Here is a 288,358-nt window from a genome sequence, read left to right on the forward strand (position 1 = left end):
CTATTTTGTTGGTTTTTTCATAGAACCAACTCTTAGTTTTATTAATTAATTCAATAGTTTTTTTACTTTCAATTTTATTGATCTCTCCTTTTATTTTTAGAATTTCAAATTTAGTGTTTGACTGGGGGTTTTAATTTGTTCCTTTTCTAGCATTTTTAGTTGCAAGCCCAGTTCATTGACCTTCTCTTTCTCTATTTTATACAAATAGGCCTCTAGAGATATGAGATTTCCCCTTATTACCACTTTGGCTGCATCCCATACATTTTGGTATGATGTCTCATTATTATCGTTTTCTTGGATGAAGTTATTAATTATGTCTATGATTTGCTGTTTCACCCAATCATTCTTTAGTATGAGATTATTTAGTTTCCAATTATTTTTTGGTCTACTTTCCCGTGGCTTTTTATTGAATGTAATTTTCAATGCATCGTGGTCTGAAAAGGATGCATTTACTATTTCTGCTTTACTACATTTGAGTTTGAGGTTTTTATGTCCTAATATATGGTCAATTTTTGGATAAGTTCCATGAACTGCTGAAAAGAAGGTGTACTCCTTTCTGTCCCCATTACATTTTCTCCGGAGATCTATCATATCTAATTTTTCTAGTATTCTATTTATCTCTTTGACTTCTTTCTTATTTATTTTGTGGTTTGATTTATCTAATTCTGAGAGTGCAAGGTTGAGATCTCCCACTATTATAGTTTTGCTGTCTATTTCTTCTTGCAGCTCTCTTAATTTCTCTTTTAAGAATTTAGATGCTACACCACTTGGTGCATATATGTTTAATATAGATACTGCTTCATTATTCATTCTACCCTTTAGCAAGATATAGTGCCCTTCCTTATCTCTTTTAATTAGATCAATTTTTGCTTTAGCTTGATCTGAGATCAGGATGGCTACTCCTGCTTTTTTGACTTCACCTGAAGCATAGTAGATTTTGCTCCAACCTTTTACCTTTAACCTGCATGTATCTCCCCGCTTCAGGTGTGTTTCCTGTAAACAACATATTGTAGGATTCTGGCTTTTAATCCATTCTGCTAACCGCTTCCTCTTTATGGAGGAGTTTACCCCGTTCACATTTATGGTTAAAATGACCAATTCTGTATTACTTGCCATCTTGTTAACCCCGGTTTATGTTTTTCTCCCTTCTTACCCCCTTTCCCCCCCCTTCCCAGTATTAAGCTTGTGAGCACCACTTGCTTTTCACAGCCCTCCCTTTTTTAGTATCCCTCCCCCCCTTAGAGTTCCTTCCTCTATCTTACCCCTTTCCCTCCCAGTTACCGTATTCCCTTCCACTTAGCTTATTCCTTCCCTTTTCACTTTTCCCTTCTCACTTTTCAATGAGGTGGGAGAAGTTTCACCATAGATTGAATATGTCTAAAATTTTTCTCTTAAAGCCAATTCTGAAAGCAGTAAAATACTCACTATATTCATCCCTCTCCATTCTTTCTCTCAGATATAATAGGTTTTCTTTGCCTCTTTATGAAATGTAGTACCCTCACTTTCCCCTTTTTCTGGTACAATGTCCTTTCCACATCTAGTTTCTAGAACAAGGTATATCTGTATTCTTTATACATCTTTATAGCCGAAATATAGTTCCCAAGATTAATCTTTACCTTTTTAGATTTCTCTTGAGTTCTGTACTTGTAGATCAAACTTTTTGTTAAGTTCTGGCTTTTTCATCAAAAATAGGTGAAATTCGCTTACTTCGTTGAATGTCCATCTTCTTCCCTGGAAAAAGATGCTCATTCTCGCTGGATAAGTTATTTTTGGTTGCATACCAAGTTCCTTAGCCTTTCGGAATATCATATTCCAGGCCCTTCGATCCTTTAATGTGGATGCTGCCAGATCCTGGGTGATCCTTATTGTGGCTCCTTGATACCTGAATTGGGTTTTTCTAGTCGCTTGCAATATTTTTTCCTTTGTCTGAGGGTTCTGGCATTTGGCCACTATATTTCTTGGTGTTTTGATTTTAGGATCCGTTTCAGTAGGGGATCGATGAATTCTTTCAATGTCTATTTTACCCTCTGTTTCTATGACTTCTGGGCAGTTCTCTTTGATAATTTCCTGGAAAATAGTGTCCAGGATCTTTTTTTCATCATGCTTTTCTGGGAGTCCGATGATTCTCAGATTGTCTCTCCTGGATCTGTTTTCCAGGTCTGTTGTCTTCCCAGAAGGTATTTCACATTCTTTTCCATTGTTTGATTTTTTTGGATTTGCTTGACTGATTCTTCTTGTCTCCTCGAGTCATTCAATTCCACTTGTTCAATTCTGATTTTCAGTGAAGTATTTTCTTCACTCACTTTTTAAAAATCTTTTTCTAATTGTCTAATCGAGTTCTTTTGTTCTATGGAATTTTTTTCCATTTCGCCAATTTTGTTTTTTAGAGAGCTATTTTCTGTTTCCAGTTCACTAATCCTATTTTTCAAGGATTTGATTTCTTTATCCACTCTCTCTTTAACTGAGTGGGATGACTTCTCCAGACTCTTTTGCCAAGTCTCCCTCTCCTTTTGCCAAGCCTCCCTCTCCTTTTCCCATTTTTCTTCTAGCTCCCTTGTGAGAGCCTTTTTAATTTCCTCCATGAGATTCATCTGTGCTGAGGAACAGATGATCTCCTCCTTTGGGGATTCACCTGGAGACTGTTTGTTTTTAGTCTCCTCAGGATTTGGAGTCTGCTCTTTATCTGTATAGAAGCTGTCAAGGGTTAAAGTCTTTTTGAGTTTTTTGCTCATTCTGTCTAATAATCAAAGACAAACTATCAAAGAAACAGAAGAAAAAACCCTTGAATGGAGGCTGCTTTCTTTGGGGGAGGGGCTGGGTGGTGTTACCGAGCTTCCTCTACAGACTGTGGGTGGCAGCAGTGAGGCACTAGCCCGACTGTGCTGCGCCTGCGCTCTGAGATCCGAGAGCATGCTGAGACACTGTGGGGGAAGGGTGGCCAGGTCCCGAGGGACTCCAGCTGTTTGGGGTTGTATTCTTCGCCCCGGTGTTTTTAGCTTCTCTGCTAGGCTGCTGACTTGCTGCCGGAGCAAAGTATCTAATCCTGTAGCAAAGCTCTCCCCGCAGAGACGACTGCGATCACGCCCCACCCCCTCTCCGCTCTGCTCGGCTCTGAGCCACCTTCCGTGCTCTCGCTGCCGCTGCTGCCCGCAGTCTGCTTCCGATCTAATAACCATCCCCACTCTCGCGCAAAAACAGACTTTTCCTGATCAGTCTCAAGGAACCTCTCTTGGTAACTAATTGTATGTTTTTTTTTTTTTTTTTTCAGTCGAGCATTAATTCAGAGGCATGAAATGAAATGGATAGTGAGAGAAAAACGCAGAGGTTACACAGCTGTGTGCCTCCTCTCCGCCATCTTGGCCGGAATTCCCTTCCCATTTCTTTCTAAAGCTATCTTCTAATTTCATCTCTGGGAAAGTCTAAAGACCATTCCAGAGATTCAAACTATACCTTTTGTTCTAAAAGAACAAATTACACCAGACTATATATATTTAAAAGAGAGCAATAGCAGTTTTCATCTTTCTTTTAAAAGTCAATTGAGCTCTTATTGCTCACTCTTCAATACAGCACTTTAGAACAGAAGGAGAGGTGCACAGAATCCAGTCAGAACCCTCTGTCTTTGAATGGCTGTTGGCAAGGGCCTTATCACAAGAATGGTTAGGGTCTATATCCAGAACCTCAGAGGATATATTCCAGATTGGCAGATCAGGAGGCCTTCCCATTACCCTGATTGCACAAGGAAAAGATATTAAATTTCAAAAATTTTAAAGACGTTTCTTTGATTATCTTATTTTTGGAAATATAAATATGGAGTTGGAAGGGAATTAATTCATATCCCTGAGTCTCTATTATATTATAGCTGTAGGATCTTTTTTGGTTCAGACTCCATGTTCCTGTAATACACACATAGAGCCAAGAAATACTTAGGTTTATTGAAAAAAATTCCCATCAGCTTATGTGTGAGCTGTGCAGTGGGGCAATGTCATAGAGCAGAGATGCTGATTGAATAAGTATGCTGCTAGAATTTTTTGTTTTAAAAATTGGGGAATTTTGTGAGGCATTTCAATAAGGGGAAAAGGGGGAGAGAGAGAGAGAGAGACAAAGACAGAGACACAGACACAGACACAGACAGAGGCAGACACAGAGAAGGAAAAATGGCAGCTTGTGTCTAGATCAGAGATTCTTAACCTTTTTAGTATCATGGATCCTGTTGGTCGTTTAGCTTTTAACAGTACCTGGCACATAATAGATGCTTAATAAATATTTAGAAGCCTATGTATTCTAAAAAAGCCTGATTCTTAGCCCTTTCCTGCCATTGTGTTACCATTTCTACAGAAGCAAAAGAAGGTCACGGATTGGCTTTATATTATTGAGGACCATTTTCAATCTTCTTATGTCGTGATCTGCATTGTTGAAGAAAATTTCCAAAATGATGAGATCCATTTAAGAATTATTGACCTAAAAGTGCTCATACCTTCAAAGTGAAATAAAAACACATACAAAGCTCATGGTTGCATTACTGTTGTGCTATTGATTATGGACTCTATGTGTGTTAATTTGATGAAGGGGAAAGTATCTAATGTTAGGGTGATAAAAACCATGAAAAAACCATAGTATGAATAATAAATTATAAAAATCACATCTGCTTTATGCCTTAACTAGAAATCACTTAAATACAAGAAGTATATAACATTGTTCGGGAATTTAGCATGTGTAAAGTGTCAGTATAGTCCTATATATTCCAAATGCTTAAATATACATTGGGGAGCTAAGTAGTTGAAGGTTCATCAAAGTGGGCCACAGGGGTGAGGAAGCAGAGGAAGTATTTTGATAGATTTTTGTTCTCTGATATAATTAGTTTATGAGGGGATACAGGCTATTATAAAAATTGTAAGGAAAAGATTTTTCAAGTTCTCTTTTATCTAATATAAAGTTTGGATTGTATTTTTCTTAGTCTTTAGGGTTTATGTAATTTTAAGAGTTGTACATTTCTTCACATAGTCTTTGGGGAGATAACTCTTGTAATTTCTCTCAGAATAATTATTTCAGTATATATCTCTCTACTTGGTAGTTTCTTGGTACTGTGTGTCAAATATCATATTAGATAATCTAACCATTTAATGTTTATATTTGCTAATAAGCCTTTTATTCTTTGACTGAGATTCAGTTTCTGATCTTTAGAGAATGCTCCTGGATATCATAAAAATTGGTGCTAAATTTTTTAAAACTCTAAATAGTCTCTCCCTTGCCCCTGAGATAATTCAGGTACATAGTGTTACCTATCAGATTTTTCATCTTATTTCAGGAACAATGCTTCTCCTTACAAAACTAATGTGTCCCAGCCTTTTTAACTATTCTTTGCCAAGTGTACAGTTCATTGATGGGTCACCTGTGCCTCTCATCTTAGCACATTTAAGACACTTCTCAGCCCCCTTCATCATTGCTAAAACTTCAAACATTTCTTGCTTCATTATTCTAGGAGGAAGGTTAAGGCCTTTACTCTCTGGTCTGAACTACTCACTAATTAGAGTCCTTGCTTTGGCACAGAATGTGTCATGTCTTCAAGTCTTCCCCTTGGGATCAGTGACTTTTATGTTCACTCTCATAAATGTACAATCACCACAGAGCTCAATGGAATACTGCCCACTTGCCTTTAGTGTGGTAGATTTAATTTAAGAAATTTTCATGTTATCCTAAGGGGCACTAAGTGCAGCTGTTTGATTAATTTATTGCTTAATAATACATTGTTTATACTATTGGGTGTTTAATATTTACCCCCAATATTAAGGAAGTTTGAATCATACTAGGTTCTAATGCTGGAAATAATTTAGAAGTAGAACATATTGTGACAGCCTTTTAATTAGACTCACTATGTGTAGTTTTTTGCTTTTCCAATTCATCCTTCACATTGTTTCCAAAGTAGTCTGATTATAACTACCACTTCTTCAATACAATTTTTCTCCTGGCCTTCTAAAACTTGATTGCAATCTTTGTGTACTTTTAAGTTTCAACCAAATTGATTTACTAATTTTTTCCCAACATCAGGCTCTTATATGCACATCCCTTTCCTGAAATAGTCTCTTCATAGTTTTTGCCTTCTGAAAACCTTTTTATTCTTCAAGATTTTAGCAGGTGATAATTCCTCTTTGTAGTATTTCTGATACTTCTTCACCTCTTCCCTAATCCCAACAAGAAGAAATTTCTCTCATTGCAAGTTTTATCTCTCTTTGAGCTTTTAAATGTACTTGACATATTTAAATGTGTATTATATTTATCTGTGCATATATTATCTTCTAGATTAAGAACTCTTTGAAGAGGGATGATGATTTTTCATCTTTGTATTTCCTAGACTTATGCTCTTAACCATCATCAGAGATGAATAAAACGTTGGCTGTTTTGTAGAGTTTACAACCTATCAAGGATACAGCATATAATTAGGTAATTCTGTGTGGATATAACAAGATAAGTAAATAGGAGGGCCCAAAAATCTAACATTTAGGTAATTATTAAATTTTTCAAAAGATTTGTTTTTTTTTAATTTATGTGTTGATTCTGTTTAATTTCTCATTTGTCAATTGTAGACTGCTCATGATTAGTTCTTACCATTGCCCATTAGGTGAACTTCAATTTTACTAAATTTTCTTGAATTTATTTTATATTTATTCTGCATATGCTTATTATATTTGTATAATATGTAGAATATAAGCTGTTAGAATGTAAGCTTTTTTGGGGGAATAGTGACTGACATTCCATACTCTTGATGAATTTATAGGAGAATTCAATCAAACAGTTTAATAACTCTAGTAAAACAGTTAATAACTCTAGTAAACTACACAAATTATTCTAAAAAATTGACAAAGATAGTACTATACTAAACAAATTATATGAGACAAATACACAAATATTATCTTAATGCATAAAGTAAGAAAGGAAAAAGCAAGGAGAGGGAGCTGTAAATATCATAAAGGAATATTGATTCAGAATTTTAAATAAAATTCAAATAATTATTCAAATAAGTCACTCATTGTAATCAAGTTGGATTTATACTAGGTATGTAAGGATAATTCTACATTAGGAAAATTATTACCATAATTAAGCACATGAAAACAAAACATCTAAATTACATGATTATGTCAATAAATGAAAAAAAAATCCACTTCTGACAAAGTACAACACTTATTTATGCTAAAAAAAAAACCCCAAACCCAACAAAGTAAAGGTATAAGGAGATCTATCTTTAATGTGATGAAAAAGCATATGAAACCAAAAACAAGTGTTTTGTGTAATGGGTGAATTCCTTACAAGCTTTTTCAGTAAATATAGGGGTAAAGCAAGGATACACCCTTTTCCTGATGTTATTTGCTGTAGTTCTAGAAATGTTAGCAATAGTGATGAGACAAGAGAAAGAAATTAAAGGAGTAAAGATGAGCAAACAGGACAGAAGGGAGTGTTTCTTTTTGTTTTGGCATTTCCAGCACTTGACACATTGTTTGACACAGAATAAGGGTTTAATAAATGCTTGGTGATTGAATTTTGGGATAGATGACACTTGGTGTTAAGGAGGGAAAATTAAAGGTAGTATTTGAACTCAAACTGAAAGTAAACATAGGGTTCTAGGAGATAGATGTAAAAAGAACATATATGGGTGAAAGGGAGAGATGAAATTAAGTACTGTTTTAGAGAAACAGCAAGAAAATGAGAATGAATGAAAAAATTAAATACTGTATTATTGGAGACACAAATAGAAAAGGAAGATGACCCCATTTATCTATCTATCTATTTGCTTATTTATTTATTTATATATATATATATTTATTTATTTATTTATTTATTTATTATTATATTCAGAACGTATTCATGGGTAATTTTTCAACATTGTCCCTTGCAATCACTTATGTTCCAGCTTTTCCCTTCCATCCCTCTACCCCCTCCCCTAGATGGCAAGCAATTTCATACATGTTAAACATGTTAAAGTGTATCTTATATATATTATATGTGTACATATTTGTACAGTTCTCTTGTTGTACAAGAAAAATCAGATTCAGAAGGTAAAAATAACCTGGGAAGAAAAACAAAGATGCAAGCAGTTCACATTCATTTCCCAGTATTCTTTCTCTGGGTATAGCTGGTTCTGCTCATCATTGATCAGTTGGAACTGAATTGGATCTTTTCATTGCTAAAGATATCCATTTCTATCAGACTATATCCTCATATAGTATTATTGTTGAAGTGTATAATGTTCTCTTGGTTCTGTTCATTTCACTTAGCATCAGTTCATGTAAGTCTCTCCAAGCCTCTCTGTATTCATCCTGCTGGTCATTTCTTACAGAATAATATTCCATAACATTCATATACCATAATTTACTCAGCCATTCTCCAATTGATGGGCATCCATTCAATGTCCATTTTCTAGGCACTACAGTAAAGGGCTGCCACAAACATTTTTGCACATACAGAAGATTACCCTGTTTTCTAGGAGCTCACATTCTAATGAAAGAAAACACCATATTAATCAAATCAACAAACTTTCATTAGGCACCTCCTATATGCAAGCTACTGTGGTTGGTGTTAGGGATACAAATAGCAGCACTTAGCATGGTTCCTGGCACTTAATAGATGCTTAATAAATGCTTGTTGACTTGACTTGAAAATATAATGAATGAAGCAATCCTTACTCAAAAGGATCTTAAGTTTGTAAGGGGAAAATAACATGTACAGATGTAATTATATATAGAATCAATGCAAAATAGGGACAGAAAGCACTAGCAGATGATCAGGAAAGACTTTGTGAAGATGGTGCTGTTTGAATTGTGTATTGAAGATAGAGATGGATTCTATGAGGCAATACATTACAGGTCTGGAGGACAGCTCTACAAGGGCATGGAGGTAGCAAATGGCATATCATTTGTGAGGATCAAAAGGAAAATAATTTTTGACTGAATTGTAGTTGGCAGTATGTTGGAAAGGAAACAATGAGCTGGAAAAATAGCATGGGACAGGTTATGATGGTCTTTTTTTTTTTTTTCCTGAGGCAATTAGGGTTAAGTGACTTGCCCAGCAACAGCTTAGGAAGTGTTAAGTGTCTGAGGTCAAATTTGGACTCAGGTCCTCCTGACTTCAAGGCTGGTACTCTATCCACGGCGCCACCTAGCTGCCCCATAATGGTCTCTAAAAAAGTTAAACATTGTAATTGATATTTTATCATAAAAATAATAGCCACTTCAGTTCACTAAATATGGATATGTTGAGGCCAGATCTGTATCTTAGGAAATCACGTTGGTAGCATTGTGTATGGTGGACTAGAGTGGGAAGAAACCTGAAGAACACTATTGTATGGGTGAACCAGGAAAGAGTAGTGTCACACAAATTCAGAGAAGAGAGAATATTGAGGAGGATATTCTGGTCAGTGGTACCAAATGAAAGAAATGGATTTAGAAGGATGAGGTCTTACTGAGAAGGCAGATTTGGCAGGTAAAAGATCCTTGATAGTATTAAAGAGAGCAATTTCTTTTGAGTGGTGAAGTTGAAAAGAGTTGAGGTGGAAATTGGAGAAGAAGTGGAGATGCAAATATAGAACACTTTTTTCTAGGACTTTGGCTGAGAAATAGAGGGACTATATAAAGAGAGGAAAGATTATAGCTTGAGGGGGATGGTAAATTCTAGTTTAGTGAAATTTTGTTTTTTTCTTACAGTATGTGGCAGACTTGAACCTGTTTGAAGGCATTAGGAAATTCAGTTTAATGCAACAAATGTTTATTAAGCCCCTCTTAACTACTAACTCCTAGGTGTACAAATAAAGAAAAGGAAAGCTAGTCCTATGAGAAACAATGTTTCTTTAGTGGAGGAAAACCGGAAGTCTGGAACCGGAAGCATTCCAGAGGACAAAAGCAAGGGAGGTAAAATTGGACAGAGCTAGTATAGTTAAAAAAAAAAAAAAAAAAAAAGCTCGAAGTAGGACAAAGGTACCTTAGCTAGAGTATGCATGCTTCATTACTTCATAAATATTAACCCAAGAGGAGTTAAGGTTCATTTTAATGATATGATCATTGTACATATTAAGAGTACATATTAAGGGGTGTATGTTGTAGTAGAATCAGGAAGAAAGGTTTAATCTCTTCATTGCAGCCATTGAGGACATGAAGGAGAGACTTTGTGGTCAGGAGAAGAGATAAAAGTATATGCTTTTGCTTCTGAAAAATGTGCAAGCTTATTTTGAGTTTTGCATACACATCCTGCAGAAATGTTTGTTTCTTCCTGAGTTTGTTTATTTACTGTGCCCTTATTTGGGGTTCAGAATTGTGTTTCCCACAGTTCCTATCCTTAAGGATTTTTTAGTTTAATGGGAGAACATAATATGGAAAATGAAATAGAAAAGGAGAGGAGTACTTAGGGATTGGGAGTACCAGGAAACCAAACCAAACTAAACAGATAAGGAAAAAAAAAAAACAAGTTACCTGTAAAGCTGAACCTTCTATTAAGGCAGACTTTGGAAGGAATTTAATGTTCCATTCTCTAGCCCTACAGTCAAAGAGAGAGAAAACTGAGGGAGTTGAAAAGAATGTAGAAAATAAAAAGCTAAGTCATTCTATATGGCAGTGAAATTTCAGTTGATCACCTTATTTATCTTGGGGATGAATCAGTAGATAAGGTAAGGTTCAAAGTCAGAGGAAAAAATGATGTAATGGAAGTTACCTTACTAGAGAAGATGATATGATGTTATGATGCATGGTTCTTATAAGTAGGGATTGTTTCACTTTGCCTGATACATAGCAGGTGGTTAACAAATGCTTATAGGGTTTTTTTTTTTTTTTTTTGATGAGTTCAAGGGTTCATTTCAAAATGGCATTGGCAAAAAGTGTCATCTTATTATTAGAGACTAGTGGAAAGGAGAAAAAAGTGTGTTTGTGGGGTTATATCAGAGGGTATATCAGAGCATGAAAAAAGCCTACTCTACTTCCCTTTTCAGAATAGATTTTTAAATGCATGAAATACATTTTATGGGATTGAAAAGGAAACCAATTATACTGCCATAAAAATGCATTGTTTTTCCTATCCAGGTTTTTAGATTCCCTGAAATTTATCCCAGATTAAGAACCCCTGTTCAAATGCAAACTGAATCATCACATACTTCTTGGTTCAGTTTTGATTTCTTTTGGGGGAATTTTCTTTCTTTAGTAAGTGTGGTTTGTTGCAAAGTGCTGTAAATTGGGAGCCAAGAGACTGGACCTTATATTTGACTATCAGTAGCTCCTTGTGAAGACTTGAACAAGTTAGATAATTTCTTTGGCCTTCACTTTTCTCATTTATAAATTGGGGAGGCAAAAATCATAATCATCTATAGTTAGAGTTTTGAGACTATGAGAACTAATGAAGTTAAGAATCTAGGCCAGTTGTCAATTTTTTTCTTCAAATAGTATTCATACTTCAAAGAGTATTCTTTGCTGTGAGCAATTGCCACTCACTGAATGTTTTAAATTGACTGCAAAAATGAACCAGGAGTGTGAGAATTGGATGGAGTGGGGGTTAGTTTAAATGAGAGAAGTGCAGATAAATGAAACAAATTAGAAAAATAGAAAAAAAATTGGAAAAATAAAACTGACATCTGAGAAATGGAGCTAGGAGGCAGAAGAAGGAAACAAAACTAATAAAAGGAAAATGCAAGCAGGAGTCAGGGACTCAGACTTGAGAAGGTTTGCAATCAGAGGTGGGGACTTAGAAAAAGAAATATTGTTGTAAAATGTAATTAGAAGTGGAGAACCACTTACAGGTGATGTTTGGGGGCGGGGAAGGGAAACAGAAGTAATAATGTAATCTGGAGGAAAAGTATAATGATGTAATTAAGGCTAGAGGGGGATCAGAAGCTCCTGAGAGCAAATTGTTCAATGATCTATTATTAATGAAAAGATATATAAAAACTAGTTTATTATATGCTCAGAACATAGACCCATAGCATACAAAAAACAGTGGATCCTGAGTAGCCGTTTCAGCAATGTTACATAGGTTTTAGTTACATAAGCATGGTGGCCACAATAAAATTTTGAAGAAAGGGAAGATGATGAATAGATAGTAGAAGAGGAAGATCTACTTCTGGTAAAATAATATATTGTCCAGTAAACACTAGGGATATAGCTGGGATTTACAGACTAACCATTATCACCAAAGCCATAGTTAGTTATAGTACCAAGTTCCTCTTAAGTAAATAAAGGTAATAAAAATTGATTCATAAATTATCTTATCATTAAGTAATTACTGGAGTTACAGTTTAATATTTCAGCTTGATTTTAGGGATCCTAGTTAATTACATGATTTCCCTGTATTAACTAAGTGGTTGTAATAAAGCTGGGCCAAAATTTTTAAGAGCAGCTATTGTTGTTGAGCTGTTTCTAAGTTCAAGGACTAATACATTATATGATATAAGCACATAAGACTAGTGCTTATATGAAATAGCCAGATTTTGTTTAGCTTGTTACATAATAAGTGCTTAAGAAATTTTTTTTTTCATTTATGTTTTCATCTGTAAAATGAAGTGTTAGATTAGGTGGCTTCTGAGATCTTTTAGCTCAAGAGCTGTTCCACTGAATCTGATTCAGACTTCTGAGACAGTATTCATTCCTCTATACCACATCACTTTTTTCTTTTGTACTTCTCTGATTGTATTTTTATATATTCTGTATAATATCTGATGTTCAGAAACATTTCATTTATTTTTGGAATTGTATAAAGTTTAAACTTAAGTTACTTAATATTGACATCTTTAAATTGTTTCTGTAGTATAAATAGGAGTTGTATTGAGATTATTTATGAAGGGTCAGATGTTACATACATCAATTCTTTTGTAAGAAACATAGTTCCATTAAATGGACAAATTCTAGTATTTGTGAAGAAATATAGAGACATAATCATCATATAAAGGTCAGGACTATAATGGCATTGAAAACAAATTTGCAGTTGTATTCAACTGGGACTCATTTTCTGCTGTTTCTCTGAGAAATACATATATGTTGGTATGTGTATATTTAATAAAATTCAATATCATTGTTGCTTGTCTCAATGATTGGACAAAATCTACTTTTCCTTGGGCAATTTTCTTTTAAAATATTCCCAGCAGTAGCAGAACATTTTTGCTTTTATGACTGATTTTCTGATAACTAAGTATACTTATTTCTCCAAAGAGAATTTATCAGCAGAAATAGATGCTGCTGAAACTTAAATAACAACATCAAGATGTAAATAAGTATACATGAATAAAAAGTGCTAATAAATCTTGGGTTTTGTTCAGCTTATTTAAGCATTTACTTAGCTTTTTATAACGCCTATTAGTATGAAATATACAGCAGTGCGCTTTATGCACTTACTGAGAGGGAGAGACAGAGAGAGGGGGGAGGGGGGAAGAGAAAGAAGGGGGAAGAGAGAAAAAAGAGAGAAAGGGGAAAGAGAGAGAGAGAGGGAGAGGGAGAAGGAGGGGAGAGAGAGAGGGAGGGAGAGAGAGAGAGGGAGAGGGAGAGGGAGGGAGAGAGGGAGGGAGGGAGGGAGGGAGAGAGAGAGAGAGAGAGAGAGAGAGAGAGAAAAGAAGAAGAAGAAGGAGGAGGAGGAGGAGGAGGAGGAGGAGAAGGAGGAGAAGGAGGAGGAGGAGGAGGAGGAGGAGGAGGAGGAGGAGGAGAGATAATTTAATTGGACATGGGTGCTAAACATGTGGAATAGTGTAGGGAACTGGAGGTATTTGACTTAGCAGGAAAACTCTCTTCCCTCTTTGATGACCCTTACTCTCATAGAGGAGAGTTCTTCTGTTCTCTTCTTTTCTTTAAAGGCTTAACTTACTTTCTCTAGTCACTATCCTTGGCTTTGCCCTGGGAAGAGATTTCTTTAAATCTGCATAGAAACAAAGGGACTTCTGAGGCTCTCTATACCACTGCTTTAGCCTTAACCCTTGTTCTTCCTTAAGGTTCTTTCCCCCTAACTCCATTGTGCCCTGAGAATCCATAAATAGCCTGAATTTATTTTAATCTGTGATTTTGGAGAATTTAGTAATTGGCTTTTTATGATATTTTCTTGGTTTATTTGAGCTCCAAAATAATACCCAAAGCAGAGTTTATATATATGCACATACACACATATATATAGGCACACACACATATATATGCACACACACATAAATATGCACACATATGCATACATACACACACTGCTTGGTATCTTCATTGCAAAATCTGACGATCTTTTTCAATTTGTTTGCTGGCTTTGATTTTGTAGACTGCAGTATCCTCCTAGATATTGTTTTCTATATGGGTTTCTTTACAATACTCTTAAATGGTTCATCTGTTGTTGGACTGCCTGTTTTCTGTTTCTTTCTTCTTCTTCTTTTTTTTTTTTTAAACTCATCATCCTATATTATTCCATGCAACTAGATATTCTCAAGGTTCTGTCCTTGGTTTTTTGCTCTTCTCCCTCTGCATCCTAGATAACCTTATTGACTTTCATGGTTTTAAAATTATTTAAAAACCATTTAAAATGGTTTTAAAATCATTTCTAGATAGATGGCAACAATCAGACTTTACTCTAGATCAGATTATTTTTAGACATGTGATAGCTTGTCTGTACCTGAGAGCCTGGAATAATACAAGCCCAGGGCTTCCCTCAAAAAATGCAAAGAGCCCAGCCCTAATACAAAATCTAAATTTAGGATGTAAGCTGGAAGAACAAGCAAATAAAACAAATCTCTTCATACAAAGCTGTTATGGTAATAGGGATGTGTGAGGCACAAAATCAGAAGAGAATGACTTCAAAATACTTTCAAGCAAAATCTCAAAGAAAAATACAGGTTGGGCAAACACTCAACTAGAATTCCTGGAAGAGACAAAACAAAAGTTTGTTTGTTTTTAAGAATTTCCAAATGATTTCGTAAGTGAAATGAAAGTGCTAGGGAGAAAAAGTAGAAAAGAAATGAGAGCTACAAAGAAGAATCGGAAAAAGAATAAACAGCTTGGCATAAAAGGTATAAAATCTTGTCCAAACTCTCTAAAAATGAGAGAAGATCAAACAGAAAATAATAATTCTGAGATAATAAAAACTTCAAAAGAATAAAAAAATGAAAGAAAATTTGAGGTTTCTTCTAACAAAAAAACAGATTAAAAAAAAAGAATCAAGCATTTAACATGAGCTCACTATGTGGTAAGCACTGTGTAAACAGACGGGGTACAAAGAAAGGCAAAAAACAGTGTTTTCTCTTAAGGAACTCAGTTTAATAGGGAAGACAACATGCAAACTATTATATACAAATAAGATATGTACAGAATAAATTGGAGACAGTATAAGAGAGAAGACAATAATATTCAAAGAGATTAGGAGAGACTTTCTGCAGATGGCTAGGTTTTATATATATTTCCATTTCAAGAAAGCCTTGAATGAATCCTACACATTGTGTTCAGAGATTTCCATCTTTGATTCCTTATAGGTTTTCTTTTGTTCTCTGATGTGCACAGATGGCTAAGCTTTACATAATACTTGAAGGGAGCCAGGAGATGGAGATGGAGATGGAGATGAAGATGAAGAGGGGAATAGCCAATGAAAATGCCCAAAGGAACAAGTAGACTAGAGTCATTAAAACACTGAATTTGTAGTAGAGAGTCCTGTGTAAAACAAATAAACAAAAAACCCCGAAATAAAACAACAACTGGAAAGATAGGAAGGGCCCAAAGATAAAGGTCTTTGAATGCCAAACATTTTATCCTGGGAATGATGGAAAGCTATTGGAATTTATTAAATAAAGAAGTGATAGGAACTCCTAAATTCTTTATTTGATTGTGTTGAAGTTGAAATTGTATCTTGGTCAGCTCTCCCAGCCCTCTCCAGTTAGTGTAGTAAGTTAGTGTTGAGTAGCCATATTTTATTATTCATTTTTTTCTTTCCAGCCATGTCTGACTTTCTGTGACTTCATTTGGGATTTTCACAACAAAGATACTGGAGTAGTTTGTCATTTTTTCCCTCCTGCCCATTTTACAGATGAGAACACTGAGGTAAACAGAATTAATTGACTTGTCCAGAATCACAAAGTTTGTAAGTTTTGTAGGCCAGATTTAAACTCAGGAAAACGAGTCTTTCTGACTCCAGATTTGGAGTCATTAGCTAGCTGTCTTTTTTAGTGGCCATCATAAAGGGGCAATAACAAGAAATAAGATTTTTACAAGCAATCTGGAAGTCATGTACAAACCATCTCAAAGATTAAAAGAATATAATTTGTGAATTGTATCCTATATTAATAAAAATTTACATACTAATAGTATGTGCTGAATTAGCAGAAACTATCTATGTATTCCTGTCATTGTTCTTGGTCTTATGACATGTAAATCTCAGTTAAGTTTCAGATATCTGCAGTAAGATCAGCTGGTAATTTAGAAATGATATGGATATGTTAACTTTAAAGTTTTACTGACATGATTTAAATATGTTAATGAACCAACCCCAAGATGGTACATATAAGAGTTAGGCCCCCCCCAAACCTATAAAATATTAAACTCCTGCCTCCCTCCCTTCCCCCCCTTCCAGCCCCCAACCTTTTTTAATCTATGTCAAGTTCATGCTGCTGAGTGCTTCCTATTCTAATCCATGTATCTTTATCTTTTCCTCTCCCCATCCTCTTCACTGACCTCATTTCTTTGGCATCCCATCCCCATGCTTTTCCAGTGGTTCTCAAACTTTTGTTTTCAGTATCTTTATCCTATTAAAAATTATTCAGAATCTCTCCAAAGTGTTTTTTTGTTTATCTGGATTATATTCATAGACATTTACCATATTGGAAATAAAAACTATTTTTGAATAGGGTTCTAGAGATCCCCAGGATTCTTTAGACCATACTTTGAGAACCACTGCATCCTGTTTGCTTTTTGTCTCTGTACACTCTGTGGCTTATTAAAGTGTGATTGTAGCCCCATTTCCTGATGCCATTATGGGCTTTTCCAGTAAGTAGCCAAAGGATCCGTATGCCTGTTTCATAATTTTATAATTTCATAAATTAATTATCAGTTCATTGATCCTACTCTTTTATCATTTCATCTCTTTCTATACCTTTATTTATACTCATTGTGTTCTCCAGTCCCTTCACTGCTCAATACTTTTCCAGGCTATCACTCATTATTTGATTATATTATGTTTACTCTGGGTTTATTCTAACCATCTGCCTTCTTTGCTCCTATTCATGTGCCCCAGAATTATCAAATTAATTGCTATATTTAATGGGCTTTTCTCAGTCTTCCTGTTTGACCTCTTTTCTGCATTTGATACTTTTAACAATCTTCTCCTTCTCGCTGCTCTCTATTCTCTAGGTTTCCATGACTCTGCTTTCTCTTGGTTCTATGCATCTAACTACTCTTTAGTTTCCTTTGCTGAATCTTCATTGATGTTACAAACACTAACTATGGCTGTCCCCCAAGAGTCTGTCCTGAGATCTCTTCTCTCTCTCTCTCTCTCTTTTTTTTCTATAGTCCCTTATCTGGTGAGCTCATCGGTCCCCATGACTTTAGTTATCATCTCTATGCAAATTATACCCATATCTATGAATCTAGCTGTAGTTTTTCTTTTAAGCTATATTCCCACATCACTAACTACGTATTGGATATTTTGAAATGGATTTCCTGCAGGCATATCCACTTAGGACAAAGTCTCAAAATATAATAAGCTCTCAATAAATATTCATTGATTAATCTTGAACTTGACATGTCCAAAGTTGAACACATTATCTTTCTCTACCTTCCAAATCTTTTTCTGAAATTCCATATTACTATCAAGGGTACCACTTGGTCTTATGATATGTAAATTTCTAGTAAGTTCCAGACATCTGAAATAAAATCTGAAGCAGGACACCAAAAGGTACTGATAAATTTAAAATGATATGGACATGTTAACTTTAACATTTTACTGATAACTTTGAGATGATTTAGATATGTTAATGAACTATCCCTAAGAGGGCACAGGTAAGAGGCAGTCTATCCCTCCCCAAAACCTATAAATATTGGACCTCATACTCCTTCCTGTCTGTTCTGTTCCCCAGCTTTGTAAATGGCATAATTTTCAACTCTCTACTCACTCATTCTACATAGAATTTTCTTGTAATTTCTGATTTTATAGCATCTCTGGTATACTTTTTTTTCTGCTTATGCATTTATTGTTGTTCAGCAGATGTTTTGCTTGTGTCTGATTCTTTGTGACCTGATTTGGGATTTTCTTGGCAAAGATACAGGAGTGATTTGTCATTTCCTTCTCCAGCCCATTTTACAGATAAGGAAATGGAGGTTACATGGTTAAGTAACATTTCCAGAGTCACACAGGTAGTAAGTAGCTGAGGATGGATTAAAAGTCAGAAAGATGAGTCTTCCTGATCCCAGAAGTGGTATTCTATCTAATTCACCAACTGTCTGTCCCTCTAACAAAGATGTTACTTGCCTATTAAAATATTCTTCTCTTTTTCAGCTTTTGATTGGCTTGCGGCTGGATTTTCTCCATGTATTTCAACCAAAAACAACATATTGAAACAAATTGAATGCAGAAGCAGATATGAAAATCCAACTGTCTTCTATTAAGCCAAACATTAAAGAGATTTTTAAAAAGATGTAAAATCCTACCCCTATTTTCACTAAATTCGTTGTTGTTTTGGCAAATAGAATTATTTTTTTCACACATAAAATCCACATGTTTATTGTAGTGGGCCAAGTATACTTGAAACAAGTAATCTTACAATAAGGTGTTAACTCAGTGGAATTAAGATAATGATTCTCTAGTTTACATGTACTTACTACTTAGTATAATTCCATTGAGTTAACACCTGAACTAGAGAACTATTAATCACCATGCTAAATTAGATAACCATTGTCTTATCAATTTCTCTGAGTTAACACCTTGTTTCAAGTATACTTCTCCAGAGTTCTGGCTCTCTACAATTTATGGGTTTATTACTGCTATTTTAAATGGATTACTAAATATTGAAAAAGTTAACATTTTAATTTCAAATATGGTAAAATACAAACAGTTTTTAACCTATACAAACAAACCCTCTTTGAGGTCCTCAATCATGCTTTCTAACATAAAGGTGTTCTGAGATCAAAATGTTTGAGAAACTCTGCTCTATGTCTTTTCATAAGAGAGTTAGGGATCTTAGCACCCACTTATCACCTCTGGGCACATGGGCCATTCTGGTTTGAGTGCCTCAGTTCATTGGTTGCTGCCATACCACACCTCCGACACCCTTAACTGCCTTCTCCTCAGTAGCTCACATCTGCTGTGACATCAACCATGGTTGAGTAATCCACAACTTCCATGTTAACAGAGCCTCAATAGTTTTCATATGCCTGGGACTTCCAAAATTCCTGCCCTGGTGTTTTTTGATATCCCTAAGTCTTTCTCAGTAGACTTTCTGCTTTTGTAGAACCCTGGAGGCTACTGCATCTGATAGCCCTAGCAAGAATGCAACCTATTTGCTTATGCTGTGGCTGGCTTTGTTGGTGGCCCTCTTTGCTATCATTATGGGCTTCTTATTGATTTTCTCTGAAGTTTTGGAGTGAAATAAGTCATTTATTGTAATTTTTCAGTGGATTTCTTGATCATTATTTATTCAAATGTGAATTTCAGCTTTTTACTGGAATATGGGAGTCAGATACTCTGCCTGCATTTAGGTAGCTATCTTAGATGGAAATTCCCTTTCTTGTATTCTAGATTTCTTTGACTCTGCTGTCCTTGGCACACTCTAGGGTCCAATCATATTGACCTGTTTGCTGTTTCTCACACATGTGACTTTTCATCTTCCATATTAGTTTCTTTATGTCGACTCACGTTCCTGAAATGCACTTCCTCCCATATCTACCTCGGACTCCTTTCAAAATGCAGTGCAGATGCCATCTTCTGCTGCCAACTCTTGTTGCTCCTAACTTCTAGTGCTTTCTCTTTCAAGGTGACCTTGAATCTACTTTGTATGTTTCTGTACATACCTATTCTTGTATATGATGTCACATGCCAATAGAATGTCAGTTCCTTGTGGACTTATATCATTAGTATTTAGCACTTTGCCAGTACATTAATACTTAATAATTTCTTTTTTGAATAAAGGATAGGTGAATAATCCAAAAATGAAGAGGGTTAAGATGGGTAGAATTTTCAAAGGCCAAATGAACATTTTTAGGGATTATTGAAGAGATGATTTTTGAGTCGGTCTAGCTCTAAATGGCTGGAAGTGCCTTTTACAGTTTTGAAATTCTGTAACAGTATGATGTAACAAGCAGCAGTAGCAGAGCTGGTAATTGGACCTATATTTTCAGTCCTCTTTTTTCTATACCATGCTGATACCAATTTACAAAGATATTTGCCATTTGAGGATTACAAAAATTGAAGCTTTGTATGTAATTCTTATTTTATTATCATTGATGATGGTTGTACCTAATGAAAGAATGTTAAACATTTAAAATCAGATGGCTGGCACACGTTACTAATCTATTATGCTCAGTGCCAAGAGAAATACAAAAATAAATAATATATAGCTCTTTTACTTAAGGAGTTTATAATCTAGTACTTCATATGGTGGTTATTTCAAGTGGGAAGAATTTAAAAGTGATTAAAAGCCAGTTTTGTTGGAAATATTTAATTACAAATAAATACTTAACCATCACAATTAGAAAAACATACATTGTTTGATTATTGTGTTCCTGTTGGTAATAATTGAGTGCTTCACCTAGCTTAATAGTATATTAGCTATGTAAAGAATCCAACATGAATTGAAGCCTCCAATAAAAACATGGCAATGTCTTTATATAATTGTTTTCTACTTATAATTTCTAGGACTTGAGTTAAAAAAATTAGGACTCAAGACTTTATCAGTGTGACCTTAGGCAAGACACAACCTCTATATGCCTCAGCTTTTTGAGCTGTAAAATGAGGTAATAATAGCGTCTATCTCCTAGGGTTGTGAGGATCAAATGAGATAACAATTTTAAAGTACTAAATGCTATTATTATTATTATTTGTTGTTTTAAAGTTTAGTAGTAGGCTCCTAGTAGTGATGTCTAATAGCTTTAGCCACAGAACAATCCAGTTATTTAAAGAACTGGTTGACAACTCATTCTCCATTCCCTTTATTGCTGGGTATTCCTACTCACTTCCCTTTACTTCCTGTTCATAGTGTGCCTTAGATCTTAGTTCAGTGCCTTATTTTTTCTTGTTATTTTCTTATTTTGGTGGCTGATGAGTGATCTCATCAGCTTTTGTGGATTCATTTGTCACCTCTGTGGATTTGACTCCCAAGTACATATATATGTAGTCCTAAACTCTAGTCCTTCATTATCAACTAATTTAATGAGCAGTAGATGTCCTATAGGCACATAGGTATCTCAAACTCAACATATCCAAAATAGAACTCATTATTTCCTCCCCCTCCCAATGCTTTTCTCTTAACTCCCTTCTTTCCTCTGAGAGCACTACTTTGCTTTTAGTCACATCAACTCTTCTCCAGTCCTTCCTCCATACCCAATTAATTGCCTTATCTTTATTCACAATATATCTTACACCCATTCCCTTCTTTTCACTTACATGGCTGCCATCCTAGCTTCCTGGTTGGTCTTTCTCATTTTTAGTTTCCCTTTTTCAGTCTCTCCCTTCTCCAATCTATTCTTAACATCTGGCAAATTGTTATTCCTCAAGCACAGGTCTCTGATTTATGACACTTTCATGCTTGAGAAATCCCAATGGCTTCTTCTCTCCTCTAGGATAAAATACTAACTTGCTGTTTGACTTTTAAAGCCCTTCACAGTATGACTTTAGCCCATCTATCTCTCAAGGTGTATTGTATATTATTGTAACTCTCCTTTCCATTCTTCATTTTTCTACTAAACTGGCCTGTTTGCTGTTTCTTTTACATAACATTCCTTGTCCTGTTTCTTCTGTATACTCCCTTTTTTCCTTTTCCCCTTAGAATTCCTAGCTTCCTTCAAATTTGAGATAAGATCTTTTCTCAAATTCCCTTTAGGAAGCCTATCCTGATGTTCAACTGTATTTGTGCCTTTCTAAGAAGATTATTTTGTATATCTTTTGTTTTTAATTTTCTATTCTTTATCATACTTTCCCATCTATAGAAGGTAAGATGAGTGAGGGCAGGAATACTCTTGTTCCTTTTGTATTTGTATCTCCAGTATATACCATAATGCCTGGCACCAAGGAGGTACAGCATATGCTCATTAATTCATTTATTGAATTTAGCAGTGCTACTTAGCAGGCATTAAATCCTAGCATCTTTGTTAAATTGAAACAGTGCTTCTTTCCTATCCTTCCTTTTGTGTCCTCAAAGACTTTTCCAAGTATAAATAGCTGTGTCTTTAATTTTGGTTTAATCCCAGAACATAAAAAAGCCAGTGGATCACTTTCAGTTGTGATCACTGTAGGGAAATGACTATATTCCTCCTCTTTCTTTTCTGTGCCTTAGTAGGAAGGATTTGTTGAATCAAATGCTGGCTACTACCAGGCTCCTGAGCATATATCTCATCATGGTACTGAAGAAGGACAAAAACCTTTGCTTTTAATTGAAAGCAGTGAAGAAATATGGCCTGTATTTTTAAGCCTTCAGTTTTCTTGATTAAAACATTAAAATCCTTTGCAATGCTTCTTAGGTGTCTTCTGATATTAAGTATTCTTTGTGTCCACATAAATCTATGGGGATTTTGTTTAACAAATCTTTTATGTTTCTCGGGGAAGGCCGATATTGTTGTTATCAAATTAATGTGTAGATGTTTCATTCAGTGGCCATCAGCAGGTCATCAGGAATTGTCATCATTCTTCATTTCTTTTTCTGCCTTCAGCGCAGCTGTACCTATGAATCCACTTCATCATTCCTTCAAGGGCAAGTAGTTACAATATCCACAAAGGTACAGCTTTCTTTTCAGGAAGATCTGAATCTCTTTTCCAGTATTGTTGTTATTAAATCCTATCTGATTCTTTTTAATACATGGTTTCGATATATGGATTATTGTGTGAGCCAGGATGCACTGGGATGTAGACAGGAAACTCTAGTATCTGAAGTTAAATGTTTAAGATACCTTGCCCATGTTTAATGTTTAAGATACCCATGCTTGTGAGAGCATAAATCAGGTGGCTTCCTCTACTTGGTTCTCTTTTTGATATGGCATCCTGACTGATTTTTGACTTTCTGACTTTGTTTGTTTCATTCTAGGTCAAAGTTCTTAATAATTTTGGAAGTATGTTTGTGTGTGTGTGTGTGTGTGTGTGTGTGTGTGTGTGTGTGTGTGTGTGTTAGAGAGAGAGAGAGACAAAGAGAGACAGAGAGAGAGACAGAGAGACAAAGAGAGACAGAGAGAGAGATACGGGGCGGGGAGAGAGAGAGAGGGAAGGAGAGAGAGGGAGAGAAGAAAGAGAGAGGAAAGGAGAGAAAGAGACCTCTTTGACATAGGTTTCCCTTTGGGGAATTTTTTTCCACCCACATTCATTGGTACTCTGAAATCTGTCAGCAGACTTCTTGAGTGTCCATGTATCCTAGATTAGAGAATGCTTGCTTTGATAGCCATGTTTTTCACCACAGCTGTGGTTTTTTGTTTTTCATTCCTGATGTTGCATTGTACCCTAAGATCAATAACTTAACAAAAGCATCTCAATAGGGAGAACCCAAGCTAAAGGTTAGAAATAAGATTCCCCCAGTGTTGGAATCTTTACAAACTGTTAAGTCATGAGTTGATAGCGACAATAATTATCTAATTTAGTATGGTTCAGTATCCTTGATCTGGTCTTACAAGGAGATGTTTTGGGCCAGGACCTGAAACAAGGTACTAAGTAGAACTAATTGATATAATGCTTGTGTTCACACCTTTAGAGAGCTCATATAAGCAAGAAGTATTTAAGTACTCATTGGAGTTCACAAGTATGGGAGAGTCACAAAGTAAACTTTGTAACGTTGTGAATTCACACCTCCCTTGAAGCTCTTAGGTCCAGAGAGCACTATGGGAGCAACCCATAATCCCATTCTCTCAGAAGAGATCATATATAAGCCCAGTCAAGGGAATTCAGCTGAATTAGATTGGAGAGGAGCATACCGGGACAGACACAGAGCACTCTGGGAGATTGAGAGCCCTCTCTTGGAGGCAAGACAGATTCAACTTGGTGCTGGCTGGAGGCTGGAGAAAGCAGAGGCAGAAGCAAAGGACAAAGCTGCAAGAGTTCTTAGAACCAAGCAGAGATAGGCTTCTAAGCTAATCGGGATATATTAGAGACAATAAAAGATCTGAACTTTTATCACCTGGCTGCGTTTTGAGATGATTATTACTTTCAACTGCAACTAAGGCTACCTCCAGAAAACCTCCCCCGAGAAACCTGCTTGCTCCCAGAGAGAACCATCATATATATTATATATTAAAGAAGAACAAGAACTCCAACACCCCAGGCTTTGTTTTTGACAAGTGCTTCAATTTGTTTAGCAGTAAGTGTTATAATTTCCTTTTGTTTGTTTTGTAGTAAGTAACTTTGAAAGGAAATGGCTAATTGAGGAAATTTGATGTACTTTTAGATGATAAAAAGACAGTGTGGGATAGTGAATAGAATGCTGATCACAGAGCCAGAAAATCTGGATTCAAGTGCTGCTGTCTCTGAGTTTGTGATGTTGAAGAAATTATTTTACTTCTTGATATAGATAGTCATCTAATGCTAAATGTTATATAGTTGTAGGTGCTGACTTTGCTTTGGCAGATGGAGTAATCTCATCTGGGAGTTACTTATATCAATTAAATCACAAACCCCATTCTTCTTCCCTATTTTCTCCCTATTTTTTTCCCCAGCAATAAAACATTTACTAGAGCAAGCAAAAAGGAATGCACATCTGAAAGAAATCTTCACAAGTGTCATAAAATCTAATAGTTCTGGATACTTTTATAAACAAGCTGAAAATAAATCATTTCAGCAAAAAGGTTATTGTAGCAAAAGTTAAAAAAAAGTGATATACAATTGAATTCAGATTTTAAAAACTACCCAAGTTTATTTTTAATCAAGAAACATCTTAGGCCTAGGGAACAATTTCCAGAATTCTTCCAAATCACAGTAGTGCTGGGTACAGCTTTCCATTCTCCCATGAGTCTGAAGAACCAAAGTATTGCTTCCCAAATGTTGCAGCACACCTGCGATCATGTCAGTAACTTACAAGATTGTGCCTGCTTGCTGCCATTTGTGGAATCCAAAACTCACAATGCAGAAAGCCGCTTGCCTCACACTAACCCTTGCCTGGCCAGCAGAAAAGAAAAAAAAATCTGTCAAGAGTTGGGAATCTCCTCCTCCTCCCCCCCCCCCCAAAAAAAAATACCATAACAAAACTACAGAGTACAGACCTGTACTCCACAGTTAGTTTTAGGAACCTGAACTGGCCCCTCAATGTAGAGGGCCAGAACTCTCTGAAAAAGTATACTTGAATCAAGGACAGCAGGGTGCTTATAGTTAAGTACCTACTCTGTGTGAGATAATGGTTCTTTAAACATATAATTAATGTGATATGGTGATGTAATGGTTGCACATGCTCAGTTGCTGTAGTGATGTAATCATACTGAAGTATTTAAGGGTTGGAAGGTCTGGGAACCAGCCTCTTAGCCATAGACACAGAAGAGTTTCAGACACAGACACAGAGAAGATTTGGGACTCTATCTTTGACTAGCCTTGTAGTGACTCTCCTGCCTTCATCACTTTTCCACCTAAAGACCAAGGCCCATCCTGAGACCCTCCAGAGAACTAGCCCAGACATTACACCTCAACACTTAAATAGGATTTCAGGAGCAGATTTTGGCTGCCTACTGCTCTCAAGTCTCTCAAAACATACTAGAAACTCCATTCTGGCTAGAGCTCTGGCTCTCTCCGTGGCTAGAGTTCTGATGAAATCTGAGGGTTCAACATCTAATGAGGACCAAAGCAGCTTCAAAGGAAGCTTAAGAAAAATGATTCTAAAGAAGAGGTCTTATTTCTAGGCCCTGGCTATTGATGTCCCTTAGGAGCCAAGGATCTTTGCATCTCAGATTTGTGGACCCCAACTTACCCCCAGGACACAGCCATTTATGAAGAAGAAATTAAAAAAAAATACATTCCAGCCATTCTTTTTCATGCTTTTGCACACATCCTTTTAACAACTGTCCCATCAACTTTTCTTGCATTTGGGCAGCTCAGGCATAGCAAAGTCATTTGATATCTTGTCTGTCTTCAAGTCTGTCTTGCTGACCATCCTATTGTTTATTCTTCTGTCCACCCTGTTATCTATCCTGCCACTTGTCTTGCTTTCATGGCCACAAGCCTCTTTCCTGCTTTCTCTATTCCAACCATTACTTCCAACATGGCTTTTCTTATGTTTACCACCACTTCCATGTCTGTTCTCTCCATTTTGGCTGCTCCTTTCTGGATGGTGGTATCCATCACCATGATGACCATCTGCATGACGTGTGGACTATCACCATGGTGATTGCCACTGTCTCCATGACTATGGTGACTGCTACCTCGATCCTCTGGGTATTGCTCTCTATCCTGTTAACACTGCCATCACCAAGTCCTTTCCAGCTGTTGCTCCCAGACACTGTGTTGTTGGGACCCTGCAGGTGAGTACCCCTTCTGGAACACTGCTTAGGTTTCCGGCACTGAAAAAACCCGGGATGCCCTTGGTGGCTATGTCAGAATTGGCATGGCCTTGCTGGGCTGAATTACTTGGGATGACATTCAAACTCCCTTCACTGGTCCACCCACTTGCCCCAGCAGCAGAGCTCCCAGCTTTCTGGTTGCTTAAACTGGCAGAAACAAAATGGCTCTTGTACTGCAAATGAAAAGCTGCTTTCATGGCAGTCAGGCAGTCTCCCATGGCCCCGGGGAAGGCTTATGGGCCTCATAGATACTCATCACATTGATGTTGTTTCCATGGTCTGTGTTCTCAGAACCTAGACCAGGCCATTGTTTGTGACTAAGGCTTCCACCTTAGTCAAAAAATAAAAATTTGCTTGTTTAGAGCCATTTTATAGAAAGAAGGGAGCTGTGGAGGAACTGACTTACCAAATCCTGCTGAAGATGTTGTTGAGTCAATGAGACTGTTGAGGGAGCTTTTTTTTTTTTTTCCCAGCAGCAATGACAACCAATGTTGAGTTTTTTTCCTTTCCCTCCTTTAAATCAAGATTTCTGAAACCTGTCATTCTGCATTACTAGGTCTAGAAATTCCTTAGTAACCTGTTGATTAGCCTTCTCCATGTTCTTGACAAGGTCTCCATCAAATTGCTGTCCTTGGGAGTAAAGAGAATATATGCCATATGCTTCTTGCCTGCTCAGCCTGTCCAGCCAGTTCTGCGTGTATGGATCTCAATGTCTTGAACCACATCATAGTTGATGATAATTTTAATTAAAGGAATGTCCAAACCACATGCTGTAACATCTGTAGCCACAAGACCTGGCATGCCCTTTTTCTTAAAATCCAAAATGATCTTGTTCCTTTCACCTTGATCCATGTCCCCATGGAGCAGCCCCAAATAGTGTCCTTCCTGCCTGAGGTTGTTAGCTAGTTCATCAGTATTGGCTTTCTTAGTTACAAATAAGAGGACACTTTCCGAGAATTGAATTCTCCCAGACACTGAGTGAACTAGCTCCATTTGCTGGGTCCAGGTCAAATCTTCACTTGCCTCTCCAATGTCTCCCTGCACCACTCAGACAGGGTCGATCAGGATGTCTCAGGCCAATTTTTCAACTGCATAAAAAAGTCTATCAGGATGGACATGACTGATTAATACTCAAAACCCATGTCAAACATTTGATCAGCTTCATTCATTTACAGGGTAAGAAATCCTTTGGAGATTTTGTAGCTTTTTTCTTCACATGCTCAGTCAGCCCCTTCTTGAAGGGCTTTGGCCTGTTCCCACATGCTTCCTCCTTCATACATTCCACAGATCAAAGACTGTGTGCTTTCCCAAATCACTTGGGAAATTCTGTATGGATCTGCTGACCCAGCTCCCTGGTAAGGCACACATTACTGCAATAGGTTTGTCCCCTGGATCCAATTCCTTCTGATCCATGATGTGAATCAGCATGGGCCAAATAAAGGTTACCCTTTTACCACTACCTGTTTTGGCAATGCCAATCATGTGTCATCACCTAAGTGCCACCAGAACACCCTGACACTGGATGGGAGTTGGCTGTGTACACTCAGGGTGGAACAGCACCAGAGATCCAAAGATGAAGCTTATGTTGGAGATCTATCACCTACTGTGGGGTGAGGCTGGTTATCCCTTCATGCTCATTGTAGAAATTTTTTTTCAAATGGTCGCTAGTCAGTCTCTGAATGATCAGTGGGAGGAAGGGGATCAATGATTTTTTTTGGAAGATGCAATGGGATTTCCATCATTATCATACTCCAGTTATCTTCCTGAACCATACTAGGAGTAGAGTTTTCTGCCATGCATTGAAAATAAATTTCTTGGTCATCTTTCTCTTCAACATCATCTCGAATACCCTTCACATTTTTTCTTTTCTTGTCCTTCAAGTCTCTTCATGTCTCAAGCAGCTTGGTCCTCTATTTCAGCCATGAATACTTCCAGGGGATCATCATCACTGTTAGTCTGCTGACTTGGAATGGAATTGCTGGGTGTAGGTGAATTTTCAACAGGAATGTAAGGCAAATCAACATTACTAGAGTAGTCTTCCTCATTTTCAAAATAAGTATTTTATTTATCAAAATTTGCTTGTTTAGATCCATTTTATAGAAAGAAGGGAGCTGTGGTGGAACTGACTTCCCAAATCCTGCTGAAGAGATTGTTGAGTCAATGAGACTGTTGAGGGAGCTTTGGTTCTTTTTTTTTCCCCAACAGCAATGACAAATCCACCAAATCCAAATCCCTTCTTGGTGCCAGGATCACCTTTGTTCCAATTCATGGTGTGAATGATTTACTGAGTTACTGCAGCCACAAATGAGTCCTGCTGCTCTGGATTACATGAGCTAGGTCTCTGTTCCCCTTTCCCTGTGGTTTTTTCCACCTTCAGTCACAACAGATTCTTCTCCCTGTCTTTATCTCATTAAAGAATATGAGTGGATGTCTTTTTTTGCATATTATTATTATTATTATAGCTTTTTGTTTACAAAACATATGCATGGGTAATTTTTCAGTCTTGACCCTTGCAAAACCTTCTTTTCTAACTTTTCCCCTTCTTCCCCCCATCCCCTCCCCTAGATGGCAGGTAGTCCAATACATGTTAAATCCAATATATGTATACATATTTTTACAGTTATCTTGCTGCAGAAGAAAAATCAGATCTAGAAAGAAAATAAAAAAAATCTGAGAAGGAAAACAAAAATGCAAGCAAACAATAACAGAAAGAATGGAAATGCTCTGGTGTGGTCCACCCTCATTTCCCATAGTTCTGTCTCTGCATGTAGCTGATTCTCTTCTTTACTGAACAATTAGAACTGGTTTGAATCATCTGTGAGTGGATATCTTGATGTTAGGATTCTTACAAGGTGCTAAGTCACTGGGATTGATAGAAATAATAATTATCTAATTTAGCATGGTACTTAACAGTTCTCTAGTTCACTAATGTACTTAATACTTATTAGAGTTCTACAAGATTCACACCTTTAAGAGAGCATATATAAGCTAGGAGCCTCAACCAGGATTCAGTCTAGAATGTTCGGAAGTCAGAAAGGACAAGCCCACTTTCAGAGGAGGAGATAGATTCATTCCATTTTCCACCTTTGTGCTGGCTGGAGACATTCGGAGGGAGCTAGAGGCTGAATCTGGCAGAGGCAAAGGACTAGCAGCAAGCGCTCTTGGAACCAAAGAAAGAGATAGGCCTCTAAGAAAGCTAATCAGGCCCAAGGAAGGAGACAATACTTAAAAGAGAAAATAAAGAATTTGGGCTTTAACTCCTGACTGCATTTAGGGTGATTACACTGAACTGAAACTAAGGCTGTTCCTAGAAGCCCCCTAAGAAACCTGTTCCCAGAGAACATTATATTTTAGAGAAGAATATTACATCTTGATATTTAATTCATAGCGTAATAGGATCATAGATTTAGAGCTGAGGTCTAAGGTTAAAGACTTCAGAATCAATCAACTCTAACCACCTTACTTTAGAGATGAAGAAACTGAGTTCCAGAGAAATTAAGTGATCGAGAGCCACACATTTAATAAAGTAAGTGGAAGAGTTGGGATTTGAACCAAAGTTCTTCAAGTCCAGCACCCTTCCCATTGTGACATCTTGCCCTAGATTGGTGATATTGTCTGCCGTCTTGAAACAAATGACAGCTGACAAAAATTTTCAGATAGCTGTTAATTCTGCAATGTTTAACATATTTTAGTGACATTTGGTGTTTGGGTAAAAGTTAAAGAGGTTGCAACAATATTGAGGGAGACATAATTTATAGTCTCCCTCATTGGTAATGGACATACTTCTTTTGTGATGTATCATTAGGAGAACAATAACAATGCTAACCCTTCTTACAAATTTGTCTTACACATTTCAGAAATGTTATGTAAAGCACAATATAGTTATTTACAGAATGAGATCTAACTTTTCTTTCTTTTTGACAATAAACAAAAGGAAATGGGAAGAAGAAATTTAAACTGATGAAATTATTTGCTAATAGTAAAGAAGTAACTCCTGGAACTTATTTCATGATAGTAAGAATTAGCACATTAGAACTAGTTTCTGTATTATGTTACATTTGATTAGGATACTTCAGATAATGTTCTGATCAATGTTGGTTTATATTTTTTCTGAAATAGAAAGATAGGATAATAATAATTTGTTGTTATTGGGTCATTTCAGTTGTGTCTGACTCTTCTTAATCCTTTTTGATGTTTTCTTGGCAAAGATATCGGAGTGCTTTGCTATTTTTTTCTCCAACTCATTTTACAAATGAGGAAGACAGGTTTAAACATCTTGCCCAGGGTCACGTAGCTAGTAAGTGTCTGAGTCCAGATTTGAAGTTAGTAAAGAATCTTCCTGATTCCAGAGCCAGTGCTCTTTCCACTGCACTAGCTAGTTACCTCAAAATAATAATAGCATTATATTTAGTGCCTACTCTATACCAGGCATCATGCTAAATATTTTACAAATATTATCTAATTTGATTCTCTCTACAGATCTGTGAAGAAGGTATTATTATCCCCATTTTACAATTGAGAAAATTGAGGCAGAGATTAAGTGATTTGCCCAAGGTCTCACAGCTAGTAAATATTGGAGGCAGGATTTGAACTCAGGTCTTTCAGATAGGTACTTTATCCTCCCTACTACCTTTATAAATGCTTTTTTGTGTGTGATTTTTTTATTGATAAATAAATGACATTCCATCATAAGACCTTAATTTTTTTCTTTTGCTATTGGGGACTTGTTTTATATTTTAAAGGTTGGAAAGCACTTCTGCAGAAACCCTGGAACCAACCCATTCCCAACTGTTTCTTGTTCTCCAGATTCTACTGGAATCTACTGAAAGGAGAAAAACTTGATTAAGAGAATCTCCAATGTCTTCAAGTAGGAAATTTGCAGAATATGACAAAAAGGTATAACTGTAGTCTTAAGGGTTGTAAATGTTCCTTTTGGTGAATTAAAAGTGTATCCAATAGTAACTATTAAAAATCTTTTCTCTTAATGCAAATTAAGATACCTCTGAAGTACCACCTCAGACCTCTCAGATTGGCTAAGATGGCAGAAAAAGATAATGATAAATGTTGGAGAGGATATAGGAAAAATGGGAGGGAATAAGGGATACTAATGTATTGTTGATAGAGTTATGAAATAATCCAACCATTCTGGAGAACAATTTGGAACTATGCCTAAAGAGCTATAAAACTATGTATATCCTTTGATCCAGCAGTATCTGTCTCTACTGGATCTGTGCCCCAAAGAGATCATAAAAGAGGAAAAGACCCACATGTGAAAAAAATGTTTGTAGCATCTCTTGTTATAGTGGCAAGGAACTAGAAACTGAGTGAATACTCATTGATTGGGGGATGGCTGAATAAATTATAATATGTGAAGGTAATGGAATATTATTGTTCTACAAGAAATGATGAGTAGGCTGATTTCAGAAAATCCTGGAAAGACTTATGTGAACTGATGCTAAGTAAAGCGAGTGGAACTTAGAGAACATTGTACACAACAAGATTATATGATGATCTGAACTGATGCTAAGTGAAATGAGCAGAACCAGGAGATCATTATGTATCTCAACAGCGATACTGTATGATGATGTATTCTGATGGAAGTGGATCTCTTCGATAAAGAGAGCTAATTCAGTTTCAATTGATCAAGGATGGACAGAAGCAGCTACACCCAAAGAAAGAACACTGGGAAATGAATATAAACTGCTTGCATTTCTGTTTTTCTTTCCGGGTTATTTATACCTTCTAAATCCAATTCTCCCTGTGCAACAAGAGAACTGTTTGGTACTGCACACATATATTGTATCTAGGATATACTGTAACCTGTTTAACATGTAAAATACTGCTTGCCATCTGGGGGAGGGGGTGGAGGGAGGGAGGGGAAAAATCGGAACAGAAGTGACTGCAAGGGATAATGTAAAAAATTACCCTGGCATGGGTTCTGTCAATAAAAAAGTTATTTAAAGATAAAAAAAATAAATATACTCATAAGAAATTAAAAAAAAGATTATATGATGATCAACTATGATAGGCTTGGCTCTTTTCAACAGTGAGGGATTCAAGATAATTCAAATAGACTTGTGATAGAAAGCCATCTGCATCCTGAGAGAGAACTATGGGGACTGAATGTGGATTGGTATTTTCACTTTGTTGTTGTTGTTTTTTTGTTTGCTTGTTTTTTTTTTTCTTTCTTATATTTTTTTTCTTTTGATCTGATTTTTTTGGTATAGCATGATGAATATGTAAGTATGTTTAGAAGAATTGCACATATTTAATTTATGTCAGATTGCTTGCTGTCTTGGGGAGGAGGAAGGGGAGAGGAAAGGGAAAAAATTTGGAACATAAGGTTTTGCAAACAGGAATGTTGGAAACTATCTTTGCATATATTTGGAAAAATAAAATTAAAAAAAGGACTCTCTTCTCTTTCTAATTCTACCATAGATTTCTTTGGAAGTGAAAAGTTCCCTTTCTTTGCTTTGCTTTCCAGTCTTCTGTTCAAACCAGTTGATAGTTGGCAACTTACATGACTGTTGATCAAGTATTGCTATTTAATAAATTTGAGAGCAGCTTAAGTTGTTAATAATAATTCTTTGGGCATGGCATTGGCCTGCTTGGAGAGCCCTAGGAAGCACACCAGCATTAGATCTACTACCAACATAGTTTCAACCAGAATATTTGAGTGCTCTGTGATTATCAAGAACTGCTGCACATTATATTGTGAAAATTTATTTCTAATTTACAGATTGAATATAAAATTGAACAGAATTACATTCGTTTCAATAATGAATGTGACAAAACAAAATCAATTCCCTCTCCCTGAAAACCCCTCTGAAATCCATTTTCTTTCGTTCTTTATATATATATGTCAACCTATAAATTAGGTAATCTTTTTGGAAAATTATCACCTTCATGCCTTTTTAAAAGATATTTAGTACTGGGGCAACTAGATACTGTGGTGCTATGAAGAGAACACTAGCCCTGAAGTCAGGAGGACCTGAGTTCAAATCTCAGTCTCAGACACTTAACACTTCCTGGCTGTGTGACACTGGGCAAATCACTTAACCCCAATTGTCTCAGCCAAAAAAAAAAGATATTTAATATCTTTTGAGAGTATATAACTTTACTTTTGTACAAATGATGATTTTGATAATTTTGAGGGGAAGAGTACACAATCTAATAGATCAATGAAGTACCATGTAGGTAATCATGAAATGAATCCTATGCTTTGATTCACTAGTAACTCACTTTATAATTTTGGACTATTTTAAAATAGATCAATATTTACATTTCCTTTTCCACAAATCAGAGATTCTGATATGTATGTGCTTGATAGGGTTTGACTCATAGGATCTCTGTTGACTATGGAAACTGATTTGATTATTTCTTGCTATTCATACCCTTCTAATCTATTCTCAACCCAGACTAGTTGGCCAGTTTTTCTATAATGAGAAGTAAAGAGTTTGAAAATTTTTGTTAAGCCATTATTGGCCAATGTTATACCAATGTTGTTGATTTTTTATTTCTTTTTAATTTGTAATCCTAAATCTGGATTGGTTTTGACTGTTTCCTAATCTAATCATTCCTCTTTATTGTGTTTTTGAATTCTATTATATAACTCACACTTGTTTTATGAAGTGACTCAACTTTCTGACCTTGACTTCCCATCTATGGACATGTGTCTGCTTTTTAGAACTATATTCATCATCATATAGTGAAGATTAACTAGCTGTTAAAAATTCATTATATGTAATTTGATTTCCTAGGAGGGAAATGTCTTAAAATAGTTAAAAATGTAAATCCTTATATATTATTACAGATTAGGCTTCTTAAATTTAAGAATTACAAATTGCTATCATTGTATCTCTTCTTTTTTCCAGAAACTCCAGGAGGAAAATTCTAAATTAAAGTGTGAGCTAGAAGTTTTGAGGTATTGAAATATATTAGTATAGCTTAATGATTACTTTCAGTCACAAAATAGAGTGTTTATTCCAATGCTTAACAATACTAGCTAACAGTGGGAAAGATATCCCCTCCCCCTTAGGAAGTCTGCTTATATGCTTATTTTTTGAAGGCAAATTGAAGAATTAAATTGATATGAAATTCTGATTACATATATAAGCATAGTACTCTCAGAAATACAGTACAAAGGAAAATGTTTTTTTGTGATGCTATTAAAAATGTCAGAATATTTGTAACAAACTAGAAATAACCAATATGTTGTAAATAGAAATTTTCAAAACTTCAAAGCTACTTACCTTTACAAAGGTCATATGAAGGCTATAGGAATTTAACAGAACTATCCTAGATTGTTTTCTTGTTCCTTCCTCTTAGAATGAAAGAACAATGTTTATGGAATCCCTATTCTTTTCCCTTGTTTCTGTTATTTGAAGTTCTTGTATTGATTTAGTAAAGAAGAGAAACATAGTCTAATTTGCTAAAGGTATCTTCTCCAGAACTCCAAAAGTCACTTAAATGCCTCTTTATAAGCAGAAAATCGTAGAATCACCAAAGTAAAAGCTGAAAGGAACCATGAAGCTTAGTTATTTCACTTCCCTTGTATTATAAATGAGGGAGTATGATAGAGAGAATGGTACTGATCTGTTCATGTCCACAGAGCTAGTTAGTGAAGGTATAGGTACTTGAAAACAAGGTTTCCTGACTTCATGGATAGTGTTTGGATTTTTAAAAAAAATCATCACTATTTTTTAATATCATCTTTTTTTAGAGACTTTTTCTTAGGTTGAGTTATAATTGTAATTGTGTTAATAGACTGAAATAAATTATTGGAAGCTAGAATTATGTCCCAATATATAATGTTTTAGGAGCAATTGATGTAAAGCATACATGAATGTTTTAAATTTATTTAGATTCATCAGATTCTCACGGAATACATTGTTGTAATATTCAGAAAACAATGGAAAATGTTTTCTTTAATTTCTAATCAGTGTTGATTCCTATATTAACTTTATTGATTGTAGTTTATACATACTCGGCTACCAAACCCTAATTCTAATGATTTGTTGCCCAGAGTTAGCATATGGGAAGAGTTTTCAGCAACATCCCTATATTACTTAAATTTTCCTAGTAGTTAACCATACCTAAATATAAATATATCATTATATATCATAAGTTAGCTCCAAAGTGAATATCCCTAGTTTTTTCAACTAATACTTGTATGACCTGGTTTTATATCTTCTTACCACCATGGTTGGCCTCCTCTGAATGTATTCTAATTTTACTCACTTCTTCTAAAAGTGGCTCCCTGAGATGAATGAAGTACTCTAGATGTTCTTTGGCCAGGGGAGAATGCAGTAAGGCTCTCCTTTGGATATTGCATGTATGAATATGCATACATATACACATTTATACATTTGTACACACATATACACATGATATGTGTATATGTGTATGATACACGTGCATATATGGGTACATAAATGTAAAAATATATATGTATATATATGCACACATATTATATATAGCCAAATTATAAGAGAGGGATATCACTTGGAGAACATGAAATATCACATATGAAGGGTATATTCTAGGACACTTACTGTTGAGGCCTTGCTCTCAATCATATCCATGAATATCACCAGATTCTTTCCCCTTTTTGTTTCTACACATTCCTTGCAACATACAGAATATTATAACTGGTCCTCTCAAAGCAGTAGACTAGCAGTTTTCTTTGTGTCTGCCTTTTTAAACTATCTGTTCCTAAAGAGTCAGATTTAGGGTTGGAAAGAACTTTAGAGATCATCTAAAGGAAATTGAGAATCAGAGAAATTAAATGACTTGCCTAAAATCATACATAGATCATTGGCAAAGCAGGTCATACCTGAACCTAGATCCTCCTGACTCTTAATTCCAATTTTTTCTGTTGCATCATTTTACTTTTTGAGAATATGTTGTGTAGTTCCGCCTGCTTTGTCTTCCACCTTTGTACCTCACTGTTGGATCTTTCCTTCAAGGGGCATGCCTTCAATTCCCATGCTTCCTTTCCTTTTGAATTTGGTTGGTTTGTAAAAGTATATAAACTTGCACAAGTATACACATTTGTTTTGTATTTTTCATAAGAAAGTTATATATTTTCTAATTCCATTTATCATTGTTTATTGACTACAATGTTAATGACATTTACTGATGTAACATTTCAAATAAAGTTTTAATTTTTTAGAAATCAATATGATTGGCTTATAGAAGAAGGAAAGAGTGAATGTTTTGATGAAAGACGTATCAATCTCTTGAAAGCTCAAGTCATGCAGCTACAAAGACAGGTAATCACGTAAAGGCAATTTAAAGAAAATGGCTTTTGTTTTCTGTTGAAGCTCTTACTATGTAAAATATGGAACTCTGAAAATATTGCTAGTAATAATAATGATTTTTACAGTGATTTTATTAAGGACAGTTGATGATCCATGACAGACACGAATGCAAGAAAGAGTCAAGAATTTGGAAAAGGAAGGATAAAACTGACTGAAGAAAATAATTTCTTAAAAATACATTTGACTGAATGGAAAAAAAAATCTACTGAAGAAAACAATTCTTTAAAAAGTAGAATTGGTCAAATGGAAAAGGAAGTACAAAAGCTAACTGAAGAAAAGAATTTCTTAAAAATTAGAATTGAGCAAGTGGAAGCTAATATCTCTATGAAACATCAAAAATAGGTCAAACAAAATTTAAAAAATGAAAGAAAATATAAAATACATCATTGGAAAAATAATTGACCTAGAAAATAGATTTAGAGACAGATAATTTAAGAATTATTATACTATCCACTAGATTGTAAGCTCCACTTGGGCAGGGTCTATAACTTATTTAAAGTTTGCCTTCTTTGGAACCTGATGCAATGTTTTGCATATGATAGATACTAAATAAATGTGTAACAAGTCTCCTGCCCTAAAATGCGGTAGGTGATACAATTTCCATTATTTCCCAGCTAATATTTTGTCATTCTTATACCACTGGAAAATCCTGAATTCCTTTCAGATTTCTTAGAATTCTTTTGTTGCTATTGAATCTTAAGGATCCCTAAGTATAAAAGACAGCTTGGTACTGTGGAAAAGGCATTGAATTTAAAGTCAAACAGCCTGACTTGAGATTCTGACTCTTTTGCCTATTGGATGTGTAGACTTGGGCAAGTCATTACAACTTTATAAACCTCAGTTTTCCCTTATGTAAAATGAGGTAGTTGGTCTTTGCAAGTTTTCTTCCAATTTTAAATCTTTTTTTATTTTAACCCTCACTCAAGGGGTGATTGTCCTTTTTGGTGAATTCATTTTATGTTTAGCTCTTGAACTAGGCTTATGACATCTGGTTCAAGTCCCTTGTTTCAGAAGTTTTTCATCTTTGCTCAATTCCTACTCATTTTGTTGTAGGGCCTATATTAAATATTTTTCCAAAACTAAGATGTTTCAAAACTCTACCTTTCAGTATCACCATTCTGAAGCTTCTAACTCTTCTTCTCCTTACCTCCTTCTCCTAGTTCAGGAGACAGCTCTTTCCATGGGTTTTTTACAGACTATGTTATTATAATAATGTAAACATTGTAGGGACTTCAGAGAATAGTTTCCACAGGGTAACCAATATTGAGTGAAAAAAATCTAGCAGCTCCTAAGATAGCCACCAAAGTTGAAAATTCCATGTGTCATTTATGACTCAAATTCATCTAGACCAAAGCTTCTTAAATTGTGGGTCAAGACCCCTTATGGGGTGTCATAACCAAATATGGGATTCACAAAAAATTTGGCAACAGTAAAAGGTTTCTGAATGCAACTACCAAAATTCAACATCAAATACATAACGAAAGTGAGGTGTTTTTGACAGCACTTGTCTGTGCATCATGCTGCTTCACTGTAGTATTGGTTCTGAATACACAATATGTGCACTTTGCACTGTGCATGCAGGAATGCTGCCAGAAACACCTTGGCTCAGATTCAAGACAGTTCCGCATAAAAATTTCTAGGACAAAAAGAGGTTGTGAGTGGAAAAAGTTAAAGAAGTCCTCATCTACACAAGGCATGATGTGGAATATTTCTTTTACTCACACAAAACAATGAAAGTGAGTCCCAGGACATTTGGTATATAGGAAGAAAATTATCTGAAAAGGGCAGAGTTGTCCCTCTTAGTCTATTGATGAGACCATTCTTGACTCAGTGGCCAGTTATATCTCATGCAGCAGAGCTCTCCCATCTCCTCCAATTACCATTGAATTAGTACCACAAGTGAAAATATTTTTCTTATATTTTTCTATTTTATAGTAGGGTAACCTTTGTCCAATTAGGTTGATCACTTCATTGTCATTGTCATTATCATTCTTATCTTTGTTTCTGCAACACCTCTAGTCTAGTATAATTTGCCTTCTTTGCTAATCAAAACCTTTCTCCTTTCGTCCCCTTAAACTGTGCAATTTATTAAATTGTATGTATATTTATGTACACACACACACACACACATATACACACACCGTGTTTCCCTGATAATAAGACCTATCCCCAAAATAAGCCCTCCCCTTACTGTGTAAGATTCCTCTAAAATAAGTCCTCCCCCCAAAATAAGCCCTATTTAGATTGCTACTGTAGTGAAGGTGATCCCCTGTGCTACACGTTACATTACGGTACCCTCTGTATGCACCCCTCTCCCCCTTCCCCCGCTGTGAAACGCACGCCACGCTCCGAGCTGCATCCAATCAGAGCTGCAGCAGTGAGCGCTTCATCCTGTTCTTCCCCAGTGATTTGCTTGCTGGCGCCATTGAGAGCAGTGCTGCGGAGGAGAGCTGAGGCAGGACAACATAAAAACCTGGTATGTAAGTGGGAGTGAGGGGACATGATGGAGGATAAAAGGGGCATGATGGAGGATAAAAGAAGAACTCAGGGGGCATGATGGAGGATAAAAGAAGAACTCAGCCAGCACTCACTGTGCTAAAGAAATGAAGAACTTCCTTGCAGAGAGAAGAATAGATCAAGTAATGATTCCTGCAGGAATGACTGCCTATCTCCAGACCCTTGATATTGCAATAAACAAGCCATTCAAGGACCATTTGCGCATGGAAGTCAATGATTACATTGAAAATAGAATGGAAAGAAATCATTGTGGAAACTTTGTGAAGCCCTGTCTGCAAGAAGTCGTGACTTGGGTGAAGAAGTCATGGGATAAAATTACTGACAGCTGTGTCGCCAAGGCACTACGAGCAGGTTACCTGGACAAAACATGTTCATTTAAAGAGAGCTATATTGCTGGACAAGACAGATTGGGTCCACTTCTTCTGAAGGAAATAGAGGCGCAAGACATCCAGGACAGAATTCAGGGTATGGACACTTACATCGATGTTGTTGAAGAAGATGACATGATCATTATTGAATAAAGGTACTTTTTTTTGTTCACATTTACCTGTTTATTAAAATTGCTGTCAATGTTCATTAAAATAAGCCCTCCCCTGAAAAAAAGCCCTCCAGTGTTTTTCTGTCCAAAAAATTAATAAGACAGTGTCTTATTATCGGGGAAACACGGTATATAAAATCAAGAGAGAGGAATGGATTGTAATTTACATCATTAGAGAGAATGCCAACATTTTTTGTTCTTATTCCATATTATAATCATGTCTGATTCTTTGTGACCTCATTTGGGGTATCTTTGGCATAGATGCTGGAGTGATTTGCCATTTCTACCTCATTTTTACAGATGAGGAAACTGAGGCAGACAGGATGAAGTGACTTGTCCAGGATCACTGAGAATTCATTTGAACTCAGTTTTCGTGACTCCAGGCCTGGCACTCTTATCTACTGCACCACCTAGCTGGGCACGGATCAATTTGTCTCTTCAACAATATAGACTGTATCTATTGTAGAATTCCAGATCCTTACTTGTAAAGATTCATTTTTGTTTTACCTTAGGACTGTGCTTTGATTTTTTGTTGTTGTTTCTATTTGGACCAATGATTTCATTTTTTTTTTTTTTTGGTTAACTATGGGTGGGTTAATACTCTTCACCACTTCACGCTGGCAAGTTTTCCTATAGTGTCGTGCAGTTCTCTAAGTCAGAGGTAGCTAAAATGATTTGCCCATGATCTTTCACTGAGTCTGTTTCAGAGACTGGGCTTCAACCACAATCTTTTTCAGTCCAAGATTTTCCCTCTATTCATCATACCATCTGAACATTGTATACTAAATAAATGCTTCTTAATTTATTGAAATTATAGGAATAACTACTCACTGGTGTCATGTTTTTCCTTGAGAAGTATTTGTTCGCCAAAGTAAAATTTCTTGCCTAATTATTTGTTTATTGTCACTTCTACATCTTATTTTATGATGAGATATAATAAAAATTGAAATTATAGAAATAACTACTCAATGATGTCATGTTTTCCTTGAGAAGTATTTGTTCACCAAAATAAACATTTCTTGTCTAATTATTTATTCTCTTTTCTATATCTTATTTTATGATGAGATATAATTTTTAAAAAATGTATTAAGTGCCTTCTATATGCCAGGCTCTGTGTGAAGTACAAATAAGAAAAAGAAAAATATTTCCTGTCCTCAGAGAAATTTACAATCTCATGGGAGAAGATAATATAGAAAAGATGGCCTATGTATTAGGTAAAAAAAAGAAAAACCTTAGTAAACTCATTTACTATATTACCCTGTGTGTGTCAATGAAACTTTGGTGTCTCTAAGCAGCTCTTTTAAGATTGTACATTACATATCAAATTCTAATCTTTATTCATAGAGAGAATTTTCTTATTGGAGATTCAGAATATCAATGAAATTCTAGATGTGGTACAAAAACACAGAAAAATCCTCTTTCCAGCATTATTTAACTGATTCATAGATGATGGTGATTGTGATGATTATAATTGTTTTTTCTTAAATGTTTTTGGTAGACCATCTTATTTGATTCTCATTACAACCCTCATTAGGTGTTCTAGGTATCCTTATTTCTAATTTGCCTATGAGAAAACTGAGACTCAGAGAATTTGAATGACTTGTTCCTGGTTAACCTCATCAGAGGAGAAGTTTAAAGCTATGTGTCCTAAATTCCAAGCTTAATAGGAAGTGTATAAGTGCATAAGTTGAATAAAGGCTAGTAGCATCATGGAAAAGTTGTTCCATTAAATTATCTTATACTTCTGATTTTAGGAATTATAAATTAAAATCTGATCAGGAATATAAATTAGAAAAACATTTTCTTAATATTAATTATATATAAGTTTAAGGAAACTAAGACAGTAATTTAGAAAATAAACTGCAAATAAACGTCCTTCTTGAAATATAGTACTAAATAAAATAGAATGTTTTACTATGGTATTTTATAACTGCTTTGTAAATCATTTCTCAATAGGTAGTACTGCTTACAGAAGGATTAAGTTCTCGGGCTGCCCTTCTGCTAGAATTGAATGAAGCTTTGAACCCCCTCTCTGAAAAACTCAGGTAAGGGATAGAGGCAAATGATTTATTGATATATTTGTCAGCTTCCTGGAACCCTATTCTTTTAACATCTTTTCCTTCTCTTTTCCCTCATCCCTTTAGATGTCACTTGAATTATTTTGATAGATAGTGGGTTTTTGATTTAGATTTTTCCTTCCCTCTGGTTTCACTGGTATAAGAAATTCTCATTATGGGAAACCACTCTCTGTTGTTTTACTGACACTGGTTGGGGACTGTCCAGCATGGAATGCCCTCATCAAAGAGAAGGCTCTGTGCTCTCTGAGCAAAGTAGAAATGCATTTACTCAAAAGAAACGTGAGATGCACAGATTTAGAGGCTTAACTCCAATTGTTCATATGTATACTATTTGCAGCCGACCTGTGGCAGAGCCTTCTGAGCTCATATTGGTCTGATTAGATAGTCACACATACTATATACCTTGACCCCAACATAGTAATGTCATTTTGATCTTCTTCAAGCATCAGAACTGCATCAGAAGTACTCAGAGTATGTATTAGTCCCCTTCATACATGTATACTACATGCACATGTATGTATACTACATGCACATGCATGTGTATGTAGGTATATAGGTATATACATGAATGTTTATGTATATAAGGGCATCAGAAGAAAAATTTTGAACATTAGCATTGTAATCTTGTTCATGTATAACATGTATACAGTTATCACATATATAGTGATATATACAATATATGTGTGCAATGTGTGTATATATATACATATATATATACTACATATATATGTGTCTTTTTATTTTTATATAGACACACATATAAACATATACACATATAGACATTGAAATACCAGCATAAAAAGAAATAAAAAAAATATTGGTTCAAATCCTGTGTTGAACTAGACATGTGATTCTGGGTAATTAGCTTAATCTCTCAGTGTTCTAAAACACTACTTGAAATTATAAGTTTCCTTTCCCTTTCCCTCTCTTCTCCTTCCCTCCCCCTCTCTTATCATCTTATCTCTTCTTACCTCCTCTTCTCTGTATGTGTGTTTATTCGAGTAAAGAATTGAACCTAGAAGATGTGAGTAGACTGGATTGCTTACTTGTATGGTTGAAAATCTATAGGATAGTACATTGTCTAAAGGACTGAAATTGAGAATTGCCCACATGACAATAGAGAAGCACGTGGTAGACATTAATGAATGGTAGCATAGTATATACAAGGACTTATGAAGGAGAAGAATATGGATATATCATCAAGGGAGAAGATTAAGAATATCATCAAAAAATGAATAAACAGAAAGAGACTGGGATGGTGAGGTGAAGGGATAATAATAATGAAGAATATGACATTGGCGATATAATGCTTTAACTCCATAGTAATCCATAGTGATCCATAGTAAATTTATGGTAGAATATGGTAGAATTTGTGTGAGCAAGCATAGAGAGGAGGCTATGAATTACATCATTGGAGTGAGTATATATATATATATATATATATATATATATATATATATATCCATTTAAGTTTAAATTTTAGGGGCCAGTAGGATATTTATGATAGGTTATTACCCAGGACCTCCATAGTGATTGCTCAGTTACCATGTGTATCATGGACAACTTATTCCATATTCAAATAACAGGACAACTTAGATAAGGATAGGAGTGCTAAGCAGGGCATGACTGTAAGTAACTGACCCTATAAGACCTTTGGGATAGAATTGTTATTAATATCCTTTATCTGGGTTGTGAACTTAATTTGATTTATTTAATCTATAAATAAAACTGTTCATTCTTTAAGAAAAAAATAATTTAGGAAAGGAAGAAGGAAGGAAGGAAGGAAGACAAAGGTAGAAACTAATGGGAGAAAGTGAACTTGGAGGAAGCTCAGTGCAATAAATTCCATTCATTGGATATTTAACAACCCCCTTACTTTAGTATGAAACTTAGTGCTGACTACAAAAGGAATACAAAATCCCTGTCCTCATGGAGGTTTTAGTCTAGTAAATGAGACAGGATGAGAGGACAGTCATATAAGCATAAAAATAAGGTTGAAATGATGTCAGAATACTACACAATGGATTGTTTATTCTCACTTTCAACCTAAATTGAAATAACTTTAACCCTTGTTAAATTATACAATATTATTTAAGCATGGATTTATTAATGAATTTGATCTAACTTATACGTGTTAATAATAACAAAAGGATAAGTAGGAAATAAGTGAATGAATAGATGAATGAATAAAGAAATAAAGGGATAAAATAGAAGTGATCCCTATAGTGACTAGACAGCCTTAGAACTAAAAAAGCTAGGCAAATCATATTTTCAGGACCCAAGGCAGTTCTCAAATACTGTAACTATGAAAATGTTCAGTAGCTTCCATAAGTAAAGGGAGATTCCCCATCTGGGAATTTTTTATGTCAATGAAATTAGAAATCCAATTCTATATAGTAATAAGGAAATAACTATAAGTTTGGTCTGATGCAGTATAAAGAGCAAGAGTAGGAGAAAAAGCCTGGCTTTTAATGACACGTGGTTCAGCTTTGTGACTGTGTACAAGTAAGTCCCATAACTTCCCTAGATGCCATTAAAACAAGGAATTGGCAGAGATGATCATTATGTCCCTTCCAGCTGTCAAATTCTGTGGTCCTCTAAAGTCTAAGATGATAGTTTACATGACTCAGGGCACGGATCACTTGGAAATAAAAATGTTATTTTGTGTTTATTAACAAATCCCTTAAGTGGGTACAACACACCATTAATGTAATATTCCTTTACATTTTATAAAACAGATCTTTTCTTGATTGGAATAGCCCTGCTTGTGAAGTTCCAGTTGCACGGTCTGAACTGAAGCAGATGATTAAAATGTGCCAGGGACTCCAAAGTAAACTGCAAAAAAACTATCAAGTAAGTTTTATTGAATGGTTATTTCCTTCTGTAGTATTTATTAAGATGTAATATGATCTAAAAATAACAAACATTAACTGGCTCTAAGACTTAGTTTTAAGTGAGTAATGTGTGTGTGTTTATGAGAAGAAAAATGATGGCAGAGTGGTAGTTATATGTAGTCCTGAGATTTGGAGTAAGGAAAACTGGCTTCCAAGCTCACCTCTGACACTTATTAGGCCTGTGACTATAGGCTAAGTTATAGATCTACTATAATCTGTATTAGAAATTCCTACACTGGCAGAATCACAGATCTTTGTTATATGATTAATATTATGTATCCGTCTTATTGTTGAAGCCAGTCAGTTTCATGTTGCATTTTAAAATTACATATTTTTAAAAAAATCATAAATTATAATTGTGCTTTATAAGCACCAAGTCCTGTGACTAAGTTTTAAAATTAATTGGTAATAAATGATGCGATTTATGTAACATATTCTAAGTTTATTTAGCCCTAGTTCTTTCAAAAATGAGTTTGCCATTTATACTAGAGAGGAGAGAATAATAATAATGTATCTAAAATTTTTTGTGTTCTTTCTACTCAACATTCTTGTCTTATACTTTTCAAATAAAAATAACCAATTTGCTTTTAGACTTTAAGACTTAAGTTTGTAGAGATATAAACATTTAAATATATCTATTTAACTGTGTTTTTTTCAAGGTTTACTTTATGGTTTCAAAATAGCAGAGTTATGCTTCATTTGCCTTTATCCCTGCAACCATTCTATGAGATAAAACCGTACTATGAATGAAAAAATCCATCTTTTCCTTCATATTATGCTACTTGATATTGTGGTTGGAGTTTCTCGCTTTACAAGTACTTCATTCTCTTTTTACCACTTGTCTCTAAGAGATCAGATAATATATCTTATATCATGTTTTCAAAGTACTTTATTGTTATATTAATATTCAGTTTATCTAAAATACTTGAACTGAACTAATTTCGGAACACATTTGACTTTTTTTTTTAAAGTTAGTATAAGAGGAGACTAAAATGCTATCAATTCTAATGATAAAGCTAGATTTCTAGTTTATTAAAGAACTCTCATGTAGTTTGGTGTAATAAGAAGAGCTCTGAATTTGGAGTCAAAGGATCAGGTGTAAAACTCAGTTCCACCACTTGCTACCTTGTAGTTTTGGGAGAGAATTAATTTCTCTGTGTCTTACTTGGATCACCTATAAGCAGGTGACTTTCTCTTTCTAACTAGGATATGTGAGCTTTGATGTATTCTTTACAAAACTTGGAATTTTACAGTTTAGAGGAGAGATAACATTTCCAAATGGACACTATTGGACTTCTATGTATGATAGTGAAATGAAAGATTGGGAAGGAACCTGATGATAAACCCAACCAAATATGTGAAAAGGACCTCAGAAAGACTGATGATAAACAGAATGGAAGAGGAAGAGAATTAAATTTTCTCTTACTCAAACCAGAGCATCTCCCAAAGATGGCCAGAAGCTGAAAGAGATTGTGAAGGGGTCATAGTAGGGAAACCCTATACAAGCCTAAGTAAGAAGCTCTTAAAGGTATAGAGAAGAATCAGAGTAAGAAGCCAATACAAATTCCAGTAAGGCAGGGGAGCTGTCATTAAAAAGCCAGTAAAGGTTCTCACAAATGGACTTGAAACCAATCAATGCTTTGAACAGGGGGATGCAAAATAACAAGAGCTCCAGTAGAAGACCTAAGGGCAGATTTTTCTGTGAGAACAGAAGTAAAGAATCAACCTTTTCCTTTTCTACTCCTCTAAAAAGGACTGCACATTGAGCAGGATCCAGCTTTGTACATTTTTTTTTTTGTGTGTCCTGGAAGCCCCCATAGGAGTTAAGGCCAGTTCAGTGGCTAAATGCAAGCAATAGAGGGTTGGGTAGTAGTTCTGAAACCAGGATGATCTCTCAAATCACACTGGGGTTTCTCAGGACCTTAATGATGAGCAGAACCAACATCTAATGGAATTACAAGTGTTAAACAAGTCTAATGGAATTACAAGTGTTAAACAAGTGAAATGTATTTAAGAACATCCATTATCATATCTTGAGGCTTTTGAGTGATGACAGATTGATAAAGCCTATTGATTGAACAGCAAAACATATGATTTATCCAGATCAAAGTATAACATGAAAGTGGCTTTTCTTAATTTCTGCTGCTGGATATTTTCCCCTGGCACTTAAAGATCTTGCCTTTTCATCATGATAGTGATTATAGGTGTCCATCGGTTTTCAGCATGACATTTTGAACTGTATGCAAAGGAAAATTCATTAGATGATCCTAAATTTATATGCATTAAACTTGGAAACCATTCCCATCCTTTGTGACATCTTAGACCTTTTGTTGTAGCTGCTGAATGCCACTTCTGACTATAACAGAGGTTTGATCTGGTAATATTATATTTAATTTGGTGTGTCTGGTAATATTATATTTAATTTGGTGTGTCTTACCACTAACCGGTATGTAATACTTCATCTCACATCTTACAGAGATCAACTTGATATGACTTAATAGTCTATTGCAGTAGAACAGTGAAAGAAAACGATATCATTTAATTCTTTCTAATCCTATAAAGCTTTCTTTCTCATTGAGGGAAGGAATTATTTTATGTTTTTGCCTTTTTTTGTATTTCCAGCACTTAACATGGTGCCTAAGAACAGTTAGTTGTTTAACAAATGCTTGTCAATTGATTTGCTTCTAGTTGTGTTTTTTAACTTGTCTATTTTTTTGTTTTACATGATGTCATTTCTATAAAGGAAATATTAATTAGATCCTTAAGATTATGATGTTTTACATATTTCTGTATTAACTTTTTAAAAGTTTTCTTAAATTTGAAACTATTTTTGTTCACTGCTTTCATAATTAGGTATGGGATCTGGGGAGAAAAAAATCCTTGATTTTATTTATGCCCATTCCCACCAACTGAACACACTTCTTGATCTGAATCTTTTCTTTTATCAAAAAAGATTTGAATCTGAGATTCTAAGACAGATACTCTAAGGCAGAACTGTCTTTAGACAGTTCTATTACAGTTTGAATGAGTACTCCTTTTCTAAAGATACTCTCCTGAGACATAGCACTGCTACTTTTTAATCTTGCCCTTAATGACAGTGAACAAAATAATAAGAGGTAAAAAAGTATAGTCTGTAGGTAGGACTAATAAAAGAAAATTGCTATTACTTCTGCTTTTCTACTATTTCCTTCATGGTTCTGTCATTTTATTCTATGATGATCTGGTGGCTGCTATGTTGGTTGCTAGTCAGCTTTCACTATAATCTTTTTCACTGCTTTTCCAAGATTAATTTTTCATGTAATTCACGGCTTGATATGCTGGTGAATAGAACTAAAAAGAGAAAAATTCTTCACTTTTCTTTTTTATCTTAAAAACAATTGTATTCAGCAATTGGGGAAAATAGTTCTTTGGGTCCTATTAGGTTCTACTTTCACTGATTAACTGACATAGTGATCTCTTTCTTTTCCCATCTAATTTATCTATTTCAGCATTTACAGGAGAGCACTCAGCAGAAAGTACAGCACAGCTTGCTGCCTTCTTGTCTCTGACCCTTTCTACCTCCCTGCTACTATGAAAAGAACTTTAATGTTGGAAAAGACCTTGGAAGAAATTTAATCCTTCCTGTATTTAAATGAGAGGTGCTTCTATAATATGCCAAACAACTGAGTACCCAGCTTTTATTTACAAATCTTCAGTGAGGGGGAATTTACTATTTCCCAGTGCAAAGAAACATTGTCAGTTGCCTGGGTGATCCAGAGATTTAAAAATATCTGTTAAATTGGATGGTTGACTTTACATCTGGATTATGATATTATGTTAAACACACTCTTTGTCAGGCTTATGATTTCTCAATTGGAATCAAATGATGTATAGAAATTAGCATATTTGCAATTAAACAACATTGTTATTTGCATGCTTTTTCACAGAAGGTAAAGGAATAGCATTTCCCTTCAAAATCCTGTTTTTTTTTTTTTTTTTTTCTATTCATAAACCAGATTGCTTTTAAAGCTATTCTTCTGATCTTTTTCTACTGGAAATGTCAGAAGTTGGGCATTTTCACACTCAGCATGGGGAGCATGTTTATCTGTTGTGTGTAGATGTACCAAGCATTCTGTGAGTCTTAGAGTCCAGTGAAACTGATGAGCTTTTTATAGTTCATCCAGGTTCTCACATTCAAAACCTTTGTGTTGTATAGTTGATTTTTTCTTCCCATTATTTCTTATGTTCAGTTAACTTATTCTGTTGGCTCTACCGTTCCATTTTCTTTCAAATGCATTCTCTCTTTTTAAATCTTACTATGATCATTTTAGGATGATTACTACCCCGCTGGACCATTGCAGGAGCTGCTTCTTTGTGCCATTGGCATGGCCTTCTGTTGGAATCTTTACAAACTGTTAAGTCATTAGAGTTGATAGAGACAATAATTATCTAATTTAGCATGGTTCAGTATCATTGATCTGATCTTACAAGGAGACGTTTTGGGCCAGAACCTGAAACACAGTACTAAGTAGAACTAATTGATACAATGCTTGTGTTCACATCTTTATTCATTGGAGTTCACAAGTATGGGAGATTCACAAAGTAAACTTTGTAACTTTGTGAATTCACACCTCCCTTGAAGCTCTTAGGGCCAGAGAGCACTCTGGGAGAAAACCCATAATCCCACTCTCTGATATATAAGAAGAAAGCAGAGGCCCAGTCAAGAGAGTTCAGCTAAATTAGATTGGAGAGGAGCACTCTGGGCCAGACACAGAGCACTCTGGGAGAACCAGAAGTTTTCTTTCGGAGGCAAGAAAGATTCATTACAACTTTTACCTTGGTGCTGGCTGGAGACAGAGGCAAAAACAAAGGACAAAGCTGCAAGAGCTCTTAGAACCAAGCAGAGAGATAGGCCTCAACTAACCAGGCTATTTTGGAAGGAGAAAATAAACTTTTGCATTTTTGCCAGCTGGCTGCATTTTGGGTGATTATTACTTTCAACTGCAACTAAGGCTGCCTCTAGGAAACCTCCCCAAGAAACCTGCTTTCTCCCAGAGAGAACTATTATTTTAAAGAAAACACCACAGCCTTCGAATCTTTTCTTTTTTTCTTTTTTTTTTTAAATAACTTTTTATTGACAGAACCCATGCCAGGGCAGTTTTTTACATCATTATTCCTTGCATTCACTTCTGTTCCGATTTTTCCCCTCCCTCCCTTGACCCCCTCCCCCAGATGGCAAGCAGTCCTTTACATGTTGAATAGGTTACAGTATATCCTAGATACAATATATGTGTGCAGAACCGAACAGTTTTCTAGTTGCACAGGGAGAATTGGATTCAGAAGGCATAAATAACCCGGGAAACAAAACAAAAATTCAAATATTCATTTCCCAGTGTTCTTTCTTTGGGTGTAGCTGCTTCTGTCCATCCTTGATCAATTGAAACTGAATTAGATTTCTTTATTGAAGAGATCCACTTCCATCAGAATACATCCTCAAACAGTATCGTTGTTGAGGTATATAATGATCTCCTGGTTCTGCTCGTTTCACTTAGCATCAGTTCACGTAAGTCTTGCCAGTCCTCTCTGTATTCATCCTGCTGGTCATTCCTTATAGAACAATAATATTCCATAACGTTCATATACCACAATTTACCCAGCCATTCTCCAAATGATGGGCATCCATTCATTTTCCAGTTTCTAGCCACTACAAACAGGGCTGCCACAAACATTTTGGCACATACAGCTCCCTTTCCCTTCTTTAGTATCTCTTTGGGGTATAAGCCCAGTAGAAATACTGCTGGATCAAAGGGTATTCACAGTTTGATAATTTTTTGAGCATAGTTCCAAATTTCTCTCCAGAATGGCTGGATGTGTTCACAATTCTACCAACAATAATCAGTGTCCCTGTTTCCCCACATCCCCTCCAACTCTAATCTTTTCTTTACAGAATATTCCTCATGTATAAATATAGTCCCATCAATTCTATACTCAGAAATCTTCAGTGCCTCCAATTATAGTGGTTTTTTTTGCATATATTTACACTTTTGTGTATTTGTCACACTATTTTCTATCCATCTTTTGAAGAATAGTTCTAATAGCATCTTCTCTGTGAGACTTTCCTTTAATCTTTCCCAGTAATAATGTTCCTTCCTTTGGATTTCACAAAACATTTTGTTTTGAAGCTCTCTTTATCACATACGTGTGCTTTACAATTATCTGTATGTCTTTGTTTTCCTACTGAAATATAATCTCCGTTAGGGTCAGCAATCATTTTATCTGAACTTGGTGTATCTTCCTATTACTCAGAAAAATGCCTAGCTACTCTGGCCTATATTCCTGTTTCCAAAAATTGGGTATGGTGGTCTTGATGAAATTTATCTCTCCATCTATCACAAACCTCCGTTCCTCGAGTTAGAAACTTATGTTAAATCTAAACTGATTGGCAGAGCCAGAGTGATAGACAATGACTGGGGGATGTTCAAAATAACCTTGTCAAAATTCACATCCAGTCTGAGGAAGAAAGGCAGTGTCATTTAATGGGAGAGCACTGTATTTTGGAGAATTCCTTTATAATTAAAAACTAGCATAAACAAATGATGGGTATTCAGATTAGTAAAAGTCAAGATAATTTTCACATTCCTTGTATATTAGACCATTGGTCCCATTTTTCCCAGTGCAATACTTTGACCAAGGAAACAAGCAATGTTTTCTGAGATGTGGTTGCATCCTCTCATTTCATTTTAAGGTTAAAGTTTTACCTCAAATCTATTTAAATCATCACATTTAAAAGTGAAAGGGGACTTTAAGAAATCCCTCATTTTACAAATAAAGAACCCTGTGTTAAAAACTACTCTCTATAAATTTTATTTTCTTTAATTTTTTTATTTATACATGTACATTCATTTTTTAAAAACATACTTCTTTATGAATCATGTTGGGAGAGAATATTGGAACAAAAGGGAAAAACCATGCAAAGAAAAAAAAATAGAAAAGAAAAAAAAAGAGAACATAAGTGTTGATTTACATTCAGTCTCCATACTTATCTTTTTGGATGTGGATGGCATATTCTATCCAAAGTTTATTGGTGTTGCCTTGATCACTGAATTGCTGAAAGGAACCAAGTCTGTCATAGATGATCATTGCACAATCTTGCTGTTATTGTGTACAATGTATTTCTGATTCTTCTTGTTTCACTCAGCATCAGTTCATGTAAATCTTTACAAGTCTTTCTAAAATCTGCTTGTTCATTATTTTTTTATAGAACAATAGTGTTCCATTACTTTCATATACCACAACTCATTTATCCATTGTCCACTTGATATCTTCTAAAAATTTAATTCTTTTTTCAATTTCATTTTCTGTGTGTATTTCTAGCTAACCTATAAAGTAGGAGCTTGAAAATGATTCCTCTTCACCATCTCCCTACTTCCCCCCACCCAAGAGGTTGACATGAAGACCTCTTTTTGTTATTGTTCAGTCATAGCCAAATTTTCATGATCCCATTTGGAATTTTCACGACAAAGACATTGGAGTGGTTTGCCATTTCCTCTTCAGCTAATTTTACAGATACAGAAACTGAAGCAAAAAGGGTTAAGTGACTTGCCTGTTGTCTGAGACCAGATTTTAAACTCAATTCTTCCTTATTTCAGGAGTGGTGCTCTATCCATTGTGTCTCCAGATGCCCCAATACTACTTGAATAATTGTTATCTTTAAGTATATACTTAAATCATATATCATCCTATCCTTGTCTCTCCTGTCCCCTATCCCTGGAGCGTTTATCTTCCTAGTCTAAAGAATTACTTTTTAAATTCTATCTTCACAGGAAAATTAATTTATTTCACTTATTAAGATAAAATGTAACAATAGACAAAGTTACATTTAATGAAGGACAAGGTGTACTTATTTGACACCAAAGGAGCAGATTCTGTTATGAGTGAAAGAGTTATTGCAGATAAAACATTTTTGTTGACTTTCCAGATCTTTACATTCAGATTCTAAAACCACTATTTCATGTCTGATATCAATTAAAAAAAAAGTTTGTATTATCTACATATCGATAAACTCTTCCCCTCCATTTCTTGAAAATTTAATTAGAAAATCAGACTATGTATCATTTTTCTCCTCTGATAATTGATTTTGTTGACATTAAATTATTCTTGATAATAATGTAACTCCACATGTTTCAGACTATACTTTTATTATAGATCTTAAAATTATTTTGCATTTTCTGGATTTCATAAATATTTGCTTTTATCTGCATTCAGAAATCAGAATTTCATTAATACTACTGAAAATTGAGATACTGACCATCTAAAAACTAATAGTGATTGACAAATCCCTTTACTCTTTGGGAAATGGTAAGATCACCATTAAGTAAACATGATATATTTGCTTCTTCAAAAAGGGGGTAATGGTTCATAAAGTGGTAATACCTTAATATTTTCAGAGATAAGATAAAGTTATGAGTGAAAATGTATAAGAACATGTGCATTTGAAAAAAAAAGGTAGAAATTTTCTCCTTTTTTATAGGAATTTAGTAATATTCTAGGATTTAGTTGTATGTGTGTATGTGTATGTTTGTGTGTAAAGACAAGTTAAATAATTTCATGATTGTTAAGCCCCTTTAATTTTTGGAAGAAAATCTTTTCCCTATAAAATGATAATGGTGGTATTATTCAGAATACTACAGAGAAGTGTAGATGAATATATCTTAGATTTGAACATAGGCAAATAAAAATAGATTCCACTTTTGTGATTAGTATGAAATAGAAATGTGACCAGTTGTGTTCAATAAAAGATTTTTGACTTTTACATTCTTTAAAAATATATAATGCTACTATCAGGCATGGTTAATATGTTTTTTGGTTTCTTTTGCACAATTTTAATTTGGAAAAGAAATTGATATAAAATAAAATTTTTTTGATAATATTGACAAATTGATAAAATTTGATTGATATTGATGAATTGATAAAATATCAAGACCTTGTTGTATTACATATATATATATATATGTACACACAGAGTTTCTTATCTAATTATGATAATTCTGCTTAAAGGAAATAACAAATTTTATTCACGCAAATATCTTTCCAAAATTCTTCTATTTACTTCAGCAGTCATCCACTGGGGAGCTTTGGGTAAGTAAGTAGGACCTTTCCTGGATGCCTAGGATCTAGTATTTCAGCATAAGAGAAGAATGAAATTAGGAGAAAGGAAACCATTGAACATGTTGAATTTTTTTATGGGACTTAAATTATACATAATATTTGAATTTCATCCATGATATTGAATTTATTCATGATGAAAATGAATTGATGAAAGAATCAGGTTATAGACAGAAGACTTAAAGTTGAGGTAATTACATTGGAAGAAATCTGAGGTATAAACTTTGGAATTAGAGGAGCAGAAAAGCATTTTTATGTATATAAGACGATAAACATATATATATATATATGTATGTATGTATGTACATATATATAAACCCTCAAATTTCATGACTAGGAGGTGAGAAAAAATGATAAAAAAGAGGAGAGAAAAAAATGCAGCACTTTTTTTTATGCTTCAAAATCCTAAGGAAATATGAATGGTCATGATCAAGTTAATAAAAAAACCAAAAATCACAATAAAACTTGTGGCTCAGACCCACATTACCATGTTTCTATTCACACCACCATGTTTCCTTCAAGAACTGCTGTTTTTTAATATCTTTCTTAATATTTTTAAATAAAATAATTTTAACATTTTTTATTTTTAAATGTTTATACTATTTAATTTCCCAACTACATGCAAAGATAGTTTTCAACTTCAGTTTTGCAAAATCTTGTATTCTAAATTTTTTCTCCTTTTCTCTTTCCAAGACAGTAAAAAACTTGATATAGGTTAAGCATGTTGTTGTTATTTGTCCTTCATTCTCAAAGAGAATCATGACATCAGGGAGGGATTAACATGTGCAGTTCTTCTAAATATAATATATTTTTTAAAAAGCTTGAGTTCCAAATTCTCTCCCTCTTTCTTCACCCCCTTCATTGAGAATACAAGCAATTTGATTTGTTTTATATTTGTGTAGTCATGCAAAATATATTTTAATATTAGTGATGTTGTAAAAGAAAATAGACCAAAAAATCCACCAAGAAAAATAAATAAAAATTTTAAAAGTGTGCTTCATTTAACATTCAGATTCCATGAGTTCTTTCTCCAGAGATGGACAACTTTTTTCATCCTAAGTCATTTAGAATTTTCTTGGATTATTGTATTACTGAAAATAGCTAAGTTATTCAATTTATTCAAGTTATTCAACCAAAGTTATTATACTTATTATACAATATTATTATATATTGTTTTTGTGTGCAATCTTCTCCTAATTCTGTTCATTTCAATTTGTATCATTTCATATGAATCTTTCCAGGTTTTTCTGAGAACGTCCTGTTCATCATTTCTACACATTCTATACATTTCTATATGACTAACAACTATAATACTTTTTTTGTAGAATTAGACAGACCTAGATAATTGAAGAAATATGCATTGTGAGTGTGTTATACTACTGTAATACAAGTTATAGTATTGTCTAAATTAATTTATTTATTCAATCCTGTACCAAACTCCCAAAAGATTATTAATAGTTAAAAAACACTAACAAAATTCATCTGGAGGAACAAAAAGTTGAGAAAATTAAAATAATGAGAAACAAAAAGTAGGAAGGGGGAGGGCCTAGCAGTACAGGATCTCAAACTAAGCTATGACGCATTAATCATCAAAATCCCTATTAGTTTAAAAATAGAGAACTTGATCAGTGCAACAGATATTTAAATAAATATTTGTTTACTTCAGCATTCTGATTATATAAAATTGAAGACAATGTTCAGTTAAAACCTGATATGCTACTAAGGCTCATAAATTGTAAAAATTGTCTATTAAAATTGATTTTATTCAACTTTAAACCTAGCCAATTGGCAAAATGACTTAAGAAAAAAAAAACTGGTCAATATTAGGAATTTGGGAAAACAGTCCCTAATAAGCTAATATATTATTGCTAGAATTATGAGTACATGCAATCATTTTGGAAATATAAAATCTGTCTGATCTTCATACAGTTCATGAATATTTGACTTGGCCACTTCCTACTTTTTGAATCATTTTATACTTTACATCCTACCACATAGTCTTCTGTCAAATGACACTGGGTCACCTTTCTTTTCATTGTATAAGATACTGTATCTTCAGATTCCAAAAATTTTCATTGGCTACAATTTTCTCTCATCTCTCCCTTCTGGATTTCTTTTCTACTTTTACATAATTCTTTATCCTCTTGATGTTAGTTGTCTTCCCTATTGATTATATCAATTTATTCTGAATATATTCTACTCATTATACTGTAAATTCTTTGGGACCAAGGATTTTTTTTGTATTCCCTGAATTTATCATAATACCTATATATAGTAGAGGCTTAATAAAGTGGAATTGATTAACTGACAATTCATTTATTTAAATGTAAATATTAAAAAAAAACCCCAAAGGACAAAATGCTATGCTTATATAATATTAATTGATTACTAATGTTTCTATAAGATCTAAAATCTTTAAAAATAAGTATATTAAAAATGAATATTTTAAAAATTATCTATTTCTATCTCAGGTTACTTTAAAGCAAAAGAATTTGGATTTATCGATCTAGATTTTTAGTCTTTCATTGATTGACTGTACTTTGCGGGCTATTTTAAAAAATGAGTTAATAGAATTTTCCTATTTGTAATTGTTGCCTTTTTGAGAGGATAATAATGTCAATAGTCCCAGGAATTTTAAATCGAATTGGTTAGTTGCACATTAAAATCCTGGTTTTCCAGTTTGCACATGGGATTATTTATGGCTAAAATAATGAGACTTTTCTGTGATTGGAAGATACTTTCTCCTTTCTCTATGGCTCAGTCTTCCATTTAGAAGCACAACAATTCTATATGCTTCCAAGAGTATTTACTTGAAGCACTTGGCATTAAATGACTTGCCCAGGGTCAAAAAGCTATTAAGTGTCAGAGGACAGATCCAAACTCAGGTCTTCATGACTCTAGAAAAGAGCTGGTCTACTATGCCTTCTAGCTACGACCCTTCCCTAACATTATTTAATGTACTAATTTTGTTATACTTTGAAGATTTCAAAATTTCTAATGGCATTGTTGAAAAGAAATAGCACTGGAATTCAAGCATTTTTTTACACATGAGAGAAATGATTAAACAAATATTGGGGAGATCCAGGATTGGACCTCTCCCTCATTTGGAAATTAGATTGAAACTTAGTTTTCTGAAGGACAGAGTGAATGAAAACTAGGAAATTTTACAAAGAATTTAAGGTGAATTTGGACCCATTGTGTTCCACTCAGCCAGGTCTGAGCAGAGATAGATCCCCTTTTGTCTAGATTGCTGTAGGCCAGGATAGTCTGGATAAAAGATAGATCTCCTTGTCTAAGACTAAGTGATTAAAGTCACAGTTCCCCAGTCAAATCATTCGATTGGGCCCACTTCTCATTATAGTATTCATTCTTTTAATTAATTGTTAACCAATGATAGTTGATTGCCACCCTTAGGAATGTACATGCTTTTGAGGGAATATAAGTGGTTGAGCAGGTTCCATGAGAGGTTTTTGGAATTCGAGAAATTTATTGACCCCTTTATCAATTATTTTCTAGGAATGATTAATAAAATGATTAATTACCAAGAAATTATATCTTGAACTTTTTACATGCCACATGGATTTACAAAGGGAGTAAAAGATGATCTGGAATAAAAGCTTAAAATTTTAACACTAAATAGGCTGGATGAAGCTTTGTTAACAACTGCCAAATTGTTACAATCCATTTCAGACCTAACAGGTTGTCTTTCAGATGGGTAGTAAAGTAAATGTAATCAGTTTTCTTTATTAGTCATTTAGCCTCAGCAATCCTGTGTTGTTCAAGCGACTGTCTCTAAGACTGATCTTATCACTAAATTATCATTCTTTGAACTGTTTCTTTTAAGCATTTTAGAAAAAGTTCAATAATAGAGTTTGTAAAGCAGAAAAGTGAGCATTGCAAGTCTGTGGTTTGTGCCAGCAGGATTTATCTTAAAGAAAGAAAAGGAATGAAATGACAATAATTACAAATGTGCAATTAGTAATTAATATCCTAATGATATTGTGTTGTTCTGCTCTTTGTGCCAGAAAATAAATCAGATGAGCATGTTACATCACAGTTTTCAGGTTGACCAGAATTTGTACATTAATTTTTTTCGGATTGTTTTAGAGCAGTATGTATAATTTTGACACTATGTTATCTTCAGTGCTTTCCTATCTGAATACCCTGGACATTCTGAGTATAGTTTGCTTGACTTGCAAAATAAAAATCAACTATACTATTGTGTAGATATTTTTATTGATGTAGTTATATGATAACATAGAGAAAACACAACAGAATCTTAAACATAAGTCAAATGTAGAAATTTCTGCAGTCATATACCATTTCAATTCTCTTTGTGGCAAAGGCATCTTTTGGAACAGGTTTAAGGTGTAAAAGAAAACTCCCAGCATTTGGACTTAATCTATTGCAATTATGAATGAATGCTGGAAAAATGTAAGGGTCTTTGATGTCCCTGAATATATTAGAGAAACTGAGCTAAGTGTTTATGGGATCTTCACTCAACTCAGATGAATACAATGATAAATGTATGTAGTAATGGCCAGTATTGACATTGACTTCTTGCCTTGGTGCCTAACAAGATTTATTATTTCTCTCAGAAAATATGGAATTGCCATGTCAATAAATCTTGTTAGATACTCAAACAAAAAAAAAATCAATATTTATCTAATAGCCCCAAGAAAGGGACTATGTTCAAGTAAAAACCTAATATGCTATCAGGGCTCATAAATTGTAAAAATTATCTATTAAATATTGTTTTGATTTTATTAAGATTTTAGATCTTGTAGGAATATTAATAAATATTTAATATTATATAAGCCTAGCATTTTTGTTCTTTGTGAAATTACTTGCCATTTAACAATACAAATAAAAGTCAAGATAATTTAAAAAAATTCTTAAGAAAATAAAACCAGTAATATATCCTGGGTTTTGTGCAAGAAATTATTTTCAGTAATTTTAAATAATTTAAACCTCATATCTTTCAAAGTTTGAATTGGAGTGCAGAGTACTTGAAACATATGAGTTAAACCTATTTTTTCTGCTGCTATAAAATTGGTTTACTTTTTATTAGTGTTTGGTTTAGTAAGATGCTGATTAGCTCTTTTATTTCTCTAAAGACTATACAAGTTTATGAACAATTTACATATTAATTTATTCAAACATACTTATTAGGCATTTACTATGTGTTAGACACAGTGATAAGCTTTCAGAGAGAGATGGTCATAAAAAAGACATTGCCTGGTCCCTTAGTACTACAATGTCTTTGGATTATTTATATTCATTTTTTTTGCCCTGTAATTAGAAATTACTATATAAGAATAAAATTGAGGTTTTGAGAATTCTTCATTTGTGGATAATATTAGGACTCTAATTTATTTTGATTGGTAAAAAGATTTATATATATATAAATTTTTATCCCTGGTGGATCATGAACTAAAGCTTAGTTTTTCTGTCCTTCAGAATTTCCATCAGCCCATTTTTGATCTAGATGAAGAAAACTATGAAGAAAAATAGATGAAGAAAAACTATGAAAAATCTATCTTAAATTATGCCAATTCTGTTCTAACATTATGATCAACAGGATGCAATTTACGAATTTTCTTTATTCCTATATGAAAAATAATATTAATAATTAATTTTGGTACATTAATTTGTGCATATATCAGGATACTTAAATTCTAAATGAATGAATAAAATAGCATGTATTAAGCATTTAATAATTGTATGTTTAACAATATATAATAGTAATAGCTATTAATAAAATAGCACTTATAATTGTTAAGCACAGGGTTAAGACTGCTCCCATTTTTAAAGCAATCACATTTTAATGGAGATGCTAGTACACATAGAAGGTTTTAGCTGTGAGTCAAATGGAAAGGTCATGGGGTCTTAAGAGTTCAGAGGCAAAGCAAATGGTAATGCATCATCTTTATTATCATTTTCATTCATTTTCTGATGTTGAATCATTTGACAATGCCAGTATGACTTTGGTGGCAAGTGCTAATAGAAGAAGTGGGGTAGGAAATGTAGTGCAGTTCTCAAGGGTCCTATGTTTGCCTTCCCAGGAGTGGTAATTGGACAGAAGTTGGTACTGTTGATAGTGAGGAAGGTGGATCCCTTATACATAGTAATTTCATCATTGAGGAATGTGTGGTTTGGACTAGTTTAGGATCTTGGGGTTCAGGGAGCTGGCCTATTTCCATTTTAATTTTAGGGGAAGTAGTACTAGGTGCTGGTGCTTTGACTTGTCTGAGACATGTCACCTTCTGTCTCTCCCCTAGTTTACCTTGCTACTTCTGCTAAGCTGGCTTACTTGCTCTATTATTGGTGGCAGTTGATGGGGGTGTTCAGTCCACAATTAGTGGGGATGATCAATTCTTTCTAAATAGGAACTACTTAAACATATACAGCAAAGCATGGGAGGGGTTTGAAATATTTGTATAATTCAGTGAGAATTTTCTTTATGTATTGTTGGAATGTACAGTAGGGAATGATGAATAGAAGTCTTATTACAACACAACAAAGGATTTATTATTGTATGAAGATGAGGATTTCCTCCAATAGTGCAGGTCATAGTTAAGCCATGAGTGTCCATTTTGAATGACTATTATTCATATTCTCCCACAAATCTGCCACAAATGCTGTCCCAAGCCAATAAAGTCTATTAGTTCTCTTTATACCACTTGAATATTAATGTGACATTCTGGTTGTCCCTCACTTATCCTTCCTGTTTTTTTTTTTTACTATGTAGTTAGTCTATTAAAATTTTTTTATGTGATGCCTTCACTTTTTAATTTATTTTTCATTCCATTCATTTACAAATTTGTTTGAAGTAATGCTCCATTTTTCATCAGCTACTCTGCTTACATAATGACTCCACACTGGGCACTTACATCCTCTTTTTGGTATTGTAAACTCTTGGAGGGAAAGGACTGCCTTTCCCTTATTTGTTTTCTCTAGCATTTAACAGTGTCTGGCACATAGGAAGTGCTTAATAAATATTTTTTTGAAATAAATCAAAAAACATTCTTCTTGCTCCTTAATGATTCTTTTCTTATAGCAAAGATGAAAAAGGAAAAAAAAATTAGGAGAAAAATTTGGTAAGGACGATACTTTTGTGATGGTATATTCTACATTTATGAATACTACTCCTCTCTCAATACCTCTGCAATATGCAGTGAAAAGAGGACAGAGTATTTTCTTTTTTTCTTCACTGAACTTGGACATCACAATTGAATTTCATTTCATTTACATTAAATTATTGTCATTATGTCTATTGTTTTCCTGGTTCTACTTATTTGACTTTGCATTAGTTCATATAATTTTTCCTACATTTTCTTGAATTCTTCATATTTATTGTTTCTTTTTCCAGTTTTATGTATTTAATATTTTCCTCCAGTTATTCAAAACAACATTTTAAACATTTGCTTTTAAGATTTTTGAGTTTAAAGTTCTCTCCTTTATCCCTACCCACAATTAAGAAACCACATGTGAATTTATGTAAAACATTTCCATAGAAGTCAAAATTGTGAAAGAAAACACGAATCTCTCAACCTAATAAAACTAAAAATGCTCAAGAAAAATTAGAGAGAGAGAAAGAGAGAGAGAGAGAGAGAGAGAGAGAGAGAGAGAGAGAGAGAGAGAGAGAGAGAGAGAGTCAGAGACAGCAAGAGAGGAGAGCAAGAACAAGAGTGAGAGTGAGAGGAAGAGAAATAGAGAATGCTTCAATTGATATTCAGACACAATCAGTTACTTCTCTGAATATGGATAGGATTTTTCACCATTAGTCCTTCAGAGCAGTTGTGGATGATTGTACTGAGAATAATGAAGTCATTTACAGTTGGTCATCCTAGAACATTGCTATTACTTTATGTACAGTATATTTCACTTGTTCACGGAGGACTTAACAGGTTTTTTTTTTCTGACAAAGCAATGATATTCCATGAAAAGCACATACCACAATTTATTGAGCCATTCCTCAATTGATAAACATACCCTCAATTTCTAATTTTTTTGTCCTAAGAAGAGAGCTGCTATGAATATTTTTTGTACATAGGTTATTTCCCTTTTTCTTTTATTTTTTTCTGAATCTCTTTTGGTGTTCATGTCTAGTAGTGATGTTATTAGGTCAAAACATATGCATGAATTTGCAGCCCTTTGTGCACAGATCATATTTTTTATCATTTATCAATTGGGTAATGACTCTTATTTTTTATAAATTTGACTCAATTTCCTCTATGTTTGAGAAATGAGACCTTATCAGAGAAACTTGCTTTGAAAATTTTTTTATAATCACAATTGCTAATTGTATTATCCCCTATTTATTCTCTTTCTCTTTTTACCCTGTCCCTCCTCAAAAGTGTTTTGCTACTGAGTACTTCTTTCCCCAATGTTCCTTCTCTTTTTATCATCTTCCCCCCTTCGTATATCCCATTTCCCTCATATTTCCTGCAAAATAAGGTAGATTTCTATACCCCTGTTGAGTATGTATGGCTTAAAGCTCAGGCCATAAGTGATCAGAACCCAACTTTAATGTAAAGTCTGAAACCAAAAAATAGACTAAAAATGAGCAAACAAAAAAGAATCTTGCCATTAAATACTACAGTGACACATAGTTCAAGATATAAGCTCAAAAGAAGACCTCTAATAAAAGCCTCTGAATAAAAGGCAGACTGCACATAAGTTAAAAAAAAATTACTAGAATACCTTTAAAAAGAGGGGGGGAGGGAAGGATTTCCAAAATCAAATAAAAGCAGAACAGGAAAATTGGAGAAAGAAATGAGGGCTACGAAAGAAAGAAAATTGATAAAAAGAAAATTAACACTTGGTAAAAAGAGGCACAAAAGAGCTGAAGAAAATAATTCCTTTAAAATTAGGCAAAGGAACTTGATAAAAAAAAAAGGCACAAAAATACTGAAGAAAAGAATTCCTTAAAAATCAGAATTTGACAAATGACAGAGTTACAAGACCTCTCTGCAGAAAATAACCTTAAAAATTAGAATTGACAAAATGGAAGATAAAAAAGTAAGACATCAGAAAACAATAAACAAAGTCAAAATTTTGAAAAAATAGAAAATGTGAAGTATTTCTTAGTAAAAACAATTGATGCAGATAATAGAAGAGATAATTTGAGGAATTTTAGTTGATATGTGTCAACAAGAAAAAAAATCTTGCTATCATATTTCAAGAAATTACAAAGGAAAACTACCCAGATATCTTAGAATCAGAGGGCAAAGTAGCAATTGAAAGAATCCACTGATCATCTCCTGAAAGAGAACCTCAAATGAAAATTCCCTGGAATATTATAACCTAATTCCAGAATTCCCAAGTCAATGAGGAAATACTTCAGGCAGCCAGACAGAAAAGTTTAAAATACTGTAGAGTCACAGGAACACAAAAAATTTAGCAATTACCACTATGAAGAACTGGAAGACTTATGATATGATATTCTGGAAGTCAAAGGAGCTAAGATTACAAAGAAGGATTACCTTTCTAGCAAAACTGGCTATATTCCTCTATAGGAAAATGAATGTTTTGATAAAGTAGAGGACTTTCAAGCATTCCTGATGAGAAGACCAGAGCTAAAGAGAAAATTTGACATTTGAACACAAGACTCAAGAGAAACATAAAAAGATAAACATCTGTGAGAAAATATATATAAAGTAGTAAACAAGACTAAACTATTTACATTCCTATGTGGGAAGATGATGCATATAAATACTAAAAACTTTATTATTATAAGAGCAATTAGGAGTCTACTTAGAAAGGGAGGGTATGAGTATATTATATTGGGATGATCTGAAAAGAACAATGGAAGGATTAGAGATATGTACTGGGAAAAGAGTGAAAAGAGAAGAAGAATGACATTCTAAACAGAACTTATATAATGGATGAGAAAATGGGGACAGGGAGACAACACACCTAACTTTTATTTGAATTTGTTCTTAAGACAGAAGAATACATATACACACATTTAGGTTCAAAAATTCATTTAATTCAACAGGAAAGTTGAAGGGAAGGAGCTAAAAGAAATGAAGGAGAGAGAAAAGGAAAGCTAAATGAAGGGTATAGTGATTAAAAGTAAAAATGACCTCTTTCTGTGCTTATTTTTTAAAAAGGTTTTTAGCATGAATTTGCACAAACATAATTGTCATAGTAAATAATTTTTGTTATATTGTAGGATTCAATTGTTTTATTGTTTTAAATTTGTATATTAATATTCATTAGAACTATTGGTCTGTATTTCCTTTTTTCCCCTTTATCACTTTATGACTTAGGTATTATATTTAAACCACATTTATCACATAACTTTGAAGAAAGTAGTTTCAGTCAAATTATAAAGTTGAAAACCATATTGCAAATGTGGTTGAGAAGAATAAGTGATTGAGATAAGAAGAAATGAAAAAAGAAAGTATAGCAACCTTTTTTTAAAAGAAGTTTTAATGAAGAAAGAAGAAACAGAAGATGATCAATTGAAAGACAAATTTCATGAAACTTTTTTTTTTTTTTAAGATTTGGTAAATAAAATTTAAAGGAAAAAGTGAAGAACCAGGGAAAAGTTAGAGATTAGAAGCAGAGTTAATTAGGATAAATGAAGGGGTAGTCTCACAATGAACCTGAGAAGGAAGAGGATCATAGGCACATGTAGAGAGACTAACTTTGCCAAGATCAAGAAGGATTTCCCTTGTCAAAAACTAGAGGGAAGATTTGAGAGAGAGTAGATGATTTTTTTTTCAATGAGGAGAAAAAAGCACAAGAAGCTCACATCAAAATTCTTAAAAGTTTCTAATTTAAACAATTTAAATAATTTAAAAGTAAAGACGTTGATAGTGATTATTTATTTTAGTCACTTCCCTGATCTCACCCTACATTTATTATATACATATTTACCTATGTGGCAAACATTTCAGTGGATCTTATCCATGTACCTAGGATCCTGATGTGGTTTTGCAACTTGACTTTTTCAGAAAAATTGCTATGGTTACTGAAGCATGAGATGTGATATTTTTTCTGTTTCATCATGGAATGGAGCCCAAGGTGATGTCATAACATGGGCATTGTAATAGCCTTGCCCTGGGTAAATTTTTTTTTAGTTTCTCAAAACACAATAGTGTATGTGTGGCTAGCTAAAATGTGTTCTCATGACAGAAATACATAATTTTGGTCAATATATTAAGCTGGAGAGCTACAGACTATAAATAATTGTAAAACTAATTTTTGGGTTTGAACCATAAGCATTAAAGAGGTATCTTTTTTTGTGCTAAATTCTTTTTTTTTAAATAGCTTTTTATTTACAAGTTATATGCATAGGTAATTTTACAGCATTGACAATTGCCAAACCTTTTGTTCCACTTTTTCCCTTTGTTCCCCCATTCTCTCCTCCTGATGACAGGTTGACCAAAACATGTTAAATATGTTAAAGTATAAATTAAATACAATGTAAGTATACATGTCTTAACAGTTATTTTGCTGTACAGAAAGAATCAGACTTTGAAATAGCGTACTATTAGCCTGTGAAGGAAATAAAAAATGCAGGCAGACAAAAATAGAGATTGGGAATTCTATGTAATGGTATATAGTCATCTCCCAGAGTTCTCTCTCTCTGGGTGTATCTGGTTCAGATCATTGCTGCTCTATTGGAACTGATTTGGTTCATCTCATTGTTGAAGAGGGCCACATCCATCAGAATTGATCATATAGTATTGTTGTTGAAGTATATAATGATCTTCTGGTCCTGCTCATTTCACTCAACATCAGTTCATGTAAGTCTCTCCAGGTCTTTCTGAAATCATCCCACTGGTCATTCCTTACAGAACAATAATATTCCATAACATTCATATACCACAATTTACTCAACCATTCTCCAATTGATGGGCACCCACTCAGTTTCCAGCTTCTGGCCACTACAAACAGGGCTGCCACAAACATTTTGGCATATACAGGTCCCTTTCCCTTCTTTAGTATCTCTTGGGGTATAAGCCCAGTAGAAACACTGCTGGATCAAAGGGTATGCACAGTTTGATAACTTTTGGAGCATAGCTCCAAATTGCTCTCCAGAATGGCTGGATGTATTCACAATTCCACAAACAATGTATTAGTGTCCCTGTTTTCCCATATCCTCTCCAACATTCTGCATTATCTTTCCCTGTCATTCTAGCCAATCTAACAGGTATGCAGTGGTATCTCAGACTTGTCTTAATTTGCATTTCACAGAGGTATCTTTACCTATAAATTAAATGAAAAACAATTCCAGTATTTTAATGCTTCTTTAATTAGTTGAGCAAGTTGTCTTTGCTGTGGTAACTCTGATTGTAAACTGTGGAAATTTTGGACATTTAGAGTTTAGCACAATAGAGAAAAGAATTATTAATATCTAAAATCTAAGACAAGGAAAGTTCTGGCTTAATAATTTGAAGTATGATAATATTTAACTTTAATTTATTTGGTTATATAATCATATGAATGAAAAACACAAGGGTTATATTCCATGTGGCTAGTATTCACTCATTTTCTTTGTAAATTGACAGATTTCCTGCTTACTTTGGTCTCCCCAAAATTGGAAGTTGAGAAAAATAAATTTCTCATATATATATATATATATATATATACTCTCAGTAGTATATTCAGCAAGCAGTTGATAGACTGGCCTAGAAGTAAGCCAGCAGGTTCTAAGTCTTCTATTCAAGTTAAGGCCATCATAGATTGCTCAAACCTTTGAAAAAGTTCACTTTCTTCACCTATTTCTGTGCATTGTGTTGTCTCTTAGGGTTTAATAAAAGATTAAAGCAATTTTTAAAAAATTTTATTTTATTTAATAATAACTTTATATTGACAGAATCCATGCCAGGGTAATTTTTTACAACATTATCCCCTGCACTCGCTTCTGTTTCGATTTTTCCCCTCCCTCCCTTTACCCTCTCCCCCAGATGGCAAGCAGTCCTATACATGTTAGATATGTTGCAGTGTATCCTAGATACAATATATGTTTGTAGAACCGAACGGTTCTCTTGTTGCACAGGGAGAATTGGATTCAGAAGGTAAAAATAACTCAGGAAGAAAATCAAAAATTCAAATAGTTCATATTCGTTTCCCAGTGTTCTTTCTTTGGGTGTAGCTGTTTCTGTCCATCATTTATCCATTGAAACTCAGGTCTCTTTGTCAAAGAAATCCACTTCCATCAGAATACATCCTCATACAATATCATTGTCGAAGTGTATAATGATCTCCTGGTTCTGCTCATTTCACTTAGCATCAGTTCATGTAGGTCTCTCCAAGCCTCTCTGTATTCATCCTGCTGGTCATTCCTTACAGAACAATAATATTCCATAACATTCATATACCACAATTTACCCAGCCATACTCCAATTGATGGGCATCCATTCATTTTCCAGTTTCTAGCCACTACAAACAGGGCTGCCACAAACATTTTGGCACATACAGGTCCCTTTCCCTTCTTTAAAGCAATTTTTAATAGGATTAAAGAACTATACTTGGAAAGGCTTTCTAGTCCAATCCTTTCATTTTACAGATGTGGAAACTGAGACCCAGGAATGTTAAATGATTTGCATTGTATCAAATGAATTTCTATGTAATGATATTCAGTATTCTCTTAAAGATCTCTAATGACAGTGAATCCATTGTCACTCACACAGGATCCTTCCACTTTTTTTTATAACTCTTAGTTGTTGGGAGGTTTTTCTTTGCAGCATGTTGCTGAAAACATTGTCTGTGAGAAGACCAAAGATTCTGGTGTTCTAATTATTTGATCTTTGGGAATCGATAAATAAAAAAGAACAAACAATTTATTTTTCTTTTCTTATTTGACTTGGGGGAGGCTGGAAATCTTTTGGAAAGTAAGGATGAAGCAACACATTTGAAAGAAGGTAAATATATCTGCTTTATAAGGGGACAGATGGAAGAAATGGGCAGAATTCATGTGCAGAGCTTCTGTGGGCAGCCACTGCCCCATCCTTGTGGTTACCACATTTGGGGAGTATGGAGAGGAACCTCTTAAATCCCATAGAAGTCTCCTAGGGCTCCTCTACAGGAGGAATTGTACCTGTATTTTCTGAGAAACTTGAAAGTTGTGCTTCCTGTTTTCCCTTCCTGTTCCTTTTCTTTCTCTATTAAGGGAGAATGTATATTCACCCCCAAATTTCTATTTCTTTAAAGTTTTTCTCTTTGTAAAGATTTTTTAAAATTACTGTTGACATAGTTTCTAAAAGTTGATATTAAGATAAAACAGTGGTTAAACCAAAAGCCTTTTTGGTCAATGTATTTCATTTTATGAAAGTCACTTAAGAGTGAGATTATCATTGATTGCACAGAAAGAAGAAAAAAAAAAGTTTCATTAGGGTGTCTAACTGGGACTTGAATGATTTTATTTTTATTTAAAGCATTTTATTAAATTCTCTAAAAGCAGAGAGAAAAATGAATTGGGACCTTTATTACATTTTCCTGGGCAAGGAATCTTGACAAATGTAGTTAGAATCCCTTGATTCCATTTAGTACCCTTTCAAATGCCTATAATTTACTATTGCTCCTTGTCAAGATTATCAACTATTATCCCATTTCATGAATTTGTAATGTTTTTAAATCATCTACTCTCAGAGCTGTAAGAAATCTCATAGGCCATATAGATCATTCCAGATGTAGGCAAGAATCTTCTTTTTCACATAGTCTATGAGTGTTCCTCCAATCTGAAATTAGAAACCTCTTTTAAGAAGGCTGCCCTTACTTCCTGATGGAAGTCAATTCCATTTTTGGATTTCTCCAGTGTAATGGAGAAGTCTCTTAAGTTATATCAAATACCATAGAGTTTAAATTCATCCTTTCTGATTCTAAATTCATTGTGCTGTCTACTACATAATACTTTTGAATTCCTCTCTAATACAATAACAATATAATGTTGCCAACAAGCCTTCCTACAGTAGTTTTAGTACACTGTCTACTTTTGAGACATTCCTTGGAAATATTTTGAGCACAGGTCTGACATTATAATAAGTGACTCTCTCCTAGAAACTTCTTTATGTAAGGCCAGAGGATTTCATCGCTAAAAGATTAGCCTCAGGGTGATTAAGTTTTCAAATAAAATAATTAATTAATGAATATCATTTACCAAGTCAAGCTTTCCCAATCTTTTTCAATCTATATAACTCTGGCTTTCTGTTAATTTCAAAGGACATAAATTGTAGTTTTCTATGCATATGCACATAAGAAATTAAAGAAATTAAATAATTTCAATACAATAATAAAGTTATTTGCCAAATACTCCCCATCTTCTTATATGCTCAGCGATAATGTACTCTAGATTGAGAACCTTTCTACTATGCTATAAAAGATAAAATGATAGATTCTCAAAGAGATAGACACAAGACTTAGAGTACTATGTTCACTTCTGGGTGCCCATGACTATGAAGTGGGAAAAAAAGATTGGGCTTGTTTTGCTTGATTTCAGATGTTAGAACCAGAAAGAATATATATATGTGCATATATATATAAATATATGTATATTTATATATATATGCACATATATATACACACACACACACACACACATATATATATTCCTAATAATTAAGTTATCCAGAAGTCTCAGCTGTTTCAGGAAGCAATAGCTTCCCTTTTTTACTGGTAGTCTTTAGGCAAAGGATGAATGACCACTTGTCAGGAATGTTACAGGGATGATTTCCATGAAGGTATCAGTTAGTTTGCATGACTTAAGGTGGTTCCTGTTTTTGAAAATGTGTAATTATATATTTGCATCATTCCTTCGAATTCCTCCTTTTATCACTAATAATTGTTATATTAATGTTATTCTGATACAGTAGTTCCCAAATCTAGGTGACTGATTTTTAAACTTTTCCCATTCTTTTATTAGACAACTGGCATTGAGGAGCTTGCACTGCCCTGGTTGATGTCAAGAAAGAACTGTACTAAACCAACAGTCACACTTCTTGATCTTTGTTATGGGAAAATGGACAATTTAAATTTACAATATGTGGTGAGTTTCAATCCATTATGTATACTTTTCCTCAATCTCACATTTTATGACTAGAAGGTAAAGGAATTTATTATAATATAGTCAATCAGAAGTTATGAGATCTCTCCCATTAACAATATTTAGTACTTTTAAAATTTAATAACTTTTACCATTTGTATTGTGATAATAATTGTGATAATAATAAAGGCAATGTGGCAATGAGGGTAGAAAACTAATCTTTGTGCCGGGAAGATATGGATTCATCAGACCCTGGCATATACTAGTTGAGTGACCCTGGAGAAGTCAATTTTTCAGTGCCTGAGGAAAATCTCTAAGACTATATATACATCATACATGAATTGCTGATCTGGCTTTAATGGAGGGAATTTAAATGTCTGAATATAAACCCAAATTAAATCACAGATATAGCTCTTTCCTCACTCTTAAATAGCAAATTTTTCTTTATGTGGTGTTTTTCCTATTAATAAAGATTAAAACCTTTCAGTGTCCATTCAGTTCTTAGTTTTTACTCTAAATCTCCTGTAGAGCTTCTATTCAACATATTGAAAAACTTCCTCTAGTTATTTTTGGATCTTGAGGATATTATTCTAATAATAACCTTAAATTTGAACTGTGTTTTATAGTTTTCAAAGCATTTTCACACACATTAAGTAATTTGTTCCTCAGAGCAACCCTATGAGGTAGACAGGGCAGCCCTTATTTAACAAATGGGATAACTAAATTTTAGAGAGGTGACATGAGTTTTCCAAGGTCACAAAGCTCCTGTACCATGTAAAGCAAAATCTATATTAATTTCAGCTATGACAAGCTGCCACCCTACCTAGTATGTTGTTAATATTCTAAAATATTTCATTCTTTTTTTTCCTTCTATTATAATTGTAGTTTGAGTAGTATACTGTATTGATTTTCAAAAATCTTAACATTTTTTCCTGAATGTATCTTTTTCCAAATATTAAAAGCTTTTCACTTGTTCCATTGACTCCATATCAGTATCATTTCTCTCTTTTTCCTCCTTTATGCTGATGGATACTAATAGATTTTTGCACTGATTATTTGGCTTTTGCTGATATTATTGTCCATATTTTAAATATTTTAAAGTTATATTGTATAAATTGCCTGTTGAATGAAAGATTTGAAAAGGAATTATGACTTCTACACTTTGTATAGTATCTGACATATTGCTTATGTTCATAAAACAAATTATATGTCTAAGAAATAATGGCAAATATCACGTGTTAAAAAAAGGCCTCTTGTTACTTTTTGTCCTATTGCCATCTATTATGAATAGGATCACAGGACACTGCAGTAAATTGTTGTTTATTTTATCATTGGTGTATTTTCATCCTCTTGTTTACCTCTACATATTTTTCTTTTTTTTAGCAGATATTTTTATTTAATTAAAAATTATTTATTTGGACTCCCCGTACCCTTATTTATTAGACTACACTTTTATTTAATTAAAATTTATTTATCTTTATTTGTCCTTCTTATATCCCTGATTATTATTTATATCTATTTAAAGAAAAATGTTTATTTTAATGGTTTCTTACCCTCTTTCCTTCCCCTCTCCCACTCATTAAGAAGGAAGCAATATGATACCCATTATACATGTGAAGTCATGTAAAACATAGTTCCACATTAGCTATGTTGCCAAAAAAAGCAAGAAAAATTTAAAAAGTGAAAAAGCTTTAATCTACACTTACAATTCATCAGTTTTCTTTCTGGAGGTGTATAGCATTTTTAATCATGAATCCTTTGGAATTGTGGCCTCATATACTTTTCCTAAACAAATCTCTCTACTTCTTTGAAATTAGGAATTTTCTGCCAGTAGAGGCTTCTCCAAACATTTTCTATTTACCTGGGCTGGCAAAGGGTTATATTCCTATAACACAGAACTGATCACATCACTCTGCTGCTCAAGAAGCTACAGGGACGTCCTGTTCCTTCTGGAATAAAATACAGCCTTCTCTGGTGTTTAAAATCTTTAACCATCTGGCTTCAGCCCATCTTTCCACACTGCTTCCTCATTACCTCTCAATTTTAACTGTACATTTCAGCCAAACTAGCTTACTTGGTCTTGCCTATTAATTTCCCTTTCTGTGTCTTTGCACAAAGTGTATCTCATAACTCTAATGTTCTGTCTCCTCATCTTTCTTCTCCTATATGAGACCTTTCCTGGTGTCCCAGTTTTTTAGTGTTTTCCTCTACCCTTTTAAGTAACCCTGGAGACAATAGCTATTTCATTTTTATCTTTGTATAAATATGTATTGATTTGAATTGAATTAAAGGATGGCATTTAGAACTAGCTGGATTGGATAAAATGATTAGGTTGTTTTTTTCCCCCCAGCTCTCATAGTTTTAAATTATTTTCTTGTTCCTTTCAGCTTTGAGCTGAATTATCATCAATTGGACACAACTTCTATATTATTCTAACTTCTATCATCTTCCCTTGGATTTTTGAGTTCTGTGTTTTCAACTGATAGAAAATGAAGATGAAACATTTTAACGTCCTTTATCCTACTTCCTAAAAACAGTATGCCTATCTTCTTATGTGTTTTAAGAGAACACAATTACTTCAGTACAAATATGGATCACTGAGTGGTGAAATAAATATTGGAAAAATAGGTCGTATGTGACAATTAAAAGTGATAAAGGATATATGCCAATAGAATCATGAATACTTTCTTTAAAAAGAGAGTTGGGAAGCTCTAGATAAGATCACAAAATAACATGACAAAAAAATGAAACTGATTTTTTTTTTTTAACAAATGGGAAATGACTGCTTAGCAATATAAAAGCCATTTTGATTGTTGGTGGAGTTGTGAACGAATCCAACCATTCTGAAGAGCAATCTGGAATTATGCCCAAAAACTTATCAAATTGTGCATACCCTTTGACCCAGCAGTGTTTCTATTGGGCTTATATCCCAAAGAAATACTAAAGAAGGGAAAGGGACCTGTATGTGCCAAAATGTTTGTAGCAGCCCTGTTTGTAGTGGCTAGAAACTGGAAAATGAATGGATGCCCATCAATTGGAGAACGGCTGGGTAAATTGTGGTATATGAATGTTATGGAATATTATTGTTCTGTAAGAAATGACCAGCAGGATGAATACAGAGAGGACTGGTGAGACTTACATGAACTGATGCTAAGTGAAATGAGCAGAACCAGAAGATCATTATACACTTCGACAACGATATTGTATGAGGACATATTTTGATGGAAGTGGATTTCTTTGACAAAGAGACCTAACTGAGTTTCAATTGATAAATGATGGACAGAAGCAGCTACACCCAAAGAAAGAACACTGGGAAACGAATGTGAACTATCTGCATTTTTGTTTTTCTTCCTGGGTTATTTATACCTTCTGACTCCAATTCTCCCTGGGTAACAAGAGAACTGTTCGGTTCTGCAAACATATATTGTATCTAGGATATACTGCAACATATCTAACATATATAGGACTGCTTGCCATCTAGGGGAGGGGGTGGAGGGAGGGAGGGGAAAAATCGGAACAGAAATGAGTGCAAGGGATAATGTTGTAAAAAAATTACTCTGGCATGAAGTCTGTCAATATAATTATTAAATAAAAATTTAAAAAAATATATAAAAGCCATTTTGGAATCAGCTGACCACATATCATCAACTTTTTAATGTAAAAATAAAAATAAGTTTCCAATTTTTAAAAGAATAGAAATGGTAACATGTGAAAGTAGATGTTTCCCTATTGGAGAATAGCTGGACAAGCTGGCTTATGCATAATAATCATAGGCATGAGTATAGTTGTAAAGGACAGTTGACCAGCTGCTGCTCTAATTTATGGTCTCTTCTCTGCTGGATATGTGCAGAGTTGAATCCATCCCCGACCTTGCTATCTCCTCTCTGAAGGATAGATTAGTTTGTTATTTTTCCTCTTATTCACTTCTCCTTACTTCCTTTGTCTCTGGGTATTTAGTTAGCCAATCCAAGTTTCAAAATTGGCTACTTGTTAGCTTACATGGCCCAATAAATAATGTGTCAAGCCTGGAGTCAAGAAGACCTTACTTCAAATTAATACTTAGACATTTACCAGTTGTGTGAGCTTGCACAATTCACTTAACACTATATGCCTCAGTTTACTCATCTGTAAAATGATCTGGAGAAGGAAATGGCAAACCACTCCAGTATCTGCCAAGAAAACCTCAAATGGTGTCACAAAGAGTCAGACACAAGTGAAATTACTGAATTACAGCAGCAGCAGCAGCAACAACAACAATATAATGGCCTCTCATATCCATGTGACCCCCTTCTCTGATATTTTACAGAGTTTAAATCAGACAAGAAAAAGTAGCATAATAAAAAGTTAGAAAAATTGCTAACATTTAGACAGAAATTTGGCCCTCTTCCTTAATGTAAAATTTTGTCTATTTTATATTAATTCCGTCCTCTGTGTTTTTGACAAAAACAATTATCTAAGAAATGTTGTGATTAGAGTATATCATACATGATGCTAGTGTACTGGTACAGGGAGGGGGATTTAGGGGAAAAAAAGCATGATTTTGAGGAACTTCCTTCTCTCTACTTAGAGATGTGTATTGTTGGGAAAGTAGGTCTGAATCTTCTTTTTTGAAATGTAAGGGAGGGTAACAGTGTCAGTAATCTTTTTTTCACTTTCTTCTTTTAGTTTTTCTTTCCTTTGTTATTCCCTTAGCCACTAATTTCTTTTAGCTCCATTCATAAACTTCTGTCTCTTTCACTGTAATGGCTCTTTAGCTCTTAAAATCCTTCATTCATTTCTTTCAGTCCCTGTATGGAAGACTGTATCCCTTTAAGAACTATTTGACTAAAGTTCATCTTTAGGCTCAAGAATTATGATAGTTCCAAATTCCTTGCAGAGCAATGGAAGGAATGCTTGGGTCTTTCATTTGCAAATGTTTGGATGCTAGTCAGTTCTCAAACCCTATTACATATGAATGAAATAGAATCTAATAATATTTTAAATGATAAATGTGAAAAATTCAAAGAACTACAGCTAGACTTGTATGAAGTATATAGAGTGAAATTAAAAAAAAGAAAATAGGTGCAATGATTATAATTACAATACAATACAATAATTGTAATGCAATTATTATAATTAAACTAATTTAAATGAAAAGAACTGGATTGATATATAATTATAATAAATAATCTTGATCCATGGAAAGAAGCAAATCTTTCCTCTCCTTGTAGAGATGAAGAACTTCATATTCAAAATTTGTATCAAGAGTCTGATGTGATTCTATGTCAGTTGCTTTTGTTTAACAGCTTTTTCTTGTACAAGGGGAGATTTATTTGGGGAATGGGTGAAATGATATTTGAAATGACTACGATATAAAAACAAGGTAGCTATAAAATAATTTTTGTAGTTAAAGGAAGTAATAGATATTACTAAACATCTGCACCCTCACATATTTCAAATAAACACTGGATTGTGAGTCAGATGGCCCAAATTTATATCCCAGACTGGTCATCTAGGCAGAGTCACTTAGTTCTGACCTTGTTGAAGATAACTTAATTTCTCTGGGTCTCTGCTTCTTTCATATGTAAAAAGAGATAATCTTTAAAGCCCCTTTCATATCCTATATCTAAGATCTATGATCCTTTCATCCTAAATAGTTGATGCCACAACATGGGAAATGTATAAAAGAACAGATTAAACCAAACTATCTCCATTACTTAAAAAAGTTTTATCATTATAAATCAATCGTCATCATAAGCAGCCATGAAAGACCTTACCCCACAAATATTTGACTTTTCCAAGTGGGAATTTGTGACAATCAAAGACCAATCTGGTTTAAAATATAGAATTTTTGAAAAATTTTGTGCAGCAGTGAAATGAAAACAAAATTTACCAAAAGCCAGACCATCCCAAGGATATTTAAAGATTAAATTGGAAAGAAGACAATAAACAGATGATAAATGGAAATGTTCTTTGAAGATTTCTATGACAAGGGCTTCTTTCAAGGATTGACCCTGGTGCTACTTCATTTTTACTCTAACATCCTAGTCCCTAAGATGAATTGGATGGGAAAGGAGAAAAATCATTAAAGAAAATGAAGATGGGAAGACTATCTGGAGTAAATAAAGTATACAGAGAGGAGGTCTTTTCTGGTAACATTCTTTCAAGGCATTGTACAGTTATTTCTTAAGATATCTGAAAGAGGCAAGGATATTAAACTTTTGGAAAAAATTTGTAGAACTTATTAAAAATGCAATCAAGAAAACTATTGATCTCACAAACCTACTTCTTCCTCTCTATATAATTTTTATATGAAAAAGATTACACATTTTAAAGAACATCTTTTATGAGAGCATGAGAGTGAAACAGGCAAGTTTTTGTAAATTATATTCTACAGAAGACCAGATTTTTATTGTTCTTCAATAAAACTATTTGTTGTAGAATATATGGAATTTTCTGTTGGAAAACAGAAAATATATATTTATCAGAAAACAACATTTAATTTAATTCAGCAGAAGACTATCTTTAAGATTTTTTCCTCCCAACTCATCTTTCCTATATTTGTAATAGCCATATATAATATATTTTCTTTTAAAATTGGTGATTGTTGTGTTTCTACTGGGCTTGTATTCCAAAGAGATCTTAAAGAAGGGAAAGGGACCTACTTGTACAAAAATGTTTGTGGCAGTCCTTTTTGTAGTGGCAAGAAACTGGAAACTGAATGGATGCCCATCAGTTAGAGAATGGCTGAATAAATTGTGGCATATGAATGTTATGGAATATTATTATTCTGTAAGGAATGACCAGCAGGATGATTTCAGAGAGGTCTGGAGAGACTTACAAGAACTGAAGCTAAGTGAAATGAGCAGAACCAGGAGATCCTTATGCATGGTAACAATAAGACTATATGATAATCAATTTTGATGGACATCAGAATTCAACAATGAGATGATTCAAACCAATTCCAATTGTTCGGTGATGAAAAGAGCCATCTGCACCCAAAGAGAGGACTGTGGGAACTTACTGTGGACCACAACATAGCATTCTCATTCTTTCTTTTGTTTACTTGCATTTTGTTTTCTTTCCTAGTTTTTTTTTCCTTCTTCATCCGATTTTTCTTGTGCAACAAGATAACTGTATAAATATGTAATATATTGGATTTAACTTATCTTTTAACATATTTAACATGTATTGGACTACCTGCCATCTAGGGGAAGGGGTGGGGGAAGAAGAGGACAATTTGGAACAGAAGGTTTTGCAAGGATCAATGTTGAAAAATTACCCATGCATAATTTTTTTTTAAAAAAAAGCTTTAATAAAAAAATGGAAAAAAATTGATGATTGTTTTTGAATCTAGAAAACTATAGAATGTTCTATATAAGGTTACCAATCACTTAATAGCATTTTGTCTAACCACATAGGAGAAAGTAAATACACAAAAATGCATTTTATATAGATTGTCATAATGAGTTGGATGGATTTTCCATGGAATTCATCCATTAGAAAGTATAACTTGAGTAGACACTGCAAATGTCAATGAAGTCAGCCTGGAATTAAATAGGAGGAAGAGAGTAGACTAGATTACATTGGGGAAATTGTATAGTGATTTTAGTGAACTCAAATCTTTCCCCTAAAACTAAAGCTTTTTTTTTTAAATTAACATCAGTATGCTTTCAGTAATGCTATGTGGCTACAAATCATAAAAGACTTCAGTTTTTGAAGCTTTCACATCATGGGTCACCCAGAAGACAATGGATTATAGGAACATGGAGAGCACAAATAGACTGCATGAGTCTGAGGATGAATTGCATATTAAAAAGATTTTAAGAAAAATAAAGGCTGTCAGCAGAGATTAGTATGCCCTGAAAAGTTTGTAAATCAGTTATATAGACAGTAACAAAGAGCTGAACAGCCTTTGTGTTACATTTGTACCAATATAATGTCAAAGATGAATAGAAGAATATTCCCAGGATGTAGGACAGACATGCTGTGGAACATTTATAGGCAGATCTGGAGAATACTCACACACAGAATGAGAGGCATGAATATTATAGTCTATAATATTTTAACACATTTTATTAAATAGCATACTTGAATACTTTAACATATAATTTTAAAATGTAATATTTAAAAACATAAAAATGTTATTAGTTCATACCAAAATTTGGCTATATCAAAACACAGCATAGGTTGTATTTGGTTTTTGAGTCATTATAGTTTGCCAATTTCTGTTCTACCCTATTGAAATAGGTGCCCACATTTGATGACATCACAGATCTATTGAAGTGTCCTATAAAGAATTATAGGAAAATATACAAAAATGAGAGGTGGATTTAGAAATTTTAAGATTTTTATGGTTTTTAGAGATGAGGGACTAATTATGGCAGTGGAATACTGCAGGTAACACTGCACTTGTTATAGTTTTACTATAAAGGAATGACTTTATAAAGGGGAAGAGAGGCGATATTGAGAAATTCATATGATGGAAAAACAAAAGGCAGAAACAAATTTTTTAAAAAGTAAAAGTACTTTTAATTTTAATTTTTTATATTTTAGTGTAATTGTGATATCATTGATGGTTCTTTTTAAGATACAGATTGCAATCTATCCGTTTTTTCATTCCATTCAACTCTTGAAAATAATTTCCTATAAATTTTTCACAAAAGGGTCTCCCAAATATGGGTGGAATGTTTCTTTAAATTTCCTGACTTTTTGTGAAAATTTATTGAGTATGGGCAGGCAATCAATTGCCTCTCTCTTTAGTTGACTGACCACTTCCTTTCCTAGTCATCTGTTTTACTGATGATTCTCTTTATGTTGATTTTTTCCATCTATCAAGATATTGTTGTTTAATCATTTTCAGTCTTTTCTGACACTTTGTGACCCCATTTATGATTTTCTTGGCAAAGTTACTGGAATGGCTTACTATTTCCTTCTCAATTCATTTTACAGCTGAAGAAAGTAAGGCAAAAGGATGAAACGACTTTCCCAGTTTTACACAGTCAGTAAGGGTCTGAGGCTAGATTTGAAGTCAGATTACCTGACTCCACACCTAGTGCTCTATGCTTCTATCTGTCCTGAAAGTATTGTACCTATAAGAAAACATAAAAATGTGTTCTGTTTAATTCAGGTATTATTATTTAGCAGTGCAGCCTGACTTAGTGATAGAAAGCTGCCTTCCAAAGCCACGAAGAACTGGGTTCAGATATTGTCCCTGACACATACTGGCTATATGATTCTGGGCAAATCACATAACATCTCAATACTCTAGAAAACTTTCATGAGTTAAGTTGCAGAGAAGATGCTGACCTACATTTTTAGATGTAGTTTCTTCTTTCAGGAGTTCCTTCTAAATCAATGAAATCACAGGTACAGGCCTTATTCATCTTAGTGTTTAATCAGACCAAGGCTAAAATGTTTATTCATGTAGAAAGTCTTACTTTTTATAGTATTCAATTTTTTATATGTATTGTATTTAGCTAAACAGCTTATCCAATTGTAATTTCTTTATAGTGTTTCAAAAATCGATGGAATTTTTTGATGACTCTTTATCTTCTCTGTCTTTATCACTCACTGCATAATGTTATGATCACCATAACCATTTTTAGCCTGAATCCCTTCTTTACTCCCATATCATAGGGAATACCCAAAATTTTATTGGCTCATTGTACTTTTTTTCTGCTATTATTCTTTGTTCCTTTTTACCTTAAAAACTTAATAGTTATGATATTGTGGCAGCTGTGGGCTAGGCTAGTGTTTTTCCTTAAAATATATTAAAATAAATTCTCTAGTCTTGATTTTTTCAAAGTATTAAGGCTCACCTAATATGGTTTCCTGGATGTCTGAAACTTAAAAAGCTATGTAGATCTCCAAGTAGGTCCTAAGGTTTTGAATAGCTGACTTAGCAGCATAATCAACACTAGATACTCTGTTCAACTGAATTGTTTTGGTGTTTTTAATGAATATCTTTATTGAATACCATTATCTTGCTCTGATGAGGTAAATCTTTCATTAACTGCTAAATGTTCCATAAGTATCATTTTATTCCATTCTTAGTCTTGTAGTTTAGCACTAATCTGAGTTAGACTTTCCAACTACAATGGTCCATATTTTATGATCTCTTTGCTAATATGGCTTCAAAACTCTTTTTTCTTTAAAGGAATACAATCATTTATTACACAATTATATGATTTAGATATCAGTGTTAAAATATATTATTTGTATATCCAGACCATCATAAATAAAAGAAGCAAGCTTTATGAACTGTAAATTTGGTGCTAAAATATTTTTGGATATGTTTCTTATTTAGAGAGCCATATAAACTCTGGAACATTCTGAAATATCCATAAATTTTCTTATGTTTAGTTTTCATTTTATATTCATAAATGAATCCATAATTTCTGATCTCTATATATACTTTATTATTTTAAATATTTTCCATACTTACAAACCTTGCCAGCATGACTTCTCTCTGTCTGTCACTGTCTTTTTCTCTCTCATATCCGCATTAAAAACAAAATAGAAAATCAAAATTGATAATAGCAACTTTGACAGTGATATTTTTCAGGCAGAAGGAACTGAAAGAAAGAGGAAATAATTGAGATTGTTGGAAAAAATATTCATGAGGGAGATAGGAAGAATATTTGTCAATAGGGTAGAATGGATAGAAGAGTAGTAAGAAAGTTGGTGAGGAAGGAATACAAGGAAATTTGGTTAGTGTATGGGGAAAAATTTTAGGTTGGGGGGCAGGTAGCTGAAAAAGCAGATTTTGAGACATCTCAGGTTTTTTTGGTTCATAGATTTAGAGCTGGAAGAGACCCTCAAAAGAATATTTTTCAACTTCTTCATTTTATAGATGAGGAAATTGAAAACCATAGAGGTGACTTTGTTGTCCAAGATCACAGAGGCAGAATTGGCAGTCAGGTTGTAAACACAGGCCCTCTGTTTAAAAACGAGCACTCTGTGCATTGAACCATGCTATTTCTTCTTTCTTGAAATATTGTGTTTATCTTTTGCAAATATTTTGTGAGAAGCAACCTGACATTGTGAATAGAGGGTAGACCTCTGATTCAGAGACCTAGATTTAAATCCTCCTTTTGACACATATGAACTGTCACCAGCTCACCTAATCTCCATGGCTTCAGGATTTATCTAGTATGTGGTACAATATCCACAAAAGCAGTTTCTTAGAATGATCACAGTTTTTTGATATTTTTTGAATTGCAAAAATTAAAATGTTTCTCTCTTTTGTTTAAAGTAAAGAATTACAGTTCTATTCAACAGTTTTTATTCTTTTCCTAGATAATATGTTTTAATAGCCTACTTTAATTATAAAATATTAGAAATTTCGCTTTACATTTAAATCATCATGTAAAAACAAGTATTTCAGGGACAATTAATCAACAAGTGATTTCTTAAATATCTGTCACTTTGAGAAGAAAGGATATAGAACTTTGTACCTTCAATCCCTTGGGATTCTTGTTCAATGAGGCCATTCTTTGCCTTATTTCTTATCTAGTCTTAATCCCTAAAAGAGGTGACATAACATAAAATAAGCCTTTGCTGCTGACAGTATCAAAGCCTTGGTCAGATCTACAAATGTAGATCCAGGAAAGATCTTAATGTAAAAAGGCCAAGGTCTCCCATTGCATCTAGGACCATCTTCAGTCATCTTGATGTATATCTGGCTACTGAACCCAGATGGTTCTAGAGGAGAGAGTAAGGTTGATGACTTTGCAGAGTGTTCTCTCACTTAAATCCAATTCATTTATCATGGCATCACAACCTTGAAATCATGGTTCTCTTCAAAAATGAAGGACAAACAACAACAATTGTTATTTTTTCCTTTGAGGTAAATCCTATATCCTTCATACTTTAAAAAAAATATTTCATGTGATTCTTGTTCATGTTTTCCTATAAATCCTTAATGGAATATTAGTAATAATAAAAAATTATAGCTTATCTGTAGATAGTGCTTCTGTTTTTAAAATGCTTTTGTGACCATTGTATCATATCATGATACTTATCACAACCCAATGGTTAGACAAAGCAGATAGTAATATTCCCATTTTGCATACAAGAAAATTTAGGTTTCAAGAGGTTAAAAGACTTACTGTGTCATAAAGTAAATAAATGAAAGTACCAGGAGTAAAATAGAGGTCTTATTAATATGTGTATGTATGAATGGTTTTTTGTGTTCAATGGATACACATGTCCCCATATATGTATGTGTGCACACATATACACATTGGTACACATGTACACATATAAGTGTGATGGTGTTTGTCCAGTTGCTTCAGTCATGTCTAATTCTTTGTGATTCTATTCGGGATTTTCATGACAAATGTTTTCTATTTCTTCTTATGGCTAACTTTACAGATGGGGAAACTGAGACCAAACTGGATTAAGTGATTTAAACAGGAAATATCTGAGCCAAGATTTGAACTTTTATCTTCCTGATTTCAGACCTAGCACTCTTATCCACATATGTGTATATACATGCTTTGTTGCATTTCACTTTCAGAGCCTGTATTTACTGCACTATTATCTGCAAACAAAAAGTCCAAGTACTGGTGCAGTTTACCAACATTCCCTCCACTTCAGTTTTAACTTTTCAAGTTGAAGAATTTGCCATCAGTGCAGTAGCTGCATTTGATGATGTTTGTCTTCATTGAATGGTTGACCATATGGCTGAAAACATGGAAAAAGAGCATGGGAGCAAGCGCACAGCTTTGTTTCACTCCATTGGTGACTGGGAAAGCTTGAGAATATTGCCCATTTTCCAGAATCCAGACAAACCTTCCATCATGGGCAACCAGATTTTGACATAACATAAAATAAGCCTTTGCTGCTGACAGTATCAAAGCCTTGGTCAGATCTACAAATGTTGCATACAGAGCTCTGTTCTGCTCCTGCCATTTCTCCTGGAGTTGTTGGGCAAAAAATATCATACCAACTGTTCCTTGGCCCTTTCTGAAACCACATCAGTTCTCAGATGGAAGACCTTCTTCCAGATGTAGGATCAGCCTATTAAAGACAACTGCAGCAAGAATCTTGCCAAGAATTGTTGGAATCCTTACTAACTGCTAACTAATTAGAGTTGATCTAATCTTACAAGAAGATGTTTTGGGCAGAACCTGAAACAAGGTACTAAGTAGAATTACCCATAATCCCTTTCTCTGGAAGGAGCATAAATAGGCCAATGGGCCAGTCGGAGAGTTCTAGAGAGTGAAGACGCTACAAGTCGAGATTTCACCGGAATGACATGAAGACTGGAGCTGGCTGGAGGCTGAAGAAAGCAGAGGCAGAGGCTGAAGGACCATACCTTTGGATTTAAAGACATTTGGAGAGAGCTCTTGGAACCAAGCAGAGAGATAGGCCTCTAAGCTAACCGGGCTATATTGGAGATGAGAGATAGGCCTCTAAGCTAACCGGGCTTTATTGGAGATAATAAAAGATCTGAACTTTTATCACCTGGCTGTATTTTGAGAAGAAAAAGCTCACCACATTTTGGCGCCCAACGTGGGGCAAACAGACCCCCCCCCCCCCCCCCCCCCCCCCCCTTGGTGGATTTCAGTGGAAAAGCTCCGATTCTGATTCAAGTGGAAAAGCCTCTGATCCTGATCCAGTGGAAAAGACTTCAACCCAGAAATTAGGGTGAGTGCAACAAAGAAATTTTGTTAGAAGAGTTAAAGTAGAATTTCAACTAAGATGGGACAGATATTTAGAAAACAGCCTGTTTCTGTTCAAGGAAAATGTTTAGAGAGCATTGTCAAAGTTATGGAAAGCCAAGGTTTAATTATAAGTTTACAGCAAATCACTGAACTTTTACAAACTGTAAAGGACATATGTCCTTGTTTCTCTCTTGATAAGGAATTAGATCTAAATGAATGGAAATTGGTTGGAGAGGATCTTTGTCAATTCTATGATAAAAATGGGCCTAACTCAATAATTAATACATATAATGTAATACAATTGGCTATAAGAAGTTATTTAAGTGATAGAATAATGAAAAGGAAAGTACAGGAGGAAGAAGTGCCAACTTTACTAGATGAAAAGGAGGACGAATCAGATGAGAATGGAGTTAATTACAATTCTGAGTGTGATACTTCACAGCAGGAGGAATTAGATGATTCCACATCTCATGACCCTCCCCCCGCAATTAACCCTTCATGGGTGGAACAAGGGGGGGGGAGAGAGACAGAAACACAGTCAGCTTCTCCTGTAAAGCAGAATTTGACAAGATTAGAAAAAGCATTAATTAAAGCAAAAAATGAAGGAGAAGATATATCTGATTTTATAAATGCATATCCTGTGATTGAAGAGCTCAACTCCTCAGGTCAAAAAGAGAGAAAATACACTCCTTTTAATTTGGAAAAAATTAAAGATTTGAAAAAGGGTTGCACTCTTTATGAGGCTACATCCTCTTATGTGAAGATGTTACCGGATAATTTGTCTTATGAAATCCTAACCCCGAATGACTGGAAATCCATAATGAAAACTTGTCTAGAACTGGGACAAAATTTATTGTGGCTTTCGGAGTTTCATGAATTATGTAGGATTCAAGCCCAACGCAACAGGAGCTATTGTACAAGTTGCTTTTGACCAACTAGCTGGTGAAGGTCAGTATGCAGAGAGTTCAGAACAGATTTATTATCCCATAACAGTGTATGAGCAAATTTCTAAGGCTGCAATAAAAGCTTGGAATTCTCTCCCTGGACAGAAAGATGGAAATAATGCTTTCACAAAAATAGAGCAAGGTCCCAATGAACCTTTTGCAGATTTTGTGGGACGTTTACAAACAGCTGTAATAAGAACCATTGGAAATAATGCAGCCACAGAAATAATGACTAGACATTTGGCTAAGGAAAATGCCAATGAGGTTTGCAAGAGAATTATATGGGGGCTAGACAAAAATGCTTCTTTAGAGGAGATCATTAGATGCTGTGCCACAGTGGACACAAATGCTTATTATACCCAGACTATGATGAACATGGAAAGACAAGGTCCTTCTTGGCAAAGGAATTATAGAGAAACTCGTCGATGTTTTCAGTGCGGAAAAATTGGACATCTAAGAGCCCAATGTAGAAATGGAGATAAAGTGAGAAGACAGGGTGAGAGAAAACCCAAAACCCCATGTCCAAAATGTAACCAAGGCTTTCACTGGGCTTCTAAATGTATATTGACCCAGAAGAATGAGAGGCAAGGCCCAGCTCCAAAGTATCAATCAAAGGACAGGTGGGGCATGATAGCAGCTGAGGTTACACCCAGAGAGACTTTAGAAATTCAGAACTCTGATGTCATCAACCAACAGAAAAGCAATCAGGATTACAGTTGGGAAGAATACAGGCCTTTTAAGACAACAAGACAATATCCAATGCAAACAACTCCAATGTAATTACCAGATGATGAGGAGAAATCCCAAACTTGGTAAATAGAAGGGAATTAGATTAACTGCTTGGTGAAGAGGATCTGCTTATATTTCCACAGATGAAGAAAGAATCAGATAGCTGACAATGAGACTGTCAAAAGGATTCTTAAAATCTTCAGAAATCATTGGGTTCCCTGAGATGAAAAATTGTTGATGAGACTTTTTGCAGTACTTCAGAGCTTACAGGAATTGGATTCCTGGCACATGAACTAATGGACAATGGAATCCTATTGGACTGTTTCTAGGACTTATGGACATGTGTAAATTTTTAGGTTGATTCATGTTGTTACATTACTACTAGCCTGTGTTATATTGCTATGTACTTATGTAAATTATGTATAATGCCTCCCATATTGATGGATTTATGTATACCATGTATATCTGTTACAAAGTTCTGGCCCATATTGATAGATTTATGTGTACCCCCTCAGAAACCCCCTATGTTTTAAAACAAAAGAAAGGGGGAGATGTTGGAATCCTTACTAACTGCTAACTAATTAGAGTTGATCTAATCTTACAAGAAGATGTTTTGGGCAGAACCTGAAACAAGGTACTAAGTAGAACTACCCATAATCCCTTTCTCTGGAAGGAGCATAAATAGGCCAATGGGCCAGTCGGAGAGTTCTAGAGAGTGAAGACGCTACAAGTCGAGATTTCACTGGAATGACATGAAGACTGGAGCTGGCTGGAGGCTGAAGAATGCAGAGGCAGAGGCTGAAGGACCAGACCTTTGGATTTAAAGACATTTGGAGAGAGCTCTTGGAACCAAGCAGAGAGATAGGCCTCTAAGCTAACCGGGCTATATTGGAGACGAGAGATAGGCCTTTAAGCTAACCGGGCTATATTGGAGATAATAAAAGATCTGAACTTTTATCACCTGGCTGTATTTTGAGAAGAAAAAGCTCACCATAAAGAATGACCAGGAGAGAGACCCCAGTGAGATTGCCACAGGGCATTCAATTCATCACCCCAGGAGTTAATTTTGATCTAACAGTTAACACCAAGGAAACACAGGTGCTTCATCAGCAGCCCCACATCATCCATAGATGGAACTAACCATCAGTTACAGCAAATGAAGTTTTGAATGCTGTGGATGAATTCACTCATCTTGGCAGAATACTATCTAATGATGGACACATTGATAATGAAGGCTGACACACATATTGCCAGAGCTAGTTTGTTTGGGACACTCTGAAGGAAAGTGTGGAAGAGGAGAAGTACTAGAGTCACTAAACCCAAGGTCTGCAGAGCCATTGTGCCAACTTCATTGTTATATGCTTGGGAAACCTGGGCATGTACTAGCACCATGCCAGGAAACTGAATTGCTTCCATTTGAATTGTTTTAGGAAGATTGTGAAGATCACCTGGCAGGATCAGGTACAGGACACTGGACACTGGACAGGTTCTTTCTCAAATTAAACTGCCAAGCATTCAGACCACGGCAGAAAATGTAACTTCATTGGGCTGGCCACATTGTTTGAATGACAAATGCATGCTTGCCAAAAAGACTGTGTTATGGAGAACTCACATAGGGCAGACGCTCACAGTGTGATCAGAAAAAGTCACACAAGAACACTCTCAAAGTCTCTCTTAAGGAACTTTAGAATCTATTGTATGACATGGGAGACCCTGGCACAGGACCGCCCAGCATGGCATGCCCTTGTCAGAGAAGGTGCTGTGTTCTATGAACAAAGCAGAATTGAACTAACTCAAAAGAAACATGAGATATACAAAGTTAGACAATTGACCTCAAGTATTTATAGGGACTTTTTATGTCCAACCTGTGGCAGAGCATTCCAAGCTCATGTTGGTCTGACCAGCCACAATGAAACACTCTCACTTAACTCTAACATAATGATATCATTTTGGTCCTCTTCAAGAACCCAAAACAACAACCAACCAACCACCACACACACCCACCCCCACACACACCACACACACACAAATGTAAGTTTATTTGGACAAAGATAAGAACCAAAAGCAATGATTTCTCCTTTTGTCCCGCCCTCCTCCCCCCAAAATAAAAACAACATCAAAGTTCCTGGTAAACAGTTTCATTGCCCTTTCTACTCAGTTTAGAACCATCAAAGTTTGGATTATATCCATGAAATAAAAGATGGAATTAATGTAGGAGTATACTGGTAATGTTTAAGAAAGTAACTCTCAAAAATATATGTTCAGCTCACTTTTAAATTTAATGTGCCTCAAAATTTTCTCCAGCATTTTAGCATGTTCTTAGGTGTAAACAGTGAACAAAATAATAAATCAAGATCCAATTTGTAGCTTTTGCCAATTTCTGAGACATAAATAAACACACTGAAAATTGAACAATCAACCATCCCAAGACAGTTAGAACAGGCTCCAACATAACCCTGAAAAGCTACAGGATGGTATATTGTATAAGAAAGAAAATCTCTCTCTCTCTCTCTCTCTCTCTCTCTCTCTCTCTCTCTCTCTCTCTCTCTATATATATATATTATATATATATATACATATATATATAATACACACACACACACATATATATATAAATTATGTATCTTCTTTCTTTTATAAATTTTGGAAGGTATATGTTCTTGAATATATTTGTTGACATACAATATGGAAGATAATTGAGCATTTCTAGTAAACCTCCATTGTAATATTGTTGCCTGGGACAAAGAAAAAACTCAAATACTCCTGTTTAATATTATATATGCATGTACAGTCATTCTATCTCTACTCTGTACAGAAGGGAGTAAAAGTTGAGGCACAAGTGTTCTTAAGTCTGTGCTTTAAATAATTCACAATATAGTTTTTGTATCTGCTACTTACAGAATGCTTTTACTAGCAGTGATAGAAAGATCCTGTGGTTATTTCTTTTTATTTTTTTTATTTTTATTTATTTATAATAATTTTTTATTGACAGAACCCATACCAAGGTAATTTTTTTTACAGCATTATCCCTTGCACTCACTTCTGTTCCAATTTTTCCCCTCCCTCCCTCCACCCCCTCCCCCAGATGGCAAGCAGTCCTTTACATGTTAAATAGGTTACAGTATATCCTAGATACAATATATGTGTGCAGAATCAAACAGTTCTCTTGTTGCGCAGGGAGAATTGAATTCAGAAGGTATGAATAATCCAGGAAGAAAAACAAAAAGGCAAGCAGTTTATATTCATTTCTCAGTGTTCTTTCTTTGGGTGTAGCTGCTTCTGTCCATCCTTGATCAATTGAAACTGAATTAGCTCTCTTTGTCAAAGAAATCCACTTCCATCAGAATACATCCTCACACAGTATCATTGTTGAGGTATATAATGATCTCCTGGTTCTGCTCATTTCACTCAGCATCAGTTCATGTAAGTCTCGCCAGTCCTCTCTGTATTCATCCTGCTGGTCATTTCTTACAGAACAATAATATTCCATAACGTTCATATACCACAATTTATTCAACCATTTTCCAATTGACGGGCATGCATTCATTTTCCAGCTTCTAGCCACTCCTGTGGTTATTTCTTGAAGAATCCTATTTACATCCAGCCGATCAGAATACCTTTTTTTTGCTTGAATCATATTTTTTATTAGTGGTTCTGAAACAGCTTACTCTTCTGGAAATACTGCATATAACAATGACATCAAAGAAAAAGAAAAGATCACTTCCCAATACTATTCTGTTGGGGGTGACCTTTAGAATCCAATCTGAAACAAATTGACAAGGACAACATCTGATTTTTACCGATCTCACTTGGAAAATATTATTGCAAATTTTATCTAAGTCAAAGTGATTTTCCTGATGAATTATTCATGGAATCTCTTCATCACGTGCTGCACCTGCTGTGATTTTTCTTTGCTTATTAAAGTATATGCAACAAGCTTTGCAATTAAGTCTTCAATTTAAAATTTCATTTTGCTTTGCTAATGTATATAATACACTATTGGAAGGGCCATGGCAAATACACATTGATATTCCTGGGATGTTTAAAAACTAACTAATACTAAAAAAAAATAGATGTTAATATAGCACAGAGATATATAATAAGATTTGCTAGGTATTGAAATGGTGATACATTTTCTCATTGCTTAGGTTAACAAGCCTATACATTTCATTTGAATTCTCTTAGTATTATTTAGAATTGTTTGTATTTTTTTTCTGTCAAATACAATATTTTCAAATTTTATTTATTGATGATAGTTTCCTGCTATAATTATAGTTGACACAGATTTCCTCTTAGTTTTTTTTTTTTTTTCTATTAATGACCTGCCTAGAAATGATAGAAATCTGGTTCATCAAACTAGTAGCAGAAACATCTTACAGGAAAGATGTTGAAACATTAAAGCCTTCCTCTCCCCCGTAAATTAACTTGATAAGAATGAACTCAGAATATGAAATAGCTTTACTGCAATTTTAAATTTAATTAAATCTAGATCCTTAGTACCTTGATCCTGATATACTCTCTTCTGGCCTCCCAACTGCTATACTGTGAGGACTACAGTAGCCCCATATGGGACTATGATAAAAAAAAATAAAAACAGAAGGAAAATGGAGATAGAAATGCCTTATAAAAGAATCTAAGTTCCTTGAAGTCAGGAACTAGCTCATTTTTATCTATGTATTCTCAATGCATAGAATAATCGTCATATTTAAACATTTAGTAATTGCTAAGGTACACACACACACACACACACACACACACACTCACACACACACTCACACACACACACACACAGCATTGCCTTTAATACAATTATTTCCATAGTCTGGTGTCTGGCCTATTGAAATAAATCTTTATTTATAAGAAGTTCAATGTAATTCTGATCAAAAGGGAATTTCTTTGTTTTCTGTCTCTATCAATTGCTCTCTCCATAGTATTTATCAGCTATCATCTATCAATTGCAATTAAATTAAATTAAAGATGAGAAGCAGTAGTGATCCTTAGGCCATCTCAATTGTGAGTCCTTATTATTTGTGCAAAGTTAAAAAATCCCTTCACTTCCTTGGGCCGCAATTTTCCTCATCTGTTAAAAAACAAAGTGGTTGATTCAAATGATAATCTTCTTTCTACCCCTCTCTACCCCTCTCCCCCTTTTTTTTTTGCAAAGAATGGCAATCTCAGTTGCCTAAATATAATTAGTCTACTCTCAAAAATCAGCCTCCAGAAAAATGTGCACCATACCCTGTTACCATATTGAGCTTATTTGAACTTTACACATAAAATCACCAAAGATCTAAGAATCAGTATGGGAAAAGGGGTGGAGGTGAAGATCTATTCATGATAGTCTCTTCCTTACTGAATTTCACTTGTTATCTCTCTCATATGAAAGACTGGATGGGTAGCTGTGATTTTTCTATATCCTGAATACTTGGAATCTGAATCTTAGCAATGTAGTTAATTTTAACCAAATTCTACTACAACAAAACAAGTTAATCTCTTGCATTCCTGGTAAATGTTTTTTTAATTGTATTATAAAAATGTAAATCATCTTAACTACAAATGTATCTCATGAATTGTTTTGAAATATGAAACTGATTCATTGTTTTCTATGCAGAGAAATTTTAAATCCTTAGGTTAATGTTAGAGGCAAGAAATCTTGGTATTTAAATTTTTCTTATTCAGTCATTTCATATCTAACTCTTTCTTGGTAAAATACTGGAATGGTTTGTCATTTTCTTCTTCAGATCATTTTACACAGATGAAGAAACTGAGGCAAATTGGGTTAAGTGACTTGCTCAGGGTCACAATACCAATAAGTGTATGAAGTTGGACCTTCTTGCATATAGGCCTTGCATTCTCTCTGCTGCACCATCTAGCTGCCCCCAGCTATTTAAATATAATGATGTGTTCATTTTCATTTACCTTAAAACTTTTTAGAATTTGATGTATTTCTATGAACAATATGGTAAAATGTATAACCCATGAAAACCATACCATCTACTAGGATATAAGCTATGGATAATATTCATAGGTCAGTTTTCTGTAGTCATCATTGATTTATGGGAATTTTATAGTTAATTTCTTACTATTCATAAGAGTTTTGTGGGGCTCTTTAAGACTGAGCTTATAATTTAATTGGCACAGGGAACTTCCCTATAAAAACTCCATCTATCAATTTTCGCTATAGTTTACCAATGGTCAACAGTTAAGCAACAAGTCTAAGTATTTTAAAAAATTTCTTGGGGAGGGGCAGCTAGGTGGTGAAGTGGATAGAGAACCAGCCCTGAAGTCAGGAGGACCTGAGTTCAAATTTGACCTCATGCACTTATTACTTCCTAGCTCTGTGACCCTGAGCAAGTCATTTAACTCCAATTGCCTCAGAAAAATAAATAAATAAATAAAATTTCTTGAGGACACTGGGAAATTAAATAATTTGCCCAGAATTACACAGTCTGTATTTGTCAGGATAGCACTTGACCACAGGATTCCTGGTACATTTAAACTTTCATTTTATCAGGTCAAAAAAACAAAGAGGGCAATATATCATGTTGTCTAACAGATTCTTATTTATATATACCTGCCATGATTTCCTTGACTACAAAATGTGTTAACATGTTTAAAATTATAGGCAAAAAAATTTTATTAGACTTTCAGCAGAAAGTCTTATTTCTGCTTATTATTAATTAATAATACTTAACCCATGATAATCATACCATCTACTAGGCTATAAGCTATGGTTAATATTCATAGGTCAGTTTTCTGTAGTCATTATTATATAACTATAAATATTCCCATAAATCAATAATGATTATATATCCTCTTTTCATTTGTTCTGGTTGGCTAAGTAATTCAATTCTGTCAATAATTGACTAAATTGGGTTAGCTAAATGGCACAGTGGATAGAGCAGCAGCCCTGAAGACAGGAGGATCTGAGTTCAAATGTGGCCTCAGACACTTAGTACTTCCTAATTGTATGACCCTGGGCAAGTCACTTTACCCCAATTGCTTCAGCAAAAATAAAAAATAAAAAAATAATTGAGTAAGTATTTTGTTTAGTTGTTTTTCAATTGTGTCTTACCCTTTGTAAACTTCTTTGGGGTTTTCTTGACAGATACTGGAGTGGTCTGCCATTTCTTTCTCTAGCTCATTTTGCAGATGAGTAAACTGAGACAGTCAAAGTGCCTTGCCCAGGATACATAGTTAAGAAATGTCTGAAGTCAGAGTTGAACTCAGGAAGATGAGTCTTCTTGACTCCAGGCCTGGCACTCAATCCCCTTTGCCACCTAGCCAATTTACTAGAATGGTAAATTAAATCAACATAAATAAAATTTAATTTGGTCAAGACAAATGACATTAAAGAGCAGAGATTATTTGACTTCTACCTCTGAAATCCATAGCTTAGAGAGTGTAAATATTAAAAATAATCTGTGCCTTATTTTTAGCTTTGGGAGAGAAGATAATATGATTCCATTTCTATAACCCCAATTTTTAAGAAATCCAAGTATTTTGGATGTTATAAGATTTTAATCATTACCCAAATGAACAACATATTCATTTTAAACACTGCCTTGGCACATTTTTGTAAACATATCTGCTCATCATCAAAGACTAAATCTATAAGTTGAATACTTCCTAGTTGCATTTATTACAAGCTGGTTGATAAAATAGTATCTCAAAGAATTTTTAGGATAAGTACTGGAATATGTTACACACACACACACACACACACACACACACACACACACACACAGTCCATCTAGCTTTATTCCCTTATTCTTTTCTGGCAAGCCATGTGACTCAACCTCTTGAAAAATTGGTACAAATTTCAACTTGTTCTAGTTTTCCCACAATGCATCTCACTGACACTCTTCACTCCTTTATTTAGCACAACCTTTCTCTTTCTCTCTCCCCCTCCTCCCTCCCTCCCTCCCTCCCTCTCTCTCTCTCTCTCTCTCTCTCTCTCTCTCTCTCTCTCTCTCTCTCTCTTTCTCTCTGTCTCTCTCTGTCTCTCTCTGTCTTTCTCTCTCTCTCTTTCTCTTACACACACACATGCACACACACCAACTTTCTCTTCCCATCTATCTAAACATCAAGCAGTTCTATTATAGTGAAGCAAAAACATCTTGTCTTCCCTAGACAGATGTCAAGCTATATTCTGACACATATTGAAGGATTTCAAAATCATAAGCTCTTGATGGAGAATGTCTGTCCTTGTCCTTTCTTAAAATTTAACCATGGGCTACAATTCTGAATGTCTTAGAATTGCCTTGACAGGACATATAACAACAGATGGTCCCTCAGGCAGACTAATCCTATGTTATTTAATACTAAAAACAAAACTGTCATTTCAGGGAAAACACATTTGTGGAATGACATATAACTGAGGAATTGATGCATAAACATGAATGAAATGATTTTGAAATATTTGGTTTGAAATTTATTTGTTTTTTAGTCTAAACATTTGTTGTAAATGATTTAGAATCTTAAAGTAATATTAAGAAGCCCCTGTATCCCAAAGTGCTTCATATAGCACTTAAAAAGAGATACTCCAACAACATTTTTTTCTAATTTTGACTACAATAATATAAATTAAGAATAATAAATTTCTTTGGATGGATTTTTTCTATTTTACATATTGTCAAAAATGATGTCAAAAGATACATCTTTAGAATTTTTAACAATAATTTAAAATTTCCATCTGTTTTAGAATAAAATTAGCTGTGAAAAGGGTTAAACTCTTATTCTTTTGACTTTAATTGCTCAGTTTTCAGAAACTCTGTTCTCTTCCCAGAGACTATAGTGTTCCATGAGTTTTCCTTTAAGGTATGTATGAAAATATTTGTAGTTGCTTCTTGCTCTTCTTTGAAATATACATCCCTTTGTAAAAATGAATCAATATTAGGTGGTTAATTGGAACTGGGAAGCTAGTGACTGATCCTTAACTTTAAGAGCCCAAGCTGATGTCAATAGAGAAAGATATCCCCAACCCTCAGTTACTATTTGAAGTCTCCTCCAAAAAAAGTTGGTCTGATTCTGGGAAAGAGTTACGAGCATTTATGCTAGATTTCTTTAACACATTTTATTTCCTGATTCTAAATATTTTCATTGGCTATTCCATATGCTTGAAATGCTCTCTTTCCTCATGTCTGCTCTCTGACTGGCCTCCTGGCTAGAATCTTACCTTCTTTCAGAAAGTCTTTTCTGTTCCTCCTCAATTTTAGTGGTTTTCCTCTGTTGATGATTTCCAATTTGTCCTGTATATAATGTATTTGTACATAGTTGTTTTCATACTCTCTCCTCAATTAGAGTGGGATTCCTTGAAAACACTCTGTCTTTTACTTTTCTTTGTAGGCTTAGCATTTAGTACAGGACATAAAATATAGTAGACACTTGCTGTGTGTTTATTGAATGACTGACAGAGGACAGCATTGTACTGGATATTCTACCATAAAACTAGTTTGTGATTCTGAGCAAACAAAATTTCCAAATAAATTTGTCTACAATGCTAGGAATCAATCTAGATGTCAAAAGACATTATGTGGAATGTTCCTGCTGCCTAGTCTCTGGGCAAAAGTTGGTCTGATTCTGGGAATCTGGCAATTGAAAAATTATTTTCAGTATTCTGTCATCATTCCATGAGAGAAAAAGAAAAATTGAAAAAAAAGAAATTAATAATAGTAAAGATGAAGTGCAAGAGGCATTATAGCATAATGAATATATGGTAGATCTTGGAGTCAGGAAAACCTGGTAAACAATATTAATTATGTGATCTTGGGGGAAGTTACTTAATTCTTAGTGCCTAGGTCGGAAGTAACAAATTCATGGGCTACAGCCCTGCCCAAAGTGATCCACAAAACTATCTAGTATGGCCTGATCCAGGTTGAAATGTAGTTGGGAAATGTTTAGTGAAATAAATAAAAATACGGTATAACATAGATATAATGCTAACTTTTGGTTTTCTAAGTCAACATGTGACCATAGGGATCTATTTTTGACTTTGACCTCAACAATTGCATTAGACAATTATTTAAGAATTGAGTTGGTGATCTCAGTAAAGACATTTCATACAAATGAAATAACAAGTCTCAAAACAAAATAAGATAAAATTTTAAAAAAGGTTACCTAGTAAATAGGTAAAAGCCATAATAAGAATAAGGGTAATGACAATAATAGCTACTATTAACCAAAATTGACATTTTTATAGAACTTTAAGCTTTACAAAGTGCTTTAAAAATTGTATCATTTTATTCTCATAACAATTCTGGAAGGTAAGTGCTGTTATATCTATTTTACAGATAAAGAAATTCAGGAACAGAGAAGTTAAGTGATTTGTTTGGGGTCACACAGGTGGTAAATTTCTGAGATGGGTTTTAAACTCATATATTACTGATTCTTGTCCACTATTCTATTCACTGCACCATTCTAATTTGGAAATCCTAATAGTCTTTAAGCAGTTCCCAGTTGTTACTCTAGGTGTTTGGCCTGTTTCTTTTTGCTTTCATACCACGAGGTATATCCTTTCTTATAAAGATACTATTCTTCTCAAAGACACTGATTTCTCAATATTTATTCTTCTTGACCTTCTTGCAATCTTTCACATTGTTGATCTCTTTCTTTTCTTCTTCTTCCTCCTCTTCCTCTTCCTCTCTTCTTTTCCTCTTCCTTCTCCTCTTTTTCTTTTTCCTTTTTCTCTTTTTCCTCCTCCTCTTTCTCTTCTTTGCAATCAGGTTTAAGACAGGGTCACACAATTAACCTCTTAATGCTTCCTTCTCTCTAGGTTTTCATGACAATACTTTCCCCAGTTTCTCCTATTAACTACATGACCACCCCTCAGTTTCTTTTGTTGAATCTTCATTCAGGTCATGTTAACTTTCCATAGATATCTAGAGGGTCTATCCTGGATCCTCTTCTCTTGTTCCCCTATGTTATTTCATTTGGTGAGGTCATTAGCTCCCATGGATTCAGTTCAAATACAGATAACTTCCAGTCTTGCATCTTCTTCTACCTGATGGACTGCTCAAACTAGATATCCCATCAACATTTTAAACCGAAAATGTTTAAAACATATTTAATTATCTTTCCTTCAAAACTCTCTTTCTTTCTAATTTTTCTATTATTGTTGAGGATACCATCATCTTCTTAGTAACCTAGATTTTCGAACTATATGTTCGATGGATAAAAATCCATTAACTCATCTCTCTGTTCCCCATTTTAAGCTGTTTTCACTTGTCAAATACTGTCATTTCTACCTTTGCAACTTTTTAAAAAAATATGTCCTCTTCTCTCCTTTGACTTTGCTACTACTCTAGTGCAGAGGCTCATTGCTTTAGGCCTGGGCTACTGAAATGATCTTCTGGTTGTTGTACCTGCCTCAAGCTTCTTTCCACTAAATTTATTCTTATTCAGCTATCAAATTGATCTAAGTACAAATCTGACCATGTCACCTTTTCCCATCCTCAGTCAACAAATTGGAGTGGCTTCCTCCAGGATCAGATATAAAATCCTCTGCTTGACTTTTAAAGTATTTAGTATTCTGGTTTCTTCCTATATTTCTAGTTTTCTTATATTTTACTCATACTTATATTCTCTGGAGTCTAGTACAGTGGTCTATGTTCCTTGAATATAATACTTTATCTTTTGTTGCCAAACATTTTCATTGACTATTCCCTGTATCTGATTCCCCTTCTCATCTCTATTTCCAGGTTTACCTGGCTTTTCAAAAGTCTCAGCTGAAATCCCTCTTTCTGCAGGAAGCCTTTCCTACTCCTTAATTTTAGAGCCTTCCCTCTGAGACTATTCATAATTTATCCCATTTATGTGTACATAATACTTTCCATGTTGTTTCTCCCTATTAAATTTCTTGAACTTATTGGGAGCATTTTGCCTTTCTTTGTATCTTTAGGGTTTAGAAAAGTGTTTCATACATAGTAGGTACTTAATAAACACTATTCACCTGGCAGAATAAACCTGCAAATTCAGAACTTTCTTTAAAATTTGGTTGTCATCAATCAAGGACTTGTAAATCTTTTGAAAATATAATATAGAATGAATTCAGGATCTATTTAGAACTGTAGAGACTTTATTTGTTATTATTCTGTAAGCTGTAGGTTTGCTAAGTGTTAGGTTTATAGTAACCACTAACCTGTTTGTGTTAATCTATAGTAAACAAGAATTTGTCTGTATTCCTTAGTGGTTGTTCTAAGGAACAGCTTGAAAAATATACCCATGTGCCATGAGTGGCCCATTCCATCTTATAGCACAAACATGGAGAGAAATGTTTTGAATCCACTGTGTACAAACTGAGAAATTTTGAAGTGTGGCACAATGAATGCACTATTTATAAATAGTGGCCTGCCCATACTGAAATGAACAGTTTATTTTACTTGTGATAGAATTTATAAATGCAGAATACAAATGGTTCAGAAAGAATTTTATGGATATCTTAACATATGCCAAAGCTCACATGGGTCTACAGTTTAGCAGCAAATTTACAGCTTATAAAGGTTATTTCTTTTACTGATTCTGGCTCAAATGTGCACCCAATATGCCAGAACTATGATGTATAAACTCCATATTTGGAAGATATATAAGAATTTTAGACTCTCATTAGTCCTTATGTTCTCTTTTAGTGTTGATCAAGAACATAAATTGTCATTTTTCTAGGACTGTTTGAAACTTAATGTCTTTGTATGTGTTCTATGTTCTTTATTATTGTTCATTGAAGTTAGGTTGACTTGGTTTGGATATTGAAGTTATATAGAGGTGTAGCTAAAGATCCTTGATCAATTCTAAAAGATTTTTCTGTTTTATTCAAAATGAGTAAATTTTTATCCCCAAGTTATTGAATCTTAATATGTTGAACAATATTACATTTTGAATGCATATTGAAAATAAGAACAAGTAGATCAAATCCATCTTCTTACTTGGGCAGGTATTTATAAAAGAAATGACAATATTTTTGCATCCTCTCATGAGTTTTGGCAAGATATGGTAGAGTTCACATTGCATTTACTAAATATAGCAAAAAATCCATTTAAATATGTACTTCTTGAGCACCAAGAATAATTACTAAGTTATGTTATTAGGATTATGATTTTGGTTACAGAGAGAATGAAACCTTTTTCCAGTCTTTAGACCGTTTTCTCAGATAAATCAACTGGAAATTTTACTATTTTCTTTATGAAAAAGTAACAAATAATGATATAAACTGAATTATTATATTGCATGGCATGTCTTTATAATAGTCCTTCCTTCAACATTTCCATAAATGACCCACTTCAGATGCTCATTATAAATAACTGTTCAGTTTACCCTGAAATCTAATAACTGTTGCTCTTAGGTAATATTATTTTTCTTCTCTTTAACTTTTTTTGTGAATAGTAGTCTTACGTTTATGTAGTGCATATGGATAATGCATATATATGTATAAAGCCTTATTAGATTTTTCTGAATTGAAATTGGAAATTTTTCTGCATTTGAATTTGAAATGTAAAAAATTTGCACTCCAAGATTAGGAGGAAAAGTTCTATTTTTCAAGAAACTTCAACAAGGAAATTAAATGGAAAGAAGAAGTCTAGAAAAATAACAAGTTACTTAAGATTACTTCTTCACAAAGATTTTTATTAAGCATTTTGAGCTTATCTATCTGAATACTTTAACTCTCATTGTAATTCTAACACATTTTTTGTACACAAAAGAAAATGCATGGGTTGTGGATGAATGGAAACTCTAGATTAATCTATTACTCCATTGCATATGCAATATCTTTGATATTGATTTTCCTTCTAGTTATACCAGATCTCTTGTTCTAGTACTCTCCTAAGTTTGTGACAGGACAGCCACCTAAAGTACTGTGGCCTTTTCTTGAGTTCTCTTGCAATTTTGAAGATATCAGTGGAACATGTGAATTAGTCATCATTCCTCTCCCTCTCATCATCAGCTCATCTTCTCTTTCTATCATATGTTGCCTTCATGATATTATTTAACTCTTATCATCTATTTAATTCTTTGTTTGTAATGTACCTATTCATATTTACCTTCCTTCTCTCTATTGTACTTGATTCTCAAATTCAAGTCTTTAAAGACAACAGTTCCAGGACTCTATGATATGGGTACTAAAAAAAGGTCCCTGCCCAAACTTAGTCCCTCTTCTCCTTCTATAATAGCATGTTTGGTGATCTCCAGCTTCCATAGGTTTAATCATGATCTTTCTGCAGATGAGTCTCAGTTCTATTTTCCTGCCCTAGTCTCACTCCTGAGTTCCAATTCAACACCAGAACCTATGCTAAGTCCTAGGCATGCAAAAAGATAGTTTTTGTCCTTCAGGAGCTCATAAACTAATTGAGGAAACAACTACATAAGAATGAACAGGATATATATATATAGAGAGAATAAATAGGAAATAATTAACAGAGGCAAGGCACTAGAAGTAAGTGAATTTAGGAAAGCTTCCTCTAGAAGAAGGGATTTAAATTGGGATCTAAAGGAACTCAGGGAATCCAGCAAGCAGAGATGAAGAGGGAGAATATTCTAGGTATGGAAGACAACCAGAAAAAAATACCTGGAGCTGAGAGATGTAATGTTTTGTTTCTGGAGCACCCAGGAGGGCTGGTCATTGGATCAACTAGTAAATGGGGGGGAGTAAGGTGTAAGATGATTGAAAAAAAGGGAATGCCAAACAAGACTATTTTGTATTTGTTCCCAGAGGCAAAAGAGAGCCACTGGGGTTTATTGAGTTGGTTTATTGATTGGGTGTGATAGGGCTGAATCTGAGCTTTAAGGAAATCCTTTAGGTGGCTCATTGAAAGATGGATTGGAGAGATGGGGAGACAGTTGAGGCAGATAGAATCACCAGTATGCTATTGTAATAGTTCAGGAATGAGGTAACTGTGGCATGCTCCAGAGTGTGGCAGTATTAGAATAAAGGGATGCAAAGATGAAATCAATAGGCAATCACAATAGATTGGACATGGGGAGATGATAATGAGGAGTCCAAGGATGACGTCTTGGTTGTGAGCCTGAGGGACTGGAAGAATGATGTCACCCTCTATATTAGTAGAGAGAATAGGAAGTGGGAGAATATTTAGGGGGAGGGATTATAAGGCAATTATTGAATCAGGTCAGGAGACAGTTCTGGAATTTGAGTTCTGGCAATTGAGAAGAAACTGTAAAGGGTAAACTTGCTTGTTGAAAGGGTTCTTCATTTCTAGAGAAACTAGATTTCTTTCTTCCCTCAGTTTCATTATCTTTGGAATAGAGCTACTTGCTTTTTAGGAGTCACCTCACCTTGCTTATCTAGCATTGAGTAGGTATACAGAATAGCAATGAAATCTCAGCAGAGATGTTGAGTTTGGGGGACAGGGAACAGAGTGAAGATACCATAAAAAGTGAAAAGATATTTGGGTCCTTCATTATTTGCCAAGTACCACTTTGACCAATGTCTTCCCATACACTCTTCCCATTGCCATTGTGTTTATTTATCCAATTGTATGCCCATGTTTACAAAAGAAATATTTTGGAGCTACTCTTCTTATGATTCCATTTCATTAATGCTTTTGGTTTCAATTAATTGTGGGGTAGAGTAGCTGTCCTGGGGATAACTAATCTGCAAATTCAAATTGGGGGTACAGATGTAGAGTAGGCATTATACCAGTTTATCACTGTAGTATATATATGTGTGTGTGTGTGTGTGTGTGTGTGTGTGTGTGTATATATATATACATATATATATTCCACTTTTTGTATGTATCATGGTTATGATTTTATTTTTGCACATTTAAGTATTTTCTTCATGAATTTTGCTTTAAAATGAACTCTAAATCTTTATAATAATCTCTTATGAGTAAAGCATGTTGTCCAACTAACTTTGTGTCCAGCTGGCTAAGGTTTACACAGGAAATGAACACAAGGAAGTTCTGTGGTAGGTATAAGATAAACATGATCCTGTTTATGTTTTGCTGATGTTCTGGTTGTTTAGAAATTAGAAAATTTTTTCTTTCTTCCTTTTTCTTTTCTTTTTTCTCTTCTCTGTCCCTCCCACCCACTTTTATTTTTGCTCTGGGCTGTTCTTTACAAAACCTAACAATCAGGCTAGTCTTCCTTGTAGCTTTGATCTTTTAACAAAATATTTTGTTATAAAAGGCTAAAAGTCTTGCAGTTTGTTGTGTTTCATACTTTGTCAGCTCATACCCCCTCAGCACATGTTATTCACAGATGGTTGAAAACAAAAGAGGAAAGGAAGGGAAGAGTGCCTTAAAATTTGACATCTCCCATAATTTCCCATGAGTTTGTTTTATAAATATTGGCATACTTTTCCTGACTTTTGCAGGTGGTTAAATAGAACTCTGTGGCCTTTCACCTAGCACAATTAACTTTCTTTTATTTTCAGATGTTTACCATATCTTTTTTCTAACCTTTATTTTCAGAGTGCCCTTGAAACAAAACTTAGCCAGTTGTATAGACACCTGCATGGTATGAGGCAAACACTGAACTTCATTCTAGCCCCAGGACAGGGCTCCCACAAGCAATCTCTGCAAATTCTCCCCACTGCTGTGTATTCTAGGCTGATAAATCAGATGAAGAGATGTAATCACTCTTTGGAGGAATGCTGTAGTGACTTGCTTATTTTGACTCTTGTTGTACCTTCAGCACCCTGGGTGAGTTGAGCTGCAAAGCTATTTTTAAAAAAACTCAATGTTGATGAATCTCATTTTAAAAAGCTAAATTTTCCGTTTCATTAAGACTGTATGTTTTGGGATTTAATAATGTTTATATTTTGGAAATTTAAATTTAGTATTACTAGGTATTGCTTACATGTATACTTTATCTTCTTAATCAATTATACATTTTTGCATTTTGCATTTAAAGTAGCTAAGATAATTTAAATTGAATTATGATCTTATCTTTTCATCAATGTGACATACTGTGTAATGTCTCCAGATGTAGTCAACTCCATTGATGTCATTTCATAGAATCAAATTTTAATTAAAACAATGCCCAGAATTTTTGAGTTCAATTACTTCCTTTATTATTGTTTCACAAGTTTTTGGGTTTTCCATACACTAAGAAACTAATTTGATTAGTAGTGACTTCAGAAACTTTGTAGCTGTTCACCAAAGGTATATTAAAGATATTTTGAAGTAACTAAGCAGTTACATGGATTACTTAAGGTCAGAATGGATGGGGATTTGAGGAGGAAATCTGTAGAAGCATGATCAGATTGGACCTGGTTCTAGGCAGAAAGAGGATGTCAGATGTATTCTAAGTTAGGAGAACAAGGCTCTCAATCCTAAACATTTACTTGATGAATTTAGTTTATTCTTACATGCATCATATGTTTCTAATCATGTTTCTTGGTTCATCTTGGCTTTCTGAGGACTAGAGCTACTTCTTCTATGTAGTATGACAACCTCCAATAAATTTATAAGTTTCACATATTTGGTAAAGCTGAATTTATAAAAACAGACATCTACAAATTATACGGTATTGTTTTATTTAATATACATTACCCTCCAGTGTTATTTGCATGCAAAAGTGACTATAAATTGAATTGTCAATGTGTTATCTCAACTATTTCAAATTTTAATGGAAGATAATCCCCAGTCTTAGCAAAGTAAGATAGTGGTATCCCTATCATTTAGATATATTGGGGGTACATGCAGCTGAGTTTGAGACATTTGTCTATAGAAGAGGAACTGGTATCTTGAGATAGAAGAACCTAAAGAGCAAAAGCAGAAGATATGTTAAAAAAGGGGGGGATTATCAGAGCTTGGATGAATCAAAAGTATATTGGGCTGATGGCTGATTGCATGTGTCAGACGAAAAGTTGGACATTTTCTATGAGCAGAGCCTAGTAGTATATCAATCAGTGTGATCAACAACATCAAATGCTGCAGAGAGTTCAAAATAGATTAGAACTGAGAAAAGCTGATCAGATATATCAATTAAGAAACTATTAATAAAAGCAGTAAGGATAGAGCACCAGTCTTAGAATCACTAGGACCTGAGTTCAAATGTGATATCAGACATTTGACATTTACCAGCTGTGTGACTCTGGGCAAGTCACTTAACCCCAATTGCATCAACAGAAAAAGAAAGAAAGAAAAAAAGAGGAAGGAAGGAAGGAAAAGAAAGAAAGAAAAAGAAGCCATTGAAAATTTTGGAGTGAGATTTCAGTAATAAGTTTGCAAGATTGCAAAGAGGTGAGGGATGAGAAACTAGGAAGCAGAAGAAACAAGTGTTAAAAGCTTTTTTGTAGAAGCATGGTTGGAAGTCAGAGATATACGCTGATAGCTTGAAGGGATAGTAGGGTTCAAGTAAGGTTTTTTTTTTTTTTTTAAAGAATAGGACAAACTTGTAGGATGGATTTGTAGGAACCAGTAAAAAAGGAGAGACTGAAGATGGAAAGGAGGATGATTATGGAGTAAATCTGCTGATGAAACTAGGAAAAGATGGAATCAAGGTACCTGTAGAGAGGTTGATCTTGACAAGGAGAAGCGCCAACTTTTCATCAAAGGCTGGATTAAGAAGGAAGGTAATAAAGGTAAAGTAAAATGTTGGAAAAGAGAATTGTAGGAGGATAACATTTATGACTTTTGAGATTTAGAGTAGAGGAGGAAGAGGACATGTAATGTAAATTGCCTCTGTTTTCTAAGTAAAATATGAGGCATGATCTTCTGTGGGGGAGGATAGGGATAGGGAAGAGAAGAGGTTTGGAACAACTGTTATGTAGGATGTAATAGAGAATTATTTAGGAAACGTAGAAGGATTATCTTCCTGCTTTGAGGGCCTAGTTGAGATTATTTAACATGTTTTTCAGTGGATAGAGCTGGTAGGGTTATGTGATTTCCTCTAATTGCACATTTTTTACCAAGTTGTTAGGTTCCCTTATTAACCTAGCTGCATTGATTTTGTTCATGCAAGAGTTTTTCAATTTAATATAATTGAAATTATTTTTCTTTTGTGATCTTCTTTATCCTTTATTTTGTTAGGGAATTTTCTCTCTAAGAAGATATTAGATGGTTTTGCAAAGCTTTTCTCCACCCTCCTCCCCCTTTAAAAACAAACAAACAAACAAACTCATTAATTATAGAGGTAAACTGGTAGGGAGGGAGGGGAAGAAAGATATTTGAAAATAAAGTTGACAGAAAAGTATAAATAAAAATAAAATAAAATCAGGCAAAACAGAGAATAATTTTTAGGCAACAGTCTTAAAAATCTCCTTTTTTATTGTCTTCTATTTTTTTCCCCTCATAGTGTGATCTTTTATAATTAATGTCAACCAGAGAATTCTTTCTAAAATTACTAATGTTCTAGATTTGCTGAAGACTGGGTTAATAAGTTTATTTTTTTATTTCTTCCATATATAATCTGTTTCACTGAACTACTTTTATATTTTTTAATCACTATGTGATATTTTTGATTATTACTGTTTGGTAGTTTAGTTGGAAATCTGGAAATTTTCCTTTTCTATTTTCTCATAATTTTTAGTTTCCTCCAAAAAATTTCCCTTGAATTTCTAGATCTTTTATCCTTCCAGATGAATTGTATTATTATTTCTTCTAACTCTATAAAATCGTTTTTTGATTGTATTCTAAAATAACACTAAATCTATAAATTAATTTTGTTGTGATAGCTTGTTCCAGTTATGAGCTTCAACTGCCCCCCTTTCCTTATTTCTTTAAGAAATATTTGATAATTGCATTTATTTTGGTCTTGAATATGTCTCTGCAGATTGATCCAATATGTTTTATACATTAGTAGTTATTTTGAATGGAACTTCCTTTTCTATTATTTCATCACAGTTTTTTTTTTTTTTAATTGCTATGTAGAAAAGCAGTTAATGTTTGTAAGGTTTATTTTGTATTCTGTTCCTTTACTGAAGCTATTAATCATATTTCAATTACCTTATTTTCTGATTTTCTATGGTTCTGTACTTTGAGTAAAACATCATGTCATCACAAAGAGGCATTGTTTTATCTCTTCTTTGTCTGTAGCTTTAGTTATTTTCTCTTCCTCAAATAGCATTCCCAGAACTTTGTCAAATAATAGTAAGTAAAAGGGAGCATCTTGCTCATATATTTATTAAGAAAGTTTTTTTTTAGTATTTTTTCCATTGCATATAATACTAACCTTTAATTTTTTCCATCTTTTAATCTGTTTTTCCTTTTTAAAATCAAACTTCAAAAGGTTATTTTATACCTTTACATAATATTTTAAAGCAAAAATGAAATACCTTATAATTTTTTTTCTATATCTATTGATATAACTATGTGGTTTTGAATAATTTTGTTTTTTAGTAAAATTAGTTATTTTTTTCCCTGATGTTGAACTCTTCTTCCATCCCTGGTATAAATCCATTGTAATCATAATGAATAATTTTGGGACTATATTGTTATAGACTTTTCTAAGTTCTTAATTTAAAATTTGAAGTGAATTTCATTAATAATATTGATCAATAATTTTCTTTATTTGACTTATCATTCCCCGGTTTAGGGATCAAGACATACTTATATCATTAAAAAAGTTAGGTAGAATATTTTATTTTTCTATTTTTGAGAATAATTAATATAGCATCGGCTATTTATTGTTTTTTAAATATCTCATGGATTGCCTGTAGATACATTTGAATCAGTTTTTTTCTTTGTTGTTGTTCCTTTCAGTTATTTCAGTTTAGCTTCCTAAAATTGTTTACTACCTCTATTTGATATTCTATTAATCTGAATATTTTACATATTTGTAATTAATTCTTGATTTCTTTTGTCTTTCAGTTTTGCTGGCCTAAAGCTATATGCTAACAGAACTGAGAATTTAAAATGTATAATAGGTTCTGATAATTTAAAATTTTTCTTTTTTCTTGTAATTCACCTTGTTCTTTTTCTCTTTTGGGAATTTAATTATTCTTCCTCTTATTGTTTTACCAAGTTTGATAAATTTTTAATTATGTTAAATCAAATATTTTTTAATTTTTTTAAAAAAAATTTCTTTAGTCTTTTTCCTAGTTTATTTCTACTCTAATTTTAAAGATTCTTTAATACTTTGATGCTAATCCATCCCTATAGATTCCTATTTACTTCACCCCAAATTACATACTATGTATATATATATATATGCACATATATATATGCATATATATATATGCATTTATATATAAATATAGATTTTCTTTCAGTGAAATTCTCATTCAATTTATATGTTTTAGGTAACATTAGTATTTAAGTTTTGCTGAAAATCTTGTCCATGCTTCTTCTAAGTCCAGGCCCACCTTATCAGCTATTGGATTCCTGGCACATGACAATGGATTCCTTATGGACTATTTCTAGGACTTATGGACATGTGTAAATTCTCAGGTTGATTCATGTTATTTGTTACATTACTACTAGCCTGTGTTATATTGCTATGTGCTTATGTATTTTATGTAATTGCAAGAATCATTGGACTTCTTAAGATGAAAAATTGTTGATGAGACTATTGCAGTACTTAAATTTTCATGTTGATTCATGTTATTTGTTACATTACTACTAGCCTGTGTTATATTGCTGTGTGCTTATGTAAATTATGTGTAATGCCTCCCATATTGATGGATTTACGTATACCATGTATATCTGGACATCTCAACTGGGACATCCCATAGGCATTTCATATTCAAGTTTCCAAAAGAACTCATTTTCTTCCTCATCCCCCAAATCCATACCTTTAATTATCTTTCCTCTATTACTGGCAAGGGCATTATCATCTTTTCATTTGCCCAGATTTATAATCTCAGATTTATCTCTGACTCTTTTCTCTTCCTTATAACTCAATGCAATCTATTAACCAGTTTTATTGATTCTACTAGTATAACGTCTCTCTCATCCAAGCCTTTTATTTTTTTCTGCACTTAAATACATGTCTAATACTCTGGTTTATGATGTCATTATCTATTGCCTAGATTTCTGCAATAACCTTCAAATTGTTTTCCTTTTCTCCATTCTCTCTCTTCTCAAATCCACCTTCTATATATCTCCATAGTCGATAAAAATTGTTATTCCTGAATTATAAATCTAATCATGCAATTATTTGCCTTGCCCAGAAAGCTTTAGTGTATATCTACTTTTAAGATAAAATAGAAACTTTTATTTTTGTCTTTTTCTTTCTGTTAGATCACATTGCTTGCTGCTGAGTTGGTGCTTGGTAAATGCTATTGAATTAAATCAATAGTTTAATCCTTTTGAAGAATTATATTTTTAGTGCTGTGCAGATATACTGTTCAAACTAACAAAGTGTTAGAAATCATGCTATTATTTGATGCCTTGAGAGCAGTAATTTTTATGCTTAAGCCCTACATTCAAAAATAGTTAAACATTTTGCAACTCAACATACTTTGTTATTAACAGCAATTAACCACTTTAACAATACTTTGTTAATGGAAGGATGTCTTTTAATCATATTGCTTCATTATCTCCCAACTTTGTTTAGACATGATCCATAGAATGTGATACATAAGAGCACTAACATTGTGCCTTTCTGCATTTATCTTGCTTCCTGATATTCAGTTCGCTCTATTCAAGTAAAAGTCCTATCTTTTATCTTTGTCTTTATTTCTGTAACAGTTGGACTATTGTGGCCTTTAAGGTTAAATGTAATAATTTTACCTAAATATATTCAAAATTTAAAATTCTATTTTTCTTTTAGAAAAATATTTTAGAATATTTTAAGGGATGATTTAAGGGCAGTTTAGTACTGCAATGGATAGAGTACTGGAACAGGAGTCAGAAATTGTTACTTAGTCATTCATTCATAGCCAACTATTTGTGACCATATGAACATATTAGGCTCTTCAATTCTCCACTATTTCTTGAAGTCTGTCCAACTTCATATTCATTGTTTCCATGACACAGTCTATCCATCTCCTCCTCTGCTATTTGCCTTTCCTTTTGTCTTCAATTTCCCCTAATATTAGGGTCTTTTCCAATGAATTCCAGCTTCTTATTATGTAACCAAAGTATTCCAACTTCATCTTCATTATTTAATCTTCCAGTGAATAGCCTAAATTAATTTCTTTAATTGTTGACTGATTTGATCTCTTTGCTGCCCAAGGGTCTTTCTAAAGTTTTTTCCAGCATCACAATTCAAAAGTGTTGATTCTGTAGCACTCAGGTTTTCTTAACGTCCAACTTTTACAGCTATCCCATTACTAATAGAAAAACCATACCTTTTACTATACAAAGTTTGGTTTCTGTGATATCTCTGCTTCTTGGCATGCTGTCCAGATTTATTACAGCTTTCCTTCAAAGGAACACGTGTCTTTTAGTTTCAGGATTGCAGTTGCAGTCTAATAGTTATCTTTGAGCCCCAAAATATAAAATTGGATGTTGCTTCCATTTCCTTTCTTGCTATTTCCCAGGAAGTGACAGGACCAGTTGCCAAGATCTTAGTTATTTTGGACGTTTAACCTTCAAACCAGCTTTTACTCTCCTTTTTCACCCTCTTTAAGAGATTTCTTAAATAACCAGCAGGATGATTTCAGACAGGCGTGGAGAAACTTACATGAATTGATGCTGAGTGAAATGAGCAACACCAGAAGATCATTATATATTTCAACAACAATACTATATGATGATCAATTCTGATGGACATGGCCATTCTCAGCAATGAGATGAACCAAATCAGTTCCAATAGAGCAGTAATGAATTGAACTAGCTGTGCCCAGGGAAAGAACTTTGGGAGATGACTATGAATCACTACATAGAATTCCCAATCCCTCTATTTTTGTCCGCCTGCATTTTTGATTTCCTTCACAGGCTAATTGTACACTATTTCAAAATCCGATTCTTTTTGTACAGCAAAATAACTGTATGGACATGTATACATATATTGTATTTAACTTATATTTTAACATATTTAACATGTATTGGTCAACCTGCCATCTAGGGGAAGGGATTGGGGGAAGGAAGAAAAAAATTGGAACAAAAGGATTTGCAACTGTCAATGCTGAAAAATTACCTATGCATATATCTTGTAAATCAAAAGCTATTAAAAAAAGAGGCTTCTTAATTCCTCTTCACTTTCTGCCCTCAGAGTAGTATCATTTACACATCTGAGATTATTGATATTTCCCCTGGCAACCTTAACCCCAGTTTTTGATTTATCCAACCTGGCATTTCATATTATGTATCTACAAATTAAATAAATAAGGTGACACTATATAACCTTGTACTCTATTTCCAATCTTAAACTAATTAGGAAAACCGGAATTCAAATCTAACCTTGAAAACTTATTAGTAAACAAGCCATTTAATCCCATTTGCCTCATTTTCTCCATCTGTAAAGTGATCTGGAGAAGAAAATGGTAAACTACTCCAATATCTTTGCCAAGAAAATCCCAAGTGGGATCATAAAGAATCAGATGTGACTGAAATGATTGATGGGTTAGTGAAAAGAGCATTGACATTCTCAAACCAGAAAATTTGTGTTTGAGTGCTGGCTTTGTTATTTATTAGCTATATGATTTTATGAAAAGTTATGCTTTCTGCCATTGTGCCATAACTGCTTGATCTTTAATATTAGGGTGTTGGAGTAGATGACCCTTTACAGATCTAACATTTCTATTTTTGTTGTTGAATCATTTCATTCATGTCTGACTTTTCATGACCCCATTTGGGGGCTTTCTTGGCAAATATGCTAGTGTGATTTGCCATGTCCTTCTCTAGCTAATTTTAGTAGATAAGGAACCAAAGCAAATGGGTGAAGTGACTTGCCCAAGGTCACACAGCTATGAGACCGAATTTGAACTTGTTAAGATGAGTTTTCCTGGTTCCAAACCTAGTGCTCTTATCTACTGTATCACCTAGCTGCCAACATTCCTATAGATCCATTAAATTGTGATCCAACATCTGTTGAATCATAGAGCCATGAGATAGGAGAAACTTTAGAAATCATTTAAGTCAGCCTTTAATTAAAGCAAGAATTCCTCTATGTCCTTGACAACACTCTTCCATATTTTGTTGGAACAACTTGATTGATAAAAACTTTCTACTTCATTAGAAAGCCTATTCTACCTTCATTAATTGCCCATATTTGATTTTCTGCAACTTCCCACCATTGCTCTTAGTTTTGCCTTCTAAAAAACAAATTTAATTTTTCTCTCATATAAAGGCTCTTCCAGAATGTTAAGATCGCTGTCATCTCTAAACCTTCTGTTATCTTTCCTTCATCCATTTCTTGTAATACTTTATGTAGATTTCTTTCCCCATTATAATTGCCTTCCCCTAGATTCATTCCAGATTGTCAATGTCTTTCCTAAAATTTGGTATCCAGAATTAGATACTATAATCCTTTTAGTTCAGCCTAAACTTGCAGTAGCTTATTGGGTTATTTTATTGGATTGTTGAACTTGCAGTCCACTAGAATACTCAGGTTCTCTTCAGAAAAGATGTTGCCTAGATATAGTGTTCTAACCTGTATACATGAAGTTGATTTTAAAAATGCAAATGTAAATATTTACATTTAAATATTTAATTTTGTTATCTATGATTTAATTTATTGTTTTGGATTGTTGAAAAAACTTTGAATCCTTGAATTTTCATTCAGTAAGTTAGGCATAGCTATGTCACCTGCAAACCTAGATAAGGCAGCTCTCTGTCTTTGTGTAAGCCAGTGATAGAGATATTGAGCTGCCAACACTCACGTTATCAATATTACAAAGATTATTTATATCAAAAATTATTACATAAAAAGCCACAGTGACATACAAGATAAAAATTTCTTTCTAAAGTTGTAGATTTGATATGTTTTTGTCAATAAAAATATATTTATTTATTTTAAACTCAGTACAACTACGTTTTTTAAGACCTCAGAGAATAAATGTAGTTTTCCATCATGCTATAAATTTCTTAGCTTTTATAAATTTATGAATTTCTTATAAAATTTTCATTGAAAACATAAATTACAACCATCATAAAGGCTAGTTTAAAAATTAAATGTAGCTTAGATCCTTGACTATGTTCAAGAAAAGGAATTTAACTTATTTCTGATTAGATAAATTTAAACTAATCCTTTAGGCAATTCTGCAACTTTATTCAAAGAAAACATATGAAACATGGCAAGATTATGACTTTTTTTTTTAACAATTGTGCATTTAATATTTAGTAGCATTAACTTCTCGGATTGAGATAACATATACAGTCAAAATTTTAATCCTCTTTTGTATATAGATGATCCATTCTTCTTCCAGATTGGGTTGTATTTGGCAGCCAGAGAACCTAGGTTTGAATTTTAACTATACCCTTTATATCTATCCAACCCTTCTGGGCCTGAATTTTGTCACATGTAAAATGGGAGTATTGGACTAAATGATGTCTAAGTCCCTTCCAGACTCCAAATCTATGATTCTATGGGTTATAATTGTAGCATTGACATTTCTTTTAAGTCTTATGTCTTTATTCCTATTACTGCTGGGTATTTCCACTTAGATAACTGTTGTTTTTTCAAATGCATCAACATGGCTGAAAACTCTTTTATCTTTCTCCCCAAATTAATTACCCCATTTCTTTCAATTGTTGTGCTCTGTTAATAGTAACCTGTGTTGTCCCATATGCCAAAAGACAAAGTCATTTGTAATCAATCAACAGGCAGATCCACCAGCAGGCTCTTCCAAGAGTAGTCTTATGTTTGAGGAGATGAGAGCATACACCGTAGTGATGGCAGAATCCAAGGGACAAGAAATATTTTAAAAGTCAAATTGATAGGTCTTGGCAACAAATTAGAACTGAGGGGAAGGAAAGATAGTGAGGAGTTGAGGGTGACATTTAGGCTGTGAGCCTGAGGAACTGGGAATATGGTGTTTCCCATAACAGTCACAGGAAAGTTAGGAGGAGGAGAACTGGGTTTATGGGGAAAGATAACAAGTTCAAGGCTTCTATCTGAAAAATTAATTTGTTTTCTAGGGTACAACATAAGCTCTTGGTGCTCTAGTCAATTCTTAAGTAATACATTTCAAAGAAGATTTAAACCTGCTTTTGTAGTAGAAATCACAGTTTAGTCTTTATCCTGATTCATTATCTGTAAGCATTATGTAGTTTCCTTAATTATCTATCTTAACCATATCTGATTTTACTTTTTCCCTGTATAAGATCAGAAATTTTTTGGATTACACATAATAGGTACTACTCTAACATTTTTTTAAAAAATAAGTTTTTATTGATATTTTCTGTTTCTTACATTATCATAGTTATCCTAAGTATCCATCACTCTTTCTCTCAACTTCAGAGTATATGAGGATTTTCCTTTTAACAATGATTCTTTGGAGTTAAATCCATTAATGGAATCTCCAGATCAAAGGACATAGAGATTTTAGTTATTTTGTTTCCATAATTCCAAATTATTTTCTTTTTTTTTTTTTTTTTTAATTTTTTATTTAATAATTACATTATATTGACACTCATTTCTGTTCCGATTTTTTTTTCCCCTCCCTCCCTCCACCCCCTCCCCTAGATGGCAAGCAGTCCTTTATATGTTGGATATGTTGCAGTATATCCTAGATACAATATATGTTTGCAGAACCGAACAGTTCTCTTGTTGCGTAGGGAGAATTGGATTCAGAAGGTATAAATAATCCGGGAAGAAAAACAAAAATGCAGATAGTTCACATTCGTTTCCCAGTGTTCTTTCTTTGGGTGTAGCTGCTTTTGTCTGTCATTTATCAATTGAAACTCAGGTCTCTTTGTCAAAGAAATCCACTTCCATCAAAATATGTCCTCATACAATATCGTTGTCGAAGTGTATAATGATCTCCTGGTTCTGCTCATTTCACTTAGCATCAGTTCATGTAGGTCTCTCCAAGCCTCTCTGTATTCATCCTGCTGGTCATTTCTTACAGAACAATAATATTCCATAACATTCATATACCACAATTTACCCAGCCATTCTCCAATTGATGGGCATCCATTCATTTTCCAGTTTCTAGCCACTACAAACAGGGCTGCTACAAACATTTTGGCACATACAGGTCCCTTTCCCTTCTTTAGTATTTCTTTGGGATATAAGCCCAATAGAAACACTGCTGGATCAAAGGATATGCACATTTTGATAATTTTTTGGGCATAATTCCAGATTGTTCTCCAGAATGGTTGGATTCGTTCACAACTCCACCAACAATGCATTAGTGTCCCAGTTTTCCCGCATCCCCTCCAACATTCATCATTATTTTTTCCTGTCATCTTAGCCAATCTGACAGGTGTGTAGTGGTATCTCAGAGTTGTCTTAATTTGCATTTCTCTGATCAATAATGATTTGGAACACTCTTTCATATGAGTGGTAATAGTTTCAATCTCATCCTCTGAAAATTGTCTGTTCATATCCTTTGACCATTTATCAATTGGAGAATGGCTTGATTTCTTATAAATTTGAGTCAGTTCTCTATATATTTTGGAAATGAGGCCTTTATCAGAACCTTTAACTGTGAAAATGTTTTCCCAGTTTGTTGCTTCCCTTCTAATCTTGTTTGCATTAGTTTTATTTGTACAAAGGCTTTTTAATTTGATGTAATCGAAATTTTCTATTCTGTGATCAGTAATGGTCTCTAGTTCATCTTTGGTCACAAATTTCTTTCTCCTCCACAAGTCTGAGAGATAAACTATTCTATGTTCCTCTAATTTATTTATAATCTCGTTCTTTATGCCTAGGTCATAGACCCATTTTGATCTTATCTTGGTATATGGTGTTAAGTGTGGGTCCATGCCTAATTTCTGCCATACTAATTTCCAATTGTCCCAGCAGTTTTTATCAAATAATGAATTCTTTTCCCAGAAGTTAGGGGCTTTGGGTTTGTCAAACACTAGATTGCTATAATTGACTATTCTGTCTTGTGAGCCTAGCCTTTTCCACTGATCCACTAATCTATTTCTTAGCCAATACCAAATGGTTTTGGTGACTGCTGCTTTATAATATAATTTTAGATCAGGTACAGCTAGGCCACCTTCATTTGATTTTTTTTTCATTAGTTCCCTTGAGATTCTCGACTTTTTATTGTTCCATATGAATTTTGTTGTTATTTTTTCTAGATCAATAAAATATTTTCTTGGAAGTCTGATTGGTATAGCACTAAATAAATAGATTAGTTTAGGGAGTATTGTCATCTTTATTATGTTCGCTCGGCCGATCCAAGAGCACTTAATATTTTTCCAATTATTTAAGTCTGACTTTATTTGTGTGGAGACTTTTTTATAATTTTGCTCATATAATTCCTGACTTTCCTTTGGTAGATAGATTCCCAAATATTTTATGGTATCAACAGTTATTCTGAATGGAATTTCTCTTTGTATCTCTTGCTGTTGGGTTTTGTTGGTGATGTATAAAAATGCTGAGGATTTATGGGGATTTATTTTGTAGCCAGCTACTTTGCTAAAATTATGAATTATTTCCAATAGCTTTTTGGTAGAATCTCTGGGGTTCTCTAGGTATACCATCATATCATCTGCAAAGAGTGATAGTTTGGTTTCCTCATTGCCTACTCTAATTCCTTTTATATCTTTCTCGACTCTTATTGCCGAGGCTAGTGTTTCTAATACGATATTAAATAATAATGGTGATAGTGGGCAACCTTGCTTCACTCCAGATCTTACTGGGAAAGGTTCCAGTTTTTCCCCATTGCATATGATGCTTACTGATGGTTTTAAATATATGCTCCTGACTATTTTAAGGAAAAGTCCATTTATTCCTATGCTCTCAAGTGTTTTTATTAGGAATGGATGTTGGATTTTATCAAATGCTTTTTCTGCATCTATTGAGATGATCATGTGGTTTTTGTTTGTTTGGTTATTGATATAGTCAATTATGCTAATAGTTTTCCTAATATTGAACCAGCCCTGCATTCCTGGTATAAATCCTACTTGGTCATAGTGTATTATCCTGGTGACAATTTTCTGTAATCTTTTTGCTAATATTTTATTTAAGATTTTAGCATCAATATTCATTAGGGAGATTGGTCTATAATTTTCTTTCTCTGTTTTCAGCCTACCTGGTTTAGGTATCAATACCATATCTGTGTCATAAAAGGAGTTTGGTAGGACTCCTTCAATCCCTATTTTTTCAAATAGTTTATATAACATTGGAGTTAATTGTTCTTTAAATGTTTGGTAGAATTCACATGTAAATCCATCTGGTCCTGGGGATTTTTTCTTAGGGAGTTGATTGATAGTTTGTTCTATTTCTTTTTCTGAGATGGGACTGTTTAGGATATTTACTTCTTCCTCTGTTAGTTTGGGCAAGCTGTATTTTTGGAGGTATTTTTCTATTTCATTTAAGTTGTCGAATTTATTGGCATAAAGTTGGGCAAAGTAACTCCTAATTATTGCTCTAATTTCCTCTTCGTTAGTGGTGAGTTCTCCCTTTTCATTTTTAAGACTAACAATTTGATTTTCCTCTTTCCTTTTTTTAATCAGATTTACTAAGGGTTTGTCTATTTTGTTGGTTTTTTCATAGAACCAACTCTTAGTTTTATTAATCAATTCAATAGTTTTTTTACTTTCAATTTTATTGATCTCACCTTTTACTTTTAGAATTTCAAGTTTAGTGTTTGACTGGGGGTTTTTAATTTGTTCCTTTTCTAGCATTTTTAATTGCAAACCCAATTCATTGACCTTCTCTTTCTCTATTTTATACAAATAGGCCTCTAGAGATATGAAATTTCCCCTTATTACCGCTTTGGCTGCATCCCATACATTTTGGTATGATGTCTCATTATTATCGTTTTCTTGGGTGAAGTTATTAATTATGTCTATGATTTGCTGTTTTACCCAATCATTCTTTAGTATGAGATTATTTAGTTTCCAATTATTTTTTGGTCTACTTCCCCCTGCTTTTTTGTTGAATGTAATTTTCATTGCATCGTGGTCTGAAAAGGATGCATTTACTATTTCTGCCTTACTACATTTGAGTTTGAGGTTTTTATGTCCTAATATATGGTCAATTTTTGTATAGGTTCCATGAACTGCTGAAAAGAAAGTGTATTCCTTTCTGTCTCCATTACATTTTCTCCAGAGATCTATCATATCTAGCTTTTCTAGTATTCTGTTTACCTCTTTGACTTCTTTCTTATTTATTTTCTGGTTTGATTTATCTAATTCTGAGAGTGCAAGGTTAAGATCTCCCACTATTATAGTTTTACTGTCTATTTCTTCTTGCAGCTCTCTTAGTTTCTCTTTTAAGAATTTAGATGCTACCCCACTTGGTGCATATATGTTTAATATAGATAGTGCTTCATTATCCATGCTACCCTTTAGCAAGATATAGTGTCCTTCCTTATCTCTTTTAATTAGGTCAATTTTTGCTTTAGCTTGATCTGAGATCAGGATGGCTACCCCTGCTTTTTTGACTTCACCTGAAGCATAGTAGATTTTGCTCCAACCTTTTACCTTTAACCTGCATGTATCTCCCCGCTTCAGGTGTGTTTCCTGTAAACAACATATTGTAGGATTCTGGCTTTTAATCCATTCTGCTAACCGCTTCCTCTTTATGGGGGAGTTTACCCCGTTCACATTTATGGTTAGAATGACCAATTCTGTATTACTTGCCATCTTGTTAACCCCGGTTTATGCTTTCCTCCTTCTTTCCCCTTTCCCCCCCTTCCAAGTATTAAGCTTGTGAGCACCCCTTGCTTCTCACAGCCCTCCCTTTTTAGTGTCCCTCCCCCCGCCTTAGAGTTCCTCCCCCTATCTTACCCCTTTCCCTCCCAGTTCCCGTATTCCCTTCCGCTTAGCTTATTCCTTCCCTTTCCACTTTTCCCTTCTCACTTTTCAATGAGATGGGAGAAGTTTCACCATAGATTGAATATGTCTTAAGATTTTTCACTTAAAGCCAATTCTGAAGGCAGTAAGATACTCACTATATTCATCCCCCTCCATTCTTTCTCTCAGATATAATAGGTTTCCTATGCCTCTTCATGAGATGTACTACCCCCACTTTACCCTTTTTCTGGTACAATGTCCTTTCCACATCAATTTCTAGAACAAGGTATACATGTATTCTTTATACATCTATGTAGTCAAAATATAGTTCCCAAGATTAATCTTTACCTTTTTAGATTTTCCTTGAGTTCTATATTTGTAGATCAAACTTTTTGTTAAGTTCTGGTTTTTTCATCAGAAATAGATGAAATTCGCTTACTTCGTTGAATGTCCATCTTCTTCCCTGGAAAAAGATGCTCATTCTCGCTGGGTAAGTTATTTTTGGTTGCATACCAAGTTCCTTAGCCTTTCGGAATATCATATTCCAGGCCCTTCGATCTTTTAATGTGGATGCTGCCAGATCCTGGGTGATCCTTATTGTGGCTCCTTGATACTTGAATTGGGTTTTTCTAGCCGCTTGCAATATTTTTTCTTTCATCTGAGGGTTCTGGCATTTGGCCACTATATTCCTTGGTGTTTTGATTTTAGGATCCCTTTCAGTGGGTGATCGATGAATCCTTTCAATGTTTATTTTTTCCTCTGTTCCTATGACTTCTGGGCAGTTCTCTTTGATAATTTCCTGGAAGACATTGTCCAGGCTCTTTTTTTCATCATGTTTTTCTGGGAGTCCAATGATTCTCAGATTGTCTCTCCTGGATCTGTTTTCCAGGTCTGTTGTCTTCCCCAGAAGGTATTTCACATTTTTCTCCATTGTTTGATTTTTTTGGATTTGCTTGACTGATTCTTCTTGTCTCCTCGAGTCATTCAATTCCACTTGTTCAATTCTGATTTTCAGTGAAGTATTCTCTTCACTCACTTTTTTAAAATCTTTCTCTAATTGTCCAATTGAGTTCTTTTGTTCTGTGGAATTTTTTTCCATTTCGCCAATTTTGTTTTTTAGAGAGCTGTTTTCTGTTTCCAGTTCACTAATCCTATTTTTCAAGGATTTTACTTCTTTATCCACTCTCTCTTTAACTGACTTCTCCAGGCTCTTTTCCCATTTTTCTTCTAGCTCCCTTGTGAGAGCCTTTTTAATCACTTCTATGAGGTTCATCTGTGCTGAGGAACAGATCTCCTCCTTTGGGGAATCACCTGGGGACTGCCTGTTTTTAGTCTCCTCAGGATTTAGAGTCTGCTCTCTATCTGTGTAGAAGCTGTCAAGGGTTAAAGTCCTCTTCAGCTTCTTGCTCATTCTGTCTATTAATCAGAGACAAACTACCAAAGAAAAACAGAAAAAACTGGAGTCTTTCTTTGGGGGGGGGCTGGGTGTGTTATCGAGCTTCCTCTACAGACTGCGGGGGTATCAACGAGGCACTAGCAGGACTGTGCTGCGCCTGCGCTCTGAGATCCCAAAGCGTGCTGAGTCACTGAGGGGGGGGAAGGGGGGGGCGGCCAGGTCCTGAGAGACTCCAGCTGTTTGCGGTTGTGTTCTTCAGCCCCGGTGTTTTTAGCTTCTCTGCTGGGCTGTTGACTTGCTGCAGGTTCCAAACCTGTAGCAAAGCTCTCCCCGCAGAGACGGCTACGATCACTCTCCACCCCCTCTCCAGTCTGCTCCCGTGCTCTCACTGCTGCTGCCCGCCGCCTGCGCCCGATCTAAAACCGCCCCAGCCCTCCAGTAAAGACAGACCTTTCTTGGCGGATCTCAAGGATGGCTTCTCTTGGTAACTATTTGTGGGTTTTTTTTCAGTCAAGCATTGATTCAGAGGCTTGTAATGAAGTGGATAGTGAGAGAAAGCGCGGAGCTTATGCAACTGTGAGCCTCCTCTCCGCCATCTTAACCGGAAGTCTCTCCAAATTATTTTCCAAAATGGTTGTGCTATTTCACAGCTCTACCAATAATATGTTAGTGTGTGTATCATTCCAAATACCTTTGCAACATTAACCATTTCCATTTTGGGGATCATTTTTTCCAATTTTGCTAATTTCAGAATATGAGGTGGAACTTTGGGGTTGGTTTGATTTGCACTTTTCTTATGATTAGTGATTTTGGAGCATTCTTTCATAAGATTGTGAACACTTTGCAATTCTTTTGAGAGATGTTTGTTCATGTTCTTTGACCAGTAATTGGGGAATAGCTGTGTGTATATGTACAGTACACCTATGTATATACACACGTGTACACACACATAAACACATACACACACACATATATATGTACCCACTTACATGTACACAGACACATAAAGTATTTATATATCTTGGATACCAAAACCTTATTGGAGATATTTGATACAAAAACATTTATTTCCCTTTTAGACCCCTGCTCTTTTTGTCCTAGTTAAATTAATTATATTTGTACAGAATCTTTTCAGTTTCATGTAATTAGTTATCTTTTGTAATTATATCTATCTCTTGTTTACTTAAGGATATGTGTCATAATTCCAGCTATGAGAAGTATATAATCTGTTTTTCTTCTAATTTTTTCTTTTACAGTACATTTATTTGTAGTATCTCTGTACAAACATCTTTGTACATGTTACAAAAATTCTACTTGGTACTGAGGAATTTTTTTTTATCATTTTGCTGTTTCATTTAGAAAACATCATTAATCTTTTAAATCCAAATAATAAAAGATTATACTTTAATCTCCAGCAATTTTTCAGTGTCATTTTTTTCTTTTTCTTTATCTCTGTTAGGCTTATCCAAAACTAAGATAGGGATATTGAAGTCTTTTGTCACTATCTTGTTACTATCTTTTAGTTCAAATAATATTTCCTTTAAGAATTTTCATTCTGTTGGAGGGGATGCGGGAAAACTGGGACACTGATGCATTGTTGGTGGAGTTGTGAATGAATCCAACCATTCTGGAGAGCAATCTGAAATTATACCCAAAAAGTTATCAAACTGTACAAAGGGTATGCCCTTTGATCCAGCAGTGCTACTACTGGGCTTATACCCCAAAGAGATACTAAAGAAGGGAAAGGAACCTGTATGTGCCAAAATGTTCGTGGCAGCCCTGTTTGTAGTGGCTAGAAACTGGAAATTGAATGGATGCCCATCAATTGGAGAATGGCTGGGTAAATTGTGGTATATGAATGTTATGGAATATTATTGTTCTGTAAGAAATGACAGCAGGATGAATACAGAGAGGCTTGGAGAGACTTACATGAACTGATGCTAAGTGAAATGAGCAGAACCAGGAGATCATTATACACTTCAACAACTATATTGTATGAGAATGTATTCTGATGGAAGTGGATTTCTTTGACAAAGAGACCTAACTGAGTTTCAATTGATAAATGATGAACAGAAGCAGCTACACCCAAAGAAAGAACACTGGGAAACGAATGTGAACTATTTGCATTTTTGTTTTTCTTCCCGGGTTATTTTTACCTTCTAAATCCAATTCTCCCTGTGCAATAAGAAAACTGTTCGGTTCTGCAAACATATATTGTATCTAGGATATACTGCAACATATCTAACATATATAGGACTGCTTGCCATCTAGGGGAAGGGGTGGAGGGAGGGAGGGGAAAAATTGGAACAGAAGCGAGTGCAAGGGATAATGTTGTAAAAAAAAATTACCCTGGCATGTATTCTGTCAATATAAAGTTATTATAAAATAAAATTAAATTAAAAAAAGAATTTGCATTCTAAGACATTTGTAGCTTTTAAGTTTATTATTAATTCTGGTTTGTTGTCTATAGCTCCTTTTAGCATGCTATAGTTTCCTTGTTTCTTCCTTTTTATTTTTTGAATGTTTGTTTGCTCTTTGTGCTTCTGGCTTTTTTTTTCCATTCACCTGATACATAGCAATTTATTTCTCATTCTATCAGTTTTGTTTTATATAAGTTTTTTGTTTTTTAAATATTTTTCTTGAAAACATCAGATTATAGGGCTTAATTTCTTGTTGAATCTGTCAATCTTTCTCATTTTAGCGATTTGTTTTATCTGCTTATATTTAAAGGTCTAACTTGGGTATGTATTTTCTTCCATTTGTTCCTCATATTGATTTTTTTTCAAATTATGATTTCCCCCTCTATATTATAATTATAGTATTGTGCTCCTTCAGTTAACTTTATCTTAATCTTTTTTAAAGGTAGTTCTTTCCTTCATCCTTGATTCTCTCCCCTTGTCTATTTCTCCTTTCCCTTTGGAATTTTACTAATTAGTTGCTTTTTCTTTCTTTGATCTGATTATAAAATTCTTCATATTTCCCCCCTATCATTTTGTCAAATGGATTAGCTCTTCCTCTCTTCCCCTTCAACTAATCCTATTCATTAGTTTTTAGATTTATCATTTTTATTAAAGATTTTTATTTATAGAACATATGCATGAGTAATTTTTCAACTTTGATTCTTGTGAAATCTTCTGTTCTAAATTTTCCCCTCCTTCCCCCCACTCCAACCCCTAGATGGCAGGTAGTCCAATACATGTTAAATATGTTAAAATATATGTTGAATCCAATATATGTGTACATTTAAATTTAATTTTAAAAAATGTTTTCTCTTCATTATTTGTCCCCTTTGTCAACTCTCAACCTTCATTCTCTGATTCATAACCCCTATAATTATCTGGTCTCTCTTTTATTCTTTCTATTCTCTATGCAATCATAATGTCCATAGTATCCCATCATTCTCCCTTCTAGGAACTTTTTGCCCCTGAATTGTTCATCTTTCCTCATGGATTCCTCTTTTTCATTGGGCCTCACTCCCAGAATAATTAAATTATTACAAGGATGCTGTACCATGTAGGGATCCTTTTCCACCACATTCCTAATTATGAAGCCCCCTACTGATTTATACTTTCCATTGGTTATCATTTTCCCCCCATTTGCCTCAAATTCTCCTCCCTGAGTCCTTGCTCTCTCATTCTTACATGTGTCAGTTGCCCCCAGAGTTCCAATTCCCCTTCCTGCTCCTCCCAAGATGGGATAGGTATACTTTTAAAGCACTAAATACCCAGAGGAGATTTTCCTTATTAATCTATAAGCTCTTCTCTTTGTGAAACCATAAAAGTCACCTTCCCCTCACAGCTAGCCTTTGATTTAACCCAAGCACATTGTATATTCCCTTTTATATTTCTCCTCTCCCCTCTTTCACATACCTTACAATTTTGTAACATAGTCTTATAAAAAAACCAAAACATCGATTCATTTTTAGGCAAAACTATCACCAAATTCTGTATACAAATGTCCCAGACCTGCCTTTCACTGTTACCTCAAATGGATTTCCACCTTCACACTTATCTCCCAGGGTCCATTTAGAATAAAATTGTTTATTAGTCTTTCTACTGTCATTCTGTTGCTGTCGCAGCCTTACCTATATCATTTATTCACCTCTGCTGCATTTCTGTTGTTTGAGGTGTTCAGAAGTAAATATTTTCTTCAGTTCTGGTTTCTTTCTAAATATGTTTCAAATGTCTTTTTTTGATTGAATCTTTTTGTCATTTATTATTAAGTTCAAATTTGCAGGGTGGGCTACCCTGGGCTACATACTGAGCTATACATTATTCCACTCCCTTCTGCATGCTGGCATTTCTTGGTGTGTGTACAAAATAGTCTTATATTATTCAAATTTCCTTTACTTTATACATAAACATTTTTTCTTCATCAATTGCAGAACTTGAATTACTAAACTGAACCACTAAGTGTCTTGGAGTTTGCAACTTTGCTTCTCTTTCCCCTCTCCCAATATGTGAATTATTTTAATTATATTTCCTGTCCTACATTCACAAGTTTGGGGGAAGATCTTTTCTATTATTTCTGATGTTATGATGTTAAAGTTTTTGTTCTGATGTGTTCTGCCAAGAGAACTATGATCCCAAGGGTGTATATATATGCATCTTGTCTTCAAGATTAGTGTATTTTGCTTTCAGACAAGCATACATTCTCTTAATGTCACCGATTTCTCCTCTTCCTCTTTATTTCTGTATATTTGCATTCTCAATCTATTGTTTTCTTTTTTCCGCTACATGATCACAGATTTAATTTTTCTATTCTCCCCATTATTTTTGCCATATAAATTTCAGATTCTGTTTTCATAATTCTCATTTCTCTTTTGAACTACACAGAAAGTATCTTGTGTTTTCATGTTCTCATACTCTACGGGGGTCTCTGAATCATCAACTTTTGGATTATTTTCCTTTGTGTTGCAATATTTATTCATTTGCTGTTTTCATTTGATTGCTTATTTCACCTGAATTTATTTGCTAGATCTGGACGTCATGTTGTTTTTTTGTTTGTTTATTTGTTATTTTTTCCCCTGTTGACTTATCCATTTATGTTCTAGTAAGTTTTCTCCTTCCTGAGATCTTCAGTAATTTTAGTCTTATTTTTAAATTTCTGTTTTCCCACTATTCACTTTCTGACTCTCTCCTCTCTGAAGTGAATTACTTGTTTATTCTTCATTTTCAAAGACAACCATGACAACAGGAAAGTGATGCCATGTCAGGCAAGTGAATTGGATTTGAGTGAGGAGAGCTGGGCTTTTTACCAAACTCACTGTCTTCTCTGGAGAAATCCAGTGGTTAGATATAGATTAGAATGACTGGAGATGGTCCTGGATACTTGAGGATACTGTTAATTGAGACAACTGTTCATTAGTGATGATTAGTGAGAAGGAAGGAAGGATTGAAGGAAAGAAGAAAGAGGAAAGGAGGGAGGAAGGAAGGAAGGAAGAAAGAAAGAAGGAACAAAAGAAAGAATGGGGGGAAGGAGAAAGGAAGGAAGGACGAAAGGAAGGAAGGAAACCAAAAAAAAGGATTCATATTTTTATATTCACTCTGAGGCAATCTGGGCCAAAATGGAGATGGAGTGGACTTGGCCTGTTATCTTTTTTAGCTAACCAATGAGAACCAGAGTGATCTGGATTTTAAAGTATGGTCCTTAAGAAAAAAATCTAGCCCACGAACCCCAAGATAAGGAGAAAAGGAAGGAAGCTGGCTAGTTAGCTGTGTTGCCAGTACCTCAGTGGGACAGCTTGTTCTCCTCTCACTCTGGGCAATTCAACGTTCATTAGCATAGATCTCTGCCTCACATGACTTTTACATGATCAGAACTGATTTCAACTGTATCTCATATGCTTTTTCTTTGGCTTAATGGAATGATGATCTTCTCTTTCTGGCTCCCTCAGTTCTCTGACTCAGCACACAACAATCTAGAGCTGTTAATCCTTCTCCTAAAGCTTCTGTCTTTCTTAACTGCTCTTCCTACTTCTTGTCTTTGTCCATTTGTATTTTTTTTTTAATTTGTTTAATCATTCCTCTATTAGAATTCTCTTATATTTAACATTCTTTTTCTAAGGTAAATTATTTCTAAGACAAAGGTAAATTATTCTTCATGGTAAGGACAAGCTTTCTGGTCTGTTGTATTCAAAGTTTTCCTTACCTTTACCATATTATATAATTTTCTTTGATTCTTATGATCAGGATTTTAACATGTTAATTATCATGCTGTGTTATATTGAGATTTGTTGAGGGGGTGTTTTGTCCCAAACTTTTGGGCTTGAATTCTTGGGGCTACTTTTTTCCATTATTTTCTTCTTTTCCTCTGCCTTAGGAAGCCACTTCTCATTTCTAGTTATTTTCAGTGTACCTCTCTATGAGTTCACCTTTCCCCACTTCTAAATCACTCTGCAATTGTGAGGAAATTTTTTTTTCAACTAAAATTACTAGATTTATGTTGAACTTAGGAGTAAATAGATTCTGAGAAAGTGCCTGAGGAATTATCTTGTGAATTAAATCAGTGGGCTTTGGTGCATTTACTTTCATATCTATTTTGATTGTTCAAAAGTCTTTTGCTTCCTTCATAACATATATACATATATAGGCTTAATTGTGATTTACATACATAAATATGTGTGTATATATAGCTGCAAATTTTGTACATATGTGTATGATTTAGACAGATACAGCTGTATGACACAAACATACATATATACATTATATATGTAACATATTGTATATAATATGAATGACATACAGATATAGGTGTGAATGTTTTATATATAAGTATATTGCTCTTTGAAATTGTCATTTCAGTTATGTCTGACTCTTTGTGACCCCCTTGTACATATATATGTGTATAAATACACCTATACATTCACACACAAAAATAAATAAAACAAGTATGCATGTGTATATGTGCATACATGTACATATACATATTTAGGTATAATTGTTTGAACAAGTATGACTGTGAATACTAAAGTATGTAATGTTTACCAATAGTAGAGTAATTGCTTAAAGAAGAAAAGAGATCAGTATGCAATAGAATCTATCATTCTTAAAGCCTTTATGGAGTAATGTGGGAGGAACTTTCATATCTAGTGCTATTTATAAAATGATGGTTTGAGGAGAATGTGGATAAGCTAAAAAAAAAAAAGAACTATGTACCTGACAATACATTGTAATTTGGGGTGAGATGCTGGATTTCATTCTCTATTGACATCTAAATTTATACTTTTCTTACAAGAGATCTTTGAAATAGGATAATAACAATAATGGGCAATTTGGTGGGACCTTATGGTTTGTGAAGCACTTTACATTCTCTTTTGAGTTTTACAACAACCCTTCTTAAAAATCTTTATATCATGAGTTGCTAGCCCACAGTGCTGTAACACAGTAAACACTTAATAAATCAAATGAATGAATGGCCTTTAGATATTATAATGTCAGCACAATTGCTTAATGACTTAATTCACAAGCTAAACTAGCTTTGGCACAAACCAGTTGACGGTGACTAGCACCAACATTTGTCATTTACTTTTCATCTGACATTTTTTCACCACACCACTACCAGAATAAATATGATGGTTTCTGTTTGCATGGCAGAGGTGACCATTATTGACAAAGGTGATAGGATCGTATGATTTAGATGAACAATGGAACTTAGATAACATGTAGTCCAGGCTCTCCCAACATGTACTTTACAGAAACTGTAGCCCAAAGTGATGAAATGATTTATCCAGGTTAATCACTGCACAAATACAGAGCAGGGGATAAAGCAAATCTTCCTTCTTATACAATTGCTAGTCAGGCTTTATCAGAATCAATAAACTGAAAGTTTCTCTGGCCTAATTTCCCTTACTCAGTTGTCATTCTGTCTTTTTTTCTTAATCATGACAATATAGTTCCACTACATTTTACTCAAATATCAAAAAGATACTATTAAAATTATGACTATAATAAAGAAGGATTTTAAATATATATTATTCAAAAATTCATGTAATGGTTTTCTAGAGAGAAAACCCATTAACTTTTAATGGATTATACATATCCAGTAGATCAATGCCAAGTATTTAAACAGGGAGGTGTTTATTTTAATGAACCACTTTCCTGGATATCACATAGTAAAATAGTAAAAGCTTTAGAAGAGCAGTGACACAGATTCGTATGAGATTAAGACAAATCACAGATTACAAATGTGGAAAGCTTTAACAGGCATTTTCCTGAAACATCCTCTTAGATTTGCCTCCAGATTCTTAGATTCTGACAGAAGTTAGATAAACAATTAGAATTTATATTCAAGTACTTAAAGAAACTGTAAACATTATATCCTGACAGCTATATAATTGTAAGAGTTGGATTTATAAATATAACAAATAAATACAGATTTATTCTGCTTTAACATTCTCACAAATCATTTTTGAAGCAAGGACCAAAACCAATATACATAATTGAATTTTCAATCAAAACACATTATTTGACAAGTTGGTCATTTTGAACACTGACATTTTTTCCCACGAATATTATAAAATAAATAAAAGTGAGCATAGTTGATTATTATCTATCCAATAATTTTTCTTAAAGGAAAATAAATCTTCATATAGTGCCTATCCCAACTATGTCCAGTTCCATCCTTGAAAGTTCACTGCTCTACTTTAGTGAGCTGGTGTCCTTAGAGTTCCTGAAGTAAAGAGAGACTTTTTTAGAAGACTTAAAAAATATTTTCTGGAATTCTATCAGATGATTCTTGATATATTTACTCTAGGAAAAATCCATCCTTTCCCCCAAATAAGTTTCTTATTGTCTGCAGTGGATATCATTTACTGACATATAGTACTTTAATGCTTTTTCATCTGATCCTTATACCAACCCTATGAGGTAAGTGCTATTTTTATCCACATTTTACAGATGAGGAAACTGAGTGTGAGAGAGATGAAAAAGTGACTTGAGAGGGTTACACAGTGAGTGTCTGAGGAACGACTCTCACTCAGATCTTCTTGATCAAAGTTATAGACTTTGTCCACTGTGCCACCTCATTGTCCTAACTTAATCATTTTTTATTTGTTTGCTTTTTCATGAACATGTATTAGCTGAGTTTAGGTTACATTTTTTGGTATCAGGATGATAGGATAATCTAATAATAGCTTTTATTCTTTAATACCAAATATATCTATTTTTGCTAATTTCATGTTAATAGTAACAAAATTGGCTTTTAAGCTTTAACCTTTTCAATAAAATAAAAACAAGATTTATAGGCTATTGATTTCATTAACCTCTGTATTTAATTTTTTAAAATTGCATTGCTTTAAGTGTTCTAGAGTGATATAAATCCTGAAATGTTTAAACCCGAATGCTTGGATTATTGTTATTTCATTCAAATTATGTGAAAAGAAACAAACTTAAATTCATTTCATATATAGTGTATCTAGATACCTTGCATATGGTTTAATAATTCATTCCCTGACATTTTCATTTTTATATTTTGTTAAAAATGTAAAGCATATCTAAAACTAGTGCTTAACAACTAATTTTTTTCTGTTTTTTCAGGCCAAAATACAAAGTTCCTCGATCCCAGAATTTACTGTAGATAGTGTTCTAGCTATACTACCAACATTCCCCAAAGGAGCTACCCAAGAAAAAGCCAAAAAGGCAGTAGGAGCATTGTTGAAGGCTACTAATTATTCCAAGCTAATGACTACACAACAGGTGAGGAAACTGGTTTGTTTTATTTAAACTTTTGTATTACTCTTTCCCCATTTATAATGGTGCTTAATTTTACAAATTCCCATTTTTGTTGGGTGGAATTTGAAGATGAACATCAATGCAATTCAGTGCCTAAAATCTGAGAATGTTCTGATCTTCCATTCAACTTTGTGTCTGCCGTTTGTTGCAAGGGGTAGATAAAAGGAGAAAGTAAAAGAGGAGAAGAGGGTTCCTTTAAACATAAGAAGTCTGTAGATCGTAAAAATCCTTTTGCTTATCAAAGATCACAATTAAAGTATTAATGATCCTATAGTTTCAGCAACTCACCAGTTAAGATCATTACCATACTGTACATTGGTGGCCTGGGAAATATCATGAATGAGACAATTCTCAGAAATTACTTTTACCAGTTTAGGGAGAACGGAATGATAACAGTTGTACAGAGGTGGCTGTCAAGAAGTCCTTCCCCAAACTGATTGTAAATGGGCTCAGACTTTGTGAAATGGGGAAGATCCTGGACAGCCAGAGGAAAAGGAAAGGAAAAAGATTATTCTAGAATTAAGTTGGAGTCTCAGGAATTTCTGAAACTCTTCTTTCTCCTCCATTAGCTGAGGAAAAAGCCTATGCCAATTAATTTAATCTCTTCCCCAATATTGCTCAAGTAGTAGTTAATATTGCCCTGATATTGCCTTCTGGGATTGTACTTCCATCAGGTTTTGGACTTATTATGTTCTATCCAATGGGACCATCACTCTCTTCATGAGAACTCTTGGAGCCATCCACTATCCTCAGAAAACCCAGAGGATAGGAGCTCATGCTGGAAAGCACAGAAGCCCTAACATTTTACTTCAGTGGTGGGGTTCTTAAGAGGTGAGACACTTTAGAAACATAATAAATAAACTTTGCAATAAATATTTTTTCCTTTGCAAGTTTCCATGGTGGCATATAACATGGGCAAACAGAAAACTGGAACCAATTTCTCAAATACAGGGCAGGTTAGGGCAGAGCCTTGTTAAACTTATATTACAAATTTGGCCACTGGTATAACTATGTCCTTCACTTCTTAACCACACAGGAAAAAAAAAGAGGGGTGGGGTTGAGTTTGAAGTTTCTGGAAAGTTGACATTCTAATTGTATTTTTTTTTTTAGTGTTTAAAGGTTTGACAAAATTTGACGCAGTGAAAGCAAAAATTTGACAGTATTTTAAAAATAATTCTTTTGCTAGTACTATTAAGGAGTACTTCAAGTCTGGTTTCCCCTATTGTCAAACTTTGAAAATTATATATCCCTAGATACTTTCCTCTTTTTTATTTTCCTTTTGCTAAGAGAACTTATGCCAACAAAACAATCTTTCTTCTGTCTTAAAAAATGTTCCTACTAATTTTTTACTTTTCAAACTGATCATTTCATAAAACTGTGGGGCCTGTCTTGCAAACTTATGTGAAGATGTTAACTTTTTTAACTGGACAATTATTTGTGTGGAAATAGATAACTTGTTTGTGAGTTTTGGAAGGGTCTTAGTTGAACTTGTACCTTCATGCATTTCTGTCTAAATTTCTTCAGAGCATTACTTTGTTTTTTTTAGAAATGTTGCTGAATTGTAGTGAAAAAAAGATAAAGGAAAGGAGATCTATTCTGAATTTTAAATTTTTTTTAATTGATTAAAACAGTTTAATAAAAAAAAAGATACACATATATTTTGTGTCCTCTCAGTAGAATGTAAGCTTCCTGAGGTAAGGGACTGTTTTGTTTTGCCTTAGGATTTCAGTAGCTACCACAGTGTCTTGCATATAATAGATTCTTGACATATACATACATATATATGCATATGTACAATATATACAAATGATACACATACATATATGTGTGTGTGTTTATGTGTTTGTGTACATATGTGTGTGTCTAAGAAGAAATTGGGATAAATGGCATATGGGAATTTGCACAATAATTACATTGATCCTAAGATATCTATTCTCTTTTATAATAACATTCTCCCTCTGATGGCTTTGACTCATGGAATACCATGATTTCATAAGCTTTCATATAGTACATTAAAATTTGCCAAGTGGCACTACAGGGAAAATAGAATGTATTTAGTCATATTTGTTTTGCCTCCTTTTTATTGCTGGGGAGAGGGAAATAGCATGCCCAGTTGGAAAACAAAAATCCTTTGTCATTTGTTTAAAATGAACTTTAGTTTGATTTCCTAACATCTCCACATCAGTGCTCTTCAGCATTACACTTTGGCCTAAAAAATTATGTCTCACCAGAAGTTGATGTCCACAGCAATTAAAGATGTCATTTTGCCAAATTCCCTCAGTAAAACATAAAATTAAACTTGTTCTGAGTCCATGCAGCCAAATATACCAAGTAAGAATAAATAGGTGTCTTGCTGTGACCCACTTAAACTGACCCATTCCAACAAGTTCAAGTCTGAAAGTTTGTGTTACTTGATAACTGTGTAATGAAAGAGAGGTAAAGGATTAAATCATATTTTCTATAGAGGCAGTAGTTATTAAAAGCCCTTGTTTTAAAATTATTAATTGTTTTTAGTTTTTTTCTGATTATACATATATATTAATTTTTTAAATACACATTTCTTTAGGAATCATTTTGGGAGAGAAAAATCAGAATAAAAGGGAAAAAACAATGAGGAAAAAAAAACAAAAAAAGAAGTGGAAATAGCATGTGCTGCTTTATATTTAATTCCCATAGTTCTCTTTCTGGATACAGATGGAATTTTCTATCCAAAGTACTCCTGGTTTCTCTTGTTTCTCTTAGCATTAGTTCATGTAAATCTTTCTAGGTCTTTCTAAAATCAGCTTGTTCATCATTTTTATAGAACAATAATGTTCCATTACCTTCATATATGACAACTTATTCAATCATTCCCCAGCTGATGGGCAGCTATTCATTTTCCAATTCTTTGCCACCACAAAAAGCTACTACAGACATTTTGCACATTTCCCCTCTTTCATGATTTCCTTGGTATACAGACCCAGTAATAACACTGCTGGGTCAAAGGGTATGCACAGTTTGAGTTCCAAATTGCTTTCCAGAATGGCTGGATCATTTCATAACTCCACCAACAATGCATTAGTGTCCCAGTTTTCCCAATCACCACTAACATTTGTCATTATCTTTTCTTGTCATTTTAGCCAGTCTGAGAGGTGTGAGGTGATACCTCAGAGTTGTTTTAATTTGCATTTTTCTAATCAGTAGTGTTTTAGAGCATTTTTTCATATGATTATAGGTGGCTTTAATTTCATCATCTGAAAATTGTCTATTCGTATTCTTCGACCATTTATCAATTGAGGATTTTGGATTCTTATAAATTTCCAGTTTTTATATATTTTAGAAATGAGACCTTTGTCAGAAACACTGGCTATAAATTTCCCCCAGATTTGTGCTTCCCTTTTAATCTTATTTGTGTTAGTTTTGTTTGTGCAAAAACTTTTTAATTGAATTAATCAAAGTTGTCCATTTTATATTTCTTCCTTGTTCTTTTTTTTTTTTTTTTGCTGAGGCAAATAGGGTTAAATGACTTGCCCAGGGTCACACAGCTAGGAAGTGTTAAGTGTCTGAGACCAGATGTGAACTCAGGTCCTCCTGACTTCAGGTCTGGTGCTCTATTCACTGTTCCACCTACCTTCCCCATTGTTCTTTTTTTAATGATCAGGTATATCAGAAATTTTATAGCATTAAAAAAATAAATTAATTATAAGCAGCTTTTACTCATATGGGCCCAGTTTGATTTTTCTTTTCTTATAGACAAAATTTCATCCCTCCCTTTTTAAAGCATTAATTAGAACAAACTCATAAGATGCCCATTAGGTTATCATATCTCATACAACGGAAATTTATACAGATTTTCTAAATTACAAATATACACAAATTTTATCTAATACAGACAGATGCCTTAGTTTCTAACCCTCTTTGCAATGATCAGTGCTCTTAATACATAGAACTCAAAAGAATACTACTTAATTTAGTTAAGGGGCAAGCCCATTTCATATACTTGAAACTCCCTTAGTCATAATCATGAGTACACAATTTCACCCAGTCATAAGAATGAGTATTTTACTTTTAATATTGTAATAGCTTAATGTTTTACTGAAAATTGAAACTATTAACCTACACAGACTGCTATCTATTCATTTAGTTGATGTTTTTAATTCATGGTTTGATTTGAAAAGAGGCTTTTTTTTAAACAAGTTTTTTATGACTTCTTTAGAGGCATGTGCTAATGGACAAAATTTTCCTCTTCCATTTCCCAGTCATGTAACTTTGGGCAAGGGACCTAATCTTTCTCCACCTCAGATTCCTATATTATATCACATTATCATAGAATGCAGTCTTGTTCTAGCTTAGTAGATAAGTTTCTGTGGCTCGAAAAAATACTTCATAGTTAGTCAATATTCTGGTGATAGCCTTTCTAAATTTGAATAGTTTTAGTGCGTAATGAAGATACAGTCATTTATAAGTCCCACATTCAAAATCTTTCAAATCTGGTTAGGCTGGACAGGGTTTACATTTCACTGCCATGGCTTTTAAGAAAACTTAATTTCCAGGCTCACTTTCATGCCAGGATAAAGTGTTGGGATATAATTTTAGTGGAGAAATTTAAAATGCATTAACAACATCTTTCCTTTATAATTTTGACTTTATTGATATCGATCATTATCTCAAAAGTTTAAAAAAAACTACTGACTCTAAAAAATTATCAATGCATGAAATAAAGGCATCAATTTTATCATCATCATTATGAGAATATTTAACTAAGTAGTTTCTACATAAAAGAAGTCCAAAGAGCTCCTAAAATACCACACTCAGAAAATCTTTGTTCTTCTTGCCAAGTGACAAGATATGGTGGCTTAGATCAGCATTGATTGAAAAAGCAAGTTTCAGTATAAAACATTTCAAAGGAGTTGATCCAGCAGTGTTTCTACTGGGGTTATATCCTAAAGAGAAACTAAAGAAGGGAAAGGGACCTGTATGTGCCAAAATGTTTGTGGCAGCCCTGTTTGTAGTGGCTAGAAGCTGGAAAATGAATGGATGCCCATCAATTGGAGAATGGTTGAGTAAATTGTGGTATATGAACATTATGGAATATTATTGTTCTGTAAGGAATGACCAGCAGGATGAATACAGAGAGGATGGCGAGACTTACATGAACTGAAGCAGAACCAGGAGATCATTATATACCTCAACAATGATATTATTTGAGGATGTATTCTGATGGAAGTGGATTTCTTCGATAAAGAGAGCTAATTCAGTTTCAATTGATCAAGGATGGACAGAAGCAGCTACACCCAAAGAAAGAACACTGGGAAATGAATATAAACTGCTTGCATTTTTGTTTTTCTTCCCAGGTTATTTATACCTTCTGAATCCAATTCTCCCTGTGCAACAAGAAAACTGTTCGGTTCTGCCCACATATATTGTATCTAGGATATACTGTAACCTATTCAACATGTAAAGGACTGCTTGCCACCTGGGGGAGGGGGTGAAGGGAGGGAGGGGAAAAATTGGAACAGAAGTGAGTGCAAGGGATAATGCTATAAAAATTACCCTGGCATGGGTTCTATCAATAAAAAGTTATTAAAAAAAGAATAAACAAATAAAAAACCCTTTTATTATAAAAGATCCTCTAGGATCCTCTAGGAAAGGGAAGAAGGATAATACTGGAGGATAAGTATTCATTGTAAAAGAAAAAATAACAATAAAAATTTATTAGGAAAAAAAATTTCAAAGGAGAATGAAACAAGATTATCAATGAAATTGCCTCTCAAAGTATCATAAATCATAAACCAAGCATCATGAGAGCATTTGTACTTGAGATAAAATATGAGAAGACAAAGATCAAGGGCAAAGAAAAAAAATTCTAGCATTTCTATAACAATTGATTTTTATCAAAATGGCAGGGGAACCAGTATATTCATACGTTAAAAACTTCCATACTTGGAGATGAAATTGAGGAGTCACTGGGCTTTACAAAGTAGATGTGCAAAAATTCATGCTGAAAGTGACAAAAACTTAAGTATACTAAGGAACTAAACATTTAGATATTCTAGAGGAAGGTTTCAAATCAATGTTAAAAAGTGGATGTTATTATTAACAAAAGAAACAGTTGAGAAGACATTAAAATCTATGAACTCTAAGCCTACCATTTTGCAAACTTATCACATTTTAGTGTCTCAGCAACTACCTAGTCCAACTTATTCTGAAAAAAGAAATTTCTACTGTCTAACATAATTGATAAATGGTCATCCAGCTTCTCCTTGAAGACATTTATTGACTCATGCATTTCTAATTTAAAACAGTATCTAATAATTGACTTTTTTTTCTGACATTAAGCTTAAATTTGACCCTTTAAAACTTCCATTTATTGCTACTGATAGAAATCCATGAGTCTATACATGAGAAGTCTATTTTTTTCTTTCTCATGATAGTCCTTCAAATATTTATTGAAATTTCTCTGAGTCTTTACTTCTCCAAACTAAACATAATTATTGGGATCAAAGATTTAGTCTTTGAACCTATAATTAGATTAGGAAATTGAGATCCCAAGATTTTTGATGACTTTTCAAACTCATATAGGTAATGAGTGTCAGATGAAGAATTTGATCTTAGATCTTTACTCCAAATCCCACTCATCTTTCCCTACATGCTACATCTTCCTCGAATTCTTTTAATCTCTTTTCATATGACATAGACTTAAAGACTGTTTACCATTTTTGTTATTCTCTTTGGAATACTTCCCACTTTACCAATAAATGTCCTTATTAAATTGAAGCACTATAAATGAACCCAGTACTTCATGTGATCATGAGAAGGCATAATATTTGGAAGTGTTTCTGAGAATGGCCCACATGCATATAGAAATTTTGATGAAAATATGAGAAGAGCATGGGCCAGAGAGGCAGAGTCAAGATGGTAAAGGCCGAGACTCACTGAGCTCTCTCTGAAACTGCTTCAAATTCCTTCAAATAATGACTCTAAACAAATTTTAGAGCATCAGAACACACAGAAAAGATAGAGTGGAACATGTTTCAGACAAAGACAGCTTAGAAGGTCAGCAGGAAAGATCTGCAGTGTCAGGGTGGGAGTTCAGTGTTCAGCGTACCCCCGGCCCCTCTCAGCCTAGTCCTCATACCAGCAAAGCAGGAATAGATGTTGGGCCTCTGGATCAGTGGAAGCACTGGCGGTTTCTAGATCTCTGAGCCCAAAGATACTTAAGTAGAATTGGAAGGTCAGCAGAAAGGTCTGTCAGTAGGCAGAAAGGATGTTGGGCAGTGGTAGTAGTAGTAGCTTCTGGAGGCCTTAGATCACAGGATGTCTCTACCAGTACTGAGAAAGAACTCTGTTGTTTTAGCTCATTAAAACTTACAGCCCCACTGGAGCAGAGATACTCCTTAGTTCCAGAGCAGAAAAGAATGCTTGTGGTCAGGTCTCTAGAAGGATCTCTGAAAACAGGTTGGGACAGTGCACTCTCCACCCTGGAAAGAGCGCCCTACTTTATCAAAGAGTTAAAATATGAGTAATAGGCTGGGAAAATGAGCAGACAACAGAAAAAGATCCTGACTATAGAAAGTTACTATGATGTCAAGGAAGATTAAAACGCACACTCAGAAAATAACAAAATCTAATCTCCTACATCCAAAACCTCCAAAAAAATAAGAATTGGTCTCAGTCCATGGAAGAGCTCAAAAAAGATTTTGAAAATCAAGTAGAGAGCTAGATGAAAAATTGGAAAGAGAACTGAGAGTGGTGCAAAACAAAAATTTTAAAAATTACAAAAAAAAGTCCTAATGGAGAGAAGAATGTCTTAAAAAGCAAAATTGGCCAAGTAGGACAGCTCAGTGAAAGAAAATAGTACCTTGAAAATTAGAATTAAGCAAGGGGTGGAGCCAAGATGGCAGAGAGGACACATGTGTCTGTCTGAGTTCTCCATTACTCTCAGAGTACTATTTTATGGAACAGTCTCGGAATTAGTGCTTGACTGTCAAAACCCACGAATATTGGGATACAACACATTACCAACGGAAGATATTCTCTAAATTAGCCAGAAAAGGTATATTTTTGCTCACTGGTGGGGATGGATAGGCCAGGTGCAGCATCAGGCAAGTAGGCAGTGAGAGCACTGGAAGCAGCTCACGCTGAGTAGACCTGAGTGGGGTGGGATGTGCTCTCCGCTGGTGGAAAATTTGCAGAGAACTTTAGCACAGTGTTGGCTACTCTGCTCTGGCAGCAAGCCAATGGACAGTGTAGAAGCTATAAACACAGGCGGTAAAGACTATAATCCCAAAATGCTAGAGTCTCTCGGGACCTGGCCACACCCACCCAGCAATGGAAGGGACGCAGCCTGGTCTCAGTACTCAATCACTAATCCCAGCAAGAGGCTGATTCCATAACAGCCATTTCTATCCCACTGTTGCTTCACTGCTACTTCCTGTTGTTTATAGAGGAAGCTTGGTAATATCACACTGCCGCAAAGACTGTAGTTTTTTTTTTTTTTTTTTTTTTTTGGTCAAAATGAGTAAAAAGGCAAAGCAGGATCTAACTATAGATAGCTTTTATACTGAAAGAGAGTAGACTTCAAACCCTCAGTAGACTAAAACAGATTATCTCTAGATGAAGTCCCAAATGGTGATATAACCTGATCCCCATCACTGACCCCCATCAAGGCTCTCATAGAAGAAATTTAAAAGGTTCTTAGAAAAGAGCTAGAAGAAAAATGGGGAAAGGAAAGGGAAGCTTTGCAAGAGGGTCTGGATAAGACATATTACTAATTAAAAGATAGAGTGGATAAAAAATAACTCCCTGAAAAACAGAATTAGTGAATTGGAAAAGAAAATAGTTCCCTAAAAAATAAAATTGGTAAAATGGAAAAAAATTCCATAGAACAAAACAGCTCATTTAAAAACTCAGTTGGACAATTACAAAAAGAAATAAAAAATCAAATGAAGAAAATAACTCATTAAAATCAGAATTGAACACATGGAAATGAATGATTTCAGGAGATACCAAGAATCAGTCAAGGAAAATAAAAAAATGTTAAATACTTACTTGGGATAACAACAGACCTGGAAAATAGATCTAGGAGAGATAATCTAAGGATTATTGGACTTCCTGAAAATTATGATGAAAAAAAGAGCCTAGACACTATTTTTCAAGAAATCATCAAAGAGAACTGTTCAGATGTTATAGAAACAGAAGGCAAAATAGACATTGAAAGAATTCATTGGTTGACTACTGAAAGAAGTCCCAAAATCAAAACTCCAAAAATATTGTGACTAAATTCCAGAACTATCAGACCAAGGAAAAAATACTGTAAGCAGCTAGGAAAAAAAATTCAAATATAGCGGAGCCACAATAAGGCTTACTCAGGATTTAGCAGTGTCCACATTAAAGGATCAAAAGGCCTGGAATCTGATATTCTGAAAGGTTAAGGAACTTGGTATGCAGTCAAGAATAAGTTACTCAGCCAAAATGAATATTTTCTTCCAGGGAAGAAGATGGACATTCAATGAAATAGGTGAATTCCATCTATTTCTGATGAAAAAATCAGAACTAAACAAAAAGTTTGACCTCCAAATACAGGAGTCAAGAGAAACATAAAGAGGTAAAAAAAAATCTTGGAAACTATATTTCTGTTATTAGTATACATAAAGAATACAGGTATAATTTGGTTTTATTGCTATAAAGAGAAGCTAGAGGTGGAAAGGAAATTGTACCAGAAAAAGGGAAAAGTGAGGTAGTACATCTGATGAAGAGGCAAAGGAAACCTATTATATCTGAGGGAAAGAAAGGAGGGGGATGAACATAGTGTGAATCTTACTCTCATTAGAATTGGCTCAAATAGAAAATATTAGACATATTTGATTTACAGAGAAACTTCTCCCATTTCATTAAAAAGTGGGAGGGAAAAAGTGAAAAGGGAAGGAATAAGCTAAAGAGAAGAGAATACATAAATTGTAAGGAAAAGGTTTAAGGAAAGGGGAGGGATTCTCAGATTGGGGAGGAGGGATCCTAAAGAGGGAGGGCTGCATGAGGCAAGTGGTGTTCACAAGTTTAATACTGGGGAGGGGGATAAGGGTGAAAGGAAAGAGGAAAAAGCATAATCTGGGGTTAACAAGATGGCAGGAAATACAGAATTAGTAATTTTAACCATAAATATGAATGAGGTAAACTCCCCCATAAAGCAAAGGAGCATAGTATGCTGGATTAAAAGTCAGAATCCTACAATGTGTTGTTTACAGGAAACACATTTGAAGCTGGGTGATACATACAGAGTAAAGGTAAAAGGCTTGAGCAGAATCTACTATGCTTCAGGTGAAGCCAAAAAAGCAGGGGTAGCCATCCTGATCTCAGATCAAGCAAAAGTAAAAATTGATCTAATTCAAAGTGATAAGGAAGGGCACTATATATTGCTAGAGGGTAGCATAGATGATGAAGCAATATCAATGTTAAACATATATGCACTAAGTGGGGCAGCATCTAAATTCTTAAAGGAAAAGTTAAGAGAGTTGCAAGAAGAAATAGACAGCAAAACTATAATAGTGGGAGAGCTCAACCTTGCATTTTCAGAACTAGATAAACCAAAGCACAAAATAAATAAAGATAAAGAGGTAAATAGAACACTAGAAAAGTTAGGTATGATAGATCTCTGGAGAAAACTAAATGGAGACAGAAAAGAGTACACTTTCTTTTCAGCACTTCATGGCATCTATGCAAAAATTGACCATATATTAGGACATAAAGACCTCAAATTCAAATGCAGAAAGGCAGAAATAAAAAATGCATCATTTTCAGATTACGGTGTAATAAAAATTACATTCAACAAAAAGGCAGGGTAAAATAGACCAAAAATAATCGGAAATTAAATAATCTCATCCTAAAGAATGATTGAGTGAAACAGAAAATCATAGACACAATAATTTCACCCAAGACAATGACAATAATGAAACATCATACCAAAATGAGTGGGATACAGCCAAAGTTGTAATAAGGGGAAATTTTATATCTCTACAGGCCTACTTGCATAAAAGAGAGAAAGAGAAAATCAATGAACTAAGCTTGCAACTAAAAAAGCTAGAAAAAGAGCAAATTAAAACCATCCCAGTCAAATACTAAACTTGAAATTCTAAAAATAAAAGGAGAAATTAATAAAATTGAAAATAAAAAACAATTGAATTAATAAATAAAACTAAGAGTTGGTTTTATGAAAAAACAACAAAATAGATAAATACTTGGTAAATTTGATTAGAAAAAGGGAAGAGGAAAATCAAATTGTTAGTCTTAAAAATGAAAAGGAAGAACTTGCCACTAATGAAGAGGAAATTAGAGCAACAATTAGGAGTTACTTTGCCCAACTTTATACCAATAAGTTTGATAAATGAAATGGATGAATACCTTCAAAAATATAGCTTGCCCAGCTTAACAGAGGAAGAAGTAAATTGGTTAAAGAGTCCCATTTTAGAAAAAGAAAGAGAACAAACTTTTAATCAACTCACTAAGAAAAAATCCCCAGGACTAGATGGATTTACATGTGAATTCTACCAGACATTTAATGAACAATTAATCGTTCTTTATGCCATATAAACTATTTGAAAAAATAGGAATTGAAGGAGTCCTACCAAATTCCTTTTATAACACTGACGTGGTACTGATACCTAAACCAGGTAGGTTGAAAACAGAGAAAGAAAATTATCCCTGATTTTTTCCCTAATGAACATTGATGCAAAAATCTTAAATAAAATACTGGCAAAAAGATTACAGAAAATCATCCTCACGATAATATACCATAACCAAGTAGGATTTATACCAGAAATGCAGGGCTGGTTCAATAGTAGGAAAACTATTAATATAATTGACTATATCAACGAAATTAACAAAAACCATATGATCATCTCAATAGATGCAGAAAAAGCATTTGATAAAATCCAACACCCATTCCTATTAAAAATACATAGGAATAAATGGACTTTTCCATAAAATAGTCAGTAGCATCTATTTAAAATGATATGTAATGGTGATAAATTGGAACTATTCCCAATAAAATCAGGAGTGAAACCAGGTTGCCCATTATCACCATTACTATTCAATATTATATTACAAATTCTAGTTTCAGCAATAAGAGATGAAAGGAATTAGAGTAGGTAATGGGGAAACCAAAATATCACTCTTTGCAGATGATATGATGGTATACTTAGAGAACTCCAGAGATTCTACTAAAAAGCTATTAGAAATAATTCACAACTTTAGCAAAGTTGCGAGATACAAAATAAACCCACATAAATTCTCACTATTTTTATACATCACTAACAAAATTCAACAGCAAGAGAAACAAAGAGAAATTCCACTTAAAATAACTGTCAATAGTATAAAATATTTGGGAATCTATCTACCAAAGGAAAGTTAGAAATTATATGAGCAAAACTACAAAACACTTTCCACACAAATAAAGTCAGATCTAAATAATTGGAAAGATAATAAGTGCCCTTGGATAGGCCAAGCAAATATAATAAAGATGACAATACTCCCTAAACTAATCTATATATTTAGTGCTCTATACCAATCAGACTTCCAAGAAACTATTTTAATGACCTAGAAAAATAACAACAAAATTCATCTGGAAGAACAAAAGGTCAAGAATTTCAAGGGAACTAATGAAAAAAAAAATCAAATGAAGGTGGCCTAGCTGTACCTGATTTAAAACTATATAAAGCAGTGGTCACCAAAACCATTTTTTATTGGCTAAGAAATAAACTAGTTGATCAGTGTAATAGGTTAGATTCACAGGACAAAATAGTCAATAACTACAGCAATCTAATGTTTGACAAACCCAAAGACCTCAACTTTTGGGATAAGAATTCACAATTTTGACAAAAACTGCTGGGAAAATTGGAAATTAGTATGACAGAAACTAGGCATGGACCCACACTTAATATCTTACACCAAGATAAGATCAAAATGAATTCATGATTTAGGCATAGGGAATGAGATTATAAATAAATTAGAAGAACATAGGATAGTTTACCTCTCAGACTTGTGGAGGAGGAAGGAATTTGTGACCAAAAAAGAACTAAAGATCATAATTGATCACAAAATTGAAAATTTTAATTATAGCAAGTTAAACAGCCTTTGTACCAGGTTCCTCAAACTACGTGGGCCAGATTTGGCAGCTGAGGATGTTTATCCCCCTCACCCAGGGCTATGAAGTTTCTTTATTTAAAGACCCACAAAACAAAGTTTTTGTTTTTATTATAGTCTGGCCCTCCAACAGTCTGAGGGACAATGAACTGGCCCCCTATTTTAAAAGTTTGAGGGTCTCTGTTCTATATAGATAGAGGGCAGACTTTAAACTCTGAGGAGACTAAAAATAGACTGTCTCCAGATGAATCCCCAAAGGGGGATATGATCTGGTCCTCAACACAAAAGACTCTCATAGAAGAAATTAAGAAAAGGGAAGCTTGGAAAGAGAGTCTGGATAAGTCATCTCACTCATTTAAAGATAGAGTGGATAAAGAAACCAATTCCTTGAAAAACAGAATTAGTGGAACTGGAAAAAGAAAATAGCTCTCTAAAAAATAAAATTGGTGAAATGGAAACAAATTCCATAGAACAAAACAACTCATTAAAAACTCAATTGGACAATTAGAAAAAGATATTAAAAAAAATGTGAGTGAAAAAAATACTTCATTGAAAATCAGAATCAATGGACCCACATTTAACACCATATACCAAGATAAGATCAAAATGGGTTCATGATTTTGGCATAAAGAATGAGATTATAAATAAATTAGAGGAACATAGGATAGTTTACCTCTCAGACCTGTGGAGGAGGAAAGAATTTGTGACCAAAGATGAACTAGAGATCATTATTGATCACAAAATAGAAAATTTTGAGTATATCAAATTAAAAAGCCTTTGTACAAACAAAACTAATGCAAACAAGATTAGAAGGGAAGCAACAAACTGGGAAAACATCTTCATAGTTAAAGGTTCTGATAAAGGCCTTATTTGCAAATATATAGAGAATTGACTCTAATTTAAAGAAATCAAGCTATTCTTCAATTGATAAATGGTCAAAGGATAGGAATAGACAATTTTCAGATGATGAAATTGAAACTATTTTCACTCATATGATAGAGTGTTCCAAATCACTATTGATCAGAGAAATGCAAATTAAGACAACTCTGAGATATCACTATACACCTGTCAGATTGGCTAAGATGACAGGAAACAATAATGATGAATGTTGGAGGGGATGCGGGAAAACGGGGACACTGATGCATTGTTGGTGGAGTTGTGAATGAATCCAACCATTCTGAAGAGCAATCTGGAATTATGCCCAAAAAGTTATCAAACTGTGCATACCCTTTGATTCCGCAGTGCTACTACTGGGCTTATACCCCAAAGAGATACTAAAGAAAGGAAAGGGACCTGTATGTGCCAAAATGTTTGTGGCAGCCCTGTTTGTAGTGTCTGTAAACTGGAAAATGAATGGATGCCCATCAATTGGAGAATGGTTGGGTAAATTGTGGTATGTGAATGTTATGAAATATTATTGTTCTGTGAGAAATGACCAGCAGGATGAATGCAGAAAGGCTTGGAGAGACTTACATGAACTGGTGCTGAGTGAAATGAACAGAACCAGGAGATCATTATATACTTCAACAGTGATACTGTATAAGGCTGTATTCTGATGGAAGTGGATTTCACTCAATATGGGTTATAGAAATCTATCATACTCTGCAGGAAAGTAGTGGGGAAAGAGATTTGGGAAAGGGGAAAGGTGATAGAAGAGAGATGGGGAGAGACAGAGAATCTCTAAGCTAAAACTATCTTGACTATACGTGTTATTTAGATAATGAGTTGGTTGAGTCCAGAATCAAATAGGAGTTAAGATTGATTCCATGTTGAATGTCTTTTAGTATTTTTAATGAGTAGAAACTTCCACAAACAAACAAATCCTTTTAACACTTAAGTCATTATGATAACTGCATGACTGCAAGTTATGGATCACTTATTTTATTCTTGTGTTCATTGGATTTCTAGGGCCTGATGAAATGGATTGTATTCATGGTTGGTTTGCTAACATAAATTTTATTGAAGAATACACAGAAATAGAGGTTATAAATCTCCAGATAGCTCTACATAGTGACTACTTTCAAATTATCTCTCTCCCCAGTTAGTTCTGCAACTCATCTTTGCAATGGCCAGCTCTTATGATGTGCTCTTTGCAGACTGGGATTAGCAGGGGTAAAAGACCTGCTCTCTCAAAAAATGTGCTTTTAATAGATTCTCTAGGCATAGAAACATATGGGAAGAGGATTTGACTGGATCTTTTCCTCCATGGTTTTCTCTTTTTGAGCATTTTTCTAGGCTTGAATAATATGTATAGGCCTGAAGAAATCCAAATGGCTTACTATCTAAACCTGCTTCCATAAAAGCCCACTCCTTAATTGGTAGAAAATCCACAGAATCTTCTTGGGCAATGCAGAGCTAGTGAATCAAAGACTTATCACAAGCTTTTCTCTTCCACAATTTCCTCACCTACTACCAATCACACTATAGAGCAACTGCTCAAGGAATTTATAGGGTGCCACTTTTCTGATGGGTAACTTCTCTCTTAGAAAAATGTTTCGATAAAACCCGGCCATATTTCACTTCATATTCTCTCTTTCTTCACTTTCACTTCATCCAGTCTCCTTACCAATTCCCTTAGTACTCCTTCACCTTTCCTTTTCTTTATCACTTTCGCATTTTTCCTTCTTCACTTTAGTCCTAACACCATTAACCCCAAAGAAATGAAGGTTGCCATTGTTCTGGAAGCAGTGTGACAATCTCTTACCTTTCTGATCCCAGTATTTTTATGCATGCTTTCTAATGTTTTCTCCCATTTAGAATGAAAGTTCTTGGATGTCAGGGACGATTTTTGCTTTTGTATTTGGGTCTCAAACATTTAGTAAAGTGCTTGATACATAATATGTGATTAATAAATCCTTTTTCATTCATTCACTCTTGCATTTCCAGAAGCAGTGCAATGTAAGTTTTTATGGCTGCCTTAATCACTCTCTGATGTTTCACTGATTCTAGACCTAGATATTATTTACTTGGTAGATTATATTGTTGTTTGTCCTTCATTTTTCAAAGAGTATCAGGGACATCATAGGATTTGTAAGGCAGAACCACACAAAATTAGCTTCACTTTTTTTTTTTTGCCAAAGTCATTGTAATTTGGTGAATACATAAGTCAAGGTGACTAGCAATGGCCCACATGCAGTGGATTATCCTAGTATCTTCCATGTTTTATCCAGCTTTAAGTGCAAAAAGTTCCTGCTTTCATGACCATTGGACAAAACTGTTCTCATCCACCTCTGCTAGTAGGAGAAGTCTTCACATGCTTAGAGTAGACACTCTGCCTACTTCACTGATGGATTTCAGGCTTGTTGATTACCCTCAACCTGGTTTAGTCCATCTACAGAGATGGTTTACTGGGATGTGGCTGCTACTCATGCTACAGTTTCTTAGCGTCATGGCTGAGAATCGGGTGCCAGAGAACACCAAAAGTGGATGATCAGCCTTGATAACCAGAATCCTACAACATGATTTCTATAAGAAATTAGAAATTCAAGACAAGTGGGACTGTTTAGAAGCATCTAACTTTTTCCATGAGAGAAGGAACAGGACCTTCTATGAACTAAACAGCACTATATTTAAAATACTAAAAGAACTGGCAGATGTGCTGATTCATTGCTGTTGGTGAAGTCTGAAAAACATTCAAGAAAAGGAGAGGTGTTCTAGGACTAGAGAAGGGCAGATGTTGGCCCAGTTTTCAAAGAAAAGGAAAAGTTTGGCTGAGCCTGAGTAGATTAAAGAGCTTGACTTAAATTTTTGGAAAAATTCTACAACACATTACTAACGGATTAGTTTATGAGCCTTTAGAAAGTGATTACCAATAGCCAATATCCTGCTTCATCAAGAATAATTCATACCACAGTAATGTCACTCTCTTTTTTTCAGAGTTAACCAGAGTGATATGATCAAAGAAGAGTTGTAGCCATAAAATATTTCAATTTCAGTGTAGCCCTTTTCCAGAACCAGAGCTCTGGGTTTACATAAACCAGGTGTTATTTTGGAGGCATCTCATAATAACAAATGAAAGGCACATGCCCCCCATCTACAGTTTCTCATGAGAACATGAGAATTTGATTATGTCTAGGCCTCTGTAGAATAAGTAAAGAGCTCTTGGTTCCCATGCAAGTACATAGTCTAACAAGATAGAACAGAATTCATTTCATCTATTTGAGAGGACTAGGACACTCTCATCTTCTGAAACAGAGATTAACTTTTCCAAAAAGCAACGAAGTTATCTCTGGTCCATGAATCCCTGATGCAGTTTCCTTGTTACTTAACAACAAAATATCCTTAGGAAATAAAACTTTGGGAGCTTCTTCAATTTTGTCTGTGTCTGAAAACCATGCTATTCAGAACCAATGAGACCAGGTGAAATCTCATCCAGATAAATGCTGTTGTATCTTTGTTTCATAGCCTTGTTACATCAAGGACAAGTAAACCTCCTTTTGTTGACTGAAAAAAAATTAAGACCATCTAAAAACCATGAATAAAAAAAGAACCTAGATATCTTATTTCAAAAAATTTTAAGGGAAGACTGCTTGGATTTCTTTGTTGTTAGGACTAAATGACATCAGTATGTCAGAGTGTCAGAGTCATGATATATGTATGTACTGTCTGATTGTGAGTTTGGAAGTCTGTACCACAGGTCTGGCACAAATGGACTATATGAGCATTTGGAGTGAAGATATCACTAAATTTGTGCATTTCATGTTTCTTTTGATCTACTTCAATTATGCTTTACTCCCCTTCTGTGATGTATCATGCCATGCTGGTAATTTTGTGCCAGTGTTTCCTTTGTCTCATGATTGATTCCATAGTTCTTCAGAGGAGACCTTGAGAGTAGGCTTATATTGTTTCTTCTGCTCTCTCTATGAGCATTTGTCTTGTGTAAATTCTCCCTAAAGTAGTCTTTTAGGCAAACATAGGTTTGGCATTCAGGCAATGTGGTGAGCCCAAAGGCATTGTGCTCTTTCTGCAGTGGAGTTACAATGCTTGGCAGTTCAGTTTGAGAAAGGAGCTCCATGGCTGGTGTCTTATTTGCCAGATAATCTAAAGAATTTACCTAAGACAATTCAAATGGAAGTGTTTGCATTTCCTAGCATGGAGCTGGTATACTTTTCAGTTTTCACAGTCATACAGCAGTGACATCAGTTCAGTGGCTTTGTAGACCTGCAGTTTGGTAGCCAGCCTAATACTTCTTCTCTTTCTCACATTCTTCCAAAGCCTTCAGAACATTGAACTAGCTCTGGTAATGCATGTATCAATCTTATTAACCATTTGTACAGCTACTGTCACCTCTTCATTTGCTGTAACTAATGGTTCAGTGTATGGATGGTATAGTGCTGGCTGGTGGAGAACTTTGTTTTTTTCACATTTAATTGTCAGGCAATTAATTAATATAAGACCAGAGAATTGAGCCATACTCTGTTGCATCTCAGCCTCAGAAGCTGCATTGAGTGTACAATTAACTGTGAACAAAAATTTGTGTACCAGGGCTTTGTCCACTCTAGTGATGATTTATAACCTTTCCAGCTAAATAATTTACCACTGGTTAAATCAGTAGCTGCCTTTGATGACATTTTCATCCTTGTTGAAGGAGTCTGACAGCACTGTTGAAAACATCATACTTCAAAGCATGGGAGTAAGATACAGCCTTGTTTCACTCCATTGGAGACTGGAAAAGTATGAAAGCATTGTCCATTATCCAGAACTCATGCAAGCATGCCATCATGGAATTGGCAGATGATACTGATGGATTTTTCTGATGAATTTTGACCTGATCTTCCACAAGCCCTCATAATTGACACTATCAAAGGCCTTGCTCAAAATGACCAATGTTTTATACAGACTTCTGTTCTCTCCCTAGCATTTCTCTTGGAATTGTCAGGCAGTAAACATTGAGTCATCTGTTCCTTAGCCCTTTCTGAAGCCACAATGGCTATCAGGTAGATGACCATTTTCCAGGTGAAGGATCAATCCATTTAGGAGAACTTGGGCAAAAATTTTGTAAGCAATGGGAGAGAGAGAGAGAGAGAGAGAGACAGAGAGAGAGAGAGAGAGAGAGAGAGAGAGAGAGAGAAACCTGCTGTGATTATCACAAGAAAACCTATTTTCTTTTATATAAATGAACAATGGAGGCATTCCTGATCTCCCAGGAATAACTTTATTTTGCCATATAACCTGGAAGATATTAGTCATCTTTTGTATGAGCAGTGGAATAGAATCAGCACCTGCAGTTTGGTGTTTTGCCATATGAGAGGAATGGCATTCAAAATCTTTTCTTCAGTTGGAAATTTAGCTAGAGCTGAATTGACTTCAACCTGAGATAACAGTAATAGCTTTGGCACTAGTTGATGATAGATCTATTGAGAATACTATGGAAGTGTTCAGCTCAACTTTCCAGTATCATGTCCTTATCACTAATCAATGTGGATCCAATCAGTGCTGAGCAGTTGAGATGCAACATAGATCTTTGGCCCATAGTCTTTAGGGCATCATAAAAATACTTTGGAGTATTAATATATTTTTTAAATTTCTGGAGTAAAATACATTTCCAACACATAATACAATAAAAAGATGACTGCTCATGAAACTACAAATCTACTATGCACAACTTGCTATTCCTTTCAAATAAACAACAAAATTATTGTGGAAATTTCTTTCCCCCCCCCCTTTTTCTCTCCTCGTCTCCTTTCACTGTGGAGATAGCTGTCATTAGACAGAAATAGATACACACTCGCACACACATACACATATAAAATTATTCCCTATATACTTCTATTTATCAGTTCTTTCTTTGCAGCAGTGTCTTTCCTCATTTGTTAATTATAGTTAATTTGAGTGTAAATAATAGTAAACATAACTTATTCACTCATAGTTGTTCTTAAAACAATATCTTTTAGGATCAGCTAGATGGCATAGTGGATAGACAATAAGCTCTGAAGTAAGGCTGAGTTCAAATCTGGCTTCAGACAATTAATACTTATTGGCCATGTGACCTTGGGCAAGTCACTTAAACCCAATTGCCTCAGTGAAAAACATTTCACTTTTCATTATTTCATACGTCTTATTTTGTTTTTCTAAAATCATCAAGCTCATCATTTTTCATAGCACAGTAGTATTCCAACACAATCATATATCACAAATTGTTTAGCCATTCCCCAATTGATGGGCATCCCTGCAGTTTCAGTTCTTTACCACCACAGAGAGCTATTATAAATATTTTAGAACATAAAGATTGCTTTTCTTTTTCTCTGATCATCTCTGGAAATAGTAGTAGTACTGCTGGGTCAAAGGATATAAGTAGTTTAATAACTTTTGGGGCATAATTCAAGATTTCTTTTAAAAATGGTTGGATCAGTTCACAATTCCAACTGACTTAATTTCCTGATTTATCCACATCCCCTCCACATTTGCCACTTTCTCCTCCTTTCATTTTAGTCAGTTTGAAATTATGGTTTTTTTAAACTTGTATTTCTCTAATCAATAAAGAATAGAGCATTTTTTACATGATTATAAATTGTTTTGATTTCTTTATTGGGAAACTGTCAGGTCATGTCTTTTGACTATCAATTGGGGAATGATTTGTATTCAAACAGATTTGACAAAGTTCTTTATATATTTTAGATATGAGACTTTGATTTTAGCTACATTTGTTTTATTTGTACAAAATCTTTTTAATTTAATGTACTTGAAATTATCTATTTTTATGCCTGACTCTGCTATCTTATTCACAAATTGTTCAGTTATTCATAAGACTAATAAATATCTTCCACCTTCCTTTCCTTTTCTTATAAAATTTTTTTTATATCTAGATCATGTATCTATTTTGACCTTATCTTAGTGTAAGATATTATTTTGGTGTACGATATCAGTCTTTGCTCAGTTTCTGCCATATTGATTTCTGGTTCTTCCAGCATTTTTTTAAACCAAATAATAATTCTTATACTAAAATGTTAAACCTTTAAACTTGTCAAATACAGATTGATGTTTATTTGCTGTTTTAAATTGTATGTCAGTGCAAAATAAATTGTAATATTAGTGTAAAACTGATTTTCATCTGCCTTCTTACTGAGACAATAATGCTGCATGTTTTTAAGCTTTGCTTGCACTTTACTTTTGATGGTGTTAAATGCTGCCTTCTTAGAGATGATGCATCATCCTGTAGATAAACCCTGTAAAACTATCATTTTTCATGTAGCGATTTATGATTTTCTCTATCATTTTCATCAAACCAATCTTGATGCTTATGAGTGTTCTGATCCAGATGAGTAAATGTCGTGCTGTATATCAAATCTCTGAAAACTGCCCATTTCTTTCTATTGCTATCTGTGTTGGTTCAGCTTTCCCTCTACATTAGCAACAAAATTTCACACTGGGAGAAGTACTCTAATCTATTGACAATAACTCGTTTGGATCTAATCTTGCTTTGAGGCTGCCACTTCTGTTGAATCAAATGTTTAAGGGGTCTAGCACTTTTTGTTACACAACACCTTCATCACTCTCACATCCTGTCTGTCCCTTCCTTTAACAATGGCTTAGTCTATTAAACATTTGCTGCAAGGGTACATCCATGAAGTTTTATTGAGTTTAGGTAAGTGGAAGACAGTATTGGTGATAAGAAGGTCATGAGATGCACACATCTTTACTAATAAGTGACCATTGCTACTGCTGTTCAGCTTCATTTATCCCAAGGACTCTATTTTGTCTGATAATCTGTGGTATTCTGTCATTAAAGTCACCCAGAATTACGAGCCTGTTCTCTAGGCACATTGATGATGAAGGTCTCCAGGCCTTCATAAAAGTTTTCATTGATTTCTTCAGGGTTTGTCACGATGGGAGCATATGCACTGATGATGATGATGTGGTAATTTCCTGAGAGTGGAAATTGCATTGTCATGAGTCTATTGCTTTTGACAAGTATACTGACTTGTTGGCTAGATTAGGTTCTTTTTTATTTCTTTTTTGAAATTAAAAAAAATTATTTAAAGTTTTGAGTTTCAATTTCTGAACCTCCTGCTTTTTCCTCTCCTTAGATGGTAAGTAATTTTTTTATTTTCTCCTGCAAAGTAAGAATCCCTCTTGTCATTGGAAGCAGGCTAGAATTAAGTTAGGTGAAGTAGACAATTTGTAGACACTCCCTTCCTCACATTGGTCAAAAAGTAGTCCTTAAAAAAGACTATTCAGGTGCCCAGGGAGCTGATGCATCCCACTACTGCTTCAGTCCAGTGAGATGATTTGTCTTATGGCCTGGACTGCCCTGTGCAAGACTGTGACTATAGTTCCCAGTACATCCGCACCTGCCGCTTCATTGCTTGCCTGCCTCCACAGGACTTTGTGGTATCTTATGACTCACATACAAATTAGATTTAAGTGAGCTAGAGTTGTGTGGTTGTCAGTCTGACTGTGTCTTCCAGAGTCATTGGAGTCTTATGGTAAGACAAAAATCAAAAAGACTGGTGATAATTTGGGATTCAGGGGAAGAATCTTATATATCTAACCTCCAAGCACCCTATGGTGCCTGGTTTAGCCACCTTTATGATCATTGAAACAAACTGTTCTTATCTGCCCCATTCTATCAAGGGAAATCCTTACATGCATAGAGCAGAATCCCTTTCCCAACTCATAGATGAGTTTGAGGTCCATCAGTTACCTTCAGCCTGCTTTATCTTGTATGCCAAAATATTTCACTGGCATGTGACCACTGTTCATGCTGCAGCTTCTTAGAGCCACAGGTGAGAGTTGAGTGACTCAGGTAGATACCAAAGGTAAAAAAGCAGCCTTAAAAGGGCTCAGTAGCCCTCATATCAGAAGTCCTACTCTTTCCTGAACACTTGTACATCTCACCACATATCTTAAAACCAGAGAGCAAGATAGAAATGGAAAGAATTCACTGGTCATCTTCTGAAAAAGATCCCAAAATGAAAACTCCTGGGAATATTATAGCCAAATTCCAGAGTCCCATGTAAAGGAAGAAATACTGCAGGCAACCAGAAACAAAGTACATGAAGGGATCACATAGAATTTAGTAATTAATACTATAAAGGACAGGATGGCTTGGCAGATGATGTTCTGGAAAGCAAAAGAGTTAGGAATAGCCAACTCTGCCAAACTAAGTAGTACAGAGGAAATCCTACAGGGAAAAATGGACATTTAACGAAATAGTAAACTTTTAAGCATTCTTGATGAAAAGACCAAAGCTGAAGAGAAAATTTGACATTTAAACACAAGACAGAAGACATAAAAAGGTAAACTTGAGTGAGAAATAAAATACTTAATCAAGTTAAACTGTTTATATTCCCACATGGGAAAATGATACATATAATATTAATCTAAGGATTTTATCATCATTGGTGTAGTTGAAAGAAGATTACTTAGGCAAAGGGCATATTCTGTTGAGATGATCTTAAAAGAAGAATGGAAGGATAAAAAAGGATCCACTGAGAGAAGGGAGGGAAAGGGGGCAGAATGGGGGAAATTATCTCACAAAAACTGATGCACAAGGAATAGTTTTTACAAGACTTTGGTGGGGATAAATATGGGAAGGAATGAGCAATGCTTGAAACTCACTCTACTCTAAACTGGCTCAAAGAATGAGAGTATAGCAGAAGAAAGATTATATTACACATACACACACATATATATTTTTATATATTACACACACACACACACACACACACACACACACAGAGCTGGGTACAGAAAATCATCCTACCCAACATGGAAATAAAAGAGGAAGAGGGTAAGAGAAAGGGGAAGTGATAAGTCTGAGGATGGATTAGGAGGCAGTGGTCAGACTTTGAGGAAAGAACAAGATTTAAAAAAAAAAACATTGAAGGATAAAAGAAATGAGTAAGATGGAAGGAAATAACACAATCATAACTGAATATGATTGGAATGAACTCACACATAAAATGGAAGAAGATAGCAGAATAGATTAGAAATCAGAAGTCAACAGTATGCTGTTTTCTAAGAGACACACTTGGAGATGATTCAGAAAGGACTGGAGGACTGAATGTGGATCACAATATAGTATTTTCACTTTTGTTGTTCTTTTGCTTGGATTTTGTTTTCTTTTATCATTTTTTCCTTTTTGATCTGATTTTTCCTGTGTAGCATGGTAATTTTGGAGGTATGTATAAAAAAATTGCATGTGTTTAACATACATTGGATTACTTGCCATCTAGGAAAGGGAGTGGGGGTAAGGAAGGAAAAAAAATTGGAACACAAGTTTTTGCATGGATGAATGTTGAAAATTATCTCTGCATGTGTTTTGAAAATAAAAAAGCTTTATAAATATTTTAAAATCTAAGAGATACACTTGAAATAGACACAATTTTAAAGTAAAGGTTTGGAGTAGAATCTATTATGCTTTTGCTAGAGTAAAAATTATGATTTCAGACAAAGACATGAGAAAAATAGACCTAATTAAAAGATAATAAGGGAAACTGCATTTTGCTAAAAAGTATCAGACAATATCAATACTGAACACACATGCATCAAATGGCATGGCATCCAAATTCTAGAAGGAAAAGTTAATGAGTTATAGGAAGACAAACATTGTAAAACAGTACTAGTTGGAGAATTCAATTTACCTCTCTCAGATCTAGATAAATTTAATCATAATACAAATGAGAAAGAAGTAAATGATAAATGGAATTTTAGAAGTTAGATGTGGTAAAATTCTGAAGAATTATGAATAGGAATAGAAAAAGGTATACTTTTATTCAGCTGTACATGACATGTTCACAAAAATTGTCAGTGTATCAGGGCAATAAAAACCTGATAGACAAATGAGTCTCCTCATCTCAAATCATAATACAATTAAATTTTTTTATTCAATAAAGAGCCTTTGAAGCATAATCAAACATTGATTAGAAATTGATGGTGAATCAAAGAACAAATAGTAGAAGCAATAGTTTCATTAAAGATAATAATATTAATACTGTGCCATGAGAACAGATTAGTGAATTGGGTATACAGCAATAACAACAAAAACTAGGAAGTAACTAAAAAATTCTGAAGTTTAATACCAAAATAGAAATCCTGAAAATCAAAGGAGTGACAAATAAAATGGAAAATAAAAAAATATTGAATAAATAAAACTAGAAGATGGTTGTTTAGACCAAATTAGCTAACTAGTTGACTAATTTGATCTAAAGAAAAAAAAGAAAGAAGAAAACCAAATTACCAGTTTTAAAAGTGAAAAGAATGAATGTGCAGCCAATGAAGATGAAATTAAAGCAATTATTAGAAGCTATTTTATGCTCCCCCAATGGATGAATATTATAAATTGTCTAGATTAACAAAAAAGAAAATAGACTAGAAATTAATTTGAATAAACCATAAATGAACTCATGAGAGAAAAGAATCCCAGGACCATATGAATTTACAAGCAAATTCTAATAAACATTTAAAGACCAAGCAATTCCAATATTATAGAAACCATTTGAAAAAGTAGATAAAGGAGGAAATCTACCAGATTTTTTCCATGACACAAACATAGTTTTGATACTCCAAATAAGGGAAAGCAAAAACAAAGAGAATATAAACCAATTTCCCTAATGAATATAGATGAAAAATTTTAAAATAAAATACTATTAGGAAGGAGATCATAGCAATATAGTACAAAAATCATACACTATGACCAGGCTAGCTTCATACCAGCAGTGCAGGCCTGCTTTAATATTAGGAAATTATATTACTATATAACATTTCTATATAAAACTATAAACATAATTGACAATATTAAAATTTTTAAAAACAAAATAATTATCTCAGTGGATACAGAATGAGCTTTGACAAAATGCAATGCACATTCTTATTAAAAATACAAGAATGCATAAGAATAGAAATTTTTTTAAAATGATAAACAGTATCTAAAGCCAAGAAACAAATATTTTTGATATCAACATTGTTATTCAGTACTGTAAATATAAATACTAGCTATAGCACTAAGACAAGAAAATACAAATTAAAGGGCTAAACATTGGCAACAAGGAAGCAAACCTATCATTTTTTGCTGATGATATGATGGTATGCTTGGAGAGTCCCAGAAAGTCAACTAAAAAAATTGTTGAAGTAATGAGCAATTTTAGAAACATTAAAGGATATAAAATAAACTTATATAAATCACTAGTATATCTATATACTACTAAACAAACCCTGCAATAAGAAATATAGAAATTACATTTAAAATAATTGAAGACAAGGGGAGGATTCTGGGAAGATGGCTAAGTAGGGTTGGCAAATTTTAAGCTCTTCAGATCCCTCCCACACACAATGAACAGATTTATCTCTCAGGGAGAACAAAGACTGGTGAAAAATCTAGAAGACATGCTGCAGAACAAGGGTCTTCCTGGTACAAGCCAAGAACATCCAAAGAAAGAATGACCCCAGGCTGGAGATTAACCTCTGTGAAGTACAAACACTTCTGGGCCAGCTCCAAACAAACACTAGGTAAGGTCCCCTGAGGTGAGCTCGATGTGGCAGGAACCTCAGCAGGAACTACAGAAACTCCAGGACTACTTGAAAAATTGGGGAGTTTGAGTCAGGGAAAACTGAGTGAAGCCCTACTGATTAGGAATGCCAGACCCAGCTATGCTGCAGAGACAAGGTCCTAGGCAAGAAGGAACCAGCAGTGTGTGCAGAGCCAAGAGGGAAGGGTCACTGCTGGCTGCTGGCACTTGGAGTAGGTGGGGAGCTGTTGGTTTGGGATGCCAGGTCATAGAGGAGAGCTGAAGTGAAGTTAGACGCACCCTCCCCCCACCTCATGATTAGAGGTTCTTTTAATAAGAGGTATTAGCTTCTTATTTAAAAAAAGAAGAAAAAACTCAACCATAGAAACTTACTATGGGAACAGGAAAGACCAGTGTTTCATCTGCATAGGAAGACATTGAAGTAAAAACAACAACTTCTTCTACTCCAAAGAGACTTTATAGAAGAACTTAAAATCAAATGAGAGATATTGAGGAAAAACAAACAAAAAAATCCAAGAAAAACAAGAAGATTGTGAAAAAAATTACTATAAAAAGGAGATACAGAGTCTCAAAGATGAAAATAATTTTTTGGAAATTAGAATTGGGCAAGAAGAAGCCAATGAAGCTATGGGAAACCAAGAAATAATAAAACTTATTATAAAGAATGAAAAAATAGAACAGAATCTGAAACATTTTATAAGAAAAACAACAGATTTGGAGAGCAGATCAAGAAGAGAAAATATAGGAATAATTGGAGTACTTGAAAATTGTGACCAAAAAAGAATCTTGATACAATAATGCAAGAAATAATCCAAGAAAATTGTCCTTAAGAGATAGAATATGAGGGGAAAGTAGAAATAGAAAAAATCTACCAATCACCACTTCAATGAGATCCTTTATGTAAAACACATAGGAATATTGTTGCCAAAATTTGAAACCCCTAGATCAAAGAGAAAGTTTTTCAAGAATGATTAAAAAATTCAAAAGCTCTAGAGCTACATTTAGAATTTATTTATAATTTTTCCTGGATGTACATATACATAAATTTTTCAAATACACATTTCTTTATGAATCGTGTTGGGAAAGAAAAAATCAGGATAAAAAGGAAAAATCAAGAGAGAAAAAAAAGAAAAAAGTAAACATAGTATGTATTGATTTACATTTAGTCTTTGTAATTCTTTCTCTATATGCAGATGACATTTTCTATCCAAAGTTTATTGGGATCTCTTGGATCATTGAACCACTGAGAAGAACCAAGTTTTTCCATAGTTGATCATTGTACAATCTTGCTGTAACTGTGTACAATGTATTTCTGGTTCTATTTGTTTCACTCAGCATCAGTTTGTGTAAATCCTTCCAAGCCTTTCTAAAATCAATTTGTTTATCATGTTTTATAGAATAATAATATTCTATTACTTTCATATACTATAACTTTTCACATACCATAGCTCCCAAATTTCTTTTTCTCCGATAAAAGTTAACACTATATGGTTTTTTCCATTAATTTTTGCAGCAATGTTCCTTGGGGTTTTCCTTGTGGGATCTCTTTCTGGAGCTGTTTGATGGATTCTTTCAATGACGATTTCCCCCTCTGGTTCTAGTATATCAGATGAACGTTACCCAGGTTCTTTTTTTAGTCATGGCCTACCTAAACCAATGGTCTACCTAGACCAATAATTTTTAAACTCTTTTCTGGATCTATTTTTCAAGTCGGCTGTTTTTCCAAAAAAAGTATTTTATATTTTTCTCCATTTTTTCAGTTTTTTTTTTAGTTTAATTGATTCTTGATGTCTCATAGAGTCATTAGCTTCCATTTGCCCTATTCTAGTTTTTAATGTATGATTTTCTTCAGTGCAAATGCAATTGTGACCAATTCATATCACTCTGAGATTTCCTCTGTGAATAATTTATCCTCAGCTGAGTTGGTGTTTTGGTCTTTCCTGTCACCACAGTAGCTTTCCATGGTCAATATTCTTTTCTGTTTCTTGCTCATTTTCTTTCCCTTTTTGTATTTCCTTTTTTTTTTTTTTTTAAACTTTAATGGTTGAGAACTGCTCCTGTGATAAAGGAGGTGCTGTCAAAAGCTTCTAGTGCATCTCTGAGTCTTGGCTTTGAACACAGGAGCTCCTTGTATTTGGAGGGGGAAGTTTTGCTTGCTCTTTCTAGGAAACAGCCTGATTTCTTAGAAGCCTTCTAAGCTGGGACTGGAAACTGTCCCACTAATCTGCTCCACTACTGAGTCTATGAGAGAGTCTATGAGAGGGTCTTAATTACAGCAGATCAACCACTGAGCCCCTCAGTCCCATATTTTTGGTTCATAGTGTAGTCACATAGAAATACTCTCCTACACATAGACAAGTAGGCACTTAAGAATTATCAAATTGAATTGATTGTTATTAAAAGCCAGGTTTGTATGGCTATATCTTTAACATGATGAAAAATATTCAGTAGTCAGGCCCCTCTTGTCTTTTAAGAGTTAAGGATTTTTCATTGTTTCCTATTCATTACCAAGTTTTTTGAAATATATCTCAGATTTTGCCTCTATTATATTTAAAGAACAACTTAATCTAAATTTTCATTGTGCATATCTTGACTTTACTGAAACATGCTTCTAGTTAATTTCTCATTAGTTTCACTGTATTCTTATCAATGCAATACAGTTTTTAGAGAAATTAATTTAATTTCCCGCAATATCTTATTCTTTCTGAAACACACATACACACATATACATACATACACACACACATACATATATACATACACACACATACACACATACACACATACAACCCTCTCTGACTTCCCTAGATCTATAGTAACTTACTAATGCCTAGTGTATCCAAAGACAAATTCTTCTATTCACCTCTCAAGACCTATCCCAAATGTTTCATTTATCTCAGCAATCTTATTTCAATAAGTTTGTTTTTGAATTTGTGGAAAACTCTTAGCTTCCACATATGGCCAAATTCATGTTATTAGAAAAGTATACTAATAAATAAGAGTCACTTAGCAAACTATACGATTATAATGCTGAAATATCCTGGATATTTTGAGAAAGGCAAGTCTTCATTTATCACAAATTTTTTTATTTTTAGAGTATTTAATTTAAAGGTCCGTGAAATGTAAAAAAAATTATTTTATGGAAATAATATCTTTAGAGTTCAAATGACTATTATTATCAAAGACGTAAAAAAGTAATTTATTTTAAAATATGTCTTCCATCTTCCATTTCTATATATCACATTTTAACTTTGAAAACTGGGTTTCTACTCTGTTGGACTCTTATCTTTTACTGAATGCAAAGTAGAAATTGAATACTTTCATTAAAAATGTTTACTTGACTTGAGAAAACACTACACATACTTAGTAAATTATTTCTGATCTAACGTCTGGTCAGCAATGACTTCATCTCCTAGTTGCTGCCATGAAATGTGCAATCAATTGGCTGCCATTTTGTCTTGGTGATAAGAATACAATTAGATAAACTTATTTTTATCAGTTTGATTTTCCAAACTATATTAGTTGCTAATTGAGACACAACTACTTAGATTGGTACTGAAATATTTTATGTTGATGGTATCATATTAATCAAAATCACTAAACACATACCCCAATATTGCTATTTTGGTTGAATAGCTCTAGCTCTGTTATTATAAAGGTATACCAATTAGAATGACAGGAATCTGCTTAATAAATGGACATTTTAAATCTTTTACCCATTACCTACCATTACCTGGAAGTATGCTTTATTTCTTAGTCAACTAAGTTCATTTTGCTTGGCATAAGTAATTATGTTTATGTTTTATACATTTTTGATTTCAGATAAATGCTCTACAAGCAGAAGTTAATTTCCATCGAAGTATCTATGACCTCCAAATTAAGTACACCAAAGATGTTTTTGATGCTATAAAGCAAGTCTACCACTCATTCCTGGCAAATATTGATGGTATTCTATGTTCCCCACTAAAAGGTAAGTAGCAATTCAGTCAGTGTCTAAGACTTAAGGTAATCTCCAGTTATATATACTGTTTGGAAGATACAGAAAATACCAAACCATGAAAATTATAAGTATTATTTAAATAAATGGTGGCATTTTAGCCTTAGAACTCTTGAAAATTTGATATACCTAGAACTTTCACCCTTAGAGTTCAAGTCAGTGCTGAAAATTGTCACTAGTATTTTTTTTTTTGTTAGTGTTGAACTGAACTGAACTTTTTATTCAGTATATATGCCTTTCAGAAATGGAAAAGATGACTTTTCCTACACTCTTTTCCCTAAAACAGTTTCATTTCTGTAGCTAAAATGTAGCTGCTACTATGTAGTAATTTCCTTATTTACATTCTCTGGCTCTTTCAACTTTCTGTCATTGTTATTAACGTAAATTAGGTAGCAGATAAGTACATATATATCTGTCTATTTGTTTATCCTTTTTTAATATACCTGTATCACTTATTTAAATAATCCTTCATTGTAGATCCTATCAATGTAAAAATCAAACTATTTGATATTTATAAACTTATTTTCTGTTATTGATTTCAGTCTTTCTTAGAGGTCTCAGAAAATCATCTAGTCTACATGTCCTTGCTTCTGTGCAGAATTTCTTAAATTATTCAATTATTCTAGAGATAAGTTTGTCTACCATTTTCATCAAAATCAGAAAGACGCCCTCATTTTCATAAAAGAAATGTTTGGGCAATTTAGAATTTATTTTAAAAATATTGAATTTATTTTTTCAGTACTTCAAAAAAAAAAAAAACCCATGTTTTCATGAGTACAGAAGTCATCAAAGCAGATCCTATTCTCTATACTTCAAAGTTGCTATGCCAAAAGCAGGCATTTGATGGCCAGCCTTTTGGTAATGAGTTTCTCTGAGCTTAGTTTGACTGGACTCAGATGAGTGAAGCAGTCCATTTTCCGACTCATAACTGAAGACACACAACACACGAGAGAGAGAGAGAGAGAGAGAGAGAGAGAGAGAGAGAGAGCAAGAGAGAAAGAGAGAGAAAGAAAGGGAGAGGGAGGAAGGAGAGTGCTAGCACATTAAGGTCTTTTGAGAAGATTTAAATTTAAGAGAAAAGGAACATAGCACCTAGACTTGAATTATTTGTATAAGTATATTACATGATTAAAGTCCCATCTAATTCCAAATCCTTTGTTTCATGACAATAAACTTATTTTCTAGTGGCATATAAACAGAGATGTATGTATGTATGTATATGAAAGTTTAGATAACTGTTCTTTTACTAAATGGTATATTTTGTTTTATTCATAATTGGTTCTGGAACAATTTTTCTGACCCTGGGTAGCCATACCCTTTTCTTTTGCTGCAGCACAGATAATGTAAGCACATATTCACCTATATTTCCTTAGAAGAAGCTCTGAAAAAAAATGTTGTATCTGCCTTGGTTGTATTTCATATGTCAGTCTTATGTATATGTATGTTTTTCTTCTTGCAGATGTTCTTTCCTCTTATATAAACCTTACATTGGAACCATCAGATACTGCTTTCAAACACTTTCTCTATGTTTTAAAAAACAATGCTGGACAGATTCAAGAGGCAGTTGACACTTTGACTCCATCAGAGAATCTACAGCATGAAGGTAACAATTTTACTTGTTCAATTTGAGACAGCAAAAAATGAAAATTTGCCTTTTCAGCTTTCCTGTAAATCTATGAAAACAAGGCTGGCATCTGAAGAAGAAAATAATTCGTCTCTTCTTGACAAACTGATGTCTTAGGACTTTGGAAGTTAGTTTTTCTTTTAGAGGTGACTTTGCAACTTGATCATTATATTCAAAAGTCAGTTACAGAAATTCTGTTTAATACTTAATTTTCCCTTATGTCAAATGAAGGAATGCTTAATGCTCCTAATTAGAGATATCCTTTGCTCTGAGTGAGAACCCATGAATAGTAATAACTAATGCCTTTTTTACATAGCACACACTATACCAATTTGTCTTAAAATTCACATCTGTCTTGAATCTATATTTCTTTTTTTTTTTTTTTTTTTTTTTTTTGTGCTCACATTGAGAATACTAATAATGCCAGCAAAGGTTGTAGGTAAGAATTTGCTTGGCTGTTGACTTCACTTTGTACTTATTCAATACTGTTTACATTTCTTTGTTAATTAATATAAGTATCTTTCGGTCATTAAGTGTTTCAAAGAATGAAATGATCTGTAGGGATTCTGTTCAATTCTGTCATCCAGATGGAATGGCAGCTTCAGAGATGAAAGTGCCTTCATTTCTTTGGCTTGGGATTTCCTCATCTGCAAAAGAAGGAAGTTGAGCTCTAACAATCTCCTTAAACCCTAAATCTTTGATCCTTTGGTTATATATGTAGTTTCAAGAATTACAGAAACTGGCAATAAGACTTACCAGTTTTAAAAATTAAAATATGTAGAATATATCAGTATCTCTATACTGCCTTTTAATATGAGATATGAAGGCTGAAAATAACGTGGCATTGCTAATGTTGTTATTATCTTGACACCTGAATCTTTAATAATTGCATTCAAAAGCAAACAATAAATGCAAACATTCAATTTTCATAAATGAAATACTAATATCCTCTACTGTATTATAAAGTTTGGGGGATAGAGAATCATCTACTTAGCACTGTAAAATCAACACTGTCAGTGTTCATTACAATCTGTATTGACACAGTCTAAATTACTGTGAATCATGAATTCAGTGAAAGGTCTGCATGTATTTGTGTTATGAGCCAGAACTTGAAATGAGGTGTTAACTCATTAGAGTTGATAGAAACAATGCTTATGTAATTGGTTCATACCTTTGGAGTTCACATCTTTGGGAGTTCACATTAGAGGTCACACATTAGAGTTCACAAGTTTGGGAGATTCACAGTTACACCTCCCACAATCCCACTCTCTCAGAGGAGGAGTCAACTTTTGGGTTCATACCTTTAAGAGATCATATTTAAGAAGCTCTTAGAGCCTCAATCAATCAGTTAGTCAGTTGAAGAGATTGACAAGCTAGAGACTGCAGTCGGGAAGAACTGGGGATTTGGAAGAGAAAAGGCTGAGGCTGGCAGAAGCAGAAGCAAAAGGACTAGCAACAAGAGTTCTCAGAACCAAGGAAAACTAACCGGGCTGTTTTGGAAGAGAAAAATAAAAGATTGGATTTTAACTCCTGGCTATATTTGAGGTGATTATTACTCTGAACCAAAACTAAGGCTGCCTCCAGAAAACCTCTCCAAGAAACCTGCTCCCAGAGAACCATCATATTTTTATTTTATTTTATAATAACTTTTTATTGACAAACACAGGGGGAAAACCATTTTTAAAAATTAGAAATAGTAATTGCTGCTATTTATTGGTTTGATTATTAGGTATTATGGCTATTTAAATATTAAACTTAATTGATAGTTATTGTATTTATCATATCTCTTAATTAGTTTGAAAGAATAAAAATGCAATTATTGGGGAAAATGATCAGAAGGATGGTGGGAGCACTTGTTTCCCCCATGTTCAGGGCAGAAAGAGTCTTGTAGGAATTTCTTTATATTCTACATTCCTGAAGCAAGAAGCATAAGCTTGGCATTGTAGCAATATAACCCAGTACTGACCTGATTAGGAAATTTAATAGTAAAATGGTATAGAGAACAGAGTAGAATTTATCTTTTATTATTTAGTAGGCATTTCAAGATATTGTGCTATTCCATGGTCATCCTTATGAATAACACTTATAATTTTACAGCTCCACAATGCTGTCACTAGCAAAAGTTTAGATTAGTAATGTAAATTGGAATTGTTGTATCTGAGTATCTAATAAATCTCTGCCATCCACTTGTTTGTCTTTGACATTGAAAGCAGAGTGCAGAACAAAATTGAGTTTTTCATATTTCAAGAGATGGGCTAGGTGATAGTTTAGAATAATTGACAAGATAATTCCATTTCCCTGATAGAATTCTGATACAGTGCTGCTGAGTTTCTATAGTTTTACATCTTTTAGTTTAGTCTTTATTTTTTTTGGGGGGGGGAAGGGAAAATAGCACTATAACAAAACCTATCCTTCTTTTTGAAAGCTGTTTATCACCATACGATCATATATGTAGAGGTGGAAGGGATGGATTTTAGATGTCATCATAGCCCAACTCCCTTGATTTTTAAAAGAGGAAATTGAGTCATAGAAGGGTTGTCATATGTGCAACATCATTCAGGTAGGAAGCAGCAGGAAGGAAAGCCAAGTTGGGAACCCACATACTCTCACTCCATTCTTTCCATTGCACCAGGCCACTCAATTGGACAGCCACTTTCACATTTAGTTTAATGTTCTAACATGAAACTTCTAATCATAGTTAAATAAAGTCCGTGTTGTCAGACCAGATTTGGTCCTTTGAATCTAATCATTTAAACTGAGGGTTTTTCAACATAAGCTAATCTTGCTCTTTTCCTCTGTTCATAAGGTTTTATTTACTCTAGCTTTTATAGCAGGAAACAAAATTCAATCTGTATTCTTCAGTGCCTCTTGGCTTCATTCCATCAATTCAAAAATAACCAGCCTGTATTAAGGATATAAAAGCTGTAGCTGAGGACTTTATTAAAAAAATAAACTGCAATAAATTGGCTGCTATACTTTGCTTTTCAATTAAATTGAAATTGAGGATTGGTTTAGAGCTATAAAGCCCTATACTAGTTTTGTAGAGAGAAATATTCAAAACTGCAGAACGCTAACTTAAAGAGCATTATATTAACCATAAGATCATAAGATAGATAGTAGAATTGAAATTGATCACTTTTTGGGGGAACAAAAAAAGAATCTGAGGTCCAGAGAATTTAAGCAACTTGTCCAATGTATTTTGGAGGCAGCAAGGGGATTCAGTCTGCAGAGCACTGGGCTTGGAGTCAGGAAGACCTAGATTCAGATTCATCCTTAGAAACTAGCTGTGTGACCTTGGGCATATGTGGACTTATATGCTGAAGTAGAAAATGCCAAGAAAACCCTGTGGATAGTATTATCTATGGAGACTGACTGAATTGACTTAATGAAAACCAACATATAATAGATTGTTAGTGTCAGAACAAGACCCCAACCTTTGAGTTCCTAAGCAAGAGCTCTGTCCATCACACTATGCTGCCTTTGAAACACAATGCTGGTCAAGATTTGAAAAACATTTAAGTAGCTCAGTTGGCTTAATGGTGGAGTAATGGCAAAAAAATTTATAACTATTTCTAAGAGAAAATACATGTGAATTTACAAGTTAATTTTGTCTGAGATTGAAAAAAGGAAATCATAGTTGCCATTCATGAAGAACCTAAGTATTTGCTTGCATTTAAAGCTATATAGCTGCTAAATACTATCAGAACAATTGTTACAATCTTAGGCAAATCATATATTTTAAAATTCAATAATTGCTTAAAAATCTAAAAGTATGTCATGAATTACCAAATTAATTATTAATTTTGAGAAGTCATTTTTAAGCTTCAAAATACCTAAAGAAATGTCTTATACCTCATATACAATGTTTTGTTCAGTTTTTGAGCATATAAAATGATGCCTAAGTATACAAATGCAGGGACTGTCCTACAATAGTGGCAATGCAAAAATGGGTAATTATGTATCCTTAGAAATGAATATAATTGCTTTCAAATGAATAATTCTCACAATTAATATCTGTTATCTTTGGGGTTAAGAAAAAGAATTCTGGCTTATTTATGAGGCTGAAGTTGAAGCTGATTTTCCCTATTAACTGGTATTTACTTTCCACCATTTTTAGTTACAATTATTCAGTCAAATATGTTAGTCAGTTATAATTATTCAGTCAATTAATTAGTAAGTATCTGTTATGTGCCTGGCACTGTGCTAGGTGGTAATATAAAGTATAAGGCTTCACTCTCTAAAGAGAAGTTGGGCGATAATGTTAGCTTGCTTGATAATGATCAGGCTAAAACTGTATTTTAACTTGGATTATTGATGTTTGTTCAATCCTAAAGGCTATGTTCTATGTTCCATGTTTGTTATAGATAAAATAATTTATTTTTGACAGTGTTATTGTTTTACTTAACCCTGGATTTATGTCATTGATTTATGATTTTTGTAAACATAGATGTTCCAAGAGCAGAGGTTAACTCAAATTCAGTAAAGACTTATTAAATACCTACTAGATATAGAACATCACACTGGGAGGAGAAGAGAGCTCATATCCTCATGTGGCTTCCAGTGTACTAGGAATATAAATATGTATAACTAAAATGTATAATACTATATAATCAGTCAACCATTCTATGCATTTATGAACCGCCTACAATATGTTGGGAACTGAGTTAAGTACTATAGATACAAAGAGAAGCAAAATTTAATCCTTGTTCTTAAGAAGCTCATAATCAAAATACATTAATAAATATAAGTTGAATAGAGTAGTGCAAAAAATTCTACATGAGAGGAGGAGATTACAGAAGCCTTTATGAAGAAGTTTTTTGACCCTAAAGGAAGAATAGAAAATAACCAGGAAATAGGTAATAGATTAGGAAAAGATACATAGACTGAAAAGTATGGTTTTGGCACAGCAAATAGAAATTAATTCAGTTTAAGTATAATATAAAAATCAGAAGTAAAAAATATAGGGAAAATATAAGATGAGGTTGTCAAGGTAAGATGGTACCAGATTGTGAAAGGTCTTAGGTTCTTTTTATTTGATAGGCAGTGAGGAGCCACAGAATATTTGTGAGCAGAGGAATAATAGAAAATAGTAGAAGTATAATGTGAGAAAACCTTTATAATAGTTTTGCAAGCAGTAATGAGACCTTGGACTTTGGTTTTGGCATTAGGAATAGAGATAAGGGAAAGGATTTGAGGAATTCTGAAGGAGTAGAATCAAGAGGATTTGGTAAATGATTGAATATCTCTCTCACACACACACATACACACACACACATACACACAAAACATACACACAAAATGATAAAGAAGAAAAGAATTTCAAACCACGGACATACATTTGTTTTGGGGATTAGTGAGTTTGAGTTGTTGGTGAGACTTCTCTTTTTAGAGAGAGAGAGATGGCAAATTCTGAAGAGTGGGCAGGGGTAGAGATAGAGTATTTCAAAAATTATTTATTGTAATTAATTATTAATTATGAGAGGCTTTAAATTAAAAAACTAAATTTAGATTGAATTTTGAGTTACTAGAAACCAACTCTTTCAAATTTTTATATCAAGAAATAAAATATTAATAATGAATCATAGATTCCAGGCATATTCTTCAGTATGTATTTAGAAAATGGGATCTTTTGAACTACTTCCTTTCCAACCTTTCCAAAAGGATGATTTTCTATAAATCTTTAATACATATTTTAGATATTTTTCTTTTCCTTCCCCCTTGTCTCCCTCCCTCTCTTCTTCCCTGTCTCCCTCTCTCTTTCCCTCCCTTCCTTCCTCTCTCCCTTCCTTCCTTCCTTCCTTGCTTCCTTCCTATAACATTATGTATCTTAAACATTCTTTTAACATTTTGAGTTCCAAATTCTCTCCCTCCCTCTCATCACTACCCCATCCACTGAGAAGGAAAACAAGATGGTATAAATTATACATGTTGAACCATGTGAAACATTTCCATATTAGCCATATAACAAAAAAGGAAAGAAAGCAAAAAAGTTATACCTCAATTTGCACTCAGAGTACATTAGATCATCTACATTGTAGGTGGCTATTATTTTTTCATCCTGAGTTCTTTGGAATTATTTTGAATCATTGCATTGATCAGGATAGTCAGATCTTTCATGGTTGACCATCATTACAATATGGGTTACTGGGCATAGTGCTCTATATGTAATAGGTATTATTATTTTACTATTTACCTTTTAACAAAATGTTGTTTCCCAGATATTCTTTTATTTAGTTTTATTTTTGTTTTTGCTTTTTCTGAGATCATGATTTCTATCTGTTTTTTGGTTTATTTTTTTTTTTTTTACTTTAGTTGAAGCAGATTCTGCTCCAGTCTTTAATTTTAGCTTTGTGGGTGTCTGTTTCAAGTGTATCTCTTGCAAACAACATATTGTTAGATTCTGGTTTCTAATTCATTATATTAACAGTTCCATTTTATTGAGTTCATCCCATTCACATTTGCAAATTATGATTACTAACTATGTATTTTCTTTTATTCTATTTTCTTCTATTTATCTTCCTCTCTCCCTCTTCCTCTTTCGTCTCTCTCTCTCGCTCTTTCTCTGTCTTTTCTCTCCTATTTTTCCCCATCTTTTGCTTCTGACTGCTGCCTCCCTTAATCTGCCCTTTCTTTTATCAACTTTCTCCATGATTTTCTTTCTCATCCCCACTTTCTTATTTTTACCTCTACCATTTCTTTGTTGGGTAAGATAGATTTCTGTATCCAATTAATTGAGTGTGTGTGTGTGTATTTTATATATATATATATATATATGTGTGTGTGTGTGTGTATATATATATATATACACACACACACATATATATATATATATATATATATAGATAGATAGATAGATTTCTGTATCCAATTAATTGTGTGTGTATATATTCTTCACTCTTTGAACCTAATGAAAGTGAGGTTCATTGTCTATACTACCCATTTCTTCCTCCACTATAAAAGCTCTTTCTTGCATGCCTTTTTTTATGAAAAAAATTTCCACATTTTGCTTCTCCCTTTCCCCTTCTTTGAGTGCATCCCTTTTTCTCACTTTTTTTTTCTTTTGAAACCATCCCAACATAATTGACTTAACATTTGGCTTCTGTCTATGTAGGTTCCTCCTAACTGTTCTAATAATGATAGAATTTTTAGGAGTTAAATGTATCATCTTCCTATATAGAAGTATAAACAGTTTAAATTCATTGAGTCTCTGATGATTAATCTTTTATATTTACCATTTTATGTTTCTCTGGAGTCTTGATTGAATGTCTAATTTTCTATTCAGTTCTGGTCTTTTCCATCCAGAATTCTTTAAAGTCTTCTATTTAATAAAAAAATTTCCCTCTGAAGAATTTATACTGTTTTCTTGGGTAGGTTATTATTAGTTGTCTTTTTTTTTTTTGCATTTGTTGAGATAATCATATGACTTCTGCTAGTCTTGTTCTTGATATGGTCAATTATGGTGATAGTTTTCCTAATAGTGAACCAACCCTGAATTACTGTTATAAAATCTTCTGAGTTTATATCTTGGTCTTCCCTGCCACTGTAGTCGATTTTTATATTCTTATGTCCACAGCTGGTGGTACTGCTGTTGTGTTTCGTGTTGGTTTCCACTCTGTTGTGACAGATCTTGTCTACTGATCTACATTGTTTTAAGCTAGACAATCTCTCACTCTTCTACTCTAAAATTTGATATGAGGAGTCATTTTAAAGTTTTTTGGAAGGAAATGTTGGGAGAGTTCAATTAGGTTGCTGCCTATACTCTGCCATCTTGTCTCAGCCTCCAAACTTTTTAAAAAAAAGATATATTGAATCCCTATGGAATAAATTGGTCCTTTTCTTTAATGACCTAATCTTGAGACTTAGCAACATTTCCTGTATCTGAAAAGAAATTGAGAAATTTGTTTTCTCTGTCACCTTTGTTTTCTAGCACTGTCATTGTTGGTTTCTTTGTGTGTAAATTACTTGGTTTTATTTTTTAAATAGTAGCTTTGTATTTAGAATGTCTGCTGTGCATTGTACTGTGACAGATGAGAAATTTAAACATCTAAATCATGTTTTTTCATTTAGTTTAACAATATGGATCTGTATCTGTTCTTCTTTGTTTCTTCTTTCATGTTTCTTACCTCTTTTGGCAATATTCCTTTGGTTTTCATTTCATTTTATAAAAACAGAAATTAAGCCAAACTACCATAATAGTTACCACAAACTTTTTAAAGGATTCATTAGGTCTATTGAACACAATTTTGAGTTATTTGTGAGCACTTAATTTAGAATCAGAAAGGACCATGTTTGAGTCTCTCTTACATTCCTACCCTGGGCAATCTTTGGCAAGGACTCTTGACTTGTTAGAACTCCAATCTCCTTATTGGCAAAATGAGAGTGATCTTGGTTAAGTAATCTTGAAAGTTATTTCTATCTCCAAATATTGTGGTCCAGGTATACAAAATATATGAAAATGAAGACTATTTTGAATAACTACTTGATATTTTTGAAACATAATTGTCATCCTCTCCTCTCCCAAGATGTTATGTGATGAAAGTAGACCTATACATATTCTTTTGTGGGTATAATTATTGTAGTTCCTAAGTGTTATTATTACTTTACTCTGAAGAAGCAATGCCCTTCGTTCTATCAATCTGATGGAATATTTGGAAGAATGGGGCATTCCTTCTTCATGAATAGGAAAATAGAAAGTCTAAATCTGCCTGAGCTTCAGAAAGCCAAGTATAATGCTGACTCTGTTGTAGTTCCTTTGACTATAATTCAAAGATTGGGAGAAAATTTGTGAAGTAATTCACAAAAGGAAGGGATTAAGGGGTATAAATATAGTGATACCTAATAGAATGACACAAATAACCTACATTTATCACCTTGCCCACACTTAAAGGGAAAAAAGGGTGAAACAAATTTAATCCACCACTCAGTAAGCATTTATTGCATCTCCAAATGCTAGACACAATGCTATTAACTGAATATATAAATAATGAGCCATCTCTACTCTTAAAAAAGGATAAGTATAAATGGGGAAAAACAAGTATATATGTAAGTAAATCCAGAATAAATGCAAGATTATTATTACAGTATTAGCAGTTGGGGAGCATCAGGCAGGGAAGGCTTTGTGTAGAAGATGTTACCTGAAGAAAGTGAAGGTTTCTATGAGGTAAAGGTAAGGGAAATATTATATTCCAGGCATGAGGGGATGGTTAGAATAGAGGCACAGAGATGAGAGAAAGAATGTCTTTTATAAGGAAGAAAGAGAAATCCAGTTTAGTTGAACTGTGGAATATAGAAAGAGAATTAATTAATAATGAAATTGGAAATATAGATTGGAGTCAGATTATGAAGGACTTTAAAAGCCAAACAGATGAATTTATATTTTACGCTAGAGGTAGCTGTTTATAGGATGAACTGCAGTGGGGAGAAACTTCAGGCAGAAAAATCATGATAGAGGCTATTGCAATAGTCTAAGTGAGGAATGATAGGTCCCTGAACTAAAATGATAGCTAGCTATGTGAATAGAGAGAACGAGTTGGATGCAAGGCATAGAAATAAAAATGGCTAAGTTTATCCACTTGCTGGATGCATAGGAACAAAGGAGAATGATTAGTTAAGGATAACACAAGATTACAAACCTGGAAAAGAATTAGGAAGGGAAGCAAAAGATATGAAGAGATTAAATTTTGGGTGCAGGGCAGAAATAATTGAAGGTGATCATCTACTGGAGAGGATAGAAATGATAGGATGGGATGAGATCAAGGGCAAAGTATGCATAAAAGTGTTGACTTTGGCAAGAAGGGTCACCTCATTGTCAGAGGGAAAGAAAGAGATACTGGGGGAAGACATCACAAGGTTTTGAAATAAAGAGATAAGGGAATTACCCCAGTTTTCTCAGGAGTGTGGGGAATTTGAGAAATTTGGAATAACTTTTGTGTGTAGTGAGATCTGGAACCACTTAGGGAGGAATAAAAGGATAGCCCCATTACTTTCCAGATGCATTATGCTGCATTTAGCTGTACAAGGAAAAGGGGCAGAAAACAAGAGGTGGAAATAAGTTTGCTGAGAGATGTGAGCAATAAATAGGACAAAAGAGTAAGTGTGAGTGAAAGCCCTGCAGAATGAAGGGAAGTTCATTCACTATGAAACAAGAATTCCACAGAGCACAATTAAAAGTGGGGGAGTAGGATATGAATAGAATAGAGTTGAAGAGGATGGGATCAGAAAATAAGAAGATTGTGGATCATTTGTTCTGAGGTTGTTACAGAAATAGGGAGAGTGGGAGGGTGTTGGCTATAAGAATATTGTGCAGATGAATCTTAATGTTTACAGCCTGAAGGCCTTCTTCCTTGGCAAGCTCACTCTTTAACAGTTTCCCTATTTCTCAAAGCCAAAACAACATTAGATCTTCAGGCTTGGGCAAAGCCATAGAGAAAAATACATCTACAAATTACATGTTCAAGTGAGTTCATAGTGCAAACATACATGTCTCAGCTTCTTTCACTATGATGTCCTTCACAATGAATACATATATACAGAAATGTGCCTCCTTTGTCTTTTGTGTTACCAACCAATAATTCCCATAGAAAAATAATTCAAGATTTTGTTTATAAATATTATTCTCAATAATGAATATTCACAACAAAAATTTGGCAGTAGATTTGTTAATAATGGTTATAGAGGTCTAACAAAACCATATTACTTTCCAAGTTTTCCTTAATATTAGAAGAATTAAAAAAAAACTTTTCTATAATAATATTATGCCATGTTTTAACATCCATTCATTTTGTGTTGAATATTATTGATGTTTGAATTGCATATGTAACATTCATCCCTTGAAGAGATACTTTTTAAATTATTATTCTTTAGAACTTTTTTTTAATTATCAAAAGCTTCTTTATTTGTGATATTTATTTGTATATTGTGGTAATATTGTGCTTCTGGCTATGCTAATTTCATTCTGTCTTAATTCAAACAAACATTCCCATGTTTCTCTTAATTCTCTGTATTATTTTTTAAATTCACAAGTATTTTGTGTTATACTCACGAAGCACTTAGATCTCAAAGGAGGTTGCTTCAAAATTCAAGCATTCCATGTGTCCATATGGCATCTTAATAACAAGCCCCTACCAATGTGTTTATTTTTTTCATTTAGTTAGAGGATACAATTAATTCCAATTGGGCATTTAATGTAATACTGCTCTTGACAGTATTACACTCAATGTATGGTTTAATGTATGGTTTATACTAGGCTTGTAGGCTTTGGAGTGTGTGTGTGTGTGTGTGTGTGTGTGTGTGTGTGTGTGTGTGTGTTGGGGTTTGAGGTGGTTGAGGTGTGACTTGTAGTCTTTGCTGATTATTGCCCCTATTTAATAGTACTTCACAGTCTCATGGTCACTGTTGGTTCCTGATAAATACAACTCCTCCAGGCACAAAGTTTTGGAGCTTTTTTCTGCTCCTAATTTCTGGTTTCACCTTTCCAGTGAGAGGAAAAATGGGCTTTTCTATGTCACTTTCATCATAAAACCCAGGGCTTTTGAGATAATTCTTTAGAAATTATAATAATGGACTAGGGAAAAATCCTTTACAATCTTTCCTACCACAAAGAGGCTTTATCTGGTTTCAGAGCCTTGGTTGAAATAGGCATTTTCTTTCCAAGAGGAGATTTCTCACCAAAGACAAGTTTTAACCCTAGTACTTGCAGGCTGGAAAACCTTTTTTTGTTTGTCCTTGTTGTTCACTAAAGTTATCTGTCATTCAACAAGCATTTATTAATTACATAGCATATCCAGGCTTTGTACTAGGAGCCAGGGATACTAATACAAAATATAAACAACAACAATAAAAACATACCCCTCCCCCCCCCCCCAAAAAAAAAAAAAGAAAGAAAGAACCTTGTTTTCAAGGGGCTTGTATTCTGTCAGGGAAACAACATGTACATCTATCAGTATATAAAGAAGAAATACATATACAATAAAAAATACGGCAGAGAGAGTACTAGATGGGAGGATCCAAAAAAAGCTGTAGATTGCGCCTCATGTTTGAAGGGAGAGTGATTATTTGAGACAAAAGTGGGGAAGAAATGAATCCACAGCATGGGCTATATCCAGTAGAAAGTCAGGGAGATGATAGAATGTCATGTAGAAGAGCAAAGAGAAGACCTAAACAAGAAGAGAAGCAATGTATGAAACATAGATTGAAAATAGTGTAATTAATTTTAATAGCCAAACAAAGGTTTTATTCTTATAGCAAAAGGATCATTTTATTTGCATAGTCCCAGTTTGGAAGTGTAAAATTCACAGTTCCATCAGTAATGTATAAGTATACCTGTCTATCCAAAGCTATGATAGTTTTAATTTTTGTCATCTTGACAGTTTGCTTAGTAAAATTTCAGGGATGTTTGGATTGTCATTTCTCTTGTTAGTTATTTGGAGCATTCTTTTAGTAGTTAGTAATAGAAGTTAGTAATAATCTGGAATTCTTTTGAGAACTTTTTTGATCATGGTAAAATGGCTTTGCTCCTATATTTGTCTGTTAGTTTTCTCAGATATCAGACCCTTATCAGATACATTTGATAAAAAAAGTTGTCCTCTCCCTACCCCATTCAACCATTTCTCTTTTTATACTAGTTGTATGTTGTGCATAAAAACCTTTTCAATTTCATGTGATCAAAATTATTTATTTCATCCTTCATATCTTTATGCCTTGTTTAAGAATGTGCCCAACTCATAAGTTGTGAAATTATTTATATTATATGCATAATTATATACGTATATACCTATATTAGTATATATACATATACATATATACACGTGTATGTATGTATGTGTGTGTGTGTGTGTATATATATATGAAAAATGAAATGCTGGTCTTCTCCCCCCCAATTTCAAATGATATAATCTTTGATATTTAGGTTACCTACCCATTTTGAATTTATTGTAAAATGATGTAAAATGTTGTTTATATCTATTGTCTGTTAGTTGGTTTCCAGTTTTTCCCAGATATTGTTATCAGATATGGAGTTCTTTCCTGGGTAATTAATTTTTTAAAGTTTAATCCCACACTGATTATTGGGTTTAATTATTTCTGATTTTTCCTGATTTAGTTTATTCCATTGATTTTCATATCTGCTTTAAACCAGGAACAAATGGTTTGAATGATTTTTTTATTCCAAAATCTCATTTGAAAACTTGAAGTGTTATTCTGCTTTCATTCTCACATTTTTCCACTTTATTTTCCTAGATAATTATAGATTTTTTTTCTTACCAAATGAATTTTGTTGTTGCTTTGTCTATCTCAAAAATTGTCCTTTGGTAGTTTGATTAATGTAGTATTAAATCTGTAAACTATCTTTAATAGTACAATCATTTTTATTATGTTGGCATGGCCCAGGCATGAGCCCTAAATCATCTTTCTATTTCAGTTCTATATTTCTTTAAGTATTATGATTATAAAAAATACAGTGTAAACATTTTCTCATTAAATATTTCCCTGTAAAGATCAATTTTTCATTTTAATTTTTCAAAATATATTACTTTTTCAAATTATTTCCTTTTACCTATGAAAATATAAATACGCCAGTCACTTTGCCCACAGGGGAAATATCTTCCTTAATTCCCTGCCACCTACTAGCAGTTAACTATATGTGTTATTTTAGTTATATAAAACTCTTACATCCTCATTTCAGGATGGCTATGAATAAGGCTATGGGGATGGGTTTCAGTGCTGTAATTACTATAATTTTCCTTTCCCTACCTCTCAGCTGGATGCAAGCTGCGTGACAGTAGCTGTTCTCAATTTTTCTCTTTTTTTAGCTTCTCTTGCCATTCTTTCTTGATACTTCCTCAGTGTTTCAATCTAGAAGGGGGAACTGTCAGGATAGGACAATGTATTCAATTTTTTTATTTAAAAATTTTGGGAGGGGGTTCTCTTCTTCAGAAACTGAAGGGCAGGTCTCTACAAGTCTCCAACTATTTTAACTCAAGAAAACGCTATTATTTAATTCAATTAATTTGTAGACTTTTATTAAGTTCTTACTATATGCCAGCGGACTGTCCTAAGTGCTAGAAATACAAAAAGAGGCAAAAGACCATCCCTATCCTAAGAGAGCCAATTATCTAAAGGGGGAAACAAAACACAAATATATATACAAACTAAGCTATATATATATATGAAATAATTAACAGAGATAAGGGAGTAGAATGAAGAGGGGGCAGGGAAGGCTTTCTATTGAAAATCAAGAAGCTCAACTGAGTATGTTAAGAACACTTATGCAAGTAATGAATTGAACCAGCTACAACCAGCAAAAGAACTCTGGGAGATGACTATGAACCACTACATAGAATTCCCAATCCCTCTATTTTTATCCACCTGCATTTTTGATTTCCTTCACAGCCTAATTGTACAATATTTCAAAGTCCAATTCTTTTTATATGGCAAAACTGTTTGGACATGTATATATATATATATGTGTGTGTGTATATATATATATACATACATATATATTATATTTAACTTAAACTCTAACATATTTAACATGTATTGGTCAACCTGCCATCTGGGGGAAGGGGTGGAGGGAAGAAGGGGAAAAGTTGAAATAAAAGGTCTTGCAATTGTCAATGCTGAAAAATTACCCATGCATATATCTTGTAAATAAAAAGCTATTAAAAACACTTAAGCAAAATAAGTATATAAACAATATATATAAAATAAATGCCAGGAGATTTTGGAGAGAGGACATGAAGAATTGGGGAGACAGAAGGGCTTCAGAGAGAAAGTAGTGTTTGACCTGGATCTTGAAGCAAATAAGTTATATTATAAGGTAGACGTGATGAGGGAGTGCCTTCCAGGAATGTATGCCAACTAATGCAAATACATGGTGTTAGACCTGCGGAACAGCAAAAAGATTAATTTGATAGGACCAAAGAGTTTGGGGTTGGGTTTAAATTTAAAGCTGGAATAGTAAGTTGTGGTCAGTTTGTGAAGATATTTAAATATACCCACCCACCCCCTGAAAAAAAAAGATTTTTTATTTGATATTGGTCAATAAATAGCCATTAGATTTTATTGAGTAGGTGAATGACTTGATCAGAGTAATTTTTAGAAAATACCTATGATGGTAATTCTTTACCTAATTTCACTGATTGAATATCTTACATTGCAGTGGGAAAGATTATAAATCCCCTATTCATGCTATTTTTATATTAAATTACTTTATGCAAAGTAGGAAAAATAATCATATTTTGGTAATAGTAATAATATTTATGTTTATATAAAATCAGAGTTTATTGCAATCTTAGTCTGTGTCATGAAAGATTACATAGGGAGCTTAAAAATTACTGAAGTGAACAACTTTCTAACAGATGAAGATTTTTTTAAAAGTATAATGAGATACATTATTGGGGGAAGGGGTATAAATCCAAGAAAGTGGATTCAAGATGGAAGATTAGACATAGTACCAGTTGAATTCTCTCTGCCTTCCACTCCAAAAAAACTTAAAAAAAAAAAAAAACCTCTTAAAATAAAACAACAAAAGATCACAGTGAGATAATAGGAAAAATATCCATCCTAAAATAACTTGGGAGGTCAGCAGAAATCTATGATGTTGGAGTCCATGCTGTGGTAGCAAGGATGGTCCCTAGAGATGGTTGTAACCGTGGCAGTAGCAGCAACTTCCAGAAGTCTTGGCCCAGAGATTGTAAGTGGGGCAGAAAGCTAGTCAGAAAGAGATCATGGTGGACCTTTCGCTGTACCTGATTGCAGCTAGTGCTTATTGAAGATCCTATTGTCTATGTGGTTGCGAGTCTCCGTTCCTGGGTGAAGAGGAGCACTTGAAGTTAGTCACAAGGAAGCAAGGAATAATACTGTCTGTGGCTGAAGAGGAAAAGGAACCTTTCCTAGTTAAGACCAGCGTGGAAAGCAGGAGAGCAGTGACCATACACTTACCTGTGTCACACTACCTTAGAAATACTGGAAACATCCAGATCCCCAGGACTAGTTCTTACAACAGCAACATGAAAAAGTCTGCAACTTGGGACAATGCCTCCTAACCTGAGGTGAGCAGAGCCAATCTTTAACATAAAGTTCAAGAGCAAGAAATAGGTTAGGAAAAAATGAATTAACAACTAAAAAAAGAACTTGACTACAAAAAGCTACTATGGTACCAAGGAAGACCAAAACACAAAGTCTTGTGTCAGTATGAAAGTAGGTAAAACAAAAGCCTCAAAGAAAAATTATAATTGTACCCAAGCTCAACAAGTATTTCTGGCAGAGTTAAAGAAAGAGATAAGAGTGATTGATATAAGAAAAAATGAGGTAGAGGGATAAATGAGAGTCGTGAAAAGAAATTATGAGAGGAGAATTAACAACTTGATAAAAGAGGTGACATAATATTGAAATGCCACAAACATTAACTAAAGAAAATTATTCTTTAAAAATTAATTTAAGAAAGTGGAAGCAAATGACTCTATGAGACATAAAAACAAGGAAACAGTCAAAATAATGAACAACTAGAAGAAAGGGTAAATTATTTCATTGCCAAAAATAACTGACTTGGAAAATAGATTGAGGAGAAATAACTTAAGAATTACTGGACTCCCTGAAAGTCACAATCAAAAAAAGAGACTAGACATCATACTTCAAGAAATTATAAAGAAAAATTTCTTGATTCTGAATCAAGAATACATTGTATACAATAATAGCAAGAAAGCGTGGTGATCAGTTCTTCTTAGTGGTTCAGTGATCCAAAGCAATTCCAATAACCTTTGGACATAAAATGCCATCTGCATCCAGAAAAAGAACTATGGGGATCAACAATGCTATGTTCATTTCTTTTTTTCTGTTTTTTTTTTCCTCCCATGGTTTTTCCTCTTTTATTCTGATTTTTCTCTGCTAATTTCTCCTAAAGAAATGTGCATTAAGGCACAGCTAGATGGTGCAGTGTGGTAGAGTGCCAGCCCTGAAGTCAGGAGGACCTGCATTCAAATTTGACTTCAGAGACTAATACTTCCTAGCTGTGTGACCTTGGACAAGTCATTTAAACCCAATTGCTTCAGAAAAGAAAAAAGAAAAGAAAAGAAAAAAAAAAGAAAAGGAAAAAAAGAAAAATATATTAAAAATAAAAATATTTAAAAATATATATTAAAAATAAAATGAATTTTTTGAAAAAGAAAAAAATCATTAAATGTAAGAAAAAAAATGTAAGTAAAAGAAGAAAACTGCCTGAAAGAGATCTTCAAAAGAAAATTCCCAGGAATATTATAGCCAAATTCTAGAGCTCCAGTATCAAGAAGATATTGTTAACAATTAGAAAGAAATAATTCAAATATCAGGGACCTACAGTCAGGATGTACAAAAATATTCATAGGGTCTCTTTTTGTAGTGACAAAGAATTGAATAGCTAGAGGGAATGCATTTCAATTGGAGATGCCTGAACAAGTTATGATATATGATGGTAATGGAGTCCTATTGTCTTGTAAGGTAGGGGTGATTTCATAAAAAAATGACAAGACATATGAAGGGGAGATGCAAAGTGAAGTAAGAACCAGGAGATCATTGTGCACAGAGTATCAACAATATTGTAATGATCATCAACTATGAAAGACTTTGCTACTCTGATCAATATAATGATCCAAGACAATTCCAAAATACTCAATGAAAAAAAGTGCTTTCCAACTCTAGAGAGAGAACTGATGAGCCCTGAGTGCAAACTGAAATATAATTTTCTCATGTTATTTTTCTTGCTTTTGTTATGGTGGTGGTGGTTATTTTAGTGTTAAATGGTTTTCCCTTCATGTCTCACTATTTGTCAGACCCACTTTTGGGGTTTTCTTGCAAAGAGGAGAAACCTGAGGCAAACAAGATTAAGTCACTTTCCCAGGATCACAGAGCTATCAAATGTCTGAAGCCAAATATTTAGGAATTTAGGAAGATAAATATTCCTGACTCCAGACTCAATCCTTTATCCACTGAGCCATTTGCCTGCCTGCTTTCTCCTTTTTCTTTTCTTTTCATTTCTTTACATTCCTTTCCTTCCTTTCTCCTTCCTCTCCTTCCCTTTCTCCTTCCCTCCTTCCCTTTCTCCCTCCTTCCTTCCTTCCTTCTTCCTTCCTTCCTTCCTTCCTTCCTTCCTTCCTTCCTTCCTTCCTTCCTTCCTTCCTTCCTTCCTTCCCTCCCTCCTTCCTTCCTTCCTTCCCTCCCTCCTTCCTTCCTTCCTTCTTTCCTTCTTTCCTTCCTTCCTTCCTTCCTTCCTTCCTTCCTTCCTTCCTTCCTCCTCCTTCCTTCCTTCCTTCTTTCCTTCTTCCTTCCTTCCTTCCTTCCTTCCTTCCTTCCTTCCTTCCTTCCTTCCTTCCTTCCTTCCTTCCTTCCTTCCTCCTCCCACTCTCCCTCCCTCCATTCCTCTCTCCTTCCTTCTTTCCCTTTCTTCCTTCCTCCTAAATAACTTTTTTTTTTAACAAGAGGAAAGTCACTTTAAATCAGAATGAGGGCATTTGAGTAAATTATTAATAACAACATTATATAGTGGAAAGAATGCTTCTTTTGTTTTAGTCAGAAAGTCAGGATTAAAATCCCAACTTTGCTTTTTTTTTTTTTTTTTTTTTTTTTTGCATTGCTTGTCTGAGGTCAAGAGTGCAAATCTCAGAGGAAGCTCATCACTAGGATTGGTCACAAAGTGATGTTTGTTTTTTTTCCAGCCACAGCAACTCAATATCACTTGGCTATCAGTTCTATTGATGGACTCGAGCTTTTTGTTAGGCTGATTCTCCTCAGTTGTCAGATACCAAGTGTCTTATTAAATCCACATGCAAGAACCTCTTACAAAGTGCATTCTGTACACATAACCTTTGAACACATGTTTTGCTGAGGGATTTTAGTGGAGAAGTTTTATTATTATAATAAAATAATATAATAAAAAAGTTTTATCATTATAATTATAATAAAAATCTACTAGGATAGAAGATGACTCTTTCCATTAATTGTAAGTTACTCAAAGGCAAGGACAGTTTCATTTTTCTTTTTTATCTAACCCCTTTCCCCACAGGCCTAGCACAGTGACTAACAGGTGGCAATAAGGTTTTGTAATTGTTTAGTGGATTCTCTGACCATCCTAGATCAGATTTATCTCTTAGGTTGTTTTCAACATGTACCTCCACAAAAAGTGTGATAATATATAAATTCATGTAAGCAAAGTTACAGCTAGAATATCATGAATTGTAAAGTACCTGCTTGGATAGACTTTGCACTGCTGAATTCCAACAGGGGGAGTCAGCTAACAGAGGAAAAAAAAGAGTGATTCCATAGCAGATGCTAGAATAAAACTAAAATAAACTGAGGCTTATATGTGTGAATATAGACAAGCATCCCATAAAACCATTATTACAGCAAAGAAATTAGGACTATTACTCCTCTTTTCCATTTGTGCCTCTCGGCTTACATGTTATATTTTGGGGATCACTTTTCAGGTTTTTAGTTGGTGCTTGATTTTTTGATTTCACATAATATAAAAAGGCAAAAATTGTAATAATGTGGGGACAGGAGATTGCTAGTGTAATAGGGGGAAAAAAAACTATTTCTAGTTTGTAGTGCTAGTAAAATAAATTATTCCATTTTCCCACATTACTTGAAAATAAAAATTAAAAAAAAAAACTATGAATCACAGTGTACCCCAAAGTCCTCACAAGAATGTCTATCACACACAAGAATGTCAGTACTTTCACATATTTAATTCTTTAAAGAATAATGGTAAAAGGTAATACCAAGGAAAGTTCAATTAAGATATTGAATGTCCAAATGTACTTTAGTAAGACCCCTAACATTTACCAATCTCTTTTCCTCTGCTTCAAATGGGATTTCCAAGTCATAAGTAGGCAAGAGCTACCCTAATTTTGGTCTAGGACAATATATTTAGAGGATATTGCCAATAGTTTGTCAGTAGCAAAGAAGAAACTGGGCTTAGGAACTAGTTAGCCAGTTTGTCATTCTAATGTGAGTTCCTTCCCCTAGTCTTTCCCCTTCTTTATAACAGTATACCCCCAATGTCCTGAGCCTTCTGCCCCTTCCCAACTCCTGTACTAAAGCCACATTTCATGGAGCTTGTCCTGCCAAGGTCTGTGGTGTTTATACCAGGGTGAAAAATTCTGAACTATAGCTCTTGAAGTATCTGGTTTAATGTAGCTGCTGCCACTTCTTGTTCTCTCTCTATAGGTGAAGAGGCCTTGTCGAAATTTGGAAGAGAACTTTTCCTTTCTTTAGAACAGGCCCTCAGAGACTGTGCAGAGCAACGAGATAAAGCAGCGAGAGAGACGGAGTTCTTAAGAATTGAGCTGGAGCAAGCAATCACAGAACTTCACCTTTTAAAAAAGGAACGTAAGGAAAAAGGAACCGAGTCCTCTTTGAGGTTTTCAAAGTGGAAAGGGGAAGGTGGAGTAGTATTGGGCACAGAAGACCCGCCAACTCAATTTGGTTCTCAGAAACAGAGACTGGTAGTTAATTCCATTTTTTCAAATAAAGTAGAAAATTCTCGAGCCTCCTCCTTGCAGCCTCAGGAAGAAACTTCCGAGAAGGCCCCCATGCACCACCGAGGGAAGAACTTCAGAATTAAGAGCATAAAACCCACAAGACTGTCTTTACAAGATTAATCTGGGATCCCAGCCACTTAGAAGTATGACTTTGGATATTTGTTCTAGGTGCTGGTAAACTTCACATGCCAAAATAGATTACAAATCTAAAAAGTAAATTTGATTGGTAAGATTTTCTGTAGATAAATCCTATAGAAATGAAATGGGAATGGTTTAAAATGATGATTATTCATTTTCATTTAATTTTTCATTTTTGAAATTTCAACATGTGATTGTATATGTCACTATGTGAATCTCGTTCTGGAACAGAGATACAATTCTTCACTGTTTCCTTGACTAGCTTCATGAACTGAGGTTTTAAAAATTTCAGCCATTTGTATCTTAATTTAATGACTGATAAAAAAGAATCATCTTCAGCTTTTAATGCTGCTGTAAATAATAAAATATTACTATATCTTCCTTGAAAGTAATAACACAAATGAATAAAAATGTTTACATGGAACAAATGCTCTTGTTAAGTATGTGATTAAAGAAAATTTATCAAAGAAGCTTATTATATGTAGCTAATTTGTTTTTCAATTAGATATTTTCATTTCCAAAATTTCTTTGGATATTAAGGATGTTCAAATTTTAAAGTTGATGTTTTGTTGATAAATAAAGTTGAAATTTCAGGGCATTTTCTGAGTCTTTATTTAAAATAAATTAAATAGTCACTTTTTTCTTTTATATTGAAACCAGAAAACAGAGGGATCTAGCTGAATATTAGTCTTTTCTAAGCATCAAGGTAAAATATAAATATTCATCACATGCCAATTTTGTCTGTTTTGCCAAAGGCAATAATTACATTTGGAATAATTAAGGTCATACACATGGTTACTTTGTTAGCTATTTCATAAAGACATTGTTTAAAAAAGAAAACGAGACTGGTCTTTGGCTTTATCCATTTATCACATTTTTTATTTATTTATTTTTTTTTGTATCACATTATTTTTAAATGTTAAAGGAAGGTGTCTGGCCAAATACATTGATTTTCTTTCATCCTAGAAAATACTGCAATATAGTTACTAGAATTATAGTTTTAAGACCTAGAAAGGGCCTTAAGGATCATCTAATCCAACTATTTCATTTCAGAAATAGGAAATCGAAGTGTAAATAGAAAAAGTGATTTGCCCAATGGTCCAAAGTTAGTGGCAGAGATGAAAGTAAACTCATATTTCCTGACTTCTTGAATTCCTCTTTCTTCCCACCACCTCACCTGCTTTCTTCCCATGGCTCTTGGTATCCAAGAAGAGAACTAATTACCATGGCATGGCCACTTATCTTGCTGTAACTTCTGCCTGTCACACTATCCATCCTTCCTCTTGGGAGTTTGGGGGTCAGTACTGTGGGGGAGACCAGACCACCCTTACATATCCATGATTGCTTCCAACCTCATGGAGCTTGTGCAGAACTTACTTGCGGCACAACGTGTCCAGTTGCCTCTCTATGCTCCAGGGCCATGTTAAGATTACTTCTCCATGCTGACCTCTCCAGCAGTAGCCTGATGTCCAAAGTTTCCTATCCTTGCCCAAGTTTGTTCCAGGTACCTTTTCTAGAGTGCTTAACACAACAATCTAGAAAATCTGAATATCATTCCATTCTCCTAGTGCTTTTTGTTATAGTTCTCCTTCAAAATAATCTCCTTTCTTCCCCCACCTTTTCTATTTCAGGATTTGATATTTACTATTAATTGCTGATATATGTAGGTTGGCTTTGCAAGGCAAGCCCCCTCAGGGGCTAGTACTCTAATGTCCCCAAATTGCCAGCAGATGGCATTGGTGTCTTAGTTGATAAATTACAAACAGCTTTAAATGGCATTTTAAAGATTTACAAAGCACTTTTCTTGCAATAGCACTTTGAGGTAGGTAGAAAAAATAATACCCCCATTTTACTGATAAGAAAATTGAGGCTCAATGAAGTTAAATGATTTACCCAGATTCACGTAATCAATAAATGTAAAAACTGACACTCAAAATCACCATGAGGCAATCTCAAACTCAATTACCCCAACTTCTCTTTGCAGATTAGCATTCTAAAGGTAAGTAGTGATAATTATGTCATTATCAATCATCTTCATTAGTCGTCATCAATATCATCATCAGATTTAATATTTATATAATGCTTACTGAGTCCTAGGTAGTGTGCTAAGATGCTTTACAATTGTTATCTTTTTCGATCTGAAAAACTCTGGGAGGTGGGTCCTGTTATTTATTACTCCTATCTTATAGATGAGGAAATTAAGGTAAACATTCTGCCACTTAGATGCTTCTTAATAATAATAATAATAATATAGTAACAATAATAAGTGCTGGATTGAATTTAATTGAATGGTCTTTAAAATCTTGAAACCATTAAATGATTTAAGCAACTTATTTACGAATTGAACAATAAAAAAGATACACTATAAAAGCCATGTGGAAAATGGGAGAAAAATTCCCTACCTATATATAGCTATTTTCCTTCTATCTTACTTATCAATTGCTACTTATTTAATGTAATCAGATTTCTGGTAAAATAATAGTTAACTCTAAAATTTCTCTTATGACCTAAGAACCTATTCACTCCTAAAAAAATCTATACCATTCCTATCAATTCTGGTTTTTGAAGCCTGGAGCTTTTTGTTGATGTGGTTGCTTTTGATATAAATATTTTTAATCTTTTCAATTGCTACAAGCAAGCTCTCCCCGTCTATCTCTTACCCTCTTTAGCCATGCTAGGCACATTTTTAAACTGCACTACTCCATCAATGGTTCCAACAAGAGGAAAAAGCAAATCACTATTTTGTAGAGCAGACTTCTGCTGTGTTTCCTACATGGGGAATGACTTCTCTGTCCATCATGCTCCTGCTCAGAAACTTTTTCACTCTTTATCCCAGACCTGCCTGAAGGATTGCATGGCATTTTGGATTAAAATGGTTATATTTTGCAAATGCTATAATTTCTAAACCCAGATTTTTCTGAGGCAACTTCTTTTAAAGAAGACAATTTTCTCTCAAGAATTTTTAAACATAATTTACACATCCATAACACAGATATTTTAAAATAGGTCCTATGGAACAGAAGTGTCCTTAAAATAAGTATATAAGTTATAAAAGAGATATTAGCAAGTATGGGAGAGAACAATTAAGGCCAACTTCCCCCCTTAAACCATACTTCATAGCTTAAAATAATCTCTAAAGAAAGAAGAGGATATTTTGAAGGAAAGAAATAGAATAATTATGGAGAGATTTCCTATTCTGATGAGAGCTGTTTCCTCTTCTCCATTGTATTTTTATTCATTTACATTAAATAAGGTTAGATAAATAAGGTTTGAAGATAACATATGGATGATGACAATTCTTTGGGCACATTCATTGAAGAAACAAGCATCTGAAATTGAGAAAAAATGATGAGACTTCTTTGCTATTAAAGCTGATGGGAAATCAAAACTAAAGTTAAAATTTCTACACACAAATTACTTTGCAGTCTTTTATCTATCCATTTTTTTTGTTTATTTTTATTTGATTTATTTTAGAAAAAAACTGTTGAACCTATTTATTTCCTGTTGAAAAATGAAATTCTTTTGGGCCTTCAGTAGAAAAATAAATGCAATATAAGGGGGAAAACAACACCTACTATGTCATTCAATATGTCTTTGAGTACTTCAATATATGATTGTATCCTTTGCATTTGAGAACAGCCTGAGAGACCTCAAAGTGGGATTAACTCTTTCCACTGACACATAACTGGCTCTGTTGCCTTTGCCAAGTTTTCTTTACCTCTCAATACTCTCCAAACAACTTTCTAAAACTATAATTTTCAGAGAAGAGATTGGACTGGGATTGGTAGAGAAAGCTGCCTCATCTAATATTTATACCAATGAAATCAAAGGTCCAATCCCCTTGGGGATGCAGTATATATATAAAGGATAGATTGACTTTCTGTCCAAGTGGGATTAAAGAAAGGGAATACCAAGCATGTATTTAGACTGAGGGGAGTGGGAACCTTTGTCCAAGCATGATGGAGTCAGTGAACATTTGCACATTTTTCCTGCCCTCTAGTGTCATATACTAGTCTGCATTCCATCACACAAAGCCAATGTAAATATCCCAATGATTTCTATCAGTTCCATTCTATTTTTTACCTCAGAATATAGCCACTAGCAAGGTTTAACAGAACCATAGGTACTAGATATTTGAATCCTTATTCCCCAAAACTCAAATACCATTAAATTGTGCAAAACTGATCTCTCCCTCCCTCCCTCCCTCACTCCTTCTCTCTCTCTTACTCTCACTCTCTCTCCCTCCTCCATACTTTCCCTCTTTTAGTTTCTTCCTTCCTTCCTTCCTTCCTTCTTCCTTCTTTCCTTCTTCCTTCTTCTTCCTTCCTTCCTTCCTTCCTTCCTTCCTTCCTTCTTCCTTCCTTCCTTCCTTCCTCCTTCCTTCCTTCCTTCCTTCCTTCCTTCTTCCTTCCTTCCTTCTTCCTTCCTTCCTTCCTCTTCCTTCCTTCCTTCCTTCCTTCTTCCTTCCTTCCTTCTTTCCTTCTTCCTTCCTTCCTTCTTCCTTCCTTCCTTCCTTCCTTCCTTCCTTCCTTCTTCCTTCCTTCTTCCTTCCTTCCTTCCTTCCTTCTCCTTCCTTCCTTCCTTCCTTCCTTCTTCCTTCCTTCCTTCTTCCTTCCTTCTTCCTTCTTCCTTCCTTCCTTCCTTCCTTCCTTCCTTCCTTCCTTCCTTCCTTCCTTCCTTCCTCCTTCCTTCCTTCTCTTGTCACTCCTTCCTTTCTTTCCTTCCTTCCTTCCTCCCTGTCTTCTTCCCTCCCTTCCTCCCTTTTTCCCTATGTCCCTTCTTCCCTTCATTTCCTTCCTTCTTTTCCTCCCTCTCTCCCTCCATCCCTCCCCTCCTTCCTCCCTCCCTTCTCCTCTGATTTCATCAATGTAAAGCAACATCCTGATGAAGAACTCTCTTTATCCATACCAATCAATTTTTCTTCAATCTGTCTTCTTCAATCTAAAGAGTTGTCTGACTCATTGACACTTTAAATGACATGCCCAGGGTCATATGATCAGGTTCAATCTTGATTCTAAGGCTGGCCCTTTGTCCATTAAGCTGTGCTGCCTTTCTGATTATGCTATCATCTTCAAAGAATATATCACAGATTAGTTTTTCTGTAAGCAGTTCTCACTTAATTCCTTTTTAAAAGGAATTCATCCCCTAAATTCTGTTGGTTAGCTCTAATAAATTACTGGGCTCATTTATTCAGTGCATTTATTCATTGCTTTCACATGTAAATAGCCATCTACCCTCTGGTCTTTCTAAATTGTAGCTTAATAAGATTATACTCATTTAAAATTTATTGAACTAGCATGGAATATATTTATATAAAAATTAGCTGCTTAAGTACTTCCTTGATGAAAAACATAGCTGTTTTAATATTATTATGAATTTTATTCAAGGAAAAAGAATGACCTTTTAAATTTTCTTTTACCTCATTTCATGTTTTGTGTGTCTTTCTTTGTATGATTAGAAATCTTTTGATTTAATTAAATTTTAAATAGAAAACATGTGCCCGGACAGTAAAAGTTTATTTGGAAATAACCGTAAGGAAACAATTAATAAATTAATTTGAGCAATGAAAGACCTGTTTTCTCTGAAAACACTCATTCTGATAGGCATCCATTTTATAATAAAAAAGCTTCAGTTTGTTTTTGAATCTTTAAAAAAAATTCTTTGAAGCAAGTCCAAAGAAACTAGGTGCTCCAATTTTCCAAAAAAAAAAAAAAAAAAAAAAAAGGCTCCCAGCCTTATGGAAGTTCATTGTAAGTATTTCCAAGTACCTTCCTGCAGATCCCCAAATATCTACTCATAAAGTTTGCTTTTGAATAAAAGCAACTAAATTTTTAAATGGGATGAGGAACTTTGTTAACCCTTTATCTCTTAACTCCAATATTGTAATTTGTTTGCATTTAATAAGAAGCAAGAATATCTTTTTTTTTGGTGATGGGGGGAGTGTGGTTAAAAAAAAAAAAAAAAAAACTAGGGTAGAAAGGCATCCCAAAGATCATCTAAAAAGTGCACACCTTTTTCAGAGGGTTGCTGACAAAACGTCTCCTCTATCTTGTACTTGTTCAAAATGACTTTTCTGATCTAAATGAAACTTCATATTTGCTCAGGTTTGTCTTTTATTGTTCCTCAGATGTCCTTTTCTGAAACATTACTAAGACATTAATTCTCACAAGTTACACCAACAGAGTTCAGGTCCTACTAAGTTGAGAGAGAAAGTATGGTCCCAAGAGTTTACTATATCAGAAGAAAAACATTAGTTAGGGAAGTAAACAATTGTCTTAGAAGACTGTATCTAAGACTAGCATTTCAATTTCTGAATTATAGCTTCAAATGTAGAGATGACACTTCTCACCTGTGCAGTGATGGATATGTAAGAAATGTAGATAATTTCTTTCCTAGACACTTTGCAAATCTAGTTTAAAAGGTTTTAAACTAAGAGGAATGGGGAAAGGAGAAAACTGCTTATGTATATTTCTCATGCTTATGTATATCTCTCAAGCTAGAGACCATAGAAAGGACCAACCAAAAAAGAATGACATTTGAGATACCTAGAAGTTCACAAAAGAAAAAAAAATCAATTCATGAAAGGAACTAACATAAAACTCATATGTACATATGCCAAAAATTTAAGCAACAAGGAAGAGCAATTTGAGACTCAATGTAAAGGGGGGAATTTGATCTGGTAGGTATCAATAAGACTTTGTGAAATGAAACTCTTTGAAACCTGTAACTAAATCAGATCTCTGGGTGGGTACATGTTATTCAAAGAAACAGAAGAAATCAAAGGTGTGGGAAAAGCATAGTATTTAAGAGAATATATTAATATGAGGAAAAACAGGAATCTGAGGCAAGAACTATGATGTAAAGTATTTGGGTAAAAGTCAATGGAGGGAAAAATGGGAATGATTTTATCTTTGGAATGTACTATAGACTACTTGTACAGAAGGAAGAAATGGATGAGAGCTTAAGAAACAATTCCAAGAGCCTGGTAAAGATTTATAATGTGCTTGTGAGAAGTGATTTCCATTATCCAGTCATCTGGTAAAGCTCTCTCTTTGTCAAAAGCAGAACAGATAATAATTTCTTAACTTACCTCAGTCATTATTTTCTTTTTCAAAAAGTGGAAGAAGCCATAAGGGAGGATTTTATTGTAGTTCTGAAATTCTATTTTGAGTCTGATTCTCACTAACCAGAGGAATTGGTTGCTTGTGTGGAAATTATGGGACCTCTGGGGGTGGAAATAAAATATTGGGGCGGGGAGGTAACTATTGCCTCCTAGAGTTTTTGATAGAGGAAATGAAATCTGAATATGATCTTAGTGTATTATGAACCCTGAATTTGGGAAATCAGATTTCAGAAAGTTCAGAGGAAAAGATAGGATCTCATGGATTTAAACACTACAGGGAAGATGGCCTGAGATAGGATATGTCCAGGAATGAAATTCCAAATCAAAAAAAAAGGAAACATTTCTGTTGAGAAAGGGGAAAAAGGTATTTGTCTGAAAAGACCAACATAAATGTGTGGTTTGATATAAATATGAATGCAATAATAACTTAGCTTTTAAAAAGAAATGTGCCAGAAATGTATGAAGTTAGAAAATAGAAGGTAAGAAGTAAGGAAGAAGTAATAGATAATAATAACATGCTCACTCAGTACTGTAAAAAATATCTGCTGTCCTAAAGTTTGGGATGAGCTAAGAATACTTGGGGGGCTAAGATCCTCAAAAGGAGGTGGTCTTTTTTGTTTTGTTAGTTGTATTAGTTGTAAAAGGATTTTGGATTGGACATAATGGTAATAAGTTATAACAGAGAAAAAATTAATTCCTATGTTGCTTCAGATTTCTCTTTTGAGAAGATTGAAAAAAATGGAAGAATAAAAATGTCTGATAGGGACTTAATAACTTAGATCAGTGAAGAAATAGTAAGAATCGTAAGAACAATAGTTACCAAGTATTTTGGCCTTGCTGAACTACATCCCTGGTTATTAAAAGAATTGATCAGTGTGAGTGCTTAGTCACTATCAGAGAGTTTCGAAAAATATAGAAAAAAATAATGATGGCAAAAGACTGATGAGGGGCAAGTGTCTCAATTTCTTTAAAAAAAAATTAAAAGGAAGAGAACATTGTTTGCAAGCTATAAGCCAGTGAGCTTGATTTTAGTTTCTGGGAAATTTTGAGATCATTAAATACATAAACTTCTAAAAAGGGGAGTGGTTTTTATAAAGAGCCAACATGGTTTCATCAAAAAGCAATAGGGTAATCTCATTTCTTTTATTAAAATTATGAAAATAGTACATGAGGGAAATTCTATGGATATAGTATACTTAGATTTTAGTAAAGTTTAGGTAAAATATCTCATACTCTTTTTTTGTAGAAGATGGAGAGATGTGAACAATATGTAGAATGGCCCAAATCAAGGAATAACTACTTATTAATAACTCCATGTGAACATGGCAGGAAGTCTGAAGTAGAAGACCCTAGAAATCACTCTCGACTTTACATTTTTTTCAATGACTTAGATAAATTTATAGCTTGCATGTTCATGAGATTAGCTAAACAAGCAAAAGAAGAAGAGATAGTCAACACTCTGGGTGAGAGAATCAGAATTCCAAAAGATTTTTAACAAACTAGAGCATTAAACTCAATCTAATAAGATGAAATTTAATAGGGACAAATGTAAAATATTATATTGACAAAAATTCAGCTTCTCTGATATAATATGTGGGTAGAAAGTTATTTTGGAATAAAAAAAGGTCTTGGTATTTTTTGTATTGTAAATTCAATGTGAGTCAGCATGGTGATGTGGCAACCAAAAAAAGAATCTTGGGTTGCATTAAGAGGAACATAGCTTCTAGGAATAGGGAAGTGATAGTCCCTCTGTACTTTGCCCTAGTTAGATCTAATTTGGAGTTTTTTGTTCATACTCGCTGAGTGGCATAGTGGATAGAGCCGAAATCTTGAAGTCTTTCAGAAAGACTCATCTTCTGGCCTTGTACACTTACTAGTTATATGATCCTGGACAAAACATTTAATACTGTTTGCTTCAGTTCCCTTATCTTTAAAATGTTCTGGAGAAGGAAATAGCAAACTGGTATCTCTGCCAAGAAAACCCAAAATGGGATCATGAAGCATTGGGCATTACTAAAACAACTACACGTAACAATGGCTACCACAGTTTAAGAAGGAAGTCTATCATGAGAATTCCCTGAAGAACTGGCAATATTTGGCCTGTAGAAGAAAAGGCTTGGAAAGACAATAGATGATTTTTTTTTGATGACTATTTTCTGGGTCTTTTGTGATTTAATATTGTTGTCATTGTTCATACTTCCTTTTCAAAGATGTCCAATTGCATTGGGAGGTTGATATCCTGACTTGCACATGAATTGAATTTTAGTGAGATAAAAGTTATCAATCTTTACTCTCTCCTCCAAAGTCATTATAGTGCACAAGTCAAGAAGACTGGTGATGGCCCCAGATGCATTAGGAAACCTTGGCTTTTTTAAGCTAAAGTCTTTCCCAGGTCTCAGGTTGTCTGAAACAATACCCATTCGGTAATTAAAGGCTAGATAAAAATTAAGGCAAAAGTTAGCTTAGTTTGCCTTCACAAAAGAATCATTCTGGAAGAGGAAAATGCTCAGGGTTTCTGGACAGAACAGAAACAATTGCCATTTACACTCACTCTGAGCCATCAACATCCAAAAATGAATTGACCTATTATTGGCCAATTAGTGAGTGCCAGAGTAATTTGGGTTTAAGGCATAATCAAGTAGTTTCATTTTCATTCCAATAAGTTTTACCAAAGCCTGGTTTTCCAAAACTAAATTTCAAGAAATCATAAATGAAAGCTATATAAGACAAAAGAGTTAATTTTCCCATTTTAAAAAATGATAGAAGAAATAAATAGGGAAGAAAAAAATCTACCCCCAAATCTCAGGATACCTTGTGAAGTACAAATGATCAAATTTTTTGAAAATTCATATTCCTTTGTACACAGTATTCACAGGTAAATATATGACTCCCCAAGTGGTCAGAGGGGGGAAGAAAAAATGAAGTACGTAAGGAAGGAAAGAAGGAAGGAAAGGAGGAGCAGCATTGTGAGTCCCCAGTGAGGCAGCTACTATTACTCACAGATTGTTGTTTGTCCTTTATTCTTGAAGATGATCAATGACATCAGGAGCTGATTAAATAACTGAGATGGAGGATAAAACACTCTCCCTTAATTCTGATCAGTCTCATTTCTTTTTTTTTTTTTTTTTTTTTTGGATAGGGTAATTAAACTAGATGAAGAGAATGCTGTGCATTTAGTTTACCCTCTATATACTCTGTGATACATTAACACTTACTTCTCTCATGGGATACTCCACATATTGACTCCAAACATTTTCACTGGCTTTTCCCTCTCTCTCCTCATTTCTACCTCTTTGACTTCCTTAAAGTCTCAGCTCAAGTTTCACCTTTGTAAACTTTATTTTTCTTAAGGTTTTTTTTTGGGGGGGGAATCTTAATTTCCTTTCACATCATGACTTTTATGAAAATGCTTTGCATAACTTCAGGTATACCTTCTCAATGAGGAGGGATGGGGAGGGAAGAAGGAAAAGATTTGGAACTCAAAGTTTTAAAAACAAAAGTTAAAAATTGATTCTATCATCCAGTCAGTCAACCAGAATTTATTAAGTGCCTAATACATACCAGGCACTGTGCTAAGTTCTAGGAATACAACGAAAAGCAAAATAGAGTACCTGCTCTTAAGGAGCTCATACTCTAAGAAAAAACATGTAAACAACTATGGACAAAAAAGACATATGCAGAATAAATTGGGTGTTATCTCAGAGGGAAGACAGTAAAATCAAGGAGGAGTGGTGAAAATAATTTTAAAAAATCTATATTCAGACGCAATAAGTTCTTTCTCTGGATATGGATAGCCTTTTTTTTTTTATCTAAAGACCTTCAGAGTTGTCTTGGATTGCTGAGAATAGCAGTCATTCACAACTAATCATCTTACACTAATTTTTTTGACAAGGCAGTTGGGGTTAAATGAATTGTCCAAAGTCACACAGCTAGTAGTGTTAAGCATCTGAGGCTGGAGTTGAAATTAGATGCTCCTAACTCCAGGGCTGGTACTCTGTCTACTGGTAATTTGTCATCGTATATTTCCCTTTGGAAGAACTCATGGAAAGAAGTCTTTCCAAGTTTTTCTGAGCATCCTCCTCATCATTTATTATAGCACAATAGTAAGTAAAAATCAAGATCCAAAAAGATTTTGACAAGTTAGTCTGGGACTGAATCTATATAATAAGATTAAATTCAATTGAGGTAAAATCTAAACTCACACATGCATCCCCCAAACCAATTTCACAAATACAAGATAAATGAAGGTTGGTTAGATGGTAGTTGTTCTGAAAAATGTTTGGAGATATTAGTGTACTATAAACTCAATCTGAGTCAGCAATGTAACATGGCAACCAAAAATGATAATGCAATCTTGGGATCCATTAAGAGGGACATAAGTTTCAGGTATAAGGATTTCATAAACCTATTGTCTATCCTCTGCTCTAATCAGACTTTTTCTCATTCAATTATGGATATCACAGTTTTAAAAAAGACATGGTTAAGGTGGAGTATTTTCAGAAGAAGGTCATTTGGAAAATAAACATCTTCTTATTGAGCCATATCTGACTCTCTATGACCCCATTTGGAGTTTTCTTGGCAATAGTACTGGAGTGATGTGCCATTTCCTTCTCTAGCTTGTTTTACAGATTAGAAAACTGAGAAAAGCAGGTTTCTCAGGTTCACATAACTATTATGTGCATCCAGATTTGAACTCAGGTCATCCTGATTCCAGCCCTGGTGCTCTATACACTATGTCACCTACCTGCCCCTGAAAGGGTCTTTAGTCTTTGTCACATGAGATTCAGTGATTAAAAGAATTAAGGGTGTTTAGCCCGTGGCAGAGGAGGCTCAATGGCAACAAAAGAGCTATAAATATTTTCAGAATTGTCACGTAGAGGAGGATTCGACTTTTCTGGTTGATCCCAGGGAAGACCCACGAAAAATAATAGAAATTGAAAAGAGGCAAATTTTAGGTTTGATATTTGGGAGGAAATTTTCCTCACTGCCCAAAAAAGCCAATCTAAAAATGAAACTTGTTAAGAATTTAAACTGCTTAGCAAGTAGAATGGTCTGCCTTTAAAGGTGGGGATTTCTCCCTCTTCAGGGGTCTTCAGACAGAGGCTCAATAACTCATTGTCAGATAAATTACTCTGGGGATTTCTTTCATGGGAGAGTTGGGATGGATGATTGATGAGTTTCCTTCAAGTCTCAGATCCTGTAATTTTGTGATCTCTGTCAACTATATGCTCTATCGTTACTCTAAAAATAAGTGTCTTAGATCTTGGAGGTAGTTCGGTCCTTTGGTTTAAGGGGAAGACATTTCACAGGATGGTTAGGATCACAGATTTAGATGTGGAACATACAGGAGCAATTGTCCTTTCCATGATGCGTCTCAGATTTGATTATTGTAGCTACTTCCTCTGTCAATGTGATTGACTACTCTCTATCGTCTTTCATTCTGCCTGTTTCTGACCCATATCTTTTGTGAATTCTCTATGAAAGACTCAGCTATCATTGTTCATGCAGAGGAAGTATTCCTCTGACTGCTAATCTTTTCTAACTTCCAATGTAGCATTCAGGATATCGCCTCATCCTCCATGATTTCTTTTATGCCATTTTTTTCAAGTGGAAATTAATTACATATTTTATTTAGCAGAGAATTTATAATGTCTCAGTTCAAGGAAACAGTTTTAGGAAGTGTTAAACACACTCTGACTTCTGTTTTGGGGACATATTCATGTTTACTACATTCAGCTTAATGAAAAAAGGGAAATAAATAATACAAATTAATGCCACATTTATATATATTTATTCTCATTCTGATAGCTTACAAATTCAATCTTACTCATTTTCAGTGACATAAATATTCTGAGTTCATAGAGCACAGTGGCTCAGACAAGAGACTACTAAAGTATAATTGGTAGTTCCAAATCATTTTGATCCCAGGCATTTATCAGTGGGTTTAATTCTTAGAAACCAGAATTCTATGTCTAAGATAATGTTTCCCAGGGTTCACCCATATCAATCCTCTGCTCTAAAAATGCTTTCAGCAATGTCAACATAATGGGAATAGTTACAGCCAACATAGTTACTTTGATAATGATAATAAAGATAGTAGACATTTATATAGTGCTTAAAGGTTTGCATATCACTTTGCAGATTTTATCTTGTTTGAACCTCATAACAACCTTATGAGGTAGGTATTATTATTATTCACATTTTACAGATGTGGAAAGCTAGAGAGAGGCTAATTTATCCAAAGTCACATAGTATGTGTCTTGGGCAAGATTTAAACTAAACTCTTCCTGACTCCCAAAATCAGTCTTCTATCTTCTATATAACCCAATAAACATGATCTACAAAATAGATTCAAAAGCAATAAGAACTAATTCTTCCACACTGCATCCCAGGGAGGGTAGGCTGGCCATTGTTAGTACAACTGAAAATTTCAGGCAAGATTTTTTTGCACTTATAAAACACTCAAAGCTTAATTATTACTCTTATGTTTTGTTCCTTGCCTTTCTACCTTCCAGTTATTGATCAACAGGGGAATGAATTTGGGCTGGGATGGGGAAAAGAAAAAGAGGCAAAAATTCAGGAGTATACTGGTAAATATTTAACAATCAGCTCTCCCTCTCCCCAAAATGTACATAGTATGTACCTTTAAATTTAATATGCATTTTAAACATTTTCTCCATTATTTTCTTGAGTCTAGACAATTAGTGAAACAATCAATCAATTTCTGATGTAGCATCTGATGATTTCCAAGGTAATCATTCACACTGTAAATTTAATAATCAGTTTCGGAGTCAGTCCAGCTGGCAGAAACAGCACCTGCAGAAACAGCACCTGAGCTCAAAGGAAGCTAATGGGAATAAGTGAAGAGAAATTTATTCTAGATAGGAGGGACCTCATGTCAGGGAAATATTCCAAGTTTGGTTTTATCTGTCATCAGATCTAGTTGTTTTTTTCTCCTCGCGATTCCAGAGGGATTCTGGATTCCAGAGCTGTAATGAGAACTTTGTTTCTTACTCCATCACTAGTTGTCTTTATACCAAATACTCTCAATCTAAAAATAGTGATTTCATGAGAGTTTAATTCAAATCAACATTTTATGTGCAAGCAACTATGTTAAGCAGTCCATTAGATGTAAAGATGAAAGCAATAGATTAGAATCTTTCATGGTTCTCTGGCACTTTTCCCCACATTGCCAATACAACCATTTGGGTGTTAACACAACCTATGAGCATCTTGAATATACAGAAGTCTCCCAAAGCAGCCAGGGGTTCATAGAGCACATGTACACACACAAACATGTATATACATATATGTATACATGCATGCATGTGTATGGATGCATACATAACACACATGTATACACACATGTGTACAAACACAAATATATGAAGGCAGAATGATTCTTTGGCCAAGAATATACGAGATATGAACTAAAGTAATGTGATGACCAACTTAGTAAACATCCAGAAACCTTGCATCCAAATGAATGTGGTCCTCTTCAAGGGTGATATCTTGGGAAGCGTGTCCTAATGATGCTGCTGTGAATCTTTTTGTGAGTTGGAGTAAGAGGTAAGGTATATCAAAGAGCAGAAGGTGACTGCAGCTTTTAAATCTGGGTCACTTGAAGAATGAGGCAGCTAGGTAGTTCAGTGCATAGAGAGCTGCATAGAACTCATGAAGACATGAGTTCAAATACAGCCTCAGACACTTTCTAGCTGTGTAACCCTGGGTAAGTCCCTTAATTTCTTATTTGCCTAATAAAAGGATCCCCTGATTAAGGAAAGAAGTACCCACCCCACCATCTTTGCCAAAAAAACCCCCATTGCTTTAGTCAATGGGATCACAAAGAGTCAAACACAACTAAACAATAACTTGAAGAATGAAGGATAGTATTGTTGATAAATTTAATCATAATTTTTAAAAAAGAAACACTCATTTTGTGAAGTGAGGTAAATCTATATTTAAATGTATTTAACACCTGGAATTTCATAATTTTGATTAAAACCATCCATTAAGAAAGCATTTTCTAATGGAAGATAACTGTTTGCTAGGGAACCAGGTTACTAGTCACTCTTAACAAATTATGTGACCCTAGGCATTTAACTTGACCTCTCCGAGTTTTAGACTCCTCATCTGAAAAATGAGTTTGCTATCCAAAATGGTCTCTAAATTTTATCCTAGGTGTGAAAGTCTATTTTTCTACTTTTGATTCTATTGTCACCCTTCATTTGACCCATCAGTTGTATAACTCAAAAGATAGACGTCCAAGTCTGTATCAGGGAAACCTGAATTCAAATGTAGCCTCAGACACTTCCTACCTGTGTGATGCTACAGAAGTCACTTAACTGCTTTTTTGCATCAGTTTCCCCATCTGTAAAATGGGAATAATAATAACATCTACCTTCCAGGATTGTTGGGAGGATCAAATGAGATCACTGTAAAGTATTTAGCACAGTACTTAGCACCCTATATATTAGGCAATATATAAAAGCTATTATTGTTATTATTGTTAACTTCAAGATCTTTATGTTCCCTATATATAAAACAAGAATGAAAAGCAGTATGACAATAATGGGAAACACTTGAGAGAAGATTTGAGTTAGGTTTCTACTACATAGTAATTGTGTGATCTTGGGCAATGCATTTAACCTCATTTTCCCTCAGTTTCCTTAACCTTGTTTTCCCTCCTTGTCAAAGGAGAATGAAAAATCACTTTTATTCTTAGTTTTCCCATGTGGAAAATGGAGAAAATTATGGCTACACCTAGCGCATTATAGAAGATCAAATGAAATGATGGGTAGGAAAATATTTTCCCAACTATAAAGCACTACTGTATTCAAACACATAAGAAAGGCATTGTCATTCTGTGCTTAATGTACCTGCTTTGGCAATTGTCAGGAAAGAATGAGGTTAGTTAATGTGAAACACTTTGAAAAATAAAATTGTCTATACAGTTACAAAGCATTACTATTACTAAGATGAAAGACATACTCTACAAGAAAGTAATGAATGGAAGCTTAAGGTCAACTGGTGTGTAAGGAAATGAACAATGTGTTGTATCTTCCTGTATGATCACAGAACAAATGAGCATCTCTGCAGTAGGACAGGAGCAGCAGATGCACTGGAGGCAGGTGATGCAGTAGAGACTCTGGGTAGCTCCCATAGGGAGGATGATAGAGCTATTATGTAGTTTGCAGTCTGGTTCCCACTGGACCACAGATGGCTAAATGCTTAGTGCCAGTGGTTGGGTTGCTTAGCTAAAATAGCAAATATGAGGTAATCATTTCTGGTTAGTATGGATCCAAATGAATGAATACATGGAAGCACACAATTAAACTGCTTAGATATATACTTATAGGGGCTGGAGAGCTTCTCAGAGGATTTTACTGAAATATGGGTTAGTAGTTATAAGATGGAGCTATTGCTCATTATTGAGATCCAAAGACCAGAGCTCTCTGCATGTCAGCTTCGATTAAATAAACGTTTATTAAGCCTTTCTAAAAAAAACCCAGGTTTTATGACTAAGAATCTCAGATAAAATATATAATTATCAATTAAATTATATTAATAAATTAAATGATAAATTTATATAAGTATACAAAATCTAAATACATATGAAATTATTCATTAAAATTAGATCATTATTAATTAAAGGAATAATTGAATATTGAATGCTTAATGTATGCCAGGCATAGTGTATACCAGGGATGTAAAGAAAAAAAAAAGTAAAAACTGTTTCTGCCCTAATAGAGTTTATATTCTAATGGGGGCAGAGAGAGGGCACAGCATGAACATAATTAGGTATATACGGACTACAAACAGAGTTTATAGAAGGTAACCAGAGGGTAAGGCACTTGTATTTAGGGACACAGGACCTAGAAAGACCTTCTATAGAAGATGGCATTTGAGTTAATTGTTAAGGGAAGCCAAGGATTTTAAGAGATGAGAGGAAGGAAAGCATTTAAGACAAGGTGGGTAGCCATTGCAAATCAACCAGTTAATCAAAAGCATTTAAATTCCTATTATGTGCTAGAAATTATGTTAGGTACTGGAAGTACTAATGAAAATAATAAAACAATCTCTATTCTCAAAGACCTTATCTAGTAACCTAGGAGACATATATAGGCAAACATAGAAAAAATATATTAAAAAATACAAATAAATACAAGCTAGTTATGGGGAGAGGGTACTAACAGTCATGTAGGGTTAAAAATCGTGCAGTCTACAAGAAAAAAACACTGAGGCAGAGCTCTGAGTCAATGGCTCCTCTAGGAAGGTTTACACAAAATCCCATCCCATTGTGCATCCCATTGATGCACAAACACTAATGGGCAGATTTCAATATATCTATTTTGATCTGTCAGGAGGTCCTACCAAAATGATGAATATATCCATGGGCTGGGTGGATAAGTAGAGGTCTAAAGCTATACATGGGCTGATGGACCTGTAGAAAAACAGGCCACAGGCCACAAGGGTCACTCGTTGGCCAAGTGTTCATGGTGTTCTTCCATATTGGGCAATGGAGAGTTGAAAAAAACAGAGAAACCCCCAAAATACGTGGGGAGATTTTCATGTAATTAAATCATCATCACAATGCTGGTTTTGATCTCTATAACAAGGAAAACCAAAAGTGGAGGTCTTTTAATAAGCTTTTTGTGATTAAGCAAGACATGAATTTATAATCTGATATTCACAGCCCTGAGGCCAAATATCAGAATGTATAATCACCACTCATATGGAATCATAGCAAACTGAATAATACTGATTAGAATAAAATAGGGGATCCTATTTATAAATATAATAGCAATCCAATTAACCAACTATCACATTTGGAGAGATCAGGAAGACATCATGGATTGCTTGAGCTTTTCTTAAAGGAATGGAGAGATTCTATAAAGTGGAAGTAAGGAAAAAGTACAGAGAGGATGGTTGGTGAGATGTAAGGAACAAAGAATTTTGAAATGTCCTATAGGTAGGTGGTGATGCAGGACTAGAGTTTAGGAGAAAGATTAGGAATAGATATAGAGAGTTAGGAATCATCTACACTAAGATGATCATTAGTCAAATGAAAGCTGGTGTTAGCAAGTAAGAGAGAACAGAGAAAAAGATTGAGATAGACCCTTAGCCAATAGGTGTGACATGGGTGAAGATACAACAAAAAAGACTGAGAAGTGCTCAAAAAAATAGAACATTCAAAAGAGAATAGTGTCATGAGAACTTAGAAAAGAGAGGGTATCCAGAATGTAGAAAAACAGTGTCAAATACTATAAAGAGTTTAAGGAGAATGAGGATGGAGAAATCATATCCCTTGGCTTACTCCAGATAGCATCCATGAACTCATGGAGGCCAAAGAAATTTACTTCATTTTTTTACAAAATTGTAGAATGGATTATTAAGCAAATAACAGAAGGAGATAGTGACTACAAAAAAGAAACATAGCTTCAGAAAGAACTAATCATGCTAACATACATTATTTGCTTTTTTTTTTTTTTTGACAAAGCCTCTAAAGTGGCAGAGATTGGGAAGATTGTATATATAATTTATTAGGATTTTAGCAATTCATTTTATAAAGTTTTTCCTGTAATTTTTGTGGGAAATCTGGAAGTATATGGGGTAGATGAGAGCATAGTTGGGCAGATCCAGAAATAGTCAAATAGTTGAATTGACCAAGAAGCCATTAATGGTTTCATGTCAGCTTGGAAGGAGGATCCCCAGAGATATGTGTGTAGTTCTAACATTTTAGTCAATGACTGGATAAAGAAAAAGCTGGCTCACTCATCACATTTTCAGATGACACAAAACCAGGAGAGGTAGTTAATACTTATATGACAATGTCAGAATTCAAATAGATTTTGACAGTTTAGAACACTGGGCCAAATCTAATGATATAAAATTTAATAGGGATAAGTATAAAGTCTTTCACTTGTGAAATTGATTTTTTTTAAACCCAGATCTATTAGGGGAGAAGCAACTTCATTGGTAGTTAATTTGAAAAAGGGCTAAGATTTTGGGGGTACTAAAAGGCCCCAGTGCAATATGGCAACTGAGGAAGCTAATACACCCAACTATAGTTTGCATCTAGAGAAACATGGCATTTTGATCTCACTGCACTGGGCTGCAGTCAGCTCAATTGTGGATGATCGGCTCTTTTCTGGGTATTGCATTTTAACAAGGACATGGATAAAAGAATGTCCATAGAAGGAAAACTAGAATTAAATTAAAGAAACTTTTTTTAATAATTTTTTATTGATAGAACGCATGCCAGGGTAATTTTTTTACAGCATTATCCCTTGCATTCATTTCTGTTCCGATTTTTCCCCTGCCTTCCTCCACCCCTTCCCCCAGATGGCAAGAGTCCTTTACATGTTGAATGGGTTGCAGTATATCCTAGATACAATATATGTGTGCAGAACCAAACAGTTTTCTTGTTGCACAGGGAGAATTGAATTCAAAAGGTATAAATAACCCGGGAGGAAAAACATAAATGCAAGCAGTTTATATTCATTTCCAGTGTTCTTTCTCTGGGTGTAGCTGCTTCTGTCCATCTTTGATCAATTAAGGCTCTCTTTATCAAAGAGGTCCACTTCCATCAGAATACATCCTCAAACAGTATCATTGTTGAGGTATCTAATGATCTCCTGGTTCTGCTCATTTCACTCAGCATCAGTTCATGTAAGTCTCGCCAGTCCTCTCTGTATTCATCCTGCTGGTCGTTCCTTACAGAACAATAATATTCCATAACGTTCATATACCACAATTTACTCAACCATTCTCCGATTGATGGACATCCTTAAAGAAACTTTTTAGTTGAAAAGTGCTAGACTGGGAACCTGAACGTACTAAGATGATTACAAGAGATGAATTCATAAAAGGTGAAGATTAGTTAAAAGTAAGAGAAGATTTAGGGAAAGGAGTGTCTATTCTTCTCATAAGATACTCCATTTCCCATCTCTATCTGAGATATCCCTATCTGCCTTCCATGCTGGAATGTAATCCCTCCTTACTTCTTTGTCTTCCTTCAAGACATAGCTCAAGCATTACCTTCCTTAAGCCTTTCCTGATCTCTTCAACCTTTTATTTATTCTGTATATACTTACATATGTACTTTTTTTTTTTTTACAATAGAATGGAAGCTCTTTGTGAATAGGTATTGTTTTATTAATTGTATTAATTACAACAGATATTTGATAAATACTTGTAAGTTGAATGGGTTGGTTGAAAAATGTCCAATAGACAATTTAAACTCAATATGTCTAAAATGAAATTCATTAACTTTCCCTCTAAAAACCTTGCAGCTTAGACTTTTTAGACTTTTCCTTATTACTGGACATAGCAACACCATTCTCCCAGACTCTCAGGTTTACAATCTAGGACTCATCTGGGATTCCTCACTGCCCTCCCCTTTCTGTTCTTTTATCAAAGAAGTAGTCAAGGTATTTTGCAGCATCTCTCATATATACTACCTTCTCTCCTGTGATTCTGCCTCTGCTCTGGTGTAGGACCTCACATTTTGATTGTTGCAATAACCTGCTGGTGCTTTCTTTGCCTGAAAAGGTCTCCCCACTCCAATCTATCCTCGATCCAGCCATTAAAATGATTTTTCTTAGGGGCAAGTCAGACCATATTACTATCATCATCATCATCATCATCATCATCATCATCATCATCATCATCATCATCATCTCAACTTCAGTGACTCCTTATTGCCCTTAGCATGGAATATAATTTGCTCTGTTTGGCATTCAAGGCCTTTTCCAGGCTTTTTAGACTTTATTCCCTGATGTATATTCTTTGATCAAGTAACTTTAGACTCTTGGCTGTTCCATGAATAATGCATTCCATCTCTTGGTTCTGTCTGTCCTCCAAGCCTGAAACACTCTCTCCTTCCCTTTCATTGCTAACCTTCTTTAAATACCAATTAAAACCTCATCTTCTACTGGAAGTTTTTCCCAACCTTTCTAAATTCCATGGCCTTTCTTCCATTAATTATTTTCTATTTATCCTGTATGTAGCTTGGTTCGTATATATTTGCATATTATCTTCCTCCCCATTACATTGAAAGTTCCTTGAGGGCAGGGACTGTTTTTGCCCCTTTTTTAATATTCCTAGAACTTAGCTCAGTTCCTAAGCATGTAGGAGATACTTAATAAATGTTTATTTGCTAACTGACATGGAAGAAGGGTTAAATTTATTTGCTTGGTCCTAAAAGACAAAACTAGGAACAATGAGTGAAAATGGCCAAAAAGACAAATTTAAGCTGGATGTAAAGAAAACCTTCCTACCAATCAGAGTGATTCCAAAGTGGAGCAGATTGTTTCAGGAGCAGTGAGCTCCTCATCTCTAGGAGTTGTCAGCCAGAGACTACATTATTTCTTGTCAGGTGAAACTGGATAATCTCAAAGGTCCCTTTCAACTCAGTCTGAGAATCTATGATTTGGGACATGTTCCCTATTAGGGAAATGAAAATCTAGGAAAGTCCAATTTTTGAACTTTGGTTACATCCAAGAGATGGTATTATCTGTGTGAATTATAGACCTCAGGAACAGAACCTGCCTGATGGGAAGAACTACATTCTAGTTTTGAGAAGGGGGTGTTAGGGACAGAAACTTGATTTAATGTTATCTATGATTTTCTTGAGCATAACCTCTAGATGTGTAAGGAAGCCTTTTTTATCTTTCCAAATCCTCTTTGGGACCTTTACTTGAGCCCCCTAAAATTTGTAGGTTGTTCTATTTTCTCAGTTCCTATTTCTCTTTTTAAATGTAAAGCCAAGTGTTAGGTTTCCCATCAGTGTGAGAAGTATGCTATCTATCTCTCATTGGGTTATTATCACAATTTCACTCTGGAAGTTCCCATCTCTATTCACTTATAAAGTATAGGCATACAGAATACATTTCATTAGCATATCACTAGCATAAAGGAAATTTTATAAAGTAAACATTTGTTGAATACTTCATCATAAAGGATATAATTTTAATTCAAACTAAAGAAGATAATTAAACTTGACTTGAAAATTAAGAGTAGGGATTGGACCCCTGATTTCCTCAGCATAAAGAACTCCATGATGAGGAAACTTTATGTATCTTCCTTGAAAAATTATAGTTTTAGAAAGTGAGTTTTTTCTTCTGATTTTTCTTGTACAACATGATAATTGTGGAGATATATGTAGAAGAATTGCACATGTTTAAAATATATTACATTATTTATCATCTGGGGGAGAGCATGGAGGGAAGAGAGGGAGAAAAAAAATTTGGAACACAGGGTTGAATGTTGAAGACTATATATGCATGTGTTTTGAAAATAAAAATCTTTATAAAAAAAGTTAGTGAGAGCCCTGAGATATCAGAGCTTAGGGTCACATAGCTATCGTGACCTGAATTCAGGTATTCTTGACTTTCAGGGTAATTATCTATCTACTAAATCACCCTGCTTTTCAAAAATTACAAACTTAATAATGACAGACAAAAGACCACATTTGTGCTATAAAGGCAGTCAAATTCTCATTATCTTTAACCAGATAATGAATTAAACCTTGTGATAAATGAGGTACATCATTTGATAATAATGACTTACAAAATGCATCAAACTTGATCTAAAAACCCTATAAAGCAGAGAATGCAATTAGTATTATTCCCATTTTAGAGGTTAGGAAACAGACTCAGAAACTTTAAATGATTTATTCCCAATCATGTAGTTAATGTCTAAGTCAGAACTCACAATCATATCTCTTGATTTCTTTGCTTTGTGCCATACCATTTTAAAAAAAAAAAACATATGATTTGTTATTTTGTTAAGCACAAAATTACAGTAATGAAGCGGACCTTAGGAATCATCCAGTTTCACCCACTCATTACACAAGTGCGGAATTGTGTTCCAGAAAGTTTCATTTAACTATAGAAGTATATTTGTACTTCAATATTTGGCAGTCAAACAAATTTCTGCCATCTGGGTTGTGATTTTTTTACCTCCATTAAATTACATTATGAAATTATAGTTGCATCCTCATATTTGACATCAAAAGTTAATATAAGGTAATAATATAGCAAACTTCATTGAATTAAAGGAAAAATATGTTTCTTTTAAAAGTAAAATTATGGTAGTCCACAGACCACTAATATTATAACATAATACCTTGTTCATTTTTAAAATGATTTGTTCTTATATACATTGAACCCAGAAGACCAACTCCCAACCCTTGCTTTCTCTAAAATCCTTATGTAAGATTTGCCTGTTATATGTGGTATTAACTTTGCCAGCTAGTGCCAGTTCTATCAAAAGATTCTATATTGATAATGAAATTATTGTACTGCAGATATTCTACCTTTGAAGTTACATCATTTGTAGCTAGATCATGAAAGTAAATGAGGCAGCTTGATGGCATAATGAATAGGGCACTGGGACTGAAATCAGGAAAACCTGAGTTGAAATATGACCTCAGACATTTACTAGATGTGTGACTTTGGACAAGTCAGTCATTTAGTCTCTGTTTGCCATGGTAAATGTAATAATAACCTGTACTGTAAAGTGTTTGGCACATAGTAGGCATTATATAAATGCTATTTACTATTATTGCCATTTTGTATCTTTATTGATCCATGTTACAGTTCTCTGTCCCTACTAAGTTTGTCACTAAAAAATCACGCTCCTAGAAGTTGAAATATTTTTTGCACTTTGAAAGAGATTTATTTTTGTTTGGTAATTTGCTCTGCATAGTAGCAAATTTAACTAATTATGATATGATATATTAGTTAAATATATCATAGGCCTTTCATGGAATTTTTTTTAATCTTATTGATCTTTGGGGAATCATTATATTTTCTTCATGTTTATTAAAATAATTCTTCTTCTTTTCTTCTTTGTCCTTGATAAATACGTTTTACAACATTAAGAAAAAGTGCATTTATCCAGATGCTTTTAAAGTGTTTTAACTTGTGTTATATTCTATGAAAAGCTTTTTTCTACATCTATACAATTGTTATTTCTATTCTTTTCGTTTTTTAATTTGTTATGTTAGTAGTTTTTCTAATATTGAAAAAAATACTATATTCAAAGTTTATAAATCCAACCTGGTTAATATGTATATTTTATTATATTGTGGTGAGATTCTTTGCTTATATTCTACTCAATTTTATATCATTTTTCATCAGAGATATTGGTCTATAGGTTTCATTTGCTGTTCTATTTCTCCCTGATTTAGGTATAAGGATCATATTTGTCCCATAAAGGAGTTTAGAAGAGTGTTTTCTTTTTTCTATTTTAAAAACAATTTATGTAATAACTAAGTCAATTATTCTTTAACTCTTTAATAAAATTCATTTGTAAGTCCATCTTATCCCTGTGGTTTGTTTTTTCCTTCCTCCCTCACTTGCTTCCCTTTCCCTTCTTCCCCTCTTTCTCTTTCTTCTTCTCTTCCTTCTCCTTCTACCAAGAAGCAAGAGCTAGCATTATCTGTAATGAAGAAATGCTAGAGGACTTTCCATTAAAATCAGGAATAAAGCAAGGATATTGTTGTCATTACTATTGTTTGACAGAGTTCTAAAAATGATAGTATAGCATTGTACTTGACTAAGTCTGACTTAGGTCTGAATCTAGTAATTTTGTTTCTATAGCAGAACAAAATGAGACATTGAAAATCTATTCAACAATTAACAGAGACTTATTTAGCCAAAGCAAGAAATGATATTCAACAAAGATAGACACTGATTAAACTTCAAGTTGACTCAGCTGAATAATGTTTCCTTGCCTGAATTGCTTAACATAATCTTGTAGCCACATTTAAGACAGAGATCTTAGAGTTACTGATGGTTGACTTTTCCTCAGGTGATGAGTGAAAACTGTTTCACCCCAGTTTTGTTGTCTCTGCCATTCCTGAATTCAATTTGACTTCTTCCTTTAAAGTTCTTGGAGAGGATAGAAAGAGTTCAGTTGGTTTGCTGCCTCCACACTGATGTATTGGTTCCATCCTAACTCATTATGTTTCAATCCTATATGATTACACCAGTTATTTTGACATGTACCTGAACCAAGCCAGTTCCCCTGGTAGTGAAACCAAAAAGAAACTCAATCATCTAATAATTAATAAAAGGAAATTTACTTATAATCTCTTGCTATAGTCACAGGGAAAGAAGGATCTTTGAAAAGGATGTGCACTGAGAACATCTCACCTTAATTTAAATGAGTAGACCTCCCTCATCTGACCAACTCATTTTGGTTCACCAGTCAAGCACTAGTAAAAGGGCCTGGAGCTCCGTATAGCTTGTCATATTCAGTGACCAGGAACTATAGTAAACAGCCAGAGCCATTAGTCCCATGAACCAACCAAGTCTTGATGATGATTACAATACCTTGTAAGGAAAACAAAGCATAACAAAAAAGTAGTTTTCTTGACTCCGGCCCCAGTGATAGATCTATCTACTGTGTCTCCCAGATGCCCTGCTTTGCACATAGTGAGCACTTAACAAATGCCTTATTTATGCATTTATTCATTTATTAATACATTTATGCATATATTCAGTCATTCATTGGTAGACTTTGAAATCTCTCCAGTTCTAAAATTCTATGATATCAAATAACAAAATCTAAAATCAGAAAGGTTGTATTTAGGGGAGAGCCATTGGTGCCAAAATATTGAACATTTCTTTTACTCTCTTTCTTTTATGAGGCAGTTGGGGTTAAGTGACTTGCTCAGAGACATACAGCTAGGAAATATTAAATGTTTGAGATGGGATTTGAATTCAGGAACTCCTGATTCCAGGACCAGTGCTCTTTCCACCGCACCATCTAGCTGCTCCATTTCTTTCTTTTAATAACAAACAAATGACAAAAATAAAAAGAACATGTACTCTATTACAATACTCTTCTAGCCAGTTTTGCTTAATTGTTTTCAGATGTATTAGATGTATTTTGCTTGCATGTGTTGTTTCTTGCATGTCTCTATTGTGCCAAAAAAGGCTATATCAATAAAACAGGAAAAGGAAATGGAATACTATACAAAAGTCAGAACTCTGTCAGTCTGTACAGATGAAGTTATTCATTCTCCTTTATCATCAAAGTCTCTATGACACTCTCAGCTCATAAGTAAGCCTTTTACAATTATTTATTCAGAACAAAATGAAACGTTTGAAGTGAATTTTTGAATCACCATCTTCATCCAAGGAATAGGTAAGACTTTTTGTTTGTATAACATTGGTTTAATTATAGCCAATAATGTTATCCTAATTTGAGGCATTCATATTGTTGTTCCTCCCACAGTTTGATTGATTCCAGATACTATTTGTTATTGCATATATTAAATACCTTCTGGAAGGTTATACAGTGGAAATATGATCCAAAGTGTTTATAGCTGCAGGAATATTACTATATAGAGAATTCAGAGAATAATAGACAATAAATGGAGCAATACAAAACCAAAATTTGTGTTTCAGGATATGAAGATGAATATTTATATTTGAGACAGGGCAATTCTTGAATGGAATGCGAAATTTCCTTATTATTGTGACCTGGAGGAGATGAATAGAAGAGATAGGATTCCTTTGCTTTAATGGGCCGAGTTTCCTCAGGATTCCCCAGAGTTTTCCTATTCTGATGCCTCATTTGAGTGGAGAGGTATGACTGGGTTTTCAAAGGCTAAGTCCTCAAAGGCCAATAGATCTTAACAAATTGGAAAGTTTTTGAATACAGGCTAGGGAGTATAATCTCTATCCCAGATAGACAGAATGCTCTCCTTCCCTAGCTTCTCCGGCTTTAAGACCCTGATAAAATTTCACCACCTATAAGAAATCTTTCCTGAATGCCTTCAGTTCTGTTGTCTCTCCTTTGCTGACTATTTCTAATCTTTCCTGTATATAGTTTAGTTGTACAGAGTTGTCCTGTTGTCTTTAAACTCTTGAGAACTAAGGATTCTTTGCCTTCTTTGTATTCTTAACACTTAGCACAGTACCTAGTGCAGAGCAGGCATTTAACAAATGTTTACTGACTGACTTGTCAGAAGATAAGTTTAGTTGATTTTATAGAGACATTTTCAGGCGAGGTGTCTTATTCTGGTCAGAAATTTTTTCTTTTTTTTGGGGGGGAGATGGTTTTTTTAATAGAAATTCATGAATACTATCTACTAAGTAGAAGGGCTAAATCTGTATTACTGGAATCATTGCCTAGATCTTTGAAGCAAATGTTTCATCTTGAATCTATTGTTTATACTAATCTTGATTACAAATAACTTTGAGCTAAAAGAAGTTAAAAATAAAAAGTAGACAATTAAAATCTGACATTTTCTTATTGAAACACCTTATTAAATTGTTCAAAATTAGAATTTACAATCTATTCAATGTGAATTCCACAAACATATGGAAGATTTTCATCTAATGCAAGCATGCTATTGAACAAATGCGACTAAACCTGCCACAATGCCTTATGGAGGTATCTTGGGAACTCTGGACTTTCAAAGTCATGTAACCAGAACTTGGGCTCCAGCTGGCTTTGCTAAATTGGAAACCTTTCTTAGACAGTCCGGATTATGGTCTATGTTTCTGTTGTTTTAGTCTAATTTGATTTTAGAAACCCTTATTAACAGAAGGTTGGCTATCAGGTGATGAAGTTTTTGGTCAGAGCAAATCATGAAGACAAAATACTGAGCTGTGCTAGGAAGAAGGAATAGTTACACAATCCAGAACCAAAACACCAGCATTGATGTTACTTCATATACCACTTTGCTGACAAGATAAATGTTTTTAAAGGAGATTTAGTTATTAAACTCATGGATTTTAGAATTATGTCATGGTGACAATCCAGTCTTTTTTTTTTTTTTTTTCTAAATCACCTCATTTAAATTTTCAGTCATTTTGATTGTAATCTTTTGGGAACAGACCTTTATTGATAAAGGAGATTTCTAGGGATATACTTCCAGGATACCCAAACTTTTTCTGGAGAGAAGCTACTCTTTACTTCCCAAAGGGTTGATAATTATGATCAGGAACTATCTATGGAAGGATAATGACTAGAAAGTAGATAATGATTTTTTTTTACTCTATACAGGATATATTAAAATTTTTTTAATTTGATTTTTTATTACAGTTTTTTATTTTCAAAAGATATTAATGGATAATTTTTCAACATTGACTCTTGCAATACCTTGTTTTCCCTTCCTTTTCCCCACTCCCTCCTCTTGATGGTAAGTAATCAATATATGTTAGACATGTTAAAATATATGTTAAATCCAATATATGTATACATATTTATACAATTATCATGCTGCATAAAGAAAATCAGATCAAAAAGGAAAAAAAATTAGAAAAAAACAAAATGCAAGCAAATAAAAGAAAGAGTGGAAATACTATGTTCCCACACTCAGTCCACATACTCCTCTCTCTGGGTGTAGAAGGCTCTATTCATCAAATCATAAGAACTGGCCTCAATCATCTCATTGTTGAAAAGAGCCAAGTCCATCAGAATTGATCATCATTTAATCTTCTTGTTGCTGTGTACAATGTTCTCCTGATTTTGCTCATTTCACTCAGCATCAGTTCATATAAGTCTCCCTAGGCCTCTCTGAAGTCAGTCTGCTGATTATTTCTCACAGAACAATAATATTCCATAACATTCAGCCATTCTCCAACTGATAGGCATCCACTCAGTTTCCAGTTTCTTGCTACTACAAAAAGGGCTGCCATAAACATTTTTGCACATATCTGTCCCTTTCCCTCCTTTAAGACTTCTTTGAGATATAAGCCCAGTAGTAACACTGCTGGATCAAAGGGTATGCAAAGTTTGATAACTTTTTGAGCATAGTTCTAAATTGCTCTGTGGAGTGGTTGGACCGATTCACAACTCCACCAACAAAGTATTATCATCCCAGTTTTCCCACATTCCCTTCAACATTCGTCATTATTTTTTCCTGTCACCTTAGCCAATTTCAGAGTTGCCTTAATTTGCATTTCTCTAATCAATAGCGATTTAGAGCACCTTTTCATATGACTAGAAATGGTTTCAATATCTTCAGTAACTAATGAATTTGTGCCTTGAGAATGGAATTTCTTTTACCAGTTGCCTTTCCATCCTTGGTGGAAATTCTGAAAAAAGTGGGCATAAATGTTGGCAAGGTAAAGGTCCAAGATCCACCTATTATCTGGGCTCTGAAACATACCCTAAGAGGAAAGAACGTGGAAGAGTCTTAGACAGTTATAGGCTTTCCTTGCTCATCACTTCACCCATTGATCTTTCTGGCTGATGCTGAAAAAGATGTCAATCCTCACTATTAAAATCTCAGTGGAACAGGTGACTGTTTGAAGCCAAAGTTTTCATTTTAATCATCATCCTTTCTCTAGTCATTTTCAAAAGTTTTTGAATTCTTCTGACATGTTCTTAGTCTCACAATTCTCCCAGCCTGCACCCACCTCTAGCTACAAAGCAGACAACTATGAATAACATCAGCACTCTAGGAGCACTTCTAGGGCTATTATACTGCATTAAAATGCATTCCCCTCATTTCCAGGGAGCATTTCTATTTACTATGCTAATATTACAAAGAGCTCAAGATTTCAATCTACTGTGTGTAATACAGATAGCTTTAAGTACATAAAAATGAGGCACCTACTTTTTCCATATGGGACCCCATTTTGAGGAAGTACTATACTCTTTTCAAGTTCATGTCAGTAGAGAAATGCTACAGGTGTACCCCGAAGATCTGTAGATACCGAGTTAACAATTCAGATCACATAAAAATGTTCATTAAATTAAAACCCTGGCAAGGATATCTATATCCATATCTATGTATATTGTTAAGATTTTTGTATATACACACAAATATACAGAGAGATATAGACATATGGACACACACACACAAATTTTAAAAACACACAAAATATAATATGCAAAATATTGTCAGCATAAGAATTGGAAACCTGTCAGGTGTAAAGAACTACATTTCCTTCTCAACTCTGGTTTACTTCTATAGACTTTGCCAAGAAGTGGGCCTTAGTGTATTTAGCCCATTCCCATTCTTTCATCCCAGGTCTCCTTAATTAAGGGCTAACTAAGCATGTGCTTTAAATCATGAATGCCATGCAGCCTTAGTTGGCCTCTTAGGGCTCAAGGCCTGGGAAGAATGAGTAATACCCAAGACATTCCACTCCTTGGTCTCAGTTTTGGCAAAGCTATTTGAGTACCAAGAACACTTTATGGCTAGTAAAAAATGACCCAGACCCAAATAAAATACCCAAGGGGAAAAACACATAAGGCACAAAAACAAAGGGGGGGGGGAGAAGAAATTCCAGCTAGCCCATAGAATCAAGCTTTCATTTCTTTTTTTAAATCACCATTGACTTCCAAATGCCTCAACCTTGTGCCTGACCTCAACAGCTGCCTGTTCTTTATCCCTGCTTTCTGAAACCACAGGATGTCACAGTTTTGGCACTTAGGAATGCCTGAACTCCAGATTTATTCTGCCATTCACTGGTCTTACAAGTAATGCTTTCCCTTCCCCCTTTTGGCAATTTTCTGGTTTCCCCAGTGAAAGAGTATTGCAAAGAATTAGCCAGGTGACTAATAAAATTGAGCACTCTGCCCTGCCTACCAGAGAACCATCTTTATTCCACAACAACCCCACAAAATCAGAACAGCTGTGGTGTTGCTACTATAAACTAGTCAGAAGGTCACAGGAGAGTTGGAAACCCATTCAAGAAACCATGACAACAGTAAACAGGAATAGAGAGCTGAAAAAGAATGACTTGAAGGATATCTCTACTCTAAAACATCAGCTTTCTCTCCCCTCCTGTTCTCCTCTCCCCAAAAAGGAGAATACTTGCTTAATATATATAATATATAAATAAAACATTATATAATCTCCCTCTCTCTCAATATATATACATATTATTTATATCTACATGTAATTATCATGTTTCATTGCAGGATGAAATTGATGCTTTTATATATATATGCATATATGGATATATAATCATCAATTTCATCCTGCAATGAAACATGATGATTACAGCACAGTCTACGACATTCACAAACTCAGAATTCTGTATTTATGTATTTGCAAGCATTTATCAAGTGTGTACTGAATAACAGCTAAGTGGTCTTTCTGAATTCCAGTGACTTCTAGACTAGTAGAGGGAGTGAAGAATGATAAACAAAGGGCATGGAGGTCACTTGTTCATTTTGTTGGTTTTAAGAGAGATAAGAAAAGTGAGGGGAAAAATGATACAGTAAGGATGAAATGAAGAAGTCAGAGGAATATACTCATTCTCATAATTAGAATGCATAAGAAGCAAGAAGAGCTAGAGAAAGAGAATCACACATGAACTAGATAAAGGGTTAAACACAAGTATAAATTGTTTAGTATAATGATGCATTAAGTTCAAAAAGGAAGGAAATAGGAACTGGTAAAGAAGAGAGAGATTTGAGAAGGAAACTTAAGAGTCAGGGAGGAATAGTTAAAAGAAAAAAAATCGCACCAATACTTTCCTGCTTGGTAGGATCTGCTCCCATCTGGTCTTTTTGCATAGTCTCCTAATATTCTGGTCATTTCAACACCACAAAACAAAACTTGAGTAGTGGATCCCCTCCTATTCCATAATAAAAAAAGATGTCATCTTTTTTTTTTTCACATCATCTTGGTCTCTCCAGTCACTTTCTTGAATGAAGATCACAGTCTTTATCAGAACCAATGTTCTGAAAATGTATAATTACATATAGTTGAAAAAGCTGTTTAACTTGTTCTTTGTTAATTAAAAAGTCTGCTACCATATATACAGGACAACCCCAATCACTACCTCACACCTTCCATATTTACTCATGACCTCTTTGGTTTCAAAGATTTTATGGATAAAGGATATTTTGAAATTTAATGGCTCAAAGCTTATGGGGATAGTACTGAGATTTTCTTACTAGAAAGGGATTAGAGAAGTAGTGCTATTAATTTATAAAAAAACCATTTAAGGTCTCTTTCAAGTGACTCTCTTAGGTTGTAGAATAGATTGTTGTTTGTCCTTTGTTCTTGAAGAGGATAATGATGTTAGGAAGTGATATCTTAGCTTGCAAGTAAATTGGATTTAAGTGAGGCAGAGCTGTGCAAAGTCACCAATCCCATTCTCTAGTCCAGTGGCAAGACAACTGGCAATGACTCCATGTAAAGTAGAGTGCACAGATTTGGATTTAGAAAGCTCTGAGTTCAAATCCTTCTTTAGATAGTTACCCGCTGTGTACTCTTGGACAAGACTATCTGCCTCAATTCCTTATTTTTAAGATGGGGATAGGATTGCACTTTACTCTCAGGGCTGTTTTGAGATAGAATGACAAAATATATATGTGACACTTACTGTTGTGGCTCTCACTCTCTAGAAGTCCTGTTGGGTTAGATTTCATTCTTTACCCAGGTGCTCAACTCCAATTCACTTGAGGAAATTGGGATTGTCTCTGCAAATAGCTCCATCCTCTGCTGGTAATGTTCTCCAAAGTATAGGGAGGATTTCCTGAATCTCAGTTTCATTAGCCACTGAGTCAGATTCACTTGTATAAAGAAATATTTCCTTCAAAAGATAGAATCACATATGTACAAATTTACTTCCCCAACATGATGGAGGCACAATTATATTCCGCCCTCCTTCCTCCCCTAACTATCCCATCATCTGTTCAGAGAGGGGGATATTTAGGTTTATACTTTAGCTCAGGTCCTATCGAGCTTAGTCCTAGTTCCAGGTCTTAACCCCATGGCTTGAGACCCAGGTATACTGACTTCTCAAGGTTTCTCTCCTGAGCTGGTTGGCCAGCATCCTGCCTAGAATACTGAACCCAACTTTACCATGGTTTAAACTCAGTCCAGTGGGAATAACCACCCAAATCTGAGAAGATCAAATGACACAGGAGAGGAACAAAACCAAATTCATCTCTTAGAGTTGGGTCAGAAGAGAGAGAGAGCAGAGGGAAGAAAGTCCTTCTCTGTGAGAGAACTATGATCTTCACCATGTAGGCAGGAGAGAGAGCAAAGGAGAAAGAATGTGAACCCAGAAAGAACCCGAAACTGGCCAGTTTTAAAGACATGGCAGTCAATCAAAGGAGATTACTTCTACCTATAGATAGGGGACAAATAAAGGCAATCTGAGTATGTTCCAAAGGAATCTTAGGATACCTACCATGGTGATCTGTGCATGCTCCAAAGATAGAAAAAAAAACTTTCTGTTTGAATTTACTATCCCCACCTAATAGGCAAGGATGCATTAAAAAAAAAAAATTATTCTTTGTTCCAAATTCAGAATAGTTTCCTGTGTCTCTGGGGAGATATAAGAAATTTATAATCACTTGCTTCCCCAATGCCATGTCACATGATCATATGCAATCTTTCATAGACAGATGAAAATCACAATTATATTATCCCCAAATGCAATGTATTATCCATGCACCAAACAAGGAACTTTCCACACTGTTCTCCAAATATTTCTGCTTGCTTAGACTAAGCTACAAGGCCTTTCTCAACACACAAGCCAAAGAAAGAGCAAAGAGAATGAAAACTGGTTTCCATCTGGAATAAAAATTTGGTCCACACTGAGTGTTTCCAAACTACATGGAGCTTTCTTTATAGTAACTGGGACATGAATTACCCTTTCTCAAATGAGAAAACTTTCCTGGGTGGAAATTCTTCTAATGATTCCCTCAGTGCACTAAACCATCTAACTGGAGATTTCACAATTAAGTGTTTCTTTATATACAGGGCACACCAAAATTCTCTATGGGCCCTGAAACATAGGCAATCCCATAGAAATTCAGCCAATCTCTAACAATGAGAATTCAGGCCAATTCCAATAGACTCGTGATGGAGAGAGCCATCTGCATCCAGAGAGAGAACTATGGGGACTAAATGTGGATCACAATATAATATTTGTACTTTGTTGTTATTGTTTGTTTTTTTTCCTTTCTTTCTCATTTTTTTTTCTTTTTGGGCTGACTTGTACAGCATGATAAATGTGGAAATATGTATAGAAAAATTGCACATGTTTAACATACATTGGATTGATTGCTGTCTAGGGAAGGCAGCTGGGGGAAGGGAGGGGAAAAAAAAACTTGGAACAAGGTTTTGCAAGAGTGAATGTTGAAAACTATCTTTGCCTGTATTTTAAAAATTAAAAGCGAATTTAAAAAAAAAGAAATTCAGCATTCTCCTCTGGATCTCTTATCTTCAAATCTATTCCAAATTTCCTCATGGATCCCTTTTTTCTGCCAAGGCAAACCAAATGGAATTGTAAACTCAGCCATTAGGACAACAAGACAAGCAGATACAGTTAGAGAAGTAGCAAAGGATGTTAGTTGCTTATGGATTTTAGGCACAGGTATTCTCACTCTAAAGAAATTGTAGGGAATTTTGTTTTCACAAAAGGCAAAGTCTGGGTCTGCTTAAATGCAAAGAGAACAATATAGACATTTCTACTTGACAATAACGGTTTAATAATTCTAGATTAGTCTCATTATCCTTAATACCAGTACTTAACCAGGATTCAGTAATACAGAATAGTATAAATATATGTGTTAGGCTTCAGTATTTCAAAACTCATACAGAATTAAGTAATATAACTCCCATGTTAGTAGTTAAACAATTAACAAATGCAAAGATTGCAAAATTATAACAATGAAACTGACTTACTGAGGAAAAAATGTATTTTTAACAGTATTAAAAATTGCCAAATTTCCCTTGGATCTTATAGTCTAGAGTATCTAGAATAAAAAAAAAATCTTGGGCAAAGATATTCTCCAGGGGCCTTGCAAAAGCAAAAGGTTAAATTTATCCAAGATAAGTCCCTACATATACAACTAAACTACTCTGGCACCTACTACTTGAAAGCCAGAGTAATTAGCTAGGTGGCTCAATGGAATCTCAGGCCTAGGGTCAGGAATACCTGAATTCAGATCTAGCCTCAGACACTAAGCTGTGTAACTCTGGGCAAGTCATCTAACCTTTCTAGCTTCAGTTTCCTCAATTGCAAAATGAGATGAAGAAAAAATGGCAAACCACTCCTGTACCTTTGCTAAGAAAAGCCAAATGGAGTTAAGACAGAAAGAGGTAAATTTCCCCCAAGGTTCACCAGTACTTTTAAAGGATTTGATTGGGAGATATCTCTCTCTGCAAATACCTTTGGCTAATGAAGTTCTCTCAAATGTATGGGTGTGTGCTATACTCCAGTTCCATTTAGTCACTAACTCAGATTAGCTTTTACAAAGACATATTTTCTTCCAAAGATATCACAAATAATTAAATTTATGCCCCCAACATATGGGTGCCACAATCCCACTCCCTACCCCAAAGTTTCTCACCATGTAACCCAGGTCTCAAAATCTATTAGAATGGGACTTGGATCAGATGTGTAAAATGTTTTCCAAACCTTTAAGTGCTACATTGATGCGAGTTATTACTGTTATTATTTATGTCTTAGTTTGGATAGAAAAAGTGAGATTTTTGGAAGTGTTTAGATTACTCCTTATCCTAGGAATGTGGAAATAAAATGTATTTCTCTTTTGTAAAAGCAATAAACACAATTCCTTATGAAGGAAAGAAAAAAGAAAGAAAAAAAAGGAAGGAAAGAAGAAAGAAACAAAGAAACAAGAAAGGAAGAGAAGAAAAATAAAAGGAGAAAGAAAGAAAAGGAAGGACAGAAGGAAGGAAGATGTATTCCAACAATTTCCATTTCCTTTAAAGTGTAAAATAACCTCTGCTATTACGCAGAGTCTGTGGGTGTCTGTAATCATCTTCAGGCTTTGCTTCCAGACTCTTGAGCTTCCACATCAAATTATCTTCTGTCTGCTACCCGTGTTCCTGTTCCGCAGTGGGACCTGCTTTCACTACTATCATTTCCTCCAGAGGAAGTAAAATCCTTTGACTTTCATCATGGAGAAGTGCATGTTGGCTCCAAACTCTGCCTCTGTCAATCTTATGTGAGTATACAATCTAGTTTCACTTAGCTTACTGCATCTAAACTTTTTACTCTGTAATCACCCATCAATATTAAAAGTCAGTCGTTTTCACATTTTTAAATGCAAAAGATTGAATCTGAGACAGGAGCATATAATAGAGCTCCCTCAGCTACATGTTGGGACCTTGTATTCCAAGGGTCAGAGAAACATGACAAGACTCTGGGTGCATTCAGCACTATATATTAGGTAGCCTTTGAGGACAGATTTCCCCCAACAGGTAGGTTTGTGTCAGAGAACAGACTGGAGGAAGTCTGTTTTGTACAGTTAATACAATTTTGCCTCTTTATCCTGATGCCACATCAACACCTGAGTTTTACATGAAGCTCCGGTCCCAATTATCCCATTTCCACTTTGCAAAACTAAGGTTCTGTAAAAATCAGTGAGTAATCTTACCTAGTCTATCTTCCCATCTAGATCATTTTATGTTTTATTCTTGTTCTTTTGAATCTTGCTCATTTTCTCTCTCCCTAGAAGTTCAGGTATTTTTACCAAATGTAGTAATTGAGTACTATTCCATCGCTTTTCTTTTTATTTTCCTTCTTTTCTTTAGCTGCAACATTCCTGTCTTTTTCCTCATTAGAGAATGCTTTGACATCTTTTATATGGGACATATTTTTTAAAGGAACAATATTTTAGTTTAAAGTGAAACAGCAATATTATTGGATTTCCTCCAAGTACCCCCCAAATAAATTCTCTAATTAAAAATTCTCAAGTACTTTTATTCTTCATAGGTCACTCCCCTCCCCAATTATTCAAATGCAGAATTTTCTACCCAGCACATTATCTCTGTGGGATGTGTAGTCATAGTCTATGCTCATGTTTATCCCAGCTGAAATGGAAATAGGAAAACAGTGTAGATTAGTAATTCCTGTGGTAATTCCCATAGCAGCCTTTCTCTTTCACTGAAGGAAATATTTTCTTGTTAGTTGTCTTAAATCAAAATTCTCTTTTCAGTCAATGGATCATTTTAATATTGCCAAGCGAATAGTTTATATTTATATAGCAAGGTTCTCCTAGAAGCACAAACTACTGTATAAATATTACATTATACCTCATACCCTGTGTACTAAATTGGGAGCTGCTGCTAATTTCCCTGATGTGTGCATGGAGAAACTGAGACAGAAAGTAAATAGCTTTTGCAAATTCATGGTGTGAAGCAGTGACAGCAGGGCTGGGAAGGAAATAAGGACTGATTTTTTTTTCAAAGTACTATTTCCAAGTCCCAGATCATCCATGTTGATTAGCTTGGTGGAGGGGAGGAAGGGTTTGGGGTTGGATCCAAAACCAATCAAGCTGAAGCTAACAAAAGGCAAACCGTATTTTAATATGAGCTGAAAATGACATGTAAATCAGTAGGACAGCCTCTCTTCTTCTTTTTGGTAGCTTATGAGTAATTTTGATTGTATTATTACCATAAGTTCTTATGCATAATGGGTAAGGACAACAAAATTTTACATATGATTTATTCTACTTTCATGGCCACACTAGCTCATATATCACTGCTGGCTTCTTGAGACCATTTCTGATATTTTCCTTTTTGTGAACACGTTCTTCTTATCTGACCTCTGACAGCAAATAATTTTAAGCTTCTGCAACAAATCCAGTGTGATCAGTATTAAAAATGCCACTTGCTGATTATATGTTGTTCTGGTCTTGTCAACAAATTCCTAATTTAAGGCTTTTAATCCTGCTTCTGTCCCCCACTTTCTTTGTGTTTCCTTTCTTTGCCTCCATTTTCTTATTTCTATCACACTGTAAGTTTGTAAGTTGTTGGAACTAGCTAAGAAACAAGATTGTAAAATATGTGCGAAATCTGAAAAAAAAAGTTTTACAAGTAGGACCAGAAATTTAGATCTGGAAGAAAACTTAGAGAACAACCACTTCAAACTCTTTTGACATATGAAGAAATTGAGACTCATACAAGTAATGGTCTATCCCAAGTCATTGGTCACTAAATTAATGAAAGAGATAAGGTTAAACTCAAGTTTTTCTTTCTCCAAGTTCAATGTTTAATCCATTATACTAAATTCTACAAAATTAATTATATAGAATACCACCAGAAAGATGCAGTAAAACAATTTATAGTGGAGACAGAAAGTGAGCAACAACAACAACATCGTAGCTCCCCTTAAATGTTAGATATAAGTTCCTTGACAGATTCAAATAAATGGTTAATCAAAATAGCAGAGAGAAAGGATGCTAGAGTAGCTGAACATGCAAGAGGAAGCTAAAGGGTAATCAGGAGGCCACAACTTGATTTAATGCATTATCAGTCAGGGTGAGATTGGAATGGGGATGGCAGGACTGATGGGTTTCTATTATAATATTCATCTCACTTTTAAATCTGCCATGCAGCTTCCCTTTGCTAGCTCTGCGGGTGCCTATTTCTGAACATCTGCGGTTGGAGAAAGGACTATTACCTCTGGATGAAGGCTTTCAGACAGAGAAAGGCTTCATTAGAAAAGAATACCAGCTTCCCCATGCAGAGAGGGGAAGCACCAAACAGCATTGCTAATTTAGCATTACCCTTGCATATGGTATTCTGGTACATCCTTTTCATTTATGACTTGGGAGCTAGGATTTGTCCTGTAGATGAAAGTATATCAGTGAGTTTTTGTTCTCTTTAGTACAAATACTATCCACTATAATATATCCAACCTTCTATTACAAAGAGAAAAAAAAAGCCTCATGATTCTTTGTAACCCAATATTTGTCTATGAGGCAGAATAGCTTCAGAAAACTTGTTTGATGTGCTTAAATATTTTTTTATTGAGGACAAGTGAGAAGAAATCGATAGTTACAGTTCTATACCAAAGCAAATTGCTCTTTCATCAGACGTTACTTTTAAAAGAGTTTGTTTAAGGAAGATAGGTCTTTAATTTGGGAATTCCTTAGAAGCACTTAGGTAATGTGAGAAAAAGTCCATTTGTGGTCACTAATGAAAAGAACCAGATTGTAAAACTGGTTAATTATACTGGCTATCTTATTTATACTGCTTTTAATCTATAATTATTATAAGTACTATTATATGAAAAAATACTACTATTTTTTCACAGAAGATTTAGTTCAATAAAAGATAAACCTTTTTTTCCCCATGGTAGGGAGGTTTCTGATCACTGATCATCACACATTTCATCATTGTAGGAAGCTTCTCATGAGGAAATTTTAGCAAGGTCAATACAATTTAGCAATCTTTGGTTTCATTCCATATGAACAGATCTCCTGTGAAGACAGTGGTAACTTTTTTATTCACTTTGATCTTTTTACTGAAACACAAAGAATTAGCTCAAATAATCTAGGCAAAATGAAAATGGTAAATCTGGTTATTCCCCATCCCCTTGATGGGGGAGTGAGACTGTATTTCCTTTAAGCTATAAAATTATCACTCTAAAATTGTGTTCTCTTTGATCTACAAAAGAAGGGTGATTAGAGTCTCAGGTCCTCCTGGGAAAGCATATCTCCCCAGACAAGTTAAGCATCATTATTCAATTGGAAATCTTGGTCAAAAGCACTCCTATTGATCTTTTAGGGGTGTTGATTTCTTCAGGAAATTCCAGATTCTCAAAAAGATCTTGGTCTGATAATCAGCTCAAACTGTCCCCAGCCCCCGCCAAGGTTTACTTATAAAATAGGTTTCGGCTCACTCATTCTTTGCCTCTTTGGCATAGCTGCCAGGACTCCTGCCCACTGTGAAGACATTCTCTTCTCAATGCCAGCTTCCATTTCCTTGACAGGATTTTGCCACTTGGAAGTCAGTCTTCCTAGCAAAGCTGACTTCTCATCCAACAATACTTTTTCCCTTTCATGAATTCTTTCATGAAGGACCTGTGCTGACCAGAAGGGGATTCTCCCACCTCTACTCTCTGCACCGCTACTAACTTCATCACCCTCTGTGTGTGTGTGTGTGTGTGTGTGTGTGTGTGTGTGTGTTTATGAAAGCAAGAAGAGAATAATTTTCCTTTTTCCACAAGGCAAAGGGACCCACATTGGATTATGTAAGCCCCAGAACTGATCTGTCCAGTTGAGGGTATAAATTGAAAGAGATGAAAAATGTATACTTCTTGCAATCCTTCTGTTCTTTAAATCCATTCCTTCTTTTCCTCCCCCATCCTTTCCCATTCTTTACCACTTCAATTGCTGCTCCTCCTCCTCCTCCCCACCAATACACATGTTTACACACTTTCCTCACTATTGTTTTGGCAAGGTCATTATCTCCATAAAAGCAAAAGATTTGTTTCACATTTTTATGTTTGTAAATGAGGTTCTGGTTTTCTCTCACCCTCAATTCACTGACAGCAGATTAGTAATGTAGAGAACTAAATCATTAAGAATTTTCTAGATTAGGACAAAATACTGATGATAAAAATCATTAATTTTGAGGATTTTGTGTGGAAAATTTGCAACACTGGCAAGCATTCTCTTGTTACTCATCATACTCTGGGATCATTTCTTTCCACAATCAGTTGACTGGTGATCAGGCAATACATATTTGTTCTAATATTTTCCTAAGCAAAACACAATTAGCAGGGTTAATCTGTCAAACCTCTCCTCCACCCCTAAATGCATGGTAAAGCATGATACAAATGTTTTTACAATGAGCTCTTAACATTGAAAGATTTCTCTTACTGCTGCCTTCCACTTAGGGCAATTAATCATAGATTAATTATTTTCAAAAACTTCTACTTTTGAGTACATAAACCCTTATATGTATGCTGTATGCTGCTCTAAGTATGCTTTGAAAAGTAATGAAGCTCCTCAGATATTTCTCACTTTTTTCATCATCCACATCATTAAGCATCTTCTTAGTGTGTTTGCTAAGTCAGTTTTCCAAAACTGTAAATCATGTAAATACGGATGCCCATTGATCACAATGTACTCAAGAATGTTACTGATCATTCACAGTTTCACACCTACCCCATTTTCATTGGAATGATCAGAGCCTCTGAAATCTGAACCATATGCTCCTACCTCATAAATCAGTATTGGGGCTTTGTGCCCAGAGATGAGGGCTTCATGTGTCATAATACTCTAAGGGAAACTTGGGTTCATTGAGATGGTTTCTTTGTGCCACATTACTCTCAGTGAAGCCTGGGGAGAACTGGCTTAATTTTGGGTCCCCTAAATGATTATGTCCTAAGAGTCTGGGTCCGTTTGAATTCCCTCTCTGTTAGTCAAATGAGGTATGAATCAGACAAAGGAGAAAGCAGATGCCTGTATTCTAAAGTATATGAATATTTAAAACAATGTCAGCCTTGCACATGATTGATAATGACTAATTTGTCATGCTTGTACTGAATGGATTGTGAATTTATTTTGCACATATAAAGGAAAAAATATTCTCTTCAATGTGTAGATTTCCTTATAAAGGTATATCTTATTTTAACCAAATGATTGCAACTGCAGGTTATACACAAATTAGGATCACATTTGAGCCTTTGATTTTTCAAATTTATATTGATGAGAGAATAAGATCATTTAGAGGCACTCAGTAATACCTTTGAGAAGCTTGCTTGAAGATTAAAGAATTATCTACTTATGGATCAGGATATTCTGCAGTTACAAATAAGGGGACATTTGGGATTGCAAATAAAAGATAAATTGATGAAGAAACAATACAATGAATCTAAATCATGGAATTATAATGACCAAAATTATCCCTAGAGAAGAGATCAAGAAATGCAGCTTCCTCCTTTCACTAGAGGGGTAGGAGACTCTAAGTATAGATCTTTCATATACTTTAATATGGGACTGAGCTATCATTTTGTTTTGTTCAGTGTGGGGTATTAGAAAGTATAGTACCTCTATAGTTAGAAGACAGGGGTTCAAATCTCATCTCTATGCTTACTACCTGAGTGACATTAGGGAAGCCACTTCATTCTATCATCTGTAAAATGAGGGAATTGGACTAAATGGCCTCTGAAATCTCTTTCAGCACTAGCTATAAACCATCAGAAATTTTAGATTCATGATCCAGGAGCCACATGCTGTTGCAACACTCCCCAGTGTGGCCAGAACCAGATTAAAATATGAGTCAATATTTAACAAAATAATTGAAGCAAAATATTTTATTTTATTGCATATAAATAAAATATTACATAAATTATATATACAAAAGATAGAATTAAAAAACAAAACAAAAATATAATCAAACATATGTAATCTTAATAGATGGTTTTCCAATGGCAAACAGGGATCCTTATGTATGGTTTAGTTCTCCCCTCTTACTCACATTTCTCTATTCCCCATTTTCTATTTGAGTTTTATAACACTGCTTTATATTGTATTTTTTCTCTCTACTTTGTGGCAACGGGGAGCTCCTTGGGTTGGAGAGTGGAGAAGATATACACAATTGATTGTGATATAAAAACAAAAGGCATCAAAACTTTTGCAGAATCAAGAAATTAGAGTTGATTGGATGGTAGATATAAAATAATTTTTAGCAAAGAAAGAATAAAGATAAAGTCAATATATTTTATAATACTGATAATGAGTGGCAGAATATTTTCATGAGCAATGCTACACTTATATGAGGACATGACTTACTTAGAGCATAATGAAATCTATGGAATAAATTTTATTGTTCATTCATTTTCATAGTGCCACCTTTTCATTAATCTATTTGCTTTTTTTTTTTTTTTTGGCAAAGATATAAGAGTGGTTTGCCATTTGCTTCCCTATCTCATTTTACAAATGAGGAGACTGAAGTAATGATAAAATAGCTTGTTCAGAAATACTCAACTAGTAAGTATCTGAGGCCAAATTTGAACTTAAGTTTCCTGACTTCAGGCATGGTGTTTTCTCCACTGTGTTACCTAGTTCCTTGCAATACTTCAAAAATACCTTTTTATTCAGTTAAAGTTGAAATCTGCCTCCTTATAATTTCTACTCAGAGAGGCAGAAGAGTATAGTGGGACTAGATTAGGATATAATATATCTATTATTAAGTTGTAAGTTTCTTAATTTTGATTTTATGGCCATTGTGATGACTACAATTAGATGACATGTAAAGTATTTTGAAAACTAAAATGCTATATAAATTTACCTATTGTTATTTTTAATAAGGCAGAATGACTGATTATTTAGTAATTTTGTTTTGTTTTGTTTTGTTGTTGTGGCTGCCTTAAGTATATGATGAAGCAAATTCCTTCATAAGCTCTTTTTATTTGATTCTAAAACTGAGGGGAAATTTGTGAGCCATATTTCCATTTACCTACAGCTTTTTAAGCCTTTTTGGTTTTTTCCTTTATGAGAATTTCACTAGTAGTTCCTTTAATAGTGTATTATCTCACTAGTTATAGAATAGACATACCACATTGAGAATTACAACATTTAAATTAATATTTGTATAGCCTCAAAGAATTGTTTGATTTTTAGTATTTCCCCAAACACTTTCCTTTACAAAACAAAAGTCAGTTGGTGTTGAACATTGTGTACAATACTGTTTTCAAGAATCAAACATTGAACTTGATTATATCTTAAACTGCTAAAAATGACTTGTTACAGATGTAGCTTCATTTCTGAGTCATATCATTCATTGTCTGATGAGAGTAAACACCAAAGTTAACAAAAGATTGGAAGGAAATATAAAGATTAGAAGACACTGGATGTGTATATGTGTGTGTATGTATGTGTGGTATGTGTATGTGTGATTATAAAAAGGACTACTATGTAGAAATCTACCTGATGTCAAACAGTAAGAACCAAATCTTGCTATAATTTTCATACTAAGCAAAGAGACTTTTTATCCAAATATAACATAAATTATATATATATATATAACATATATGTTATATGATTTATTGCATATTTTATGTTATATAACAGTGTGTGTGTGTGTGTGTATATACACATACATAATTTTTAAATGGAGCACATTTGCAAAATATTCTGAAACATGATGACTAAAAGCAGTCAATGATTAAGAACCTGGTAAGTGCCAAAAATTGTGCTAAATGCTAGGGTACAAAGAAAGGCAAAAGATTATCCCTGATCTCAAGGACCTCTTAGTGAAAAGTAGTCAGGGAGAACAAGCCTGTGGAGAAATTGGCATGAGATCCATATAATAATCTTGAAAGCTTTTAGCAGTTGAAATTAGGACAACAAATATATGTAAGATGGAACAGATTTGCTGATGTTTCACAGCAACCTATTTTCATTAGCAATGATAGTAAATTAATTTTGATTCTACCACCCTAGAACTTCTTAAATTATGTGAAAAAGTAATGGTAGCCCTTTAGAAGAAGAGAAAAGCATTGTATATGACCAAGTATATATGGGAAAAAGTTATGCTAATTGATGCATTGTAGAAAATATAAAGTTCTACATTGTCTGTTGGTTTCATTGAAAGCCAAGTTTTCTTTTGAAAACTTCAAGTAGATGTGCAATGTTCTCTTCTCTTAAATGTAATGTGCTCTGGGAGCAGATTTCTCAGGGGGCTTCTGGAGGCAGCCTTCCTTTCAGCTCAGAGTAATAATCACCTCAAATGCAGCCAGGAGTTTGTCCAGATCCTTTATTGTCTCTTCCGAAATAGCCCAGTAAGCTTTCCTTGGTTCCGAGAGTTCTTGTTGCTAGTCCTTTGCCTCTTTCAGCTTCAGCCTCCAGCTCCCTCTGAATCCAAAGTTTCCAGCCAGCACAAAGGTCGAATATGGAATGAATCTGGCTCCTCCTCCAAGAGTGGAATTGTGGGTTCTTTCTGGGCTTGTGGGAACTCCTGGACTGAATCCTAACTTATGAATCTCCTAGAGTCTCTAGTGGGCTTGTGGGAGCTCCTCCTTATATATTCTCTCTTAAAGGTGTGAACTCTAATGTGTGAACCAATGTGTAAACTCTCCCAAAGGTGTGAACTAATGTGTGAACTCTCTTAAAGGTGTGAACTAAGTATATAAGCATTGTCTCTATTAATTACAGTGACTTAGCACCTTGTTTCAAGTTCTGGCCCATAACATAGATGTCTCTATATATCAAAATTATAAAAGATTCCATATCTACTTTGATACACTGAATAACTGGCTTATAGGTGTTTGTCCTTATTCTTGAAGAGGCTCATGATATCAAGGAGGTGAGCCATGATATGCAAGTGAATTGGTAGGCACTTAAATACTTGTTGACTTGAATATTGATTCAGTACTATCAAATCATCCTTTACAACAACATTAGGTTTATAAATTGTTTTCCTCCAAACAATCTTGAAGAAGGGCTGGTATTATTTATATTTTATAGATGTGAAATCTGAAGCTTGTGAATGTGAAATAACTTTCTTAATGGTTTAAACCATGACATCCAATGCTTAAAACACTTTTTGGACCAGCCAGCTATGCCTTACAAGTCCCAACTTATTGTTTCCTTTTTATTTTTTTCAGAATAGACTAGGGAACCTATTACAGTGAAAAAATTTAAATAAAATAGCAAAGAAAAAGAAATAGCAAAGGAAAGAAACTCATCATTCACACAGGAGCATACAGGATCCACAGGAGGATGATGGAAGACTATATATCTTACTCATGTATTTCCATTAAAAGCTCAATATTAAATGGTATTCTCTGAGAGAAATTTTGGTACTGTTTTTTAGTTACCATTCTCATAAATGTTTTCCATGGAAGATATGGAACTGTGATTTCTCTTTGTTCATAATAAATCATAATATCCAAGTATCAAGAGACTTAAATTTGAATTCTTCTGGGGGTCAGGAGGGAGAAAGAAAGGCAAAATATGGTGATGCCTGGTATTTCTCTAAAAATTATGCAACTCAAAGATTTTAGTTTGAATTATTCAGTCAAACAAGCTTTTTGGGACATGTTCTTGCCTGTTTCTCCAGTGAGGGTCCTTTATGTTTTGTCTGAATTTTACAGTAAAAATATAAGTTCAAGTGGCTTCCAAATTTCATCAACTCATGGCAACACATTTGGGGAACAGAGATACAACAAATACTTTTGGTAGAACCAAGTGAGGCAGGTAATACAGGTAATATTGGCCAATAGGTGAAAGGAACAGAGGTGAGTTCTCATAAGTAATTTTCTTCAATGGATCCTGCCCTTGTGTCCTTAAGCTTTATTGGGATAGGTGCATGGATCCCCAGAGGAGGAGAATTGGACTATCGATTTTGTGATAGTTCTGAATGAGATCAAGCAGGCCAGACAAACTTCCTTTTAGTAGCATGAATACACTGGAGGTGGATTGAGAGGACTTCAGTAGTCTCCCTTGTCTTGCTAAATGAAGAAGCCAAAGACAGGGAGAATCAAATCCCTTGAGTCCTAAAGTGAAACCTAGAGAAAAGGCTGAAAGCCACTTATCCTCCCAGCTCAAGTTTAAAAATCAATTAGCCACAAGTTCCCTAGGTTATTTCCACCCCAACCCCTCCCAGCATCAATCAGCACCAGTCTCCACACTTCCTTCCCCCAATGTCTAGTTCTGTTTGACCCAGAAAACAAACAAAAACAAACAAACAAACAAACAAACAACAACAACAATGCTAAAGATTTATTGGGCTTTTTTTGGATTGGAGCATTTCCCTTTCCACTATAGGACCCGATACATTTAAAACTCTGTAATGTCCTTCAATTGCTGACAGTGACTCCTGCTGTTGTATTTTGTGATATTTGACCTTTCCTTGTATTGTACCTTGCAATCCTGAATCTCACTGAAATTACATTAAAGTAAGATGCAGAGAAGATGTCTAACTATATTGACTGTTTATTTATTCCAAGAAAACATTTGACTCTGGAGCAAAATGTAGCTTTAAAGGTTCTCCTTAAGTACCTGGTTTTTTGCATATCCCTTCCCATCATCTTACAAGAAGCCATGATTATAGCGATTACCTTATGTAGAGTTGCTGAATATTGATATCAAGAATAATAACTCACATTTTATAGCAGTTTCAGGTTTATAAGGTGTTTTCCTCAAAACAGCCAAGTGAGTCAGTACAGAAGTTATTATTTCCATTTTACCATTTTTCCAAGGTCTCACAATGAGAGTCAGTGGTACTCTGAGGCAGTACTGAGAATGAATGTACATTCATTGTACATTCAGCTACATTCTTCATTGTGAAGGATGGCAGTGCAGAAATGAAGGTATGCATATACAAACAATTCTCAGTAATCTTCCACGAGCTGACCAAGCTTTTCCTTCTGACCATTTCATTGGCTATAGAAAAACTAAGCACATTCATACTTCTTCATTTACAACTATGAGAACACATATTTCATACTTCTCTTTCAAATCTTTTGAGCTCACAGTATAAAACATTATATTGTTATTTGTGTGCCTCAAAGCACCTGATAAGGATTGTTGGCAGTGATGGATAATATATAATATATTAGTTTGCCCATGAAGTATGTGCTGAGTTGCTCTAGTCTCGTAAGGATTTGTTTCTCAACCCTATGATGGCTGAAGGAAAAGAGAAGTCTATGTCAAAATTGCATAAGATTGAACACTAGGACAGGAGGAATGGAGCTTAAAAAAAGATGTGACTCCACCTTTTGTGTTTATCTTTTCCTTCGTCTTTAAAATGTCATAATGTAAATCCCAAACTCATGAATTTGGGACTTCATGGGAAATGTGGGGGAGGGATAATTTTCTCTACTTTTAGCTATACTTCTGGACCAGGAGCTTAGCTAAGAAAGTTTGAGCTTGAGCCTCTGGCTGCTACTTCTGCTTTGTGATTTTTCATTTGATTGTAGAGATCCTAACAGTGATCTTGGATTATGACAAATTTAGATAAAGTCTTATGAGTTCCAGTGACTGGAAGAACCCAGGTTCTAGTATAAATCAATTATAGGGTTTTCCCTTTCTATGCCACTATACTACTATACCACTGTAGACTTCTTGGAAGAGATAAGTATCACTGGCTTAACAGAAGAAATGAACCTAGAGATGTTTGCAAAGTGCAGAGGAAAGAAGAACTATAAAATGCTTATTCTACAATACTACAAATTGTTTTATGCTAAATAATGATGATATGTTACTAATTTTTAGTCTCTCAGAAGAGTAAAGAAATATTATTAAAAGTTATTATTACTGCTGTTGCTTTAAATTTTCATGACAAAGTATGCTTTAATATTGTGTGTTTAGCATTTTTGTTTGTGTGTTATAGGAAATAAATAGGTTTCTTATACCTGATCTACATTACACTTTGGGCACTTTTCTACTATGCCCTATAGGGAATGTGAGAAGAGATTGTGAGCAAGGAAGAACATAAGTACTCAAAGGATCATAAGTCAGGCAGTTTATTATTTATAAGTATACACACACACACACACACACACACACATCCCTTGACCTACAGTCCCATGGGCACATGGAAAAACAGTAACTCAGGATATATAGTGTGATGTGTACTCTAGGTCTTTTATGTTTCTGCCCTTGTGTTTGATTGTTATTGGATGAATTCATAGGGATGGATTTTTTGGAGTAAGTTGGGAGTAGGAAAGTGTTTTTGTTTTGTTTTTGATATTTTGTTTAAGATAAGAATTAACAAGGAATCAAAGGACCTGTTACAGTTCTTGTTTTGTTTTGTTCTTTGCATATGTTGTCAAATAGTTGCTTAGGCTAAGAAAAGAAAAAATATGATTAACCCTAAAAGTTAGAAAATATGCTCTAAGAAATAATAGTAATTACTTTATTAGTAATATCAATGTTAAGTACTAATAATACTAACAATAATAATTTAATTAAAAATAGCACAGAGTAAGGTTTGCAATGTTTTCCTTGCAACATCTTTATAAGGTAAGATTTGCAGGCACTATTATCTCCATTTTACAAATGAGTTTTATTTGCCCAAGGTGATAGCCTTTAAGTATCAAAACTGTGATAGGTTCACATTGAACCTTCTCCCTATTATAGTCACATGCAGATGAATGCATGTGTGTGGGACTCAAGATGATATAAATAAAAAAAAGGAATTCAAAATAATTTCACTAGTACTGCTAGTCTGACCTTTTGCTTTCTTTTGCTTTCTGAGACTCACTTTTTAGTCATTTGTAAAAGGATGGATTTCAATTCTCAGTCCTGGAGACCTAATGGCAAAACATATCTGTCTCTCAGTATAGTTGTGGGGGAATATGGATGTAGGATGTGGGTATACATTGTTAGATTTCTTAAATACATGCTGTTGTTGGTTTCCCTTAAATGTTTTCCTTTATTAAAAGAGAGGATTCAGTGGTCAGGCAAAGGAGTAATAAGGAAATGAAACCAAATGATACTAATAAAAAACTTAAAGTATGAAGTTGGGAAGAACTACAACACCTCTAAATTCTATGATTGTTAGTTGGTTACTATTAGAGCTAAATGATTTCTCAGTTGTTTTGCAATAAAATCAGGATGTGGTTTTAATTGTAAAGTGCTTAGAGAGTGCCTGATACATACTAATGCTATGTAAATGTTAGTTATTATTAAAATGAATTTTCAATTGAAAAGAATTTTCTATATATAAATGTCAATATTTTAGAGACAGGTTTCTAAAAATGTATTGCAAAAAGTATTTGCTACCATTATCTTCTCTCTTTCCAAGATGTTACCATTAAAACAATCATAAAGCATTCAAAATAATGCTCACATTTAATCAACCTCATTTTTTAATTTCTTTGCATAGTGTCCATCATGATGACTTATGCTACTCTTGGTACTTATAAAAGCTTTAATTAAATTTAAAGCAAAATAGAAGATTGTACAGTATTCTAGATGAGACCATTTCCCCCCTTCAGAGATACTATGAATATATTTAGAAATTTTCCCTAAAAGATGATATCCTTGTAGAATTATTAGGAAACTTGGAGAAGAGTAGGAGTCAGACTTGCTTTGAATTGGGGATCAAAGGATTTGTGCTCAAATGCCAGCTGTATATATGGGATGGGATATCTCTCAACTACCTAGAATTCTGAAGGACAGAAAGAGACTATTTTTTCAGGTTTCTCTGTGTCTGAAAGGTTTCAGATGTATGTCTGGTGACAGTGATGTGAGGTCCAGCATGGTCACCAAAAGTGCTAGCTGGCAAACTACACCCGCGGGTCAAAATTCAGCCTATCACCTGAGTTTTGTATGGTCTATCAACTATAGTTTGTCAACTCCTAATTCTAGACTCTCACAGAAGACAACAGGATATGAATCAAGTAGCAAGGGTATATTCAATATTTTAGAATCTGTGATTTTAATATTATGAACATTTCCTCACCCAACGCAGAGAACAATCCTTGGCAGATAATCTTTTTTTAAAATGGCTTTTTAAATATTTTAAAATTTAAAAACTATTCTTAGCTCATAGGTGAGGCAAACCAGGCAAATATGGAATTTGATCCTTGGGCCACAATTTTCTGCCCCCCTGGTCTAGCTTATTGGGTATCCACTGATATCTTTACTATCTTGCTGATTTTGTTTTTCTTGGTTAGTCAAATCATTATTACTCTCATAAGTAGCCCTGGATTTTTGGAAATGGCTTCTCCTTTAGCTAACTGGGTTGACAGTAGGATTTTTTAAAGTGGGTAATACTCACATACTTGCATACTTTGGTTTGGGTCAATGGAAGGTAATTTTATGTTACAAGACCAGCTCATGTCAAAATATCTCTAGCATTATATTGCTAAAATGGACTCACCTTCTTGCTTTATTTTTAAAAATTTATGTGGCCTATATGTTCTTACTTATAAGGAATCTATTCCCAGATCATGAAGCTCTTCCTGCTAATGCTAGCAATTGCTTCTTTCATTTTCTATCTGTGCTGTCAGAGGGATAACCATCAGTGGGGGAAATGAAATTCATTTTAGTAAACCCTTTTCTTTTTGAATTCATAGAGCCATTGAGAAACCTGAGCTATATAACAGGACATCACTACTCTAGTCAGGAGTAATCTCTCCCCAGAGAAGTTAGAACATAGGCTGTGTTGTATTATGGTAGATAGCAGTGCTACAAAGCATTTTACCAAAATAATAAATAGCGCTTTAACTAGAAAATTTTTGTATATGGCCAATCAATGTGTTTATTCAGGGATATTATGAATCAGGAACTGTCCTAGGTGTTGGAGAAACATTTCAGTGTGTAATTTTTCTTGCCTTTAAGAAACTTACATTTTAGCACTAGCCCTGAAGTCAGGAGGCTCTGAGTTTAAATCCAGCCTCAGATACTTAATGCTTTCTAGCTGGGTGACCCTGGGAAAGTCACTTAACCCCAATTGCCTCAGCAAAAAAACAAAAAAAAGAAACTTACACTTTACAAAGAATACAATATGTTCTCAGAGAAGTCAATAAAGAATATATAAAAAATACATAGTTATTGTTCTATAAGAAAAGATCAACGGGATGATTTCAGAAAAACCTAGAGAGATTTACATGAATTGATGCTGAGTGAAATGAATAAAACCAATAGAACATTGTACACAGCAACAAGATTATGTGATGATCAATTCTAAGGGACAGGGCTCTTTTCAGTAGTGAGGTGATTCAGGCCAGTTCAAATAGACTTGTGACTGAGCTAGCCACCTGCATCCAGAAAGAGAATTGTAGGGATTTAATATGGATCACAATACGGCATTTTCACCTTTTTTGTTGTTTGCTCGCTTTTTATTTCTCATTTTTTCCTTTTTCATCTGATTTTTCTTGTATAGCATGATAAATATGGAAATATATATAAAAGAATTACACATATTTAACATATATTGGTTTACTTGCTTTTTAGGGAAGGGGTGACGGGAAAGAAAGAAGAAAAATTTGGAAGACAGTTTTGCAAGGGTGAGTGTTGGAAACTATCTATTGCATATATTTTGAAAATAAAAAGCTATTATTAAAAAATAAAATAAATAAAATTGTGACCAATTCAATCTGCATAATATCATATATATATATAATTTTTTTTCTCTGTGTCTACCATAGCATAGTGTGGCTCACTAATTCAATTAACCTTGAATTTATAATCCTAGAAAGTTGTCTGAAAATACCAAGAGGGTAAGTGACAACTTGAGTCCAATAGCTAGTATGGGAGAACATTATAACTTGGTCCCCAAACCAGCTTTCTGTCTTCTTTATCATGTTGAAAACTCATGCCTTGTATATAGAAGATGCATAATTAACATTTGTTGAATTGTTGGATTGCATTGGAGTAAGACCTGGAAATAAAAGTCCTATTCTTGTTTGTGTTGTATTCATATATATATATTCCTGACTTATAATGAAGTATTACAGGTCTATTTTCCCTAGTGATGATCTGAATAGATTAAAAAGGCCCTCCAGAATATATTAGGGAATAGGGTCTTAGGAAGGGTTTTGGGAAAGAAATCATGCCCTTTTTTAAAAGGTATGTCTTGAATTTAATTCTCTTCCATATCATAGATTTTTTTTTTTTACCCAATAAGAGAGAGAAGTAAAGGTAAAAAGAAAAGTAAGAGCATTGCTTTCTTGGGAAGCCTTCAACAGGATCAACTAGGATCAGAAAACAATTTACAAAAATGTGACTTAAATTCTAAAATTTTTTAAAAAAGCAATAAAAATGAGTGAGATGAATTTTTTAGTATAACTATCAACTTTTATTGCTATGTGTTGCTTATTAATACCTAGGCAGATGAAAGCTGGGAAAAATAATTGGAACCAAAAATTCTAGTGCAATTTTAGACTGTAATAACTTTGATTGTATAAATGCTACAGATTTTTCAGAAAACATTTGAAAGGAAAACTCTTTAGATTTTAAAAATATTTATATGTTTTGTGAATTTTTGAAGTTTGTAAGGACATTTATCAGCTGATGCTGAGTGATTAAAAGGAATAAATTTGTAATGATAGCCTTAAGATTACCCAAAAAACAAGGTTTTCATCTGTATATGACCCTACAAAAAATCTAATGGAGATAAATCATGTATCTGAAGGGGTCAGGCAAGTGAACATTTTTGTTGACCCCTGGTCTGAGAAACTGTCATCTAGAGACTTGCATGCATGAAGTGTATAATGACAGGGTGCCCTAACTTGTTAAAATAAAAATAAAAAATTAACTACTAAAGTTTATAAAACTAAACCATTGAAAAAATGTAAATAAATAAGCTTTAAAATATGCTTTTTATAAGTTTGTAGCAATTATACTTCCATAGATGTTAAAGTTTAAATTTGCACTAAGACTTTGGGAACATACTTATATTTAAGTATGTATTGATTTCTGTTAAAAAATTACCTCATGGCAAAATAAAACATGAAAATTGCAGAAATAGCAGAATGAATTACAAAGAATGTGAATATGATTATACCTTGTGGGAAAAAATTATTCTACTGGCTTCCTGTTCAGGGCTCTGAGACAAGCAAGGTTGTTGCTCTCTTCTGTATTTAGCCCTTCTCATAACCTAATATCCAAAGACTCTCAAAATTCTAACATTTCTTCTTTTACAATAGCGTTAATTTATCTGTTTCTCTCCTTTTCTCCCAATCAATCCTTTGTTCATGATCATATCCTTGCTGTCTTAATTACTATTGCTTTCCTTCTTCTTTCCACCTGTCATAACATTCAATATCTCTATCAACACATGCTACTGTTGTAAATGTAAAGTGTTCTTTTTCCTAGAATTAATTTAACCACTTCAAATCCTACCTCAGACCCTAATCTAGTGTCAATTCCCTTGTTGCTTCCTGATCTCCTGCCAAACGAAACCCTTAATTTCTGTTCTGTATTTAATGGATAGAATTATAGAATCTCAGTATTGATGGGACTTCAAAGGTCATTTTGTCCAATCTATAGGGGGCAGAAAATTTCTATATCATCCTGGATAGTATGTTTAGTATCTTTTTTAATAATAATAATAGCTGACATTCATATTGTTTTACTATGTTCCAGGCACCATGCTAAACACTTTATAATTATTATCTCCTTTGATCCTTACAACCACCCCTGGAGATAAATGCTATTATTATCTCCATTTTAAATGATGAGAAAATGAAGACTGAAAGATATTAAATGATTTGTCCAGTCTCACAGAGTTAGGCAGTGTCTGAGGCTGGATTTGAACTCAGATCTTCCTCGCTCTAAGCCCAGCACTCCACTCACTGAACCACCTAAAGTAAAACTCTCAAAAATTACTTACTGGATAATAAATGGGGGTGGTGGGGGAAGGAAATCTCCTCATCAATATAGCCATGAATAATTAAATACTTCTTCTAAAGTAGGCCATTCTACTTTGGGCCTTTTCTAATTATTTGGAAATTCTTTTTATTTTAAGATAAACTAAGCTTTTCTGAATTTCTACTCATTTACTCTCATTTTTTCCAACAGGAGAACCTATCAAACACTTGCAATTCTCCCCTGAATTCAGTCTCACCTATGGTAAAGCACTTCATGTATGTTCTTCCATATTTCACTTTAGTTTTTTCTATTATTCTGTATACTACCCTGTGCCTTCAGTGCTTAGTACAATGCCTACCTATTTACACTCTGCGCCATCAGGACTGAAGCAATTAAGAAGTGAGACTTATTGTTAGCCAATCAATGAAAGCCAGAGTGATTATCGTTTTTGAGAAAGAAATCTAGCTTGTAAGCTAGATATTTTGTGAGGTTTCAGTGATCAAAATTTATATTCTTTTGGGCAGAACAACTGTAGATAAGGGTATATTAACTTATGTGAAAAGAGGGAGAGAAGGCAGAAAGGAACAGAGGAAGAAGGAAGGAAGGAAAAAAATAAGGAAGAAAGAAAAAGAAAAAAGGAATAAAGGAAAGAAGGAAAGAAGAAAGGAGGAAAGGAAGGATGGAAGTAGGGAAGAAAGGTAGGAGGGAAGGAGGAAAAAAGGGAAGGTAGGAGAGAGGGACGAAAGAAAGAGGGAGGGGAGGAAGGAAGGAAAGAAGGAGGGAATAAAGGAAGGAAAGAAAGAAAGAAGGAAGGAAGGAAGGAAGGAAGGAAGGAAGGAAGGAAGGAAGGAAGAAAGGAAGGAAGGACGGAAAGAAGGAAGGAAGGAAGGAAGGAAGGAAAAAAGGAAGGAAGGAAGGAAGGAAGGAAGGAAGGAAAAAAGGAAAAAAGGAAGGAAGGAAGAAAAGAGAAAGATGTTTGTATCCTGATGGTGCAGAGTGAGTTAAATAGCAGTGCTTTCTCTTTTGGTCAGATATCCTTAGGGTCTTAATTCCTTTTTAAACTTTTTTTAACTTGGTAAAACAGGCCATTTTTGGTTTTATTCCTAACCTAGCTTTAATCACTAAATGGGCATTGCCTTAGTCAAACTGGGGTACTCCCTCTGCATCTGGGGCCAGCTGTTCTGATCTATGTCTTGCCAGATGGCTCTGAAGGAGAAAGTGAGGCTGTATAGTCCTCCCTCAGTTAAATCCAATTTGCTCACATGTCACAGCATCACCTTCATGGTCTTTTTTGAGAAAGAAGCACAAATAGTAGCAGCAACAATAGCACATAACAACAACAATGATTAATAGATAATAATTGTCACCCATAGGACTTTAAGTTTTGAAAATCATTTCATATATTATTTTCACTGGATCCTTTCAACAGCACTGTGAGGTAGGTACTATTATTTTTGTGATTTTATAATTGACTTGCCCAAAGGCACACACTCAACTACCTAGAATAAAAATTTCTCTTTTTTGTGGGCCAAGACTAAATTAGGCTTAGTCTAGCAGCTTCAAAGTTTGAAAAGCAATGAACACTCATGGGCTATAAAATCCAATTAAAAACCACTCTGCTATTTAAGATGGAAAAGAAAACACTTTAAAAGGACACACAATTAAAATAAAGTGCTATTCAGCTCCTCCTGCAGAGTCAATACAGCAGACTAGCAACAAATACCACAGTGGAGCTTCTGAACCATTTCCTTGCTCCTCAGACTAAGCTGTTTTAGACTTTAAGAAGCAGATCTCCTTCTTTCCTTTTCTCTCCCCTTTCTTGAGGTGCCAGAGGTGTAAACCCTTCTCCAGTCTTAGAAATGAGTAAGGACTGATAACCAGGAACATTCCTCCAGCTCCCCATTTTTCTCTCAACATAAAATCAGTTCAGTTTCTGTCACATACCTGATTTCCATCTTTATTGATTTGATCACCAAAGCAGCACTAGTAAAATTGTCAAGGAGGTTGGGCTTGTCCTTTGTACCTTTTCAAAACTGGCCTTTCTTTGGTTTCCTCAACACTCTCCAGTCTCACTTTTTTACCTTCTTTCTATAATACTTTGGAAAGAAAGTTGATTTTAAAGCTAGAGGATGTCACGTATGTAAACTTGGGCCAATCATTACATTTCTGGGTCTCAGTTTCTTCAAATGTAAAATGAGGGAGTTGTACTAGGTGACGTTGTACTAGATGACTTCTAAGGTCCCTTCTACCATTAAACTGTATGATCCTATGATCTTTGTTCTTATTCACTTCCATGATAATACAAGACAATCTTTCCTGTTTTGCTCAGTTGTCTATACAGAGTTCTCCATATACATTGAACTTACCAGTTTTCTATTCCATTCCAACAGACAGTCAATAAGCACTTATTAAGCATCTTGGGGTATTTGGGGTATTTAGGAGTACTAGTATCTAGAGATGGGAGGACTTGCTTAGCCTTTTTCAAGGCTGCTCAACCCACCTTTGAAGTCTTCCTCTCATTCAACTCTCTAGTAAGATTTTGATTAAGTGGAATATTTAGAATGTCATAGAAACATCTTGGTGACCCTTTACTATGCTATGTGAGCCACTGTCTACTTGGCTTATAAGTAGCCCTCTAGTCCCTCTACAACAGGGCCATTAAAAACAAAGTAAATTTGAGGGTTTTTTTTTAAATCGATTACTGACACAATTGGGTGCTGAACACATGATTATTAAATGAAGAAATAAATATATATTCCCAAGACATCTTTGTTCATATTGTATGTTTTCAGTCTTTTCATATTATAAGCCTCCAGGCCAGAGTCTGTGTCTAAAAGCCCTTAGAATTCTAGTGGTTTCATGGACTGTTTTGAATATAAACAAATAGGGACAAGAACACCTTGCATTAGGTGTAATTTTAGCTCCATCTACAAGTCTCCCAAATATGTTAATTGGAATTTTTTGTCATTGTAGATAGAATAGATATTTAGTATTTGTTTCCTTTCCTTCTATCCACCAATGGGTGTGTTTGCTTAAGCATCAAAAAAAGATTGTAGTATTTTTTGAGTGAATGGAACCCCAATGGAATGTAGTTGTTTTATATGTTGTATGCTGAAGGAATTAGAGCAGGCGGTGGGTATGGTATCAAAATTTTTAATGAGGCTTTGAAATAGCCTGTCCAGCAGCTGATCTGGCCAAGATAAACAGTCTACATAAAAACCCTCAGGTATATTTTGAATATGAATTTGCTGTCCAAAATGAATGAGAGCCAAGTCTTCTTGCAGGTCTTTGCTGAAATAGTATGAAAAACAATCCAGTGGAATAGTGTGGTATAATTAAATATGTCGAGACTTGGAGTTAAGAGACAGCAGCCATTGGAAACTAAAGGTTCAGTTAATGGTCAAAAGAATGGGAATAAGGGAGTAAATGGGATTAAGGAATCATCACCCACATCACTGGATGGCTTGTTTTTGTTTTTATTTTTATTTTTTTGGCCCATAGCAGTGATTTTATTGCTATAGGCAACTCTCAGTGAATAAGTTCATTCTACAAATGCACTTCAACAACTATTCTGCAATTTATAGTTTTAGAGAGTTATCTAAGCACTTAGAGACAATTGACTTATCCAGGGTTAGAGAGCTGAGCAATATATGTCAGAAATAGAACTGGAATGTCAGTCACTCACTAAAGCCAGTCCCTTAGACAGTATGTCATTTTTGCCCATTCTGTCTATCTGTCTGTCTCTGACTGCATTTATACCTTCAGTTAGGGAAAAACTTTCCTTTCTTCAGGTAGGTAGCAAATCACCATTTGCTAGAAAGATAAAAAACCCAGGCTCTAATTTTAATTATGTTTGCATATTGATTTTGAACAACTGATTTTTCCAAGGGAAGCTTTCTTTTCTTCTCAACTACATGGTGAATTTATTACCATGAAAATTGTTCATGGTCTTAATTGGACTGGAATAGAAAATCAAGATAGATAATCTGTACATTGCTTTCTTTGATTTACTATTAAAAGAGGCTTTACTAATGCAGTATATAATATGTAGAATCATTAGAATAGAGCTTAAAGAATTTTGCCTGATTGGATGATAACACCTGGTGAAATCACATCTTTACTTCCCATGTTTAGTATTTTAAGAATAATAAAGCAGGATTAAAACACAGATGGTAGAGCATTCCAATTCAATCATGCAGGGATGATGCAGAAATCCTTTAGAATACAAAGACACGAAGGTCAGACCTGATGTGCATACATATAGGTTGCCTTTGACATAAATTTGAGAACATAACAAATATTTTGATCTCCTTGAGGGGGAAGTCTTATCAAATATCATATTCTTATTTCTTAATGGTATGTTAAATTGAGGAATTAAAACATGAGTCAAAAACAAATGCATAACAAAGAGGTTTCTATTGCCAATTTAATTTGTTTTTGCTTTCTTTTACCTTTAGCTATGTATGTTTTATTAGTTTATAAAGTATGTGTAAGTTCATATTGCAATAAGTACCCTGAACTTGCCCTCTCTAGAGTCTTATGTGTTTACATGAGCAGATGTGATGCCATCTCCCCTAGGGTTCTTAAAGTTTTATTGATGTTCTCATTGTCAGGGGCAATCAATTTTCAAAAGGAGGGGGGAAAGTATAATAAAAAGATAGACTCCTCAAGGTAACGGCTTCCAGATGGGGCTGTTGTAGCTCACAGATGAGCTTCGTGGTGTTCTCACCTTGAGCATCCTTTCACAGATGTTCCATTTAGTTCATGGCTACATCTTTCAATGATTCCTCTTTTCTGAACATGGTCACCATGAAGATGTAAGATAACTACCTGTGCTCCACCCACTGCAATATCTAGCTGCCTTGAACAGATGTCAAAGTGATACTTCCATAGAGGTTATTCATAAATTTACTTTTGAATGAAGCTATGAATTCCGAGGTGAAATTGAGGATGTAATACAGTTCAAGAAAAAGATTAGTCCTATGATTGTCTGAATAGGAAAAAAAATGGAACCCATGGGACTTGATGAGATCATAAAATCTTTTTATATAAGAGAAGAGGGTGAGAAAAAGTGTAGAGAGAATACAACCTATTTTGCTACATAGATTGTTCTCAAAAATAGAAATAAGGCACTCTACCAAATTTCTTTTATGACACAAATATGATACTGATATCCAAGCAAAATAAAAAAAGAATTATTGACCACTACTTTTTGATGCAAAAATTTTAAATAAAATTTAGCAAAGAAACGTTATTAACACATCCTAATAGCTATTCTTTGTGACTGAGTGGTTTTATATTAGGGATACAAGAACAGGTCAAAGAACAGGCAAAATTAAAATATTGCCTCTCAATGCATCTTCATATTGTATCAACTCTTTTTCTTATTATGTTAGACTTTTAATTCATATTGATCTTGAATTTATCAAATAGTTTAGTTTTAGTGAAGTAAGAGCAATGAAGGATTTTTATTCCATTAAAAAGTAAAAAGAAGAGAAAAATATACTATGATGGGAGACATGACTAAAGATTTCACTTCACATTGGGAGAATTCTGTCAAGGATGATGACAAACTGCATTTAATATATTTTTTCCCATTAGAATAACCTTTTCCCTGACAAAATCAGAGGAAATTGCATTCTAAAATATTGAATTCCATATTTTATAATCTTATAATGTTTTATAACAAAATTGAATCATGGGGAATTAGGTGATTGATACATGTAACAGTATATTTTTTGGGAAACAGGTATATTCATTCTATCCATACCACCATGTTAAACATGTATCTGTTTTATTGATATAATTTCAAATATTTTTGGTTCTCTACAAAGTACAAATTTATGTACATTGAAATAACACAAATGCAAATTGATGGAGATTTAATATATATATGTATATATATATATAGATAGATATAGATATAGATATAGATATAGATATATATCTCAGGGGAATGCTTAATTTATTTATAATGATCTCATTTCCTAATCACAACTTGCTTAAAATAATATGTTGGCATGTGGATATAATGTGACTTGTTATGACATGACCAAATTATAGACCTCCAAACACAACTTTGTATAAAAAAATTTGTCAGATATGAAGAACTTATAATGCACATTTGCCATATTTCCAAACTATAAAGATGCTCTATGGAATGGGGGGTGGGAAAGCATGTAAATATGGACTCCAGAATTCATTTATCTAGGGAAACAATGTAACGTAGTTTATGATAATCTTTGACAAAATCCCTCCAGTGTAAAATGAAATCTTTAGACAAATCTCCCATCTTAACCTATTTTTCTTTTGTATTCACTAAAAAAATAACAACAAACTTTTAAAGTTGGACCTCATTTCACTTTTCTACCACCCCTTCCATGACCCAGAATGCAGATGCCTTCTACTGAGTTTCGGCTGCAAACCCTTGACCCAGTTCTCCTGGCTTCTTCTCTCATAAAGATCCCAATGGAGTACGGAGGGTAGAAATCTACTCTAGTCAAATAGAAACCAGGGATATAAGTCAGTAAGTAAGGATTCCTGATGGCCACATATTGATTTATTTTAAAAAGTAATGCTACCTGTGTCTTCATGTATTTTTATTTATTTTGTTAACTCCTCCTGTATACGCTTCTATGATTACAGATTACTCAGCATTCATTCTCCTCATGTTTCCCTCTGTTTCTGAATCCCTTGGACCATCCAGTACATGCCCCGCCCTGATCCCCAGAGATTCTTGCCCAAACCTAGAATTAAATAAATAAGTCAGTAATCCTGGGCTAAGGAAAAGTAAATGCTAGGGCTTCAAATCATTTGAATTATTTGGATAGACATCTAGACCTTTAAAATGACCTTAACCCTCCAACCAGCATTCTGATGTTTATGCATTGCTAATTATAAATCAACATTCAGCAACCACAACATACACCCATCTGTTTCACACTAGCCTCTTTACTGACTTGTTTGCAGAATTCTTTGGAATGCTAGTTAGTCCAAATTTCCAGTCATGTTTCATATTAAATGACAGAGGATTTGGGGTGCACATATTACAGAAGCAGAATATTTAATCTTGGTAAATATTGAAGACAGATATCATTAGTTAGTTTATCATGCAGATAGCAAAAACAAAAAAACCCAACCCCCCAAAAACTACCCCCTCAAACCCTTGAGTTTTCTATTTGCTTTTGCAATATACTGAGGTGATGGTTTGCAGTTAACCACAGGTTAAAACATGATAAAGAGTAATTGCAAAATTACTTTTCTCATCAAAGTAAGTACAGTGGTGTGGTGGTAAATGTTCAACAACCAACTCTCTGAAGAAAAAAAGAGAAAGGGATCCTTTTATGTTTAATCTGCACATTTTCTGCATCACTTTCTTCAGTCTAGACAATCACCCAAACAATAAACCATGCCCCATTTGTAGTGTTTTTCAATTTCCTAAGTGTGAATGCTGACACTAAAAAAATTAACAATATGCTCTTGTGAGTTATTTGGAGTCATCCTTGAAAGTTTCATGTTGGTATGTTTACTTCCTCATCATGACTTAGGAATAAAGCAACTCAGTGGAGGCACTAGGACCAGGTAAGTTATAGGAGTTCAAATCCTGCCTCAGATACTTACTACTTGTGACTTTCATCTGTATGACAAGGATAATAATGACCATTGTCCTTCCTAAGAGGAAATTGTGAAAACAAAATGAGGTAATATTGAGAAAGTACTTTGCAAACCTTAAAGTGTTAGGAAGGTAATTTACTCAAGCTGAATTTATGAAGGGTAGTTCTATGTTGTGTGGTACCTATGGAAGGGGATATGATTGTTGATTGATGGAGAGAATGTGGAGGTCAAGCAGCATGCCTACTTGCATCTGTGGTGGAGTTGGGGGTCAGAAATTCTTCAGGAGAAGCAGGTAGGAAGATTTTTTCAGAAGCTGTAGTGCTATAGGGACTTCCCCAAGAAATCATTGATTTCCATCAGAGCCTCTCTTGGGTGAGCTGAAATTTTATCTCCCCTAGATATGTGAGATGAGCTCACATAGAGCTCATTCACTTTTGTATTTTCTGTTCTAATCTGTATAATGTCCCTAATTTCTGTTTGCTTTTTGTTTTCTTACATGGGTTTAGGTGCTAGTCACTATTTAAGATGGTCTTTTATGCAACTGGAATTTTTTAGACCAAAAGTAGAAAGAGGTTTAAGCTTGAGGCTGTTATTCAGTCATTTCATTTGTAAATGCCATTTAGGATTTTCTTGGCAGAGATATTGGAATGGCTTGTTATTTCCTTCCAACTCATTTATAGATGAGTTAAGTGACTTAGCCAGGATCAAACAGTTAATAAGTGTGAATCTAGGTTTGAAGAGGAGTCTTTCTGACTCCAGACCTGGCACTCTATGCACTGTGCCACCTGAGCTTGAGTCTACTCTCACTCTTAAGAGATACTAGAGAGACTTAATTTGAACCACTGAAATAAATCCAAAATAGACATTCAACCTGAATATTTAGATCGTACCATGAAAATCTTAGAAGAAAAACAAATCATATACCTATTAGAGCTTTGGATAAGATAAGCATTTTTAAGCAAACAATGCATAGCAGAAATTATAAAAAATAAAACAACTAATTTTAATTACGTGAGAATGAAAAACTTCTATATTAATAAAATGATTGTATCTAGAATAAAGGAATCAATTGACTGGGAAAAAAATCTTTGACTCAAATTTCTCAGATAAGGATTTGATATCCAGGCTATAAAGATAACTAACAGAATTATGTATGACTAAAATCTGTTCTCAATAGATAAGTAATCAAAGGATGTAAATTAACAGTCTTCAAGAAAAGAAATACAAACTATTAATAACCACATGAAAGAATTGTCCAAATCACTTATAATAAGATAAGTTCAAATCAAAATTATTCTGAAATTTCATCTCACTCCTGGAAAATTGGCAAAGATAATGAAATATGAGAATGGTAAAAGTTGAAGGGGTTGTAGAAAGACAATATATTATTGGTGAAATTGTATATTGATACAACAGTTATGGGAAGTAGTTTGGTATTATGCAAATAAAATGGATAAAATGTCTGTTTTCCTTTACCCAAATATTCTACTGTTGGCTTATAGTCAGATGATGTCATTGAAAAAAAAGAAAGTTCCTAGATATTTCAAAATATTTATAATAGTACTTTTTATGGCAGTAAAGAACTGAAAATAGATATCTGTTGATTCTCCCCATGGCTAAAGAAGTTGTGATATATAAACACAATGAAATATTACTGTATTCATTATAGGAAATGAAAACTATGAACAATATAGAAAATCATGGGAAGATTTATGTGAACTGATGCAAAGTAAAGTAAGCAGAACCAAGAAGACAACAATATTAACAACAATAGTAATGAAAACAATGACTACAAAAAAGCTGCAGAATTACAGAACACATTAAACATTAACATATTAAAGAACACATGAATCCCTCATACTCTTTTTTTTTTTTTTACACAGATATAGGAAGTCCCTATGTGTGGAACATAGCATACATTTTTAGATTTTTTCCAATGCATTGTTTTTGATAATTATTTTTCCTCTTTTTAAAAAACATTCTCTTTTAAACATTTTTTGTTACTTAGGATAATTACTAAAGGAGGGAGAGAGAAAGTGACATGGGGAAATTTAGGTGATGTAAAAACGAAAGATATTTTAAAATTACTTTTAGAAATTGAAGTAATAAGACTATAGCTGTCATTGGGATGCTTTACTCTGTAGGAGATTATAGATTCTCTTTTTGTAGTACTCAACTAAGATAATTTGTATAAAAGAATAAACTCCTAAATGTTTCTATGGCAACTAAAACAAAAGTCTATCCAAGGTAATAATATTCTGCAAATTAGCATACATCTTCTGGACTGAAAGAGAAAGGTGGTAGAACTATTTCTGTGGGGGTGGCAAGGATTGTGTTTTTATTCCTCAGAGAAGAAAGAACAAAATGAACTTTCTTTTTGGGGAAAAAGTTATGAAGACATTTGCAATGCCATTATACTATAGAGTACATTTCTTTTATCTCCTTGGCCAACACAGAATAAAGCTCAGAACAAGAACAAGAACATAGAAAGCTCAGAACAGGAAAATGGACAGGTGTTACTCCCAAGCAGTTCTAGGAGCTAAATGAAAGAATCTAGAGAAAAAAAGAAAGCATCACTTGAAAGATAAATGATGCTAGGACATTATAATGCTAGGTTACTGAAGTTTAAGGACAAATCAGCAAGAACTTTCATCTCTAAATTAAATCAACTGTTGACATTCCTACAGAGAAAAAGCTTTCTTCTTTTTTAAAAAAAGAGACTGTATGGAGGCATGTGACAAAAGTAATATAGATTTTGAGCAAGAAGGGACCTTAATGGTCATTTGTCCAATTCCTCCATTTTACAGATGAGGAAACTGAAGACCCAAGAAGTTAAATGATATACCTTGCTGCTTGGGGTAAAAATAAACCACCAGATGGTACTCTGATCGAAAGCTCCCAATAGTAGCTTATTTAACTGGTCATGCTTGAATGTCCCAACTTGCTCCAGGTCTGAACTATGAACCCTCTTGAAACATTTGTAGGTAGCAACAGGCATTTTTTGGTTTTCCCAATCTCTATATCTTTCTAGCTCTTTTCCTGAGTTTCTATCTGCAGATAACACCATTTCCTTTTTAGTTAATCATAACTTATTCTAACTTGATTCCATGATTTTATTTTCTCTTCTAAATGGGCCACTGAAGAATTCATTTAGTTAGCTTTTGGATTCAATTGCATTGAATATAAAAAGAAAACTTAATACTAATGTATCAAGTGGTTGGGATCATTCACTTGTATTCTAACCCTCTCTCCCATCCTCTTCTGAATAACTAGATAAAAATAATTTATTAAGCACTTGTTATGTGTTAAGCACTATGCTAAACAATGATATATGTCTTATTGTTTCTGTTGGGAAGGAGGGTGATACAGCTAAATATTTTTATACAAATGTGCTTTTACATATTTTCCTTATTTGAAAATAACAAGGAAGAAAGGGAAAAATCATCTCACTACCTCCAGCTTCTCTTCTATATACATTTTATTGATCTTATAGAAATAGTATTCGACATTCAGTCTTGCTCCTGTCCTTTTCCCAGACAAATCAGCTACCTACTATATCATTCCGTTGTCCCAAGAATGCCCATGGCCAGCTTCTCAGATCTTTTCTAGGACTGTGACTATATCACCCCTGGTGGTCCTGGTCAGGAAGATCTAAGACCCAAATAGCAATTGTTAAAGGTTTAATCCTACAAGTGATAGAATATGTAAGTCAAGTTAATATTGTTGAGAGACTCTGTGAATAGTCAATGAGTTAAGCCTTGAATTAAAGAGTAGGAGGAGAGCAGGCTAGATCACAGGGGGAAGTTAGTACACTGGAATGCACTGGCATTCCAATATTCCACCTACTTTTGGACACAAAAGCATATTTAAAAAATTCCACAAATAATACTTGACGCTTTGTGGCTATGAATTATGAAATGCAAAGATTCCAGAAGGAATGCAATTTCTTGTGACTCATAGGGCATTGAAAAGATGACATTATAAGTAGATGGATGCATGTTGCCCATGATGACATAGACATATTAGAAATGATATAAAATGTGGTTTATTATCATGGATGAGTAGAAAAAGTTTGTTATATAACAAGTATGAGAGAAAACAGATGGACTCCCCAAATGCTACATAATATACATACCATATTACAAGAATTAGGGGAAGGGAGGCCTCCTGTGTGTTGAGGGAGATTGTCTAGAGAAGGTTTGAAAAAAGATATGGATAATCATTGCACAAAATGAGAAGGGATATGTTTCATGCCATTCCCATACCAATGAGATCCTTTATAACACATGACTTTATGTAAGGAGATCAAAAATTCTGGTGCCTGTAAAAATTTTGGATTAGAACAGCTCCACCCTGTCCCTCTAACCTTGGGTTGATTTGTTGGGACACAGGCTAACCAAGGACATTATGTGATTTGAAATGGGTAAAATGAATCTCCTGAGTATTTACTCTGAACTCAAAGAGTGACATTTAAGACAGAAGCAAAGGAGTTCAAAAAGCATTCAGCTTAGGACTGAAAATCTCTAATGATTATCTGTGAATTTTATTCTCAAAAGAATCGAAATAGTTCCTAGAACTAGAGTACAAAAAAAAGATCTGAGACCCTTTTTGGGGAAGAATCCTCAGAATTGCAGCTAAATGTCACAGTGGATACAGTGCTGGGCCTAACGCCAGGAAGATTCCTTTTCCTGAGTTCAAATTTGGTCTTAGATTCTTACTAGTTATGTGATCTTGGGCAAGTCATTTAATTCTATATGCCTTAGTTTCCTCATCTGTAAAATGAGCTGAAGAAGGAAATGGCAAACCACTCCACAAAATTTGTCAAATGGCTTATTATAACGTGAATTATTTTTATGTAGAGGTTGGAGTAGATGGCCTCCAAATAGAAACTCAAATGAGGTCAGTAAGAGTCAGATATAAATGAGAAACAACCTCAGAGCTGCTGCAATTAATTGGAGGGCCAACAGAGTGCAGTAAAAACTCAGCAGAGAACAAACCTATTAAAGACTAGCAGAAGACAATCTCAGAGAGCAGCAGCAGACTTGCAAAAAGCAGGCAGCAGAGGTATAAACTGATTATGGCCCCCAAAAGGACCAGTGGCTTTCAGTCCAACAGACAAAGCAGCAGAATTGGTCATAGAAAGGAATTTCTCCTAGGATGTATCCCCAGGAGTGAATTGCTTTTGGCTACTAATGTTTATGGTTCCTAGATTGACTATTCACTAAATTTCACTCTCTTACTTATGGTGTGTGAATGTGTGAGAGTACTTTTCTTTCATTGAGAGCATATTCCTTATTATCTTGTATGCTGTTTAATTAAGTGCCTTCAGCTTTGAAGTAATGTTTCTTCTGGTTGGTATAGTAAGGAGAAATATCACTAGGGCCTCAAGAGCTGTAGTTTTGAATACCTAATCCACTGCTGATCCACAGTATTCCTTGCTTGTAGAATGATTTTCAGGCAATCCACTTTTGAGGGGAAGCTGTACAACTTGAAATCTTCTCAAATGTAATATTCTCAAAACCACTTTTTCCTCATAGAAATGTACTGTGTTCTTCTCTCCTCTTTCCCCCACCTCTAGATCTCATCTAGAATATTGTGTTCACTTCTGGGTACCAAAATAGCCAAGAAGTAAATTGTCAGGCAAACCTTCCTGACAACTAAAGCTATCCCAAAGTGGAATGATCTACTTCGTGAAGTGGTGGGTTCTTCTCTTGAGGAAAAAACTGATAAATAGAAATATGTATGGAATAATTTTACACACACACATAAACCGATTTGTATCTAATGGTAGCCATCTGGGTGGGAGGAAGGAAGACAAAAAAAGAAATTTATAAGAGAATTTTGTTATATGTTTGAAAAGAATAGCAAGTTGTGCATAGATTATTTGCAGATTTGTGAATACTTATCTTTTTTATTGTACTTTGCTATTGAAATGCTTGTTTTATTCCATAAATTTAAAAAAGAAAGTGTAGGCAATATCTCATTGGCTACATTATAATGTGAATTACTTTTGGAATAGGTGGGTACTGAGATCTTTGCCAATTCTCCAATTTTGTGATTCTGTGACATACCCTTTGTGGGTTTTTTTCTTGATTTCTCAAATTTCAAAAAGCATGCTTGTACAACTTTGCACATAGTATATGCTTAATAAATATTTGAATTCAATTGTGTCTCAAAACTTCTCATTTTCCCATTCTGAATTCAGTGGCTTCTATGTTTTTGTGATCAGCTCATTTTAATTGTGGGTTAGAGTGAGAAGCCATACCAATAATCCCAGGTTGAATAAGTAATGTGTTTATAGGGTAATCAGATCCATTTTTTTTTACAGCATTGAGTTGAGTTTTGAAAAACCTTTCATTTTGCTGATGTCAGTAACAAAAGGAATAAAACCAGGTGGAACAGCAAGGATTCCTTTCCTTTCCTTTCCTTTTTCTTAAATCCAGTAAATTCAAAAGGGGAAAAAATAAAAACCTTTATTTATTTATTTATTTATTTATTTATTTATTTATTTATTTTGTACCTTGGGAAACAATGCTGCCCAATCCCCACATTTTACTTTATAATAAAAAATTCTTTATATGTAATATTGCAATTAAGTTGGATTTGTAGTGCTTAAAATTGAAATGGATTTCCATAGATAGTTTATCTTAGCCACACATTAATCTGTTATTGTGTGATGAAGCATTTAAGGATATCCAAGACCTTATACATTTATAAGTTAAACTCTGTTACTAGGGCACAAGTATTAAGGTCAATAAATTTTCATCTAAATGCTAGTTCAAAGTGGCAGAGGGACAGAATTGTTACATATATTCTGGGAATTCAGTGAAATTATTTTGAGGTTTTTGTATTTATCATATCTTTTTATTTTTCATAGGGCTCTCATTTGGATCTTTATTTCTAAGTATACTTTTTTCCCTAGAGGAAGAAATAATCATATGATTGGCATAATAACCAAAAACATAACACACTTGGAGATAAATGGAAATGAGATTGCTTTATAAGTGAGATTTATTTCATAGCTATCCAGGTAAGAAGATATTAAATACATCAAACTATGTGGCAAAAATGTTCCCCACAGGTAAAATTGATAGGAAAAACTATTTGTTCAAAAGAAACAAGACATCTGCTTTATTTCCTTTAGAAACTAAAGAGAAACATTATTGTTAGTGTTCAATAATCACAAGCAGGACAAAAAAAATCTGGGAGTGATAAAAGACAAACCAGGAATTTTATATGAGAATAGGCAACATATAAAGATCATATTCAATAAGTCATCCAGTAGAACTGTTTTTAGGATTTAGGAAGCCTGAGCTCAAGGACCAGTTCTCTGAATACTTAAATAGTCCATCAACTTCACCTGCCAATTTTTGTTGTTATTCAATATTTTCACTTATGTCTGACTCCTCCTGACACCTTTTGGGGTTTTCTTGGCAAAAATACCAGATTGGTTTGCCATTTCCTCTCTAGCTCATTTTACAGGTGAGGAAACTGAGGTAAATGGATTTAAGTGACTGTCCCAGGGTCCCACAGCTAGTCAGGGTTAGAAACTGGACTGGAACTCAGGAAGAGTTCTTCGGATTCCAAGCCCAGCACTGTAACCACTGAGGCATTTAGCTGTCTCCTCTTACTAAAGGGGACTGAATCAGTTTGATTTAAGGATATCACCTTGACAGTATAGTAAAATTCCTCTCTGGCACAATGAAATATATAACTCTATGGTTTAGGCTTCTTTCTTCCACTTACAGGTCAACATACTTTGGGTGTTACTGAATAAACATTTCCTTTCATCACACTTGTACTGAGAAACTCACTGGGTTTGCTCTTTAGGTAATACATTGCTCAGGAAACTTTTCAGATTGCCCTCTTCTCTATCCAAAGAGCACAGAACATCAAGAAATATCTTCTCAGAAGGTCTGGTGGACAAACTCTTCACTTCAGCTGTTTTGGGGCTCCCAAAGCTGAGACTCCTTTTTTACCATAGTGGGTATATTCATGTTTCTTGGTTGGTATCTTATAGATTCATCTAAGAATTTCAATATAATTTGTTTCTGTTATACTCTTCTGTTATTATTTTATACACTGAAATCCTCTGAGAAGGAACCTCTATAAGTTTTATCAGATTGCCTTGACACACAAAAAAATTTAAGAACCCCTCATAAACAGTCATGTTCTGAAATTTCATTAAATTGACTGAGGAAATACATCAAAATGATCAGCACTTCCCTGATTACTATCCTTTTCCCCAATACAGCTATGTAAGTGTGATTTATTATAAATGATCTGTAAATATGATAAATGATACATAAATGTTATGAAATTTACAAACATAGCTGAGAAGGTCAAATAGCCCAAAAGTTGACACAGAGAAGGGTATAATGTGCAGTAGTAAGTGTGTTTCTACCTAGATCAAACACTATTAGAAGTTCCAGGAACCAAGATGATGAAACCTGGCCAAAATACAGAATTCACCGACCCCTCCTTACCACTCTATAGCCAACAGACCATTGCCCATCATCTTGTTGAAAGAAAGATTAAGAGTATGGACAGTGAGTCCTGGCTGACACTCTATCCTGAGAGGAAGGATGTTATCAATGTCTATTGAGACTATAGGAAGAATCAGATGTACATTCAGAACTTTCTACTTAAATTAGCCTTTGTTTGAAAGATACAAACACACACATATACAGATCTATATATACACATGCACATATCTATATATTTTTTTAATCATAGCTTCATTGTTTCTGGGGTTACTTCCAGCTAAAATAACTTTCTCTCAAATTTTACTGTGAACAAACTGAAGTTTAGAATAGTGAGTTTTTCAAAGGAAGACTTTGGGTCCTTTTGACTCAAAAAAAACTTTTATTTAATATTGACTTTCTGCCTTTTATTTGGAGATGGAAACTATAATATTTAGATACAGAAAAATTATTTTTAAAAATTATACTTAGCACCATAACTGTCAACAACTCATATTTATTCAGAACTTCAAATTTTATTAAGTATTTTTCTTATAGTAGAGAATACTTTCTTGTCACAATAAGTTCCAGAATATTAGACTCCTGAGACATCTGGAATTTGTTTTCTCCCTGTAATGCGCTGCTTTGTCCCCAAAGTGAGAAGTCCTCACTGACTTCATAGGATGCTTCAAAGCAGGAAGGAGAGATTACTCCTTATGCAAAAGTTTATTCTTATGAACTATCTAGCCCTGAAAAGGTTTAAATAGATCAGAGAAGCTTCTATATACTAGAATGCAATATGAACAAACGGGTAACTTGATTTCATTTTAGAATGTATGTGACACAATATACCTTCTAAAACATCTAGACTGGAAACTGTATACTTAGCCAAGCTAAAAAGAAGAAACATTATGTTTAGTTTCATCTTTCTTTCTTTCTCTCTGTCTCTTTCTGTCTCTCTCTGTCTCTCTCTCTCTGTTTCTCTCTCTCTCTGTCTCTATCTCTTTCTCTGTGTCTTTCTGTTTTTCTCTGTGTGTGTGTCTCTCTGTCTCTCTGTGTTTCTGTCTCTCTCTGTATCTTTCTGTTTTTTTCTCTCTTTCTCTGTCTCTCTCACATCTCTATCTTCTGTTCACCTATCCTATCCATTTATTGATTTTAATTTTATTTCCCAGAGACAACAGGCTTTTGAATATAAATTTACCCTAGTACCTAGTATCCTTGTAAAAAATGAAATAGTGCATGATCCCATGAGGGCAGCTAGGTGGGTACAGTGGATAGAGTGCCTGTCTAGAGTCAGGTGAGCTCAATCTTATTTGCTTCAGTTTTGTTTGTTTGTTTGTTTTTTTTGCTATAAAAAATGAGCTGAAGAAGTAAATGGCAAATAATTTCAGTAACTTTACCAAGAAAACCCCAACTAAGAGGTAACTTAGTTGTTAACTCAAGAGTCAGACATGACTGAAAACTAACCAGATAACAACAACATTCTGCCCATGAACAAATCAGCTCTTCCTGGATAAAGGAAGATATTAATATTCTTTTGATATTCATCTGTCAATATTTTTCTAATATTTCAGTTGCATGATGATTTACTTTTTTTGATGACTGACTTTTGAAATAGTAGCATTAGAGATAGAGTATCACTAGAATCTGCCCACCAGACCTTGTGGAAACTAATGTGATGAGATGTGACTAGACATAAGGAAGAAAACTCAAAAGACTTAAATGCTTCTGATGTTTTGTATTTTAGAAAATGTTTGAACCCCAAACTTCTATAGTATAAATATTATTATTCCCATTTGACAGGAGAACAAAAAGGTTTATGGAGATTGAGACCTATAATCATATGGTTGGAAAGTATTCTGTCTATTGATTTTCTCTTTTGAATGAAGTCAATTTAACAGTGAATTAAAGGAGATCCTTCATAGATGACCAAATCCAAGTTTTTTTCATTCATCTTTCTATACATCTTTTCTTTTTTCTTTTTGGAGGGTGTAATTGGAGTTAAGTGACTTGCTTAGGATCACACAACTATTAAGTGCCTGAGAAGGATTTGAACTCCAGCATCTGTATTGTATTTATTAGATCACATAGGTGCCCACATTTTTTCCTTATAAATACATCATAACAATCCCCTGAAGAACTTAAAGGAGAATGGATTCCATGTAATGGGGCCTTACTCCCTTATTTTTGAAGTTGTCTTTTACTTCTAGGTTCACAGAGAAATGCTGTGTTTGGTAATATGGTGTTATGGAAAAAGTCAGAAAATTTGGGTTCTATAATGTCCCCTAAGAACTTGGGAAAAGGCACTGAAGCTGTCTAGTCTCATTTTCCTTATTTATCAAAATAAAATCCATATTTACACCACCCATTTCATAGAACATCATCAGAAGAAAGACCTTAGATGCATTTGAATATATTATAGGATAGGAAATGCACCTGTAATTTCATAGTTATAGAGAAACCTCAAATATGAAAACTCCCCTTACTAATGTAGGCAGTACTTTTTCTGCAACTTATATCCCTTGAGAGATTCTTAGAAGAGTGAGAATCTACTGACTTAAGGATCAAATAGCAAATATATTTCTTCCTGATTTGTCTTCCTGATTTGTAAGGCAGCTGTCTATCCATTATGCTGCATTACCTCTGTATACATATCAGAATATATATAAAATAAATGAAGTAGTTTTATATGCTTAATTACATCTCAAAGGATATTAATTCTGGGCAGTTGATGTAAAGAGGGAATGCAAAATCATGGAGATGAGCAATGGAATGTTTTGTATAAGGAAGGAACAGTGAGAAAATTTGTTTGGGTGGGTGCAGAGAATTGGAAGGGAAATAATGTCTAAAGAGGGATAGGTTATGAAATGGTATAAATGCTAAACAATAGAATTTAGATTTTTATCTTAGAAGTAATAGGGAGCTACTGTCTTACTTAAAGAATTCTATATTCCCTGAGCATATGAATCTAATCTCTGGGAATATTGTATCTGTTTATTTGGAATTTAAATTCTGATATCACACACATACACATACACATATAACATAAAAGTAACAAGGACCAGAGAGGGGCACTTTGATTTGAAAAGTAACAAAGATGACAAGTAGTTCCACAGGGAATATACTTGTTCTCTAATGGCAGACTAATTCAATCAAAGCTCAGATCTGGTCACCACCTTTATTTTGTGTGTGTGTGTGTGTGTGTGTGTGTGTGTGTGTGTGTCCTCTTCCTCTGCTGTAGTATTATCCCTCTGAGCTCTATATTCCCTTAGTATTGTCTTTTCTACCTCTTGATCCTTGGTGCTGGTCTTATTCATAACTTGCTCTAGTAGCCTGTGAAGAGAGAATCTCTAAAACGTAGCTTCCAAGAGGGATATGAGATGAACGTGAGAAAGTGTAGACAGGGGCCATGTTAGTGGACAACAGTAGCTGCCAGGAAGTCTCAATAATTACTCTGGTCAACATTTATCTTTGAATTTCTTTATGGTGCATTCTTCCAGTTTTTCTCTTATTGCCATTGCTTTTGCTGTTTTGTTGGATTCTTTGCTTTTTATTTGGAGGGGCAAAATGAAACATTAACCCTGGATCCTCTCTTATTCTTCAGTCTTCTCAGGATTATATTTGTATAGTTTAGCCTACAGGCACTAAAAAATTGCTGGAGTTTCTTGAGCCAGTGAATCACATGATCTACCTAAACAATTAGGGAGCGTATGTTGTCTGCTTCCTAGAAGATGGATTGGATAGGAGAGGAAAGGGAACGGAGACAGGAAAACCAATTGAGGCCAAAATACAGTATCAGAGAATTTGGAATTGGAAGGGACCTCGGGCATCATTTAATCCATCTTTCTTTTTTATACTGAGGTGAAAACTGAAACCCAGAGAAGCAAATGTCCTCCTCTAAATAAAGGGCTATAAATGGTAGAAACACTCATTTTCAATCATTCAGAAAGGTTATGGAATTAGACTGAAATTGGTCTAAATAAATACTAAAATGTCTCATTAACTAGTAGTTTGTTCCTTCTGCTCAGCAGTGAATCAAGCTGCATCTTAACATTCTGAGGGCACTTTACCCATATCCCTTTTGTCTTTCCTTCCAGATTCAGTTCTTCTTACTGGTTTGTCTAATAAAAATGAGGTATCAGAATAATAAAATAGAAAAACTTGAATATGTTAACATTATTCACTAAATAAGACATACTGTTTCACTTGCAAAGCCCTCCCCTTCTTTCCTCTTCTACCTATACCAATGTAGTCTAGTATGGTTATCTCATGCTCCCATCTACAACATATTATACTGTCATTATCCAACTTCTATTTAAAATAGCTCTCAGAATTCTTGGTATTTTAAAGAAGCCAAATACTGTGTATGTGTGAAATATAAACCATATTCTCTATAAGAATTGCATGTAATAATCCACCATTGCCTGTAAGGAGACTTGTAAGAGTGAAACTGAGAAGAGGGCACTCAAGAATAGAGAATAAAAAGGGATTAATGAATTCCTAAAATTACAATAAAACACAGACTTGTTTGTGTTTAAGTAAAGAAACCCCAAAACCTACATTGGAGGTGCTATAATGATGGGTTATCAAGTCTCCCAGTTAGCTCCTGTGTAAGCTTCTTTGGAGACTGAGACCAACAATTACTTGGCAGCAAATAATCTGGAGGCCCTTATGATACAGAGGACAGATCAGACAGGGAGCCCCATAGGGGAACAATAGGACATTCTTTTCTCTTTACTTAACCTGAATATCATACACCCTCTCAAAGCACTACATTAAAGAGCTTTGTTCACAAAACAGATAAAGAATTTAATATGATTTCTTAAGAGAGAAGATATTATCAGACACAATTTCAGTGCATTCACATCTGTTTACTTTAGACAGGAATTGCTCCTTGACAATGTTTTTAGGTTGTGTGTCTTTTTGTTATGGTTTTTGAGATGCAGAGACAGACACATAGAAAGACACAGTAAGAGGGAAGGAAAGAAGGAAAAAGTAGAAAAAAAGAGGTAAGGAAAGAATAGTGAATAATGAATTAATAGATGCAAAATTAAACAAAAAAAAAAAAGAGCAATCCAGTTGTTTAAATAAATAAAGAGCTTACTCTAAAATCCAATGTGACTTTAAAAAAAGTTAGGAGATGTCTGAGCCAACATCAAGATGAGAATTTCAGCCCAGTGTAAATAAAATCATCATGCCTCTTGCTTAAAAAAAAATCAACTGTTTTGGTGGTTTCCAAGTCTTTCACTTCATGAATTGGACTTGCTGAAGCTGCCACCTCCACTCTTCTGGCACCGTGGATGCACTTCAACTCTGTCCACATCTGGAAATGCCAGATCATGCAGCTGTGCCAACAAATCCTGCCTCTTGGCACGATGCCAGAATGCCACCCCCACATATTCTCCTTCATTTTCTCCAAAGCATTATGCAGATGGTCCCAGCCCCTCCTGCTCACATCAAAGACAGGGTTTCTTTTAAATGCACTCAGAAGTACTAGTTTTAAATAGTGAGAAGAATGGCAGTCTTTAGATGTGGAATTAAGCCAAATATTTTCAAGAAAGGAAATAATCAAGATTTGTCCTCCCAATTCTTAGTCATGATTATTATTTTGATGATTAATAGCAATATGGAACATTTCCAAAAACTTTGCAAAGAGGATGATATCTGATTAGATATAATTTCTGTTTACTACTGTTGATTCTTCATGATGTAAATCCCTTTTAAGATATGAGATCTCTGATCAGAACTAATTTTTTTCCTGTCCTAGAACAATCGATTATTTTTGAAAGATAAAACAAGAATATTAGTAACATTGTGTGAATCGATTCCTAATGATTGACATGTTATTCTTTTCCATTGTATCCTTGTCTCCCACCATTTCTTTGCAGGATTTCAAAAGGGTTTCGCTTCTGAATCTGAGAGAATAGGAGTGATTTATTGCTTTGCTTTGGTGGGCCATACACAAGCATTTCACATACTTACAATTAAAACTTGTTGCTGAAATCAGGGGGCAAGGCATTGATATGTTCTTTAAAAATAGTGTCTCTTAGCTTTAGATGCTTTCATACAGCCCAGAATGGTTTTCGTCTTGGGGAAAATTGGCTTCTAATGAGAGAGTTAGATTTTCTCATTCTATTTGGTTATTTACTACTATTCCTTCCCCCTCACCCCAGTGGACCTGCTTTGAATCCCCAAGATAAAACTAGCACTTCCCCATAGGATGCAGTAAAATGGTTTTCAATGAAACAATCAATAAATATTTATTAAGCAAGTGCCTATTAGGTGCCACACGTGTTAAAGATTAAGATACAAAAAGAGGCAACACAGTCCATGCACTTCAGAAACTTACAATATAATGGGGAAGACAACATGCAAACGTGTGTGTGTGTGTGTGTGTGTGTGTGTGTGTGTGTGATGGTTGCGACTACATGGAAGATAAGGAAGTCAGTATTTGGAGCAGAGGAAGGAGAAAATTTAAGGCATGGGCACAGGCAGAGAAAATGCCCAGAGGAGAGAAGTGGAGTGTCCTGTTTATGGAACAGCCAGGAGGCCAGTGACAAGAATGCAAGTTGGGGACTTAGGTTTAAGAACACTGGGAAGGTGGTGGTGGAGGGGGGAATGGTCAGGCTTTGGATGACAAACAAAACATTTTTTGGTTTGCTCCTGGAGGCAACAGGGAACCATTGGATATTATTGAGTAGAGTGGTTAACATGGTTAGAACACAGGTCTACTTTAGTACACTTGAGTGTCTGAATAGAAGATGGATTAGTGGGAGAGATTTGAGGTAGGACTACCAATCAGCAGGTTACTGCAATACTTTGAACTGGAGTGGTAGTAGCTTCAGAGGAGAGAAGGGGGCGTACCTAACAGATTTTGCAAATATGAAATCCAAAATAGACTGAATATGGGAAGTGGGGGATAGAAATAGTGAAGAGTTCAAGATGACTCCTCGGTCAAATCTCAAGAAATAGAAAGCTGGTGTTGCCCTCTACAGTAACAGGGAAAATGTTGGGGAGAGGGTTTAGAGAGAAAGATAATGAGTTCTGTTTTGACATGCTGAGTTAAAGATAATTACTAGATAATTACTGCAAAGTATGGTGTTAAAGGGATGGTATTTATTTCCTATTCATTAAAGATAAATTTTAATTAATAGAATTCTTAAAACAAGATTTAATAACTTAAACTATAATATTATAATTCTTGGAAGACTAAGACTTAAACCCTTATACCACCTACAGCAATTTGTGGAATTGCTTAGTAATCATTGTTATATTTCACTGTGGTTTTGTATTGTTCCCTCAAAGTCCATGACTTCTAGTCAGTCAGGCCAGGTCTTGGGCTCCTACTCTGGTCAGTGGCCATCTTCCCATGTTGCCACTCATTTTCATACAATAAATTCCAGACTTCTTGAATTCACTACATCATTGACAAACCTGGCTTGAGGCTTAAGTCTGGCTGCTTAAAATTAGGGGAAAAACACAAAACAGAAGCAGCAGTGGCTATATATAGAACAGGATGATTGGAGACCTCAGATTCGATGAGAGACCTTGGCCTTTTTAGGCCAACATTTTAACAGGTCCCAGTTTAACTGAGGAAATCACCAATGGTTAAAGTTAGGTAAGAAAACAGGCAAATAATGGCCTTTTTAACCTATTCAGAAATGAAAGAAAGAAAGGAAGGAAGGAAGGAAGGGAGGGAGGAAGGAAGGAAGGGAGAAAGGGAGGAAGGAAGGAAGGGAAAAAGGAAGGAAAGAAGGAAGGAAAGAAGGAAGGAAGAAAGGGAAGGAGGAAGGGAGGGAGGAGGGAGGGAGGGAGGGAGGAAAGAGGAAACCAAGTGAGGATTGTCCTGGATGTTTGGCCAATCAATGAGAGTGAGAGTAATTTGGTTTTAAAATATGCTTCTTAAGAAAGAAATCTAGCTCATAAACCCCAAGCTATCTTGTGAGTTTTCAGTGATCAAAATTTAAATTCCTTTGGGCAGAGAACCCATAGTTAAGGGTATGATACCATATGTGAACAGAGGGGAGGGAAGACAAAGAAGAAAGAAAAACAGAGAAAAAGAAAGTAAAAAATAAATAAAGGAAGGAAGGAAGGTACAGAACGAAAGCAAGGAAGGAAGAAATGGAAAGAGAGACAGAAAGAAAGGGAGGAAGAAAGAAAAGAAGGGAGGGAAGGAGAGAGGGAGGAAGGAAGGAAGAAAGGAAGGAAGAAAAAGAAAAAAAAAAAGAAGAAAAAAGAAAGACGCTGCATTGCCCAACTGACCAGTTCCAATTGGGTCTCCAGAGGGACAGCTCCTACTACTACTCACAGAGGTTGTTGTTTGGCCTTTGTCCTCAAAGAGGGCCCCGATACCAAGGAGTGGATGCCATGATATACAAGTGAATTGGATTTGAATCTTTTTGAAGACTTAGTCAACTACCTAAGACTTGAACCAGTTTGGATATATGCAGATATAGGTAAACACTTTGTCTAGCATGGACAGTTTGGCAAATAATTCCATACCAAGAGCAATGATTGCCATAGTTTTGCATTTTCCAGCAAAGGACTTAGAGACAGTGAGACTTATTATGCCATAAACAAGCTGATATTCTTGGCTCTGAGGAGAGCTGTTCTTGAAAAGATCAAAGACTAATTTTGAACTAAATTTCATATATGGACAGATGACAATCCACCAGCCTGTATTCTGATCAGCACCAAGTTGGTTGCTGCCTGAATGAGATGAGTAGCAACACTAGCCAATTATAGTTCAATATTCACTGTCCATCATCAGAAACTAGTAAATCTATAAATGTTTTCCCATAGGACAGATAAGAACAAGAACATGAAACTACACTGAGAAGGGGTGAAAATTATTTGTGGTATCATAGGAATACTTTTACCTATTATCATCATAATGCCCACGAATGCAGTTAAATGGAAAGATAGATGAGATTCTGGATGCACACCAGAGTGTGCATTATCAATGCTTGTGAACTTTATTTCATTAAACAAAAACTTTTCTTCAACTGTCCTTAGATAACTTGGCCGAGGGAACAAGTACACGATGAAAAACTAGAGGGTGATACAAGCCAAATTTGAGGGATGTGGTGGCTCTTGGGAACTCAAACTTCATTCTCTGGAGGATTCCTTAGTGTTGAAACAAAGGTAAAAGTTGTCAGTTATGCAGTGGAATGCTATATGTGACTAACTGATCCCATACATGCTGCCAGGAAGCAGTTGGTGCTGCCCAAGGCATTTTATTCCATGGTCATAAAATTGTTATACAATGACTTTGGGCTCTTGCATCAAGAGAAAAAACCAGAACTTGTAAGAAACTTATTTTACAGGCTCAAGATGATATCACCAAGATATCACTAAATAGAGATCACTAAGAAGAGAATTTAGAGGGGGAAGTGGCTACCAATTCACACTGTTTACTTGGAGAAAACAAACAGTGGTTAAGCATTGGAGCTGGTTTATATTGGCTTTTTGCCTCTGGAAAGGGGATGAATATAGGCTATATCTTTTTTTGGTGGGTGATCATTTTATGTGATATACAAAAGAATCTTCTAATAGTAACCAAACAATTTCTGTGTTCAGCAATTTTTCAGTTGTGTCTGACTCTTTGTGACCCCATTTGTGGTTTTCTTGGCAGAGATGTTGGAATAACTTACCACTTCTTTCTCCTGTTTATGGTACAGATGAGAAAATTGAGGCAAAATAGCTTTCCCAGGTTTACATAGCTAGTAAGTGTCTGAGGCCAGATTTGAACTCAAGAAGATGAGTCTTCCTGACTCCAGGGCCAGCACTCTTATCCATTGCATCATCTCACAATTTCTAACACTGCTAAAACCTTGCGGAACTAATAATTCATTGTATATGGATTTCCTTCCAAGATCAATTCTAACCAAGGTAGAGGCTTTGAAAACCAACTGTTAAAGAAATGTTGACTTTGGCAGGAATCATGATCTGCAAGTATACCTTCTCATCCACAAAATAACAATGTCACATTGTTAATAAGTAAGCTCTGAAGTTCTACCTCACATCCATCATTTGAGAGAGAGAGACAGAGAGACAGAGACAGAGAGAGAAAGACGGAGAGAGAGAGAGAGAGAGAGAGAGAGAGAGAGAGAGAGAGAAAGAGAGAGAGAGAGAAAGAGAGAGAGAGACGGAGAGAGAGAGAGAGAGAGGGAGAGACAGACAGAAAGAGAAACAAAAAGACAGAGATAAAGAAAGAGAGAGAGGAAAAAGACAGAGAGAGAGAGAGAGAGGTATAGGAAAATGGGCACACTGTTGGTGAGATATAAATTGATTCAGCCATTCTTAAAGCCATTTAAGGTATGTATCCAAGTTCAATAAACTGTTCTTGATTCAATGAAAGCACAACTAGGCCTATACCTTCAGGAGATCAAAAGAAAAGAAAAAAAGTCTCTTTTGTACAAAAATATTTATACCTGATCTTTTCAAAAGTGGCAAAAAACTGGATACCAATGGGTTGCCTATCAATTAAGGAATAGTTGAGTAAATTATAATATTATTCTACTATAAGAAATGATGAAAAACATCTTTCAATAAATCTGGAAACACTTCCACGAATCAATACAGAACCAAGAAAATAATTTATACAACAATAATAGTTTAAGAAACAACTTTAAAAGATTTAAGAACTCTGATTAAAGCAATGACCAACCATAATACCAGAAGAATTTTGATGAAATATACCATTCACTTCCTAAAAGAGAGACTATAGATTTAAGATGCATAATGAGCCATGTATTTTTGGACATGACCAATATATTAAATTATTTTGCTTTACTATGCAATTTTGCCACATGAGTTTTCTTTTTTATAAAAAAATTGAGGGAAAGTAGGAGGCCTACACACACACACACACACACACACACACACACACACACACAATTTATCATTTATTTTATTTAAAAAGAGAAAAACAGGCAGATTTAGTTTTATGTATAATTCTCCCCTATTCTATAACATATATATATATACATAATTTATATGCTCATTTTAAATCCACATTAAAATAATAAATAATTTTTTAAAATGTCAATATTAAAAAAAAAAAACAAGTCTATCCCTCAAGGAATAGATCATGAGGTTCAACAAAATACCCCGTTGAGACAACATGTGGAATTTCTAGCATATTCACAAAATTTCATCAAAGATGTTTCCATAAGCTTTATCTTATATTTATTTTTGAGCAAAAGCCATTACTAGCTATTGATTTGTGTTTTGAAGTTTCAGAAACTATAGGAGATGAAGAAGTTTAACTATTGTTTGAAAGATCAACTGAAGGAGGTCTACCAACTAGGCACAGTTTTAGTTAAGAAAATAATTCTTTGATGATAATAGTACTGTAATATTTGACTCTATAGTCAAGATCTTCACCAAAGTGATGCACTATTGTTGAGAAATATTGGTGTCTAAAGATCATACAATATAGTGGACCAGTAGAAAAATACTCAACAAGTAGTTGAGATATAGGGAAACTTGAGACAAAATAGCCACAAAAAAAAAAAAAATTGAAGTCTATCAAAGACAGCTCAACACAACCACCTATTGTTCACTGGGTAGTTGAGCAAGAAGGAAGGTATAAAGGACAATTAGCCAAACAGACTCAGAAAAAATCACAGCAAGTCAGAAAGACTTTTGATAATAGTTCAAAAGGTACTGATTTGAATGAAAAACATATTGTATATACGGTATTCTTTATTAATTCTAATAGGTTCTTGGTTTGTCCTTCATATGTCTTAATTATAGTCACATTCATGACATTTAACTGTCTATCTTAAGGTGAGACATTTGGGTCATATTTTTGAGAGTGGGAACAGAGGATCTAGAGGCAGCTTCTTTTCTGCCTTATTCTCATAACCTCTTTTGGGGTTTTCTTGGCAAAGATACCGAAATGGTTTGCCATTTCCTTCTCTAGCTCATTTTACAGATGAGGAATCTGAGAGTAAAATGGTTAAGTGATTGCCCAGGGTCACATGAATTAGTGTCTGAGGCCAGTTTTGAACTCAGAAAAGTGAATTTTCCCGACTCAAGACCTAGTACTCTGTCTACTGTGCCAACAAGGTGTCCCTTCATGTTGACTTAGAAAACCACATATCAACCTCTATACTTTATTTATTTATTTATACTTATTTAGAAAACCATATATTAGCATCTGTATTTATTTTGTTAAATATTTCTCAATTACATTTTAATCTCATTCTGGATGATTGAAAGGGTAGCCTTCTGGAGAAGAATGAATTAAAGACATAGGTAGTAAACCTGGCACTGGCAAGAAGAATCACAAGAGACAAAAGAATGGGAGATGATGTTGAAATGATCCAAAGTATGAATTGTGGAGGAGAGAGAACTCCCAAGGATGGCCTCAGTTTTTAAGGTCTTCTGCTGAAAAAGGGAGAATAGAAGGTGAAACAAGAGGCTTAAGAAGAAGAAAGTTCTTCTATCATATGACCAGGGCCAAAATTTTCCCAGTGTCCACATGATAGCAATTCCCTAACAACAGGGAGAAGGAAGCAGCTTTAAAGAATTCTTATTGAAATAAATATACTCTCTTTTATTAGAAGAAAAACTCATTTGAATTATTTCGAAAACTGACTATTTAAATGTTCCAGAAATAGTTAAAGAAGGTAGAATAACTTTACAATAGCTCTAGGCAGCCACTGACAGCGTAGTTGTCCTTTTCTCATGAAATCTGCATCTCTGGGCTGTCAGGGTCCTCAATGCTTACTGGAATCTTCTCATTTGTAAAGTGGATCATTTGTAAAATGATAACACTCCTGTTAGATTCATTAATTTTAAAATTTAGCCATCCTAGTTTAAATCTCAGCTGATATGAACGTGAATTTAAGAGAGAATTGTCTCTAATCAGAGGACTGGAGGATAAATAGTGCTTCTATTGCTTTGTGTAACCTTGGGTAAGATGTAGCCTGGGTCTTATTTTCTGCATCTGTAAAATGAGGGGGTTGGACTAAGTGACCTCTGAGATATCTTTCAGCTTTAAAGCGATACATAATTGGAAGACTATTCATGCAGAGTCAGGTACCCATTTCCCCCCTAATCATTGCCACAATGGAAATAACAGTCTCACATGTGGTATAATCATTCTGGATGTCAAAAACAGAATGGCAGGGGCTGATGCTATTTGTTTCCTGTTAAAATGTCATGGTTTAAATGGACAGGAGAGAGAAGAGGCTAGTGAGCTGGTCAAATAGTACTGAAAGTTATCTCCTTTTCCAGTACCTGGGAGAATTAATCAAATGTGGTATGACTTATTGAAGCAGAATTATTGGCAACAGAGCAGAGTAAATCAAACAAGTCAGGATTGTCTGATGCTGGAAAAAAGTCAATATTTATAATGTGAATATGCAAACATTCTGCTTTTGTATTAACAGTCTTAACAAAGTAACAGCTGTTACATTAGTTATCATGTGCAGCACCAACACAGCATCATAATTTAATTTCTTGGACCAATAACCATTTGGCTCTAGCCCTACTACCATGTGACAGATGATATTAGGTCTAACTTTCCCAAGAACTCCAGGTGCAGTTTCTAACAAAGGCTTCTATTCTCTCTGAAAATGACCTTCTTTCCAAACAAAGTTACTCTTGCTAGGAGGTCTCAATTTAACCAGTGAAGAAGAAGCTGACCATCTTAGGAAATCTTGTGAAAAATAAGAGGATACTTAGTTACTTGCTCCTACACCACACACTTTTTATATCATGACTAAAATTCTCATTTCTCTGTGGTGTATCAGGGTCACACTAACCTACAGCAACATGTTGTTGGTATGTCAAAATGACTTTTGGTGCTATGTAGCCAGGTGCTATATTCCCATTAGAGCTCCATTAGAGCAAAACAGGTAAGTCCTAACCAATCTACCTGTCTTTGTCTCCAGTCAAGGAATCCAGCTTTCATGCTATATTTAGGTTTCTGAAACCTGTGCAAAGGGGATGATTTTTAAGTTCTGCCCTCTTTGAAATATTCAACAGTCCAGAATTGTCTAGTGTTGTCCCAGATCTTACTTCTGATCCCTTCTGACATAACCATTTCTAATTTTTGAATAAAGGTCTAAATATGGCACTTTATTCCTTATTTTTCTGTCTAAATATACTTTTTTTTTTTGTAAACACCACCACCACCACCACCATAAAGAATATAACAGACAAAATAAAAGTATCACATCTTTCCATCAAGATCCCTAGTCCCCAGTAGGATTAATGTTTTTAGTTCTCACTGAATTATTTTAAAATCATATTTTTTATTATTCATAAGTTAGTTTTTACCTCATATAATTTGTAATTAAACTATGTGAATTAATGTGATATCACCTCATTTGCTCCTAGAACACTATATGAATGTTTAAGTACCAACATTTTAAGGGGAATACTTTTCATAAATATAATCCTGACATATGTATAGATGATAGTTTCTAGGAAAATGCACTTTAATGTAGCATTTTGGGTATTGAATCAAATTATTATTATTTTTTTTTTACAGCCAACAAATAGTAAACAAAATGTGATCCTTTTTTCCTCTATATGTTTTAGTCTGTTGTGTGGTAGGGGAAGTATGGTCTGTTGTGGAACTATGGATTGACACTTATAAGAGACTGACTGCTCTCTTCTAATGTCCTAATAAAGGATATCCTAACTATATGTTACCTCAAAGGAACCTTGAACATCTAGAGGTCCCATATCCCTGATATATTTTTTATTTCCTTTCTGATTATTATGGTTTCTTCCTACTTTTATTTTTATAGTGATAATTTGGTTCCCTTAATAAATTTCTACCAAGTTAACTAATAGTTTATCTATTATATGTCTTTTCAAAAAATAAAACTTATGTTTGTAATATGTATATGTAGATATGTCAATCATCAACAGGGTTATTTATTTTCAAGTTTATTTCTCTAATTTTCAAAGCTTCTTCTTTTCTATGATCTTTAGGACTTCTAATTTTTTAGTCTTTTAAATTATATATTAAGCTCATTGATCTTCCTTTTAAAATTTTTATTAATATGAATTTCAGTTATCTTTTTTCTTCTGATAACTGCTTTAATTACATCACATAAATTTTAGGATATCTTATTGTTATAATTATCTTTATCATAATTAGTTATTGCTTCTATCATTTATATTTTGACCCACTCATTCTTAGTATGGTTATTTGAATTCTATTTAGTTCTGAATTTTTTGTATCTCATTTTAGTTCATTCATTATAATTTTATCACAGGATGAACTTGTTTATTAGTTTATAGTCTCTTTATGCCTTAATATGTGAGCAACTATTGCAAAGGTACTCTTTGATGTTGAAAAGTATTTCTATTCAAGCGTATATATTCCTTCTCACAAGTGAACCTGGGTCCACCAAATCTAATTTTCCCTCCAAAATTCATTCAACTTTCTATTTCACCTCTTTATTTTTCCTCTTGGATTTGCCTAGCTCTAAGAGAGAAATCTTGAAGCATTCTATTACTACTGAGGTACTATCTATGTCTTTTGGCAATTCACCTGTTTTTTCTTCTAAGAACTTAATTAAAATAGCATTTTGTGTATATGAATTTAATATTGCTTTCTTTATATTATCTACAATGTTTTTGAGAAGTAGCATAATGTAGTGTAGTGACTAGAAAGCTGTTCCTAGAATCAGAAAGATTTGTTTTCAAGTTTTGCTTTAAATATATCCTGACAGTGTGACTTTGGACAACTTAATCTCTCAGTGCCACTCTTGCAGAGATGGGGACAATTTGCATTGGTGGAGCAAGAGTCTCAAAAGAAACTGCTTACAGTAATGAAATTTTCATTTTTAGATTAAAAGGAATGGTGCATTTAAATATCATTTCTACTTGCTTCTCTTAATGATCAATTTTTATTTCTTCCTTTTCTCAGATCCTGATTGAAATGGCTTTTTAAAAAAGTATCCATCTGAAAGTTTTCAAAAGTGTTTCTTGTAATTAGCAAATGGTTGTCTTTTATTGATTTTATTTTATAATTGAATTCATTAAAATTTAAGTTTGTGTATATTGTGTATGTGTATATTTATACAATATGTTATTAAAGCTTAAGATTTAACTAAGATTTTAAAGACACCCTATATTTTGAGAAGACAAAGAGAGTATATTAAAGGACTAAAAATCTAAGGAACAAGAATAGAGTAGTTGGAATAAATGAATTATTATTTCAGGAAAAACCATTATAATAGGTTCTTGTGATAGTGATGAGGAGTTTCTCATAAGTATGAGAAGGATGGAAAGGATGGTGAATGCAGTAATGAATGGTCAGAACTAGAGAACAAAGGTAAATAAGAAACTTTTAATTTCTTCAGAGTTTGAATAAAAATTGGTGGGGTGAAGATAGATTGACAGTAATAGGGAGGCCCAAGTGCTTTATAGTTATGACAGATGAGGTCTTTGGACACTTTGGACACTTTACAAAACTGAGTCATTCCCTTAAAATTAACACATTGATGAGAATGGATTCATTGGAATTCTAAGAGATATAGCTCAGAGAGGTTTGAACAGAGTATCTAGATTCAAAGGAACATGGCATGATGCACACACAAAAGAATTACAACAAAAGGATATAAAGGAAAAGGAAACTAGGTGACCTAAATCACAAAATACTTTTCAAAATAAACTATTGCCTTTGTTACAAAACAATGCTGGAAATGAATTCTTAGAACAAGAGAAGAATCACAAAGGAGTGGAATTAAAAATTAAAAAAAAATCTTATTGGAAAGGAGAATTAACAATGAATGTCACTGAAATAGAAAAATGGCTTAGGAGGTAATAAGGAAATAGGTACCATACTCATATAAATTCAAGGAGGAAAAGAGAGATAAAATAAACAAAAAATAGTTCAAGGAATTTGAAAATGATGAGGATAGTAGGAATGAGAATTATTCAGAGTAAGAGACTAGATTAAGTTTGGTGTGAACAAAATACATCTCAAAGATACCATTGACTCAAAGGCATGTGTGTGTATGGCATATTTCCTAAACAAACATATTCACATATACTTCTCTACATGTTTTTCCTATATATTGCTTTAAAGGAGAGAAATTCGTATATATATTCATGAAAATATATGTGAATATGTATGAAAAAAACATGAAATATAGATCCCTTTTAAACAAGTTTTTTTTTTTTAATTTTTATTTAATAATTACTTTATATTGACAGAATCCATGCCAGGGTAATTTTTTTTTTTACAACATTATCCCTTGCACTCGTTTCTGTTCCGATTTTTTTCCCCTCCCTCCCTCCACCCCCTCCCCTAGATGGCAAGCAGTCCTTTATATGTTGGATATGTTGCAGTATATCCTAGATACAATATATGTTTGCAGAACCGAACAGTTCTCTAAACAAGTTTTTTTTAAGAAAAAAAAATACTCCCCTCCCCTGAATTTATGTTTTGGTTTAATTCTAGCCACAGGAAATTCCATTTATTAGACTTCTATTACCATCAGAAAATATTCCTTCCTTTCCTTTTATTCCTTCCTTCCTTCCTTCCTTCCTTCCTTCCTTCCTTCCTTCCTTCCTTCTTTCTTCCTTCCTTCCTTCCTTCCTTCCTTCTTCCTTCCTTCCTCCTTCCTTCCTTCCTTCCTTCCTTCCTTCCTTCCTCCTTCCTTCCTTTCTTCTTCCTTCCTTTCTTTCCTTCCTTCCTTCCTTTTCTTTCCTTTCTTCCTTTTCTTTCCTTCCTTCCTTCCTTCCTTCCTTCCTTCCTTCCTTCCTTCCTTCCTTCCTTCCTTCCTTCCTTCTTTCCTTCCTTCCTTCCTTCTTTCCTTCCTTCCTTCCTTCCTTCCTTCCTTCCTTCCTTCCTTCCTTCCTTCCTTCCTTCCTTCCTTCCTTCCTTCCTTCCTTCCTTCCTTCCTTTTCTTTCCTTCCTTCCTTCCTTTTTTCTTTCCTTCCTTCCTTCCTTTCTTCCTTCCTTCCTTCCTTCTTTCCTTCCTTCCTTCCTTCCTTCCTTCTTTCCTTCCTTCTTTTCTTTCCTTCCTTCCTTCCTTCTTTCTTCCTTCTTTCCTTCTTCCTTCCTTTTCTTTCCTTCCTTCCTTCCTTCCTTCCTTCCTTCCTTCTTTCCTTCTTTCTTCCTTCCTTCCTTCCTTCCTTTTCTTTCTTCCTTCCTTCCTTTTCTTTCCTTCCTTCCTTCCTTCCTTCCTTCCTTCCTTCCTTCCTTCCTTCCTTCCTTTTCTTTCCTTCCTTCCTTCCTTCCTCTCTTCCTCCCTCCATTCCTTCCCCTTATCTTTCTCTCCCTCTCTCTCTCTTTCCCTTCTGTCTGTGTGTTTCTGTCTCTTTCTGTGTGTCTCTGTCTCTGTCTGACTTTGCTTTTGTCTGTCTCTGTTTCTCTCTCTCTCTCTGTCTCTGTTACTGTCTTTCTGTCTCTCTGTCTCTTTGTGTCCCTGCCTTTCTCTCTCTCTCTGTCTCTCTGTCTGTCTGTCTCTTTTTCCTTTTTTATAGGATCATCCTGTGATTTTGATTTTTTTTTCTTCAGCAAGTAAAATTCTTCCTCCCCCTTCCACTCTTGTACTTATTGTTGTAGTTCTGTAGTTTGAGTATGATGTTTCTTTGATGAGATAAACATGGAGTTTTTTGTGATGGTATTCTGTGAATTGTCTCAATCTGAACTTTACTATGTACTTATTCTATTTTCTTGACAATTTTTATTTTCTGGCTTCTTTAAGTATGATGTGGTAGAAGCAATATCTTTTTACTCCTTTGCAAGCAAGATGGACAATTTTCCCTTAAGAGGTATTGAGATATTTCTCAAGACTTTGGTGATATGAATGGTTGATATCACTTTTTTCTTAACTGAATACAACGCAGCCATGATGTGTTTGATTGTGGATCATCTTAGATAAGGGAACTTAGTTGAATTAACTTTTGGGATTTGCAATGCTTATCCTTGTTGAATAGCCTTTTCCTGCTATGGCTATGTGAATCTGTTATTGTTAACTGTTGGATGATTCACAAGTCTCTTACCTCATTTCAATCCTGGATCTAAACTACTTCAGTCTAGCTCTGCTCAGAATAATTGGCATAGTCCCTATTGGAGTGGAACATAAAGAGCTTATTGAAATAGGATATGGGAAGTCCAAATGAAGGTAAGCTCAGACTGCCTTTATTCTTCTGGTGGTACCTCTAGAAATGGTGGTCACTTACTGTGAGGTGTCTCTCCCCATGGAGATTAGAGAATGAACTACATAAACTATTCAGCTAGAATAGAATAATGTGTATATGATCTTTAATCTTAAGAAATGTACTTTGAAGATAAACTATATTTTAGGTTCCCTAGCTTGAAAGATTTTTCCAGACTTATATTTTAGACCTTCTAAATTATACTAGGGGGTTCTTTAGACCTCAATTTGCCTTTTAAATAGCTTTGATAAAATAATTTTAGAGAGGTAGAGAAAGAGATCTTTCCTTTTTAGAAAAAAGGAAAAATTCAGAACAAATTACACTTAGCCCTGTCTGGTAATAACTTTATATTGCTAATGACAATTACCTAGTTGCCTTGGGAGAAACCTCTTGAAAAAAAGAATTTCCTAATTTTACAGGAGATATATTTATAAAAGATTGTTTGGTTCCAGGGTCAGATAGAATCAATATTCCCTGGACATAGATTGGACTAGATTTTCCCTAAAAGATAAACAACCTAGTAAACATTTGATTGTCCCTGGGAGTGGAACAAGAATAAAACTGAGGGAATGCAAATTCCTGTTGGTATGAGTTCTGTACCCTTTAAAGTTTTGAACAGTGAACACTACCTGACTTACTTTTTAAACATATTTCTATAGGGATTCAAGGTATGGCTGCTGAAGTTAAATACTAATTAGTATATCTTTACTAGATATCCTTGCTATGTTGGTGTTAAGTGAGTTTACTTTTATTAACTATTTGATGACTTATGAATACTTCATTTCATCCTAATACTGAACCTAAAGTAACAGGATAATCTCTAATGCAGAACTCACTAAATCTTTGTAACAGTAGGTATGAATATATGAAAGAAACTGGGGTTAAGGGTAGGGAATATAAGGTATTTATTTGCCATGGGAGTCCAGTCTCCCCTAACACAAAGGTTTAACTCCAATAGTCAGTCTAAAACTGTTATAAGCATTTGGGATACAGGGATGCCCTGGGTCATTGAAGGTATTTGCTTTGGTATTATAATGCCAATGAAGGTATTTGGAAGTGAAAGTGAGACTGGGTTAGGGAAAAGCATCAGGAGTGATTGGCTAATGAATTAATCTTCAGTATCTGTAAGAATTGTCTTGTAATGGTTTCTTTCAATTTTCTTATTCTTGTCTTTGCTGACTTTGTTGCATTTAGGTTATTATTTATTTGAAGTAGTAGAAATAGGGGAAGAATTGTCCTTTAGTTATGTTTCATTCTGTGTCTTCCCAGGATTCTTTTTCTAATAATTACTACAGTTTCTTTGAAAAAAAATTTCTTTATCTGTTATTAGAGGAATCATAAATCAATGGAATGAGCAGCTGGAAAGAGTTTTTTAAATTGCTAATGGAGTGTTCTGGAATTAATAGAATTTAGAGATTATTTAGTATTGGTCCAAAATCACACAACAAAGAGCAGAATTATGGTTTGAATGTAATTCTTCTGATTCAAAACCCTGTGTCCTTGCCTTTTTATCAGAATGCTTCTAGTGCAGATAATTAGCTTTTCTGCTTATTTCTAAGGTCATCCAACCTTGCCATAGACTCACATTCTCTGACTTTCAAAATTCTTTACAAACTCTTAAAATGACCTGTGCTTGAATTCTCTAAAAGTAGACAAACTTGAGTCAACTCATTAATTTTCAGCTAATGAGATTTTTTGAATGACAATGTGAAACACTTCTCATTTACAAGGGAGTTTCTTTGTCCTCTCTCCATTTTATTTATCCATAAAATGGCTGTTTTATTTTTTGTAATAGCAATGAAAACTTGTTCTCTTGAGCTGTGCTTGCTGTTTTTGAGATGAAAGAAATGAAAATGGGAAAAATTGGCTACGCATATTTCTAATATCTGCCTTGTCAGAGGTCCCTTTGTCTCATTCTCTCAAATTCATCTTTCATGGATAATTTTGTATAACAACAACAATAATGATGATAATAATAATAATAACTTGCTTTTCCACAGCACTTGAAGATTTACACTACCCTCTTTGCTCTCAATAATATCAGGAAATGGTAGGATCTCAGGTCTCAGACAATTAACATAACTTATCCAGAGTCATGCAACTATTATAGCTATCTGTGTAGGTATTTTAAAAACCATCCTATTAGATTATGTAGTGTAATGTAGAGTGCTGGGTTTGGAATCAGGAAGACTCATCTTACATTCAAATCTGGCCTCAGACACTTCGTAGCTGTGTGACCTTGGGTAAGTCACTTAACCCTGTTTGCCTCAGTTTCCTCATTTATAAAATGAGTGGGAGAAGGAAGTGGCAAACCTTTGTAATATCTTTGCCAAGAAAACTCCAAAATGGGTAATGAAGTGTTGAATAGGACTGAAACAAGTGAAGTACACCAAACTTTAGGACAACAGACATTATTCTTTTTTTCCCCCCAAAAAAAATCATTTCAAGGCTGACAGAAAAGTGTTCTCCTAGGGATTTTTGAGGCTTCAGCTTCCTTATTGTTAAAAGGCACACTCCACTGGATTTGATTCAGTTCAATTCAATTCAAATTCTACTTGCATTTCCAAGCACTTAACTATATATTCTAGACACCATAGTAGATACTGGAGATGAAGAAAAAAATTAAATGTTCTCTGCTCTCAAAGAGTTTATATTCTCCTGGAGGGGAAAACATGTATCCAGAGAAACAAATGAAAAATGTAGGAAAAAATAAATGCAAAGGCTTTTTAGGAATGGAAGAATACTAACAATGGAGGGTAATCCAAAAAGAAATCTTGGAGAAAGTGATACTTGAAATAAGTTTTGAAGAGAGTGACCTAAGATAGGGATGTAGAGGAGAACATCCCAGGCATTAAAGACAGCTAGTGCAAAGTCATAGAGGTGGGGGAGGTGAAATGTTATGTATGGAAAGCAGCAAATATGCCATTTTGAAGACAGTAGAATACATAAGACAGAAGAACATTAAATTAGTCTGAAAAATAGGTTGGAGCCTGATTGGAAATGACTTTAATACAAAATAGTAACAAAGCAGGGAACCATTAAAGTTTTTTGATCAGGGGAGAAATACAGTAAGATCTGGGCTTTACCTGGCAACTTTGTGTAGGATGGAAGAAAATTGAAGAAGAAAAGCCAATTAGGATGCTATTGCAATAGTCCCTGTGAGAGATGACACAGGCTTGAACTAGAGTAGTGACCTGCTAAAAGGAAAGAAAGTGATAGATCCAAGATATATGAAAGCAGAATTGACAGTAATTGGAGGGGGAAGGGTGGAGAAAGAATTAATTTTTGCATTTTGTAAAGGATAATTTGTCAACTGATGCTGTATTTAAAAGCTACATGTTTAATAGGATAATCATTTTACTTGTGAATATTGACCTTGATTAATGCCTATAGCTAAGCTCCTATGTCAGAATCATAGGGTTTATTTGCCAATTTCCTATTAGTCTGCTGTGACCTGAAGTAAATCATTTAATCACTTTGTATTTCAGTAAATATTCAGCATTGCCTAGCAGTAAGACTGGGGGGGGGGGAGATCAGCAGGCTTGACTCTTAGCCTAGCATTGATATTAATGACTTTTACCAAATAGATTAAATAGATGACTTAATTTCATCAATTAAAAAAAGAGCAGAATATCACCCACTTATAAGAATTTTCATAGAGTTTAGGAATTAATATCTATAAGGCATTTGGGTTATATAGTCTAACATAGCTAACATTTTTTGCAGAAAATAATTCAGTTAATAAGATTAAAGTAGTTACTTTGAAGAAGGGAATTATTGACTCTCCCAAGACAATACAAAAGAAATGGTACATTTAGAATGATAGAGCTGATTGGAACCTCAGTTGGTCCAAACTGTCCATTTTAGAGCTTATTAATATCTATAAAGCATTTGGATTATATAGTCATTGCAGCCAACATTTGTGCAGAAAATAATTCAGTTAGTAGGTTAAAATACTTACTTTGAAGAGGTAATTATTGATTCTCCCAAGGCAATAGAAAAGGAATGGGGCACTTAAGATGACAGAGCTGAGTGGGACTTCAGTTGGTTTAAACTATCCATTTTCCATTAGCTATTTAAAGGAAGTGCAAGTCCTTCAAGGTGAAATGATCATTCATACTTCCAGTAGTTAGCTAAGACTAGAACTGACATGTTTACCTTCCGAACTTACTTGCCTTTTCACTAAACAATAGCTGTCTCTGAGAATAATAATAATAAAAACAAACAAAAAATACATCTCTATAATCAAAATGAATTTATTAGTTGACTACTTTGTAAAAGGCATTGTGCTCATACAATTGTGTTTTCAAGACAAAAATGAAATGAAGAGCTTATATTTTGAAAGTGTAAACAACACATAAATATAAATACAACAACAGATAGCTAGATAAGATAGTTTGAGGAGTGGGAGGAACTATGCATTGATCTTTTGATACTATCTAATCTTCCCTCTCTACTATACTTGATGTTTATTAGTAAAAATTGGCCTTATTCTTTCTCTTGAAACTATATTGCTATCTTATTTCAAAGGGCTTCTGTTGCCGTGAGGAAAGTTTTCCAGAAACAATTTTCCTGAGAGTTTCTCTGTGAGTTATTTCTAACTCAGATCTCTCAAGTCTGACTTTCTTTCCATTGTTTTGTTTATTCTCTTATGCATTCACTAATTCATTCAGTAAACATTTAATTAGTTTCCTACTAGGTGCCAAGCATGGTGCTAAGCACTGGAGATACCCAAAGAAAGAAAGAAAGATAATCCCTGCCTTGAAGGAGCTTACAATATAATGGAGACAGTATTGTATAAACAAGTATATGCAGAGCAAACTCTATACAGGATTTAAATAGGAAATAATTTATTATGTGAAATCACTTGAATTATGAAAGGTCAGTCTTCCTGTAGAAAGTGGTATTTTAGTTGGGACTTAAAAGAAGTCAGATTGGCCAATAGAGTGGAAGAGGAAAAGCATTCCAAGTATGGGTACAGTTAGTACAGAACTTCATTTTTCAATGGAGCATTTTGTTTGTGAAACATCCAAGAAGACAATGTCTCTGGACTCAAGAGTATACATTAGGGTGTAAAGTATAAGAAGGCTGAAAATAAAAAAAGAAATAAAACATAGCATAGAAGGAAAATCATCAGTTTCATTGAATCTTGACCCTTGAATATATGTTGTCTTAAAATTCTGCAAGATGAAATAAGGTCTATATAAAGTATTTCTGTTAGAGGTTGAAAAAGCACCTGTGCGATTGAACTGGAAACTGAACTAGTCCCTTTTTGCATGAAACATCATTTTTATTTGAAAGAATGACTGACAAATTAGTAATTATTCAAATGTGTATTTGGCAGACATTTTCTCAAAAATGAGTGAAGTAAGTCTCATTTTAAGTTAAATGATAAAATTTGTTTTCAATGATAAAATTCAAATTTTCAAGTGAAAGTCGAAATTTTGGAAAATTACACGTGCTATTATGGGCTTGACTACTTCTCAATATTAAAAAAAATTTCTGATGACATTAGTAATTCATATGATTTTTTTAAATTATAGAATGAAAACTTTTAACATTTGGAAGATCTAAATAATTCAGTGAACCAATATTTTCCAAATGAACAATGTGTGTTGTTACAAAGTCATGCACAGATAAAAGATCCATTCAGGGGACAAGATAAAATAATGGATTTTTAATGTAATAGTATATTTTTAAAAGTTCATTGTCACAGTTTGAGATTCCACATTGCAACTAACCTTTAAGAAACTACAGCTTGTTGAGTTTTAATATAATATAAGCGAATAATATATATAATTTTGTAAAAAGGCTAAATATTTCTCCCCTTTCCAGCTACATATCTGTGTGAGACTGAATTGCAGCAGACACAGCAATGCAAGAGCAGATATAAGTATGGTTGTCTAAGTCAGTTATGAAAATGTTTCACAAAATTATAAAAAAAAGCCACTCATTATTTTTGAAAATAGTTATTTTTCAGAAAAATATTTATGTATAATATTTATGCTTATTTAAAAATTAAGTATTTAAAATTTTTATCAGTTTTAATTTTTCATTTATAAATATCAGTAGCTATAAATAAAAACTCTATAGGAATTTTTAATAATCTTTAAGAGTGTAGGAGTCCTGAAACCAAAAAAGCTAAAGAACAACTATTCTGATCTTAGTTTCTATGCATTTGACTAAATTTAAAACATTTTTCCAATATGTTTTTATTTCTTTCATTAAATATTTCCCAATTACATGTACTTTCTCAACATTTATTTATTTATTTGTTTGTTTGTTTAGTTTATTATAGCTTTTTATTGACAAAACATATGCATGGGTAATTTTTCAATGCTGACCTTTGCTAAAACTTCTGTTCTAATTTTTCTCCTCCTTCCCTCCACGTCCTCCTCTAGATGGCAAGTAGTTCCATACATGTTAAATATGTTAAATAAAGTATATGCTTAACATCTATTTTTAAAATTTTTGAATTCTAAATTCTTTCCCTTTTCCTCTTTGGGAAAGCAAGTAATTTGATATCTATTATATACCTGAAGTCATAAAATGTATTTTCCATATTAGCCATGTTTATTCATTTGACTACTAATTCATTCCTCATTCTCAGCCCTCTCCTTCCTATGTATCATGTATTTTAATAAAATTTTTTCTTTATTTTTTATCATTCACAAAGCTGCTTGTTCATACTGCTTAACTAACTGGTCAATATAAATTTTAAAATTCTTTTTCAGATTTCAAAGGTATGTTCCATTAGTTAGTTTTAACAAGAGGGCATACATACTGACAATTGACATTTTAAAATAATAACACTCTTTGCAGTTGAATTTCAGAAACAAAGGGTGATGGATATTACAGATATGCCAGTGTTTATCTGGGGTTCAAAGGTAATTTTTTAGTCTGGCTGCTTGTTACCAAGAAAAGAAGCAGCAAAATTTTTCTACCATAATAAATCAATATATTCATTTTGAGGATGAGGAAATCCTTTGGAATGTATTCTATGATTTTTATATACTTTTGAGAACCAGATCAGATTCCAAAAAGTCATAGGTTTATATTTCTTTTGTATCTTATCTCTTAGGAATTCCAAGCACCAATGTAATGTATAACCAAGATCACACAATACAACCCATTCTCTCTTTACTCTGTGGAACACATCAATTCCTTTGGAAGGGTCCTTTCCCCAATTGTCATTCAGGTTTTCTTTTGGTAAACAGCAAGAAAAAGCTCCAAATCTTCACTCTATGTGAAAAAGTCTGCCATGCAAAGAATAAAAAAATTAAATAAAACTGGGCTTAGGCACATGTTCCAGAAAAAAAAAGTCAAAGGTCTAGTGTGCTTTCCAATCTTAATCTGTTCAATGATGCAATTTATTTGGCTTAAGTTTTGATAATAAAATAAAGACTTGATTCCCAGTATGAGATTCATTCTACAGAAAAGAGATATTGTGATGGATTTTGATGTTGAAAATTTCTAAAACTTTTATATAACTCTTTCCATTAAATATCTGCCTAAAGATGCTATTGAACAAATATATTCTAATCTTAAGCAGCATTCTGCAAATAATTCAGTAAGCTCTATGGTCCATAGAATTGGCTTACATATCTGTCTTAGCATTACACTTTATTTTGGGAAGTTAACAAATTCCCAACAAAGTGTCCTTCCATGCAAAGAAGGGTACTAACTCTTTCAATTTATGTACATTATTTAAACTGTGTCACAATGTCTTTGTAGATTTCTGATTAAATATGAAAGTTGTAATTATTTATCCTCTTGATATCTGTGCCCATCTCTAAGACAGTGATCTAAGTCTATGGGAATTGTGTTAGTGTCAAAAGCTTACATTAAGGCTAACCCTAAAGCGCGCTTTCTTCCATGTCAATTTAAATGGCCTGGGAAGAAGAGTATTTGAGTTCTGAAGTTCATCATCAGGCTGGTGTTAAAGGATGGGCATGTGGTATACATTCTTACTGATACAACAGTCTCCACTTAGCTGCGGAGGCAAATGTGGTCTCTTATGACTTTAAAGAGCTAACAGAGGATTATATAATTGAAAGGGATCTTAGAGATAATTTGCATCATCCTCTTTGTCCCATTATTTTATACTGATGAGGAAACTGGACCTTTGAGAAATTAAGTGACTTTTGAGGTTATTGAGATAGACCAGAGATTGGGTTATAAATGAGCATCAGTAAAATTATAGGAAGGGGCAGCTAAGTGGTGCTGTGTATAGAGTGCTGGGCCTAGAGTTCATATCCAGTCTCAAGTAGGGCAAGTTACTTAACCTTTTGTCTCAGTTTTTCATTTTTAAATGGGGATACACCAGAGAAGGAAATGGTAAACCACTTTAGTATCTTTGTCAAGAAAAACCCATGGGCAATTTATGGAGTGATGGAGAATGAACAAAAAGCTTAGCAATGCCCATTGAACAATAACAACAAAATAGGTGGGATAATCCAAAGACAGTATCCTGGGGTGGTTGGAAAAGTATTTTGGGGGGCAGGTAAGTGATGTAGTGGATGAGTGCTAGGCTTGAAGTCAGGAGGATCTGAATTTCAATTTCTGCCTCAGACACTTAATAGCTGTGTGATCCTGGACAAGCCATAACTCATCTGTAAAATGGAGAATCACTGGAGCTGGAAATGGCAAATCAGTACCTTTGCCAAGAAAATCTCATGGACAAAGTCCATAGGGGCATGAATAGTTGGGCACAACTGAACAACATAATATCAAAATTATATAAAGGAACTGTTTTTAATGAAAAATAATTGATAATGGATTAATTTCCCATTTAAGGATTGATGTTCTTTCATTAGAGAAATTTGGCATTATGTAAAGGGAAAAAATGACAACTTGCAAGAAGTAGAGTGAAACAGGGAGGCAAAAATATGGAGAAATGATATTGAGTAAAGAACAAGTGATGTAGACAATGAAGAAAACTTCATTTGTTGTAAATTCAAAAATCCTCAATAACCCTTACTATAACTAACCCTAACTATACACAAATATAGTTTAAAAGAGTATCTGTCTGAAACAACAACTATGTAAATGAAGTTTTGTAGAATCACATGATTAATTGTAGCCTAGGAAAGGAAATTGAAAACTATACTCTGGAGACATTTTGAAAAGTGACCTGTCTATATAATCTTGTTTTTTGGCCAGAAAATTGCTTTGTAAATTGAACAGCATGAAGAGCACCTATGGGACGCTTCCTCAATGTATTCATGAAGACTAAATTCACAAAGACAATAAATACAATAGCCAAGATTTGAACTCTGCTCTCCTGATTCTGCCTGGCATTTTCTTCTACCTAACAAAAGATGTGAGAGTAATCCCAGATTACAATTTTATAATGGTTAATTTATCATTGTTGATAATCTGCCTTCATTGATGAAAAGTAACCCCTTTTCATATCATCTTAATTTAGTGCTTCTTCTACAGTGTCCTAATACTTGGTCTTCCTCAGTTTGGATCCCCTCGCACCTGTTGTGGGTGAGCTGACACATGGGAGTATTCCCCTTTTGGACCACTCACCTCCACTGTTACCTTTTGTCTTCTCCCTTCACTGAAATTCTGTTTCCATTCTCTAATTCCCTTAGGGACAAGCTCTCTGTAAAGGTGACAATTAGTTAATCTGACAAATTGAATGTAATATATACTGATTTACAAAAGCAGAGAAAACTAGAAGGGACCTAGAGGCAGAAATAACATTATAGGTAAAATAAATGGGTATCTATTTGTCGTGAAAGACAGATCTGAATTTCCATGCTGAGGAACTTTAGGTAAAAATATCTTTCTGGTCTTTTTTTCAGTATATTAAAAAGGATACCAATATTTGTGCAGCTTATTTTATAGTTAATTATAATAAGGAAAATGCCGCACAACTCTTCATAAAGTCATATATAAATGTGACAGTAGTGAATATGAACTAGGCCTGAAACCAGGAAAAAATTGAGTACAAATCCAGCCTCAGGCAATTACTTGTTGTGGTACCGTGTCATGTCACTTAACCTCAGTGATCTTATTTCATCATATATAAAATGGGGATAATCCTAACTACCTCCCATGGTTGTTGTGAGTATAAAATGGGATATTTATTAAGTGTTTATCACAGTGACTATTGTATAGTAGGTATTATATAAATGTTAGCTATATAATTGCTATTATATCAAGAATTCTAGAGAGAGCTCCTCCCTCCCCTGCGTAGTAGTTATGTAATCTATTCTCAAATGTCTGAAATCTATTATCAAATGTTAGAGGTTCATTGCTTTGGTATTGATGAGATATAAAATTTCTGGGACTAGTAATCCTGTTTACTCCAAGATGACACAAATTAATGAGAGGTTTTCTCTAGCAGGTTTCAGCAAATGGAGACCATTGAGTGCATAATTAGATAAATGGGTGAGAGGAGGATACCCTTCATATGAGGGGGAGAAAATATTGCTCTCACGCACAGATTGCTCTCACTTCAAATTTTAGCTTCCTTTTAGATAATATAAAATTATTTTAACAATGACTTCCTAGACATAATGCCCACAATTTTGCTATTTAGCATTGACTCAAATGGTGGGACAAATGCCTCCAAATCTCACGCTGACTTTGTCAACCTACTGTTGTTTATTCCGTCTTAGTAAGATTTTCCTATTCTTTCTCAACTGACAGAGAAACTTCAAAACAATTGAATTCATATTTATTTTGAATTCAAATTTCTTTCTTCAGGTTGATAGGTATTTCTTTATATTTGCTATGGTTAAAGTAGTCTGTTACATTCAAAAAAATAGGAGTTGTCGCCAAATCATAGATTGTTCAAACTGATGGGCACTTTAATGTCATCTAGACTAACCCCACCTCGTTTTACAGATTGGGAAGCTGAAGCTCAGGTAAATGAAATAGCTCTGCCCAAAATCTCATAGATAGTATCAGAGCTGAGTTATAAATGGTACTGTCACTGGTGTGGTTAGGGATGAAAATAAGCTCTGTTGGTGCAATTAAGAAAATTAATATTAAGTTATATGTGATCTGACAACCACCACTGTTATCGTCTTTAGAATCTTATATACTGCATGTGTTTTGCCTCAGCAGGCTCTTATCTCCAACTGGCACATACACCAAAAATGTCACATATGTTAATTCCACTAAGAGGGAAGGAGACTCAAGGCTGAAATATATTTCCTCTTAGCCTTTATTGATACTCATTTTTTCTTTCAAATACTTGTAATATATTCTTTGCCCCCAATTGGTTCTTCTCCCCCTATAATAAGTGATCTACTTTAACACAACATTATATGTTAATAGTCTCAATATATACAGGCACGCCCAACAATTCACACTGAATCCTGCCTCTCCACACTTAAATTGTTTTTATAAATACTTACAAATTATTTTACTCAATAATTTTTGTATGTTTGAGTACCAAGAACTCTTGGTCCTTTGCTTACTTTTCTTTTGGGGCTCAGAGTGTTCAAATCATCTGACCAGGAGTTCCTGACATTTTGTATGGAGTAGCTACTTTTAATTTTTCTGATTCCTTGTTATTACCAAGGAGAGGGGGGATCCAGGGAAGACATAATGAAATCATAGGGAAGAGTATAAAAATGGTTTGCATTCCCTTTCCCTACATAGCCAATGGAAGATAAGGAATTGTGACAGAGATGGGTAGTAGCAAGTAATTTGGAGAACTGACAGATGAATCCATATTAATTAATTGGTTGAAATAAGGTTTCATAACACTATTAATACTTCAAATAAGCACAGATCTACTGGTCAAACTTAATTTTATAGTATTTTGTTAAAAAGTGGGATGAAGATCCAAGGATGAAAGAAAGACAGAAATACAAAAGATAGAAAAGGATGGGTAGAAAATGAAGGAACACAAGAAAATAAGTAAAATAAAATTCTGCTCTCTGTGTGATCTTGGACAAAATATTTAACCATTCAGCCTCAGTTTCCTCATATGTAAAATGCAAATATGGGAGGCAGTTTTCTAATCTTCCTTCCAGCTGCTCACATTTCTATACTTTTCTATTTGCTCTGCTTTAGGGCATTTCAGTTCACTGGATACAATTTGGTATGTCTACCACTGTTTCATAAAGCCTTTATGTCAATGACTTCAGAATCAATATTCTGGGGCCTTTTAGGAGAGCATGATTATATATACTCCTAAAGAGATATAAAACACAATATCTGACAGAGGGATGAGGGCTAAGAACAAGAACTGTTTACTGAGTTTACAATACCTTTTGGATCATGCTTTTAAAGGCAAACCATAATCCTGGGTTTACCTATTTACATAGTTGTCATGGATCAATAAATGGGTTCTTTGTATTTTTCCCATTTTCAACAATTATTTATCAATTGTTATTTCCTTCTACTCTTAGGCTAGCTGTATAATCTTCACTAAATTGAATTTTCCTTTTTCCTGCTTAACATTACTTTCAACCTCTCGTAAATAGACTTGCCTCCACTTCTTTTTCAAACTTCTTCCTAGAGCAAATTAATATTGCTGTAAAATGCACCAGTGACAATGACATTTCTCCTCTTGTGAGTTTGATCCCTTGTTCCCCAGCAGGGCCCAGCTGAGGGCTGATTCGTAGCTAATCAAACTCGGCTGGAGCTGGTTGAATGAGTGTTTTGAGGGAATATAGCCATGTGCAGTGAGCCAAGAGGAGTTTCAAGGTCTTTAAAATTCACTGCTATTTTCTTTGTCTCTGGTGCTTTTTGCTTAATTGTCCTGTCAAGCTCTCATGAGTCTGACAGCCACATGAGGCCAAAGTAAGGATGAAACTGGGAAAATCATCATTTTACGTTAGCTAGATGTCTCTGAAAGCCCTGGGGACACAGGATGAATGTTTCTTTCCAGATATGGAGCAGGATCCATTTTGTGGTAAACAGAAAGCTCATTTAAGAATAAACTTGTGTGGCATTATGGGTGCATGAGCCCTGGCTGCATTAGTTTCTATGTCCTCTGAAAACCAACAACTCTCCATTGCTTTTAGAGGCAGTGAAGATTCTTTTGCTGATGCAATCATTGCTTCAGATAATTTAATCTTTTGTGGGATAGAAAACATGATGCTTTCACAGCTGGGGCAGCAACAAAACTGGCCATTGGCTAAGAATTCCTGGGAGCTGCAAGAGAGAGATTTCCCTTACAGTGATTACTGGCATGTTGTCATCTCTCAATCTCTCTTTAGCAATTCCTCTGTGACTGCTTAGAGTCAGTCCTGGTGCCTTGGGAAAGTTTCATTGGAAGACATTCTCCAAAGGATGCTCTTGGGTGGAAAATGTCCCAAAATCCAGGCACATGCCAAATGAAACACAAAGGAGTGTGTTTGTATCTATTTATGATTGCATTGAATACGATGATTCTTTAGAGATTAGTGGGAAAATAATCCCACCCAACAGATGTGAGCTTGTAGACTGATACCATCTTTGTGTTTGTTCAGTCTTCATTTTCTGGGAAGAGCGCTGAAAACAAGTGAGCCAGAATGTGGAGTCTACTTTACATCTGCAAATTTATCCTTAATGAAGGAGTGATTTTCTTGCCAGAAAAGAAAAGCAAGGAAATGAAACCAGGGCTTTCATGATACTGCCTTTTGATTAAGCTAAGAAACAGATTGCTAGACAGGAACTTTAGGATGCTACGCCTGTCCCTGCAGGATCTGATTAAGGGATTACTTATTTTTTTATTTGATTTTTTTCACTAGACAAAAAATAATTTTTCCTCCCTCATACTTAATTAAAAAAAACTTGCAACAAACATGAAAACTCAAGAATAACAAATTTCTGCATGGATGAATTCTAGAAAATGTGCTTCATTCTATATACTGAGTCTATCAAATATCTGTAGCATACTTCATTATCGTCCTCTAGAATTGTGGTCAGTAATTGCATAGGTTAGAGTGTTAAAATGATGCAAAGTTTGAAGACTGAATATAAACCTAGTTTTTTATGGTTATGACTACCACATTTGTTGCAGAGAAATAAATATTCATAGAAAAAGCATCAAGTCCACTAAGTGCCGAAGATACAAAAGATGCAAAATGAGAACATCTATTTCTGAGTTACTTCTATTATCAAATAGAAAAGAGGGTTTGGAGGCATTAAAATGTAATAAAACAGTCCTGCCTATGGAGGCAGAGGACTTGGATTCAAATCCAGTCTCTGGCATTTACTTCTTGTAGGAATTTATGTCTGTTTGAATTTTAGCTTCCCTGTCTCTAAAATGAGCATGTAGATTAGAGGACCTCTGAGATCTCATTTTCAGATATCATATATTTATCACCTACTATATCTTTGGTAGTTGATTCATTCAATAAAAATTTATAAGGCCCTACTATGTGCTAAATTCTGGGGATACAAAAGAGAAGCAAAAGGCAGTCCTTATCTTTGAGGAGTTTATAATCTGATGGAAGAGACAACATATAAACAAATACACACAAAGCAAGCTATATACAGGATAAAAAAGAAATAATTAAAAGAGAGAAAACACTGGAATTAAGAGGAGTCAGGGAAGGATTCCTGAGGGTGGGATTTTCGTTGTGATTTAAAGGAAGCCAAAGTGGTCAGCAATTGGGGGAGGGAGGGAAGGAAGGAGGGAAGGAGGGAGAGAAGGAGGCAGAGAGGAGAGAGAGAGAGAGAGAGAGAGAGAGAGAGAGAGAGAGAGAGAGAGAGAGAGAGAAGGAAGAGCGAGAGGGAGGAGAGAAACTATTCTAGCAATGGAATGTTCAGGTACAAGATATGGAGTGCCTTGTTTTTGAAAGAGCTAAGAGGCCCTGCTACTGGATCAAAGAAAATGTATTGGGCAGCTAGGTATAAGAAGACAAGAAAGGCAGGAAGGGGTTAAGTTATGACTTTGAATGCCAATATTTTGTATTTGTTCCTGTAGGAAATGGAGAGTCATTGGATTTTGTTGAATGCAGGAGTCTCATTATCAGACCTGCATTTTAAGAAAATCATTTTAGTGACTGGAGAACAGAACGGAGTGGAGAAAAACTTAAGGGAGGCAGATGCACTAGCAGACTATATTGCAACAATCAAGATGTGAGATACTGAAGGTATGCACTGGTGCACAGCTCAGAAGACAAGAGGTCATATTTGAGAGATCACAACAGTGAAATTGAAAGGCCTTTTGGATATGAGGGAAGAGTATGATAGAGAGATTAAATAAGGAATTCAAAATGACTCCTGGATTGTAAACCTGAGGGAGTGGAAGGATGGCATTCTCCTTTTTAGTACTAGGGAAGGTAGGAGAAGGGTAGAGTTTAGGAGGAAAGGTAAAAAATTCTGTTTTTAAAATATTGAGTTTAAGATATTTACTGGACATCCAGTTTGAGATACCCAAAAGGCAGTTGGAGATGAAAGATTGGAAGTCTGCAGAGAGACTGGGACTGGAAAAGTTCATTAGCATAAAAATGGTCAGAGAGAGAGAGAGAGAGAGAGAGAGAGAGAGAGAGAGAGTACTTTCACCCAATACTTTCACACATGAGATCACTAAAGAAAATAGTATAGAGAAGAGGCAGAGGAAAGATCCAGAGCATTTGAGAAGAGAACACTTTCACCCAGAATAATCAGATTAGGTTTAATGGAAGAATCAGTGTTTTTTTTTTTTTTTAATCTAATTTTTATTTAATGATTACTTTATATTGACAACATTATCCCTTGCACTCGTTTCTTTTCCGATTTTTTTCCCCCTCCCTCCCTCCACCCCCTCCCCTAGATGGCAAGCAGTCCTTTATATGTTGGATATGTTGCAGTATATCCTAGATACAACATATGTGTGCAGAACCGAACAGTTCTCTTGTTGCATAGGGAGAATTGGATTCAGAAGGTATAAATAACCCAGGAAGAAAAACAAAAATGCAGATAGTTCACATTCGTTTCCCAGTGTTCGTTCTTTGGGTGTAGCTGCTTTTGTCCGTCATTTATCAATTGAAACTTAGTTAGGTCTCTTTGTCAAAGAAATCCACTTCCATCAAAATATGTCCTCATACAATATCGTTGTCGAAGTGTATAATGATCTCCTGGTTCTGCTCATTTCACTTAGCATCAGTTCATGTAAGTCTCGCCAGTCCTCTCTGTATTCATCCTGCTGGTCATTTCTTACCGAACAATAATATTCCATAACATTCATATACCACAATTTACCCAGCCATTCTCCAATTGATGGGCATCCATTCATTTTCCAGTTTCTAGCCACTACAAATAGGGCTGCTACAAACATTTTGGCACATACAGGTCCCTTTCCCTTCTTTAGTATTTCTTTGGGATATAAGCCCAATAGAAACACTGCTGGATCAAAGGGTATGCACAATTTGATAATTTTTTGGGCATAATTCCAGATTGCTCTCCAGAATGGTTGGATTCGTTCACAACTCCACCAACAATGCATTAGTGTCCCAGTTTTCCCGCGTCCCCTCCAACATTCATCATTATTTTTTCCTGTCATCTTAGCCAATCTGACAGGTGTGTAGTGGTATCTCAGAGTTGTCTTAATTTGCATTTCTCTGATCAATAATGATTTGGAACACTTTCATATGAGTGGTAATAGTTTCAATTTCATCCTCTGAAAATTGTCTGTTCATATCCTTTGACCATTTATCAATTGGAGAATGGCTTGATTTCTTATAAATTTGAGTCAGTTCTCTATATATTTTAGAAATGAGGCCTTTATCAGAACCTTTAACTGTGAAGATGTTTTCCCAGTTTGTTGCTTCCCTGCTAATCTTGTTTGCATTAGTTTTGTTTGTACAAAGGCTTTTTAATTTGATGTAATCAAAATTTTCTATTTTGTGATCAGTAATGGTCTCTAGTTCATCTTTGGTCACAAATTTCTTTCTCCTCCACAAGTCTGAGAGATAAACTATTCTATGTTCCTCTAATTTATTTATAATCTCGTTCTTTATGCCTAGGTCATGGACCCATTTTGATCTTATCTTGGTATATGGTGTTAAGTGTGGGTCCATAAGAATCAGTGTTGCAACTAGTCTTTGACTAAAGAGCTTTTATTTGTAAAAGCGTTTTTTTGTTTGTTTGTTTGTTTGTTTGTTTGTTTGTTTGTTTGTTTTTTTTTTGCCTGGCAAGGTTATTTTTTGTTTGCCATCTTTTCTTTGCTATAATATCAAAATAAAATTTGAATCTCAATGGATATTTTTATAATTATGCAGATCATTTAGGCTCTGCTTTGGGTATTTTTGTTGACAGTAAAATTGTTGCTATCTCAATTTAAACTTGAATAATTGAAAAACTGCTAAATGACACAAGATGAAAGCTATATTATCTTTACATGTAGCATATCCTCATAATACCCTCTGTGAGGTAGGCACTATAGGACTTCCTTGCTTCTACTTTTTTATTTACTTGAACAGATAGTCTTTTGAATTTAAGTCTTGAGGCTTACAAGTTCGTCATCCATTATGTGTCATAGCAATAGCAGAGATGGTGGTAGAAAATTGATCCAACGTAAGCCATTTGATCAGATGGTGGCCAGGGAAGACAATGTATTTCACCTCATTTCATTACTTATCAAATGCCTGATTAATACTATTGCAAATTTACTTTATGGTCTGATGAGATTTAAAGTTTAGCTTCCTAAATGATTATAATAATAGACTGCATAGATCTATAACTGAATAAGTTACTGAATTTTGATTTAATCATTCTTTTAATGCATGTGATACTTTTATGATTAAACTTTCTTTATTGTGAGAAAAATAAATGATCTAAATAATATTTAATTGATATTATGCATTGAATACTTTTTAATTTCTCCCTTATTTGAAAGGGGAGAAAATCCTATACTAGTGAGCCATGAGTTTTTTTTGTTTTGTTTTTTTTTTATTAGTATCATCCAATGGATGTAAAAGTTGGGGATTTTTTGATAAGCCAAATAGTTTGAGAACAGGCACC

The 288,358-nt window shown here is 34.3% G+C and overlaps 1 protein-coding gene and 1 pseudogene across 1 annotated transcript; one reads left to right on the forward strand and one right to left on the reverse strand.

Annotated features, from left to right (window-relative positions):
- Window positions 1–26,131: 26,131 nt before the first annotated feature.
- On the reverse strand, window positions 26,132–28,905 carry LOC127544699 (ATP-dependent RNA helicase DDX42-like; annotated as a pseudogene).
- A 7,034-nt stretch (window positions 28,906–35,939) lies between these two features.
- LOC127544708 (uncharacterized) lies at window positions 35,940–181,733 on the forward strand. Its single transcript, XM_051971474.1, has 10 exons — window positions 35,940–35,944; window positions 36,811–36,910; window positions 41,970–42,058; window positions 44,830–44,944; window positions 70,010–70,132; window positions 101,876–102,106; window positions 128,087–128,245; window positions 158,689–158,836; window positions 160,323–160,466; window positions 180,684–181,733. Exons 1-10 carry the CDS (start codon window positions 35,940–35,942, stop codon window positions 181,115–181,117), a joined length of 1,548 nt encoding a protein of 515 aa, XP_051827434.1. The 3' UTR covers window positions 181,118–181,733.
- Window positions 181,734–288,358: the final 106,625 nt, after the last annotated feature.

The sequence above is a fragment of the Antechinus flavipes genome, chromosome 1 (genome assembly GCF_016432865.1).
Source record: "Antechinus flavipes isolate AdamAnt ecotype Samford, QLD, Australia chromosome 1, AdamAnt_v2, whole genome shotgun sequence".
In the NCBI taxonomy this organism is placed as follows: domain Eukaryota; kingdom Metazoa; phylum Chordata; class Mammalia; order Dasyuromorphia; family Dasyuridae; genus Antechinus; species Antechinus flavipes.

What these genes read in the sequence shown, in the direction of transcription:
- LOC127544708 (XM_051971474.1), top strand. An exon ending in TTGTACCTTCAGCACCCTGG is followed by an intron (nt 102,107 to 128,086) that starts GTGAGTTGAGCT and finishes CTGTTTTTTCAG; the next exon opens with GCCAAAATACAAAGTTCCTC. An exon ending in AGAGAATCTACAGCATGAAG is followed by an intron (nt 160,467 to 180,683) that starts GTAACAATTTTA and finishes CTCTCTCTATAG; the next exon opens with GTGAAGAGGCCTTGTCGAAA.